Below are 243793 nucleotides of genomic sequence, written 5' to 3'. Positions count from 1 at the left end.
TATCACAGAGGTTTTCTTTTTGGAATCTTTGGGAGTTTTCATTTGTTCTGGCAATGAATGTAACATGGCATAAGGACTTAGGCCCTCAAGCTAGGCAAGACATTATTATGGCTGTTGGAAGAAGCACCATGGCAGTTGGCAGGAGGCAGTAAAATGGACTCTTGTTGGGAAAGGACTGAGCTACACAGATGAGCCAAGGAAAGGTTTTAGGTGGCAGGGCCCAAGCAAAAAGGAGGTTGAGGATGGACTGCCCTAGCCTTAACCTAGTGCTTTAAAAAGAAAAAATACCCTTCCCTTCAGTCACTAGGGAGCTGTCCGAAGGGAGGGAGGATTCCCTGGTGGCTCAGGTGATAAAGAGTCTGCCTGCAATGTGGGAGACCCAGGTTCAATCCCTGGGTTGGGAAGATCCCCTGGAGAAGGAAATGGCAATCCACTCTAGTATTCTTGCCTGGAAAATCCCATGGATGAGGGAACCTGGCAGGTTGCAGTCCATAGGGTCACAATGAGTTGGACACAACTGAGTGACTTCACTTTCTTTTCCTTTCTGAGGGGAGGGGATCTTATTACTTGCCCCTCCATGGACCTATAGGACCTGAGAGCAGTGGAGAAGAATGGAACGAGGCTGATAGAGCCAGAGTGGGAAGAAATCACACAGTTCCTCGGGTGGATGAGTCAAAACCTGGGCTTGGACTTCAGTCCCCCGTGGCCAGAACAGCATCTTTTCCTTCTGAAGAAGTCAGGTCACTTGAGCTCTCAGGACCGGAAATATCAGCTCTTTGGCCCCTCTTGATCCCTGGTTGTTGGGATTCTCTTGTGTCTCAAAAGCCTCGCAGCAATGAAGTCTCTCTCCAGGAATTTCTTTCCAAGTCAGCAAGCAGCCGGCTCTCCTGGCAGAAATGTCCTTTCTGCTCTATCTGCCCCCCAGGAGGGTGGGAATGTGGCCAACCCTCCGGAAGGGTCCCAGAGGCTCACATGGCCCCAGATGGAGAATGTGTACCTACTTCACAGGCTTAGCACTCCCAGTCGTCCACCTCCAGCTCCTCCAGCTCTACCAGGCCAAAGATTCCACTGTGATCCGGAGACTAGTGGCCTTCGGAACTGGTTTTGGGGGTGACAGGATGAAGAAACTTAGGCAAAGCCTCTGAGGCATGTCGCTTGATCTGCTTAAAGGAAGAACTGTTCGTGAGGGAGCTGGCCCTTGGTCTCATATCCGGGTTGCACTGAATGCACTGCTGCACAAAGTGGAGGAGATGGGGTGAGAAGTTGTGGTGATGAGGGTGGGATGGCGAGTCGCCACTGGAGGTCCCGGGAGTGCTGGTGGCCAGGTTGTCACTCAGGCCATAATCGGCTGCTGAGTATGAGGTGCTCACGGTCAGCTCCTCAGGGAGGTCGGTGGTGGCGTCCAGCAGGCAGGGCACTGTGCTATTCAGCTTCTCCAGCAGCATCTAGGTGGCGGGCATATCTTTAAAGGAGACGTGGCCATCAGCCACTTCACAGGCCATGATTCTCACACTGCAATGTCAAATTTGTCATCATAAACCTGAAGATTCTGCCAGAGGAGTTACGAGCTTAGCCAAGGCAGACCCTGGATTCAGTACTTGAGAAAGTACTGTGCTGCTACTGCCGGCGACTGATCGTGCTGAGTTGCTGTGTAAGATCAGAATGTAAGTAGCTGGTTTTGACTCTCCTGTGCACGCATCCCATGTGATGGGTGCAACCCCTGCAGCCTGTAAGCAGTTGCCAATTCATTCATGCCCTCCATGAAGTGTGTATAGATGAGGTCCTTTGCAGAGCCATATGCTGTGAATGGTGTGACAACCCACAGCTCATTATCTGCAATAAAAGTGGCTTGATATGGCAGGGTATCAGGATGGCTGAAGAACTTAGAGACATGGAGCTCCCCTTGCAAGAACATCGCGATCTCATTGTAACGAGCTTCTAGGTTAATCCTTCGTACAGTCACATACTCTCCCATTGATTTGTATTTTGTTAGATTCAGTTATCAGGTCCTCAAATCCCTTGCCTGTAACAATGAGGAGTTCATAACACCCTCCCTCCGGCAGAAAGTTACTTATGATCTCCTGTTTAGAAAAGGATGTTATTGACTCTCAACTCACCATATTGGTCTGCAATGGTTCCAAATCTCTTAGGCCCTCAACAATGAACTTTTCAGAAACCTAGTGCCTAATTCTATTTACTTACAAGAAAATACCTAACATGTAGACCTACTTTAATTTCAAAAATTTAAACCCAGTCTCAGCTCTGCCTCCTTGACTTAAGGTCGCACCTCTGTCAGGCCTATTTCTGGGAGGCCAGAGTTATTGACTCTATCTTCCATATTGTACATTTCACATCCCTGACTCATTTATTTTGCAACTGGAAATCTGTACCTCTTAATCTCCTTTACTTATTTCTTTTCTGCCTCCTCCCCTCTCCTCTCTGGCAACCACTTGTTTGTTCTGTGTATCTGTAACTCTGTTTCTGTTTTGTTATGTTTGTTCATTTTATTTTTTAGATTCCACATTTAAGGGAATGCATAGAGTATGTCTTTCTCTGTCTGACATTTCACTTTAGCATAATACCCTCTAGGTTTATACATGTTGTTGCAAATTGCAAGATTTCATTCTTTTTATGGCTGAATAATATCCTATTTCTTACATATACCACATCTTCTTTATCCATTCATCTATTAGTGGAATCTTAGATTGTTTCCACATCTTGGCTATTGTAAATAATTCTATAATGTACATAAGGGGACATATGTCTTTTTGAACTAGTGTTTTTGTTCCTTTCAGATAAATACTCAGGATGGAATTACTAGTTTATATGGTTTTTGTTGTTCAGTTATTCGGTCACTCAGTCATGTCTGATTCTTTGTGATCCCATGGACTGCAGCATGCCAGGCTTCCCTGTCCTTCACCGTTTCTTGGAGTTTGCTCAAACTCATGTTCATTGAGTCAGTGATGCCACCCAACCATCTCATCCTCTGCCGTCCCCTTCTCCTCCTTCCTTCAATCTTTCCCAACATCAGGGTCTTTTCTAATGAGTTGGCTCTTTGCATTAGGTGGCCAAAGTATTGGAGCTTCAGCTTTAGCATCAGTCTTTCCAATGAGTATTCAGGGTTGATTTCCTTTAGGATTAACTGGTTTGATCTCTCTGCAGTCCAAGGGAATCTCAAGAGTCTTCTCCAACATCACAGTTCAAAAGTGTCAGTTCTTCAGCACTTAACCTTCTTTATGGTTCAACTCTCACACAATTTATATGGTAGTTCTATTTTTAATTTTTTTAAGGATCTCTGTACTTTTTCCATAGTGGTTACACCAATTTATATTCCCAACAACAGTGTACAAGGGTTCCTTTTTCTCCACAACCTTGCCAACAAGGTTATTTGTTGTCTTTTCTATAGAGGCCATTCTGATGGGTGTGAGGTGATATCTCACTGTGGTTTTGAATTGCATTTCCTTGATGATTAAGTGATGTTGAGCAAATATTCTCTCCTATCCAGTAGGTGACCTTTTTGTTTTGTTGACATTTTCCTTCTCTGTGCAAAAGTTTCTTAGTTTGATGTAGTCCTAAATGTTTGTTTCTGCTTTTGTTTCCCTCACCTTGTTGTAGGAAGGGGGACCCCCTTCCAGGGCCTGAAATTGGGCTCTTGTCTAACACTCGGAAAAGAATTGTCCGAGGAGACACGTGCTGACAAAGCAAGAGATTTTATTGGGAAAGGGCATCCGGGTGGAGAGCAGGAGGTTAAGGGAACCCAGGAGAACTGCTCTGCCACGTGGCTCGCAGTCTTGGGTTTTATAGTGATGGGATTAGTTTCCGGGTGGTCTTTGGCCAATCATTCTAATTCAGAGTCTTTCCTGGTGGCGCACGCATCGCTCAGCCAAGATGAATGCTAGCAAGAGGGATACTGGAAAGTGGACGGACAGGTAGTGTCTCCTCTCGACCTTTCCCGAACTCTTCCGGCTGGTGGTGGCTTATTAGTTCTGTATTCCTTATCAGGATCTCTTGCCATAAAACAACTCATGCAAATGGTTACTATGGTGCCTGGCCAGGGTGGGCGGTTTCAATCAGTGTGCTTCCCCTAACAACCTGAGGAAAAATATCCCCCCAAATATTAGTATGGCCTGTGTCAAACAGTGTACTGCCTACGTTTCCTTCTAGAAGTTTTATGGTTTCAGGTCTTATGTATTTAAGTCTTTAATCCATTTTGAATTTATCTTTGTGCATGGTGTGAGAGAGTAGTCCTGTTTGACTCTTTTGCATGTAGCTGTCCATTTTTCTCATACCATTTATTGAAGAGTCTTCCTCCATTGTATAGTTTTATTTCTTTTGTGGTAGATTAATTGCTCATATAAGTGTGGGTTCGTTTCTGGGCTCTCTACTCTGTTCCATTGATCAGAATCTCTGTTTTGTGCTGGTCTCAAACTATTTTGATGACACTAGCTTTTCTTTCTCAAGATTTTGGCTACTTGGGATCTTTTGTGTTTCCATGAAGACTTTAGAATTATTTTTTATAATTCTGTGAAAAGTGTCACTGGTATTTTGTCAGGTTTTGCACTGCATCTGTAGATTGTGTTGGGTAGTATGGTCATTTTAACAATATTAATTCTTTCAATACATAAACATGGTATATCTTTCTATCCATTTGTCTTATCTTCAGTTTCTTTCATCAGTGATTTATACTTTTCTGAGAACAAGTCTTTTACCTCCTTAGTTAGATATATACCTAGGTATTTTATTCTTTTGGATGCAATTGTAAATAGGCTTATTTTTTTTTTTTCTCTCCTTCTGAGTGTTCATTGTTAGTGTATAGAAATGCAATAAGGACTTCCTTGGTGGTTCATTGGCTAAGAATCTGCCTGACAATGCAGGGTTTGATTCCTTGTTTGGGAAGATCCCACAAGCCTAGGAGCAACTAATCCTATGTGCCACAACTACTGAGCCTACGCTCTAGAGCCTGCACTTCCCAACAAGAGAAGCCACCACAATGAGAAGCCTGAACACCACAACTAGAGAGTAGGCCCCACTCACCACAACTAGAGAAAACCCGTGCACAGCAACAACCAAAAATAAAAATAATAAAACAATTAATTTTTAAAAATGTAAAAAAGAAATGCAACAGATATTTTCACCTTATGGGAAAACAGACTAAGGAATTTAGTATGTATGGGCCAGGAGCTATCACAACAGCTTTAGGAGATCATGGTATTCCTGAAGGGAGAGCAGGAAGTGCTAGGTGGTAGGGGGTGCTAGTTCATGGCAGGAGGCTGGGCAGCTGGAAGACTTTCATTTTCTCTTGCCTCTGATTTCAGAGTTGATGTGCCACTGCCTCCTTCTTCATGAATCTCCAGCATCAGTCCAGAGAGAACCCAAGCCCAGGACCATTTTGCCCCTACTTCACATTGCATCCCTTGGTGACTTCACCTCTGCCTGCATTCATCCACAGGACAGGGTAAGATTGTGACATGGACATTGAGTCCTACAGAGCTGTAAGCATTTGACGTCCTCAGTTCCATGAAGTTCTCAGCATACTTCGCTTTTTCATCAAAGCAGCTGAGTGTGGTGTGTGGATGGGACTGAGGGATGGGGAACACAGCATCAAAGGGCAGATCTATGCCAGTAAGCAAAGATTTTTGTTCACTTTGGATTTGAATGCCATCTGTGGGGCTCAATCAAATAAACTTGTTATGTTTTTGGCTCATCTAAAGCTCTGTTCCAAACATCCTAGCCAATACCATTTATTTCAGATACTGGGACCCTTTGATTCAGCAGCCTCATCCACATTGACCTTTGGGTGGGGCTGTGCAGCTTTCTGCCCCACTGTCATAATATCCCTCCTCCTCCTGCATGGGGTTAGAGTGAGCAGGAACCAAAGCACCATTCAGGTGGCTTTTTTCAATCCTGCCTCTCACTGCTTAGCCCCATTAATAGGTAGGACAATGTGAGACCCTCACTCTAGCCATCCTCATTCTGCTCACCATTTGAGTGAGAGGATTCACTAACAGGTGCCAGCGAGTCTTTGCATATACCCTGATATGGTCCACAGTGTCCTCGTCCTTCCTCTCCCACAAGCCATACCCCTGTCAGCACCCTATCCTCATTGCCAAAACTGTCAGGGTCTGGCATTTGAATTTACCCTGCAGATAAGTCAATAATTAGCCTCTTACTGTTTCAAAGATGCTGGCCAAGAAACGATTCTAAGGACAGAGACAAAGGACAGTATTACTCACAGCAAGCAGCATAGGCATAATGTTTACATTGGCTCCCTTGCCCCTCAAGTCCCACAGGGGCAACATGAAGGTCCCAAGCAGATGCTGTACATACAATGGTTTATGTCGCATCTGAGGAACACCGAACTTGGAGAACCCACTTGCTTTATAGCAGGAAATAAGTAAGACTGCTTTTTGTCCTAGAGGGAGGTGTTAGCTCGTCCTTCATTGCAAACACAAGCCTGAGAAATGGCAAAGAGACATTAGGACCCTGCATCCTTGGCATCCCCAGGAAGACTGCACAGGGACACCCAGGGCTCCTGGCCGGTTGCTTCTCCTAGCGGTTCCTACTCCATGTCTGCTTCCAGGCCATGCTTGTCTCTTTGAAAATCCCTGATTCTCAGTCCTAACACCCAGATTGGAGTGTGGCAGCAGAAACAAATAAAAGAGAAACCCAAGCTCTTTTAAGATCACAGATGCAAAGGACTTACACAGATTTTAACAGATCAAATAGAGCAGTAGTCTTAAAGAATACTATATTATAATCAAGTTTTTCTAACATGTAAGGATAGCTCAGTCATGAAAACATTTATCAATATATATTAACAAACATAGAGATAAATTTCATTCACTCATTTAGCAGATACATATGAGCCCAGGGTTGAAAAAAATGACAAAATTCCAGTCCTCACTGAACTTACATTCAAGCGGCAGACACAGACAAAAAACAAACAAACAAAATATGATATCTAATAGTGACTGGTATAATTAAGAAAATAAAGCTCCAGTGAAATGATAGATATCAGCAGTTTCACATGGTTTGACTTAATACATATGTGAGAATTTAATATTTGATAAAAGCAGAAGTTCTTATCTGGAGGAACAGATAATAAATGATACTGGGGCAATTAGCTAAACTTTCAGAAAAAAAATAAAGTTAGATATTTATATTTCACATTTTATAGAAAACTACATTTCAGATAAATTAATGACCATTACAGCATTTGAAAAAACATTGGAAAATATGCTTATCATCTTAAGGTAGAGGAGACCTTCTGAAATGAAAGCACGGAAGACTAAGACTGACACATTGCTTTCTGTATCATGTGGGAGGAGAGAAGAAGTGCTGTCTGCAACTGGCAGGAAGTGTCATTAAAGGACTGGGGCCTCTGCTCTCCTCCCTTGTCCTTCTTCTTGCTGGCTGGAATACATAAATGGTGGCTGGAGCTGAAATAACTGTTTTGAATAAAGTTGGGAATGGAGGCCTTGCATAGTGGATCTACAAGATAATGAAGTCTGAGCCTCTGACAGGATGGAGGCCAATCTAGCCCTGAATCAACTATCATTGAACTTTTACCTGAGCAAGAAGTAAACCCCTTTCTTGTGTGGGTTGTGGTTATGTTGTACATGGTCATTTGCACCTGAATCTAATCCTAACTGATAAATCTCAGCCCCAGGAGGAAGATCATGATTGGTGTGAGCCACTGGTTCTCAACTCTGATTGACTTTTTAGTCATACAGGGAGTTTTTAAAGAACACCAGTATCTGGAACTCACCCAAGACCAAATTACATCAAAACCTCTGGCAGTGGGGTCCAGACATGGGTATTTTTAAATAGCTCACCTATGAGGCTAATGGGCTTCTCTGGTGGCTCAGATGATAAAGAATCTGCCTGCAACGTAGGAGACCCAGGTTCAATCCCTGGGTTGGGAAGATCTCCTGGAGAAGGAAATGGCACCCCACTTCAGTATTATTGCTTAGAGGATTCCATGGACAGAGAAGCCTGGTGTGCTATATAGTCCATGGGGTTGCAAAGAATCAGACATGACTGAGTGACTAACATTTTCACTTTTGCATGAATCTAATATGCAAATCAGACTGTGAAGAATTGGTTTAAGCCAATCAGGACAAGCTTCTTCCCTCTTTCTGAGTCTCCGTTACAGTAGGAGGGGTCAGGGGCCTAGTTCTGGCCTGCGATACCTAAGTGGAAACGCATTGAGATTGTTTCTTGGACAGCATTTGTACTTCTGATAAGAAGGAATGTAAATGGCCATGATCTTTCTTTCTTCCCCTTTCTAGCTCTGATCCCAGAAGTGATGTCCAGAGCTGCTGCAACCATCTGGTGAGTGTGAGGCACCAAGGATGATGATATTAGACAACATACTAAATTGGCAGAGTGAAAAGTTAGAAAGCCTGGGTCTCAGGGTGCATCACCACACAACTAAAGCAATCCCAGTTACTCCTTACCTTCAGAAAAGAGGGGGAAAACCAAACAACCCTTATTTGTTTAACGAGTTTCTTGCTTATTGCAGCAGATCATATTCATAACAGAAACATATACATGGGGGTAGGCATTTTGGATGCACTTTGTAACATTTTTCACGTGTACAAAGAAAATCAAACAGGGATAAGCAGAGCATCATCACTGGTGATGGCCCAAACTAGAAATCACCTAAGGCTCCATCAACTTGAGAAAGGCTCAATAAATTTAGTAAATTCATACTAGAGAATACTATGCAGCAAAATAAAACAATGAACCTGCCCATTTTCTAAAATGTGGTATCTTAGATCTCTAAGACATGGTGTTGAGGGAAAAAAGTAAATTACAACACAGTACGTGCTGAACAAAAAGCAAATATATAGAGTATGAAACAATTTATTCTGAAACACACACCCATGCACTAAAAACAATACTTTATTCTGTGTGTGTAAGGGAGAGGGTATACACGCACAGGAAAAAGGTATCAAAGGAAACAACCAGCTGCTTATGGAGAAAGGGCAAAAGGATTGGGGCTGTGGCTGGGGTGGTAGGGAACTTTGGCCTTATTTATAATCTATAAAATATAATATAATATATATATATATGAATATAATCTTTAAAAAAGCAATGTGATCATTTACCTACTGTCCAATTAAAAATATTCAAGCAAAAGTTTATATTAACAGGAAGGGAGGTGTTGAAGATGGTGGAGGGGTAAGATGTGGAGATCCTCTTCCTCCCCCAAAATACATGAAAAATGCAGCTGCACGTGGAACACCTACTGACTGCTGCCAGAAGGCTTCAGACTTCCAAAAAGGCAAGCTAATCTCTATAGCTAATCTTGAGTAAAGTGGTAGGGAAACAGCAATAAGAAAAAAAAAAAAGTAGACACAAGGAAAATGGGAGGAATCCTGCACCTCAGGGAGAGAGTTGTGAAGGAGGCAAAGTTCCTCTGAACCCCCTTCACAGGAGCTTCGGAACCTCAGAGGGGAATGCAACAGGTGCTCCGAAGGCAAATGGGAGAGAATTCAGCACAGAGATTGTTGCTGACCAGCACTTCCCAGCTGAGAAGCAGTTTGCATGCCCACTGCATTGAGTGGGGGTTGGGTGCTGAGGCTCAGGCTTCAGGAATCGGACCCTAGGATGAGGACTGGAGTTGCCTGCCATGAAGTTACTCTGAGCGGACTAGTACAACATGCAGAAAGAGCCCGGGGAAAAGCCTGGGCCTGCCAGAGAGGCAAGAGATCACCGCCCCTGGGACCATCTAACTCCAAGTGCTCACAGATTGCAGGACCATGCCTTTGTGAGTGTCTTAAGGTGGGATGAGCTGGCTGTGGTCTGTGACTCCAGAGGTGGGCATGCCCATGGACCTACTGCCATCAAGGATGGCACGAGTGTCAAAGGAGGTGGGGGGTGGCACGAGGATTTGGTCTGTGACACCAGAGGTGGCTGTGATGGCTGCCACAGTGGCTGTCAAGCTGTGAGCGGGTGCAGATCACTGTCCACAACTTCCTGGAAGACTATGTAGCTTGGTTCTTCCAAGAGACCCAGGGTCATTTCGCCTGGGAGAGCACATGACACACCTCTGACTCTAGCAACTTCCAGCAGGTCTCTATTGCCACAGGCACTCCTTCATTGTGTCTGCCCTACCCCTCACACTCCCTAGTCCCACTGAGTAAGTGAGCCCTAATAAGCTTTGGCCTTATTAGGCCCCTCTTGTCTGTGGTCTACACGCAGAGGTGGGGCCAAAACCAAAGTGGAACACCAGGGGCTGTGTGACCAAAGAAGAGGAAGGGAATTCACTGCTGCAACAGCAGATGAAGCAGACTAAATCCCTGCAACTGGCTTAAGACTGTGAGCTTTGGGGGCAACTGTGGACTTTGGAAGCAAGTACAAGTTGGAGTAAGGCCAGATCTCAGTTGGAGCTGATCCTACATCACCAACAACAGGTCCAGAGACCTTCTCAGAACCTTGCAGTCTGCAGAAAGGAGACCTCAAACCCAGTAAATTAAACAAAATGAGGAGACAGAGAAACATGCAGCAGATGAAGGAGCATGGTAAAAACCACCAGACCAAAAAAAGAAAGAGGAAGTAGGCCATCTACTTGAAAAAGAATTCAGAGTAATGGTAGTAAAAATGATCCAAAAACCGTGGAGATAAAATGGAGGCACAGATAAATAGAATGGAGGCAAGGATTGAGAAGATACAAGAACTAATTTACAAGGACCTAGAAGAACTAAAGAACAAGCAATCAACGATGAACAACATAATAACTGAAATTTAAAATACACTAGAAGGAACCAATAGCAGAATAACTGGGTGAGCTGAAAAATAGAGTGGTGGAAATAGCAGAAGCAGAACAGAATAAAGAAAAAAGAATGAAAAGTTATGAGGACAGTCTCAGAGACCTCTGGTACAACATTAAATACACCAACATTTGACTTATAGGGATCCCAGAAGAAGAAGAGAAAAAGAAAGGGTATGAGAAAATATTCGAGGAATTATAGTTGAAAAATTCCCTAACATGGGAAAGGAAATAGCCACCCAAGTCCAGGAAGCCCAGAGAGTCCCATACAGGATAAATCCAAAAAGAGCAACATGCCAAGACACATATTAATCAAACTAACAAAAATTAAACACAAATAAAAAAATATTAAAAGCATCAAGGGAAAAGCAACAAATAACATACAAGGGAATCCCCACAAGGTTAAAAGCTGATCTTTCAGCAGAAACTCTGCAGGCCATAAAGGAGTGGCAGGATATACCTAAAGTGATGAAAGGAAACACCTACAACCAACAAAACTCTACCCAGCAAGGATCTCATTCAGATTTGACAGAGAAATCAAAAGCTTTACAGACAAGCAAAAATTAAGTGAATTCAGCACCACCAAACCAGCTTTACAACAAATGCTAAAGGAACTTCTTTAGACAGGAAACAAAAGAGAAAGCAAAGACCTACAAAAACAAACCCAAGGCACTTGCCTTTTGCAGTGGCCCACACTCTGTCTGTGGAGTGTGCTTCTGAGTCTGAATAAATCCATTTCTTACCTAAAAAACAACAACAAAAACCAAAATCAATAAAGTCAATCGTAATAGGAGCATATACATCAATAGTTACCTTAAATGTAAATGGATTAAATGCTGCAACCAAAAGACACAGACTGGCTGAATGGATTGAAAAAAAACAAGACCCATATATACTGTCTAAAAGAGACCCACTTCAGATCTAGGGACACATACAGACTGAAAGTCAGGTGCTGGAAAAAGATATACCATCCAAGTAGAAATCAAAAGAAAGTGGAAGAAGCCATACTAATATCAGATAAAATAGACTTCAAATAAAGACAGTTACAAAACTCAAGAAGGACACTACATAATGATCAAAGGATCAATCCAAAAAGATATAACAATTATAAATATATAATATGCACCAACATATGAGTACCTCAATAATAAGGCAAAGCTATTACCCATAAAAGAGGAAATAGCAACACAATAATAGTAGGGAACTTTAATATCCCACTCACAACAATGGACAGATCATCTGGACGGAAAATTAATAAGGTAACACAAGCCTTAAATGACACATTGGATGTGATAGACCTAATTGATATTTATAGGGCATTCCATCCAAAAACAGCAGAATATACTTTTTTCTCAAGTCCACAGGAAACATTCTCCAGGATAGATCACATCTTGGGTCACAAATCAAGCCTTGGTAAATTTAAGAAAATTGAAATTGTATCAAGCATTTTTTCTGACCACAAAGCTATGAGATTAGATATCAGTTACAGGGGAAAAAACTGTAAAAAATACAAACACATGGAGGTTAAAAAGTATACTTCTTAATATCCAAGAGATGACTGAAGAAATCAAGGGAGAAATCAAAATATACCTTCAAACAAATGACCATGAAAACATGACGACTCAAAACCTATGGGATGCAGTAAAAGCAATGCTAAGAGAGTTTACAGCAATACAAGTCTACCACAAAAAATGAGAAAAACATCAAACAACCAACCTAACCTTATATTTAAAGCAACTAGAAAAAGAAGGAAAAAAAAAACCCAAAATTAGTAGAAGGAAAGAAATATAAATATCAGAGCAGAAATAAATGAAAAGAAATGAAAGAAACAATGACAAAGATCAATAAAACTAAAAGCTAGTTATTTGAGAAGATAAACAAAATTAACAAGCCATTAATTAGCCAGACTCATCAAGAAAAAAGGGGAGAAGATTCAAATTAATAAAATTAGAACTGAAAAAGAAGTTACAACAGACAATGCAGAAATAAAAAGGATCATAAGAGATTACTATGTGCAACTATATGCCAATAAAATGAATTGCCTGGAAGAAATGGACAAGTTCTTAGCAATGTACAACCTTCTAAGACTGAACCAGGAAGAATTAGAAAATATGAACAGACCAATCACAAGCATTGAAATTGAAATTGTGATTTAAAAAATCTATGCAGAGAAAGCTTTTGACAAAATTCATCACTCATTTATTACAAAAAAAACTCTCCAAAAAATTGAAACTGAAAGCATATCCTCCTAAGATCAGAAACAAGACAAGTCCTCTCACCACTACTATTTAAACATAGTTTTGGAAGTCCTAGCCACAGCAATCCGGGAAGAAAAAGAAATAAAAGGAATCCAGATTGGAAAAGAAGTAAAACTCTCACTGTTTGGAGATGACATGTTACTATACACCAAAATGCTCACCAAAATGCCAAAATTACAAAAAAAAAATGCCACCAAAATGCAAGAAAACCCACCAAAAACCCACCATCAAAACCACCAAAAATCCCACCAAAAAACTACTAGAGCTAATCAATGAATTTAGTAAAGTAGCAGAATATAAAATCAATACATAGAAATCACTTGCATTTGGATACACTAACAATAAAAAATCAGAAAGAGAAATTAAAGAAACAATCCCATTCACCACTGCAACATAAGAATAAAATACCTAGGAATAAACCTACCTAAAGAGACAAAAGACCTGTATGCAGAAAACTATAAGACACTGGTGAAAGAAATTAAAGATGACACAAACAGATGATGAGGTATATCATGTTCTTAGATTTAAAGAATCAATATTGTCAAAATGATTATATTACCAAATGCAATCCTCAGATTCAATGCAATCTTTATCAAATTACCAATGGCACTTTTCACAGAACCAGAACAAAAAATTTCCAAATTTGTGTGGAAACACAAAAGACCCCAAATAACCAAAGAAATCTTGAGAAAGAAAGATGGAGGGAGGAATCAACCTCCCTGACTTCAGACTACTCTACAAAGCTACAGTCATCAAGACAGTATGGTGCTGGCACAAAAACATAAATATAGATCAATAGAACAAGATAGCCCAGAGATAAATGCACACACATATGGACACCTTATTTTTTGCAAAGAAGGCAAGAATATACAATGGAGAAAAGACAGCCTCTTCAACAAGTGGTGCTGGGAAAACTGCACAGCTGCATGGAAAAGAATTAAATTAGAAAACTTCCTAACACCATACACAAAAGTAAAATGGATTAAAGACTAACATGTAAGTCCAGAAACTCTGAAGCTCTTAGAAGAAAACATAGATAGTATACTCTTTGACATAAATCACAGCAAGATTCTCTCGGACCCACCTCCTAGATTAATGAAAATAAAAACAAAAACAAACAAATGGGACCTAATAAAATTGAAAAGCTTTTGCACAGCAAAGGAAATTATAAACAAGATGAAAAGACAACCCTCAGAATAGGAGAAAATAATTGCAAATGAAACAACCGACAAAGGATTAATCTCCAAAATACATAAGCAGCTCACACAGCTCCATTTCAGATAAACAAATAATCCACTGAAAAAATGGGCAGATGATCTAAACAGACATTCCTCCAAAGAAGACATACAGATGGCCAATAAACACATGAAAAAGATGCTCAACATTGCTCATTATTAGAGAAATGTAAATCAAAACTACAAAGAAGTACCACATCACATCAGTCAGAATGGCTACCATCAAAAAACTCTACAAACAATAAATACTGGCGAAAATGTGGAGAAAAGGGAAACTTTTTGCACTGTTGGTGGGAATGTAAACTGATACAGCCATTACAGAAAACAGTATTGAGATTTCTTAAAAAATTAGGAATAAATCTATCATATACCTCAGCAATTTCACTATTGGGCATATACCCTGGTGGTGGTTTGGTGGTTTAGTCGCTAAGTCTGACTCTTGCGACCCCAAAGACTGTAGCCCACAAGGCTCCTCTGTCCTCTGCCCAAGGGATTTCCCAGGAAAGAATACTGGAGTGGGTTGCCATTTCCTTCTATAGGGGATATTCCTGTTCCAGGGATTGAACCTGGGTATGCTGCATTGCAGGCAGATTCTTTACCGACTGAGCCACCTTGCATGGACCACAGCCTCCAGGCTCCTCTGTCTATGGAATCTGCTAAACAAGAATACTAGAGTGGGTGGCCATTTCCTCCTCTAGGGGATCTTCCCAATTGAGGGATTGAAACCAGGTCTCCTGTATTGTGGGCAGATTCTTTACAGTCTAATCCACTAGGGAAGCCCTTTTCACTTTCTCATATACCTCGCTGCATGCTAAGTCACCTCAGTTGTGTCTGACTCTTTGCAACCCCATGGACTGCAGTCCACCAGGCTCCTCTGTCCACGGGATTCTCCAGGCAAGAATACTGGAGTGGGTTGCCCTTTTCTCGTCCAGGGGATCTTCCCAACCCAGGGATCGAACCCACCTCTCTTTACATCTCCTGCATTGGCAGGCAGGTTCTTCACCACAGTGCCACCTGGGAAGCTCAGAGAAAACCACAATCCTAAAAATCACATGTATCCCAATGTTCATTGCAGCAATATTTACAGTAGCCAAAGGACATGGAAGTAATCTAGAAGTCCATCAACAGATGAATGGATAAAGAAGATGTCCTACATATATAAAAAGGAATATTACTGAGCCATAAAAGAAACAAATTTGAGTCAGTTGTAGTGAGGTAGATGAACTTAGAGCCTCTTATACAGAGTGAAATAAATCAGAAAGAGAAAAGTATCATATATTAACAAGTATCATATATTAACACATATACATGGAATCTAGAAAAATGGTACTGGTGAGCCTAGTAAAGAATGGAGTTGTGGACTCAGCAGGGGAAGGTGAGAGTGGAATGAATTGAGAAATTACCATTGACATACATATACTATCATGTGTAAACCAGATAATTAGTGGAAAGCTGCTTTATAAAAACAAGCAGCCCAGCCTGGTGCTCTGTGAAGACCTAGGTGGGTGGGATGGGGGGTGGGAATGGAGGTTCCCGAGGGAGGGGATATGTATGTGTATATATGTATATAATTATGACTGATTTGTGTTGTTGTGTGGCAGAAACCAACATAACATTGTAAAGTAATTTTCCACCAATTAAAAAAATTAAGAGGAAAAAAGAAGTTCTACTTTGGGGGGCTCTTCTCGCTGAAATCACCTTTCTTATTCCCTGCCATCTCTGATCTCTTGGTGTCTCCTGCTCACCAAAAGCAGATCCTAGAACCTGGATCCCAGCCTTTTTCCTGCTTCTGCTGATGACATTATCCTAGGTGATTGTCATGGTGACACATTACCCATCTAATGTTGTGGGTCTGAGTCCTCCTCTGCTGGAGTCTTTTCAAGCTCTCTTCTGGATCCACTCCCATAGTTCCATCTGGTACTTCTTTATCACTGGCATCTGCTCCATTTCCAAAACAACTGGTGGAAACACCCTCTTCTCCTTCCAACTTACTTGCTCAGTGAGTTCCACAAGGTCTTCTCTGACTATTTGGGATCTTTGGTTCTTTTTTTCACCAGTCTATCCATTAGATCTCTTCTGAATGGCTTCACTTCCCTCCTGATCCCAATACCCTCGATGCTCTTGTACCTCTCTCTGGCAAAATACATCTTTAGATAAACCCAAGTTTGGCTTTCTTCATGAAATCCACATAATCATAACATGATAAATTCATGGTCACCATACCAACAGGGTCCTCAGTATTGCTCGCTAATCCTTCTTTATTTCTCTTAGCCCTAGAACTTGAACCAGTCTTACTCACTACTCCTTATGGTACCTCATCTCCTCAAACATACCTGTTCTCACTGGATCCCAGTGCACCATGGTCATTCTCATCTCCACAGAATAGCAGGTACCTTGTCCAGCTTTTCTTTGCCAGCTGATGCATCCAGTCCCCCAACTGCTTCAGGTGTTGGTCATTAACTGCTCATAACTACCCCCTTCTCTGGGAGGGTTGTCTGTGGCCAATGGAGCCTCCAAGAGCCAAAGAGGCCTGGAAGATTAGGCAATGCAGGGCTGAAGCAGTTATTAAGCCTTGCTTCAAACTGGGACAACCCTGAGACATCATTCCTGCTCCAGGGCTCCCTAGAATAAGCTAAGGTAGACTCCAGCTGAGGTTATATCTTGCTGAGCTCCATCCCTTGTCTTCTTCTTAGGAAAGGATTCTAAATGCATAAACTAACACATGTAGGATTATAAATAAAACTCATTATGTTAATAATAATATTAATGCAACCTTTTAATATAGTGCTATACATGCTGCTTTATTCATGCATTAAATAACAAAATCTCACGTTAGGTCAAATAATATTAAACTAGCAATCAGAGTAAATAATATTTCAAGATATCTGTGATAGATGAAATACAGCATGAATTATAATTCCTATTAGTGATAAAGTCAAGGGTACTACAAATAGCACTACACTATCACTCCACATTCATTTGAAAAATACATTTATTTATTTGGCTGAGCCAGGCCCCTTAGTTGTGGCATGCAGGATCTTTCTCTAGTTGCGGTGCTTGGAGCCTGGAGCGTTCAGGCTTGGTAGTTGTGGTGGTGGCCTTAGTTCCTCTGCGCATGCGAGATCTTAGTTTTCCAACCACTTATCAAACCCATGTCCCCTGAATTGCAAGGCAGAGTCTTAACCACTGGACCACCAGGGCAGTCCCTCACTTTACATTCGTAATGATAGGAAACACTAAGTTTCAGTTAGAGGTTATTGAGAATAAAGAAGGGATTTTTTTTTTTATTTTCCCCATCCAGGTTCATGGTACTGATTTCTACTGACAGATACCTGGAGCTCTGGTTAGGACCCCTGAACTGGAGTATTTACAGGCCTAGGAAACTGACACTCAAATCATCCAGCCTCACACCGAACACTAATATATGCTTCATAACAACTCAAAGGAACAAGATGGTTTAACCCCTCTCACTTGTCCAAGAGTCTGGTTAGGGAACTTTTCAAGGGTCTGGACTGGACTTCCCTATTCTCAGGTAGTATCGGTAAGAGATGCCTTAATAGGAACTCAAAGTCCAGGAGAGCTCACCAAACTCACCGGAAGAATACAACGACCCGAAACAGTGATGATCACATTTCCTAGGCCTCAGTCATTTGGTACCATTCATCAACTCCTTTCACTCTTTTGACAGCCACACAGCTTGATATCAATGAGCAGATGTTGTTTGTCAGACTGGACTCAGATTTGTGCAGAATTTAGGTATGGAAATAATGTTGTAGTTGCCCTCAAGGAAATTAATATTTTCTGGGATGAAAATTAGGTTATCAGAGATTAGACTAAGATGGCACATCTCCTTTCCCGCCCTAAATTTCCTAAAGTGACAGAAAACATAGCTTTGAGAAATTGTAGATCTCCCACTTTTACTCTACTATAAAGAGCAATGTTTGGAAGAAAAAAATGGTGGTGAATGGCAAGAGCAGTGTGTAACTTGGGACTAGGGAGTCTATGAAGGCAAGATGGTGCTGTTCTCTGGTTTTGATTCTGGAGATGGAGGAGTTTGTCACATTAATGTTAACATTGATAATTATATTATCATATATAATATCAATTAGCTATATTATTAACAGCCTTTTATCGACACAGAACTTTTCATGTGTTCACGTTTCCTACACATTTATTTTCTAATTTAAATCTTTTCACCTCACAACAGTAGAGAAGGCCCTGCCTAAAGGAATGCAGAAAAGAGGCACAAAGCCTGTTCTTGGTCCCCAAGATTAGAACCACTGCATCTTTCCCTTGGGCTGGGAGAATGCCCTGCACATTTTTGGAAGGATTAGGTACATAAATCACAGGCAATCTAGTTGGTGGTTCTTAAATTTGTGTATCATCTGAGGGAGCCTGTTAAATATGCTTTCTGGGGTCCCAATCCTGAAATTTGGATTCAGCAAGTCTGGAGTGACATAATTCTGCATTTTAAACAAGTGCTCCATGTCCACTTGTGCCATGTGCTTTAGGCATGTACTTTATAAACAGCATGCGACTGAAATTTAGGAAATCGATCTGAATTTTCCTTTTAGAGTCACACTTACAAGGTTGAGATAATTTGTCTCTAATTACTATCCTGCTCAGGGGAGTTCAAGCCTAGGCTACACTATTAGGAAACAAAGGTCAGAGCAAAGAACACCACCACCTAGGAAAAAACGAGTAAACTTGATTAATGCAGATTAATAACCGGGCAGGCTCGGAGACTGAATAAGCCAGGCACACACACACACACCTTCTCCTATGCATTTTGTGGTGTTCATCAACGTCTTTAGTGTCGGACATACGACTGTTCAGTGAGAACTGATGAAAAGAATAACAAATACGAGGACACAAAAACATTAAGACAGATTCTCCAGTATTGTTTTTCAACTTGCTATTAAATTTAGGTCCCCGTTTGATAGAAATGAAACCTCATATTCGCCTTTAATGTTATTTTCAAGTTTCAACCTAAATACGGTGACTGAAAGTAAAGCAATAAACAACGCAGCTCTCTGCCGCATCAGGGGGTACCGGAAGAGGGGAGCCCAAGAGGATGCCAGCGGAGGAAAACCACCGGGTAAGCTGTTTTGGTTGGAGGAAATACGGGTACCGCCCAACATCCCTGCCGGGCAGGAAATAGGCGCCCCGGGCCGCTCCAGTTTCCGGCGTCACTTCTCCGCGACTTCCTGCGAAGGACATGGCTGCCCTCGGCCGTGTCCGCTGGCTGACCCGAGTGAGGCCCGGGACACGCAAGGGCAGGCGGGAGGGCGGCGGGTTTGTACCGGGCTCCCAGAAGTATTCGGGGCCAGAGGCGCCCAGATCCGACTTAAAAGGCTTGTGTGTCTGTTGCAGGCACTGGTCGCCGCTCCGAATCCCGGAGCATGGAGGAGCCTGTGTACCTCAACCGTGGCGCAAGCCTCCTCGCGGACCCAGGTAAGCGCAGGCCGGGCTCCGGTCTCGCCCACGCCCCTGACATCTCTCCTGGCCATCCCCTCCACCCCGCCCCAGAACCCCTGTCCTCGCCCCAGCTCTTAGCTTTGCTGCCCCTGCTTGCAGGGCGAGGACGTGAGGGTGGAGGGCGCCTTTCCCGTGACTATGCTGCCAGGAGACGGCGTGGGGCCTGAGCTGATGCACGCCGTCAAGGAGGTGTTCAAGGTGAGTGGCCTGGGGCGTGACAGGGACGATGGCTTGAGTTGGAAAGGACTTACTTGATTCTGATCCTGCGATGTTTGGCACCTGTTCTTGAAGGCTGCCTCTGTCCCAGTGGAGTTCCAGGAGCATCACCTGAGCGAGGTGCAGAATATGGCATCTGAGGAGAAGCTGGAGCAGGTGCTGAGTTCCATGAAGGAGAACAAAGTGGCAATCATTGGTATGTGTGCCGAATAAATGGTCATTAAGCTTCCCTCTGCACACATTAGTACATTAACTCTTCTGAGTTCTCACCACTGATTGGTGACCATCAGTGGGAGCCCAGTTGGAAACCCAGGAGTTGAGGGATCATGTGCCTCATGCTCTATGCAGGAAGGCTTTATGAATCTGTAGTCTGTCGTGGGGCTACGTCATGGGTCATTGTGCTCAGGCCCGTTACTCTTTGCCTGGACTGTAACTCGCCAAGCTCTTCTGTCCATGGAATTTTCCAGGCAAGAATACTGGAGTGGGTTGCTATTTCCTTCTCTAGGGAAATGGTCCTCAAGTCTTGTTAATTGTGTCTCAGAAATGCCATTTCTAGCTGCCTCTTTTCTGTCTTTCTGCTTTCCTACTGTAACTGCCTCAGACTTTTTGGCTTTCAGTTCTGCCCCTACAGTCCATCTTCTACAGCTCTTCTCTTGGAAAGACCACTATGACTTTGCCAGTCCCAGCCTTAGGGTAGGAAAGTAAGTTTGTTATGAGTTTTTCTGCCTTAGCTTTTCTGCCTTTGTTTCTGCAACATTTTTTCTGTTGTTTGGTCACTCTGGACTGTGTTAGTTTCCAAATAATGTGTACTGTCTTGGCTTTTGCTGTTCCTTCTGCCTGCAGTGTTCTCCTTTTGGTTCCTCCTGCCAGAATCTTCCTTACTCACTGTATTAGTTTCTGAATGCTGCTACAAATTATTGTAAACTTGGTGGCTTAAAATAATAGAAATTTTATTCTTTGCCAGTTCTGGAGGCCAGAATCCCAAAATTAAGGTGTTGGCAGAGCTTCACCTGAAGACTTAAGGAGAATCTTCCCTAGCCTCTTCCAGCTTCTCTGGTGGCTCCTGGTAGCTACTGGCATTCCTCAGTGTTTCTTGAGTTGTAGATGTGTCACTTCAGTCTCTGCCTCTGTCTTGATATGATTTTCTCCACTCTGTGTCTGTATCTGTTTCTCCTTTTCTTGTATAAGGACTTGTTACTGGGTTTAGAATCTACAAGAATCCAGTGTGAATCCATCTCAAGATCCTTTACTTATTATATCTACAGACACTGTCTTAACAAAGTCACATTTACAGGTTCTGGGGGTTAAAACATGGGTATATCATTTTGGGGATCACTATTTAACCTGTTACACTAACTCAAACTAAGGTCTGGCTGAAGTGCCAGATGTTCTGTGATACTTCCTGGTACTGCCAGAGGGAATTTCTTCTCTGCTCCTGTGCATGTTGGTAATACCTCTCCCATGGTATTTATCACGTCCTTCCTATTAACTTTCTTCCTCCAGTGCATTGTTTGCCCCTTGAAGACAGGAGTTTGTGTTGTTTTTTGGTTGGTATTCCTAGTGCCTGACACATGATATGTGTTGGTTGAAAAGATGTGACATATGTAGACACAGAAACATCAAGAAAGGTCACAGATCTAAGTTGTTTCTCAACCTATTTAATCCAGGCCCTTTGAGAACATGAGAACTTTTTTTTCTGTTCTCTTAGGTCATTTTGAAGTTTCAACATATGTCTGGTGACTAGAAATGAAACAGTGGACACAATGTTTCTGGTTTTAACTACATTATTCTCCTTTGCCCCTTGCCTCCAGAGGCATTTAAGGGTCACTTATTTGGGAGTGTGAGGTGGGAGTCTGGATTGCATTATGTCACTGAGGGAACACCAATCCGGGTTTCCTTGAACTTGGCCTGTGCTTGATTCTCCCCCCCCCCACCTCTACTTTGTTTATGCAGGAAAGATCCACACCCCAATGGAGTATAAAGGGGAGCTAGCCTCCTATGATATGCGGCTGAGGTAGGTGATGGGAGGCTATTGGTGAGTGGGGTCCTGGGGCACCAGGCACAGTATTTATGGCTCTACAATATCCTCAGGCGGAAGTTGGACCTGTTTGCCAATGTAGTCCATGTGAAGTCACTTCCTGGGTACAAGACTCGACACAACAATCTAGATTTGGTGATTATTCGAGAGCAGACGGAAGGGGAGTACAGTTCTCTGGAACATGAGGTGAGGTCCTAGAAACTGTGGGGAGCAGGGGTAAAGAGGGGAGAGAGGCATAGCTCCTTCTTCCCTTCTTTCCAGTGTCACTCAGCTGCTTTTCTCTCATGCAGAGTGCGAGGGGTGTGATTGAGTGCTTGAAGATTGTCACTCGAACCAAATCACAGCGTATTGCAAAGTTCGCCTTTGACTATGCCACTAAGAAGGGGCGGGGCAAGGTCACGGCTGTCCACAAGGCCAATATCATGTGAGGGACATAACTTTGCATGGGGTAGGGCCCTGGGAAGGTAGCCCCCAGCACTCTCCCAGCTGAATCTCTTCCCTTTGGTCCATGAACAGGAAACTGGGAGATGGGTTGTTCCTGCAGTGCTGTGAGGAAGTTGCTGAACTGTATCCCAAGATCAAGTTTGAGAAAATGATCATAGACAACTGCTGCATGCAGGTAAGGCCCTCCCAGTGTCTCTGTTCTCAGTGAGGAGCAAGGCAGGGAGTTGGATTTATGTCTCTTCTCCATGCCCCCAGCTGGTGCAGAATCCTTACCAGTTTGATGTGTTGGTGATGCCCAATCTCTATGGGAACATTATTGACAATCTGGCTGCCGGCCTGGTTGGGGGAGCTGGTGTGGTTCCTGGTGAGAGCTACAGTGCAGAGTACGCGGTGTTTGAGACGGTGAGGTCACCTCCTCCCTCAGCCCTCTTGTATGTGCCCTTCATCTGACCTCATATCCTCCAGTGCATCCCCCTGGCCTTCTCATGACCCTGGCCTACTTTTCTCCCACCAACCCTTGCATCTTCTCAGTGTTCCCGGCCTGACCTCTCATGTAATGCCCTTCCCTGACTTCAGATACTGCAGAATGTCTGCTGCTAGTGACTCTGGGCTGCTCATCTGTCCACAGGGTGCCCGGCATCCATTTGCCCAGGCAGTGGGCAGGAATATAGCCAACCCCACAGCCATGCTGCTGTCAGCTTCCAACATGCTACGGCATCTCAAGTAGGTCACTGCCAGGCTAGGATGGTGGCCGGGTGGTCTGGGGAACACAGGTGGGGAAATCGGGAAGATGACGTGGGGGTAATCTAGTTTTCTGTCCCCATTGGCAGTCTCGAGCATCACTCCAACATGATTGCAGAGGCAGTGAAGAAGGTGATTAAAGTTGGCAAGGTGAGTTTAGAAAGGCTATGGGGTTTAGGGTCTTGGCACCAATTTCTGGGAACCTGAGTTGGGGCCTCCTTTCCCTCCAGGTCCCCAGAGCTTCTGCTCTTCCCCCAGTCCTGTCAGGGCTGTTCATTTCTCTTCTCTTGGCTGTCTCATTCTCTTGATCATCTTTGCCTCCTAGTTTCCCATCTGCTATTTCCTCTTTCATCCACTGGCAGAACTTGTAGCTTCCTATCTAGTGTGGGGCAGGGGTGGGGGGGAGATGGAGGAGCAGAGGGAGATAGCTGACAAGATGAGGCACCACTTTCTCTACACCTGGAAGCCTATCCTTATTTGCCACTCCCCTGCAGTTGTCTTTGCTCCCACCTGGTCTCCTCTATTTCCTCCAAGGTATCTTCCTCCTGTCTGACTTGCCTTTCCCATCTCACACACTGAGCTTCTTACCCTGCTGAGGCTGCAGCAGAGCACAAGTAGTGGCTCTGGCCCTGACAGGAGCGCACAGGTTTGTGCTTTTCCAAACCTGGCTGCCTCCTTGCATCTCTGCTGCATTGCGTCGTTTTCCTGGCCTTGTCACCCTCTTTGGATTCCATTTCCATCACATTGCCCTGCCCCTCACCTTCATGGGCTCTCTTCTCTTCCTCACCACGGTTATTGCCGGTGGTGGCTGTAGGTACGGACTCGAGACATGGGCGGCTACAGCACCACAACCGACTTCATCAAGTCTGTCATCGGCCACCTGCACCCCTATGGGGGCTAGAGCCCTTTATTCCCTTCAACTTCACAAGGACCATACACCTCCCTTCAGTACTGTGGACCAGAGAAGAGCCCTATACCTCTAGACCATAATTACCTTCTGGGCAGAGCCTAGGTTGTTGGGAGCTGGCTTCCTTAGGGAACAGTTAGGTGGTGGGGGGTTAGGGATGGGCCCAGGCCACAGAGATGATAACAATTCTCCCCTACAGGTTCGAACTTCTGACATGGGTGGTTATGCCACCTGCCAAGACTTCACTGAGGCTGTCATTGGTGCCCTGTCCAACCCATAGGTCCCACCCACACCCATGTTAAGGTGTCCAATAAAACATGGTATGACTCTTGTGAATTTGTTTTTATTTTTATTGGGCTTTAGGGGATGGGATGGGGAATACCTCTGTAAGTTATGTCCCACTAGGAAGATGTCCATTCTAACTTTCCTGGGATGGCTTTCGGAGCTTTTTCTTTTTCTTGGAGCCACTGCTCTTGCTGGCAGCAGCCTCTTCAGGTCCACTGCTGAGTGGCTCCTCCTTGGACAATTTCCGCTTTTTCTTGGGGACCCTCTTGTTTTCTGACTCATCAGGGTCAGTAACTGTTTCCTCTTTGGGAAAAGATTTCTTCCTCTTGGGAAGACTTCCAGTACCTGCTGTCTCTTCAAGATCACTACTAACTAGCTCTTCCTTGGAAAAAGATTTCTTTTTTTTGGGTTTGGAAAAAGAGACAGATGGGTCTTCCATTCCATTCTCCTGAAGAGCCTCCTGGGGCTTTTGCTTTTTCTTCTTCTTGGGTCTTTCACTTGTCTCCTGATGGCAGAAAGGGAAAAGTGGGCATGAAGTAGTGTCATCTGTTTTATGTACACATATCCATGTTAGAATTCCAGCTGTTAAGCACTCAGGGAAGAGAGACTAGTGAAAATGGCTTTAAAACTGCCTAGTATTTCTGGGATGATTTTTAATAGAATGGCTTAGCTTTGGAAATCCATGTCAAATCAAAGGTAACCCCCCCCCCCCCCCATCACTTAAAAGGTAGACAGAACACACAATTATCCTTAGGTAATCAGACTATCCTTAGGTTTACAGAAAAACCTCATCATGCTGGTCACAAAAAAGAATCATGATGCCAAGTGCCAGAGGGGACCCTGAAACACGGGCACTGCTGACAATCCTAGGGAGAATGATTCTACCATAGCAGCACATTGGAGCCCTCCCTATTCCCCATTCCCAGTATGAGATGCTATCATCTCTAGACACATCTGAATAAGCAGTGCAGTTTGCACCATCCCTGGTTAAGAACTCCTGGAAGGCAGCAGAGGCAGAACACACTCGCCCAGAGAATGAACAGGTGTTGCTACAAACCAGCTCTCTGGGCTCTTGAGTGAGTTTTCTCAGCACCCATCTCCTTCCTATACCATCAAGAGGTCGATTTTGAGACTTCAAGTCTTTATTTCAATCCAAAAGCATGTACTGTAGACCCTGGCTTGAGATGCTATATTCTCTGTTCTGCTGTTTTCGGTCCTATAACCTAAGATCTTTACCTAGGGCTGAGGGCTAACAATTTAATACTGACCTCACACTCCTCCGGGGCACTGCTATTTTCTGAAGAAGCCAGGGCAATTGCAGCCAGCCTTTTCTTTTCCTTCTTCAAGCGTTTCTTCTCCTGTTTCTCGAGCTTCCTAGTAATCTCAGCAGCCGCTTCCTCTGCCTGGCCAAAGAAAGATGCTGAAAAGGCTTGAAGACCTCTGGTTCCCTAGGTCTCTCTCATGGTTTTGTTGGATCAGGCTCATTAAATCAGTTTTTTACCTCCACTCTACATGGTCAGGCTAAAACAGTTCATCACCTCCAACAGCCAGCTCTGATTCTACCCCACCTGACCTGACCCAAACTGACCTGAACCATTGCCTCCTTCATGACATCCAGATTCTTTCGGGGAATCTCTCCAGTCTCATAGAAGGACAGCCGCTCCTCAACTTGTTCTCGAAGCTTCTCTCCAAAAACACTGGTGGGCACCTCTGGATGTGTTTATATAAGTAAACAAAGCACATCAGCCCCTAGCAGGACAAACTACTAGCTCAGCCTCCAGCATTCCCCTACCCTCAGCTTTACTCAGACCCAAAGTATCAACACTCACTAGGTGAACTGCTGTTGACGAAAAATACTGCCATCATTGTAGAAGCTGCTAGGGTAGTCAGCCTCCCCACCCTCCCAACTGCCCACTCCCCCACCCATACCAGAGAAGCAATCGATTCGTGAGGCAATACTGCATTTGTTTGCCAGGTATCGGGAGATGCGACCTTTGTTCTTGGCAGCTGCTCGGCCAATGAAGGTAGAGTGGAAAATGAGTCCGTATTTTGGGGTGTTACCCCTTGTCTTCAAGGCTCTGGGAGAAGAATATTCAGCGGAGACTTTTAAGACCAGAAATTTCAACTGTATTAGCTAAAGCAGCGCCTCCCTTCCCTTTCCCCAGTTTCCAGAGTGAGCCTCAGGCCAGGTTGGGTTTCTACCCCACCTCATGCCAACCCACCGCTCCCAGAGGCAGAGGGAAGGCATCCAACGTCGCTGACCTGGAAACTTGGTCCCTTTGCTGGGCCCAGGGAATCACTCAGACACCAGGACTGGCCATCACCCCCATAGCAGAGGCCTGTACAGGTCAGGGAGCCCTGGTCAACCATCACTGTGATCCCCAAACAAGCAAGTGGGCACCAGAAGTGGCACCTGAGTGTGAGCAGGTGCCCTCACTGGTACCTGAACAGGGCCTTTTCAGCCCCAAGGATCTGCACTGTGGATGCCGGATACTTGGCCAGATTGGTGAGACTGCCAGCGTGAGCAATGAGACGTGCACCTACCTAGAGAAAGAGTCAAGGAGTCAAAGAAGCTGGAATTGCCAACGTACCAACTGCATAACTTGCTTCAACCTCCTCCCGATCAAGTTCAAGCGGGGAAGATATGATAGGTCACAAAATACAACAATATGACGAATATACATGGTAATACCACAATCCCCCATGTTTTGGTTTCCCATGACGCACCGCTTCCCCAATTAGGGCAGACAGGCTGGGGGCTACTTGGCTCATCTTGGATCGCAGGTAAGTGTGTAGACTTTGACGGTACTCTGACAAAGACACCACACGGCTGGAGAAGCTCTCGATGTTTATCAAGTCAATGGCTGATATATCCATGCCTAAAGAAAGTCAAGTGTGAATGCAGAAGCCCAATATTCAGAGCCCCATGCCTTATTTTCACTGCTAGGCTCTGTACTGACCCATGGAAGACCGCGAGGCATCCAGAATAGCCTTAGCCTTGGCTGCATCCATTGTCAGCTCCTCCAGCTTCTCCAACTTTTCTTCATTAAGCTCCTTCCGGTTTCCAATGAACTGAGCAAGGCGGCAGTACGTAGCATTGTCATTGATGATCTTTACCAGCTCAGGAAAGTGATACCCATACCACTCCCTGCAAAGAACCACAATCACTCCCTGGCCCAGCTGCCATGCCTCAAAGCTACACTCAGCCCTCTCCACATCTACTTTATGCCTGGAGGAAATGGGAACAAATCAGATCCAAAAACCTCCATGTCTCCCCATTCACAATACAGACCAGGTAAAGGGCCTGCCTGGGCTGAGGTGTATATGGGGTGGACTTACTCTGCCTCCTCTTTCTATACAGTCAGTGTAAGAACACAGCCTGTGGTAAGCATCGGGAGGCCCAGCTCTACCAGTCCTGATCTCAGGATTCAAAATTAGCTAACCCACAAGTTTCTCAGGTCACCCCTGCACTTTACCTGACACGCATGGAGAAGGTATTGATATCCTTATCCAGCTGGTCCAGGAGGCTAATGGATTGGATAATCATGTTGTCCACTCGGTTCACATTGAACTTAACTTTGGCACGAGAATAGCTGTGTCCCAGCCCCAGTTGGGCTTTACAAGCAGACAAATCAGTCAGACCTTTCACCAGATTGTGGAAATGCAGACGAACTCCTAGAAGAGGGCGAGACTGTAAGTAAAGGCTCTGAGCTAGCTCCTGCATGCACAGGCACCAGACAAGCAGGAGGGCTTCTAAAAAGCAACCTGCTAGGTTTCCAGGCCCCCACCCACCCCACCACCCCCCCGTCACCGGCTCAAAAATGTCTCACCTCGAAGGATCTCGGCTATGACACCTCCAGTCTGGCAGTTGTACCCCAACTCCTCCTGTATAGCCGCACCTATCTTGGGGTCCCCAACCCCCAGAAGTACTTTCTTCTTTTTGGGTGGTAGGTGAGTCTCCAAGAGCAGGCGGAGGTCCTCATGAACAACACCTCAAGGCAAAGAATAGAGCTCCCACTAACATGCTGAAGGATGCTTAATCATAAAAAGGGATCTTGTCCCCTCAACTGCGGATCAGTGACAGACTGATCTTACATTGGTTTTGCAGAGCATGCTAAGATGGCCTGTGCCTAGAGCCCTCCTCTTGCTCAGAGGCTTTGCTCAGAGACATGGAGACATCACTGATTACACTCACTCAGGGGATTGACAGACTCAAGTCATCACTGCAAAGCCAGCATCAACCATAGGAGGAACAGAACTCAGGCCCAATAACATAAGTGTAAAATATATTACTGAAAGCTTGAAACACCCTTGAGCACAATGGATGTATTTAGCATCAGATCTGTCTTCTGGGACTAAAACTCTTTCTCCAGGCTTTTAGCATCAAAATTACCCTTTGCAATCAGCTGAAGAAACCAGCAGAGAACCACATTTGATTAGATCTACCATTATACCAGCCCCTCAACCCCAGCCTGATTTCACTTAAAATCATTTATTACTACAGTGCCTACAGGAAATAAAGCCTACATTCTAGGTTGTTAAAGGGTTAACAGTACCAAGAACTACATCTCGGGTCATCCCCCTACAATATTTAGTGGCCAACTCACCTTCAGACACAGCGTTGGCATTTTCCAAGGCAACCTGGGACGAGGAAAAGGGACAAAAGGCCACAAGACGAACGATGTTGTGGAATTTGCCCAGGTTCAGCACGCACTCCTCCACCTGGGGGGAGAAAGATGAGTGATTTCCTTCCCTTTCTCTTGCCTCTAGGGCGCAGTAAAGCAGCAGCAGCTCTCGGACCTGAACGCACTTTTAAGACCAACCGAACACTAAAAATGGACAGATCAAGGGCCCTAAATCTCGGTTCCGCTTCATCAGTAAGGGGTGGAGTCTGGAAAGCTTACTTTTTAATGCTTCAAACGCAATTCTAATCACGAATGCAGGTTAAGGACCCCCTGCTTTGGAGCTGTTGGGCCCAGCGCACCTCCCAAAGCTCGGCCAGCCACGTGGGAGCGCGCGGTGCATGCTGGGGCCCGCGTGCCCCAAGGGGCTGCGGAGCCGCCGGCTAGCCCACCATGTTCACCCACCTGCGGCAGCAGAAGGCTGATCTCCTCCACCTCCTTCAGCGCCAGCAGCGCGTAGCCGACCGCGTGCTCAAAAAGCACGTGCAGCAGCACCTGAAAAGGCAGCAGGGACGCCAAAGTAAGCACCGATCCCGCGTTTGCCCAGCCGCGTCCGCGGGGAAGGCACTGGTCCCAGTCCACGCTCCGGCCCAAACCCAGGCCCAAACCACCGCCTCCGACTCGCCCGCAACCTACAACCACTCCTCACCATGGCGCTCGCTCCGGGACTGGCTCGCACTGCGGCGAGCGCGCTCTGGCGCGCGGAACCAGGCTCCTGAGGCCACGCCCCCGTCTCGTCGGCCAATCAGAGGCCGGGGACGGTACCTTCCCGCTCCTCGGGAGGGGTCGCCCGGGGTGGTACGGCCCGCAGGGCGGGGACTGGGGCGCGAGCGCCGGCAAGTCTGCCTTTTCCGGTGTCTGCTGCCGCATGGTTGTTTGGTACGCGCCGGCAAGAACGGGCCCAGCAGGCTGCGAAATGGTTTGGAAAGGCGCTTTTCTGGCTAACTGTGCATTCAGTCTTGTTTTCATCCTGTAAATTACAGGCAGCAGAGCTTGGTGGGATCCGGGCTGGAGGCCCCCTCGCTGATCGCGGCGACACTTCAGAGCAGAAACTGTTGCGGAGCCTGGTCTCCGCAGCGCTAGGCATCTCAGGACCTAGGCCCCGCCTCACGCCCCCAGGATAACTAGGACCCCCTGTGTCCCCACCCAGCAATAGGGGTCTACTCTCTCCCGGGCCTGGGTTCTGAGCGTTCTTTCTTCATCAAGGGCGGAAGCTGGGCCTACGACGCGCTGGCGCGGATTTTGAAGTCGTGATTCCCTTTGGCTGACTTCGTGCTTTTCAGTTATATTTTATATTTTTAAAAATAAGGGCTTCAGGCGCTGAAGTAGGAAAGAAAGATGATCCCATCTTTTCCCGGTTCGGTTTATTGTTCCTTGCTTAGGCAGAACCTTCCTTTTGCGGGGCCACGTGTCACTCGCCCTGGTGCACTGCCCAACTTCTTAGTACCTCGTTAGTTCCAAGTGAACGGGAGCTGCTGTCTTGTCCTCTGGGCAGCTTTATGGCACTCAGGCGACTGTTTTGAAATTATTGATACTTTTGCTTTAATAATGTCTGAGTTACAATTCCAAAACCTGGTTACCCCAAAATGGTATATATATGTTGGTAAATTTAAAACTAAATCATCTTAAGGGGATTTTTACAACTTAAATTCCCACACTAGCATGCATTTATAAATTCAAGGTATTTTCTTAAGCAGTTCAGTTATTTGACAAGATTCAAGTACTGAGCTCTTAAAATCTAGTAGATTAAATTTTAATCATAAATCTGAAAATCTCATGGTCTTAATATTGCTTACAAATGTGCTTACATTTTGTTGCTTGTATCCACTTGTAATCATGAGTTCAGATTCCATCTAATGTTTTAAAACGGAATTTGATCAGTTACTCCATCTCATGTTTTAAAATGGAATTGCAAAATTAATCTGTTACATGAGGATGCTAAATTCTTAAGCATTATAAATGCCAAATTAAATAGAAGTTTCCAAAATGTATCAGAAAATATTAATGTTATGACTGATTTACTTGATTACTTCTGTACTTAATCATAAATATTCCTGGGGTTACAGGTGTTTGTCTACTAAAGTAGGGAATTTCAGAGGAGAGGTTGGAATACATTAATCAGTTTGCAGAATTAATTTAGACATTCTTGGCCAGTATTAAAAAAGTAGGATGAAAAAACAAGGAAATAATAGTCCATCACATAGAATAAGGAGTATTGGTTTGTAAAATTTTTGTTTTAAACATGTATATATACATATGTGTAAACATACATATATACATGTATATACATATATATATATACACCGTATATATGTTATGTAAATGCACATTTCTGTGGATTATATACTAAAAGCCTGAGAGTCACTGAGCTGAAAGTTTACTCCATGGCTTTAGATAGATTTGAGTCCTCTAGTTACAAAGGAACTGTGTTAAAGTAGTTTGTTAACTTAGAGGAGTAGCTGAAGAAAAGTGCACTTCAACTAGTGAGGTAGAAAAGCTTATAATTAGATAAGGATATGGCATAAACACGCCTTTCTTTCCCTCTCTTTGCTAAACTATCTCCCCTTGTGCTTCATAATCCTGACCTCCATGGGCATCTCTGCAGCATGATGTCAAAGATTATATCTCCTTTGCCTTTGAGCTGTTTGTTAAATTCACTGAATTTGGGGATAATTTTTTAAGTAGCAGTAAATATGAATCAGAGTCAATAAACCTGGGCTCAGATCTGAGCTCTGCTGCTTAATAACATGACCTTAAGTTAATCACCCAACTTTCCTAAGCTTGCTTTCTTTCTTTCTTTTTTTTTTGCAGAATGAAGATGGAGGATTCATTCATCCCTCAACAAACATTTTACTGAACATAGGCCAGGTGTGACACAGGTGTGGTACCTGGCATGTAGTAGGAACTCAACGAATATTAGTGGACTTTTTTTTTTAATCCCCTTTATCAGTGAATAGTGATACTTTTTTTTTTTTAATAGTGATACTTTTTTATCACAGTATTTCACTTTACCTGTTCTCAGCTGAGCCCCAGTTCTCCCATCACTTCTCATAGAATCTACTAAAACCCCAGTTTTTATAACCCAGCTACTCTGATTCATTTCTATCATTAACTTACACACATAGACAGAGCACTTCTAAAACTAAGTTTAGTTTCACTTGGTAAAACAGTTACGCATTCTGTTTTTCAACTTCTAGTGGCAGTAGATAGACGGTTTACTGATTAAATGTTGTTGAAACCTGGAAAATATGTTCAGTATATAAACCTGCCAGTTATTGGTATCTCGGTTGTTTTCTATTTAAACAGGGTTGCTAAGAATCTTTCAGGCTTCCTCTGTCTTCAGGTCTTTTCCAAATGGCAATGGGGTTTGTGGGAGCACTCTTATACCCTAGTTGCAGGAGAAGAGGGGGGATTTCTCAGTTCTCTGTGCTCAGGATCTGGTGCTGTGTCTTGGGAAACCATCAATCCCTGCTATAAAATGGCTGCTTTGGACTGGCCCCCGGACCTGTACACTTATCCTCTGAGCCACACTGATCTTAGACAGATACTTGAAATTTCTGAGTTGTATCTTCTTATGTCAGGCCTCTATTGGTGGAAATACTCCTCACTGAGGCGTGTATGGTCTTTGGGGTCACCTGTCTGCCGTGTATAGGCTGGGAGGACTATGCTTATTACCAGAGGAACTTTTATCTTAACCCTTTCCTCATGAAGGCCACCCCTGGTGTCTCAGACAGTAAAGAATCTTCCTGCAGTGTAGGAGACCTGGGTTTGATCCCTGGGTTGGAAAGATCCCTTGGAGAAGGGAATGGCAACCCGCTGCTCATGAATGCTCTGTAAGCTTTCCTCTGCTGCACTGACCATTGCATTGGGTTGAGTGTGGGGCCTCTAGAGCAGCGGTCAGCAAACCATGACCCTGGGGACCAAATCTGGCTTGTGGCTTATTTTTGTAGGACCTCAGAGCTAAGAATGATTTTCATGTTTTAAAGGGTTTTAATTTTTTGGGGGGTGCGTGGCAGAGACTATTCGTGGCCCACAAAGTCTGAAATATTTATTATCTGACAATTTATGCAAAAGGATTGCTAATCCCTATTCTGAGCTCAGACGAGATTGGGCGTTTTCAGGGTCATATGGCTGTCCCTGTTCTTGGAGGTAGGCAGTTTCATCTGTGCCATGTTTGGGGAGCATGGCAGAAGTGAACAGATAATGATATTTGTAGAAATGAAAAACTCGTTGAAATTTAAAAGAAATGCATTGACTCATAGGCGTGGCTTAAGAGAGTATTAGTGAACTGGAAGATCTAACCAAATAATTTATTGAGAATGTAACAAAGGTAAAGAGGTGAAAGAGTGGTTAGGAGATGTGGAGTAAGTCTAGCCCAGAAAGCAGGAAGGATATTAGTGAGGGTTCTCTTCAGAGAAACAGAAGCAATAGGATATAGCTATAGATACAATGAATGGGGCTTCCCTGGTGGCTCAGAATGGAGTAAAGAATTTGCCTGCAGTGCAGGAAACAGTGGGTTTGATCCCTGGAGAATCAAAGGATGGGGAAGATCCCCTGGAGGAGGGCATGGCAACCCACTCCAGTATTCTTGCCTGGAGAATCCCATGGGCAGAGGAGCCTGGCTGGCTCCAGTCCATAGGGTCACAAAGAGTCAGATGTGACTGAGCATGCACGGACATGGATACAGATATAGATAAGAGGAAATTATAGGAAATGGCTCACATGTTTGTGGAAGCCAAGAAGTTCCTCAGTCTCATCTGTGGGCAGGAGAACCAGGGAAACTGATTATGTTAATTCAGTTTGAACCCAAAGGCCTGAGAATGGGATTGAGGGCAGCTGATGTTGTGGGCCCAAGTCTGACACTGAAAGCCTGAGAACCCAGAGTGTCCGAGGGACAGGAGGAAGTGGATGTCTCAGCTCAAGCAGAGATAGAACTAATTTGCTCTTCCTTTGCCTTTTTGTTCTATTCTGCTTCTCAATGAATTGGTTGATGACCATCCATGTTTGGGAGGGCCATTTGCTTTACTCAGTTTACTAACTCAGATGCTAATTTCTTCCAGGAACACCCTCACAAACACTACTAGAAACTGTTTTACCAGCTATCTGGGTGTCCCTCAGTCTCGTTGAGTTGACAACGTAAAATTAACCATCATCAGGAGGAACAATATTTGAAGAGGTGGTAGATACAGTCTCCCCAGAACTGATGAAAAACATTGAGCCAAAGGTGCAGGAATGCATCTCAAACAGGATAAAAAGAAATCCAGGCTTGTACCCTTGTAATAAACCAGCAAAACACCAAGAACAAAGAGAAGATCTTCAAAGCATATTTTAAATAATTCAAATTTATAATGGTCACAAATCATTCAGGGTTTCTACTTTCTTGTACCATTTTTGTTAGTTTTCTGGGAATTTGTTCATTTCATATATTTTGTTGTTAACTCAGTCGTGTCTGAATCTTCATGACCCCTTTGACTGCAGCACACCAGGTTTCCCTGTCTTACTATCTCCCGAGTTTGCTCAAACTTGTCCATTGAGTTGGTGATGCCATCCATTTCATCCTCTCTTGTCCCCTTCTGCCTTCAGTCTTTCCCAGCATCAGGGTCTTTTCCAGTGAGTCAGCTCTTCGCATTAGGTGGGTAAAGTATGGGAGCTTTAGTTTCAGCATCAGTCCTTCCAATGAATGTTCAGGGTTGATTTCCTTTAGGATTGACTGGTTTGATCTCCTTGCTGTCCAAGGGACTCTCTCAAAAGTCTTCTCTGATACCACAGTTCAAAATCAATTCTTCAGCACTCAGCCTTTTTTATGGTCCAGCTCACATCCATACATGACTACTGGAAAAACCATAGCTTTGAATATATGAACCTTTGTAGGCAAAGTAATGCCTCTGCTTTTTAGTATGCTGTCTAGGTTGGTCATAGCTTTTCTTTCAAGGAGCAAGTGTCTTAATTTCGTAGCTACATCTGCAGTGATTTTGGAGCCCAAGAAAAGTACAGCATTTCATCTGTGCTTTCACATTTTTTAGTATAGATTTGAATAGATTTTTTTTATGTTTTGTGTAGCATATATAGCTGTGATCTTTTTTATCCTTTATTTTTACTTTATTTTCATCATTCTCAAAAAAATGTTAATTTTCTTTTTCAAACATTAACTTTAGATTTTGTTGATTCTATTGTATGTTTTAGTTCTTGTATTTATTATTTCCTTTCTTCTACTTGATGGCTTTATTTTGCTGTGTTTTGTTTCTTAATATGGAAGTTGGTTCTTTGGCTTAAAATTTTCTCCTTCAATATGCATTTCTCTCTAGATACTTCTTTAGCTGTATTCACAAATTTGGCATGCAATACTTTCATTATAATTCAAATCAAATTTATTCTAATTTCCATTATGATTGCATCAAGGACCCACACGTTGTTTAGATGGGTATTAAAGGATGAAGTCCTCCTTGCTTTCCATTGCTGCTTTCTAAACATTATTTCCTCTTTCTCTGAGAAAACCCCCAGCCACCCATTACTGCCTGGTAGCATTCGATTTCGTACTGGGAAGGACTACTTTTTAGATGAGGAGGCAAGATACTATTGATCAAAACAGTTCTGGAATACTACAAGCTGTTGTACTTCCTCATCTCAGATTTACTAACCTGATTGTGTCGTTCCAGCTTCTGTCAGTATCCACCTAGTTCTTTCTTTACGTGCTGGTGTGGCCCTGACAGCTGGCATCATTTTATGTGTGTGGGGCCCAGGGACTCATTTGTAGTCTGCAGACCCCTCACAGACATGAAGCTTGAACTGGTGGGGGTGGTGGGAGGGTGGGTGGGGAAATGAGCCTAAAGCTGCATCTTTTCATCTTCTCAGAACCCTAACTAAGTCATGTATTTCAACTGGTCTTTTTTGGGCCCCTGAGAACATAGGTAAGTTTTGAGCTAGTGGGCATCTTGGAGACTATATAATCTAACATCTTTTGTGGATGAGGTATCAGCTGTAATGATGTTCAGGAAGCTACAGAATCAGTTTTTCCATTCCTTAGAAGAAAAAAAAAAGGTTTTTAATGTGCCTATTATATGCCAAGTATCTTTGTAGATGCTGGGGGTACAGTATTTTACAAAGTCAAGTCCCTGCCAATGTGGAGTTTACATCCTAGGAGACAGGAAATCAAGTAAATATGTAGTACATACTTGGTACGATAGATGTTGGTACATGTTAAGGAAGGTTGCATTGAGTCCCTCAGTGGAGGGGCAACATTTCTAGCAGAGATGTGGAAGGATGATGAAAGCAGTGATAGTACTAACCCATGGCCTCTTCGTTCAGAGACTTCACTAGCCATGTGCTATGATGTAGCAGTGTGGGAGGCTGACCAGGGTGCTTGAGGAAGATTTCAGGGGCAGGAGGTAATTTAGGTATTCACAGAAGGATGTGTGGGTCATTTAGAGATGGAGGGTGGAAAGAGTTGAAAGCCAATCCAGAGAGAAGAAACTCCTGAAGGTGTAAGAGATTCATCCTGCTCGGTAGTTTGGACGAAAGACTGAAGGATCTAACGTGAAAGATCTAGAATGTATGAAGCCTTGAATGAAGGCCAGGGTGAGGGGCTTGGGCCTGATGACTTACTCTCCATAAAGCAGTGTCTGATAGCAGATTAGTTTGGAGGTGATGTGCAAAACATTTCCCACCAAATTCCAGCTGGGAAAATGGCAGCAGGTCTGAAGGAGGCTGCTGGCTTGCCAGGTGTGCTCCAGGCTCAGCTTTAAAAAGCCATGTGGGCCTTTCTTTTCTCTGTTCACCCATTGGGAAGGATAATACACTGCAGCATCTCTTCCTCTTTTATTTAGCTTGGTGTATGGCTTACTGTGTCATTTTGGTGTAATTAAACCGGAGTTTTTACTCTGAGCAGTGTTAATGGGGACTTACGGAAACGAATGTTCAAAGGACTAGGCAGAGCTTCAGGAAAGGAAATTACATGAAACAACCACAGGATGGCGGCACTTAACACTCATTTCGTGAATGTTTTACATCAAATTTCAAAGGCGTCTGGCAATTCCCAGGCCAAATAAACCCTACAACATTCTTTGGTAACAATTTATACATATTTGCAGCATTTCTTTACGGAGACACAGAAGAATGGGAAGCCTTCTAGAAAGATCATTCAGGAATACTGGGTAAAAGTTTTAATCAGTCAATGATGTTTGTGTTCATGACCTGAGCCTGAGGATGTTTGATCTTACCCAGGCCTATGATAATATCTGTTACTTATTGAGCACTTAGTCTAATGCTTAGCGCTTAGTCTCATATGTGTCAGCTTGTTGAATCTTCACAACAGAATCTGGCGGTCCCTGTGCCCCTGTCCTTAGGTTAATTCCTGATTATATTTTATTTCTAGCATCTTATATGCTTTGTTTTTGTGCTGTTTTTTGTTTCTTTGTCCCTCCTTTTTCTTAGAGGCACTAGTAGCCTAAGATCACTTTATTTTTAATTTTTTAGTAACTAATGTGTTTTTTTTCTTTTCTATTGAGGTATAGTTGATTTACAGTGTTAGTTTCAAGTATACAGCAAAGTGATTCAGTTATATATATTTCAGATTCTTTTCCATTAGAGTTTATTAGAAGATGTTGAATATAGTCCCCTGTGCTATACAGTAGATTCTTGTTTATAGCACTGTGTATCTGAAACTCCAATACTTTGGCCACCTGATGTGAAGAGCCGACTCATTGGAAAAGACCCTGATGCTGGGAAAGATTGAGGGCAGGAGGAGAAGGGGATGACAGAGAATGAGATGGTTGGATGGCATCACTGATTCAATGGACATGAATCTGCGCAAACTCTGGGAGATAGTGAAGGACAGAGAAGCCTGGCGTGCCACAGTCCATGGGGTTGCACCAGATGATCATCCCTCCTCTCTTACCCATACCTTCTTCCTCTACCCATCTCCCTAGCTCATTAGAAGTTTTCTTTTGCCTGATGGTCCCAGGATCCACTACTAACGAATCCACTGATGGATGTCTTTCAAAAAAGCTTTAGTGTTTTCATGACAGAGATCTGATAACTATTTGAATTAAGAAACCTGTTAAAATATGTCCAAAAATTCTTTGACCACTCTTCATTCAAGAGCTGGAGCCTAATTTCCATCTCTGAGTGTAAGCTAGACTTAGTGACTCTGTTCTAATGAACAGAAATTGGTGGAATTGATAGTGTAACTTTTGAGAACAGGTTATAAGTGGTGGTGTGGCTTCCTCCTTGCTGTCAGATCACTGGGGGAAGTGAGCTGCTGTGTTGTGAGGGTACCCAAGAAGCCCTATGGAGAGGTCAGTGTAGGGAGTAAGCAAGTCTGTGGATGGCCAGCTAGGAACCAACACCTCCTGCTAGCAGCAATGAGTGAGCTGCTTGTGACTGTATCTTCCAGCTCCCGACAAATGTTCTGATGACTGTAGCCCTGCCTCAGATTGTGACTGCAATATGCAGAACCAGAATTTCCTGGTGAAGCCAATCCCGAATTCTTGATGCACAGAAACTGTGTGAGATAGCAAATGTTTGTTGTTTTAAGCTGTTAAGTTTGGGGGATAATTTATTATGTAACAATAGATAACATACATTCCTTCACATAAAGTTATGTGTCATCAGAACAGGATAATTTGTATTTGTGGTGGGTGAGTAGGGATATTGGTCAGCCTTGGAAGCCTGAGGGTAACCTCTGGGAGTCCCGGACTGAGACTGGCACCCTGCCGATACTTGCCTTATGCTGGCAAGGCCTCCTCGGTGGTCTGGCCTCTAGGGCTGATGCCCCCATGAGACTTCTGCACAGAACCAGGATGTGATCACCAGAAACAAGACTCTACACTGTACCCTTTGCAGAACTCCATCCCCCCCTCCCAAACCCTTTACAGTAAACAATCATTCATTTTAGAATTTCATGCATGAGGAAGAATTTTCTTCCCTGAGCAATATTTTGTTTCACGAGGGCTTCCCAGATGGCTCAGAATGTAAAGAATCCATCTCTATAATGCAGGAGACCCAGGTTTGATCCCTGGGTCAGGAAGATCCTCTGGAGAAGGAAATGGCAACCCACTCCAGTATTCTTCCCTGGAGAATTCCATGGACAGAGAATCCTGGTGGGCCAGGCTGGGGGTCTGGAGTCAGACACGACTGAGTGACTGATACCTTCAATTAGGTCAGAGGAACCATGCTGCTGTCTCTTTGCCTTGCTGCCAGGGAGGCTCCAGTGCACTTTTGATGCTTGATGGCATCAGCTCTCCTCCAGCTAGTTTCTGGAGAATCACCATTTTCCCACTCACCAAGGCTGGACTTCATTTTACTTTTATTATCATTGGCTTCTTGAACCTTTTGTTTACACTGCATCACCCCCTTTGGAAGGAAGTGGTTGGTGGTCAGGAATGTGTGTCCCTCTGTAACCTCTTCCCAGTTGGTGGAGCTGGTAGAAACCTGTCTCCACGTGGACTCTGTGCAAAAGTCTATGATGGTGATCATGGCCCTACCCCCTCTCCCCGAGTCTGGAGCTGAGGTAATATGCTATGAGTGCAGGGTCCAGAGCTGCCTGAGCCAGGACTCTGGGATGGGTAGTTAGTGGGGGGAAGGCTCAGCTCTCCGAAGAGGTGGGTGAAGCCATTGTCCTCTTGGTAGCTAACAAGAGCCTGAGACTGGTAAATTTCCCACATTCAGTGAGAGTAGAGAGAACATGAATGGGTGTGAGAGAAGAGAGGAAGAGAATGATTTGGGGTGGGTGGGTGGGGTGAGCTGGTGGGGCTTGAGGATCAGCCCCAGGACTATGCTCCATTAGTCCCAGTTGTCAGTGGGGTGGTCTCCAGGCCCGCTTTCCAGAGGTTGACCTCCAAGGATGAACCTGAGGACGGGCTTGGCCAGAGTCTGGTCTGACACCAGGGGCCCGAGATACAGGGAGGTGTTGGGAGGCAAGCAGCACAGTCTTGCTGGCAGAACTGGAGGCCCCAGGGCCCTGCGCCTTCTGGTCCAGGGTCTGGCTTTGGCTAGCAGGGTGATGTGCAGTCCCTGGGGAATGAACAAGACAAGAATGAGGATATGGGAGATTTCCCTACAGTGTCCTGGTGTGGAATTGGAGTTCTTGGAAGCTGCCCTGTGCTCTAGGTAGATTTCAGTCCTATTTGGTGATGTGAGAATGGTTGGATCACCTAGGGGCACCTTGGCCCATTCTTGGTATAAACAGCTGTGTTGGAGGAGTATGATCTGCTGGATAGAGAGCTAGATTTTGAATGCTGGCCTTAGGCTAGACTCTCTGAGCCTGGTTTTGTTGAGAATAAAATCAGAGCTATAATAGCTGTTCACAGATGGCTACCAGGGTCAAATATGATGATAGAAAGGGTTGTGGAAACTGGATCAACCCCAGGACAGTGCCCTGCTAATCATATCCATTTCCAGCTCATTCACCTATTTGTTTCCCTCGTTTCCTTAACTCCGAGTTGGGGGCAATTACTGACTTGTTCTTCACCAAACCCAGTTCTAGGACATAGAAATAGACTAAATTTCCATTGTGGATAGTATGGCCTGTGGCCGAAGTCCAGACTTTGATGGGCACTGTATCCATGTGTGACTCTAGGCTCTTCCCACTCCCAGCCTGATGCAGGTATAGTCACAGGATGAGAAGAGCCAGGGTTCCGCACATCACTACTTGGGAGGAGAGTGGCCATCAAATGGAAATACCCAATTTGGGCTTTATAGAGTGAGAAATTTTTATTGTGTTTGAGCCATTAGCTGTTAGGCCTGCTTGTTAGAGCAGTGTCATTTTAGTGTATACTTCAAGAAAGAGAGGGCTTCCCTGGTGGCTCAGATGGGAAAGAATCTGCAATGCGGGAGATCCAGGCTCAACCCCTGGATTGGGAAGATTCCTTGGAGAAGGAAATAACAAGAGAAGTTAAATGAAGGCAGCGATAGATGCTGTTGGGAGTTTTCCAGGTGAAAGTTTAACACCCTTCCTCAGTTTCCCTGCATATCCTAGTCCCACTGATGTGTTCTGATAGCCTGTTCATAAAAAAAAAAAAACAAAAAAACACTGCAATATTGATTTAATCAGCATAAAATCAAAAGAGCTTCAGATCTGTAATAAAAAATTCAAATTTGGAGAGGGGCAAACTTTAGATCAGCAGCCAGTAAAGAAAGTAGGGGAAGGGAGTGGATAAGGGGTACAGGAACCTTGGGACTCTGGGTCCATGAATGGACCACTGTCAAACCAATGTTAGTTTCTTGCCTTATGGAAAATGTTCTATAAACCTGTTTTTTCTCTTCCATTGATGTTCAAATACATCCATTCTATTTTTTGTCTTGTTTTTGTTGGTGATACGGCAACATAATGTCACATTTACTCCATTTCCTACCCCTTGTGAAAAAAATTAGGTGAATTCAAACACTTTCTTCAGCTCCATGATAAAAGCAACCACTTGCTCTGCTGCATTTCATTTCTGAACCAGCCTTCCAAGCTGTGGACAGACTGCAGCTGATTTTACTGAAGGCTATAGCTCTGAGATGCCTTCCATACATTTTTGAGACTCACCAGGAATAGGTTCTATGTTCACGCAGACTTGTCCTCTTTTTGTAATACCCACTTGTTCATGACTTATTTTAATACCTGCTATTTCAGTATCAATGAGCGTTTGCTAGGAATATCCACACAGGTGCCCTTTTTGCTCCTGACTTGCTTCCACTGTCACTCTCTGCACTATTGCATCTGGAGAACTGAGGATTTTCACCTTCAGGGAAATACTGCTATGGGATTAGATTCTTCATGGTTCTGTTTTCTGAAGTCTTGTCTACACGTTATAAAGGCATCAAATAAATGGTAAGTAATTTCCGTACTATAAATTCTAACTAACTCCTAAACTCTCAGCCATTTCTTGTGCATCTCATGCAATTTCCACATGAAAGGTCAAAATTACTGCATACTTATACTTTAATTTTGATACAGGGACAGTCCTGGGAAAACAAGAATAGCTCAGAGATGGTCTCTTGCAGTTTGCTTTCCTCACTGCCGAAGTAGAGGTGGTCGGTGATTATTCCCCTTTGAAGCTCTGTCACACCTTTGGAATGTGTGTGGCCCTTCCTCACCATGTTATTCTAGCTGTTCTAGTGCTTCTTGTCTTTTAAGAGAATATAAATTGGTTCTGGTGGGATTTGCAGCGGCTGGATGCAAATGTCCCTATTTTTTCTCTTAAAAAACTGCACAGAAAACAAATAGCTCGTCCATCCCTGGCAGCTGCGATCCATATAAGCCAACCTCAGGGCATCTTAAAGGGATCTGGGTAGGACACCAGGCATGCTCCTACAGTGGTTTAAGTAGCCAGATACTAAGAGGATATGACATGGGAAATGATAGATCTGGAGTGAGATGAAGGCAAAGTCACTTCAGAAATGAAGAAGAAATGAAGAACCATCACCATAGAAAATGTGGCAAGAGACTCAGGATAGCAATGAGGGAAACAACCCTGGTATTTCCCCATTTTACAGACATTCCTCCTCCCACTGGTTCCAGGAAGTCTGTAAAACACATGTATAATCTCACTGCATTTGCACCACCCTGTGAGGTTACCTATGATTTACTCTTGCTTCTTGCTTCTATTTGCCCAACTTCATACAGCTAGTTAGTAGCTGTCAGAATTCTGACTTCAGTCCCATGTGCATCTGATTTCATAGCATTTGCTCTTTACACTTTCTTTGTCACCTTGTAAAAAGTAATCGGGAAATAGAATATACCTTCTTTGGTGAGCTGGGTGCCATTTTTGGAGTTGCCTTTATCCGGTGTCCTCTGAATCTCTGGGTGTGGCTCTGCCTTTGACAGATTTATGGCTCTTCTCAACTTCACGGAGCTGCAGGGAAGAAATGAATCGTTAGTCCTGGCCAGGGAAATGGGTGTTTTGAGTTTTGGACCCCAGGATGGTGAGATCCAGAGGGAAGCCACCTTAAATCACCAGTTCTTGTTCTCACTGCTGGTCGGAGAGGCACCCAGAACTCAGGTTTGCATAGCATTTGAAGGAACATCTGGCCAGGGGAAGACAGACCCTCAGCCAATCCTGTATTTCAGTGGTTTTCTACACCTGGGCAGGAGGTCAGTGAGAGTGACAGAAGGAAGTGTGGATGGGGAACTGGCAGTGAGGCTGATGAGATTAGTTCCAGAAAAGAGGGTGAGAAAACAAGGGGGACATGACTTAGGGAGGGTTGGAGTCCAGCTTTTTACACATTAAAGAGGTGGGGGTGGGTGTTGCAAGAGCAGGAGAGGACTCAGGGTGTCATCAGATGTTGAGAGAGGCTGCGCTAGTGTGGAGGGGACTTACAGAGGCTCCTTAGGCCTTGGGGCGCAAGCGCTCTGTCGTTCTGACAATGCTGTTTTCTTTAGTATTTCTAGTACTCACTTTAATCAGTAGTAGTTATTGTGGGTACTAGTTTTATTATGTTTGAACACTGGTTTAACCCATTGACTTTTTCCTGTTCCTTAGCAGCTGCTCAAAATTTAAGTCATTACTGTTGAAAGAAAGTGAAGTGATTTAGTCATGTCTGACTCTTCGCGACCCTATGGACTATTGCCTGCCAGGCTCCTCCATCCATGGGATTTTTCAGGCAAGAATACTGGAGTGGGTTGCCATTTCCTTCTCCAGGGTATAGTCCCGACCCAGGTATCCAACCCCGGTCTCCCGCATTGCGGGCAGACTCTTTACCATCTGAGCCGCCAGGGAATCATTACTATTATGTATTCCCAAATACCCTCAGAATATAAATGGGGGTCACTGAATTTCTCAAGGCTGCTTCCTACCATACAGATAACTTGGGGTTTGGTTTAGAAGAAGGCCATTTAAAGGATACAATCAACTGGGCTCAAAAAGTGAATTAGCAAAAGCCAAAAACATAACATTTTGTTTAATGAAAACTCCCGACAGACTTACCGCTTGGATTTTCTTTCTCAGCTGGGCATTTGCTCGAGAAAGGCTTTTGGAAACTGAGTTCAAGTAGTAGATGGCCAGGCTGCAAGAGAAAAGAATGCTCCAGGGGTACTGTGATCTTGGAAAATGATGAGAGCTGGACACCTTACCTGAGGAATCATAGCTGGCTTCAGGAATAGGTGACCTACTTTGCCTCTGGGCAGGGTGGTGGGAAGTCTTAACCATCCTAAGTTCCCCACCTAATATCAAGAAGGTCTTGGATATCCCTGTTCTCTCTATTTTATTGAACATGTTTTTAGTTTTCTGAGTGTTTAATAAAGGTTAGCTAGAGGAATCAGTCCCCTTCTTGGAAATCTGAAGAAGCAGGGGAGAGGCAGGGTTTCTTGTCTGCAGGAGCAGCCTGGGTACCAGGCTCTGTGCCATGTGGATCCCACTCCACATCTCCATGGTTTTGATGAAACCCTGTGTAGAAGAAATGATGACTTCCATCTTTAAGGGTCAGCATCCCATAATGCAGAGAGTTAAGTCATTTGCCCAAGGCCACCTTATCTGTTAGCACTTGTCAGAGGCCACATTTGATGCCAAAGCCCTTTCTACAGTCTTCAAATGCGGAGGGAGGAGAGAGAGGTGCTAGGTGACCTGTTCCAAGTTTGCCTAGAAACACAACTGCATAGACCCTGAAGGCCCTCTCCCCAGGGTACATGGATAGGAATGCCTGTCCTGGACTTGTGGTTTTCAGAAGCCAGCCCCCGCTGGCTGACTGGGTGTCCTTAAAGCTGTAGCCTGGTTTCCCTTTCATAGGACCTGGGATTTGGAGTTAGGACCTGGATGTACCACTTGAGAGTGAGGGGCCACAAAAGCCTGGGATGCCTCCTGGACTAGGTGCTCTGACAGCTTGTCCTTATCTGTCACTTTCCTTCCTGCATTTCAAGCCTCAGCTGCCCAGCTTGGGTCTTCCGATCCTTGCCCTGGGGGCACCCTGAGCCACTTCAGCAGGGTCCAAGAGCTCTCTTGCAGGCAGAATGGAGGAACTACATTGCCTTTGGCAGAGTATAAGTCAGAGGTGTCCTGTGAGTCTCCTGAAGCAAAGACTTAGAGGACTATGGGTGATGAGAGGCCAGTGGGAGGCCAGGTGAAGGGACCACCATCTGTTGGGAAGGTGCCCAGCAGGCTTCACCTGCTCTCCTAATTAACAGCCCATTTTTTAGGGAGGAACTGGAGATGAGAGAGGATAAAATGCTCCTGGGTGGCTGTGTTTATTTTGAGGCTGCTTCCAAGCTTAGCGTCTTCCCATGCAGCCTTCAAGGTCAGCTTTGGCATTTGGGTTGCAGAATTTCCTCAGGTGGTGGTCGCTACCATGTCAGCCTTCCCTCACGTTTAGACTAGAAGCGGAGGCTATTTGAAATCAAGAATGTTAGGAAATATACCTATTTTGGAGAGCAATTCAGCACTGTCTACAAAGATTGAAGAAACACATACCTATGACCCAGCCATTCCATTTCTGGAAGTCTGTTTTAGAGAAAACTCTGTGTACAAGGAGACATATAAGGAGAACATTTGCAATAGCAGAAAAGTAGAAACAACCTATCTCTATGCAGAGAAATGGGTAAATTATGGTTTATTCATACAACTGATAAAAGCAATTTTCACATATTGAGGTTTGGGGAAGTCATTCTGGCCTAAAGATGAGTTGACTTGAATTTTATGCTAACTAAAATAGCCTGTTTGTGGCTTATGAAGCATACATCGTACATCTGCTTTCTTTCTTTGTTTTCTTTGTTTTCTCCTCTTGGCTTATAGGATCTCAGTTCCTGACCAGAGATTGAGCCAGGGCAATGAAAGTCCAGAATGTTAACTACTAGGCCGCCAGGGGATTCCTATATCAGCTTTAATTATGAAAGAAAAGGGTACATTGACTAGAAGTAAAGAATGTCCATGTGAAAAATAAAGATTAAATGTCTCCTTTCCTAGGATTCCAATTCCAGTCCTCCTTCAATGATAAGACTCCCTTCCCAGGTGCCAAGGCCATACTGACTCATTGTGTATGTGCTGATCTATTTCTTGTTTTTGAAACTTTGAAGGAATGTATCCCTGATTTGTTTAATGTTCTTTGTTCTGACAAGATATAAAAGTGTGCTGAAAACCAGGATTCTCTGGAGCAGTTCTCAGAGTTATCTAAGAGGCCATCTTCTGGGATATAGTCTTCAGTTTGGCTCAAATAAAATCCTTTTCTCTTCCTATTATAGATTGTTTATTGATTATTTATGAGACACAGTGAAACACAGAAGAGTCATTAAAATGTATGTTCATGGGTCCACATGAGAAAGTCCCCCAAACATAATGTGAGTGAGGAAAGCTGTGTAGTCTGAACCAGTCATGAAAAATTTTATAACTCAGAAGCGATAGTACATACATGTGATTAAATGGTTCAGATTGAAAATGATTAAAATTAATCCAAATAGCGGTTACCTTTGGAGAGGGAGGGAGAGAGAAAGATTAGGAGGGCTGGAAGTGTAACGTTTATTTCTTTTAAAAAGAGACCAGTTGGAAGCAGATATTGCTAAATGTTAACATCCGTTTAATCTTGTGATCTTGCACGTGATTGTATATGTCTGTATGTTGGGAATATTTTATACTGCCCTCTTCCTTCCTTGAACATTCATTGTTTGCCTTCTATGCCCCAGCCATGGAGCTGGTATTGGGGACACAGAGATCACCAAGCCCACTCACGTGTTCAGTCTGTGAGGATGATGGTGACAAATGTACTGAATGCTCTCATGCACAGGGTGCTCTGCAGAGAAACCCCGTGAACCCAGCCAGGGACAGGCTGCATCAGCCTCAGCTTTCTTGAGGGGTGGGTCTTTGATATTTCTGGTGGCAGTTTTGGAGAGAGCTTCAGCAGCTGCCAGACTCCTCTTATCCTTGGGCCCTGTCTTTAGTGTGTTCCCTGAAAGACATGCAGTTGCCAGTGCCTGATGCCTCCTCTCCAGCCTGCACAGAAATCATTCCTGCCCATGATGCAGCTGGCCCAAACTACCTGGGAGTTAACCAACACCTCTCCCCTGCCATGTCTCCCAGTGGCACTCAACCTGTGATGGATGGGAACTGATCTAAAATGTCCTGATCTACAGCCACTATGGAGAACAGTGTGGAGATTCCTTAAAAAACTGGAAATAGAACTGCCATATGACCCAGCAATCCCACTCCTGGGCATACACACCGAAGAAACCAGATCTGAAAGAGACACGTTCACCCCAATGTTCATCACAGCACTGTTTATAATAGCCAGGACATGGAAGCAACCTAGATGCCCATCAGCAGATGAATGGATAAGAAAGCTATGGTACATATACACAATGGAACATTACCCAGCCATTAAAAAGAATACATTTGAATCAGTTCTAATGAGATGGATGAAACTGGAGCCCATTATACAGAGTGAAGTAAGCCAGAAAAATAAACACCAATACAGTATACTAATGCATATATATGGAATTTTAAAAGATGCTAATGATAACCCTATATGCAGGACCGAAAAAGAGACACAGATGTATAGAACAGACTTTTGGACTCTGGGAGAAGGTGAGGGTGGGATGATCTGAGAGAATAGCACTGAAACATGTATATTATCAAGTGTGAAACAGATCGCCAGCCCAGGTTGGATGCATGAGACAAGTGCTCAGGGCTGGTGCACTGGGAAGACCCAGAGGGATGGGATGGGGAGAAAGGCGGGAGTAGGGATCGGGATAGGGAACACATGTAAACATGGCTGATTCATGTCAATGTATGGCAAAAACCACTACAATATTGTAAAGTAATTAGCCTCCAACTAATAAAAATAAATGAAAAAAAAAGTCCTGATCTCTCACCCTTGAACAGGATAACTCAGAGGCACACTGTTTCCCAGAACTTCCATCAGGATTAAAGTCACCGCAGGAGTTAGAATGCACCTTCCAGTCCCTTCTCTGTCTTACGTCCCTACACACACTGCCCCCTCCAGGAAACTACTTGCACTTAAATCCTTGTCAGAGGATCTACTTCTGGGAAATCTAGGTTGAGAAGGCAAGAAAGAAGGACCTGCCAAGGAAGTCTCAACTGCAAGGGGAGGTCTCCATGAGGCAGGGCCATGGCTCCCGGCTAACTTACAACATCAGCAGGATGGCTGGAATGATCAGGCCTGGATTGGCGAGGAAGGCAAAGATCTTGCCCAGGAAGGTTGGGAAATCATTTTCAACTGTCTCTTGGATGACGTCATACATTCTGTTTTTCCCACTGGAAAGAGGAGAGGATACATTATAGCATATTTCTTAGCTCATATGGCGTGAACGACTGTGTCCATATCTGGAGGGTCCAGGCCGCCACTTAGCACTGCTCTCCTGGAAGAACAGAGCCCTTCTGCATAGGGACTGCAGTGAATTGATACACAGACACCACTATGTATGAAACAGATAACTAGTGAGAACCTACTGTGTGACACAGGGAACTCTGCTCAGTGCTCTGTGGTGGCCTAAATGGGAAGGAAATCCAGAAAAGAGGAAATACATGTATACAAACAGCTGATTCACTTTGCTGTACAGCAGAAAACACAACATCGTACTCCAATAAAAATGGAAAAAAGAAAAAAGGCCCCATGAGGGGATGTCATGTAGGTGAGGGCTCAGGGCTGCCCCAGCATCCTGACTCCCCAGCCCACAGTGCCTCACGATGTTTCAGACTACCTTGGTCTCCTGTGCCTGGCCCCTTCCTTGGCAAGATGAAGATGTTTGGTTTTTTTCCTTGTGTACTCTCATGGGAGAAAGTGGTCTGTGATGTGGCTTAGAGACCAACATGGAGGTTCCTCTGGGTCCCTGGACTTGGGGGCAGCTCTCCAGAGACTGATGTGATGGACACCCTCATGGTGACTCAAAGATACCTACAGTTAGTCTTCAGGTTGTAATTCCAGGAGATTGCTTGCCTAGGATAGGCTCCTGGACAGTTTACAACAGTAATTTTGATATTCTTTGAATACTGAACAACCATTTTGTAGACTGCCTTCCACACATACCCACCCAGAGATTACTGACTGCTGTTGGTTTTTGATTGGTAGTTTGGTGCCAAGAAATGAAATTTGTGTTTTGAAATTCTTGATTTAAATCCTCACTGCTCCATTTATTAGCTGTGGGACACCACAGACAGTTTTCTTACCTTCTGCCTGTATTCATACCCTCACTCTCCCTGGTAGAGCTGTACTGTCCAATGTGACTATTAAATTAAAAATTCAATATATTAGTCACACATTTCAAGTGCTCAGTAGTCATGTAGTAGCTCCTGTATTTGAGGAGCCAGTGTGGATTTTTTCCCCTCATCTAGTTCTATTGGGTAGTGCTGCAGAGATTCGATATCTTTGGGTAAGACACTGAAAATTTCTCTGCCTTGGTTTCCTCATCTGTATAATATAGTGCAATAATGATGTAGTATAATATGGTATTATAAATATAATAACAGCATTTGCCTCAGAAGATTGTTTGGAGAATATAGACATGAATTCATATGAAATATTGAGGATGGAGCTGTCAAATTATAAGTGCCCTCCAAAATGTTGCATCTAGAAGCTTTGCTTTTTTCTTTATGTGTCAGTTAGGACTGGCCAACAAAGTCCCATGGACCAAATTCTGCTTGCTACCTGATATTATAAGGCCTGGGGGCTAAGAATGGTTTTTACATTTTTAAATAATTGGAAAAGATCAAAAGAAGAATAATATTTTGAGACTCATAAAAATTCAGTGTCCGTAAATAAGTTTTATTGGAACACAGCCATGCTCATTTGTGTGTTGCCTGTGGCTGTTTTGCACTGTAATAGCAGAGATGAGTAGTTGTGTTAGAGATGGCGTGGCCATCTCAATGTTTAGCACTGTTGCACAGCACACTAGAAATTGCAATGATGTAGTTGTAACATGACAGCATTTCAAGTGCCATACATATCACCATATTATGACATTTAATTTATTATTTTTAAAAGTACCAGTGCATAGCCATTTTGTAAAAACAAGAAAAGTGGACTTCAAATGTTATGCTTAAGTCACAAGAGAGTGTAGATTATTGTGTCATTGAATTACAATGTATTAGATGATGCAACAATTTTCAGTGATTACTGTATAACAAATTACCACATAGGTGGCTTAAAACAAGACAAACTATTCTCTTACGTTCTGGAGCCCAAAAGTCTGATATGGTGTCACTGGACTGAAACCAAGGTGTTGGCAGGGCTGCTCTCCTTTCAGAGGGAGGCTCTAAGGAAGACAGTTTCCTTTCCTTCTTTAGCTTTTAGAGATTCATTCCTTGCATTCCTTGGCTCATGGCCCCTTTCTGTTTTCAAAGCTAGCAGCATAAAAGCTTCAAGTCTCTTCCTGCTTTCAAAGTCACACCACTTACTGATCTTTTATAGTCATGTCTCCCTCTGCCTCCCTCTAATAAGGACACTTGCTATTTAGGGCCCTTCAGGGCTTCCCTGGTGGCTCAGAGGTTAAAGCGTCTGCCTGCAGTGCAGGAGACCCGGGTTTGATCCCTGAGTCAGGAAGATCCCCTGGAGAAGGAAATGGCAACCCACTCCAGTACTCTTGCCTGGAGAATCCCATGGAGGGAGGAGCCTGGTAGGCTATAGTACATGAGGTCCCAAAGAGTTGGACACGACTTCACTTTCACTTTAGGGCCTAATTCAGATAATCTCCCCATCTCAACATCCTTAATCAGATAACCAAAGGCCATTATGATATGTGAAGTACCATTCCAGGAATTAGGATCTAGATATTTTGGGGAACCATTATATAGCCCACCAGTCTGCTCTCTGGGTTCAAAGATTCATACTCATTCTACCTGCAAAAATACATTCACCACCATCCTACATGGTGAAGTCTCATCTCATCTAAATATCATGGACTCAAAGTCCCAAATCTCATCATCTAATCAGATGTAGATGAGACTCAAGAGTATGATACATTTTAGGGGCAAAATTCCTTTCTATCTCTAATGAGAGCTGTGAAGCTAGAAAGCAAGTTGTACATGCATGCTCAGTCATTTCAGTCATGTTATTTACTCTCAAAGCACAATGGTGGACCAGCCATAGGATAGCAGTTATAGACATTCCAATTCAAAAAGGAGAAAAAGAAAGGAAGAAAGGAATCACAAGTTCCTAGCAATTTTGAAATCCAATCAGCCAGATTCCATTAGATTTCAAAGACCTGAAAATAATCTTTCCTTGGCTTGACATACCTGCCTGCAGCTCTGCCCTCCAGGTCCAAAACTCTGGCCTTGGAGTTATCCTTCTTTTTTCTTGAAGAGTAGCACATGTTTCAGCTAAGGAGATTTAATTAGCCTGTTTAATGTCTGTAGAATATTTGGAGTCCAACAGCTTCCTTCGTTTTGTCTTTTTTCTTCCCCTTTTAGTCCAAGCTGTGTTACTGCTCATAACAACATCTCAAATACCTGGCGGATCTTCTACCCATGTTGTGGGAATTCAGTTCACTACACAAGAGAGTCCTACACAGATCATTCCTGGATATTCTCCCTCTATTTCTGGCTTCTGCTGAGATGGTTGAGAGGATCTGAGTTAAACAATCTTCTCTAAAGATTCTTAAAAGAATCTTCTGTGTGAATGAATATTCAGATCTTATGATCCTTTAGAAGTGCTAGCAGAAGGTTGTTCAGCCTCCCCCCTTGACTTTCCTTAGAGCATACTTTCCTGACAGAGAATCTGCTCTTGGTGTCTTCTGCAATCTGACTAGGCTGAGAATTTCTAAAATCATCAAGTCCTGGTTCTTTTTTGCTTATCAGTTCTTTCCTCAATTTATCTCTTTCTTACATTTTAGTATAAATGGCAAGAAGTAACCAGGCTGCACCTTCAACACTGCTCAGAAATATCCTCATCTATAATCTCCAAAATATACAAACAGCTTATAAACTCAACAACAGAAAAACAAACCACTCAACTGAAAAATGGACAGAACATCTTAATAGACATTTCTCTAAAGAAGATATACAGATGACCAGTAGGAACATGAAAAGATGCTCACCATCACTAATTATTAGGGAAATGCAAATGAAAACTACAGTAAGGGATTTCCTTGGTGGCTCAGTGGATGGGAATCTGCCTGTCAGTACAGAGGACACAGGTTCAATCCTGTGAGCAGCTAAACCGATGCACCACAACTTCTGAAGCTCGTGTCCCTGGACCCTGTGCTCCACAAGAAGAGGAGCCACGGCAGTGAGAAGCCTAAGCACCACAACTAGAGCGCAGCCCCCACTCTCAGCAACGAGAGAAAGCCTGCACACAGCAATGAAGACCCAGCACAAACAAGAATAAAGTAAAAAATTATTTAATTAAGGAAAACTACAATGAGGTACCACCTCACACTGATCAGAATGGCCATCATGGAAAAGTCTACAATTAAACGCTGGAGAGGGTGTGGAGAAAAGGAAACTCTCCTACACTGTTGGTGGGAATGTAAATTGGTGCAGCTACTATGGAGAACGTTATAGAGGTTCCTTAAAATAACTGAAAAATAGAACTACCATGTAACCCTGCAATTCCACTCCTGGGCATATACCTGGACAAAACTGTCATTCAAAAAGATACATGCAGCCTATGTACATAGCAGCAGTATTCACAATAGCTAACACATGGAAACAATCTAAGTATCCACTGACAGATAAATGGATACAGAAGATGTAGTACATATATACAAAGGAAAACTAAAGAGAATGAAACTTAAAGAGAATGAAATAATGCCATTTGCAGCAACATGGACACAATTAGAGATTATCATATTAAGTGAGAAAGAGAAAGAGAAATACCATATAATATCACTTATATGTGGAATCTAAAATATAACACAAATGAATTTATCCACAAATCAGAAACAGACTCACAGACATAGAGAACAGACTTGTAGTTGACAAGGAGTGGGGGGTTGGGGGTAGAGTTTGGGGTTAGTAGATGCAAGCTATTACATTTAGAATGGATAAACAAGGTGCTACTTATAGAACAGGAAGTTATATCCAATCTCCTGGGATAAACTGTAATGGAAAAGAATATTTAAAAAAAGAATGTATGCATTATATAACTGAGTTACTTTGCTGTACAACAGAAATTGGCTCAACATTGTAAATCAGCTATACTTCAATTAAAAAACAGAGAAAAATAGTTTTTACTAAGATTGATCTTGAAAAAGACATCCTCAGCTAAACATTCAAGTTTATAATTTACAAATTTAATTTTCCATGTAACAGAAGGACATAGTTTAGCTAAGCTTTCTGTCTCTATACAACAAGGATCCCCTTTCCTCTAGTTTCCAAAATCATGTTTCTCATTTACCAGTGACAAAGTAATTAAATTGTAGGAGCTAAAGAAATGTATTCAGAGGAAATAAACTTAAAACTTCTAGGCTTTCCACCAAGAGCAGCTGCTTGAGGAGATGAAGACATTGAGAACAATGTCCTATTCAGACACAAGGCAAGCGATCTTAAGTGGCTTTCCTTGGCTTTTGATGAGTCAATAGATGTAACTGATACTGCTCGGTTGTTTATTTGAGGAGTTAATGCCAAGTCTGAGGTGACCGGAGAATTAACTCCTATGAATATTCTGTAAGGCAAGCGATCTTAAGTGGCTTTCCTTGGCTTTTGATGAGTCAATAGATGTAACTGATACTGCTCGGTTGTTTATTTGAGGAGTTAATGCCAAGTCTGAGGTGACCGGAGAATTAACTCCTATGAATATTCTGTGCAGGACACACATGGGTGAAATTTTCTCAAAGAAATTGAGAAAACACACTAATTTAGTACAACTGAATTGACAGGGATTCAGCACAACTGAAGTGAAGCAGAATCTGCTATGATGTGCTACAAATGACAATGGTCAAACTATATACATTGAAGAAGAAGGCACAACTGAACAAATTAACATAGCTTGTGAAATTTTCAGTTTGTGCAGACTATGGTCATTCTTATTCATTACTAAGTAATTTGCAGAAAACATCTGAATCTATCATGTACAACTGAATCAACAATGTCAATGGTAAACATTTTCTCTCGTGTGACTTTTAATCATTTTAATGTCTGTAAATTTTTATCAGAAATAGAAACTGAATATCCTGACTTGTCCTACTGCACAGCAGTTCAATGGCTTGGCAGTAATGAAGCTTGTGTCAATTTTTTTTCCTATGGTGGTAGATGTGTTGCCATGTTACTAAAGTGGATCCAGGCAGCAAAGGCAGCAGTCTGGGCAGGACAGTTGACTTTTTTTTTTTTTCTGGCTGCATGGCCTGTGGGATCTTAGTTTCCCAACCAGGGACTGAATTCACACCCCCTGCAGTGGAAGTGCAGGCTTAACCACTGGACCACCAAGGAATACCCTGATTTTTGACAATAGAGAATAGCAACTTTGACCTACTATTGTGTGAAATATCACCTCCTTTCCCTCAGAAGAATTCCATTCTTCTCATTCACAGCCCTGTATTACAAAAAATTATATTATTATCATATTTCTAATTTTGTCAATAAAAACTTTGTGGATGTTTGTTCCTCTCCTGGTATTATAGAAGTACCTACATGATAGTTTTGATTTTTGCCTCTTGAGCCCCAAAGCCTAAAATATGTACTTTCAGGCTCTAAAAGAAAAAGTTAGCTGATCCCTGGTATAGATAATGCTTACCACCTCATAGTATTGTTATGACTACCAGCTACCCCGGATTTTGGCAGGACTGAAACTAACAAACTGGTATATATGTCCTACTAAGGATTAGCACACTTCTCCAAGTACTTTATGGATAGTAGCCCACTAAATCCTTACAGCCACCCTATGAAGGAGGCACTACCATTATTTCCATCTCAGAGGTGATGAACTTGCAGTGTAACTTGTTCAAGATGACCCAGCTGGCAAACGACAGATCAGGCTCTAGACTCTATGCTCTAAATCATGGGGGTGGCAATTTTTCTCTGAAAAGCTTTTAGACTTTGTGAACCAGGCGGTCTCTGTTGGAGCTATTCAAATTCTGCTGTTGTAATTAGAAAGCAGCCATAGATTATATGCAAGCAAAAGCATGAGGCTGTGTCCCAATAATACCTTATTTACAAAAACAAGGGGTGGTCTGAATTTGGCCCATGGCTATAGTTTGCCAACTCTTACTTTTAACTTCATGCTATACAATGCTGTCCACCTCACTCATTTATGTTACCTGCCTGGATTTGGTCCAAACCCTAAGTCCCACCCTGAAAAGTGAATTTATGCAAGGTGAAGAGGCTGGTTAAAGCACTGACCATAAACCAGGTGTTTTCTCCTAGATACCAGGTGTAAACCAGAGAGAAAGGAAGAAAAAGAAAATGACACCTTCATGGAGCTTATGATCTGGTGGGGAGATGGGCAACAAATAAGATTAAAAAAGGAAAAAGAGTGGCATGCTAGATGTTGATAAAGAGGTGTGATAATCAGAAGTAATGATAAGGTGTATGTGTGTGTATGTATGTGTGATTTTAGTTACTGTCTCTTGGGAAGGCCTCACTGAAAATGAGGCCACTGAATAAAGCTCTGAAGCAAGTGGCTTTCCTGACACCTCAGTTGGTAAAGAATCCCCCTGCAATGCAGGAGACCCTGGTTCAATTTTTAGGTCAGGAAGATCCCCTGGAGAAGGGATAGGCTACCCACTCCAGTATTCTTGGGCTTCCCTTGTGGCTTAGCTGGTAAAGAATCCACCCACAATGCGGGAGACCTGGGTTCGATCCCTGGGTTGGGAAGATCCCCTGGAGAAAGGAAAGGCTACCCACTCCAGTATTTTGGCCTGGAGAATCCCATGGACTGCATGGTCCATGGGGTCACGAAGAGTCAGACAGAACTGAGTGACTTTCACTTTCACTGAAGCAAGTGAGAGAACAGCTGTGATGAATGTTCTAGCTGTTGGTGGGTTTTGATCAGAAGAGTGATAGGAAGGAGGTGGCAGCTATCTGTTCTCCTGGGCTCTTCAGGTCCCTTTCTCTGCTATCGGGGGGTCGGCTGTCAAGGGCCTCAGGAAGCAGATGAAGCAAGAGTGGGGCAGGTGCTGAGGGCCAGACGTGGTGGGGGTCCACTCACTGACCTCCTGCCTGGGACAGGTGGGTGGTCTGGGAAAAGGGGCACCAGTGTTCACTTCCAGAGCCCAGCCTTCCAAACCTTGCTCAGGAAGAAGCCAAAAGAGGCTTCTGCCACTTCTGCCACTGTGGTTGTCCCTCAGCCTGGCACGCAGGCCTCCTACTGCTGTCAGTGTGGCCCTCCACTCTGGATTCAGCCCCTCTTTTCCTCCTGTCTGGACCCCTTTGCAGCCCCATCACACTCTGCTGTGAGTCCTCCTGCCAAGGACTCCTTAGAACTCCAGGCCTTTGCTGTGGGGCACAACCACAGGCTTTCTCAAGGCCAGTCCGTTATAAACCAAGTTCCAGCCCAGCATTTCCCAAAGCGTGTGGACCCATGTTAGCAGGCAGGGCCAGGACTGGAGTGAGGTGGGTGAGGCCTTGGGTGCACAGTTTAAGGAGGTACTGCCCTCGGGGTTGTACAAGTGCAGGGTGGGCACCTTACTTGCTTCACCCTCCTCCTGGCCCTGGGTGGTGTTCTGTGAAGCAAGGGTCTGTGGTTAGCGGGGATAGAGGCACCAGCTTGCACACCATTTGTCACTGCACGCTACTGCAGAGCCTTGAATGAAGGAGTGTGCACTGCGCATTTCTAAGTAAGGAGGTGGCCAACAGGAGGGGCAGCATCCCAAACTCTTGAACCACAGAGTCTTTTTTTAGGCAGGAAAGAAAGGGCTTTGTTTTCAGAGGGTGTTGCATTTGAAAACAGAATAGTGGATGCACATTACCTCTCCATCTACCTCCTTACATAATTATCTCTTTATACAGTGTCTCTGAACCTAGTCTGGCCCATAGTGCTCTGTAGGGCACGGGGATCCAGTCAAGAGTCTCGGCAGCTACTTCACATTTGAATGGCACTTGTAAACGGATGGTCATTTCATTTTCAGACTACCCCCTGTTAACTCATCCTAAGGTAATCCAGGGCAGTAGATTATCCATATGTTAAAAAGGTAGAACTGCACTCTACAATATGAGTTGGAGAACCATAACCATACCATAACAACTATGGTAGCCATTAGCCACTGCTGGTTATTTACATTAAAATTAATTAAAATGAAATAAAATTAGAAATTGAACTTCTTGGTCCTCATTTTGAGTGCTCCACAGCCAGAGGTGGCTGGTGGCTGCCATGCTGGATAGCACAGACATATAGAACGTCTCCATCCTGCAGAAAGCTCTGTTGACAGTGTTAATAACTTGCCCAAAGCTCCACTCCGTGGCCTTTTGCAGGCTGATGTGATATCAGAACTGGAGTTCTGGGCCTGAGACCTCTGAGCAGACTGCCCCAGGAGAGGAGCTGCTCCCCTCCAACCGAGACTGTGCACCTGAATGGCCCGCAGTCGAAGGAGGGCGGGAGGGACATGATGGTGTAGGCCACGGGCAGGAGGCTGAGGAAGAGCACCAGCAGCAGGAGGCCCATGTAGAAGTTGTTGGAGCGGGAGGCCTTGAACACGCGTTCATGGGGGACATTGCTGCTCATCACCGCCCAGCACTGGAAGTACATGGAGGTCAGCAGGCGCAGCACATTGATGCCCACCAGTCCTGGGGCGTAGAAGGAACCCATCCTGGAAGGGCAGAGATGGCACACCTGGTTGACTGGACAGGAGGAGAGGCCAGGGAGAGATGGCAGAAGGAAATGGGGCCGATGGGCTAGGGGCAGGAGGCCTTGCTGCTTTCCCTGTAGGTCCCAAGGGAAGGGATCTCCCACTTAGCCAGGACATTTATCACTAAGCCATAGCCATCCATTCCTCAGGACAGGGATGCTCCAAGCATTACTGGCTTGGGTTCTGGCCAGGATTTTACTGCTGCCCCACCTCCAGCCATGGAGCAAATTACATGGCCTCCTGTTGCTCTCTGGTCTCCATTAAACTGCACTGCTGCTCAGAAAAGTATCTGAAGTCCTTAAATTAAAAGAATTGGATGTTGGCTTGCAATGAGCCCTTGAAAGCCTTTGCCAGGTCCCCTGGTGGGTCAGATGGTAAAGAAACTGCCTGCAATGCAGGAGACCTAGGTTCAATCCTTGGGTCAGGAAGATCCCCCGGAGAAGGAAATGGTAACCGACTCCAGTATTCTTGCCTGGAGAATCCCATGGACAGAGGAGCCTGGCAGGCTACAGTTCATGGGGTCACAAAGAGTTGGACATGACTGAGCAACTAACACACTTGAAAGCCTTTGCCTGAAGTCAGGCAGCTTCCTTAGTTCACGTGTCTCCCTCTTTCCTATCTTTCCTCCCCACCACGTCCTTCTCCCTCCCTTTCTTTCTCTTCCTTCCTTCCCATCCTTTTTCCTTTTTCCTTTCTTGCTTCTCTCCTCTCTCCTTCCTCCCTCTTCCTTTTTTCCTTCTCTCTCCTTCACTCTTCTCTCCCCTTGCTATGTACATGGTAGAAACAGAGTCGGCCAGACACCGTCCTGGTTCAAATCTAGTCCTGCTCAAGTGACGGAAAGGAGCTCAGAGAGGCCGGATGACTTGTCTAGTCTCTCTCCTGCTGACTGAGAGGCTAAGCCTGGGATTCCAGCTTTTTGACTCCCCAGATGAGGTGGTGCCCAGAGGAAATGCATAACTCACCAGATCATTCCTTGGTTGAAGATCAAACCAAGCACATTTCCACTAATATCAAACTCAGCATATGAGGGCTGGAGGGAAAGAGAGAAAGAGCAGAGAAAGAGAAAAAGTCTGTTAGGTGGTGTCAGCCAGATCCCACTACCAGCCAACTGACCAAGCCACTCCACCCCAAAGAGCCTGCTCTGGTGACCAGAGAGGAACCTTAGATTCAGGGTTCTATTTCTTTAACATGTTTTCAACTTTTTAAAAGCAGGTTTTTTTTTTTCTTAAGATTTATTTTTGACTGTGCTGGGTCTTCATTGCTGCTCGCGGAGAGCTTGTTGCTGCTCCTCAGTTGTGGCAAGCAGGGGCTACTTTCCAGCTGCAGTACGCAGGCTTCTCGTTGCAGTGGTTTCTCTTGTTGCAGAGCACATGGCTTTGCAATGTGCCTGGGCTTTGGTACTTGCGGCTCACGGGCTCAGTAGCGCACAGGTTCAATACTTGTGGTTGAACCACGGGCTTAGCCGTCCCGTGGCATGTGGGATTTGCCCGGACTAGGGATGGAAACTGTGGTCCTGAACTGGCAGGCAGATTCCTTACCGTTGAGCCAACAGGGAAGCCCCTAAAAAGAGTTTTAAATTTCTCAAGCTTGAAGCATTCTTCAATGTCTTCTTCAGTTTAAAAAATGAGAATTTACTTGGAAATTCCATGGTGGTTCAGGGATTAGGGCTCCACCCTTCTGCTACTGGGCGTCCAGGTTCAATCCCTGGTAAGAGAATTAAGATTCCACAAGCCACAAGGTGTAATCAAATTTTTAAAAAATGAGAGACAGAATTTTACCTTCTAGGGCCTGCAGGTTGACAATGTGTTCTTGGGAGACCCCTTAAGAGAACATTTTATCAATGCTTTAATCAGAAATGTATCTTGAAATTATAATCAAGTAATCTAAGGTGTACATATAATAAATAACAAAATGCAAATAAACAAGGAGTCAAATGTAAATAAAGCTTTAAAAGCAAACAAAATCAATCAATCACTCCTCCAATTCTCTTTTCTCCTTCTCATCTTCCTCTTGGAAAGGAGTGAGCTCAGACTGATTCACATTTTCAACCTGACTCTGATTTTCAGAGTTTTGGAGGTTAGTCAACTGTTTGAAAGGACACAAGTGTGTGAGCACTGGGGAGCTGCAGTGGGGAGCTGGGGTCTTTGTGAGGCCAGCTTAAACCTGCTTCCTGATTTGTCTTCCAGATATGGAGATAAAAAGTGACAGGAATGAGGGAAGAGGAAGACAAAGTGAGGAGAGAGAAAAGGAAGGCCACATGAGTGTGGATCAAAGGAGGAAACATGCCAAATCCGAATACAGGAAGGTTAAATCTTGGGAATTTAAAATTTGAAAATACTAAAAAAAAATTTTTTTTATCTATTGGATTTTGTGTCTTGCCTAGGAAAAAATGAAATACTGTACTACTTCACAGAGTAGAGATTAACATTAAACATCTAAAGAAAATAATAGAATGCATCTAACTGTATCAGAGAGAATGGTTGGAATGCCTTTCTGCAGAATGTTCAGGAAACGGTGACCTACAAATCCAGCCTCCAGGTCCCAGCACCAGCAGTAGTTCATGAACCGGACAAAACAAGCCCGCAGGAAGTCGCCCAGCAGGATGGTGATATATGTTACCATCATGTCGGACACTGTCAGCCTCATGAATTCCTGCAAAAAGGAACAAAGCGAAAGGGGATGGTCAGGGTTTGACCATACCCACTTCTCCCAGCTGACTGCAGCCATGCCATGCCCCCCGCCCCCTTCCACTCCATATTCTCTTTTGTGGCTCTCTGATTGATGGTAGCAGAATGGTGGTACAGATATGACTCCATGCTTTGAAAAATGCTTGCTATAGGTTCCAGTTAAATTAGTTGCAAGTTACTAATTTATTGCTTTGAATAGTCCCTGAACATTTTGATGTTGACATTAACCTTGCAAGGTTATTGGGAAGCTTAGTGATTATGCACACAAATTTCCTGGCAGTTGGTAACACCCAGTATTTGGTAGTTATCAGCACTATTGCACAAATGAAAGATCTAAAGGCTTACTCCTTGCTTCTCCCACCTGCTCTGAAGTACCATCTGTACCAACTAAGACTGAATCTGACCACTGTCCTTGGGGACAGCTGCTGACATTCTTCACCCCTGCTGATTGAATTTTTTCTTTTTGGTATGTAGAGAAAACAATCTAGGTTTTTTACAGAGGCACATGGAAGAAGAGCTCAAAGCAAAGAAACAAAGTTTTCTCTGCTTTGCAGAGTACATACAATTTATTAATTTTTTAAAAAGTTGAAAAGATCTACCAGACATCATTAAAACCTTCAAGACATCCAAAAGACTTGGAGTTCCCCAGGGGCATAGGGCCTGCTTTATTCATTGTTGTATCTTCCAAGATGATTAATAAATGTTTGCTGGATGAACAGCTGATGAGTTTATATGGTTTTCCCTCAATACTAATGCTCTTAAGTAAAAGACAAACCAACTTGTATTTGGTCTCCACATCTGTGCAAGGTGATGCTCTGGGGCCTGGGGTGGAGATGAACATAGGTAAGCAGGGCATAACACTTCAAACCTATCATCACCATCAAGCTCAGAAAGAAGCAAGCTTTAATCAGTGATGGGCATTCAGGGAGGAAGTCAAGAGAGATGCCCTCCAAGGATATGAGGTAGGAATAGAGAAATTCTACAGCAGAATATTCCAAAGGAATCACATGGGTAATGAACTCTTCTGTCTTTCAAAGAAGGTGTGTTTTACTCATGTGAAGACTTTCTCTGTCACACAACTATGATGGGTTTATAAATGTGAGTTGCTCTTCACATTAAAGATGAAGAGGATTTGATGAGAATGCGGGAATCTGGGCCAGAGGAGATGAGAAGTGGTGAGTCTTAGTCCTCCATGAAGCAAGTAGAGAGAAAATCCCCCAGGACCCCGTGGGAAAGAGAGTCTGCGGCAGGAAAATATCTGCTGATGGGCCTGTAGGCAGTGTTTGTCAGAGTGTGTGATGTAATCCCCTCTTCCACTGGACTTCATTACCCTCAGTTAAAAACATAATTTTCTAATGCTTTAGGGGAGTGGATTATTCAGCGGTGACAGGTGAATAGAAACCCCATGCAAGGAGGAGAAGGCAGCTGATCCCTATGTTACCTGTGAATACTTCAGATTTCTGCCTATGGAGGCAAAGAACACTAGCCTTAGAAACCTGCACTGTGTAAGTACAAGGACAGTAGTGAAAGTGGGTAAGTGGAAATGGTTGTTGTTAATTTCTGACTTTCTAATGAAAACCTTTAATTCTCTTTACAGAAAAATGCACAGATGCATATACACACAAAATCCTGTACCCAGTTTTTAGGATTATCTATTTATGATTTCCAGGTGGAGAACCTCAGGCTTTTAGTGAAATCTGCAGTAAAACTAAATACATTCAAGTGGTATTAGATTGGCAGATGGAGGACACAGAGAAGTGTGTGGGACACTGAAAAAAAGGGCAATGTGAAAAGGTGGAACTTTTCTAAGAAATGCTGGCTTGACATTTTGGAGACATGGAAACATCAAGGAAGGGATAACAAAGAGCTGAGAATAGGGACCACCTTTTCAGGAAAGCGTGATTACTCACAATGCCCACAGCCGTCTCCCAGCAAGAACCCCGGGGCACATCTGCAGGGTGCAGGGGGGGCCGGGGGACACTCTCATTCCAACCTGAGGAGTTGTAGTAGTGAAACAGAGTCCAGTGAGTGATGTTCTTTATCGTCTCTTCATTAGAAAGCTAGAAGGGAAGATGGAGATGTGGGGTTGGAAAGAGCCAGGGAAGGTCCAACAGTTTCTACAGAAAGAACAATTCAAGCCAGCATATGCCACAACATCTAGCCTCTGCCCTATCCCTTAACAGGGCCTCTCCAGAACTGCCCTCCCCAGCCTTTCAGTCTATAGAGAAGAGGAGGGCAACTGGCTGAAGTCCCTGGGTCTTTTCCAGGAATTTTTCTTCTTTAAGTTATTATTCATCAGTCCAAGTATTCATTCTTATTTAGAGGTTAATTTATTCTGGGCATGTAAGGCAAAGGAGACACGAGAGTGACACAGGAGGGAACGGTTTACCTCAGAAAATTGCCAGTTCCAGTAAGTGACACACTTCCTCAGTCTAGTAGTAAGTTGTCAGGAAGCATTTAACAGGAGGCTTCCTGTGTGCTGTTTTGGCTCTGTCATGAATCCTCTGTTCCTTATTAATTCCTGAATATTCAGGAATTAAGAGGAGAGGCAAGCCTCTCCCGGGGCTGAGGAATCCATGCATTTCCTTCATTAGTTTTTCTATACAGTGATAAGTACCCTCTTCCTTTTTATGAACCATACGGTAAAAGTGATTGTTTACAACTCTCTCTTTAATATGGATCACCTTATGTTTTGTTCAGTCTGGAATTTTAATCTTTATCTTTGCTGAGAATAGCTATCTTGTAAGACGGTATATATACCCACACCATGTTGAATAAAACACCTTTGTTCCATCAAAGCTTGGGTCCCTGTGTCTTTCTTTCCTTTTCTCTCCCTCTCTCTCTCTCTTTCAGGCTAATTCCTTGGAGCGCGGAAGCCCGCTGAGCTCTCTTTCCTGGGCTTCCAAGAGCCTCTCAAGAAGGCGCGCCATGCCTTAACCCCCTCGAGAGGGAGGGCGCCTGGTGCCTACGTGAAGCAGTGCAAGCTCTGTGCAAAGAGCTTTGTTGGTTCTCTGCGTAAACCAGGGAATATCAACCTCTTTTTCTTTTACTTTCTTATTGTCGACTCCGGACCACCAGGTTCCGGTCCATTAAAGGACCAACAGTAAGTGACAGAGATAAACAGACACTTGCAGAACAGAGTGATAAAAGCTGTGGGAAATTTTCTCTGGGGACTGAGGGAATTCACTTCAGACCATGGGGCCCATTCCTGGAGGTGGGGACATCTGAGCCAAACTGCAGGAGGATAACTCAACTCGTCAAACAAGGGGAGGAGAGTGGAGAGTGAGGCAAGAGAGGAGGAAATGTGAGCTCGGAAGGGTGAAGCAGTTATTAGGGTAGGAGGGAAGTGAGAGATGCAGGCTGCAGATGGAGGGTAGGCAAGTGCCAGATCTAGTCACTACTATGCTTAGAATCTTCCAGCAGCTTCTTGTTAACCTCAGGAAAATTCATGAGGAGGGAGGCATGGGAAAGAGGAGCATCACCATCTGACCCTTGCCCCAGTTTCATCTTTCACTTCCTGCCCTCCATGCTATTGTTCAGCTAACTCACAGTTCTCTATTTGCATAAGCTCTTCCCTCTGATTTTTTCCAGTGTCCGCTAAGATCCCTCATGGTGGGGTCTGCAGCACCTCCTGTGCGCTGTCCCGCTGCCCTGGACTCACCCCCACTGAAGCACCTGGCCCAGAGTGCTGTGATGAATGAGTCTGTCTCCCCTGGAACAGAACTGTGTCTTGCTCTCTGCGGTACCCCCAGGGCCTGACTTGGTGGGTGCACCATAACTGGTGAGCAGGGATGAAAGGGTAACTCACCCATCACTTATTATTTCAATGGACACTTGTCAGCTGGTAAACACATATGGCAGCTAAGAAACAGTACTGGAAAGGCTGCAGACAAAATATTAAGGTTATCAAATGACAGGAGGAGGATGTGAAAAAAGATAGCCTAAGAAAAAGACAGTAAAGAACTGAAGCAAAATGTTAACAGTTGGGTCATAGGAATCTGGCAACATTTTTTCTTCATTTAATTTTTCTGATCTTTCTAAAATTTACTTAATATAAATCATACAAAAGGAAATTATTATATTTAAACAAGCAACATGGTGGACACTAGGAATTGGGAAGAAGTTTGTGGTCTCTACCTTCAGGTGGACGTCATCCATCAGGGCCAAGAGAAAGGTGTAGAGGTTTCCCAGGAAGAGTGCAAAGATGCGCCCCAGCTGCCACTTCAGTCCAATGCGTGGGTGGTAATTCTCCAGGGCGGCAATGGTTTCAAACAGAGGAGGACAAAACATCCCAAGCAGAGACATCACAATTTCTACCTGGGAAGTCAGAAGAGCCGGGCTAGTTTGTCATCAATGTCACTTGCTTGTCCACCATCTCTGTGCTCCCAGGGTCATTCATCTCCATCTCCTGGTTGCCTGCCCCCTCCTCTGCCTCTAGAAATGCCCCACCTGGGGTCTCCACAACTTGCTGTGTGACCTGACATAGGAACCAACATGCTCTGGGACTGCTTGTCACAATGATTGTTACCAGTAGCATTGATAAAAATAGCAAACTATCTTTGAGAAGGAAATGAATTAACACATGGGACAGTGCTTTGTGTTTGGTAACAGTTGCGAATCATTAAGAGTCATCTCATCTCAGGAGAGTGGAAGAGCAGAGCTCAAATCATGGAACAGAACCAACAGTAGAGGCATGTGGTGCAGAGTGTGGCCTTTGGGGTCAGCTCTCTGGGTTTTAGACCCTGCTCTATTGCTTGCTGGCTTTGTAATTTAGGGAAAGTTACATAATTTCTCTGAGCTTATTTCTTTCTGTGTAAAATGGTGATGGTGGACTTCGTTGTGAGAATCAGGAGATAAGTCATAAGCTGACAGCACAGAACCTGGTAAGAACTAAATTTTGGCTTCAACTTTGGGAAAATCCTGACTCGAATAATGGAACTGCCAGCCATAGTAGACTGTTTTCTCTGCCGCTGAGTCTGCCCACCTAGTGGAAAGCATCCTGAACTGCTGATCAAAGTGCAGGTTGATCAGCTCTTCTGGACTGCGGCTCACTCCCCTCTACCCACTCACACTTACCTTTGGGTTGGCTTCTCATGACCTTCATTCCTCCAGCCCTGTTCATGCGGTTCTTCCTGCCTAGAAAACCATCTTGGCACCACATCCACCACGGCCCTTCTCTTAACATTTGTCTGATGCTCAGCTTGATTCCTGCCTTTGCCATAAAATCCCCCCAGTCTCTGGCTCACATGGGCTTTCCCACCTGCCACACATCTGAAATGCGAAACGTCTTATTTGATCACATTCTTCCTGCCTATTACTGGTTGTGCCAAAGTTTATTCTTGTCAAACCTGCTTCCTGAGGAGACTGACAATTCCATTAAAGGAAGAATTCATCTTGAGCGTCTTTTGAATCCCTTTCATAGCTCAGGGTTTTAGAAATTAAGTGTAAATAGCATTTTAAAAAAACTCAGTCTGATCATCACTGACTTTGAGCTATAGCTATCATTCATTCACATTCATTGAAATCACTGATACATTTATGTTTAAATCTATCTGATTTGTGCTTTATATTTGTCCTGCCAGTTCCACATTTCCTTTTTTTATGGAAGCAACCCAGATGCCCATCAGCAGACGAATGGATGAGGAAGCTGTGGTACATATACACCATGGAATATTACTCAGCCATTAAAAAGAATTCATTTGAATCAGTTCTAATGAGATGGATGAAACTGGAGCCCATTATACAGAGCGAAGTAAGCCAGAAAGATAAAGACCATTACAGTATACTAACACATATATATGGACTTTAGAAAGATGGTAACGATAACCCTATATGCAAAACAGAAAAAGAGACTCAGATGTATAGAACAGACTTGTGGACTCCTTTCTTGCTTTATGATGGGAGGTAGATTCTTTCTTCTTTGGGTCAGTAATATTTTCTGGGCTTAGCAAGGTGGTTCTTCTGCTGGTCTCACCTGGGTTCATTCATGTATTAATATATATAGTCAACTGATGGCTGATGTTTTCACTTATACATCTGGGGTGGATCTACTATCACCTAGGTTGATGAGAAAATTGGGCCATGTGTCTGTCATCATTTAGGAGGTCAGCCTGGCATCATCCACATGATAGATATTTCAGGTTCCCAAGAAAGCAAGTTCCAAAACACAAGCACTTTTCAAGTCTGCTTGTATCATGGTGATGGAAGCAAGGTCCAATGCTGTAAAGAGCAATACTGCATAGGAACATGGAATGTTAGGTCCATGAATCAAGGCAAATTGGAAGTGGTCAAACAGGAGATGGCAAGAGTGAACATCGACATTTTAGGAGTTAGCAAACTAAAATGGACTGGAATGAGTGAATTTAACTCAGATGACCATTATATCTACCACTGTGGGCAAGAATCCCTTAGAAGAAATGGAGTAGCTATCATAGTCAACAAAAGAGTCTGAAATGCAGTACTTGGATGCAACCTCAAAAACAACAGAATAATCTCTGTTCATTTTCAAGGCAAACCATTCAATATCACGGTAATCCAAGTCTATGCCCCAATCATTAATGCTGAAGAAGCTGAAGTTGAACAGTTCTATGAAGACCTACAAGACCTTCTAGAACTAACACCCAAAAAGATGTCCTTTTCATTATAAAGGACTGGAAAGCAAAAGTAGGAAGTCAAGAAACACCTGGAATAACAGGAAAATTTGGTCTTGGAGTACAGAATAAAGCAGGGCAAAGGCTAACAGAGTTTTGCCAAGAGAACGCGCTGGTCATAGCAAATACCCTCTTCCAACAACAGAAGAGAAGATTCTCACATGGACATCACCAGATGGTCAACACCGAAATCAGACTGATTGTATTCTTTGCAGCCAAAGATGGAGAAGCTCTATACAGTCAGCAAAAACAAGACTGGGAGCTGACTGGGGCTCAGATCATGAACTCCTTATTGCCAAATTCAGACTTAAATTGAAGAGAGTAGGGCAAATCACTAGACCATTCAGGTATGACCTAAATCAAATCCCTTATGATTATACAGTGGAAGTAAGAAATAGATTGAAGGGACTAGATCTGATAGACAGAGTGCCTGATGAACTATGGATGGAGATTTGTGACATTGTACAGGAGATAGGGATCAAGACCATCCCCCCCCAAAAAAAATGCAAAAAAGCAAAATGGCTGTCTGAGGAGGCCTTGCAAATAACTGTAAATAGAAGAGAAGCAAAAAGCAAAGGATAAAAGGAAAGATATGCCCATTTGAATGCAGAGTTCCAAAGAATAGCAAGGAGAGATAAGAAAGCCTTCCTCAGCGATCAGTGCAAAGAAATGGAGGAAAACAATAGAATGGGAAAGAATAGAGATCTTTTCAAGAAAATTAGAGATACCAAGGGACATTTCATGCAAAGATGGACTTAATAAAGGACAGAAATGGTAGGGACCTAACAGAAGCAGAAGATATTAAGAAAAGGTGGCAAGAATACACACAAGAACTGTACAAAAAAGATCTTCATGACCCATAATCATGATGGTGTGATTACTCACCTAGCGCCAGACATCCTGGAGTGTGAAGTCAAGTGGGCCTTAGGAAGCATCACTATAAACAAAGCTAGTGGAGGCAATGGAATTCCAGTTGACCTATTTCAAATCCTAAAAGATGATGCTTTGAGAGAGCTGCACTGAATATGTCAACAAATTTGGAAAACTCAGCAGTGGTCACAGGACTGGAATAGGTCAGTTTTCATTCCAATCCCAAAGAAAGGCAATCCCAAAGAATGCTCAAACTACCACACAATTGCACTCATCTCACATGCTAGTAAAGTAATGCTCAAAATTCTGCAAGCCAGGCTTCAACAATATGTAAACCATGAAATACCAGATGTTCAAGCTGGATTTAGAAAAGGCAGAGGAACACAGATCAAATTGCCAACATCCGCTGGATCATCAAAAAAGCAAGAGAGTTCCAGAAAAACATCTATTTCTGCTTTATTAACTATGCCAAAGCCTTTGACTGTGTGGATCACAATAAACTGTGGAAAATTCTGAAAGAGATGGGAATACCAGACCACCTGACCTGCCTCTTGAGAAATCTGTATGTAGGTCAGGAAGCAACAGTTAGGACTGGACATGGAACAATAGACTGGTTCCAAATAGGAAAAGGAGTACATCAAGGCTGTATATTGTCACCCTGCTTTTTAAACTTATATGCAGAGTACATCATGAGAAATGCTGGGCTGGAAGAAGCACAAGGTAGAATAAAGATTGCTGGGAGAAATATCAATAACCTCAGATATGCAGATGACACCACCTTTATGGCAGAAAGTGAAGAAGAATTAAAGAGCCTCTTGATGAAAGTGAAAGAGGAGAATGAAAAACTTGGCCTACAGCTCAATATTCAGAAAACTAAGATCACGACATCTGGTGCCAACACTTAATGGCAAATAGATGGGGAAACAGTTGAAACAGTGACAGACTTTATTTTTGGGGGCTCCAAAATCACTGCAGATGGTGATTGCAGCCATGAAATTAAAAGACGCTCACTCCTTGGAAGGAAAGTTATTACCAACCTAGACAGCATATTAAAAGTAGAGACATTACTTTGCCAACAAAGGTGCATCTAGTCAAGGCTATGGTTTTTCCAGTAGTCATGTATGATGTGAGAGTTGCACTTTAAAGAAAGCTGAGTGCTGAAGAATTGACACTTTTGAACTGTGGTGTTGGAGAAGACTCTTAGAGTCCCTTGGACTGCAAGAAGATCAAACCAGTCCATCCTAAAGGAGATCAGTCCTGAATATTCATTGGAAGGACTGATGCTGAAGCTGAAACTCCAATACTTTGGCCACTTGATGAGAAGTGACTTGTTGGAAAAGACCCTGATGCTGGGAAAGATTGAAGGCGGGAGAGAGGAGAAAGGGACAACAGAGGATGAGATGGTTGGATGGTATCACTGACTCAATGGACACGGGTTTGAGTAAACTGTGGGAGTTGGTGATGGACAGGGAGGTCTGGCGTGCTACAGCCCATGGGGTTGCAAAGAGTCGGTCACGACTGAGCAACTGAACTGAACTGGACTGTATCATGGTTGCTATTGTTTCATTGACTAAGGCAAGGGATTGGGAAACAGATTTTACCTCTTCATGGGTGGGGCCATAAAATCACATTGCAAAAAAATGTGCATATAAGGATGGGAAGAACTTGTAGCCATTTTTGCCAACTACCACAGATGTCAATTCCTGAGAGAGATTTATAGATTCAATACAATCACAATAAAACCTTAATGTGTTTTGTTGTGAATCTTGATGAGAGAACTCATTCTATCAGGTATTAAGACATCCTATAGAGTCACAGTTTATCAATACGTTATTAGTGCAGGAATAGACAAATAGAGCAGTGGAACAGAAAGGCAGCCCAGAACTACACCCATGCAGTTCTAGACAGCTGACTTATGATCTACGGCACTGTAGAGACCTAAGGAAAGGACCATCTTTTTAAAAAATTCATGTTAAGACAACTGGCTATCTAGCTGACTGACATGTTAATTGAATCCAGCTTTATCCAGCTATGAAAGCCTAATAACAGGTGACTGTTCAATATGCTCATATTACGTGACTTGAAAGCAGTGTAATTTCACTTTTTAAAATAAGTCCCATAGTCCAGAATTCAATAATTCAGCTGAATGGCATAGGAACAGGGTAATTTCAGGATATTTACCTCAGCAGTATATCATCTTACCTCATTTCTTTCATACCAGCTGACATTCTGCATTTTGGAAAATTCCTGGGATCGCTTCACCACAAAGTAAATGAGGTACCCACTTCCACACAAGCAGCAGATGATAAGAAAGTTGGCCAGGACACGGAGAAATCTTGTCAGATGGACATTTTCTTCTTTGTTACTCTCTTGTTCATCCACTATTGACTCCTGGATGTGTGAAAATGAGATGTGAATAATAACAAGGAATCATCGTTCGGTTCCTGAGATGACTACTTTTTATATTTTCAGAAACTAAATCATTGGGGTGGTAGAGAGCACTGCTGCCTTGTGGGGAGTTAGTTCTTTTCTTTAAGAAAATATATTTTGTATAGGTGAAGGAGATGAAGAGGCATAAACTTCCACTTGCAAAATAAGTGAGTCATGAGCATGAAACATACAAATGTACAAAATGTACAAATATCTTTGGTGACATATTATAACTAGACTTACCATGGTGACCATTTTGAATTGTATAGAAATATCGAATCACTATGCCATACAACAAGAAATAACACTGAATTGTAGGTAAGTTATATTTAAACAAACAAACTTATAGAAAAAGAGATCAGATTTGTGGTTACCAGAGGTAGGAGTTGGGTAGGCAGAGAAAGAACTGGATGAAGGTAGTCAAAAGATACAAACTTATAAGATAAAGAAGTCCCAAAGTACAACATGATGAACCTAATTAACACTACTGTATATTATATATGAAAGTTGTTAAGAGAGTAAATCCTAAGTTCTCATTACAAGGAAAAATTTTTTGTTTAATTTTGTATCTGTATGAGATGATGGATGATTAACTAAACTGTGTTAATCACTTCATGATGTAAGTCAAAGCATTATGCTGTACACCTTAAACTTATACAGTGCTGTCTTTCAATTGTATTCAATAAAACTGGAAGGAAAAAGAGGAATCTTAAAAAATTACATTTTTTGTTGTTACTGCTCTTTTGGTACATGTAATGACAAAAGCTTCGATTTACTGGAAACTTACTGTATATCAGCTGCAGTGCTAAATGCTTCCCATGCATTATTCTTCTTAATCCCAACAACAAACCAATAGTAGTTACCTTTATTGCCCACATTATAGACACTAATGCCCACAGAGATTTTTCTAACCCATTGGGATTATTTTAAATCTACAGATCAAATAGATTAAAATTGAATCTCAAAAGTATCGAGTCTTCTAAGCCAGGGACTGGCTTTTTCTATAAAAAAAGTTCTGATCAAACTTTTTTCTATAAAAAATCAGAAAGTAAATGGTTTTGGATTTGCAGGCCACATGGTGTCTCTCATAACTACTTAACTGTATTGCTGTAGCATGAAAGCAACTATAGATAATATATAATAAATAGACATGACTTTATTTCAATAAAATCTTATTTATAAAAATAGACAGCAGGCTGGATTTGGGCCCTGGGCTATAGTTTGCTGATCCCTGTTCTAATCCATGTGCATGGTATATTTCTCCATTTACTTAGAGTTTATTAATTCCTTTCAGCAATGTTTTGTACTTTTTGCTGTAGGCAGCTTCGCACATTTGTGTGTGTGTGAGAAATCTATTCCTTGGAATTTTTTATACTTTATGTCATTTTATTGTACTTCATGTCATTTTATTATAAATGGAATGAAATTACTTTCTAATTGTTTGCTGCTAGTGTATACAAATACAATGTATTTTTTTATTATTAAACTTATATCCTGCATTAGTACATTTTTTATAGTATGTGAGACTAGAATGTGGCAGAATCAGGGTGGAAAAACGAGGTCCCCTGGACACAAAAGTCCTGGAAGGAGATCTTTCTTTACGTTTTTTAAGTTGAATATAATCTACAATGTTGTGTTAATTACTACTGCACAGCAAAGTGATTCAGTTGTATATGTATTCATTCTTTTTTAAAAAAACATTCTTTCCATCTTTGTTTATCACAGGATATTGAATATAGTTCTCTAGGCTATACAGTAGGACCTTGTTGTTTATCTATTCCATATATAAAAGTTTACATCTGCTAAACCCTAACCCCTACTCGACCCCCTCCCTCAGCCCCCTCCCCCTTGGAATCACAAGTCTGTTCTCCATGTCTGTGAGTCTGTTTCTGTTTCATAGATAGGTTCATTTGTGTCATATTTTAGACTCCACATATAAGAGGTCTCATATGGTATTTGTCTTTCTCTTTCTGACTTTACTTAGTATGGTAATCTGTAGTTGCATGCATGTTGCTGCAAATGGCATTATTTAATTCTTTTTTATGACTAAGTAGTATGTGTGTGTATATATATATATATATATATATATATATACACACACATTATAGTACATCTATTGGCTAATATGAATAGTGCTTCTATGAATATAGTAATGTATGTATCTTTTTGAATTATAGTTTTGGCTGGCTATATGGCCAGGAGTGGGATGCTGGATCACATCATAATTCTACTTTTAGTTTTCTGAGGAACATCTATACTGTTTTCTGTAGTGACTATACCAACTTACATTCCCACCAACAGTGAAGGAGTGTTCCCTTTTCTCCATACCCTCTCCAGTGTTTGTGATTTGTAGATTTTTTTCATGATGGCCACTCTAACTGGTGTGAGGTGACACCTCATTGTAGTTTTGATAGACATTACTTTGCCAACAAAGGTCCGTCTGGTCAAGGCTATGGTTTTTCCAGTGGTCACGTATGGATGTGAGAGTTGGACTGTAAAGAAAGCTGAGCGCCGAAGAATTGATGCTTTTGAAGTGTGGTGTTGGAGAAGACTCTTGAGAGTCCCTTGGACTGCAAGGAGATCCAGCCAGTCCATCCTAAGGGAGATCAGTCCTGGGTGTTCATTGGAAGGACTGATGCTGAAGCTGAAACTCCAATACTTTGGCCACTTGATGAGAAGTGACTTGTTGGAAAAGACCCTGATGCTGGGAGGGATTGGGGGCAGGAGGAGAAGGGGATGACAGAGGATGAGATGGCTGGATGGCATCACCAACTCGATGGACATGAGTTTGAGTAGACTGCGGGAGTTGGTGATGGACAGGGAGGCCTGGTGTGCTGCGATTCATGGGGTCGCAAAGAGTCGGACACGACTGAGTGACTGAACTGAACTGAACTGAATAATTAGCAATGTTGAATACCTGCTGGGCCATCTGTATGTCTTCTTTGAAACCATTCAGAGTTCTTGATAGTCCAATGCTTCTGATCAGTCCAGTGCTTCTGATCAGTCAGACTTTGTTACTCCAGAACTTTACAGGGGTCAGATCTACACCACAGCCCTGCTTGATGGTCTTGTCTTCTTCCCTCTCCACTCTCTTGGCCCTTCTGGGAGGAGAATGGACTGCTTCCCACTGATGCCAGTTGTTGCTTGCAGAAGGCAGGTACACCCACCAGGAACAGGGCTTGAGTCATGAGCCCCAGCGTCCTCTAGGCTTGGCAGTTGTTGGAGCAGGGAGCTGGCTCAGTTCTCCTGTCCTTCTCAGCAATGGGGAGCTGTGACGGAGCATCTAAGGGCAGGGTAGGGGTCAACAGGGGTTTTGACCTTTCCTCCAGGACTACTAGAGAGAGGCAAAGCAGGTCAATGTGTATGAAGCACTTTGAATATCTAGGAAGGAGGAGGCTTCTCTGAATATGTTAAAAACCAAAATAATATACTTATATAACAGGGCACATGTTGTGAGAACTGTGCGCATTAATGTATTTTAACTGCCTGATGAGTTAGTTGAAGCTGAATCTGAGCACAATAACTGTTAGTTGATTGAAAAATCTCCTTCCTTCTCTTAAGGCAATAAAAATAACAAAACAAAAATAAATAAATGGGGCCTAATCCAACTTACAAGCTTTTGCACAGCAAAGGAAACCATAAAAAAAACAAAAACAAAAAGACAACCTGCAGAATGGGAGAAAATAACAAATTTTGGATAGGGTGTGGAGAAAAGGGAACCCTCCTACACTGTTGGTGGGAATGTAAGTGGTTGCAGCCACTATATGCATGCATGCCAAGTTACTTCAGTCATGCCCGACCCTTCGTGAGTCTATGGACTGTAGCCCTCCAGGCTCCTCTGTCCTAGGGATTCTCCAGGCAAGAATACTGGAGTGGGTTGCCATGTTCTCCAGGGGCTCTTCCTGACCCAGGGATCAAACCCACATCTCTTATGTCTCCTGCATTGGCAGGCGAGTTCTTTACTAGCGCTACCTGGGAAACTGTCACTATGGAGAACAGTAAAACTAAAAGTAGAACTACCACATGATCCAGCAATCCCACTCCTGGGCACATATTTGGAAAAGATGAAAACTTTAATTCTAAAAGATATAAGCATTCCAATGTTCAAAGCAGCACTATTTACAATAACAAAGACAAGTAAGCAACCTAAGAGTCCATTCACAGATGAATGAATAAAGAAGATGGGGTACATATGGAAAATTATATATTAAAAAGGATGAAAATTTAAAAAGCCATAAAAAGGAATGAAATAGTGCCATTTGCGGCAACACGGATAGATCCAGAGACTATCACAGTAAGTGAAGTAAGTCAGAGACAGACAAATGTCATGATATTGTTTATATGTGGAGTCTAAAAAGTGGTACAAATAAACTTTTTTTCACAAAACAGAAACAGACTTAGAAACAAACTTATGTTTACTAAAGGAGATAGCAGAGGGATAAATTAGGAGTTTGGGACTAGTAGATGCAAACTACTATTGTATATAAAATACATAAACAACAAGGTCCTACTGTATAGCACAGGGAACCATATTCAATATCTTGTAATAACCTATAATGGAAAAGAATATGAAAATGAATATATATGTATAATTGAATCACTTTGCTGTACAACAGAAACTAACACAATGTTGTAAATCAAATATACTTCAATTAAAAGTAAAGAACCCTGAGTGGTATATACAGTCATGGAGGGAAAAACTAAGATGTGCAGTGTGTCCCCCTTCATTCCAGCTGCTTATCCTCAGGCTTGTTTTTGTTCTATATTCTGTAGGCCACCTCACATCTCTCTTGTGAGCAAATTAATAAGATAATTAAGTGTGGAATTATACATTTAACTGATTCCTTTATTCCCACATCCACAAACCAGGGTTCTCAACTCTCTGTGGGTGTTCTAATTGCCTGGGGAAGTTTTTAAAAAAGTCAATGCCAGGACCCCACCCTAGACCAATTATATGAGAATCTCTGGGGGTGGGGCCCAGAAGATTTTTTAAAGCTCCTCAGATCATGCAAATATGTGTAAAAGTTGAGAACAGCTGCCCCAAGTGAGTCCTTTCACTTCCTCCAGCAGAAAGCAGTTCTGAGAGGAAAGAGGCAGGACCCAGCATCCATGATTCTCAACCGTATTAAGGAACAGATGGTGGGCACCACTCATGAGCATTCTTTCTTGAAGGCTTGAGAGCCAGGCTCCCACTTCTGGGAAAGCTCTTATCACAGAAGAGTTGGGGACCTTATTTCCCATGCCCCGCCTCGGAGAACTCTCCCAGTGACCAGAGGGACTCAGAGTTCCCCAGGAAGTGGACTGGCCCTGAGGTGACTACCTTGAAGCTGGTGGTGATGGAGGCGTATTTGTTGTCAGCCGTGTCTGAATTCCCAATCAGGTAGTCCCAGCTGGTGAACATCTTGAAGCTGAAGGTGAAGTTGTCACTCTCCCCCTCGCTTGTGCTGCCCTGGTTGTTGCTGGCCATCCTGCTGGGCACAGACGGCTGTTGTTAGATCTGCTCTGTGTCAGCCCAGTCTTGGGCACAGGTGGCAGATGTCCAGTGAAGGAAAAGAGCTGAGACGGATTTGAGTCAGGCTACTGACAGCCAGAGCACCATCCCCTCAAAGTCAGAGTGCCCTGTGAGCATAAATGGTATCAGTTGGGTAACAAGGGGCCGGCATGGGTACAGGACACAACGATGTTTTGTACCCTGACGTCTGATTTCTTGTGACTTGACTCACTTGCTGATGTTTTAGAACTCTTCTCACAGAGAACATCCCCTCCTTTTTTTTTTTTTTAATTTATTGCCATTACTTCTTTGGACATGTATTTTTTTATTTTTAAACTTTTCTGTTGGGGTATTCACTGGATTGGGATGACCCCTAGAGAAGGGAAAGGCTACCCACTCCAGTATTCTGGCCTGGAAAATTCCATGGACTGTACAGAGTCTTTGTGATATGGAGTCACAAAGAGTCGGACACAACTGAGCAACTTTCACTTTCACTTTCATTGGGGTATAGCCGATTAAAAATATGGTGATAGTTTCAGGTGAATAGCAAAGGGCCTCAGCCATATATATACATATACATGTATCCATTCTCCCTTAAACTCTCCTCCTATCCAGGCTGCCATATAACAGTGAGCAGACTTCTCTGTGCTGTACAGTTGTTCCTTGTTGGTTGTCTATTTTAAATATATCAGTGTGTAGATGTCTATCTCCCTAACTATCCCTTCCCCTCATTCTTCCCCTTAGCAACCATAAATTCAAGAACATCCCCTTCTAATTCATCTATTTTCTTGGATAAAAATTATATTTTTTCTGATATAAAATTCAATAAGCACTGAGGCAGTTGGTATTGCAACCAGATCATGCACACATCCTTTTCTTAAGCAAGCTTGGAGGAAAGTACCTTGGACCTACGTTAGCAACCCCCTATTTGATCCTCCCTCTCCTCATTCTCTCTTTGTGCTTCCTGGAGATCCACCCTGGGAGAACCACAGAATCCCAGGCAGGGGCTCCATCAGATGCAATGGGGGGTTTGCATCTCTCTGACTCTGTTTGATGTGTTGGCTTTTGGGATTTGCTGTTTCAGGGGCCTGGTTGCCTTAGTTAGCTTTTTGGTTTAACAGGGAAACATTCCATATCCTTATGCTTCACTGGGAAAAATGTAACAATGTCAGGGCTAAGAATAAAACCAAGCCTGTCTCGCCTGCCCCCTTGATTTTTTTTCCTTTTGCTTGATAGAGCTGGGTAGCCACATGTCACGTAGTGGTCACTGTCTCATGCCAGACAGACTCTCATGAACAGCAGCATTTTCCTCTGAGTGCATGAGATAGAAAACCCAGCTGGGCCCGTCCATCGCCTTGCGGGGGTTCTGGCTGGGCCTAAAGGGCGCTCTGCTTCTGCTGCATACTCAGCTGCTCTGCTCTTCCAGGAAATGTGACTTCCGGTGGCCCAGCTGAAGGGGGGGCCTGGTGGTCAGGTCTGTGCAGAGACTGTGCCCCCATCCTGCACAGCCTGTGCTGACTGGGACCCCCTGACTTAGAAGAAGGCAATCCGGGGGGTAAGCCAAGTTTTCTTCTTCAGAGAATATGAATTAGGGGGCACAAACATATTAAACGCCATTTCTGACCACAGAGAAAAGCAGAGTTGGGGTGGGGGAGGACACCAAGGTTAGTCACTGCCGCATACGTTGGTTTAGCCTCATTGTTGTATCTTTGTAAGTGAGCTTACAGCAGAGGGTTTTTCTGAGGAAGCCAGGCTCTGAAAAAACAGAAACAGGCCTCGAAAACTCCAGCATTTCCTTACCAGGTACCAGGTTCCCCCTTCAAGCCATACTGTTTTGTTTTGTTTTCTTAAGATTTTAATCATTTCTACTTATTTACTTTTGGCTGTTCTGAGTCTTCATCGCTATGTGGGCTTTCTCTGGTTGTGGACAGCAGGGACTGCTCTTTGCTGCGATTGCAGTGGTTTCTCTTGTTGCAGAGCATGGGCTCTAGGGCATGCGGGCTTCAGTAGTTGTGGCTTCCAGGGTCTGGAGTGCAGGTTCAATAGTTGTGCCACATGGGCTTAGCTGCTTCATATCCTGTAGGATCTTCCTGGATCAGAGATCGAATCTGTGCTTCCTGCATTGACAGGCAGTTTTTTTTGTTTGTTTTTTTTTTTTACCATTTAGTCACTAGGGAAGACCTACATTGGTTTTTTGACCACTTTAGGGGCCCAGTAGGATATTCACTGCCTCAGGGCCTTTGCACATGCTCTTGCTTTGTCTAAAGTGCTGTGCCAGCTTCTTCTAAAGGAGTGTCTATCCCATTTTCCAGAACTTCCCACATTAACCTGGATATATCTTTCATGCCTCATATGACAATCTGCATTTGCTTTATTTGTTTCCTTGTTTTCTCTCTAAATCCCTGAGAAGAAGCTAAGTAGGCACAGTGTGACCATAGGAGTGGGCTGTCTGTGGGAAGATTAAATGCCTGTAAATGCGATAATCACACTTACGATCTAATGACGATCATCAGGCTGTAGCCGAACACACTGACCCCCACCATGAAGTAAGCCATGGGCAACCTGTACCTCAGCCACCCGATGGTCCTCTGGTTGTTGTAGTAGCCATAGAAGAGAGCAGAATACTTGATGTAGCCCTGGGCGTAAGCAAAGCAAATGCCCTGAGTTAGTGAGCTTAGAGTGACAGTCATCAGACACTCCTGTCCGACCTGGGGTTTCTTTTTCAGAGGTATGATGGGAGCTGGAGGGGAGGAAGGAAGGGTTCTGGACATTCTTGTTCTTCCCTTCACTCCCCTGGTTTGCTCCAGAGTCTGTGCAGGTCTCCACTCTCCCCTCTTTCCTTTCCCCTTCTATTTCTCCATTACACCGAGATACAGAAGGGGGAGGAGATTGTGGTTAACATTTGGGATAAGTTAGGGATAAGGGATGTTTGTGTGTGTGTGTCTGTGTGCACTTGCACACACCACTCCAAGTTCCCCTCCGCTCTGCCTCCTGTGCCCAGGGTCTTAATTTAACACTCGGGAACTAGATGGAAATCCATGAACTTTCTCAGTGTCTCAAAACTTCTAAAGAAAACTGTGTGATAAAGCTCACAATCTAACCTGAGTTTTAATTTCAGTTTGGTTCTGGGTATAATTTACTTTCCTGGAGGAGGGCATGGCAACCCACTCTAGTATTCTTGCCTGGAGAATCCCCATGGACAAAGGAGCCTGGTGAGCTACAATCCATGGGGTCGCAAAGAGTCGGACACGACTGAGCGACTAAGCACAGGAGCACAAGCACATAATTGACTTTAAGTGTAATTAGCACACTTTTTAGGTGTAGTTATTTAGGTATAATATTCACTTAGAATTTCAGCACTTCTTTTATATCTTTGCTGAACATAAAACATGGGATTATTCTGGCTTCACACAGATGTGTAGTTGGAGAGAGGAGCCAAATTTTAATAGTATTTTTCATATACTTGTGACTATTTCTTCTTTGATATTTTACCTCAACCCCATAACTAGTTCCTAAAAGTTAGCTATCATGTGGAATATGAATCATATAATGAACTTTTTATACCTTAAGATCCATTGCTCTCCCCCAAATACTAAGTAATTGAAAAGGGAAAAATACTCACTTTACAGCAGAGAACTCTGGCAGATAACACTTTAACCAAGAGCTCAACATAATGTAACCCTGATTTGACACCCTGAGAAAGTCACGCTACCTCTGTGGTATCCTTCCCAATCATGCATAACCTTAATACGATCATGAGAGAACATCAGACAAACCCAAATTCAGGGGCATTTTCCAAAAACAACTGATCAGCTATTCAAATGTGTCAAGGTCATTGAAAGATAGAGAACAGTCACAAGTTGGAGGAGAGTAAAGAGACTTGACAAATCAATGTGAGATTTTGAATTGGGTCCTGGGACAGAAAAAGAACATTAGTGGAAAAACAGGTGAAATTCAAATAAATACAGTATTTCAGTTAATAATACTGGATGAAGATTAACTTCTTAGTTTTGATGACTGTTCTATGGGTATCATAAGGTGAATGGGTGAGCAGTATATGGGAACTCTCTGTACTATTTATGCAACTCTTCTATAAGTTTAAAGTTAACTCAAAATATAAAGTTTTAAAAAAATCAATTGCTCTATCTTTTACTATCAAGATGTGGGATCTTTCACTCACACATCATTTTGTACTGGTCATCTGGAAAGTTCACTGAGTTATGATCATATGCCAAATGTCAACACATTTCTTATACAAGCAGTTTTCTCTTTTGTTTTAGCTTTGACTGTGCCACATGGCATGTGGGATCTTTAGTTTCCTGACCAGGAATTGAACCTGTGCCCCCTCCAGTGGATGCAGAGTCTTAACCACTGGACTCCTAAAAATCACATTGTTAACATCTCCATTGATCTCATCAGAAAAGTATTTAACTATTGAGAAACCGCCATTGTCATGGTGATGGATGTAAGTTTTCCAAAATTTCAATTTTTACTTGAAAAATAAATTTATCCTTGGCAGCAACAAGAACAAATTCAACATAGGATTATTGTTGAATAAATAGATGGTTTGGGGTGGATGGGACATTTCAACAAGGGATCTTGGGTGAAATAAAGAATAAAGAAGGGCTTTCCTGGTGGTCCAGTTGTTAAGAATCCTCCTGCCAATGCAGGGGATGTGGATTAGATTCTGGTCTGGGAAGATTCCACATGTTATGGGGCAACTAAGTCTGTGCACCACAACTGCTGAGCCTATGTGCCTGGAGCTCGTGCTCTGCAACAAGAGAGTGAAAGTTGCTCAGTGGTGTCCACCTCTTTGCAACTCCATGGACTAATACAGTCCATGGAATTCTCCAGGCCAGAACACTTTCTCTTCTCCAGGGGATCTTCCCAACCCAGGGAGCAAACCCAGGTCTGCCTCATTGCAGGTGGATTCTTCACCAGCTGAGCCACCAGGGAAGCCCAAGAATACTGGAGTGGGTAGCTTATCCCTTCTCCAGCGGATCTTTACGACCCAGGAATCAACCGGGGTCTCCTGCATTGCAGGCGGATTCTTTACCAACTGAGCTAACAAGAGAAGCCACCGCAAGTAAGAAGCTTGGGCACCAGAACTAGAGAGTAGTCCCCATTTGCTGCAGCTAGAGAAAGTCTGCACACAACAAGGAAGACCCAGAGTAGTTAAAAATAAACAAATGAATAAATAAGTAAATATTTTTAAAAAAAGAATAAGGAAATTCTCAGTAGCAGCATATAGTAGTGGTGGTGGTGTGTGTGTGTTCTCAGTTGCTAAAGTTGTGTCTGACTTTTGTGACCCCATGGACTGTAGCCTGCCAGGCTCCTCTGTTTATGGGATTTCCCAGGCAAGAATACTGGAGTGGGTTGCTATTTCCTTCTCCAGAGGATCTTCCTGACCCAGGGATCGAACCTGGGTCTCCTGCATTGCAGGTAGATTCTTTACTGCTGAGCCACCAGGGAAACCCACATATAGTAGCAATAGTATGCAATTCTTAGTGGTATAGTAATTATTTGGAACATTCCTTTCCAAACAACTTGAAAAAAATCTTCCAACTAATTTTCACACTTTTCTGAGGGAGGGATGGGCACAGGACCCTGAGCAAAGGCACGGGGCACTGGACTTCCCCCCAAGTTGATAATATTGGGGCACAAAATATGAGGTCTTAGATAGACCTGGGACTGGCAAGGTAGAGGGCAACTGGGTCATGAACAATTCTTTTGTAAACCCAATTCAGAACACTTGGTTTTATTCCAACTGGGAATGGGAATGAATGAATATCGACGATGGGGAGTCACAGGGTCAGGTTTGTATTTTAGAAAGGTCCCTGGCAGCAGAGGGAATGGAGATATGAGGAGCCAAGAAAAGGCTGGGATTCTGACAGTGACCTTGGTACAGTGTTATTAGGAGCAGAGGTCCAAGGGAAAGAGAAAAGGAGACTAAGAAATATTTAGTAGACAGGCTCAGATTTAGTGATTCGTTGGATGTGAGGGGTGGTAGTGATGACAGAAAAATGTGGGATGACTTTCAGGTTTCAGACTTGAATGACTGGATGACTGGTGGTTCCCATAAAAGAGATGAGAAAAGGTGATGTGAGTTTGGTTGGATAGCTGTTGAATTTGAGAAGCAAATTTGATACTTAGTTGAAGATGTCAAGTGAAGCTTGGGGAAAGGTTGGACTGGCAATAGCACTGGGGTCTTACTGGGTTACAGTGAGATAAAACCATCCTGCAAGATTGCCTTACATAGATCTGGCAGAATGGGGGGAGCAGTGACCTCGTGGGGAACTTGTGCCCATCAGAATGTGTGATGGAAAGACCCATTAAGGGGAACTAGGTGGACATGGTTGGCTAGCTTATTCTGCACAGTGCCAGGATCCCACCGGTTGAAGCACTGGCTTTCCAATAATTAAACATTTCACACTTATCCACAATCACAACATTGTGCACATGGGCAATGGTACCTCAAAATCCCAAAGAACAGAAAAATCCATGGCTTTTTCTTCCTCAGCCCGAGGCACCGTCTTTCTAGGAATACTTCCATAGGGCATGCCCATTAGCACCTTGTGTTGGGACAGAATGACACAATTACATGTGGAGGAGATACAAACACACAGAAATGTGCACACAGTGGTTTAAATTCCTTCTCAGAGCAGGAACACTCATTAAAAAAAATAACATTAATCACTTTCTTGATTTAAAATAGTATATACTCATTGTAGAAAATGTGAAAAAGTATAGAAGAGTGTTCAAAAAATTACCTATCACTTTCACAGTCATCTTAAAGATGACTGATAGATATTCATATATTTTCTTTCAAAGTTTCTGAGTTTTATGTATGTTTTAGCTTGGTTATTTAGCTTAGTATTATTTTATGACCAATTCCTTATGGCATATGATATTTTTCAAAATAAAATGACTTCAAAATACCTAATCACATGTATGTACCCTAAACCTATTTTTAAAATCCTGTATTGTTGGATTAATGAGAGTATTTCAAGCTCTTTGTTGTTGTTGTTCTGTCACTAAGTTCTGTCCCACTCTTTGAGACCCTATGGACTGGAGTGTGCCAGGAGACTGTCCTTCACTATCTCCTGGAGTTTGCTCAAACTCATGTCCACTGAGTCAGTGATACCATCCAACCATCTCATCCCCTGTCGCCCCCTTCTCCTCCTGCCCTCAATCTTTCCCAGCATCAGGGTCTTTTCCAGTGAGTCAGCTCTTTGCATCAGGGGGCCAAAGTATTGGAGTTTCAGCTTCAGCAACAGTATTTCCAATGAGTATTCAGCACTGATTTCCTTTAGGATGGACTGGTTTGGTCTCCTTGCAGTCCAGGGGACTCACAATAGTCTTCTCCAACACCACAATTCAAAAGCATCAATTCTTCAGCACTCTCACATCCATACATGACCACTGAAAAACCATAGCCTTGACCAGATGGACCTTTGTTGGCAAAGTAATGTCTCTACTTTTAATATGCTATCTAGGTTGGTCATAACTTTCCTTCCAAGGAGTAAGCGTCTTTTAATTCATGGTTGCAATCACCATCTGCAGTGATTTTGGAGCCCCCCAAAATAAAGTCTGCCACTGTTTCCACTGTTTCCCCATCTATTTGCCATGAAGAGATGGGACCAGATGCCATGATCCTAGTTTTCTGAATGTTGAGCTTTAAGCCAACTTTTTCACTGTTCTCTTTCACTTTCATCGAAAGGCTTTTTAGTTCCTCTTCACTTTCTGCCATAAGGGTGGTGTCATCTGCATGTCTGAGGTTATTGATATTTCTTCCGGCAATCTTGATTCCAGCTTGTGCTTCTTCCAGCCCAGCGTTTCTCATGATGTACTCTGCATATAAGTTTAAAAAGCAGGGTGACAATATACAGCCTTGATGTACTCCTTTTCCTTTCCATTGATCTATATTTCTGTCTTTGTGCCAGTACCATACTGTGTTGATGACTGTGGCTTTGTAGTAGAGTCTGAAGTCAGGCAGATTGATTTCTCCAGTTCCATTCTTCTTTCTCAGGATTACTTTGGCTATTCGAGGTTTTTTGTATTTCCATACAAATTGTGAAATTATTTGTTCTAGTTCTGTGAAAAATACCGTTGGTAGTTTGATAGGGATTGCATTGAATCTATAGATTGCTTTGGGTAGTATAGCCATTTTGACAATATTGATTCTTCCAATCCATGAACACGGTATATTTCTCCATCTGTTTGTGTCCTCTTTGATTTCTTTCATCAGTGTTTTATAGTTTTCTATGTATAGGTCTTTTGTTTCTTTAGGTAGATATACTCCTAAGTATTTTATTCTTTTTGTTGCAATGGTGAATGGTATTGTTTCCTTAATTTCTCTTTCTGTTTTCTCATTGTTAGTGTATAGGAATGCAAGAGATTTCTGTGTGTTATTATATCCTGCAACTTTACTGTATTCATTGATTAGCTCTAGTAATTTTCTGGTAGAGTCTTTAGGGTTTTCTATGTAGAGGATCATGTCATCTGCAAACAGAGAGAGTTTCACTTCTTCTTTTCCTATCTGGATTCCTTTGACTTCTTTTTCTGCCCTGATTGCTGTGGCCAAAACTTCCAAAACTATGTTGAATAGTAGTGGTGAGAGTGGGCACCCTTGTCTTGTTCCTGATTATCTTCGACAAAGGAGGCAAGGATATACAATGGAAAAAAGATAACCTCTTTAACAAGTGGTGCTGGGAAAACTGGTCAACCACCTGTAAAAGAATGAAACTAGAACACTTTCTAACACCATACACAAAAATAAACTCAAAATGGATTAAAGATCTAAATGTAAGACCAGAAACTATCAAACTCCTAGAGGAGAATGTAGGCAAAACACTCTCCGACATAAATCACAGCAGGATCCTCTATGACCCACATCCCAGAATTTTAGAAATAAAAGCAAAAATAAACAAATGGGACCTAATGAAACTTAAAAGCTTTTGCACAACAAAGGAAACTATAAGCAAGGTGAAAAGACAGCCCTCAGATTGGGAGAAAATAATAGCAAACGAAGCAACAGACAAAGGATTAATCTCAAAAATATACAAGCAACTCCTCCAGCTCAACTCCAGAAAAATAAATGACCCAATCAAAAAATGGGCCAAAGAACTCAACAGACATTTCTCCAAGGAAGACATACAGATGGCACTAAAACACATGAAAAGATGCTCAACATCACTCATTATCAGAGAAATGCAAATCAAAACCACAATGAGGTACCATTACACGCCAGTCAGGATGGCTGCTATCCAAAAGTCTACAAGCAATAAATGCTGGAGAGGGTGTGGAGAAATGGGAACCCTCTTACACTGTTGGTGGGAATGCAAATTAGTACAGCCACTATGGAAAACAGTGTGGAGATTTCTTAAAAAGCTGGAAATAGAACTGCCATATGACCCAGCAATCCCACTTCTGGGCATACACACCAAGGATACCAGATCTGAAAGAGACACGTGCACCCCAATGTTCATCGCAGCACTGTTTATAATAGCCAGGACATGGAAGCAACCCAGATGCCCATCAGCAGACGAATGGATGAGGAAGCTGTGGTACATATACACCATGGAATATTACTCAGCGATTAAAAAGAATTCATTTGAATCAGTTCTAATGAGATGGATGAAACTGGAGCCCATTATACAGAGTGAAGTAAGCCAGAAAGATAAAGACCATTACAGTATACTAACACATATATATATGGACTTTAGAAAGATGGTAATGATAACCCTATATGCAAAACAGAAAAAGAGACTCAGATGCATAGAACAGACTTGTGGACTCTGGGAGAAGGCGAGGGTGGGATGTTTCAAGAGAACAGCATCTTAACATGTATATTATCTAGGGTGAAACAGATCACCAGCCCAGGTTGGGTGCATAAGACAAGTGCTCGGGCCTGGTGCACTGGGAAGACCCAGAGGGATCGGGTGGAGAGGGAGGTGGGAGGGGGGACTGGGATGGGGAATACATGTAAATCCATGGCTAATTCATTTCAATGTATGACAAAAACTACTGTAATGATATAAAGTTATTAGCCTTAAAAAAAAATTAAAAAAAAAATAAATAAAAAGCAGGGTGACAATAAACAGCCTTGATGTACTCCTTTTCCTATTTGGAACCAGTCTGTTGTTCCATGTCCAGTTCTAACTGTTGTTTCCTGACCTGCATATAGGTTTCTCAAGAGGCAGGTCAGGTGGTCTGGTATGCCCATCTCTTTCAGAATTTTCCACAGTTTATTGTGCTCCACACAGTCAAAGGCTTTGGCATAGTCAATAAAGCAGAAATAGATGTTTTTCTGGAACTCTCTTGCTTTTTTGATGATCCAGCAGATGTTGGCAATTTGATCTCTGGTTCCTCTGCCTTTTCTAAAACCAGCTTGAACATCTGGAAGTTCATGGTTCATGTATTGCTGAAGCCTGGCCTGGAGAATTTTGAGCATTACTTTACTAGTGTGTGAGCCAGTTAATAAATCTGGAAGGAAAAACTACTAAATTCATAAATATCATTACCCTCTAAGCTGTAGAGGTAAATCCGCTGGTGTACCCAGGACTAGTGCCAGGAGGTTCAGACAGGACTATAGCAATTATTGTGCTGAGGGCTAGTGGACCACAGACAGCCGTGGAAAAGGTCTGAGGACAACACTCTGGAAACCTGGGATCTCATTCACCACAAGTTTATCATGCAGATTTTCACAGGTCATTTGTTCATTTTTTGTCTCTCTATTACTCATTTATAGGTAAGGATCTACCCACATCCATAATAAAATTGTATCTGGGAGAACAGTGAGGAGTGCTATTCAAATGCAGGGTTTCTTTGGGCTAATAAATTATAATGTAATGCATTCTATTTCTCTTTTTTTCAGCATAAAAGAAAATACCTCACTAAAGTATTAATTCTTGACTAATCTCAAAGTAAAATAAAAGGTAGAAAAATGTAGGGGCCACATATTCATTCAGACATGCAAGTATTTTGGTTCTATTCTTTGTACTGGGTTCTCTGGGCAATTGATGTGAGCATTGAATTAAAAACAAATGATGGATTCTTTGTAAAACAGAGTAGTTGTTTCATATAAATGAAGATGGAAGTCATGATAAGCCTCATAACACTATCCAAAGTTATAGGCAGTTCTTTTCTTACCTCTGGGATTATGACTAGACCAAATATTAAGCCAAAAAGGACAAGGTTAACTCCATACATCCATCGGAGGAAGATGAAATATGATGCCACTGAAGAACCAAAGTGACCTGAAGAAAAGACGATGGTGGGTGTAAGTGTTGCAGAAGGAGGATGGTAACACTGCCAAGCACTATATGTGGGTGATGGATGCAATTTTCATGTCAGCCTGTAGAACACACATCTCTTTTTTTTTTCTCCAAATAAAAAGGACTTAACTGATTCGCCTAAGTTCCTACAATCAGAAAGTGAAGAAGCACAATTTAAATTCTGATCTAACTAGCCCAAAGTCCATTCCTTTTTCTAATACAACAGCATCTATGATAAACTAACCAGTTGGTCCAGAACACAGTCCAAACCCTTGGAAAACCTTTCAGCAAACCAACTAAAAACAGTGACACCAAAATACTCACTTTCAATGTCCTTGATCTTCATTTCCCAGGGGATACATTGAGTCTTGAAATTATCAAAGTCTCTTTTAAACTTGACCCATTTCTGAAATTAAACAGACAACACCCTCAGTTCATTAACATGCTGCTTTGGGGCTTGGAGGTGCGTGTGGATGTTGACAAGTCAACACGAGGTCAATAGGTGAGTGAGGCTGTCACGTTGGAACTGTTGAGACCAGGCTGTCTGAGGTGGATGCTCACATCATCACTTTCAAAGTTAGGTGTGAGTGAGAGAGAAGCCAGGGCAACACAATATCTTCCAGTTTTCTATGATGCTGATAAAATTTCAGGTTTGGACAGTTTACATATGAAGATAGAAAGTCTATGTATAATTTCTGATTTGGGGAATCAAATTGGTTTAGCAAACTCTTATATAACTTCATCTAAAACCAAAAATTCAAGGGAAAAAAACCTCACACCTATAATTGGCAGACAGTCGAGTGCCTTAATCTGATAGGAACCATTGCTAAACTATAATACTGAAAGCAGTGGTAAAGAGATCTCATCCCCAGGTTTCCCTTTCTTCTTCCAGTGAAATGGCAGCCTGTTTTTTCTTTTTTCCCCCGCTAAAATTAGTTAGGAAGGCATTATGCCCCTTTCCAGAGTCTACTCCAGCTACAACACTCACTTTTTACCAGTCAGAAACCTGAGCAGCTGTCTGCTGGCTGCATGAAAATCTGTCAAGTCTTTCAGGGGATGCTCTTCAACAGTCCCACCCCCTGGAAATAAATAAATCCACTTGGAATTTTTAAAAAAACTTATAGAAAATAGCAGGCAAAGATAAAGTAAAGAGAAAATTCTAAGATCCGTTTCTATTGTTACAAAGGTCTCAAAAGAACTTGTTCATGAAGGAAATGAGATTTTCTTTGTAAATTCACTAAAGCATAAAAGGGAAAATTTATCTGAAGGAACCAGATCGACTTCCAGATGTAAAGGCTTTGACTAGGTAGTTATTGGATAATTACTGTTTAAGAAAGGAAACCACCTGTCAGAAGGGAGACGGTCACAGATGCCAAGGAGAAGAGGGACCCATAAGCAAAGGACAGGTTCATAATAATGGCAAAGATCTTCCTAAGACAAGCAGGGATGTGGGGACACTGGCTATCCCAATCCCATTGCTTCTTCTACCTTTCCTAGTTCTGATTCTGTGCTTGAAAACCATCTTCGGTTTATTTGGCTTCTTAGGTAGGTCTGTCTATAAGGAAAGCATTTGCCCATCATCTGAGCTGTGAATATTTTGATTTCTATGGCAGTAATTTTTTTTCACTGCAAATTAGTAGATTGGAATTGGGATAATAATTCATGTGTGCATGTTAAGTCATGTCTGACAGCCCCATGAATGGTAGCCCACCAGGCTCCTCTGTCCATGGAAATTTCCAGGCAAGAATACTGGAGTGGGTTGCCATTTCCTACTCCAGGGGATCTTTCTGACCCAGGGATTGAACCCGCCTCTCCTCCAGTGGATTCTTTACCACTGAGCCACTTGGGAAGCTTGGGGTTATTGTTCAGCTTCCCATAAAACTGTACTGGGATTTCCTGGTGGCTCAGATGGTAAAGAATCCGCCTGCCATGTGGGAGACCTGGGTTCTATCCCTGGGTTGGGGAGATCCCTGGGAGGAGGGCATGGCAACCCACTCCAGTATTCTTGCCTGGAGAATCCCCATGGACAGAGGAGCCTGGAGGGCTACAGTCCATGCGGTCACAAAGAGTCAGACACGACTGAGTGACTAAGCACAGCACATAACTGTACTATCAAAAATAAAAGACACTGTTGCTTTCGGCTTTCAGCTAGGAGGAGGCCAAGGTGCAACTTTCTTCGGTCCCGGTCGTCCCGAATCCGGGTCCATCCGACACCAGCCGCCTCCACCATGCCGCCTAAGTTCGACCCCAACGAGATCAAAGTCGTATACCTGAGGTGCTCTAGTGGGGAAGTCAGTGCCATGTCTGCCCTGGCCCCCAAGATTGGCCCCTTGGGCCTGTCTCCAAAAAAGGTCGGTGATGACATCGCCAAGGCAACTGGTGATTGGAAGGGTCTGAGGATTACAGTGAAACTGACCATTCAGAACAGACAAGCCCAGATTGAGGTGGTACATTCTGCCCTGATCATCAAAGCCCTCAAGGAACCACCAAGGGACAGAAAGAAGCAGAAAAACATTAAGCACAGTGGAAACATCACTTTTGATGAGATCGTCAACATTGCCCGGCAGATGCGGCATCCGTCTCTAGCTAGAGAACTTTCTGGAACCATTAAAGAGATCCTGGGGACCACCCAGTCTGTGGGCTGCAATGTTGATGGCCGCCACCCTCATGACATCATAGATGATATCAACAGTGGTGCGGTGGAGTGCCCAGCTAGTTAAGAACTGCAAAGGAAAAAGAAAAATAAAGGATCATTTGACAACCAAAAAAAAAAAAAAAAAAGACACTGTTGATATGGACTTCAAAATTTTCAGTTCTTGCATTGGTTATTCCTCCTTGTAAATTACTAATCTGGTATCTGATATTATATATTGGTCTCATAAGCTTTACTAATGTGAATCCTCCCTTGAGAGACAGATCCTCTGTCAAGGTGCTGATAAAAATCAGTATAAAATATAGCCTTGCAAGGCTGAGGATCAATGGAGTAATGAATGTTGCCAAGGGAGACCCTTGAAGACACAGTCTGCCAGTTGGTCACTTGGCAACCGCCTGCAGCCCCTCAAGGCTGAGGGCATCTCAGCCTGAAAAGTCATGCCTGGAGGTGGGGGGGCATAGGCAGAGAGAGGCCTGGGAGAAGCTCGCATTGAAGCTTTTATCCTTCATTGATTTGGAGAATCAGGAAACTGAGCCTGGGCATGGGTGGGAGAAGACCTCAACTCCCTTCCTCAGAGCTATGTGAGATGGTAGCTGCCTCCTTGGACGGGGTTCCTGGCTGTGCATGTTGTTTCGCTCTTCAGTTATATAGGAGAAAAGATTTCAAACAGTGGTCAAACAAGACACAGGCACATCCTGCCTGTGGATGAGATCTGAATCTGAATAACCAAAAACAACCAGCGAAGCCTGAGAAACAGTGCGCAAAACAAGGAAAAAGGGACCCCTTTATTTGAGGTTTTCAGAAAGTATTTCATCCAGGGCCCTGGTAGCTCAGACAGTAAAGTGTCTGCCTACAATGCGGGAGACCCAGGTTCGATCCCTGGGTCGGGAAGATCCCCTGGAGAAGGAAATGGCAATCCACTCCAGAATTCTTGCCTGGAAAATCCCATGGACTGAGGATCCTGGTAGGCTGCAGTCCATGGGGTCGCAAAGAGTCGGACACGACTGAGCGACTTCACTTCACTTCTTCTTCACATAATTCAATTTTGAGAGATGGTTCAATATTCTTGCTGTGTGTGTGGTCAGTCACTCAGTAGTGTCCAACTCTTTGTGACCCCATAGACTGTAGCCCTCCAGGCTCCCCTGTCCATGAGATTTCCCAGGCAAGAATACTAGAGTGGGTTGCCATTTTCTACTCCATCAATATTCTTAGCGGGATACAAAAAACATGGCTTCTAAAGTACAGGGTAGCAATTAGAGTTTTAAAAAAGAATACGGCATGTGTGTCGTGGGGCAGAATTCCTTGGCAGCCCAGTGGTTTAGGACTCTGCATTTTCATTGCTGAGGGAATGGGTTCAATCCTTGGTCTGGGGAACTAAGATCCCACAAACCTTGTGGCTGGAAAATAAAAGAATACAGGTGAAGTATGGAAAAATTGATTACAAGATTGCTAAAAGTCCAGTAATAGAATGAAAATAAACATTATACTTTAATTGAGACAAAAGAAAATTGATCCAATAGTATTGAAAATAAACCCGAGAAATTTCTGAGATGCAAAGAGAGAGAAAGCAAAGAATTAAAAATCATGAGGGAAAGTAAATACAAAGAGTGAGGAATCGGCAGCCATCCTTCTTCTAGTGAAGAAGCTGGAACTGTTTGAACAGAAACAAATTAGATTATTTATCAGACATATTTGAAGAACATGTTCCTCAGTTGAGAAGAAAGTTCTGAGTGTGCATTGTTAAGTGATAAATGGTTTTTAGATAAAAATTAATGTGACCCATAGATAGTTGTCAGGTGACTATAACAGAAAAGGAAGAAAAAATAATACTAGGGATAAAAAAGATTTAAACTCAACATATATAAAATATAATTACAAAAATTATGAGACTATCTATATGCAATTTTCTGTTAATACATATGAAACTCTTAATGAAAGGATCAAATCTGAGGAGATAAAAAAATATCAAAATGACCCCAAGAAGAAGTTAAAACTTGACTATCCCAATTGGAAAACCATTAAAAACTTATCAAGATATTCTATAAATTACTTCCTGACCTTTATAGTTTTGAGGATTCCATCTTTCAATTAAAAAAAAAATCATGCTTCACAAGCTGATTTACAGCATAAAATGGAGGTAATGCTATTTGTTTAATGTTACAAAGAAAGTGCAACCCTAATATTAAAATATGTCAAGACAGCATGCATGTGTGTGTGTGCACACATAAATTCAATTTTGTGAAAATTTATGTAAAAATTATAAATAAAATACTTGAAAAATCAGATGTGCCTGATAAAACTAAGTTTATGAACAGAAGGGAAAGGTATTTAACAAAATCTAACATCTATTTATCTTAGGAAGCATCACTATGAACAAAGCTAGTGGAGGTGTTGAAATTCTAGCTGAGCTATTTCAAATCCTAAAAGATTATGCTATTAAAGTGCTGCATTCAATATGTCAGCAAATTTGGAAAAATCAGCAGTGGCCTCTGGACCGGAATACGTCAGTTTTCATTCCAATCCCCAAGAAAGGCAATGCTGAAGAATGTTCAAACTATTGCACAATTGCACGCATCTCACATGCTAGCAAAGCAATGCTCAAAATTCTCCAAGCCAGGCTTCAGCAATACGTGAACTGAGAACTTCCAGATGTTCAAGCTGGTTTTAGAAAAGGCAGAAGAACCAGAGATCAAATTGCCAACATCCATTGGATCATTGAAAAAGCAAAAGAGTTCCAGAAAAACATCTATTTCTGCTTTATTGACTATACCAAAGCCTTTGACTGTGTGGATCACAACAAACTGTGGAAAATTCTGAAAGAGATGGGAACACCAGACCACCTGACCTGCCTCCTGAGAAACCTGTAGGCAGGTCAAGAAGCAACAGTTAGAACCAGACATGGAACAATGGACAGGTTCCACATTGGGAAAGGAGTACGTCAAGGCTGTATATTGTCACCCTGCTTATTTAACTTATGTGCAGAGTACATCATGCAAAATGTTGGGCTGGATGAAGCACAAGCTGGAACCAAGATGGGTAGAAGAAATATCAATAACCTCAGATATGCAGATGACCACCCTTATGGCAGAAAGTGAAGAGGAACTGAAGAGCCTCTTGATGATAGTGAAAGAGTAGAGTGAAAAAGCTGGTTTAAAACTCAACACTCAAAAACCTAAGATCATGGCTTCTGGTCCCATTACTTCATGGCAAATAGATGGGGAAACAATGGAAACAGTCACAGACTTTATCTTCTTGGGCTCCAAAATCACTGCAGATGGTGACTACAAGCATGAAATTAAAAGATGCTTGCTCCTTGGAAGAAAAGCTATGACTAACCTAGATAGCATATTAAAAAAGCAGAGACATTACTTTGCTGACAAAGGAGGTATGTCTAGTCAAAGCTATGGTTTTTCCAGTAGTCATATAGGATGTGAAAGTTACACCATAAAGAAAGCTGATTGCAGGAGAATTGATGCTTTTGAACTGTGGTGTTTGAGAAGACTCTTGAGAGTCCGCTGGACTGCAAGGGAATCAAACCAGTCTGTCCTAAAGAAAATCAGTCCTGAATATGCATTGGAAAGACTGTTGCTGAAGCTGAAGCTCCAATACTTTGGCCACCTGATGTGAAGAACTGACATTGGAAAAGACCCTGATGTGGGAAAGATTGAAGGCAGGAGGAGAAGGGGATGACAGAAAATAAGATGGTTGGATGGCATCACTGACTCAAAGGACATGAGTTTGAGCAAGCTCCAGGAGTTGGTGAGGGGCAGGGAAGCCTGGCGTTTTGCAGTCTATGGGGTCGCAAAGAGTCAGACATGACTGAGTGACTGAACTAAACTGAACTGAACATCTATTTGGATATTCCAATAAAATGGAAGTCTTATTAAACTAGAAATAAAGGGATAATTTCTTATTGTGAGAAAGAAAATCTACTTCAAGGTTGTCAAGGTAACAACTACCATCAACTTCATGTGAAACATTGGTGTCATTTTCAGTAAAGTAATGGAAAAGCAAAGAGACCTATGATCACCATTACCAACTGAAACTGTTCTAGTATTGCTAATCTGCAGTTTAGGAGAGAAATGATTTAGAACTCAAGAAAAATATCTTTACATACACAATTAGATGAAAGTGATTACAACTAATAAGGAAGTATAATAGAGAAAACAGATTAAAAATGAATATTCAAATACACAGTTTTCCTGCATGCCAGCATATCTAGTTATCAAAGAAATGGAAAAATGATCTCATTCACAAAAGCAACCAAAACATAAATTTTGTAGAAATAACATATAACATAGAAGAGATCTATATGAAGAAAATGACAAACTTTGCTGAAGGATAGAAAAATAAAGCTTCAGAAATGTATGATATTCTTAGATGTAAAGACTGGATATTCTACAGATAAGTTTTCCCAAATTAAATCAAAGGTTAAAAAAATTTCCACTCTATTTTGTGGTTTAAGGAGAATAAAATTGACTATGTTTTTAAAAAAAAAATTTTTCAATCAAAATCTTAATGGACTATACTAGAAATTGGCAAAGTGATTTTAAAATTGCACATGGAAAAAAAACAATGCTACTAAAACATAACAAAATGCAAATGGAAACATAGGCAAGACTGGCCAAGACATTTTTGAGAAAGAAAGGTAAAAAGAGGAAGTCTTATGAGCCATTAGACTGAATCAATAGTTGAAATGATGAGTTCAAATAAAAGTTCCAAAAAAGGCCCTATAGAAGAATTAAGTGAATGAAAATGATAGTTTTTCAGATCAGTAGGTAAAGGAAGGATGCTTCCATAGTTTCACATTAAATATCCAATTAGAGGGCATTACTTTAGCTTGAATCAGAAGCCCAGGTTATGACATAACACACCAGGGTTGTCCTTGACGCCATGTTGACACCACTTTTGTCTTCTGTATGACGCTGGGTCATGACTCTGTAGGACTCATGGCCCTTCTGGGTCTCCACCAAACCAAAGTCTTGATTTGGGGGTTTGGAAAATAAGATCCCAGTAGATTCAACATCATTAATTCTGTGAGTTTAGTCCTTCAGTGGAGAGGAAACAAGTCTCTAGTATATTGCAGCCCTCACAGATAAGTAGAGAGAAATGGACAGCTGGTTTCATTCCTGGATAAATCAGAACGACTGACTGGACCTCACACTCAGGATTCTGGGGGAGGTGGACATAAGCTGCGAAACCAGGCAGGTGCCTGTGATGGTCACCCAGACTCAGGAACTGAGCAAGTCCTCCTATAGGTTTGCAGCCTCTGGACCACACACCTTAGCCATCAGCATCCTATAGGCGTAGAGTCGCTTGCCTTTGCCCTTTCCCAAGGCTCCTTCATACTTCTCCACAAATTCTTGGGCCTCCCTGGTTAGAGGGGGGGAAAAGGCAGAAATTTAATTAACACCCAAGCAAAAGAAATCTGAACTATGAAGTCATATATGTGGCCGAGGGCTTTGAGTGTTTTAAACCCCTAGTTAGAATGTAAGTTCCACGAAGGCAGGGCATTTTGTCTGTTTTGTCCACTGAAGTCTCCCAAATGCCAAGGACAGTGATTCGTACATTGTTGGCACCTGTAGGCAGAATTTTGGCTTCCATGACCTTCGCCCCCTTGTGAATAGCAAAAGGAATTTTGCAGATGTAATTAAGACAACTGACTTTAACCTAGGGAGATTACCCTGGATATCTGGAAGGGCCCAATATAATCACATGAGCCCTTAGAAAAAGAAGAGGAAGGCAGAAGAATCAGAGAGAGATGTGGCAGAAAAGGAAATCAGAAATTAGAATCAAGAGAATCCTCTATCCTCTGTTGCTGGGGCCCTTCTGGAGGATGCCACATTGAAAAACAAGAGAAGAAAATGAATTTCTATCAAAAGTCAGTGAACCTGGAAGAGAACCTCAAGTCCCAGGTGGCAGGGAACTACAGCCCTGCTGATACCTTGATTTTAGCCTGGTGAGACCCTGAGCAGAGAATCCAGTCACACTATGCTGAACTTGGGACCAACAGGATTGTGAATTAATAAACTGTCTTAAGCCATTAAACTTGTAGTATTTTGCTAGAGCAGCAATTAAATAAAAAACCAATACAGCATTCATTAGATATTTGTAGAGTGCATGAACATTGGATGAGTGAGTGAACTTCCAAGGAAGGCTGCATGAGAAACACACAGATAGGTCTCTCTGTTAAATACTTTGGGTCAAATGCTGGAGCTGGTGAGGGTTGGCTTCTGAGAACTGATTGTTTAATACTCAGAAAATTGACCAACCAATTATTAAACTATTGATAGCTTGAAACTGGCCATGGTGGGAGTATTCAGACTATGGGAATTAGCAAGTGTTCCACATCAGGGCTCTCCCATCCCAACACCCAAAGAATCAGTTTATCAGCAACTACTGGATAAAACCATACAAGTAGATGAAGAATTAAATCCACCTCAGGGTGGGTGGAAGAAGACATTGGGTGTTTGGCTGCTGTTGTTCAGGCTCTCCTGCTGGGAACATAACCTACACCACCTCCAAAGTGCAAATGCAGGTAGTTGCTACCTGTCAAAGTTATATTCTAAACTGGGGTTAACCCCAAGACTGGTTTTATTAGGATGTCTCAATGATGTCCCAATGTTAATGAGGCCATCTGTGTAGCTTCTGGGTCCAGGGTCAAAAGCGGGGCTGTACGGGATTAAGGCTCCTTTGTGGGGTCAGCCCCTGTTTCCCCCAGACTGCAGTCATTCTGGCAGTGAGTTATGTGTGACTACCAATGACTCCAGGACAACAAAGAATGTTTTCATGAAACTCCTATTTTTGTCCTCTTCCTATATTTCATGAGTGGGTAGGGACTCCTAAGCATTCAGGGTTTGTGAGTTTGAATGTGACAACATTCAAGATTTGGTGACTTTGGATAAAAATCTCAAAAGTAAGAGCCAGCTCTTATGCCTGAGCCATTGAACCTGGCACCAAATGCTTCTTTTCTTGATGTTCAGACTGTGTCCAGAAGCCCGGAGAGCCCTCAGAAGAACAGAGGGCCCTGCTCAGAACTGGATACAAACACTAAGGATTATTTACTGCAAACAGATCAAGCGGTCTAACAATTTTGATGTACGCAGCAAGCTTTCTTGGATCAGTAAAAGTGTATAAATAATCACAACTAACATTTTTATAGCAAATCCTTTTACATCTGTTATCTGTGATCCATGTGCTTCCTTACTAGAAATAGCAGTTGGTTTATGGAAACACTGGCTCTTGCCCTGCACTTCCCAACTGTTGCAAATCCTTTTTTTTTTTTTTTTTTTGGTCATGCAGTGTGGCTTGCACGATCTTAGTTCCAAAACCAGGGATTGAACCCATGCCCTTGGCAGTGAAATTGTGGATGTCTAACCACTGGACCACCAGGGAAGTCCCTGCAAATCTTCCCTTTTCTCCTCCTTTCAAATGGGGAACTTCATGCAAGCTCATCTCTCCTCTTCCTCAAACTAGATGGTGTGCGATAAATGAAGTGAAAAGGCAAGAGAGGTGGGATCGTTTGCTTTGTGGAAACTTCTAGGGGCCTGAATCTCAAGGTCACTTTTGACAGGTGGTTATCAACCCCTCAGGCCCCACCAACACTCAGGAGAGGAGGAAGCCGTTGTTGAGGCACGGCTTTCCTGGGTAGCCACCCACAGACAGCACTTCAGGAGCCCCTCACATTGCCCTAGCAAGACCCTCCTTGTTGATAAAGCGGCCCAAATAACAGTTTGAAAGACACAGTCAGGGTGGCCAGTGATTACTGCTGGGAGAAAAGGAGTATATTGTGTGGCTTTAGTGCCAGAGAGAGCCAGGCAAGATGCTGTGCCTCCTGGGGTGGCAGTTTTCATCTAGAAATGGGCATGATGTTATGAGATTTAAATGTGTGGATGCAGACCATGTGAGCACAGTGGTTTCATTTAGCAAGCAGTCACTCTTCTTCTGGGGAAACAGCAGCTCCTAAAGTGGACAGCTGATAAAGAGTCTTTGCTAGCCCAGGGGGCTGCTGTGAAGGGCCTTCTGCTCGCCAGGGGCCTGGACAAGAGACTCAGCAGTGCAGCCTTCCACAACAGGGATACTCTGAAGTTGACCCAAAGTATCTCTCAGAGAAACCACATACATCCAAAAACCCACCACTGGTGAAGCAGATCAGATGCAAAATCACACTTAATTTTGCAATGCAGAGGCACAAATAGACACAGGGCAGCTTGAGTTTGACAGCATCCTTACAGAGCTTTGCTGTCCCACGCAGAACACTGGGAAAGTGTATCAGTCAGCCAGAAATCCAGAAGACATCTAGATTAAGGTAGGGGACACAGATGGCCAAAGAGAGGCAGCCAGAGGTTGGAGATGGCCAGATGTTGAAGGTAATTTGGGTTATGCTGGTTTGGTGTTTCCCTTTGCCTCCAAGCAGTTTTTATTTTTCAGTTGTGGAGGCAAAGATCAAACAGATGTTGAGCTCCCTCTGAGTGGAAACTCAGATAGCCAGGCCTAGAGATGTCACTGAATCAATCTAAAGGCACTTGAGGCTAACCAAGCATACGTGACTTCCCATATGTGTTGGTTTTCAACTATGTCAACAGATTTCTTTATATTCTTCCCTTTAAAATGGAGAAATGAATTTTTCTCCCCTTGAATGTGGGCCAGACTCAGCAATGTGCCTCCAATGAATAGAAAGTGGTAAAAGTGACAACTTATGACTTCTGAGACTAGGATTTCTGAAACTAGGTGTTGTGACTTCCCTCTTTTGGAGGAAGCTAGCTGTCAGGTTATGAGGATACTTTAGCAGCCCATGGAAAGGCCCATATGGAGAGAAACTGGGGCCCCTACTAACAATCAGAACCACCTTGTCATCCATGTGTGTGAGCAACCTTGGAAGTAGCTTCACCAGCCCCAGAGCAAACTCCAGGAGATAGTGAGAGACAGGGAAACCAGCCCCAGTCATCTGAAGGCTGAAGCCCTGACCAACATCTTGATTCAGCCTTATGAAAGACTCCCAAGTTAGAGCCGCCAGCTAAGCTGATCCTGAATTTCTGACTGACAGAAGATAACACATGTTTATTACTGTTCTCAATTATTGAGTTTTGGGGTAATTTATTACATAGCATTGGAAAATTAATAACCTGTAGAATCCAAACCACTGATCTCTTTGGTGCACATACATTTAGGATTGTTCTGTTTGCTTGGTATATTGACCCTTTTATCATTATGTTGTTTTTTATTGCTCAGTTGTGACCAACTCTTTGTGACACCAGGGACTGCAGCATGCCAGGTTTCCCTGTCCTTCACTATCTCCTGGAGTTTGCTCAAACTCATATTCACTGAATCAGTGATGCCATCCAACTATCTCATCCTCTGTTGTCCCCTTCTCCTCCTGCCTTTAATCTTTCCCAGCATCAGGGTCTTTTCCAATGAGTAGGCTCTTCATATCAAGTAGCCAATGTATTGGAGCTTCAGCTTCAGCAACAGTCCTTCCAATGAATATTCAGGATTGATTTCCTTTAGGATAGACTGGTTTGATCTCTGTGCAGTCCAGGGACTCTCAAGAGTCTTCTCCAGCACCACAGTTCAAAAGCATCAGTTCTTTGGTGCTCAGCCTTCTTTATGGTCCAACTCTAACACCTTTACACGATTACTGGAAAAAACCATAGTTTTGACTATATGAACGTTTGTTTACAAAATAATATCTCTGCTTTTTAACATGCTGTCTAGGTTGGTCATAACTTTCCTTCTAAGGAGCAAGTGTCTTTTAATTTCATGGCTGCAGTCACCATCTGCAGTGACTTTGGAGCCCAAGAAAATAAAGTCTGTCACTGTTTCCATTGTTTCCCCATCTATTTGCAATGAAGTGATGGGACCGAAAGCCATGATTTTAGTTTTTTGAATGTTGAGTTTTAAGCCAGCTTTTTCACTCTACTCTTTCACTTTCATCAACAGACTCTTCAGTTCCTCTTCACTTTCATAACGGTGGTATCATCTGCATATCCGAGGTTATTGATATTTCTCCTAGCAGTCTTGATTCCAGCTAGTGCTTCATCCAGCCTGGCATTGCCCATGATGTACTCTGCATAGAAATTAAATAAGCAGCGTGACAACATACAGCCTAGATGTTCTTTCCCAATTTGGAACCAGTCCGTTGTTCCATGTCCGATTCTAACTGCTACTTCTTAAGAAGCCTACAGGTTTCTCAGGAGGCAGGAAGGGTAGTTACTCAGTCGTGTCCAACTCTTTGTGATCCTATGTACTGTAGCACTAGGCTCCTCTGTCCATGGAATTATCCAGGCAAGAATATTGGAGTGGGTTGCTGTTCCCTTCTCCTTGGGAGCTTCCTGACCCAGGGATTGAACCAAGATCTCCTGCATTGCAGGCAGATACTTTACCATTTAAGCCACCTGGGAAGCCCAGGTAAGGTGGTACTCCCATCTCTTTAAGAATTTGTTATAACTTCTTGTGATCCACAAAGTCAAAGGCTTTAGTGTAGTCAATAAAGCAGAAGTAGATGTTTTTCTGGAATTCCCTTGCTTTTTCTATGATCCAACAGATGTTGGCAATTTGATATCTTGTTCTTCTGCCTTTTCTAAACTCAGCTTGTACATCTGGGAGTTCTCAGTTCACATACTATTGAAGCCTAGCTTGAAGGATTTTGAGTATTACCTTGCTAGCATGTGAAATGAGTGCAATTGTGCAGTACTTTGAACATTCTGTGGCATTGCCCTTCTAAGAGATTGGAATGAAAATTGACTTTTTCCAGTCCTGTGGCCAGTGCTAAATTTTCCAAATTTAATGGCATATTGAGTGCAGCACTTTTACAACATCATCTTTTAGGATTTTAAATAGCTCAGCTGGAATTCCATCACCTCCACTAGCTTTGTTTATAGTGATGCTTCCTAAGGCCCACTTGACCTCACACTCCAGGATGTCTGGTTCTAGGTGAGTGATCACACCATCGCAGTTATCTGAATCATCAAGATCTTCTTTGTACAGTTCTTCTGTGTATTCTTGCCACCTCTTCTTTATATCTTCTGCTTCTGTTAGGTCCATACCATTTCTGTCCTTTATTGAGCCCATCTTTGCATGAAATGTTCCCTTGGTATCTCTAACTTTCTTGAAGAGATCTCTATTCTTTCCCATTATATTGTTTTCCTCTATTTCTTTGCATTGTTCACTTAAGAATGCCTTCTTATCTCCTTGTTATTCTTTAGAACTCTGCATTTAGATGGGTATATCTCTCCTTTTCCCCCTTTGCCTTTCACTTCTTTTCTCAGTTATTTGTAAGGCCTCCTTAGTCAACCATTTTGCCTTGTTTGGGGATGGTTTTTGATCATTGACTCCAGTAATCTGTCCATAATTCTTCAGGCACTCTATCTATCAGATCTAATCTCTTGAGTCTATTTGTCACTTCTAACTGTATAATCATAAGGGATTTTATTTAGGTCAAGTAGTTTTCCTGGCCCAGTGGTTTTCCCTACTTTCTTCAATTTAAGTCTGAATTTTGCAATAAGGAGTTCAGTCAGCCCCTGGTTTTGCTTTTGTTGACTATATAGAGCTTATCCATCTTCAGCTGCAAAGAATATAATCAATCTGATTTTGGTATTGACCATCTGGTGACATCCCTGTGTAGAGTTGTCTCTTGTGTTTTTGGAAGAGGGTGTATGCTATGACCAGTGCATTCTCTAGGTAAAAGTCTGTTCATTTTTGCCCTGCTTTATTTTGTACTCCAAAGCCAAACTTGCCTTTTGCTTCAGGTATCTCTTGACTTCTTACTTTTGCATTCCAGTCCCCTGTGATGAAAAGGACATCTTTTTTTTTTTTTTTTTTTTGGTGTTAGTTCTAGAAGGTCTTGTAGGTCTTCATAGAATCATTCAACTTCAGCTTCTTTGGCATTAGTGGTTCGGGCATAGACTTGGATTACTGTTATTGAATGGCTTGCTTTGAAATGAATCAAGATCATTCTGTCATTTTTGAGATTGCACCTGAGTGCTACATTTTGGACTTTTTTGTTGATTAGTAGGACTAGTCCATTTCTTCTAAGGGATTCCTGCCCACAGTTGTAGATATGGTCATCTGAATTAAATTTGCCCATTCCCGTCCATTTTAGTTCACTGATTCCTAAAATGTTGATGTTCACTCTTGCCATCTCCTCATTATATAGTGTCCCTCTATATCCTTGGTGATTTTCTTTACTCTGAAATTGACTTTGACATTTATATAGCTTCTCCTAATTTCTTTTGGTTAAGTTTTGCATGGTGTATTTTCTGCCATTCTTTACTTGCAAGTTATGTATATCATATTCAAAGTGAGCTTCTTATAGACTGCATGTACTTGAGTTATCTTTTAAATCCAATCTGCCGATCTCTGTCTTTTAATTGATATATTTAGACTACTAACATGTAGTAATTATTTACATGTGACAGTTTAAATACATCATTTTATTTCTTGTTCTGTTTTTCATTTCTACTTGCCTTCTTCCCTGTCTCCTGAACATTTTTTTAGAATTCCATTTTGTTTAACCTGCAGTGTTTTTGAGTATATCAAATTGTATAGCCTTTTTAATGGTTGCTATAGGCATTAATATGTGTCGAACTATATCTATCATCCATCTATCTGTTATCTATCTATTTATATGTATTATCAAAACTTACTGGTTCATTTTACTAGTTAGAGTGAAGCATAGAGCCTTATTTCTCTTTATGTCACTTTATCCTACTCATTTATAATGGTCTTAACTATTTCCTCTGCATTTTTGAGAACCACATTAGGTGGTGTTTTCATTTTTGCTTCAACTGTCAAACATAATTTTAAAAATCAAGAGGAGAAGGAAAATGCATGGTATTTCCCAAGATTTTTTCTCTTACCATGTTCTTCCTTCCTGATGTTCCAAGATGCCTTCTTTTATCATTTCCTTTATGTTTAGAGAACTTTCTTTAGTTATACTTTAGGGTAGACCTGATGACAGATTCTACTAGTTTCCCTTCATCTGAGAATGTCTTGAGTTTTCATTTATTCTTGAAGGATGTTTGTGCTGGATATAGAATTCTGGACTGACAATTCTTTTCACTTAGCACTTCTGTTCTCATGGTTTCTGATGAGAAATTTGCTGTCTTTCTATTTGCTTTTTCTCTTTAGTAATGCACTGCTTCTCTCAGACTCTTAAAAGTATTCACAAGTTTGACCATGATGTGTATTAGCATGGATTTCTTTGGATTTATCTTACTGGGGTTTTAACTTCTTGAATACTTAAGTTTTGTCAAATTTGAAAAATTTTTAGTTCTTATATATTTGAAGACTTTTTTCTAGCCCCACTCTATCTTCTTTTGACACTCCCTTTTTTTCTTTCATATCTAGGGATTTGGAGGAGGCACCAAGGTAAGGTTTTTAAAAAATAATCCTACATGTCCCTGGGGCTCTATTCACTTTTTCCCCCAGACTGTTTTCTTGCTATTGTTCAGATTGAGTGACCTGTCTTGTTCTACCTTCACTGATAATCTACTCAGTTTTCTCTGTTCTGCTGTTGAGCCCATTCAAAAACTTTTAGTCACTAGATTTTTTACTTCTAAAATTTCCAGTTCTCTTTTATATCTTCTATTCATTTTCTGAAACTATTTATTTGTATTGTGTGTTCATAACTGCTCACTGAAACGTTTTTATGATGATTTCTTTAAAATCTTTGTCAGATAAATCTAACATCTATATAATCTTGATGTTAGCATCTGTTGATTATTTTTTATCATTCAGTTTAAGATCTTTCTGGTTCTTGGTATGATGAGTGAGTTTTCAGTTGAAGCCTAGACATTTGGGATTTTATGTTATGAGACTCTGGATCTTACTTAAATCTTGTGTTTTAGCAGGCCTCCTCTGACACTGCTTCAGTAGGTGAAGGGAGATGCTGCCCGGTTACTTCTAGGTAGAAGTCCAGATTACTCACTTGGCCTCCTTTGACACCTGGGACTGGGCTGGAGTTCCTTGTTACTGATGTGTCAGGGTGGGAGTTTGGGCTTCCACAAGCCTTCTACTCATATCATCCTGGCTTGAAGGTATAATTTGTTACTGCCTGGTTGTGATGAAAGTTCATGCTCCCTGTGTGGTCTCCACTGACACCACAGAGAGAGGGAGAGCTTATTACTACAGTAGGTATGAATGTCCCTGCTCCTCACTTGGCCTTCTCTGATAATTTATTGATGAGGGTGTTGAGGTACCGTGTTAAATCCTGGCAACAGAGGAAATATAGGCTTCCCAACTTGACTTTTGCTGCCAGGAGTGGGGCTAGAGATGTTTCTTGTTTATGGTGTTTGGTTGGGGTAGGATTGTTTTCATTGACAAGTATTCTGTCTTTTCTGGTCCTTTGGCTAGAGACAGCAGACTTTTCTTGAGGTGTTTTTGTGAGTATATGTCCATGTTTTGGGGGATGCCAGCTTCTCCAATATCTCCAGTATCCAGTTTGGATATATAGGCAAAAAGGAAACCTAGAACTTGATGACCTGTCATTCATTTGACCCTGAGGTCCTTAGCCGGTCTGCTTTCTTCTCTCCACCTTTCTGAGTCTCTTATGTTTGCTTTACACATAATATCTGGGGTTTCAGTTGTGCTTCATGGGAAGATTATGGAGAAGTACGTCTATTGCATCTTTTTGGAAATGGAATTCTTCAGATCTCTCTGAAGAGAGCAAGCACTTTGGCTAATTTTCTAACACACTGGGTTTCTGACAAAGCTGAGGGACACACCTAATTAATTCTATGATTAAAGCAAACATCCCTGACTCAAGGGCACTAGAAACTCTTTTACCAACATCGACAGCCTGCCTTGTGCCATTATTAATGTGTATTACTAGTGAAGTCTCCTCTGATTCATCTTTGTTCCCCATCCTCATCTCTCAGGGTTTAGCACAGTGTCTGGTACAAGATGTTCAACCATTAATAATAGCAATAACTACTATCTATTAATTGTATATTACATGCTGGGCCCTTAAATAAATATGTTGAATTTGTCAAAACAACTCTGAAGGTAGATAATATTATTCCTAATTTACAAAAAAGGGCTGTGAGGCTCAGAGAGGTTAAGGGAAGGAAGCCAGCCTGCGCAGGATTGAATAGCTAGTTAAATCACCCAGATATGGTATAAATGTGAATGCAGGCTTGCCCCAGTTCACTGCTATTGCTTTTTATCCCTTACCACCCTTCTTCAATTGTCTACAACAAGTATGCCAAAGTCAGCCAGCTGCCTGAGTTGGCCAGAGACTGGGGTCCCCACACCATTGCTTCTAAAAAAGGATGTAGTCTGGGGATGCTATCTGCAGATCTGCAGTTGAAGACTTTTTTGCCAGAAGAGGAAATCATACAGGAGGCAAAGGGGTGTATTCTGGAATGTCTCGGAATTCTAGAGAGACAATTACAATATAAGAGTGCAAGTTCTGGAGCCAGAATTCCTTAGTTTAAATTCTGGCCAGGTCTCTAAACTCACTGTGTGGCTTGGAAAAATTACTAGATTGCTCTGTGTCTCAGTTTGCCATCAGTAAAATGGGGGCAATAATAATATACCTACATCACAGGGTGATTAGGAAGATTAAAGGAATTTTTACACATCCAGGCTCAGAACAATACCTGGCACATAGGTAGCATGCAGCAAATGTTGGCAAAATATAAAAAAGATAGAAATTAAAAGATGAATAAGACACAGCTTTGCAAACTAGAGCAGCCAGTCAAGTGAGGGATAGGGCCTTAAGGCTCAGAGAGGTGGTAACTAACTCAGCCTAAATGCAGGGAGGGGCAGTAGGGACTTCCCTGCAGAGGCAACACTTGGCCTGAGTCTCAAAAGGTAGGACCTAGCCAGGTGGGTAAGGCAGAGGCATCACTGGAGCAGAGACCCAGAGGCTAAAGAGTCTGAGACTTGAGTCTGGGATAGGGAGCCTTGCAAGAGGGAAGAGGAAGGAGGGTGGGCTGGAGGGAAGAGATCACTGTTATCAGGAAGACTTGCTCCAGTGGGAGAGATGAAAGTCCTTTCAGCTTTTCGGGCCTTAGCCACTTCCCACCCTGAGCACGAGCAGGAACTCTGCCCCTAGGCCTGGAGGAGATGCAGACTTCTGCTCTGGGCAGCTCAGGGATTTTCATGGTCCCTGAGAGTTCCAGTCAGCTGGAGATCTCATTTCCATAAGCAGCAAGGTTGCTCTTTTTCCACTGTTAATAAAAGATGTGTCCCGGTGACACCTGAGTGGGGATGAGGTTCTATTAGAGTGACAGATGGAAAGAGGAAGAACGTGGCCCTGGGAGAGCAGGAAGAAGAGACTCAGAAAAAGGGAGCTGGAAAGGCAGACAGCCCACTGTCTGAAGCTGTACCTACCACTCAAACTGTCACTGCCTGTGACTACCTGCTGCTGCTGCTAAGTCGCTTCAGTCGTGTCCAACTCTGTGCGACCCCATAGGCGGCAGCCCACCAGGCTCCCCCGTCCCTGGGATTCTCCAGGCAGAACACTGGAGTGGGTTGCCATTTCCTTCTCCAATGCATGAAAAGTGAAAAGTGAAAGGGAAGTCGCTCAGTGGTGTCTGACTCTCAGCGACCCAGTGGACTGCAGCCTACCCGGCTCCTCCGTCCATGGGATTTCCCAGGCAAGAGTACCGGAATGGGTTGCCATTGCCTTCTCCGTGTGACTACCTAAGTTTAAATAAATTAAAATAAAACAGAAATTCAGTTTCTCAGTTGCACTACTTTCTAAGTGCTTACTTACATGTGACTGGTGGCTACTCTATTAACACAGAGTTAGAACATTTCCATTATCTCAGAAAGTTCTGTTGGTTAGCACTGGCCTGGAGGCACTGCGGGGAGGCATTTCTTCCAGCGGCTGACTTTGAGAGAAGGTAATAATTCTCAGGGCAGTGGTGGGTGTGCTCAGTCGCTCAGTCATGTTTGACTCTTAGCAACCCCATGGACTGCCAGGCTCCTTTGTCCATGGAATTTTCCAGGCAAGAATACTGGAGTGGGTTGCCATATCCCCCTTCAGGGGATCTCCTGACCCAGGGATAGAACCCACATCTCCTGCATTGGCAGGCAGATTCTTTATCATGGCACCACCTGGGAAGCACTCGACACAGTGGAGTAAGCTCTGTTTACCAGATTACTTGTCAGGGCCGGACCCCATTTGCACAGCCAGCATCTTTGCTATGCCTTGGAGACACAGAGAGGCTGAAGGTCAAAATATGGCTGCCGAACTGTTCTGTGATAAAGGGTGAGGCATTTGAGCAATGAGGAAATTCAGGTGTGAGAAGAGCTGAGGGAAATAGCTTTATACAGAGGGAAGGAGGGAGTCGCCCAATCTTTTTATTTTTTTAGAAGGAAGACTCTTTCTGAGTCACCCAATCTTATGGCAGAAAGATTGAGGCAGGACTTGGGGGAAGATGGTAAAATCAGATTATAGTTTTCTAGTAAAAACATCCTGCTCTTCTCTCAAAACTGCAGCAGAGACTCAAGAGCCATAAAATGAGTGATGAGCTGGCCGGTCATACGGAAACCAGGGAAGCAGCTGAGCTGAAAATAGGATTCAGAGGCATGGGCACAAGGCCAGGATATACTCATGGAGTGTCACTGCAAGCTTGGCCCCGTGTTAGGCCTCCGGGACACAGGTGTAGCTAAGACAGCCCATCCCCCTGCACTCCACACTGCAAGGGTGAGTGTGTGACAAGGGGAGAGATTCTGGCGCTTACAGAACACAAGAGAGGTAGGAACTTGTTAAGGGGGGGAATCATAACTGCCCCCCACCCCCCCACCACCACCACAGAAGGCATGGGCTTCCCTGGTGACTCAGATGGTAAAGAATCTGCCTGCAGTGAGGGAGACCCAGGTTTGATACCTGGGTCAGGAAGATCCCCTGGAGGAGGGAATGGCAACCCGCTCCAGTATTCTTGCCTGGAGAATTCCATGGACAGAGGAGCCTGGTGGGCTACAGTCCATGGGGTCTCAAAGAGTTGGATACGACTGAGCAATTAACACACACACACAAAGAAGGCATGTCTGTTTGGTTGTGAGGGAAGTGCAGAAGCCACCAGATGGGGTGGGGTGTGAGACAAAGGGGTGACAAGGCAGTGGAGGCAGGGTGTAGCCCAAGGGCCATGATCCTCCGTGTCTCCTACTAGGCCTGGCTCGGTGCTAACCAACACCAGGGCTGGTGGCCCCTCGTGTGCTGGGGACAGGGGGACCGAAGCAGGGTGGAAGGGTGAACCCCCATTCTTGTTGAGCTCTTTTGGGTGGAGAGGAGGAAGGGATTCCCAAGCCCATCAGAGGAGCTGAGCCTTTTCAACTGGGAGTGCCCTGGCCAGCTGCCTCCACCCACCTGAGCTCCGCCAGCTTCCTCGCCATGGGCCAAGGCTTGCTCCGCATGCTGGCGATCAGCTTCTTCTTATCTTCCACCTGCTCCAAGATCCGGGCCAGTTCCTCCTCAGACAGAGACTCTCCACTGGAGGTACTAGAGGCCACGGAGGATGACCTGGAGCAGAGGCAGGGTGGAGTGGAGGAGGGTGGGAAGGAGGGCAGGGTCCTCGGGGATTCTGTGGGATGGGAGGAGCCCACCGGAGATGTTCCCAGATGCCACCTTGCACAGGCCTGCCCTGCTCAGAACACTCTGTGACTTCACCCACCCGGCAGAGGAGGCCACTACTCTTCCTGCAGCCCCAGAGTGCCTTGAGGGCTGCTTTCCAGAGCTCCATGCCTTTGAATCGACCCACACAGACAGCCTCACTTGCATAGGATTGCCCAATGGAATTGTATCATAATTTTAAATTTTCTAGTAGCTATATTATAAAATAACATGAATATACTATTAAAATTTTAATAATACACTTCATTTAACCCAATATATTAAAATTTTATAATTTCAACATATAATCAGTGAAAACATGATTAATGAGACAATTTACATCCTTTTTGTACTGTCTTAAAAAGCCAGTGTTCATCGTGTACTCACTGTCAATTCAGACATGAAATTTTCATTGAACATATTTAATCTGTATTCAGATTTCATAAAATTTAGTTGAAAGAGTAGAGTCACATATCTAAATTGTTTTAGACCTACTTAAAACTTTCCTTATAAATGAATCAAGTAATAGAATATTATTTTCCTTTGATGTTCACATCTGCACTGACAAAACTGTCTTTTTTTGGGGGGGAAGAAATGCTTTGGTTTCAAAGTTAAATCAACCTCAAAACTACATCTGTCTGTCCAGGTAAATTTACTAATTCTTTTTTTTTTTGTGGTCTAAATATTTACTTTATTTTTTTTCCCAATTATTTTTATTAGTCTGAGGTTAATTACTTTAAAAAATATGGAATGCTTCACGAATTTGCGTGTCATCCTTGCACGGGGGCCAAGCTAATCTCTGTATCATTCCAATTTTAGTATATGTGCTGCCGAAGCGAGTACGATTTACTAATTCTTATTGTGTGTGTGTGTGTGTGTGTGTGTGTGTGAACAGTGTGTCCAACTCTTTGCAACTCTTTGGACTGTAGCCCACTAGGCTCCTCTGTCCATGTGATTTTTCAGGCAAGAATACAGGAGTAGGTTGCAATTTCCTCCTCCAGGGGATCTTCCTGACCCAGAATTGAACCTGCATCGCTTGCATCTCAGGAGGATTCTTTTCCTGCTGAGCCATTCAGTTCAGTTCAGTTGCTCAGTCCTGTCCGACTCCTTGCGACCTCATGAATCGCAGCGTGTCAGGCCTCCCCGTCCATCACCAACTCCCGGTGTCTACCCAAACCCATGTCCATTGAGTTGGTGATGCCATCCAGCCATCTCATCCTCTGTCAGCCCCTTCTCCTCCTGTCCCCAATCCTTCCCAGCATTAGGGTCTTTTCCAATGAGTCAACTCTTCGCATGAGGTGGCCAAAGTATTGGAGTTTCAGCTTCAGCATCAGTCCTTCCAATGAACACCTAGGACTGATCTCCTTTAGGATGGACAGGTTGGATCTTCTTGCAGTCCAAGGGACTTTCAAGAGTCTTCTCCAACACCACAGTTCAAAAGCATCAATTCTTCGGTGCTCAGCTTTCTTCATTGGGCAAGGCTAATTCTTGTTTTAACTCAGTAGTATTAACACCAGATTAAAGTTAAATTGAATTAAAAGTTCAGTTTCTCAGTCATAGCAGCCACATTTCAAATGCCCAACATGTGGCTAGTGACAACTGTATGGGACAGCACAGCTGCAGAACCCTTCCAGGTGGAGGGTGTGATGACCCTCACCATCTCACAGACAAGACTGTGCACTCAGCTGCCACAAAATCGAAGTTCTTGTCTGTGTGGCTCACAGCCTCCTTCACTCATAAAAACAGTGACTCTCAGCTGAGTTGGCAGCAACTGACAGGGGGTAAGGGAGGGGCTGGAGAAGGGTTCTCTTGGGCAGCCTGCTTAGCAAGCTTCATAATTGGAAATATCAGGATGTGGACTTGGGTTACCATGGGCTTTCGAGATCAGTTTGCAGCAGGCTCTGTGAGTTTAGCTTCTGATCAACTCCTGAGGAGCGAGAGGTCATAGGAATGGGTGGAGAGGAGGGACCCTAACTCTTGAATGCTGGGAAGCCTAGAGCATAGGGACTTTCTGCCATGCCTCACGCACACCCCAGGACACCTGCCCTTGAGTGTCTGTATAAGGCATTCCCTCAGTTTGGGTGGTGGTGGAGATGCGACATTCAGTCACTGTTCAAATTCCACCTGGTCTTCAAAGTCTTACTGAAATGTTCACCTTCTCCGTGGAGGAACCCCAGCCTCCACGGAGGCTGTACACTCCCAGCAGTACACTCTTCATCAAATCCTTCCTGGTATATATATATTGCTTTCTGTTTTGTGCTATGATGAGGGCTTAGATGGTGAAGAATCTGCCTGAAATATGCAGAAGACCCAGGTTTGAACGCTGGATCTGGAAGATCCCCTGGAGAAGGAAATGACTGCCCACTCCAATATTCTTGCCTAGAGAAGTCCATGGACAGAGGAGCCTGGCAGGTTATAGTCTGTGGGGTCTCAAAGAGTCGGACACAACCGAGCAACTAACACTTGTGCTATGATAGCTGATGCCCCTGTCTTATTTCCCATGTCAGACTGTCAGCCTCTGGGGAAGAAGGCTGGATATTTTTCATCTCTATGCCCTGCTACGCATGAAGCTGAAAGTGGCACAATTGAGTCCTTATCGCTTACTTTACATCTGCCCTCCAGACAGGATGGGACAGCCTCCTTCTAAAGTTCAGGACACTGAGACCTGCCAATGATGTATTCAAGGTCTCTCTACATTGCTAGGGGCACCATGCATCCTTTATCCCATTAGCTCAGGGCTAGGGACAACCAGACAGTAGACAAAAGCCCCAAGGGAGCCAGGGATGGCTGGCAGGGGTGATGGAAGAAATCAGTGGCCCCTTTCGAGGGCCTTAATTTCCCCTCTGTAAAGCTGGAGATGTACAGTGGGACACCTGAGTGAGGGTGTGGGTAAATAAGGTTTATTAGAAATGGGTGGAAGGAGTATCAACTCTTTGCCATAATCCTAGTATCTCTGTTTCCAAAGCCTCTTCACCCATTATCAATGGGGATACTTAAACCATCCTGAGAAGTGATGCAAAGTAAAGTGAAGAGGGAGGCAAAGAGAGGGAGATGATTCATCAAAATTGGTAGCAAAAAAAAAGAAACTAAAACCCCTTCTTGTTGGTTCCATACACTGACTCTATCAACTAACCCGCTGTGTGTCAATGCTAATGGAACAAAGGAAATATAGCAAATAAACCCCCCAATCCTGGAATTTCAGAGCCAGTGGGACTCTTGAAGTTCTTCTAGATCAAAACCATATTTCACAGAAGAGGATGCAGGTCAGGTTGGGAAATGGCATGCTTAAGCCCTCTTATGACTCCTAAATTCAATTTTAATTTTTAACTTCCAATTTTAACTAGAAATTTAGAATTTTTAATTTGTAATAATTAATTTTAAATTTCTCTCAGCTCCTCTTCACGAGCTGTAGTGTCACCACTAGAGCTGAAATCCAGGAGATTTGGGATCTTGTCCCACCATGCCGCCGTGTCACCTCTCCATTCACAGCCTCCGCTTGCACCTGCCCTAATGGAGGGGTTTGGGACAACAGTGCGCAGGGCCACTCCACCTGGGATGAGTGTGATCCTCATCCCGGTTGGCTCCAGCGGTGAGCTGGGCAGGGAGGAAGGTAGAGTCAGAGGGAGGCTGGAGAGAGCAATTCGTGGGAGGGGTAGGGAGGATGCTGGCACCGACCCTTATCAAGGGAGGGAGCAGGGCTGGCAGGAGCGCGAGGGCGAATTGAAACGCGCCTGAAGTCGGGTCACAACACACCTGTGTTTCTTCAGCTGCTTCCACATCTCTTCCTTCCTCTGGGCCTCCTTTTCCTTCTTTGAAGCAGCTCTCTGCTCCCTGAGGGAAGCCCTCCCATCCTTCTTCCTCCTCCCTCCGCAGGTCTTCTCTGCGGACCCCCGCTCGCGGTCCCCCAGCAGCTCCCGGCGTCCCCTGCGCTCTGCCTGCTTCCTCCGAGGAGAGCCGGACGCCGGGCTGCCCCCGGCCCGCTCCTTCTGGCCTGGCTGGGATCTGCGCCTGCCTGGCGCCTTCTCGGCTGGACGAGTCCGCTTCATCGAGGGGGTCCTCCTGGACCTGTCACCTGCAAGGGCAGAGAAGAAATAGTTCTGGCCTCACGGGCCTCCTCCCCAGGAAAGTGCCCCCAGCTGTGAGAAATCAGATATTCAAGAGGCTCCCTTTGAACTTCTCTTGTGGTCCAGTGGCTAAGACTCCTGCTCCCAACCAGGGAGCCCGGTTGGATCCTTGGTCAGGGAACTAGATCTCACTTGTCACAACTAAGAGTTAGCATGGCAACTAAAAGATCTTTCATGCCCACAACTAAGACCTGGTACAGCCAAAATAGATAAATAAATGTGTTTTTTTTTTTTTTTTAAAAGATGCTTCTTGGAGCTTGCTGGTTCCAAAGGTCCACTCTTTCAGATAGAGCCTCTGGTCTGGAGTGAGAGCTAAGGTCTTCCCCCTTGACCGGCAGGCACTCGCACACTCTTACCTAAACCTCAGCTAGAGACCCAGGCCTTTCTCTGCTTGGGGTGCAGTCCATTGGGGTCACAGCTGAGTCCTCTCCTGATGCCCAGGGCCAAGGCCAAGCGTGGGCCTCGGTTTGGTAAGGCTGGACGACTGGCCCGCTGGCTGCATTCTCCAGGGGCTGTCCCCTTATGTGTCCTGCCTGACATGAGAGGCAGGACAGGAGTCGGAGCCTGTCCTGTTCCTCAGCACTGCCCCAACCTTGATGCTGTTATTTTAAACCACTACTTGATAACACTGGCAAAAGGCCTGGCTAAACAGAATCTGCTCTACAGTGTGATCTTTCTGCAACAGCTTGCCCAACCCCTTGTTTAAGCACAACTCTCCTATCTGGGCATTTACAACATTAAACACAGGAAAAATTGTAATGAGGTTCTAGTATTAATAAACAGCCTCTCCATCACTTACTAGCAGGGTGTCTTTGAGCCAGTCACTTAGCCTCTCTGGGTCTCAGCTCATCTCTAACATGGGGATGTTACCACTCCAACAGCTTGTTAATGAACATGACACAGGGACTGACATCTGAGAACAGACATCATTACTCTGATACTCTTATCCAGAAATAAGATCTTCTTACTTGTAAAAAGAACACAGGTTTGGAGCTAGGCCAGTCTGCATGAAAAGATCAGTTCTATCTTTTACTTATCTCTGTGACCACAGATAAACTATTTAGCTCTTCTGCACCTCAGTTTTCTCATCTGTAAAATGGCTCTAGTAGCTGCTATTTCCCAACGTGGTTGGGTTAATTTAAATAGGAATAAAGGATCTGACTGATGGGAGGTACACAACAAAGGCCTCCCCCTTACTGCCCCTTCAGCCTGCCTTGCCACTTCTGGGCTCTAGGTGGGCACCTGGAACCCGACTGGCCGCAGAGCAGTTGCTCACTGTTCACGGTGGCTCCCCACCCACTTTTCTGCCTGATTATAACCAGGCTGATTTTCCCAACAGAGCTGTGAGAGCCCCAACTTTGGGCAAAACAGAACAGAGTGGATGCCCCAACATCCCCAGTGGCAGTCTCAGTGATGGAGTCCAGGACAAGGAGTCCCAAGTTCTCAAATTCTTGCCTCTGTCCCACTTCATTTCCAGCCTCTCAAGGTTGTGCATGTAATGTAACAGCCACAGTTTTCCTCACTGCTCCCCTGACCCCTGAGCTTTACATTCTGAGAAGCAAGCCACCCTGTGAAACAGCAACCAAAACTGGTCACTAGTGGATTTGGGCAGACTGAATTGGGGATTTAGAGTCTGGATATCTGAGTCTGAAGCCTTGTTCTGCTGGAACAGCAGGTTATTACCTGGGTAACTCTGGGCAGGTTGCCTATTCTCCTGAGTTAGTTTCCTCGTGGGTATGCTGTTGGTGGTCTAACCAGATCTCCATTATCTGGCCACTGCATTGTTCCTTAGCTGCTCTGCATCTTGGCCCTGACAGTTCATAGCTTCTACCTTCCCAAGGGAGCCCGAGGTTGATGGAAACCATCTTGCTGGGAAATGCCTGGGAGTTTACATCTGTCCCCTCTCCTCAAGTCAGCTGACAGACAATTGCTAACTGATATGGGATACAAACATCCAGTCCTCTGGCCTCCAGGCAGAGCAAGGCTAGTGGTTCATTCATGTTCCAGGGCTCCCCATGGGATCAGGCAGATGTTAGACTCCAGCTGAACACACATCTTTGCTCAGCTTCTTCCCTTGATCTGTCCTGCTTCCCTTACTGCTTATATCCTGAGAACTGCCCTCAATAAATCACAGGCATAAGAATCCCTATCTCTTTCAGGGGACCTGATCTATCTATAGACACCTATCTCAAAGTGTGGTAGGTAAATTGAACTGAAAAAATATGTCTACAAGTGTAATGTAAGCTGGAATATGCTGGATTTAGTAAGCAGAATTTACGTTGAGTTTCAAAGATAAACTACAAAAAATTCTCTTCTTGGATCTCAAGCAAGGATATTGGTAGGACTCAAGAAGTACAGTGGTGAGTTTTACCAGACCTGAGGAAGATATTCTGGAGGAAGAAACTTCTAAACTAGGACCTGAAAACAGAGTTTGTGTGTGTTGGTGTGTGTGTGTGTGCAGTGAGTGGGTATAGGGTAGGGTTAGGTAGTGATGGGGTGGGAAAGACCCAGAAATATTTTAAGCAGAGATGATATGGTCAGTTCATGCTTTTATAAAGCATGAATACCATTGGGGTATTCAAACCCCAATGGAGGGAGTTTATTGATAAAGATATTTGAAGAAACAAAACCACAAAGGATACTGGAAAAAGAATTGTTCTTGAGAAAATAGGTAAGAAAATTAAATGATTGGGCTTCTGGGTTTCACTCCAATGTGTAAAGAGCTCCATCCTAACAACAAGAAAAAAAATCTGAATGAACTGAAAAACAATTTTAAGTAGATCCATCAGAGAACTGGGTTTGTAGGGCAAGCTACTGTCCAGAAACTGGAGAGAGAGGCAGAGAATCATAGGTTATCTTGAGCAGAAGCCCTTCATGGGAGACAGTATGCTTAAAGGAAGAGTTGTTGTTGTCCCATTGCTAAGTCACATTCGACTCTTTTGTGACCCCATGGACTGTAGCCTGCTAGGCTCCTCTGTCCATGCAATTTCTCAGGCAAGAATACTGGAGTGGGTTGCCATTTCCTTTACCAGGAAATCTTTCCAACCCAGGGACCGAACCCTTGTCTCCTGCATTGCAGGTGGATTCTTTACCACTGAGCCACCATGGAAGCCCAAAGGAAGAGCATTCAGGGCTTATTTTAATCAGATATGGTAAGATACTCAGACATGGAAATGATCATCATGTCCTTACAGATCCCAAGAGACACCATGCCACATAGGGCTACGTGAGGCAGCACCAGGTTCAGTCAATGGCAAGGCAGAGAGGAAGATGTGGGGAAGAAATGTTATTATGGTTTCTAGGGAAAGGAAGGGGTGAACCAGCATATGAAGAGCTGGGATTGACTAGTTTGAATAATTTCAGTGGGCCCTGAAACATAGGGACTTTCCCTAGTTTTCTGGTACCAGATTCTGTGTTGAATAAGGTAGGTGGCTAGAAGTCCAGAGTATGAACTTGATAAGGAGGTGATTGAGCTTATAAGCTCTGGGTTGGTGGGTTTGCACATGAAAGGAAAGCTTGCAGATGACTTGTCTGCTGTCTCTAAGAATCAGCTAAAACTGGGAAGGAGATCAGTCCTGGGTATTCATTGGAAGGACTGATGCTGAAGCTGAAACTCCAATACTTTGGCCACCTCATGCGAAGAGTTGACTCATTGGAAAAGACCCTGATGCTGGGAGGCACTGGGGGCAGGAGGAGAAGGGGACGACAGAGGATGAGATGGCTGGATGGCATCACCGACTTGATGGACATGAGTTTGGGTAAACTCTGGGAGTTGGTGATGGACAGGGAGGCCTGGCGTGCTGGGATTCATGGGGTCGCAGAGTCGGATACGACTGAGCGACTGAACTGAACTGAACTGAACTGGGAGGATTGTCTCTCCAGGGCCAGCAAAGCCTCAAGGTGCTACAGGATCAGAATTTATAAGATAAAAAGCGTGATTATTACTGGTAGGAATACAAACTGTAATTGATGAAATGCTGGAGGTTCAATGTGGACTAACTTGAGAATTAAAAACTGCAGGGTCCAGACTTTGGAGGAGGTTCAGTTCAATTCAGTTCAGTTCAGTCGCTCAGTCGGGTCTGACTCTTTGTGAACCCATGGACTGCAGCACACTAGGCTTTCCTGTCCATCACCAACTCCCGGAGCTTTCTCAAACTCACAACCATTGAGTTGGTGATAACATCCAACCACCTCATCCTCCGCCATCCCCTTCTCCTCCTGTCATCAATCTTTCCTAGCATCAGGGTCTTTTCAAATAAGTCAGTTCTTTGCATCAGGTGGGCAAAGTATTGGAGTTTCAGCTTCAGCATCAGTCCTTCCAATGAATATTCAGGACTGATTTTCTTTAGGATTGACTGGTAGGATCTCCTTGCTGTCCAAGGGACTCTCAAGAATCTTCTCCAACACCATAGTTCAAAAGCATCAATTCTTCGGAGCTCAGCTTTCTTTATGGTCCAACTCTCACATCCATACATGACTACTGGAAAAACCATAGCTTTGACTAGAGGGAACTTTGTTGGAAAAGTAATGTCTCTGCTTTTTAATATTAAACATTAAATTAAATATTAATATTCTTTAATATGCTTTAAAATATTTTTTAGATATGCTGTCTAGGTTGGTCATAACTTTTCTTCCAAGGAGCAAGCGTCTTTTAATTTCATGGCTGCAGTCACCATCTGCAGTGATTTTGGAGCCCAAAAAATAAAGTCTGTCACTGTTTCCACAGTTTCACCATCTATTTGCCATGAAGTGATGCGACCAGATGCCATGATCTTAGTTTTCTGAACTTTGAGTTTTAAGCCAACTTTTTCACTCTCCTCTTTCACTTTCATCAAGAGGCTCTTTAGTTCTTCACTTTCTGCCATAAGGGTGGTGTCATCTGCATATCTGAGGTTTTTGATATTTCTCCTGGCAATCTTGATTCCACCTTGTGCTTCATCCAGCCCAGTGTTTCTCATGATGTACTCTGCATATAAGTTAAATAAGCAGGGTGACAATATACAGTCTTGATGTACTCCTTTCCCAAGGTGGAACCAGTCTGTTGTTCCATGTCCAGTTCTAACTGTTGCTTCTTGACTTGCATACAGATTTCTCAGGAGGCAGGTCAGGTGGTCTGGTATTCCCATCTCTTTCAGAATTTTCCACAGTTTGTTTTGATCCACACAGTCAAAGGCTTTGGCATAGTTAATAAACAGAAGTAGATGTTTTTCTGGAATCCTATCGCTTTTTCTATGATCCAGAGGATGATGGTAATTTGATCTCTGGTTCCTCTGCCTTTTCTAAAACCAGCTTGAACATATGGAAGTTCATGGTTCATGTACTGTTGAAGCCTGGCTTGGAGAATTTTGAGGATTTACTTTGTTTGTGTGTGAGATGAGTGCAATTGTGTGGTAGTTTGAGCATTCTTTGGGATTGCCTTTCTTAGGGATTGTAATGAAAACTGACCTTTTCTGGTCCTGTGGCCACTGCTGAGTTTTCCAAATTTGCTGGCACATGGAGTGCAGCACTTTCACAGCATCATCTTTTAGGATTTGAAAAAGCTCAACTGGAATTCCATCACCTCCACTAGCTTTTTTTTTTTTTTTTAACTCATCTGTATTTGTTACAACTTTTTAAAGCAGAATGTGACTTGAGCACTACATTTCCATTCACAAAACTTGCTCCAAGTTACTTTTCCAGCGGCTTTACAACATGCCTGAGCAGGCTTATAAGTTTGCTACTCTAAACAATATTTTTCTTTGGAAAACAAGCCCTATTGTTTATAGTGATGCTTCCTAAGGCTTGACTAGGTGAGTGATCACACCATCGTGATTATCTGGGTCATGAAGATCTTTTTTGTATACTTCTTCTGTGTATTCTTGCCACCCCTTCTTAATATCTTCTGCTTCTGTTAGGTCCATACCATTTCTGTCCTTTATTGAGCCCATCTTGGCATGAAATGTTCCCTTGGTATCTCTAATTTTCTTGAAGAGATCTCTATTCTTTCCCATTCTATTGTTTTCCTCTATTTCTTTGCATTGATCACTGAGGAAGGCTTTCGTATCTCTCCTTGCTATTCTTTGGAACTCTGCATTCAAATGGGTGTATCTTTCTTTTTCTCCTTTGCCTAGGGGGCACACTTAAATGAGTTTTACTTCCTGGAAGCCCTAACTGGTTCTCACTGTGGAGACTGGAGAAAAATCCCTGGTGTTTCCAGCAGGGGGAGGAGAAAGTTATCACTTAAAAATATGAAAAGTAACTCAAGAGTGTCCTGTTCTCTTTAACAAAGGCCTATTGTGAGATAATGGAAAATGTGTATTGGTCTCTGTCCACACTTTCTGGCACAGAGGTCCTAAAATCTCTGTAAAACCCTAGAAGCACGAGGAGCATCTATTGTTCTAAAGAGGTGACTCTGGTTAGCTCCTGAATGGCTGGATGGGGGCTGGTCACCAGAAAAACCACCCCATGATTAGAAGCTTGGAATTGTCAGCCCCACCCCACTCCCATCCTCAAGCGCTAGGAGAGGGGCTAGAAAGGAAGGTAAAAATTGCTAATGTCTATGTGAGGAAGTCTCCATAAAATTCCAGTAACAGTGGATTTGGAGTGCTTCCAGATGGGTAAACACATCCACAGACGAGGAGGGTGACACACCCCAACTCCCAGACTTGCTGTCTGTTTCTCTTCATCTGTATTCTTTATCATGTGCATGCATGCTAAGTCGCTTCAGTTGCATCCAACTCTTTATGACCCTATAGACTGTAGCCTTCCAGGATCCTCTGTCCATGGGATTCTCCAGGCAAGAATACTGGAGTGGGTGCCATGCTCTCCTCCAGGGGATCTTCTTGACATAGGGATCGAAACTGCGTCCCTTGTGTCTCCTGAATTAGCAGGCAGATTCTTTAGCAGGCTTTCCTGGTGGCTCAGATGGTAAAAAAAAATCTGCCTGTAGTGTTGGAGAAGGAAATGGCAACCCACTCCAGTACTCTTCTTTCCTGGAAAACCCCATGGATGGAGGATCCTACTAGGCTACAGTCCATGGGGTCACAAAGAGTCAGACACGAAAGAGCGACTTCACTTTCACTTTCAGTGTGGGAGACCTGGGTTCAATCATAGGCTTGGGAAGATCTCTGGAGAAGGGAATGGCAACCCATTCCAGTATTCTTGCCTGGAGAATTCCATGGGTAGAGGAGCCTGGCGGGCTACAGTCCATGGGGTCACAAAGAGTTGGACACAACTGAACGACTGACTATTTCTTTACCAGTAATACCCTGGAAAGCTCATTCTTTGTCATGCTGTTGTTGTGTTAGTTGCTCAGTCGTGTCTGATTCTTTGCAACCTCATAGACTGTAGCTCGCTAGGCTCTTCTGTCCATGGAATTCTCCAGGCAAGAATACTGGAATGGGTTGCCATTCCCTTCTCCAGGGGATCTTCCCGATCCAGGGAGCAAACCATCTCCTGCATTGTCAGTCAGATTTGCCATCTGAGCCACCAGGGAAACCCATTCTTTATCATGTCCCTTAGTAAATTAGTAAATGTAAATAAATATTTCTCTGAGTTCTGTGAGTTACACTAGCAAATTAACTGAACACGGGGCCGGGGGGCGGGGGGCGGGGGTCGTCTTTGGAACCTTTGATCTATAGCTGGTTGGTCAGAACCACCTGGGCTTGTGATTGGTGTCTGAAGTGGGTTGTAGTCTTGAGAAAATGAGTCTGTGGGGTCTGATGCTATCTTTGGGTAGGTAGTGTCAGAATTGACTTATATTGTGGGACACCCAGCTAATGTCATAGAGAATTGTTTGTTATAAGGAAAAACATCCACACATCTGGTGAAATGTCCGAAGTGAAGTATTCTGTGTAAGTGATAAAGGAGACACACAGGGAAGAAACTCACAGTAGGGAAGAATTGGGTATTTTCCTTGTGAGAAAGAAAAAACAGAGTTTTTCCTTTACACCTAGGCTCCAGGGAAACTATTTTCCCAGAGTGAGCCTAACTGACCAGAATTTACCAGTTTAACTGACCTGGAGGAAGGGAAATACCCCACTCCAGACCTCTAGATATCTTGTCTCACTGAAGGCTAGGGGGAGAAGGCTGAGAAACATTTGTGAGGGTCACAGCCTAGAGGCACAGGCTCAGGAAAGACTGAAATCTAGTCACAAGATTATAGAACTTCCCCTGCCCTGTATCTCATCACCACATCAACAGGGCTCTGGTATGATAGGAGATGACAATGGAAAGAATAGCAAGGCTCAGACCAAAAAAAAAAAAGTAGTTCCCAAGTAAACTCAAAACAATTGGAGAGACAAGAACAAGAACACGAAAGGAACTTGGGTCCTCTTACACCTACAACTACAATGAATAGTGAACACAGTCTAACATCTAGCCAGACAAAAATAAAACCTCATGCTAAAGGCCTGTTTACCTCAATTCCTTTTACCCAGTACATCATGCTGACTTTCAACAAACATTACAAGGCACAGCAAGAGGCAAAAAAAAAAAAAATTATTTTTTCGTAGAGACAGAGAAAACATCAGAACCAGACTCAGATATGGCAGAGGTTTTAGAATTATCAGATCAAGATTTTAAAAATAACTATGATTAATATGCTAAAAAATCTAATGGAAAATGTGGACAGCATACAAAAACATATGGGTAATGTAAGCAGAGAGATTCAAACTTTTGAAAAGAATCAAAAGGAAACAATAGGAACAAAAAACACCATACCAGAGGTGAAGGATACCTTTGATGGGTTCAGAAGTAGATTGATCATAGTCAAGGGAAAAAATCAGTTGAATGAAAGATATGTCGATAAAAACTTCCCAAACTGAAAAGCAAAGAGAAAAAAGGATAAAAAATATAGAGCAGAATATCACAAGAACTATCAGACAATTACAAAATGTGTAACAGAGTAATGGGGATACCAGAAGGAGAAGAAAGAGAGAAAAAAATAGAAATATTTGAAGCAATAATGGCTGAAAAATGTCCAAAATCAATGACAACCACCAAACCACAGATGCAGGAAGCTCAGAGAATAGCAGGAAGCACAAATGCCAACAAATGCAAATATGCTTTAATACAAAAGCATATTGTATTAAAACCACAGAGAATCAAAGACAAAGAGAAAATCTTGAAAGAAGCCAGAGGGGGGAAGAAAAAAACTCATTTTACCTATAGAGGAAGAAAGATAAGAATTACATTAGATTTCTCTTCAGAAACCACACAAGCAAGAAGAGAGTGAGGTGAAATATTTTAAAACAATAAAAGGAAAAAAAGCCCCACAGCCTAATCTTGTATTAAACAAAATTATTCTTCAAACATAAAGGAGAAATAGACTTTCTCAGACAAACAAAAGTTGAGTCGACTTAGCTTGCAAAAAATGTTAAGTTCTTCAGAGAGAAAGAAAATGATGTAGGTCATAAAGAAAGCGTTCAAGAAGGAACGAAGGACATGTAAAATGTTTTATTTTTCTTATTCTTAATTTAACAGACAAGTTTGTTTAAAATAATAATAGCACAATATATTAGATGATTATAGCTAATAGGTAAGCAAAATGAGTGACAACAATGTCAGAGAGATGAGAAGGAGGAACTAGGAACACTGTCATAAAGTACCTGTACTACCCACGAAGAGGTATAGTTTTGTTTGAAAGTGGGCTTGACTTTGTTCTAACTGTATATGGCAAACTCTACTGTAACCACTAAAAAAAAAAGTGAAAAAGGAGTATGATTGATATGCTACAAAGGAAAGAAACTGGAGTCATATAAAATGCTCAAACAAAGCCACAAATTCAGGAAAAAGAGTGGAAGACAAGAATAGGAACAAAAAACAAGGGCAATGAATAGAAAAAAGCAACAAATATGGTCAATGTTAATAATTTCAAATGTCACTGGTCTAAATATAGCAATTAAAGACACAAATTGTCAGAGTGAATTACAAAAGACAAATGTATGTTGTCTATAAGAAATCCACCTAATATAAAGACACATATAGACTAAAAGTAAAGGAATGGAGAAAAAATATCATGCTAACAGTAACCAAAATAAAGCTAGAATAACTGTACTAATTTCAGACAAAACAGATTTCAGAGCAGGGAAAGTTACCAGGGATAAAGTAGGGCATTAGGGAGATTTGGGGGAGAATGGATATATGTATATGTATGGCTGAGTCCCTTTGCTGTTCATCTGAAACTGTGACAACACTGTTTATAGTTAATTGACTATACCCCAGTACAAAATAAAAAGTTTAAAAAACTAGTAAACAGGTAGGTTCTCCAAGACGACATAACAATCTTTCATATCTATGCACTTAACAACAGAGCACCCAAATATGTGAGGCAAAATCTGATAAAACTGCAAAGAGAAATGGACAAAACCACTATTACAGCTGGAGACTTCAACACACATCTATCAGTAACTGAAAGATATAGCAGGCAGAAAATCAGTAAGGACATAATTGAACTGAACAGCACCACCAGTCAAGTGGATCTAATTGACATTTGTAAAACATTTCATCCAACAACAGCAGAACACACACTCGTCTTGAGGAATTTACCAAGATAGACAACATTCCGGCCCATAAAACATAAGTTAACAAATTTAAAAGGATAAAAAATATTCAAAATATGCTGTCAGATCACAATGGAATTAAATTAGAAATCTCTAAGAGAAAGATAACTTAAAAAACACCAAAATGATTGAAGATAGAACAACACACTTTTAAATAACACATGGGGTAAAGAAGTCCCAAGAGAAATTTTAAAATACTTTGAACTAAATTTAAATGAAATTAAAACTTATCAAAATTTGTAGGAAGGACTTTCCTGGTGGTCCAGTGGTTAAGAATCCACCTGCCAATGCAAGTGAGATGAGTTTGATCCCTGGTCTGGGAAGATTCCACTTGCCGCCGGGCACCTAAGCCTGTGCATCACTACTCAGCCTGCTCTCTAGAGCCTGTAAGCCCCAACTACTGAAGCCTGTAAGCTTTAGAGTTCAGGCAACACAACTAGAGAAAGTGTACAAGCAGCATCGAAGATGCAGTGCAGTCATAAATAAATAACTGAGTAGTAATAAAATAAAGAAGCTCATTTGATTGGTTCATATCAATGTGTTTATATAAATTAAATATTCCAAAAAATCCTAGGAATTTGATAAGCATTTAGCAAATGAATTAGTTTAATGCATGTGTGTGTGCATTCTCAGTCACTGAGTTGTGTCCAACTTGTTGCAATTCCATGGACTGTGGCCTGCCAGATTCTTCTGTCCACAGAGTTTTCCAGGCAAGAATATTGGAGTGGGTTTCCATTTCCTACTCCAGAGGAATTAGTTTAATACTTCTGGTTTAATAAGAACAAACATGTCTTCTTTGATTTTTCAGCATTAAATATAATACAATATTGTAGTTTTATTCTACTTAGTTTATTCCTAAATTTACATTGGTTCATTGATTAAATATGCTAGCATTATTTCTGTTGTTGTTCAAACACTAAGTTGTGTCCAACTCTTTGTGACCCCATGGACTGCAGCACGCTAGGCTTCCCTGTCCCTCACTATCTCCTGGAGTTTGCCCAAGTTCATGCCATTGAGTTGGTGATGCTATCCAACCATCTCATCCTCGCTGCCTTCTTCTCCTTTTGCCTTCAGTCTTTCCCAGCATCAGGGTCTTTTCCAGTGAGTCAGTTCTTCACATCAGGTGACCGAAGTAGTGGAGCTTCAGCTTCAGCATCAGTCCTTCCAATGAGTATTCAATGTTGATTTCCTCTAAGATTGACTAGCTTGATCTCCTTGATATCCACGGGACTCTAAAAAGTCTTCTCCAGCACCACAATTTGAAAGAATCAATTCTTTGGCACTCAACCTTCTTTATGGTCCTACTCTCACTCCTACATGACTACTGGAAAAAATGTAGCTTTGATTATATGGACCTTTGTTGGCAAAGTGCTATCTTTGCTTTTTAATACACTGTCCAGGTTTGTCATAGCTTTCCTTCTAAGAAGCATGCATCTTTTAATTTCATAGCTGCATTTACCATCTGCAGTGATTTTGGAGCCCAAGAAGAGAAAATTGTCACAGCTTCTACTTTTTCCCCTTCTATTTTCCATGAAGTCATGGGACTGGATGCCATGATCTTTGTTTTTTGAATGGTGAATTTCAAGCCAGCTTTTTTAGTCTCCTCTTTCACCCTCATCAAGAGGCACTTTAGTGCCTCTTCAGTTTCTGCCATTAGAGTGGTATCATCTGCATATCTGAGGTTGTTCATATTTATTCCAGCAGTCTTGATTCCAGCTTGTGATTCATCCAGCCCAGCATTTCATATGATATACTCTGTATAGAAGTTAAACAGAGTGACAATATACAGACTTGTTGTACTCTTTTCCTGATTTTGAACCAGTCCATCCCATGTAAGTTTCTTACTGTTGTTTCTTGATCCTCATATAGGTTTCTCAGGAGATAGGCAAAATGGCCTGGTATTCTAATCTCTTAAGAATTTTCCACAGTTTGTTGTGATCCACACAGTCAAAGGTTTTAGCATAATCAATGACACAGAAGTAGCTGTTTCTCTGGAATTCCCTTGCTTTCTCTATGATCCAACAAATCTTGGCAATTTGATCTCTTATTCCTCTGCCTTTTCTAAACTCAGCTTGTACATCTGGAAGTTCTTGATTCAGGTACTGCTGAAGCCTAGCTTGAAGGATTTTGAGCATAACCTTACTAGCATGGGAAATGAGCAAAATTGTCTGGTAGTTAGAACATTCTTTAGCACTGCCCTTGTTTGGGATTGGGATGAAAACTAACTTTTTCCATTTCAGTGGCCACTGCTAGGTTTTCTGAATTTGCTGACATATTGAGTTCAACACTTTAACAGCATCATCTTTTAGGATTTGAGCTCAACTGGAATTCCATCACTTCCACTAACTTTGTTCACAGCAATGCTTCCTAAGGCCCACTTGACTTCACATTCCAGGATGTCTGACTCTAGGTGAATAACCACACCATCATGGTTATTCAGGTCATTAAGACCTTTTTGTATAATTCTTCTGTGTATTCTTGCCATCTCTTCTTAACCTCTTCTGCCTCTGTTAGATCCTTACCGTTTCTGTCCTTTATCATGCCCATCCTTGCATGAAATGTTTGTTTGATATCTCCAGTTTTCTTGAAGAGATCTCTAGTCTTCCCCTACCTATTGTTTTCCTCTATTTCTTTGCATTGTTCATTGAAGAAGGCCTTCTTATCTACTCTTGCTTTTATCTTAAACTGTGTGTTCAGTTGGGTATATCCTTCCCTTTCTCCCTTGCTTTTCACTTCTCTTCTTTCCTCGGCTACTTGTAAAGCCTCCTCAGACCACCACTTTGCCTTCTTGCATTTCTTTTTCTTTGGGATGGTTTTGGTCACTGCCTCCTGTACATTACAAACCTCCATCCATAGTTCTTCAGGCACTCTGTCTATCAGATCTAATCCCTTGAATCTATCTGTCACCTTCACTGAATCATATGAGATTTGATTTGGGTCATACGTAAATGAGCTAGTGGTTTTCCCTACTTTTTTCAATTTAAGCTGGAATTTTGCTATATGGAGCTGATGGTCTGAACCATAGTCAGCTCCAAGTCTGGTTTTTGCTGACTGTTTAGAACTTCTCTATCTTCAGCTGCAAAGAATATAATCAATCTGATTTTGGTATTGACCATCTGGTAATGTCCACATGTAGAGTCATCTCTTGTGTTGTTGGAAAAGGGTGTTGGCTATAACCAGCATGCTCTCTTGACAAAACTCTGTTAGCCTTTGTCCTGCTTCATTTTGTAATCCAAGGCCTAAGTTGCCTGTTACTCTAGGTATCTCTTGACTTCCTACTTTTGCATTCCAATTCCCTATGATGAAAAGGATATCTTTTTTGGTGTTAGTTCTAGAAGGTCTTTGATAGGTCTTCATAGAACCAGTCAACTTCAGCTTTTTAGGTATTAGAGTAGTTGGAGCCTAGACTTGGATTACCATGATGCTGAATGGTTTGCCTTGGAAATGAACTGAGATCATTCTGTCATTGTTGAGATTGCACCCAAGTACTGTATTTTGGACTCTTTTGTTGACTATAAGGGTTACTTCACTTCCTCTATGGGATTCTTGCCCAAAGTAGTAGACATAATGATCATCTGAATTAAATTTGTGCATTCCTGTCCATTTTAGTTCACTGATTTGTACTCCACTCTTCCCCAGTAGCATATTGAACACCTTCCAACCTGGGAAGCTCATCTTCTGGTGTCATATCTTTTTGCCTTTTTATACTGTTCATGGGGTTCTTGAGACCACCACTGGAGTGGTTTGTCATTCACTCCTCCAATGGACCTCGTTTTTTCAGCATTATTTTTGCATCATGTTTAAAATTATGAAGTACCTAAATTTGTGCTTAATTAAATTGATTCATTATTATGAACATTTGATTTCAATAGTATTTATATTTTATAGTATCCCAGTTGCAAGATTAATTTCCAAGATTTAGGACTTACCTGGTGGTCCAGGGGTTGAGAATCTGTCTGCCAATGCAGGGACATGGGTTTGGCCCCTGGTGTGGAAAGATTCCCCATACCACAGGGCAACTAAGCCCATGATCCATAACTACTGAAGCCTGTGTGTTGTACAGTCAGTGCTCCACAACAAGGAGAAGCCACCACAATGAGAAGTCTGTGCACTGCAAGTAGAGAGTAGCCCCTGCTCCCTGCAACTAGAGAGAGCCTGAAGGCAGCAACAAAGACCCAGCACCAAAAATAAAATAAATAAATTAATTAATTTTAAAAATTCCAAGATCTATAGGTATCTTGAAACTTTGGACTGATATTAAAGTGAATTAATGAATATTCATTGGATGCTTAGCTCATTCTAAATAAGATGGAATTCCAAAACATTGATTGTGCTACATGCTAAATCACTTCAGTTGTGTTCAACTCTTTGCAACCCTATCGACCACAGCCCTCCAGGCTCCTCTGTGCATGATTGCTAAGCATTATTTTAAGTATGGGCTTCCTTCATAGCTCAGTCAGTAAAGAATCTGCCTGCAGTGCAGAAGACCCAGGTTCAATCCCTGGAGAAGGAAATGGCAACCCACTCCAGTATTCTTGCCTGGAGAATCCCATGGACAGAGGAGCCTGGCAGGCTACAGTCCATGGGGGTGCAAGAGTCGGACACAACTTAGTGACTAAACATTACCATCATTTTAAGTATATATACTTCTGTTTCTTTTTTAAAAATAAGCTACATAAAAGTAATAGCTTCGTGTCTATAAGTGAACATGTACATTCCTTTCCCTTTGAAAAATTATGTGTGGGTTGAATTTGTAGAAAGTTGTGTTATGTGTACTCATGAGTTCTGCTAGTCTGAACTGCTGATGTGTGACACCTGACAAGTATCCATCTTCCCAGCTTGTTTTGTGAAACAAAAGCTTCTTCAGTTAAGAGTTATAACACAGTGAGACTCTACTATGATTAGTTCTGACAGAAAGGTACAACTCTGCATGTAAAGTGAAGAAATGTGCTTTTGTTAAGGGAAAAGGAATAGGTTTGTCCTAAAATGAAATGACAGGTTGTTGCAGAGCAAAAGGAGCATGGTGAAGGGCAAAACCTGAATGGGTACAGAAAATAACAGAAGGTTCATGGAAAGTGAATTTTATCGGCCTCGGATTATAGATGAGTAAATAGTGAGTCTGAGAAGCTATTAAGTATGTTAAAATTCTAACAAAATCTGCTCATTTTTGATGGGCTTGTTTCTATTTATTTTTATTGTTTCTGTTTTTTGCCTTCATCTACAATATAAAGGATCCTCCCATCATTTATCTGCCTATATAGAAAAGATTCTGAGTTTTCCCACAATAATTTTCTGTGTTTTGTCTTGATTTCATTATGGCTTTGGTTATTTAGGGGAAAAAAAGCTTCCTTATTTTTGAAAGTGCTAACGTTCTCAGTAGATGATCATGTTACCTTCTAAGTATATATATATTTTTAAAGTCTTTTTGTCACTTTCAACTAAATAGCCAAATACTGTTTCCAAGGCACCCATAATCCTATCTTGCGTTCAAATCCTACTTGTGTGTGTGTGTGTGTGTGTGTGTGTGTGGCTGCACTGCGCGGCTTGCTGGATCTCAGTTCACTGACCAAGGATTGAACCTGGGCCCATGGCAGTGAAAGTGCTGACTCCTAACCACTGGATCACCAGGGAATTCCCATGAAATCTGAAAACTTTCGATTTCATTTTTCTTCCTAAGACTGATTTGGAAGTGTAAAATGAAGTAAAATTACTTTCAGAATATCTTTTATAACTATCTTTGTGACTTCCCAGACGGCCCTGGGAAGTCACAAAGATTTGCTCTTCCATTTCCTAAAAAAGAGACGTGCCAGAAACTATTAGGGTTATTTGAAATGTTATTACTGTTGGAGTTTCATGGGAAGAGGTGTCAATCAGAACAGATGCTGAGACTTTTCTAGGTTAAACTGGTAAAGGTCAAATGTTAATAAATATTTCAGCAATTGTATGCTCTATGGGCTGCTCCTAGAGATTTGTCAGTGACTTTTCTGCCATGATTTGTTTCTATTTATCAGAGTCCTGATGATGATTTTCTCCTGTTAGGCAGTACTATAATTATAAGTCATAATTCAGTTATCATTTAAGATGTTTATTTGATGACAATTTAAAATTTTGAATTTAACTTTTTAAGGTCAGTGCTTCATCTGACCTCCAGTGTTCAACTGGAGATGAACATCAGCCTTACCTATGGAGTTTTATTAAAATACAGATGCTTAGGACCTACTCCAAATTTACAAAATCTCTTTACTTGATATAGTCTTGAAATATTTTTCTTATATGCTTGGTATGTCTGTATATGTTTTAAATTGTGTGTTACACTTCAAGATATTTTTATCTATAAAGACATATCTTTACCTGTTCAACCATCTATAAATCTGACATAATGCTCATTGTCTATAAAAATGTACTTAATCATTATAGATATTTTGTTCAAAGATTGCCTTAATTGTGTTTGTTTTGTGTGTTATGGAAGCAACCAAACCCTTGTCAATTTCATTATTGCTATGAAATATTTCACTTTTGATGGTTATAAGTTAACCTAGCTGTTTTAAGTCTCTGTTACCTCCAGATACTATTTGTATCCCCAAAGCTTCTTTGAAACCTCAGCTGTGGGCCAGAATTTTCTATTTTCTACAAAGAAAACTTTGTAGAGGTTTCTACTTTCTCAGACCCCTGTCTGGAAGGACTCTGTCAGGTACTGTTAACAACTAGCACAGTAATGAAATGATTAAGCAGTTTGATTCTTAGATTCATGTCCTTCAACTAAAGAGACATAAACCATCCTCAAATTATTGGAAGACTGTCCCTACTGGTGACCTCAGACTGAGGGTTCTCAGGAACCATCCTGAAAGCAGACAGCCTTTGGACGTAGACAGCTGTGCCCAAGATCCACGGCACAAGACCACAGATTGTCACTTTATAATTTGTACTCCTTGATTTTCTGTTCTTTTACCTATATTCTATCCTCTTATTCACTTAAGTCTACATTTCACTGTGTTATTTATAATCCCTATTTCTAATATTGCTGTTTGCATCCTTATCCTTCCTTGGTATGACTCATGTTGTTGCTGTTGTTTAGTCGCTTGGTCATGTCCAACTCTCTTGTGACCCCATGAACTGTAGCCCTCCAGGCTCCTCTGTCCCCATGAGATTTCCCAGGCAAGAACACTGGGGCGGGTTGCCGTTTCCTCCTCCAGGGGATATTCGCAACCCAGGGATCAAACCTGCATCTCCTGCACTTTTCAGGCGGCTTCTTTACCACTGAGACACCTGGGAAGCCCATGACTCTCATATCAGCTACAATTTACTCATGAACTAGTGAAAATGCCAGCTTCTCTTGGGAACCAACCAGCTTTGCTTGGTCCCAGTTCCTTGTAAGAAATCAGTTGGTTTCCCAGGTAGCTGGGACTCACTTTTTAGTTGGCAAACTCCACAGCAGGCAAAGTGGCCAGAAATCCTGCCTCTACTGAAACAATACTTGGGGTCCTTTTGTGATAACTAGTCTTTGCAACTGAACTTTCACTGAAATAGAACTTGGAAGGGGATTTAGGGAACAGGTAGTGGCAGGAGAGTATCTCACATTCATAGGTGTCACAAGTTAAGATACATCATTTTTCTTTTGACCACCCCCGCCCAATGATCTTTGATATTACAAAATCCACTGCCTGACACCAGACTATTCTTCATGAATGGTGTCAAAAGTTTACAGCATTATTTGATAATCCCTTAGGAGTATTTGGCCAAAACCAGATTACTGGGCGACTCCCGATGACTGGTATTGAATCTGGCACAGAAGTCTACTAGCTGCTACCCACAAATTGGACAGGAACTTGTTACATTGGTACACTAATCCCTACTCTCAAGATCACCTCTGACATTACCCAAAGTCCATTTTGGCCCATTGGTTTCTCTGCTAGGAAAAAGAGATCAGTTGGTAGTTTCACTGAAAAAGGAGAAACAGTGGCCCTGATTCTAGAACTGAAACCCTAACTATTCTACAGGAATTCTGGATTCCTCTCTTCTCTCTTCAGGACTCTTCATTTCATACTTTACAAGAGGCCCAGATAGCACGATGAATGTTACATGCTAACACAGAGAGGAAAAGCTATAGGACTCAGACAGAATCTCCGGGGAGGTCAGAATGAGAGGTTATATGAAAGAGTGTTGTACTCACATTCCTACAGACCACTCAGAGATCTTGAACATTACTAAAAAGATCCAGGAAGTAAATGAAGATATCATAAAGCTTGGTAACATGCCTAATGGCCCATGTATAGTTCTGGGACTCCTCCTCATGTTGGGCGTGAGATTGGTTCTCTTGTTCAGTCTGAGCACATGGCTCCTGCCTGACAAGTGAGCTATACACACTCTGGCCATAATCCTCTTAAGCCAGAGTTTTGAAGCTGTTGCACAGCTGCTGTGTGTCAAATGATCCAGCAAAGGGCCCTCCATCAGAAAGAACTGGAAAATCCAACAGACACACAGGTTGAAAGGACCATCAGCAGATACTTGACACACAATTATGGCACCTTAAACAGTAGTGAAGATCTGGGTTGATACTCTCAGCTATTAGTGGCTAGTCCTTCAGTTCAGGCTGAAGAATGGCAAACAGAACTGAAACCATTTCCCCACACTCAGCCTGGACACAGAGAAATCAAACTACACCTCAGTGTCTATATGAAGATGATGTGCTATGCTTCTGTCTTCATTAGCATGACTATTTTTCCAGGAATATCCTGCCTGGAAAATGGCTTGATTGCTCATTATAGAATTTTCTCAGAGACCCATCATCTCTTCAGCAGAAAGCATCACAGACTAATTTGCCTCCTAAGATACTTTTGATGCTTTGATTCAAAATCCTAGCCTTGCTGTTTATTGTGGACTGTTATATTGTGATTCTTACCCAATCCTAATTAAGCCCTCACTTTGAAAGTCCTATCCTAAATCAAACTTTTATTTCTTAATAAATTCTGACCTTATTTTCCTCCTGTGAGATATTGTCAAGACTTTGATTGCTGTAAGCATTAAATCAGTTTTGCCTTATCAACAGACTGTGTTGGTGATATTTAGGGAGCCAGCTCTTGACAATAATTTAGGTAAACATCTTTTAAAAAGAAGGAATAAAAGGTGAACTAAAGGAAAAACAATCTTGGAAATACAGAGGGAGAGTGATGAATTATGGCTAGGGTGTTTGAAAATGCCTTACAAAGAACTGATGTTTTCCCTGAATCTTGAAGGATGAACAAGGGTTTGTCAAGAGAAGAAAGGGGTGGAGATAGAGAGAGTTGGTGGTGAGGTGAGCAGATTCCGGGCAGAGGAAACAGAGGTTTAAAGGGCCCCAGTGAAAATGCCAAGCAGTCTGGGGGTGTAGGTGACCAGGGCAGAGCTGAGTCTTGGGTGTGACTGCTGCTGCGGCAGGGAGCGTGGGGAGAGGAGGTTGCCCAGAGAGCAAAGCCTACCTATGGGGAGCGGGGGGAAATCTACAGGGAGAGAATGTAATGCTGGAGCATCTACCAGATGTGATCACATCAAAGGATCATGACAGCAGCACTGAAGAAGTTGTTGAGGGTGGAGACACCTGATGTAAACACACTGAAAAGTACTGAGTACTAGTTACAGACTCAAAGATAGACAATCACATGTCTGGCAGGAAGGTTTTCTTCACCCACTCCTGCCCTAACCTCTTCTTCTCACCTCTCAGGGGAAGAGGGTTTTGGGTAAGACAATGTAACAACAAATTATTTAGGTGTAATAATAACTCATCAAGTTAGGAAGCTGGTCAGCATTGGCCAGTGAAAGACGGGTTTGTCCTACAGATGCTCTTTGCTGTGCTCAGAAGGGCTTTGGACAGAAACAAATCTACTCTTTCCAAAGACATGGGAAGGAGTGCGAAAAAGTGTGTGTCGCCACAGCTGTGATCTCAGGGAAGAGTCCTAGAACTGAGCTCTGCTCTCAGAGAGGGCAGAGGAACAGAGACAGGGGGAAAGGGATTAATGATTCATCCAAGCCCGCTTCCATATTGGTTGAAAAGACTGGATAAGAAAGTCAATATATGTTTGTGTTCTCTCCTGAACTGTGTATCCTCAATTAGCTAAGAAGTGCTTTTCTTTTTGGTAACGAACTGTCCCAGGCATTCTTCCAAGCACTGTAGACATAACTACAGGGTTCATAAATTTTTTCCAAACTGTAATTCCTAATGTAACCTCATTTCCCAACTGAATGAAATTCATGTGGAATGTGGAAAGCAAGCCAGAATTTGCCTTTCAATCTTCCCTAACCTTTTTTTTTCACAGAAAGCAAACTGCTTTAGCTTTTCTTTCATCGTCAGTTTTCAATAGGCTCCACATAATGCATAATTTAGGAGCTAGGAGGGCAGCTGTCACATTAGGAAGACCTCCAAGCCCCGAATGCACTCACTTACACTTGACAGGCCTCCTCACATTTATGCACCTGACTCAAGTGAAAAATTCAGAACGAAAAATAGGCTGAAAGGAAAACAGAGAAGCTGGGAGACCTAGTGGGTTTGGTTCACCCTCCAGTTCCTCACATTTAAGTATGTTCACCAAATGATACAAGAGAAGGGAGAATTCTGACCCTCCTTTTTGATGGATGGAATTAAAAATTGTAATTATTTTGAGAAGCACACTTTGTATTCTCAGACATATTTTTTCCTTCTTGTAAAACAGAAGCTGAAGGAATAGAATTTGGGTCCCTCAGAGGTGACTCCAGAGGAGATTTAAAATGGAAATCTTTATGTAATTGTGTTTCAGTTCATTGGATGAATTCCCATTATTTAACTTCACTGCATCCCTTGACCACTGGGGTCCCTGAAGTGAAAATTTTGACTCAATTCCTTTTTTCTCTGCACAAGAGAAAATGGTAAGGGGGGAGAGATGTGTATGTGGCATATTTCAGTAGAAAAAGGTTTGTGTTTTAGGCAAAATGACTTTGCATTTCAGGACCATTTGCCCACAGGTGGCCCCTGCAAGGCCCACCTCTTCAGGGGGGCAGAGGGGGAGTTGGGATGGGAGGAGAATGGATGGAAATTGGAAGACAGCAGGGAAATGGAATGTGGACCAGACCAGCATCAACACAGTGTTACCAAGGGCTTGGACCCTCCATGAGGACCCGGCCTCATCCAGCCCTACCGGGGTACTGTGCACTTTCTCACACTCACTCCGGAGTGGAGGAGCTCACACTCTGGAGGGATGGGAAGACTAGACAGGAAGGAGGTGGAGTGGGGAGGAGGGACAGTGGCCATGTGGCAGCTCCGGGGGCAGGAAGGAGTGTTGAGATGCTAGTGGTGCCTCCATAGCCCCTCTCTCTGCTCAGAGTCATAACTCCGCTACACACCTTGCTCTTGGGTGTCCCCCCCACCCCATTACTGACTGCCTCACCAAGGGCTCAGGCCCCAAGTAGTGGGTGAGTAGTAGGTGCAAGAAGGAAGGGGTTGGCTGATGCAATGGGGTAGATCCTGGGGCCAGCTCCCCTATGCTCCGTGTGCCAGCATGGGGTCAGGACCAGTTCTTCTCCTGGGAATGAGATGGGGGATCTCTCTCAACATCTTCCCCCAAGAAGTCCATTACCTCCTGAGACTCTGCTTCCTCACCTACAAGCAGGGCCCTGCCTGGGATGCAAGGAGGAGAAAACGTACCATAACCACACGTCTCCTGACCTGAAGTGCAGGATGCCTGATTCCTGGGTGTGGCTCAAGCTCCCCTGATGGCATTGGAGGGGTCTTCCACCTGTGACTTCAGCTCCTCCTGGAGCAGGTTGTCCCCTCTGGGTAAAACCCTCTGTCTCACAGAGGAGCCGTGTCCACATTTCAGATGGGAAGGTGACCCAGCACTGCTGGCGCTTTGTGAGGGTAAGAGCTTGTCCTCTGGGGTCAGGTTGCCTGGGTGTGAGCTCTGGCTTCACTCCCTACCGGCTGCCTGGAGTGGCATCCTGACCCCACAAGCTGGTGAATGTTCACTGATCTTTGAGGCTCAACTCAGTGTCACTTATTCTGGGCCTCTCCCTTGACTCTCGGGGCTGAAGGCAGGCCCTCTCTGAGCATCCCTCGGCCTCCTCCCCAATTAAACGATTATACCTGCCTTGCGAGGGCTCCTTACAGTGATTGGGGGGTGAGGTGGGGGAAGGCAGGAAGCAGGAGGATGGAAGAGAAGGTTGAGTGGATGGCTGGACTTTCAGCTCCCCAGGATACCTCACCCCATCTCACCTGTGCCCAGAGAGCCGCTCCTTGCCTGCCCCCTCGTGCCACCTCCTCCTGTAAGAGATGGAACAGGTGTGAATGGCTGACCTCTGGAGAGCGCCCTTCCCCACACTGCCCATCTGACCACGGGGACCCTTAGCAGGTTGATAGGGCTGCAGAGGGAACTGGGCTCCAACTGTTTAACTCCACAAGCTCCAGGGCCCCTCATTCTGACATTTTTCTGGCACCCTGGAAACTCATGAGGTCAGAACATCTCCACAATCACAGAGAGAAAGATAGAGAAATCTGTGGAGAGGATTGCTAAGGAAAGATGACTGTTACCAAGGCAGGAGAGGCTGAATGAGCCCGGCGGGCACGGATGGCCTCTGTCACTCAAACTTAAGGCGGGCACAGGCTATTTTTAATCCCTCCAACAGCCCTTCAAGGAGGCTATGGCTGCCTTTGCTCATGGACGAGGCAGGGAGAGCTTGGATAACCAGACTGAGGTTGCTCAGTGAGCAAGTGGCAGGCCCGGCAACTCAAACCTGGGACCTGCAAAACATCCCGTCTACTTCCCTGTCCCCTGCTGCCCAGGAAACCTGGGAAGGGGCTCTGCAGAGATGAGGATAAACTCACCTTCCTCCCCTCGGTTCTTTAGCTGATGGCTCATGGTCCGCAGGGCTCTGTTGGCCCTCAGGCAGGCTCACAAGCCTCGCTCATCCACGGACACCTTCTGTCTGGGATGTTTTGGGGCTCTCATGGTGGTTGGCTTCCTTTCCTGGTAGACAAGGCTCCTTGGCTTGTTTGAGATTGAATGTGGAGGCGGGTGAAGTTTGGGGGAGAGGTAGGGCAGGAGGCGGTGAGTTCCCAGCCCTTCAATCCGGCTGCACAGTCCTCTGCTCAGGTTTCTCTGCAAAGAGGCGCTGTGGTCTCACATTTCAGGCATCACTTACACACGAAGGGGCCCTGGAGGGGACAGAAGCTGCTGGCTCGTTTCCGGCAGTGATGCCACTTTCACTCCAGCCAGGGGAGGTGTGAGGAGTTCCCAGTGCTCTTTCTCTCTATCTTGGGTCCCTGGTTGGGACAGGCACTGGGGAAATGATAGGATATTTGTGAAAGTTATCACCAGGACTTATACTTAAAACACAAACTCCCAGGGCTACCAATGGGCATTCAGATTAGTCTGCATCTGAATCCTGATGAGGAAGTCCTGAGCCCACTCTGATGAACTGTTCCTGCTCACACCATCTGCTCACTTGCTCACCAGCTCTTCCCACTGCTGCCCGGCTTCAAAAAGGGCAGATTTGGCTGGGTTGAAAACGACCTTTCAGGGTGCCTCTGAAAGGTGATCACATGTGCTCTATTCTTAACCTGGGGTCTCTGGCACTCCAAGAGTCATGAATGGAATTTTGTGGGTCTGAGAACAGGAATGGGGGAAAACACTGTATCTTCATTTGTCCTTGCCTTAAAACAAAATTTAGCATTTCCCTAAAAAAAAAAGTGTGATTTTGTCCTCAATAGGAGTCACAAATATTTTCTTTTCTTTTTAAATTGAAGTATAGTTGATGTACACTTTATATGAGTTATAGGTGTGCAGTACACTTATCAACATTTTTAAAGTTTAAAAGTTTTAAAGGTTATGCTCCACTTATGGTTATTGTAAAATATTGGCTATATTTTTTATATTGTGGAATATATCCTTGTAGCTCATTTCATACATAATAGTTTGTACCACTTAATCCTCTTCCCCCATGTCATCCCTCCCCCTATTCGTCTCTTCACAGGTAACCACTAATTTGGTCTCTACAGCTGTGAGTCTGTTTCTTTTGTTATATTCACATTTGTTGTGTTTTGCAGATTCCACATATAAGTGATATCATATATCTGACTTATATATGATATCTCTGTTTGTCTTAATTCACTTAGCATGAAAGAAAAGTGAAAGTCGTGTCTGACTCTGCAATCCCACAGACTGTAGCTTACCAGACATCTCTCTCTATGGAATTCTCCAGGCAAGAATACTGGAATAGGTAGCCATTCCCTTCTCCAGGGGATCTTTCTGACCCAAGGATCAAACCCAGTTCTTCCACATTGCAGGCAGATTCTTTACTGTCTGAGCTACCAGGGATGCCCTTCACTTAGCATAATACCCTCCAAGTCCATCTATGTCACTACAAATGGCAAGATTTTATTCTTTTTTACGATTGAGAAGGATTCCATTGTGTATACAGACCACATCTTCTTTATCCATTCATCTGTGGATGGACACTTAGGTTGCTTCTACATCTAAATAATGCTGTGATGGACATTGGGGTGCAAGTGTCTTTTTGAATAAATGTTTTTGTTTTTTTAAGATAAAACCCAGGAGTGGAATTTCTGGGTTATATGGTAGTTTTAGTTTTTGAAAAACCTCCATACTGTTTTCCACTAAGGCTGCACAAATTTACATTCTTACTAACAGTGTATGAAGGTTCCCTTTTCTCCACATGCTTGCTAACATTTGTGTTCTTTTTGATGATACCCATTCTGACAGGTGTCAAGTGATATTCCTGATTGTTTTTACTTGCATTTCCCTGAGGATGAGCATCTTTTCATGTGCCTGTTAACCATCTCCATGTCCTCTTTGGAAAAATGCCTATTCAAGTCTTCTGCCCATTTTTTAATTGAGTTATTTATCTTTCTATTGTTGTTGAGTTGTATGAGCTGTTCATATATTTTGGATGTTAACCTCTTGTCAGTCATATCATTTGGAAATACTTTTTCCATTTCTGTAGATTGTCTTTTCATTTGTTGATGATTTCCATCATTGTGCAAAAGTTTTAAGTTTAATTAAGTCTCATTTGTTTAGTTTTTCTTTTATTTCCTCTACTTTAAGAGATAGCTCTAAAAAAATATTGCTATGATTTATGTCAGAGTGTTCTGCCTAAGTTTTCTACTAGGAGTCTTATGGTTTCTGATCTTGCATTTAGATCTTTAATCCACTTTGAGTTTATTTTTGTGTGTGGGGTAAGAGTATATTCTAATTGCATTCTTTTACATGTAGCTGTTCAGTTTTTCCAGCACCACTTTGAGAAATAGAATGTTTCCTGTCATGTCAATAAACAAACGATGTCACAGTCAGAAGTGATTGCAGCCCTCCAACATGAGCCATTGAGTACTGTGGGAACTCAGGAAAGAAACAAAGAATTCCTGCCATTTAGCTGCCATCAGACTGCAGCCATTCCCAATGGTGAGCCCTGGGGGAACTCAAAATAAGAAAACACAGGATACCAGCCCCAGATAGCTTAGGTGCATAGCAAAGGAATGATTTCAGTGAGCTCAGGCTCTTGTATCTTCTCATACACAGAAAAGCACTAAATCCCTTAACTTGAGATATCTGGTTTTCTTTCATTAATGATAATAATTTGATGTTCAGACTACCTGTCCTTGGTTGCAAAACTCCTATATATTTTGGCACCCCTCCTTTGCTCCTTGGAGCAGTTCTCTCAGGGTTACTTGAAATGCTGCTCCTGGGATTGAAGTCCTCAGTATGTCTGCTGAATAAAACAGAACTCTCAACTTTTAGGTTGTGCATATTTTTTTAGTCAACCACTTATTGATGTGACTGTCTTTTCTTCATTGTACATTCTTGCCTCCTTCGTTGTATATTTTTGCCTCCTTTGTTGACCATAAGTGTGTGGATTTATTTCTGGATGGAGTCACAGATATTTTTACATCATACCTTCCAGGGTCCAAGAGTAGGCTTTTGTCTAACACTCAGAAATGAATTGTATGAGGAGACACATGTGCTGACAAAACAAGACAGATGAGGTGTCCCTTATTGGGAAGGAGTGCCTTGGTAGAGAGCAGGAGTGTTAGGGAACCCAGGAAGACTGCTCTGACATGTGGCTCACAGTCTCAGCTTTTATGGTGATAGAATTAGTTTCTGGGTTGTCTTCGGCCAATCATTCTGACTTAGGGTCCAAACTTCCTGGTGGTGCGTGCATTTCAGCGAGGATGATTCTGGGAGGTGGGAGGACACATGGTGTCTCCTTTTGACCTTTCTTGAATTCTTCCAGTTGGTGGTGGCTTATTAGTTCTGTGTTCCTTACCAGACCTCCTGTTGTAAAATAACTCAGACAGATGGTTACTATGGTGCCTAGCCAGTGTGGACAGTTTCAGTCAGTGTTTCCTCTAACAACTATAAAGCTGTTGAAGATCTCTCAAAATATCATTTGTGTTTATCACCACTTTGAAATTATGACAGTTTTATATTTGCCACTAGATCTTGCTGCTTAATTTTGAGGAAGAACATATGTCATTGTTGACAGATTTTTAAAATTATTTCAACACCAATTTCAGGACCATTAGTCTCCTTCGTAATCCAAGTACTTTATCACATGGAATTAAAGTCAGTGTTCTGAGAAGGGTAGTCTGTATATCTCACCAGGATTCTTACAACAGGATTATGAACCTACTCCAGGGCAAGTCTTACAGGGGTGTTGGAACAGACCCAATCTGAGACTTTTATGCCCCTAACAGGGTCAGGAGTAGGACTGTCTGCCACCTGGGGGCCTTGGCAAATGGCAGGGGCAAAAGAACCATCAAGTGTGGTAAAACATCTGAAATGGACACAAAAGTTCAACTCAAGCTTTAAAATTTTCCTCTCGGTCACTGACACTCTTCTCTGATCACGTTGCTGGTTTCTGCAGCATGTTCGTGCCCCCCCACCGGGGTTCAGGGGCAGTGAGGGGGCTCTCAGTTGCATTCTCTGGCTTCTGCTGCCTCTCCCCCTCTCCTGATGAGGAAGACCCTCCCAGCAGACCTACCCTGCCCTTCCCTATTCTCTGCCAGTGGAGGAGGGATGCTTTCTGCCTCACCTTCCTCTCTGGAGGGGAAATCCCTTGTATTTCACCACTTGCCCTGTTTACACCATGAAATACTCCCCTTCTCTGTTTCCCACAGAAAATTTCAAGCACTCACTAGGGCCAGACCCAATTCTAGGCATTTGGGGATTCATCAGTGAGTAAGACAGAGACCTTTGGCCTTGGGAACTGACGTGCTTCTGATGTGTAAGGTGGTTAGTTTTAGCCTGTGGTGTCTCAACATGTGACCTGAGATTTAGAGATTTCTTCCTTCTCACAATAGTGCGTATTTTCCACAATTATTGCTATGGAATTCCAAAGTCAAGTTTGGAAGTCAAATAAATAATATGAGTATTTTGCTTTATTTGTTGCATGGCACTTACATCAATTTAAATATTTCTAAAGGGAAACACACCCAGGGAAGAGTGAGAAGGTTCCTGAGGAAGAGAAGAAGGCTGTGCCATCTTTGTCTCCACGGGGCCCACCCACAGGGTTCCTAGGCTGCAACAGGGACGCAGAAGGCTGATGATGTCTTGTGAGGCAAAGGGACCCAGGTTAGAGCCACTTGCTCAAGGAGTGAGAAAAAGAGAACAAGATGGGTACTTTAAAACTCTTACCCAGGTAGCATGTGTGCTCTCTGCTGCTCTTTGTTGGGTCCTGCCCAGGAACCCTCTGCAAGACCCTCATGTTCTTTCTGCCAGGCTGTTGGAAAGGCCTTATAAGGACTTATTTAGAGCAGAGGCTACAACTGCAGCCTCCAGAACAAAAACCACAATCACAAAAGTTGAAATGAAAAGGCAGAGGATTAAGTCATAGATGAAGGAACAAGATAAGGCCCCAGAAAAACAACCAAATGAAGAAGAAATAGGCAATCTTCCAGAAAAAAATTCAAAATAATTATAGTGAAGATGATCCAGGATCTTGGAAAAAGAACGGAGGCAAAGACTGAGAAGATGCAAGAAATGTCTAACAAAGACCTAGAAGAATTAAAGAATAAACAGAGAAGAATACAATAACTGAAATGAAAATATACTAGAAGAATCAATAGCAGAATAATTGTGGCAGAAGAATGAATAAGTGACCTGAAAGACAGAATGGTGATTATCACTGCTGCAGAATAGAATAAAGAATGAAAAGGAATGAAGACAGCCTAAGGGATCTCTTGGACAACATTAAATGCACCAACATTCACATTATAGGGGTCTCAGAAGGAGAAGAGAGAGAGAGAGGATATGAGAAAATAAGTGAAGAGATAATAACTGAAAACTTTCCTAACATAGGAAAGGAAACAGTCAACCAAGTCCAGGAAGTGCAGAGAGTCCCAGGCAGGATAAACCCAAGGAGGAACATGCCAAGACACATTGTAATTAAGCTGACAAAAATTAAAGACAATGATAAAATATTAAAGGCAACAAGGGAAAAAAATGACAAATAACATAGAAGGGAATGCCCATAAGATTATCAGCTGATTTCTCAGCAGAAACTCTGTAAGCCAGAAGGGAATGTCATGATATATTTACAGTGATGAAAGGGAAGACTCTACAACAAAGAATACTTTATCCAGTGAGGCTCCAGTCCAGAATTGACAGAGAAATCAAAAGTTTTAGATAAGCAAAAGCTATGAGATTCAATACCACCAGACTAGCTTTGCAACAAATGCTAAAGGAACTCCTCTAGGTGGGAAAGAGACTAGCAACTTAAAAATGAAAAAACAAAAAAAATCTTGTACATATATGTACTGTTATATCAAAACCTCATGAGAACAGCAAACCCAAAAACTACAATAGACACATACAGAAAAGGAAAAGCAACCAAAACACAACATTATAGATGGTAATCAAACCACAAGAGAAGAGAACAGAAAAGGAGAGGAAGAAAAAAGACAAACCCAAAACAATTAAGAAAATGGCATTAGAAATACTCATATGGATAATTACCTTAAATGTAAATGGATTAAATGCACCAACCAAAAGATGTAGACCTGCTGGGGGGATTTGAAAACAAGACCTGTATATATGCTGTTTACAAGAGACTCACCTCAGACCCAGGGAAACATACAGACTGAAAGTGAGGGGATGGGAGAAGGTATTCCATGTAAAAGGAAATCAAAAGAAAACTGGAGTAGCAATACTTATATCAGACAATATAGACTTTAAAACAAAGAATGTTATAAGAGACAAATAAGTTCAGCTCAGTCGCTCAGTCGAGTCCGACTCTTTGTGACCCCATGAACCGCAGCACACCATGCCTCCCTGTCCATCACCAACTCCCAGAGTTTACGCAAACTCATGTCCATTGAGTCAGTGGTGCCATGCAACCATCTCATCCTCTGTCGTCCCCTTCTCCTCCTGCCTTCAATCTTTCCCAGCAACAGGGTCTTTTCAAATGAGTCAGCTCTTCACATCAGGTGGCCAAAGTGTTGGAGTTTCAGCTTCAACATCAGTCCTTCCAGTGAACACCCAGGACTGATCTCCTTTAGGATGAACTGGTTGGATCTCCTTGCAGTTCAAGGGACTCTCAAAAGTCTTCTCCAACACCACAATTCAAAAGCATCAATTCTTCTGCGCTCAACTTTCTAAAAAAGAAACGCAAAAAAGCAAAATGGCTGTCTGAGGAGGCCTTAACAAATAGCTGTGAAAAGAAGAGAAGTGAAAAGCAAAGGAGAAAAGGAAAGATATACCCATTTGAATGCAGAGTTCCAAAGAATAGCAAAGAGAGATAAGAAAGCTTTCCTCAGCGATCAGTGCGAAGAAATAGAGGAAAACAACAGAATGGGAAAGACTAGAGATTTCTTCAAAAAATTAGAGATACCAAGAGAACATTTCATGCAAAGATGGGCTCAATAAAGGACAGAAATGGTATGGACCTAACAGAAGCAGAAGATATTAAGAAGAGGTGACAAGAATACACAGAAGAACTGTACAAAAAACACACTACATAATGATCAAGGGGTCAATCCAAGAAGAAGATATAACAATTATAAATATATATGCACCCAACATTTGTTGTTGTTCAGTTGCTAGGTTATGTCCAACTGTTTGTGACCCCAAGGACTGTAGCATGCCAGGCACCCAACATAGGAGCATCTCAATACATAAGGCAAATACTAACTTACATAAATGGAGAAATCAACAGTAACACAATAATAGTGGGGAAATGTAACACCCCACTTTCAATGGACAGATCCTCTAGACAGAAAATTAATAAGGAAAGACAGGCCTTAAATGATACATTAGACTGGATGGACTTGATATTTGTAGAGCATTCCATCCAAAAGCAGCAGAATACACATTCTTCTCAAGTGCACATGGAACATTCTCCAGGATTGGCCATATCCTGGACCACAGGGTGAGCCTTGGTAAATTTAAGAGAACTGAAATCTTATCAAGCAGCTTTTCTGATCACAAAGCTATGAGATTAGAAGTAAACTACAAGGAAAAACTATAAAAAACACAAACATGGGGAGGCTAAACAATCTGCTACTAAACAACCAATGAATCACTGCAGAAATCAAAGAGGAAATTAAGAAAAACTACCTAGAGACAAATGAAAATAAAAGCACAATGATCCAAAACGTGTGAGATGCAACAAAAGCAGTTCTAAGAGGGAAGTTTATAGCAATAAAATCTCAAGGACTTATTCAATTACTACAACAACCATTTGAGGTAGGCAGTCTCATTATCTTTTTTTTTTTTTGGTAAACAGATAGGAAATTGAGGCTGAGATGGTTAAGTGTCCTTCAGTCCCTGGAGGCTGCTCTTAATCCAGGGCACAAGCTTTTATTCCCTACACTCTCTGACCTCTCAGGAAAAATCTGGGGTCACACCACATCCTTCCTTTCAAAGGACCCTGCATCTGCCTCCCACTTGGAAGGCCTCTAGAGCAGAAATCTGACTGCATCTCTCCTCTGCTTAAAGCTTTGCCCTAAAACCTCATGGCCTTGGGAAGAAACTCAGACTCCTTACTGTGCCAGGCAAGGCCCCTGAGAGCTCTGGGTGTCTCCAGCCTCCTCCGCCTCTCCATTTCAGGCCAGCTTTCCACCTTAATGCAATTGGTTCTTTACTCCCAGTGCTATCATCTTCCTTTGCTTTGCTTCCTCTCAGCTGAGGACACAACTCATCAGGACTCGTGGCAGAGCCCTGGGCACACCAGCCATTCAGCATTTAAAAGTAAGTCTTGGAATGATGTTTCCCCACAGAAGTTTTGAGTGCTGAACAAGGGCAGCGTATGAAGGTGATTTAGAGCATGAGCTGGGATGTCAGGCAGAGTTCAGTCCTGTATGACCTTATGCATGTTATTTATCCTTTCTGAGCCTCTGCTTCTTTATCTGAAAAATGGGGTTAAGAGGGCCCTTTCTGGGACTTGTGAAGGATAGATGGATGAAGGTAGGTAAAGGAACCTGCACAAGCCAGAGAATTCCAGTGAATGAAGAAGCATGCCCCACCACCCACTTATGGGAGGTGCTTGCTTCATGCTCTGAGCCCTACGGGGCCTCATTTACCTCCCCTCACTCCATGTTCTCTACTCCTGCCCCCCTGTGCCCCTGGCAGCAGGGCAAAGAGGGCTGTCTCTTACTTGTCACAGGAAGACCCCAAGGGCGGTGCTGGATCAGCCAAGAAACTCTGCATGCCGTCAGTAGGGAAGCACCTGAACTCAACCCAAGCCAGAGTCCAAGAACAGCTCCTCCTAAAAGCTGTAGCCAAGCCCAGCTAGAGTGGATTCTCCACTTTGAAGTGATGTTTCTTAGGCTTTGAGTGACATCCTTCCCAACCAGAGAAGACCCTTGTTAGAACAGGAGGAGCCACATCAGGGAGTCTCAGGATCATCTGCAGTCTATTTCCTGCTGTTCCTGCTGGAAGAGGTTCACGTCCTTCCATATCGGTTTCTCCTTCTCTTCCTCCTGCTAGAGGACAGTGGGGTTCTTGTGGGCAGGAGTCCAACACCTCAGGATGAGGAGCTTACTCCCTCTTTAAGCTGCTCTTTTCACCAACACCCACACTGGTTTGGGGAAGAATTCATTCTGGGGCCTATTTGTGAAAACTTCACAAATACAGAGGGCTAACCATCGGAAGCACTCAGTGTACTCCTTCCCAAGGGATCAGCCACACACACGTTTTGGTCGCTTGCATCCATAATGCCTAAGCCAGTCCCTAACCCACTTCCCACAACTCTTTGATTGCACTGACCACATTTGACAACTTGGATCTTCCTCCCCTGTGTTCCCTTAAGTGTGAGGCAGTTCTTGACTCTCCACAATGCTGGGAAAAGGAGGTAGCTTTCTTGTTTGTGGGGAGGGATCAGGGACCCTCAGGAAGCAGTGTGCTGAGTTGAGTTTTAATGTGAGGGGAAGGGAGAGTATATTGGGCAGAGGCTAGGGTAGGGCAAGAAGTCCAGCATGTGTCCTTTGCTGGTGCTGCTGGGTCAGTGGGAGGTGAGGTCAGGAGGAGGGTGAGGCTGACAGGCAGACTGGGCAGACTGTGAAGGAGACCTATAATCATCTTTCAAGGATACAGAACACCAAAGGGTTTTGATCAAGGGCACAAGAATCTCAAGCAAACAGAATGGTTAGAAGCAGGTGAGTCATAACGTCTGTGATACTGACTCACTGAGTTCCAAAGGTTTTGCTGTCCTTGAAGCAATCCAACCATTGGATATGGAATATCAGAAAACAATATCCAACCCCAGCTACCAGCGGGAGAGAACAGGCATCCTGCTTGGTGGTTGCAGGGAAGGTGGGGCAGCCAGGGCTTTGGAAGAGCTCTCTGGGTGGCAGCATGGGTATTATAGTTACACTGTGTCCACATTCTTTATATTTCTTTCCTGTGGAGCTTCCAATTCTACTTGGGATGGTCAGCACTTTGCCAAATGTCTGATTCTGACTTTTATTCTTCTTGTATCATTGCCACTGTTCCAGGCTGGTGGGTACATGAGGATTCAGACACACAGCTTTGCTGGGATAGGTGGCAGGTTTCTTTCAGCAGATGAGAAGGTGGTGTACCTGATATCATCTTGAGAAGTTCTTACAGAACTTCTCCTCTTTACCTGGGGAGATGCTGCAAGGCAGAAGTCAACACTCCATCCATGGGAAGGAACTGCATCCTGACTCATCACATGGGGGCTGGTGTCTGAGATCCTTTGGGCCTCTGGGAAGATTCCTTCTCCCCTTTGCCCTTGAGTTTTGGCTCAATATTTGCCTTTTCCTTGTGGCAATTTCACCATGACTATAAGGTGAAATCTCTTGATTGCACATATTTGCAAGTTTTCAGAAAAACAATCTACTCTGAAGACAGTAAAGACCAAAACAGGTGGTGCAAAAACATATATTTTAACTTTTCATAAATATTCTTATTTTTCATTCTGCTCAACACAGGCTTTAGCTAATTAATACTTGAGTTGCATTTTTTGGACATTCAACTCAACATAAATAAACATTGCTCTGAAGAGTAACAATGTTGTGAAACTGCTAGATGGCATTTTGGGGGAAACTCTAAGGAGCTCCAGTTCTTCATGTCCTAGCACAGAAAGAATTCAGTGGGAGGCAAAGTAATAGAAAAGCGATTTAATAAGAATAGGATGCTTGTGAAGTTTACAAGTGGGTGGGCAGGAGGGTGCTTCAGGCAACAACTTATTGGTTACAGTGTTATAATCAAAGGAAAAGAGGGGAGGGGGAAAAGACCATCTCCTTCCTCATTATTGAATAGATGTCACACTTCAATCATCTGTTTTCCACCTCCATGTTGGGTGGGGAAGTTTTCTTGTCCCTGAATGGTCAAGTCAGGTCTGTCATGGCACTATGGAAAAATAATTTCAGGTCTCAGTACAATGAGGGTCTTTCACTTTGAAATGTTACCTTCCCATAAACTATTGTTTTTCATGTATGCAGAGAGCATGATCTAGGGATCATTAACTTAGCTCACTGGGAAGCAGGTGGGTCTCATGCCCACCATTGTTTTATTGTCTTGGGGCCTCTCATGTATGGTTTTGTTGCTAAATAAGCCTGTTCGATTCTGTGGTTAAGCAAACCTGCTTTATAGCGTGATCATTTAAAAAAAATTTTTTTTTCATTTATTTTTATTAGTTGGTATAGCATGATCATTAACTCACAGAGTCTCCTATACTTTTTCTTTTCCTACAATCCCCTAGAGGAATTAACTATTTAACAACCTACTTTGTCCTTTTACTCTGGCCTTATCAATTGGAGTAGTATTTTACATGATGGTGAATATTTCTATTGCTAAGGTTCCAGGTGGTAAGCTCTACAGTAATTCTCTTTCATGAGTGTGGCTTGATCTGAGAAAACCCTAAAACCCAACACAACAACAACAAAATGACATGTGCAATTTCAACCAAAAGTCCCTGGGCATCCAAATCTGGTGGTGATTTTGTCTCAAAACCCCTCATTAATTGGGAACTTCTTGGATCACCTTGTTAATTTAATTCCCCAATTAAAAAAACATCTCTCTATATATAATTAGCTATGGGTATCTTCTTACAAACATCCAGTATCGCTCACAGAATGTTGTAAACCAGCACAATGGAGAGGCTCCAGTGACAGGAGGGAATGCTTCTCTGGATAAGGTGAGCTGGTGTGATGGCCAGGCTCTTACCCTCCACCTACAAGCTGCACCAAAGAGCTTCCTGCAGGGAAGTTTGCCGGGCAGGGCAGCCACGGGGCCATGGAGATCTGGATGGCAGCCACGTGTCCCTGCAAGTTTTGCAGTCTGTATTACGAACGGGCAGATTCTAAGGTTCCTTTGTACAGGCCCTTAGTCGGTCGACTTTCATGGATCAGTAGGAAAAGGGTGGGGCAGAGCACTGAAAGTGTTTACAAGGATCTGCTATGTCCGGGCCTGCCATTCTGGCCTCTCTGTTAGGAAGGGAGAGCCGCATCTGGTATTTGGAACCTGAGGAAGCACTACTTCCAGGGAGGGGATGATTCTGGCCAGATATTAGCTGGGCAGATGAAGAGATCTGGCTGGGCATGGCTCACGATCCATGAAGAAAACTGCAGCCAGGTAGTATCTGGGGCCGTGGGTTTTATGCACCTGCTTCTTTCCCCTCCTCCTCAGGAAGCAGAGTCAGGCAAAGAGAGCCGGGAACCAGGATTCTGAGGCCTTGTTACTTCTGCCCATAGGGGATAAGGACAATTAATAACTGGAATGTTCCCCACAAGCTAGCTGTTTACAGATGTCCCCTAGATCAGACAGGTGACAAATCCCTCTTCAGCCCCCATTATATACAGGACATAAGCAAGATACTTGATTTCTTCAACTGTTTGGTGGAGGTAATTTTGCTACGCGTCCTACAAGGGTGCTTTGGGGGTAGAGGGTGTAATATGGCTATTAACAGGAACACTCCTGAAGCCCTGAGGAGATCAGAAGGATTCTCTTGCTCACAGCCCCTTTTAGGAGAGCACAGACCAGGCCCTTTCCTCTGTTCCTCCATGCACCTGCCTTGATGCTCTTGACCAAGGCAGAGAGGGGTCAAATTCACTCTGCTGCTGCTCACCTCTGGCCTCTGCTGTGCTTGCCTGTGCCCATGTGGCTCTGGCAGGCGCGGGGGTGGGTGGGTGAGCAGCTTCTCCTCCAATCCACAGAGCAGCAGCACTAAGCCCAGGATGTATATCGCCTGTCAGCAGCAGCTTGCAGATAACCAGGTGTGGCTGTAGCAGAGCCCAGGGTAGGAAGTCTCAAGCAGGGACAACTCAACAGCTCAAATTTTCTTGGCTGCCTGTGCCCTCCCCACTCCCCAAGTGTTTCAATACTACCTGCCACTTGGTTTCCAGAGCTCAATCCTCCTAGAAAGATGCCTCTCCTCTGATAAACTTGATGACCAAGTTGATCATGCACAGACTGGGGTGGAGAAAAAGCCCTTTACTGAGCTGTAGACTCCCCATGGTTTAAGATTCCTGGGAAACTACAAGTCATGTGGTTGGAATGCTGCTTGCTTGGTTAGCAGGGACCATGGAAAGGAATTGGGAAGGGGACAAGGGGACTTCACTTGTTGGGATGCAGGGGTCTGCCTCAGTGATAATTGAGTGAGGACTCATGGGTAAGGTCTCATGAGTCTTCACTCTTTTGATGTTTGTTTTTATCATCTAGATGTTCTTGGCTATCTGTTTATATTTTAACCTTGAGGTACTGAAAGGCCCATGGGTGGGCCTTGCTGATTGGGGGGGCGGTGGTGCTCACTTTAGGACAGGGTTACTCAGCCTGCACATTATTGACATTTAGGACCAGATAATTCTTTATGTGGGAGCTATCCTGTGACTTGAAGATGTTAAGCAGAGTCCCATTAGATACTTACTAACTCCCACCCCCACCTGAGGTAAGACAACCAACTGGGTCTCTAGCGATTGCCAAGTGTCTCCTGGGGGCAAAAGTGCCATGGGGTTGAGAGTCACTGTTCTAGAAAGATGAGGCAGGGATAAGAGACACCCATTCAGTGTCCATGTGCCTTTTCTTTCCCAGAGAGAAATCTTCCCATCTCCTGCCTGAGGAAGATAACCTTGGCTGCTAGTGTGGGAAGCTGAGGAAAAGGAGGCTGGGAGGCCCACTCTTCAGCGTGTGCCTTTTCACTCCAATCTGTTCTCTCTGTGGTGCTTTGTCTTGCTTCTCAGTCCAGGGCTCCTCCCTGTGTCAGCCTCTCCAGTCAATGCTGAATCTTTTGCAGGGGTCTAACATTGAAGAAGGCTGAGCGCCAAAAAATTGATGCTTTTGAACTGTGATGTTGGAGAAGACTCTTGAGAGTCCCTTGGACTGCAAGGAGATCCAACCAGTCCATCCTAAAGGAGATCAGTCCTGGGTGTTCATTGGAAGGACTGATGCTGAAGCTGAAACTCCAGTACTTTGGCCACCTCATGCGGAGAGTTGACTCATTGGAAAAGACCCTGATGCTGGGAGGGATTGGGGGCAGGAGGAGAAGGGGACGACAGAGGATGAGATGGCTGGATGGCATCACCGACTTGACGGGCATGAGTTTGAGTAAACTCCGGGAGTTGGTGATGGACAGGGAGGCCTGGCAAGCTGCGATTCATGGGGTCGCAGAGTCGGACACAACTGACTGAACTGAGCTGAACATTGTTTTAAAATAACAGCTTTACCAAAAAATTTACCCTTTTAAAGTGTACGATTCAGTGGGTCTTAGTACATTCACACAACATTTGTCTCCGGTTTTTAGAAGTGATTGATTGCTTCATTATTCTTTTTCTATTTGGTGCTGACTGTGATCAGTGTTAACACTTTCCTGCGGAAAGGGAAAGGTGGAAACCTTTCCCTGGTGAAAGTTCTGTTAGCCACCCGTGGCCCAAGTCCAGAAGAAGAGAGGGAGCAGAGCTGGCTGGTGTGTGGAAGGGGTGAGCTTTGTCTGGGGCTTCCTCTCCTCTTGGTTCAGGAACATGGCCCACCCTCATCTGCTCTGCACTTTGTGGAGGGCCGGAGTGCAAAGCCATCTGGTCCTTTCCTGGCTGTTTGGTCGGGCCCTTCCCTACGGAGGCTTGTAAAAGTTGCGACAAGGAGGACACCAAGGTAAAAAAAGTGGGGACCTTGCCTCTGGGCAAAAAGTGGGGACTAGGTTGGTGGCCATTGGCACTTAGCCTCTGGTGGTGGGGCATGGGGGAGGGTGACATACATCTTAGTCTCTGCAGTGGAAGGTCAGGACTTAGACCTTGGATAAGAAGTTCTGAATTCAGGTTATGGGGTGAACAATTCGAGGGTACTGAGGGAACAGAGGGACCCTAGCCACTGGAGGGACAGTGGGGACTAGGCATTGGGAGTGGTCACTGGGGATTCAGGCGGACTTTGGGAGGGAGACTCAGAGTCTAAGTTGGAACCAGGAAACTTGGCCTCTGGGACCAGCTTGCAAGGGCGTCCCCTAGAAGGCCCCGTGAGCGCTGTGGACTCCCCCGGAGGTTTGCAGGTCAGACTCAGTGCGCTCCATCCTTAGAAGGGGCCAGGAAGGGACCAGGTGAGGGAGGCCCCTGGCCTATGGCCCTGGGGGAAGCAGGCGGCCGGGCTGAAAGGTCCCGCATCCTCTGTGAAGGCCCCTTGGCTTCCGCAGTGGTTCCAGCCGCTCTCCTACATCAAGCGGACCGGAGAAATTGCGCTTGGGTCCTGGCGGTCGGTCGGACGCCCTCTGTCGGCCAAGCTGAGACTTTGCCTCTGTGGCGACGCGGGGGCGACAGACGAGCCAGAACCAGAAACAGCTTCTACAGGTGTAATGCAAGCCTATCTGGGCCTTGGCAGCTGGAGACTCCACCAGTGTTTGTATACTGGTGAAAACAAATTAACAGTTGCTCCTTGCCAAAGGAAGAATCTGTTGTGAATTAGAGAAACTTCACATGAATCTAAGCGGTATAATTAGAAGAGGCTCAGATCGTTGATCTCAAAAGTAACTTCTTGTGAATTAGAGCACATACAAATGTAACCAAGCAATTTAAGTTGAAATGAAAAATAAGCTATATTGATTTCTTTGCTTTCTTATGGTGAGTTATAGCACATTAGCTCAGAAAGGCAAATTAGCTCAGAAACACACATCTCAAACTAAAGATCTTTTAACAAGTTAGAGCAAATTAATATACATCTAAGAAGTATTCCTAAACCAAATTTGGCATGGAAAATTTGGAATACATTTTCTATTTATCAAACTTAAAACCACTCACTTAAAATAAAATGTCTTATCTTGAAAGTGGTATATAATATTTTTGGCTTCTGGTTCAAGATGGCAGAGTAGAAGGACATGCGCTCATCTCGTGTAACAGAGCCTAAATTGCAACTCATTGTTGAACAACCATAGACAGAAGGATGCTGGAACTCACCAAAAAAAGATACCCAACATCCAAAGACAAAGAAGAAGCTGCAGTGAGATGGTAGGAGGGGTGTAATCACGATAAAATCAAATCCCATACCCGCTGGGTGGGTGACCCACAAACTGAAGAACAACAATACTAAAGAAGTTCTCCCACTGTTGTGAACGTTTTGAACTCCATATCAGGCTTTCCAGCCTGGGGATCCAACAAAGGGACTGCGAATCCCCAAGGAATCTGACCTTGAAGGTCGGTGGGATTTGACTACAGGACTTCTACAGGACTGGGGGAAAAAGAGACACCAGTCTTGGAGGACACCTGCGCACACCAAGAGCAGTCAAGGAGCAGTCACCTCACAAGAGACTGTCACCCAACAAGACCAAGGAGCAGTCACCCCAAAGGAGACTGAACCAAAACTACCTGCTAGTGTTGGAGGGTCTCCTCTGGAGGCGTGGGTTGACAGCGGCTCACCGCAGGGACAGGGGCGCTGGCAGCAGCAGTCCAGGAAGATCCCCCTTAGTATAAGCCCTCTTGGAAATCACCATTAACTGTACCATACAGCCCATAGACCCCAGGGTGGGTTGCCTCAGGCCAAACAACTACCAGGGAGGAGTACAACCCCATCCACCAGCAGATAACTGGATTAAGGTTTTGGGTTCCCTGGTAGCTCAGACATTAAAGAGTCTGCCTGCAACGCGGGAGACCTGGGTTCGATCCCGGGGTTGGGAAGATCCCTGGAGAAGGGAAAGGCTACCCACTCCAGTATTCTGTCCTGGAGAATTCTATGGACAGAGGAGCCTGGCAGGCTACAGTCCATGGGGTAGCAAAGAGTTGGACACAACTGAGCGAATTTCACTTTTACTGAGCAAGACCCTGCCACCAGAGTAAGATTCAGTTTTTCCCACCACCAGTCCCTCCCATCAGGAAGCTTACACAAGTCTCTTAGCCTCCTCCATCAGAGAGCCAACAGAAGAAGCAAGAAGAACCACAGTCCCACAGGCTATAACAAAAACATAAAAAGTCATTCAGGATGAAAAAGCAGAAAGTTATGTCCCAGATGAAGGGACAAGACAAAACTCCAGAAAAACAACTAAATGAAGTGGAGATAGGCAAACTTCCAGGAAAAGAATTCAGAATAATGATAGTGAAGATGATCTAAGATCTCAGGAAAACAATGGAGAAGATGCAAGAATTGTTTACCAAAGACCTAGAAGAACTAAAGAACAAACAGAGATGAATAATACACTAGAAGGAATCAATAGCAGAATAACTGAGGCAGAAAAATGGATAAACAACCTAGAGAACAGAATGGTGGAAATCACTGCCGCAGAACAGAATATAGAAAAAAAGAATGAAAAGGAATGGAGACAGCCTAAGAAACCTCTGGGACAACATTAAATGCACCAACATTCAAATAATAGGAGCCAAAAGGAGAAGAAAGAGAGAAAGGACCTGAGAAAATATTTGAAGAGATAACAACTGAAAACTTCCCTAATCTGGAAAAGGAAATAGTCAAAAAAGTCCAGGAAGCACAGAGAGTCCCAGGCAGAATAAACACAAGAAGGAACACATAGAGATACATAGTAATCAAACTGACAAAAATTAAAGACCAAGATAAAATATTAAAAGCAACAAGAAAAAAAAATAACATACAAGGGAACTTCCATAAAGCTATCAGCTGATTTATCAACAGAAACTCTACAAGCCAGAAGGGAATGGAACAATATATTTAAAGTGATGAAAGGGAAGAACCTACAACAAAGAATACTCTACCCAGTAAGACTCTAATTCATATTTGAAAGAGAAATCAAAAGTTTTCCTGACAAGCAAAGTTAAGAGAATCTAGTACCACCAAACCTGCTTTACAACAAGTGCTAAAGGAAATTTTCTAAGCAGAAGATGCAAGAGAAGGAAAAGACCTACAGAAAATAAACACAAAACAATTAAGAAAATGGTAATAGGATCAAACATACCAATAATTACCTTAATTGCAAATGGATTAAATTCACCAACCAAAAGACAGACTCACTGGGCAGATGAAAACATGTGAATATATGCACTTCCACTTACCACATCACTCTGCTTGACCCCCCCAAATTGTATGTAATTATTTTATATTGTTAGGTTAATCATGTTCCCATTATGGCTTGCAATTGTAATTATCTTTTATTTTTTGTCTGGCTATTGATTGTGAAAATAGATAAACATCTTTTATATTGTGATTATGTAACTATTATTGACTTAATACCATTGTATCATGATTGGTCAACAGAAAAATAATAGAACCCTATATCACAAAAATTACCATTTAATAGAAAATCCTATAATCACTTTTGAAAATCCAGATGCATATCACAATTATCTTGGAATTTTTTGAAAACTACAGATGCCCAGGTATTGTTTTTTTTCCACCAGAGCTTCATACATGTTGGTAATGAGCAGTCATGTTTAAAAACAATTGGACTATATGATGATCTTTTATTTTATCTAGTTTGTTTCACTTTTTCTATTTCATATTCAGTGCTTCCATTTCATTTAGTTTGTTTTTCATTTTCTCCATCTCTTTTTTTAAAGTGTTCTTTCTTAAGCCTTTATCAAGTGTAGTAGAAAAGCTTTTGTATACATATATATAAATAATATGTATAATATGTATATTAGAAAATTTATGAATTTTTGCCTAACCAAAAAAATTTATGACATTTTGATTCCACTTGTTTGACTTAGTATGAATAGAATGCTAGATTTCTAACTAAAAACAGATATGCAAAAAAAAAAGGTTTACTGTATAACAAAGGGAACCATAGCCAATATCTTATAATAACCTGTAATGGAAAATAATTTCAAAAATAATATATGTGTATATGTATAATGGAATCATCTTGTTGTGCATCTGAAACACGGTAAGCAAACTATACTTCAATAAAAAAAATATACATTTTTAAAAAATTAAGAAAAAAATGTTTTATGTGTAAATAAGTTCAGAAACACATCATCACCTCAAAAGTACAATTTTTGTGCAAATTAAAGCAAGTAAAGTTTAATTTATAGCAAATTAAGTGGATTAATTAATGTGTCAATCATACACTTTAATATAAAGTAAATCAAAAGTACCTTATTATGTTGAGTTAGTGAAAATGAAGATGAAACTACACTATGTGTACAAATAAACAGTATGTCTACAAACAAACAGTATGTTTATAAACAATCTAAGAATCAGACATTGCCCTGTAAGGAAATTTCTAATGGTGAGAGAGAGCAAATAAGAATGAGTTAGAACTAATTTAGGGAAATCTAAGCAGTATAAGGGAATATGACATTATTCTTTAATTTACCTTGTGAGGAATCAGAGTAAATATAGTTAATTCTAAGCATTTTAGGTGAAATCAAGCTCAAAATCACTCATTCATTTCAAATGAAATTTCTTATTGCTCCTTAGAGATATTCACATGTAACAGTTGATATATTAAAACAAGTACAGATTCAAGTGTAATCAAAAGGACCTTCTTGGGATAACTTAGAGTGTATCTAAGAGTTTATGTGAAATCAAGATAAAAATCATCCATTCATTTCAAACAGCTTCAGAAGTACTTTGTAAATTTTATGTATGCAAACAAGCTCAGAAAACATACATTCATCTCAAAATCTCCTGCTTCCCTCAGTCACTAGGGGGAGCTCCTCAGGCCTGGCACAAAGGCCGGTCTTTTCCTCAGGACAGACAGAAGCCGATTTGACTGCCGGCAAAATCTCAGCTCTCTGTCCCCCTCCAGAGGCTGAGTCCATATTTCAGCTCCAGAAACTAAGTCCTACTCTCCCATTTCAGAAGCTAAGACCCCACTCCCCACACCAGAAGTGAAAGATCCCACTTCCCCATCTAGAGGCTAAGTTCCCACCACATGCCCTACTGGCTAGGTCCACACATCCCCTTACGGAGGCTGAACCCCAGTTTTGGCTGCAGAAGTCACCTGATGCCACACAGACTACATCCTGCTTTTCTCATCTGAGTCGGTCTCTGCTTCTCCATCCAGAAGCTAGGTCCTCAGAGCTCTCATTAGAGGTTAGGTCCACACCCCTCCTTCTAGAGGCCGAGTCTGGACTTTGGCTCCCCAGACAGTCCCGAGCTCTCACCTGAGAGGCGGCGCCCCGCTTTCTCTCCAGAGGATGAGAACTCACTGCTGGCCCCAGAGCCTGAGTCCCTACCCCTCTTCCAGAGGCTGAGTCCCCGTTTCAGATCCAGAGTCTAGTGTCAACTTGTGCTGCTAGCGATGTCCCCATATTCTGCTTCAGAGGCTATATACGTGCCCCTTGTCCCATAGTCTTCAATTGCTACTTTTCCTTGCAGAAGACAAGTCCTTGCATTCACAAGTACTTTTAACGGGGTGCCAACAAAACTACTGGAACCAGAGCCAATAAGTAACCTTCCCAGTTCTCTTCTCCTTAAGGTGAGTTAGAGTGTATTTAGTAAAAATTAAGCAATATATTAATAAATACAAGCTCAGGATCAGACGTTGTTTTCAAGAGTAATTGTAACTTCTTAGACAGTCAGAGTATAGCTGGTCTAAATTAGTCAATGTATGTGAAATCAAGCGCAAAATCACTCACCCACTTATAAATGAAATTTATAAACTTCATAAGTGATATGTAAATTTTATATGTACAGACTTACTCAGAAATATATGACACAAATATACAATCCGACATCACTCTACCTAACCCTCCAAACTGGAAATAATTATTTTGTATTAGGTTAATCATGTTTCCATTATGGCTTGTAATTGCAATAATCTTTTATTTTTTGTCTTGCTACTGATTGTGAAAACAGATAAATGTCTTCTACTATTGTGATTTTTGCTTAGTACAATAATTGCATCATGATTAGTCAACAGAAAAGAGCAGAATTCTGTATCAGTAAAACTACCATTTAATAGAAAAACCTGTAGTCACTTTTTAAAATCCAGATGCATACCACAATTCTCTTGGAATTTTTTAAAAAATACAAACGCCCAGGTATTGCTCTTTTTCCTTCAAAGCTCCAGATGTGTTTCTAATCAGCAGCCATGTTTAAAAACAAGTAGACTATATGATTATTTTTTACTTTTACCTAGTTTGTTTCACTTTTTCTATTTCATATTTGGTGCTCCCATTTCTTTTAGTTTATGTTTTCCAATTTCTCTCTTTTTTTTTTTTGACATTCTTTCTCAAGTCTTTACCAAGCATAGTAGAAAAACTTTTGTATGCATAAATATATACATAAATAGTATGTATAATATATACATATTTTAGAAAACTTGTGAATTTTTGCCTAAATAAAAAATTTGACATTTTAATTCCACTTGTTTAACTTAGTCTGAATAGAATGCTAGACTTCTAACTAATATTCACTTGAAATTCTGAAATACTTCCATGTATTTTGGCATCTAGAAAAAAAAGTCTAAAAAGTTTATTATCTTAGTGATTAAAAAAATTTGAATTAGGCTTGACACTTCTAATCCAATTCTGAATATAGAAATATTATGTTGCAAAAAAACCAAGAAAATTAGCATGTGATATAGTATTATTAACTAAAGTACAGATTTTGTCCAAATCTCAAAAATACAAAAAAAATTATGGAAATTCAAAATATAAAAATATTAAAACATTAATTTTATTTTTATGTCTACCTGAGTGGTCATATTTTCTGTAATGCATTGGAAATACATTTTTTGTTGTTGTTGTTAGGACATTTTAGTAAAGGTTAATACTGAAAAAAAAAGTCATGGGACTGGATGGGATTAACTGATAAATTCATTCATTCAAATATTTATTAAGCCCTTGTTTTGTACTAAGCAGTGTTCTTCTAGGCACTACAGCAATGAACAATGCACAAAGAAAAATTCATATCCTTTAAACTCACATTCTAATGCGGAGGGATAATAAAACAACACATATACAGTATGTTAGCAATCAGTGTTAAGGAGAAAGGTGTTAATAAAACAGGGATGGGTGGGAAGGTTGCAGTTTTAAAAAAGGACAGCCAGGAAAGCACTCAGTGGGAAAATGTTACTTGAGCTTAATTCGTGAAGGTGAGGCTGTCAGCCGTGCACACACCTGGACGACTAGCATTCTAGTCGTCCTTTGCAACAGCACATGCAAAGGTGCTGAGCAGAAGCAGGTCGAGTAAGCTCACGGAAAAGCAGGGACTGTGGCTGTAGACAAGAGATGAAAGTGAAAGTCGCTCAGTGGTGTCTGACTCTGCGACCCCACGGACTGATACAGTCCATGGAATTCTCCAGGCCAGAATATCGGAGTGAGTAGCCCATCCCTTCTCCAGGGGATCTTCCCGACACAGGAATCAACCCGGGTCTCCTGCATTACAGGCAGATTCTTTACCAGCTGAACTACCACGGAAGTCCTGTAGACAAGACAGCCGGGATAAAGTGTTGGGAGATAAGGACCGAAAGTTAACCGGCTGGGACGCGGGGGAATGGGTGGTGAAGGTGAAGAGGAGCAGCTCTAGTACCGACTGAAGCTAGGAAGCCGTCCAACAAAGAGGATCCGAAAATAGCACCGCCCAAAGCTCCGCCCTGCTCTAAACTCATAACTCAGCGCCTCGGCCGGAACTCAAGGGCCAACTCCGGGACCGGAAGCAGCTTCCCACCCGACCCCATTTTGCCCGCGGTTGCATTTCCGGTAACGGCGGCGGGAAGCGAGTTACTCGCTGCCTTCTAGGCCTCAGCTAAAGCGAATCCGGCGGGAATCCGAGCCATCAGAACCGCCACCATGGTGAGAAGGCGCAGACCAGCAGCACGGGAGTTCCCGAGTCTCTTGAGGGGTGGGGACCGCGATTAACCGGGAAGGAGGTCATGGGTTGACCGCTCAGGGGGTGAAGGCCCGGGCCGCGGCGCCTCCGTCTGGGTAGGAAAGACTCAGACCGTCGTCCCTCGGTGGTTTGGGGGAGGAGAAGGCTGGAAATAAGGGACCGAGGCCAGAGTCGGTTGGTGCGCTCGAGGTTAGCGCTGGGGCTCTTCAAGCCGCTGTGGCCTTAGTGCTTGGGATCCCATAGGCGCTGAGTAAACTTTGCGGCATAAATGTATGTGTGGGGCTTCTGAGCAGGCACCAACGCCGTAGAAGGACTGAGGAAGACCCGGTGAGAGGCTCAGTCTTGTGAAGGGTGAGGGTCCGAGGAGTTGCGGAAAGAGGTGGAAGGGCTTGTGGCCGCAAACAGTCTTGATTCCAGTAGATGGGGAGGAGGGAACGGAGGAAGAGTGAGCGGAGGAAAAGTTCAACTCTTTTGTGCAGCATGCATTTATTTATGCTTGAGTATGCCTGAGTTTTCAGGCCCTGGGGCTACACAGTGAAGTGTTTCCTTTCTTCACCGAGTTCACTCTTATTTGGAGACACGGGTAACATATTTAGGAATGGTAATTCAGCGTTAAGTAAAAGTAACGGCGGGGGCGCCTGGCAGAGTCCTAAAAGACTCACGCTTTGCCCCAGCGAAATTGCGAGAGAATAGCATAGATCTGAAGGACTGCAAGAACAAAGCGTGAAGGGTAGCACTGTTGAAAGTTCTTAGAGGAGAAAGGGAAGAATGGGGTGGGAGGAATTGGCGGGAATCTGATTAATCAATTAAAGGCTTTACATGCTATTTAATTTCGTTGGTGGTAAGGGATGCCATTGAAGGATTTTTAACAAGCAAAAGGGCACGTACTTATTTGTGTTCAGAAAGATAACTGTTGTGTAGCTGTTATATATTGGGTGAACCGGAAGCAGGATGTTGTTTAGAGAGTTGGTTAGAAGAGTAGGCACTGGATTCAGGCTGACTAGCTTTCAGCACAGCTTAACCTCTTACAGCCTAGTGACTTCATCTGTAAAGTCTGATTTTAAGGATTAAATGAGATAAGTAGTGCTTGTGGCAGTGCCTGCCAGTAAGCACCCAGTGCGAATTAGCTGTGGAAGACAGATGGAGCAATAAATATTACTGTTAAAGGTTCAGACCCGAGTGGTTAGAAGCTGTGATTACAGTTTAGTTAAAATGGCCATGTAAAAGAAACTGCACCGCATAAACTTGGGTCTTCAGGGTGACAAGAGTCAAGATTCTGATCCATGCATTTGTAGGTTTAGAAAACCTGTGCTTGTCCAACCTCACAGAGATGAATAGCAAGCACAGTGCCTGGTACCTCAAAGGCTCTTGGATGAGTTAGGACTGGTCAGACTAATGGGAGACTGATATAACAAATGCCGGATTGTTTATTCATAGAAATGTAACTGCCAAGGGCACTTGACAGTCCTCTTGTGAGGTCTATATACATGTAGCAGAACTACATTTGAATCCATTTTTGAAGCCGAAAAGGTTGTTGGGTTAAGGAGTATAGCAGCTTACATATTCTCATTATGTGTTCAAACTCATTAGCACTCTGACTAATAGGAGGTTTTCCATTTCTGAATGTAGTCTTGGAGACACACTAAAAAATTACTGATTTGGGGGGTCCATTCTCCTCTTCTAAGCTGATCATCCCCTTTCTGATAACAGGCTCTTCATTGATTGGGTTCTTAGGGCCAGTCCCATTCCAGCTGTTTTACTTGGTCCTTTATTTTTTTTAACTCAGTCTTTTTAATGGGATGGTGGTGTTCCACAGCACTGGAGTCGCCTGTAATCTGCACAGTGGCAGATGGCCACTAGTCTCTAATATGCATGGGTTTCAGTAGTTTGGAGCCATCTTACCCTCTTACTTCTGAAACATATACAACATTCAGTTCAATTCTGTCGCTCAGTCGTGTCCAACTCTTTGTGACCCCATGGACTGCAGCATACCAGGCCTCCCTGTCCATCACCAACTCCCGCAGTTTACTCAAACTCATGTCCGTTGAGTTGGTGATGCCATGCAACCATCTCATCCTCTGTCGTCCCCTTCTCCCACCTTTAATCTTTCCCAGCATCAGGGTCTTTTCAGATGAGTCAGTTTTTCGCATCAGGTGGCCAGTGTATTGGAGTTTCAGCTTCAGCGTCAGTCCTTCCCATGAATATTCAAGACTGATATCCTTTAGGGTGGACTGGTTGGATCTCTTTGCTGTCCAAGGGACTCTCGAGTCTTCTCCAACACCACAATTCAAAAGCATCAATTCTTCAGCACTCGGCTTTTCTTTATAGTCCAACTCTCACATCCATACATGACTACAGCATAGACAAAGATATACAACATAGACAAAGGCAGTTGTTACATGAAAAAGATGATTTTACGGGAAGGGAGAATAACAGGTCAGGTTTGAAAACAGGTGAGAGAATTCCTAGGAAATGGCTGTGGTTGAAAGATAGAACTGAGAATGAGAAAGACAAACAGAAAAGAAGGCTGCAGCAGAAGTTTTAAGGAAAGACAACAGGTTTATGGGTCCAAAAGAGCTGAGTCTCATTCCTGCTGATTTCTTTGCAGACCGTGGGCAAGAGCAGCAAGATGCTGCAACACATTGACTATAGGATGAGGTGTATCCTGCAAGATGGCCGTATCTTCATTGGCACCTTTAAAGCCTTTGACAAGCATATGAATTTGATCCTCTGTGACTGTGATGAGTTCAGGAAGATCAAGTAAGGAGGGGCTGTGGGGGGAGGGGTTGAGTGGATGGGGAGTGCATTGGGTGGGTGGGCCAAGTGGTAGGTGGGGACCAGCTGGCTGGTTCCTCTCAGTTTGCTCTCCTGTTTTACAGGGCAGATTAAAATGGAGAGTTTCTTAAATCTCTTTCCTTAGTCTTGCTCTTTACTTCTAGCAGAGTACAAGTTGTAAGGAGGGCTGCCAGGCTTTTTATTTCTCTGACTTTGTGTGCCCCTGGGTACTGGGGTAAAGGGCTCTCATGTTCTCCCCACAGGTGTGTAAGGGGGGAGAGCTTGATTTTCTGTCCTCATTGCCTATTTGTAAAGCTGTAGCCTAAAGGGCTCTCACAGTGCAGCCTGGTCTGAAACTGCTTTAAGAAGCCTCTGACCCTCTTCAGGGTAAGTGCTCAACTCCCCTTGTGGGTTTGGGGCCAGTGATTTTTGTTGTCATTTATAGAAACAATTGGAGAATACAGTCCCATAATTTGTTAGATAATTCCCTTGTCTTAGGACTCACAGATCTTACGCTTCTAGCTTAGTAAAAGATGTGGTCTAGTGTTTCAATCTGTTTTACAGTCAAGGCATCTTGAGGCCCAAAGAAGTTATGTAATTTCCTTGACTATTCAGCTCTCTTGCCACTGGAGTGTCCATAGTATGTTTCCAGTGGCTGTCAATTCCCTTTGATTCTCTTTGGGACTTTTGTTTTCTTTGTGGCATGAGGTCAAGAAGTATAGGACAGAAAATGTAGTGATGGCTGAGTGCCAGGTGCACATTAGAGAGTGGCCAACATTTTTAAATGAGACTAACTTTATTCTGGTAATGAAAATATGCCCATTGGAAAATATTTTTTAAAAGTACATAGAAATACATGAGAAAAAAACTTGAGATACCCAGAAAGGATTTTTAATTGTAAAAAGGCAGTACATGCTTTTTAAAAAAAATAAGATTCATAAAAGTTTTAAAAAAGAGGAAAAAATGATCACCCACAGGAAATTTATATAAAATATCATTAAAATGAAACCTTTAAGTAATTTTTAAAAATCAAGGTATTTTGTATTTCCTTTAATTTTAGAATATTGGCTTTGACTTTCCTTTCCCTATCTTGTTGCAGTTACTTTTTCCCACTCTATCTTGTTTGTATTTTGCTCATCTTTTTCTGCTTGTGGATATTTGGAGATTTGTTTTTGTTCTTTGAGGATAGAAATGTAATTTCTATGTAGCTAATCTCTTAACCTTTTCCTTTATGGCTTCTATTTCTAATGTGAGATGAGAGACAGAGTTGTAGTTCTGTGGGGTTGAATTAATACTGGAAGGAGACTGCATGTAAGTAGAGTTAGTGGGATTCAGTTGACTTGAGGAATTGTTTCAACTGCCTTCCTGACATTGTTAAGGCCTTAAGCTGAAGGAAGAAAAAGGGTAATAGCAACAAAGAGTTGACTGAGGAAAGGCTTTCACAGTGGCTTTGCGAGTGAGCCAGGGCTGGGCTTTCTTGACTCTTTGTCTTATCTCTTGGTCTGTGCATCCTCTTGGCATGGGACACAACCATCTAATGGGGGGAGGTTACAAGTTTAGCCTGTCAGTAGATTTAGTGTAAAACAAGACTTGAAGGGCCCCTAGGTAGGTGAACATGAGCTTTACCCTTTTTCTAATGCTTATTTTTTTTTGTTTGTTTCTTCTCCTAAACCTGTCTTTAGACCGAAGAACTCAAAACAAGCAGAGAGAGAAGAGAAGCGAGTCCTTGGTCTCGTGCTACTTCGAGGGGAGAACCTGGTCTCAATGACAGTAGAGGGACCACCTCCAAAAGATGTAAGTCAGAACTTGAGAGCCAGTGCAAGGCCAGGAGCCTTGTGCAAGGGAGGTGCCACCCTGAGCTGGGGCCTGTGTGGGGTTCTCTGTTTCATTGCAGTGCTCACAGGTATCTTCTGGTTTCTGTTTCCCTTATACGGATAATAAACCAGAATCTTAAAGAGGTTACTTTGCAAGTCAGAAGTAAGGAACTAGGATTTGAGGGTTTGTAACTTTAAAGCCGTCTCTTCCTTAGTTGATGTACATAGTCAATAGAAGAGACACTTAAGGCCTCCTGGGTCAGTTCTTAATGTGATGACAGTCTAGTTGGACCATAAAAAATTGTAACTCCAAACAATAGAATACATGTATATTTTTTGTATAGTTATGGAATAATAGTTAATATTTAAGTTAATATTTAATTAAGCATCTGCTATTTGCCAGGCCCTTCAGTATTTAATCCATGTTGACAGTCTTTTGAGATAAATTATTCCCACTTTATAGATAATGCAAATTGAAATTTAGTAACTTGCACAAGCTGGAAAGTGCTGAAACTGTCATTTGATTCCAGGCAGTATTGCTAACATCAGCCTCCCTTTAGAAATAGAAGAGGCTTTAGAGAACCTAACCAAATTTGTTTTCCCTTTTTCATTTTAAGATACTGTTTGTTAAAGGAATAATCTTGTTACCTTGTTTTAATTTTTGTCCACATATATATATATATATGTTGGGTTTGTTTCTTTCTTACTTGTAATAGCTATGTATCATTCTGCTTTTTAACTTAACATTGTAAACATATTTCCAGTTGCTGTATTCAAAAGTCATGTTAATGACGTAAAGATACTTTCAAGTGAGTGCAGAGTAGTTTATCCTAGTTATTTCCTTCTGTTTAGACTCTTACATACAAAGGATGTTACCATGTTTCTGATTCAAGGCCTATGTACCTATTCATAGCTTTGGTATCTATTTCCAGTAGAATTTGCTACTCTAAATAGCCAATTGTAAACCTTCGGGACCACAGCCAGTTTTGTTAAAACCTCTTCATTGGCAGGTAAGGAAGCAGTACTAGAATGGTGGGATTCAGTTCAGTTCAGTCACGTCGTGTCTGACTCTTTGTGACCCCATGAATCGCAGCCCACTGTCCCTACTATCACCCACCAAGTGAGAATCAGAGCTAGGTCTGGACCTCATATCTTTTTGTCAGGTCAAATACTCTTAATCTGTCATAGACACCCTTTTGGGTGGAGACTTGGCTATGGGTTTATTTAATTTTCATAGGAATGCATATTGGTTGAGTTGTGCAGGTTTCTCTTGACTTAAAACTCTTAAGTTCTTTTAGCCTGCTAGGCATAATCTTGGATGGAGGAGGATTGGTGTTAATAGGAATGGATAGTGTTTATAAGAAGGTGTTTTGATGTCCTGTGAATCTCAGGGGTTCTCTTGGCATGATATTCCAAAGTGTACTTATTATTCTCTAGGCCACAAGCATATTAACATATATATTTATTTTTCAGACTGGCATTGCCCGAGTGCCACTTGCTGGAGCTGCTGGGGGCCCAGGGATTGGCAGAGCTGCTGGTAGAGGAATCCCAGCTGGGGTTCCTATGCCTCAGGCTCCTGCAGGACTTGCTGGGCCAGTCCGAGGGGTTGGTGGTCCATCCCAACAGGTGAGGAGTTGGAGGAAGGAGCACCAGCTTCTGTAGTTAAAGGATACAGTGAAGATCTGAGTCCAGAATGACCAACTAGGCTGTGATTGTCAAGCTATCAGTATTTTACTGTGCTCCATACATGGTTGAAAAGTCGAGCAAAAAGGAAAGCTTGCATGAAAAGTTTTTGATGCATGAAGTTTCTGACAAGCTGTTTTAGAGTAAAGTATTTCCATGACAACATTTGAAATCTTAACCCTTGAACAATATGGGGGTTAGGAATGCCAACTCCGCAGGTGAAAATTTGTGTATAACTTTACAGTTGGCTCATTATGTCCATGGATTCAAGCCAAGATTGTGCACAGTACTGTAGTATGTATTTAGGGAGAAGAATGCATATAAGTGGACCCTGGCAGATTAAAACCATGTTCAAGGATCAGCTGTACTATAGCTTTTACAACCTATTGTCAGTCCTGTTTGAGCATGCAAATGCCTTATCTAATTTGGATTGGGCATCCTTAACTTAGGCCTGGAAAACAGGAATTGAACTTAAAATCATGCTTGATCTCCTCTGGCATAATAGGTTTTGATATGAAGTCTGATGCTTTGAGTTGTAGTTCAGCAGATTTGGTGTCTGCTGTTTGTTTACCAAGTTGAAGAGGAGAGAGGGACACTGCATTGCACTGTACTGTTCTGCCTAACTTCTTTCCTTTGTCTTCCTAGGTGATGACCCCACAAGGAAGAGGTACTGTTGCAGCAGCTGCAGCTGCTGCCACAGCCAGTATTGCAGGGGCCCCAACCCAGTACCCACCTGGCCGTGCAGGTCCTCCACCACCTATGGGCCGAGGGGCACCCCCTCCAGGTGAGGAGCCCAGGAGGAGTCCATTGTTAATTGATAGAAGATGCCTTAGCTGGATTTATGATGAGATATAACCTTGACTGAAACTGATGATGAGTTTGTGTAATTAAGCAGGATTACTCTGAGATCCAGCTTGGTTGACTGACTTTGGAACTAGCCAGCCAAGAGCTCTATCTCTGGCTCAAGTCCTAGTGCTAGGAAGGACTGGAAGGGTGGAATGGTCCCTCTGTCTTAGAATGTGGTGAACAGTTTTGTCTCTTTCCTGCTACCTTTTTTACTTTTCCTGCTATGATGGACACTTGAGCTGTTTTCTTGGGACTTTTCTCTTGCAGGCATGATGGGCCCACCTCCTGGTATGAGGCCTCCCATGGGTCCCCCAATGGGGATCCCACCTGGACGAGGAACTCCTATGGGCATGCCGCCACCGGGGATGCGGCCTCCTCCCCCAGGGATGCGAGGTAAGTGCCTGTATTAGTGGCGTTGATTCCCTAGAGCTATGTTGGGTTAGGAATTGGAGAGAAGGTTGGAGTTAGACCATACCTTCTTGGCTTTTATGCCTTAAGTTTAGGGAAGTGAACACTTAGAGGACAACTTTGTTCAGAAAGGAAAGAGGGAACAAGCATTTCTTAAATGGAACTTACTTTGCTCTTAGAATAGTGAAAACCTCCCGGTACACAGTACTTCAGTGTCTAAGGCAGTATTCTCTGGTCATTGTAAAATAGTGCATTTTGTTGCATGACCAAGAAAGGTCTTAGGCCCTTTGGTTTGGGAGTGGCTAGTAATTAAGGAGGGATTCTGGGCTTTTCTGTACTATTTATTATGGATTATCTGTTTAACTCCAGTTTGAGAAATGCTGATGTAGATCAGTTCTCTTGTTTTATAGGTGAGAAACAGGCCCATAGAGAGCTCAGTGTCCAGGCCAGGGTTCTTTTCATGAAGCCATAGTGGCCTATAAGTTAACCCGTGGCCAAACTGGCTGATCACTGTATTTATAGTTTTCCATTACTGAGCTTTATAAGCATAGGAGCCCATGGCCCCAGTGAAGTCCCCCTCTGATCATTTGGTAACTGCCGGGTGTGGGAGGCTGGGGTAGGGTGGGGATTTGAGTTGCAGATCAGGCACTGACTAAACTTCTTACTCTTACTTCAGGCCTTCTTTGACCTTGGCCACAGAGTTATGGAAGTAGCTCCACAGAGGCTTGGGCCTGATTCTCCAGGGCCACGTTACCACACCTGTTTGTTTGTTAAGCCGTTGTTCGCGGAGTCTCACCGGATTGTCTGGTTTCCCTTACAGGGCCCCCTCCCCCGGGAATGCGCCCACCAAGGCCCTAGGCTCATCTTGGCCCTCCTCAGCTCCCTGCCTGTTTCCCGTAAGGCTGTACATAGTCCTTTTACTTCCTTGTGGCCTGTGACACTAGTTTATAATAAACTCTTTAAGAGAATATTATAAATGCACCTAGTATGTTTGTTTATTTTCAGAAAAACCGTTGATGTATTGGGTGCTTGATAAGAATCAAGAAGGGTTGCTTTGGAAAAACTAGCCCTAATCCTTAGTTATTTCCCTTGTAAAATACTGTATTCATTTGCAGGGATGTACAGCCTCATTCAAGAGAATTACAAAATCAAACTGTAAGCAAGCATTTTCACCTGTTCTACTGGCAGAACTAATTTTGTTAAAATTAACATTAATACTGTATTGATGAGGATTGTGAATTGGTATGTCCTCTTTGGAAGGCACTAATCAAGATAACTTCTTAAGCAGTACTTTATTTTCTTTAGAAACTAAATTTCCATCTTAAAGTTGAAAATTGGCAACAAGTCTTTACAATTTAGGAACTTCCTCCATAGCCTCTCTAAAGATCTCAATTCCTAAACTGTACCATGAGCTCTGAAATGGTGTTCACCACACCATTCTGGAAGTTTTCACATCTTAAATGTGAGATCTGACACCTCTTGTTAACAAAGGCAACTGTTAAAAGCTGTCTTCCTTTTGGCTAACGCAGTCCACCAGCAATGTTAACAATTTACTATTTAAAAATAAAACTACTCTCAAGCATTGTTTGAAACTGTTAGACTGGGAATCTTTTCCAGAGCATTCACTCCCTGAGAGAAAAGAGAGATCCTAACCAGTTGCTTCTACGGACAATAACCCCTTCGGTGTATGTAACGTAATGTCCTTTGAAGCATAACTCAAAAGGTCAGGAATCCTTGGTCATCCTGACAAACTTAATGGCATTTACGTATGAGATATATCTGAAACTGATCCCAGACCAAGTATTGCAACCATAATCCCAAATAATTCCATTATTTAGCACACGAAATTCCTACTGAGTTGCCAGAGCTAGCGCAGAGTGATGGTTCATCATCTTTTACAAGTAAGAAAAAAAGCAAGAAGGAAAGGGAACTTCTTCCTAAATTTGTCAAATTGATGGCTATCTCTTCATGTCTTTGATATGACTGAGAGTCCTCAATTTCCTCATTTGAGGAGTCCGTTTCCAAAGTTACTGTCAAGATCAAGAAGCACTTTCAGGATTTTCTTTGCCGTGGCCCAAGAACTCCAGTCTTTCAATAGGAATCTCCTCCTTCATGGCTTTCTAAACATACTGCTGGTAGCACTAGAAGAGGCCAGTGCATGGGTCCCTGGAGCCATCCTCCTTGAGGAACTTACTGGCAAACCAGCGATTGAAACAGGTTGGTTTCAAGAAAACAAGTCTTGATGACCTTGGGCTGCATTCTTATATTTGACACTAAAAGCTCAAGGGAAAAAAAAAATGGATTTCATCAGATTTGGAAATTGCATCAAAGGACATTATCAAGAATGTGAAAATGTAACTTACAGAATGGAAGAAAATATTTGCAAAGCATATATCTGATTTGTGTTTAAAATCCAGACTACTAATTTTATAAAAAGAACTTTGAAAACTCAACTATAGATAAACAGCCCAATTAAAAAGTCAACAATGGAATACACATTTCTTCAAAGAAGATACACAAATGGACAACACATGAAAAATTTCATCATTGGTCATTAAATTCAAAATCAAACCCACAATGAGATATCACTTTAACCCACTAGGATGACTTTAATGGGGAAAAAAAGCTGGCAAGGATCTGGAGAAATACTGCATTACTGGTAAGAATGTAAAATGTTGCAGCGACTATGTAAAATGATTTGGGAGTTCCTCAAAAAGATAAACAGTTACCATACAATTCTACTCTTAAGTATGTATCCAAGAGAAATGAAAATATATGTTTACACAGAAACTTGGATACAAATGTTTGTAGTAGAATTCATAACAGGCAAAAGGTGGGAACAGCCCAGCTGTCCATCAGTGGATTAATTGATAGGTAAATTGTGGGCTGTACATTCAATGGAATATTATTCAGCCATAAAAGGAATGAAATATTGATACTGCTACTACTTGGATGAACCTTGAGTATATTCTGCTAAGTAAAAGAAATTGATCTCAGACAGCAGTGAGCAGCCCTTAAGAGGGATCTTCCTGCTCAGGAATTGAACATGGGTAGCCTGGATGAAAGGGTTTCCCAGGTGGCACTAGTGGCAAAGAACCTATCTGCCAATGAAGGAGACATAAAGAGCTGTGGGTTCAATCCCCTGGAGGAGGGCATGGCAACCCACTCCAGTATTGTTGCTTGGAGAATCCCATGGACAGAGGAGCCTGGTGGGCTACAGTCAATAGGGTTGCAAAGAATCGGACATGACTGAAATGACTTAGCACGCACACATGCAGCCTGGATGAAAACCAGGAATCCTAGATACTACACCACCAGGGGCTAGAGGTTAGAAGGAAAATTTCTGTCTTACCCTTCTGAAAGAATGTTTCAAGGAGGCAGAAACTGAAAATGGGTGCAGTTTATTATTTGATACAGCATGAGATGTGGGAGAGCACAACAGAGAAACTGTTTATTTAATACAGGTGGACGAATCTAGAGCATGTATACAGTGAAGTAAGTAAAAAATAATGTATTAACATATGGAATCTAGAAAAATGGATATTGATGAAGCTATTTGCAAGGAAGCGATGGAGATGCAGATGTAGAGAATGGACTTGTGGATGCAGTGGGGGAGGAAAAGGGGGACAAATTGAGAAAGTAGCATCAGTGTGTATATATATACACTATATATAGTGTATATATATATATATATATATATATATATATATGTATGTATATATGTATATACTATCAGGTGTAAGATGGATAGCTAGTGAGAAGTTGCTGTGTAGAACAGGGAGCCCATTCTGGTGCTCTATGATGACCTGGAGGGATGGGATGGGGGGAGAGGAGGGGAGGGTTGGGTGTATAATTACGGCTGATTTGCATTGTATGGCAGAAACCAACAGCACTGTAAAATTTTTTTAAAAATTTACATATACTATATGCCGTTAAAAAGATACTGCAAAAAAAGAACAAAAAAAAAAAACCTGAAGCAAGCCAGAAATACACAGCTAAAGAGAAAGAGTATGGGCACCCTCTACTAAGTCAGGACACAGATTAGAGGTGATTTGTTGTTCAGTCAGTCAGTCATGTCCAACTCTGTAACCCCATGGACTGCAGCACGCCAGGTTCATCTCTTGGAGCTTGCTCAAACTCATGTTCATTGAGTCAGTGATGCCATTTAACCATCTCGTCCTTTGTTGTCCCCTTCTGCCTTCAATCTTTCCCAGCATCAGGGTCTATTCTAATGAGTCAGCTCTTCACATCAGGTGGCCAAAATATTGGAGCTTCACCTTCAGCATCAGTCCCCTTCCAATGAATATTCAGGGTTGATTTCCTTTAGGATTAACTGGTTTGATCTTGCTATCCAAGGGACTCTCAAGAGTCTTCTCCAACACCACAGTTCAAAAGCATCAATTCTTTGGTGCTCAGCCTTTATGGTTCAGCTCTCACATCCATACACGACTACTGGAAAAACAATAGCTTTGACTATACAGACCTTTGTTGGCAAAGTAATGTCTCTGCTCCTTAAAACAGTTTGTCATAGCTTTTCTTCCAAGGAGCATCTTTAATTTCATGGCTGCAGTCACCATCTGCAGTGATTTTGGAGCCCAAGAAAATAAAATCTGTCACTGTTTCCATTGTTTCCCTATCTATTTGCCATGAAGTGATGGGATCAGATGCCATGATCTTCATGTTTTGAATGTTGAGTTTTAAGCCGGCTTTTTCACTCTCCTCTTTCATCTTTATCAAGAGGCTGTTTAGTTCCTTTTCACTTTCTGCCATAAGTGAATGGGGTGGCATATGCATATCTGAGGTTATTGATATTTCTCCCAGCAGTCTTGATTCCAGCTTGTGATTCATCCAGCCTGGCATTTCGAATGATGTACTCTGCATAGATGTTAAATAAGCAGGATGACAATACAGCTTTGACGTACTCCTTTCCCTATTTGGAACCAGTCTGTTGTTCCATGTCTGGTTCTAACTGTTTCTTCTTGACCTGCATACAGGTTTCTCATGAGACAGGTAAGGTGGTCTGGTATTCCCATCTCGAAGAATTTTCCACATTTTGTTGTGAACCACACAAAGAGGTGATTGAAGTCACTCATATAGCACAGTCCTTCAGTGTCTTTGTTTACATTTGACCAATTGTTTCTTTCTTCACTCTTAATTAGTCCTTGGACCCTCCCCCAGCTGCCTATGCAACATTTTTCTAAGATGGATTTCACCACAGAGGCTTGTGGGTACATGTCTACACTTATTATGGGAGGTGTTGCTCCCTCCCTCCCCCCAACTTTTTTAAGCTTTTTTATTTTTCTTCCCATTGTCTCTCCCTCCTTGATCCTCTACTTGTCCTGGTATTTCTTTCTTTTTTCTTTTTAATTTTTGGCTGTTCTGGGTCTTCATTGCTGCCAGACTTCTCTAGTTTCAGTGAACAGAGCAGGGGCCACTCTCTAGTTGCAGTGCACAGGCTTCTCATTGTGGTGGTTTCTCTTGTTGCAGAGCACAGGTTCTAGGGTGCGTGGGCTGAGAAGTGTGGTTCCTAGACTCTAGAGCACAGGCTCAGTAGTTGCAGTGCCACAGGCTCAGTTGCTCTGTGGCATGTGGTATCTTCCTGGATCTGGGATTGACTTGTGTCTCCTGCATTGGCAGGTGTATTCTTTACCACTGAGCCACCAGGTTAGCCCTTCTTCCCTGTCTGACCCCCAAGGAGACTTCTTCATGTGCAGACAGGGAAGTTTCCCTTGACCTCAGGAGTGGTCATCTTATCTCCATTTTAGCAGAACTCAGCTTCTGCCACTAGCTTTGTCCTTGGAGTGTCTGGGTGAGAACAAAGCTCCAATTTTACTCCACTTAACAAGCACCATCTGCCTAGTCCAGGGGCCCGTTTATCTCTTATCTCAAAACTAGACCCAGCAGGGGATATATGGCTCCTTTTTGTTTTTAGTTTGCATGTTCTTTTTAAATTGAGATATTTGTTGTCGGTGTTCAGTCACTAAGTCATGTCCAACTCTTTGTGACCCCATGAACTGTAGCATGCCAGGCTTCTCTTCCTTCACTATCTCCTGGAGTTTGCTCAAACTCATGTCCATTGAGTTGGTGATGTCATCCAACCATCTCATCCTCTCTCACCCCCTTCCCCTCCTGCCCTCAATCCTTCCCAGCATCAGGGTCTTTTCCGATGAGTTGGCTCTTCACATCAGGTGGCCAAAATATTGGAGTATCAGCTTCAGCATCAGTCCTTCCAATGAATAGGGTTGACTTCCTTTAGGACTGACTGGTTTGATCTCCTTGCTGTCCAAGGGACTCCTCCTGCAGCACCACAGTTCGAAAGCATCAATTCTTTGGCACTCAGCCTTCTTTATGGTCCAATTCTCACATCCATACATGACTACTGGAGAAACCATAGCTTTGACTATATGTACTTTTGTTGGCAAAATGATGTCTGCTTTTTAATATGCTGTCTAGGTTTGTCATAGCTTTTCTTCCAAATAGCAAGCATATTTTAATTTTATGACTGCAGTCACCATCCGAAGTGATTTTGGAGCCCAAGAAAATCTGCCACTGTTTCCATTTTTTCCCCATCTATTTGCTATGAAGTGATTGGACTGGATGCCATGATCTTTGTTTTTTTGCATGGTGAATTTCAAAGCCAGCTTTTTCACTCTACTCTTTCACTCTCATCAGGAGGCTCTTTAGTTCCTCTTCACTTTCTGCCATTAGGGTGGTGCCATCTGCATATCTGAGGTTGTTGATATTTCTCCCAGGAATCTTGGGTCCAGCTTATGATTCATCCAGCCTGTCATTTCACATGATATACTCTGCATAGAAGTTAAATAAGCAGGGTGACAATACAGCCTTGATGTATTCCTTGCCTGATTTGAACCAGTCCATTGTCCCATGTCTGATTCTAACTTGCTTCTTGTCCTCCATACAGGTTTCTCAGGAGACAGGTAAGGTGGTCTGCTATTCCCATCTCTTTAAGAATTTTCCACAGTTTGTTGTAATCCACAGTCAAAGGCTTTAGTGTAGTCAATGAAGCAGAAGTAGATGTTTCTCTGGAATTGTCTCACTTTTTCTATGATCCAGTGAATGTTGGCAATTTGGTCTCTGGTTCCTCTGCCTTTTGTAAATCCAGCTTGTACATTTGGAAGTTCTCTGTTCACATACTGTTGAAGACTAGGTTGAAGAATTTTGAACATTACTTTGCTAGCATGTGAAATGTGTGCAATTGTACAGTAGTTTGAACATTCTTTGGTATTGCCCTTCTTTGGGATTGGAATGAAAACTGACAGTCTTATGTACCTCTTAATTTGTTACCCCTTTATTGCCCTCCCCTCTTTCCTCTCTGTGTTGGTAACCAAGAGTTTGCTCTCTGTGAGAGAGTGAGTCTGTTTCTTTTTGTTACATTCACTAGTTCGTTGGATTTTTTAGATTCCACATACAAATGATATCATACAGTATTTGTCTTTATCTGATTTATTTCACTTAGTATAGTGACCTCCAAATCCATTCATTTTGTTGCAAATGGCAAAAATTCCTTCTTTTCTATGTCTGAATAGCATTCCTTTATATATACATGCATATGCTATGTATGTATAATATATATACTAGATCTTTAGGTGTATCTGTATGAAAGTGTTAGTTCCTCAGTTGTGTCTAACTCTTTGTGACCCCATGGACTGTAGCCTGCCAGGCTCCTCTGTCCATGGAATTCTCCAGGCAAGAATACTAGAGTGGGTTGCCATTCCCTTCTCCAGGTGATCTCTCACCCAGGGATCGAACCCAGGTCTCCTCTATTGCAGGCAAATTCTTTACCATCTGAACCACCAGAGGAGCCCCTATCTATATCTATATGTCTATATCTATATATACAGGACTTCCGTGGTAGCTCAGACAGTAAAGCGTCTGCTGGCAATGCAGGAGAGTTGGGTTTGATCCCTGGGTTGGGAAGATCCTCTGGAGAAGGCCATGGCACCCCACTCTAGTACTCTTGCCTGGAAAATCTCATGGACAGAGGAGCCTGGTATGCTACAGTCCATGGGGTTGCAAAGAGTCAGACATGACTGAGCGACTTCACTTTCACTTTTCACTTCATATATGCCAGTTCAATTGCTTCAAGGGAAACAGAAATGGATAGGAGAGTTTCTACTCTATACCATTTAGAACTTAAAATATTTAACAATGTGAGTTCATTACCTAGTTTAAAAAATAAAGTGCATTTTAAAAATTCAAAATTGTAAAATAATGACTGTACTTAATAGTAAATCCACCAGGAGGCAGCATTGCTCTGCCAGGAGGAAGGAAGCAGCAGATAGGTGAGCTTAATCTTATTCATGGATGCTGGGGTTGTGGGTTTTTTTTTTTTTTCTCCCTAATACTCTGTATTTTCTAATTTAATACAAAGACCTATACAGAAATATAATACACTTAAGGAAAGAAGGAAGTGTCAAGCCCCGCCCCTTTTTAGCTATGTCTGTGTGTATAAACTCCTGAAAGTAGGGTTACCGAGGGAGGGAGAGTGGGGCTACATTTAAAAAGTTGATAGACCTACCAGGTAGCCCTCCAATGGTATCACCCTACACCACTCACAATGGTGAGTGTGTAGTTACAGTGTTACATCTTATTCAGTTTAAGTTCAAAATAGCTTCCTTGTTTTAATTAGTATGTATTTAGCTAAAGGGACACTAGTCATATTTTCATATATTTAAAAATAATTTATATTTATTTTTCTGTAAACTACTTCCTTCACTCTACCAAGGGCTCGGAATTAGTCCATGTTGTTTCCTACTTTGTGCACTGAACACATGCTGTTGAATGAATTAATGATGAGTAACTTTTCTAAGCTCATTTTTCTCATCTATTAAGTGGGAGTGTGTCTTCTTCTTGTCTCATGGGGGGCAGCATTGTGCCCTTCACCAGCTTTAATTTGGATATCTGAGACTGATCTATCTGTGCACCACAAGTGTTTGAAACGATTTATTGTAGACATAATGAGGCTTTCTGGGGAGGCAGGGCAGGGTCCCAAACAGGTCTGAAAATGTTTTGAGAGAGCAGGGTGGGGCAACTCTCCCGTTTCACTGTGGTTGTTGGGGTAGGGGATGCTGTGGTGAGGTCCCATAAAAGGGCCAGGGCATGTATGGCTTGGACATCCTGCAGGTGCCAAGGGAGGGTGCCCATAGTTTTCTTATGAGCTTTGAAGCTGTCAGCAGTCAAACAGCAAAAAAGAAGTGGGCCTTGGTATGACAGAACCTATCTCTTGTTGTTTAGTCATTAAGTAGTATTGGACATTGACTCCATGGACTGTAGCATGCCTTATATCACTGAAGATTAGATGAGGTAATATACACAATAAGCTTGCCATGGAGGAAATGGTCAATAAAGATTTGCCATTATTATTGTTATTTTTGAGTCTTTCAATTCTAGCTTCATAAGAAGTTTTTTTCCCTTGTTTTTTCATTTTTAATGTAACTTTAGAATTTTTTTTTTCTACTGATCTGTTGTTGCTGTAGATCTCATTGTAGAGTGAGATCTATAGTGACAATATTGACAAATTTTCTTACATATCATATGGCTTACTTTGAACCATACTTACCTTGAGTCTTTGTTTCATCCCACTGAACCAAGTACAGTGCTTTGCATGGAGTCTAAGAAAGAAAATGCCTGTTTCCAGAATCCTCATATTGAACTCAGCCCAATGCTGAGTGCTTCATATATGTCATGTCAGGGAATGCTATTTGACATGAATGAAAGAGAATATCCCTGTGGTATTGGCTGTGGAGGCTGGTTGGTAAATCTGAATATGTATATATCTGCTCCTAGATAAACACTCAACAGAAATTATGACATATGCTCACAAGAAGACATGTATAGGAAAGCACACAGTGACTCTATTTATAACAGCCAAAACTGGGAAGTACCCAAAGATTCATTGACAGTACATAAACAAACTTGTAGTATATTCACACATTGGAATGTTGCACATCAAGGAGTATGAAAGATACACAGTAAAACAACGAAATATGGATGAATCTTCTGTAAAAATGTCAAGTGACAGAAACCAAAGACAAATCACAAAATACATATTGTGTAATTCCACTCATATGAAGGACAAAAACTAATCTTTGCTTCTTCAATCTAGGATGTATACCCTTAAAGGGGGCACAAAGGGAGTTTTTAGGGTGCTTGGTAGTGTTCTATTTTTTTGATCTGAGTACTGGTTACCTAGGGGGGTTCAGTTTATGAAAATTCAGGAAGTTTCACATACAAATGCATTTCTGTGTCTATATTAAGCCCCTAAAAAAAAAATCCTCATAGGGAAAAATCTGAAAGGAACAAAATATTAATAGAATTCTTTGTACTTGATGAGCTAATATTCTTGAAGGTGGAGAAAGATAATAAGTAGTAAATACCTAAGTAAATAATTGCTTTGGAGAAAAGGATGAGGTCTGAGTTGCAGAGTGATGTGAGTATGGTGCTATTTAATGAAGTTGGTCAGAAAAGGCCCTACTGATAAAGAGCTATTTGAGCAGAAACCTGTTGGATGTAAGGGAGCAAGTCATGCAGAAAAGATTGGGGGTTGAGAAGAAGGATTCCAGATGGAGGGCACAACAACTGCAAAGGCACTAAGGTGGGAGTGAGTTTTTCTGAGACTATCAAGGAGGTCACAGGCTGCTTATCAATTGATTTCAGTTGTTAAGGTTTGTCAGTGGAGGATGCTTGAAGAGACATTGCAGGAAGAGAGGGCCTTCTGTCCTGGTTCTGCTGTGCTCTAGAGGATTTCTGCAGGGAAAGTGACTTTTTTAAAAAATGTATTTTTAATTGGAGGATAATTGCTTTACAATGCTGTGTTTGTTTCTGCCGTACAATGAATCAGCCATAAGTATACGTATGTACCCTCCTCTTAAAACTCCCTGCAACCCCCACCCCACCCCACCCCACCCCTCTAGGTTGTCACAGAGTACGAGGTTGAGCTCCTGTGTTATATAGCAACTGCCCATCAACCATCTGTTTTACCTATGGTGATGTATATGCTTCAGTGCTACTCTCTCCTTCCCCTGCTGTGTCCACAAGTCTGTTCTCTATTTCTATGTCTCTATTCCTGCCCTGCAAATAGGTTCATCAGTGCCATTTTTCTAGATTCCATATATATGCGTTATATACAATATTTGTTTTTCTCTTTCTGACTTTCTTCACTCTGTATAACAGGCTCTAGGTTCAACCACCTTAGTGGAATTGACTCAAATTCATTCCTTTTCGTGGCTGAGTAATATTACATTGTATTTATGTACCACATCTTCATCCATTCTTCTGTTGGTGGACATTTAGGTTGCTTCCCTCTGACAAAAATTGTAGCGATATATTTTTTAATCCATCTCCCTGAATAAGGATAATAAAAACAAAAATAAACAAATAGGACCTACTTAAAGGCTTTTGCACAGCCAAGTCAACCATAAACAATATGAAAAGACAACATACAGAATGGGAGAAAATATTTGCATTTCAAAAATATTTGCAAAATCATGCAACTGACAAGGGATTAGTCTCCAAAATTTACAAACAACTCATGTGGTTTAATATCATAAGAAAAAAACCCAACAAAAAATGGGCAGAAGACCTAAACAGACATTTCTCCAAGGGAGACATGCAGATGGCCAACAGGCACATGAAAATGATGCAAATCAAAACTACAGTGAGATACCACCTCACAGTCAGAATGGATATCATCAAAAAATAAATGCTGGAGATGTGGAGAGAAGGGAGCCCTCCTACACTGTCGGTGGGAATGTAAATTGGTACAGCCCCTATGGAGAACAGTATGGAGGTTCCTTAAAAACTAAAAATAGAGTTATCATATGATCCTGCAATCCCACTCTTGGGCATATATCTAGAGAAATGTGGTCTGAAAGGATATATGCACCCCATTGTTCATTGTAGCACTGTTTACAATAGCCAGTTACAATGTAATTATTGATAGGTATGTTCTTATATCAATAATCTCAGATATTCTGCCTTATGGCAGAAAGTGAAGAGAAACTAAAGAGTCTCTTGATGAAAGTGAAAGAGGTGAAAAACTGGTTTAAAATTCAACATTCAAAAAACAATGAAAACAGTGACAGACTTTATTTTCTTGGGCTCCAAAATCACTGTAGATGGAGACTGCAGCCTTGAAATTAAAAGACGCTTGCTCCTTGGAAGAAAAGTTATGACCAACCTAAACAATGTATTAAAAAGCAGAGACATTACTTTGCCAACAAAGGTCTGTATAGTCAAAGCTGTGGTTTTTCCAGTAGTCATGTATGGATGTGAGAGTTGAACCATAAAGAAGGCTGAACGCCAAATAATTGATGCTTTTGAACTGTGATGTTGGAGAAGACTCCTGAGAGTCCCTTGGATAGCATGGAGATCAAACCTGTCAATCCTAAAGGAAATCAACCTTGAATATTCATTGGAAGGACTGATGCTGAAGCTGAGGCTTCAATGCGTTGGCCATCTGATGCAAAGAGCTGACTTGTTAGAAAAAACCCTGATGGTGGGAAAGATTGAAGGCCAGAGGAGAAGGGAATGACAGAGGATGAGATGGTTGGATGGCATCACTGACTCAATGGACATGAGTTTGAGCAAGCTCCGGGAGATGGTGCAGGGCAGGAAAACCTGACATGCTACAGTGCATGTGGTCACAAAGAATCGGACATGACTGAGCGACTGAACAACAAATGTTCTTATTGCTGTGTTGTTTAGTATTTTTTGGTTGTTTTTGTATTGAAATGTTTTTGTTCCTTTTTTCCTCTTTTGCGTGATTTGATGATTATCTTCTGTGTTATTTTGGAAACTTCTGGTTTTTTGGTGTGTATCCATTATAGGTTTTTGGTTCATATACAACTGTATATATAAGTATATATATACACACACATACATATATGTGATTATTTTAGGTTGATGTTCTTTCCAGTTTGAATGCATTCTTACAATCTTGCATTTTTACTCTCCCCATAGTGTTTTTGGCATCATATTTTACATCATTTTTTGTGCATATCCCTTAACTACCTATTGTGGATATAGGTGGTTTCACTGATTTTGTCTTGTAACTTTTCTACTAAATTTATAATTGGTTGACCTTTACTGTATGTTTGCCTTTATGAATGAGATTTTCCTTTTGTAATTTTCCTTCTTTCTGATTGTGGTATTTTCTTTTCTACTTAGAGAAGTCCCTTTAATATTTCTTGTGAAGTTGGTGTAGTGTTGCTGAACTGTTTTAGCTTTGCTTGTCTGTAAAACTATAAAGTCTGAATGATAGCCTTTCTGGATAGAGTATTCATGCTTATAGGTTTCTTCCTTTCATCATTTAGAGGGATGGACCCTATAGGGAGGACTCCAAAATGGCACCAGCTAACAGTACTGTCCTTGTAGTAGAACAAACTCTCAAAAATGGTCATCATGAGCATCCCTTTCCCCAAGGGGAGTCCCAGTTGCCTCCTGCCTCTCCAGGAGGCTTTCCAAGATCAGCAAATGGGTCTGACCCAGGATCCTCATATTACTCTTTCTGAGTTGGGCCTCAGAGTGTGGGATTTGTGTGCAAGATTTTGAATGAAGTCTTTGGTTCCCACAGCCCTTGCTTTCCCATACTCAAGCCCCATCAGTCTCCAGTCCAGGCTTCTGGGAGCTCATCTTTCTGCTCAGGACCTCTAGACTAGGGAGCTTGATGTTGGCCTCACACCCCTTGCTCCTTGGGGGAAACCCCTCCAATTGTGGTTATCCTTCTGTTTGGAGTTGCCTACCCAGGTAGGTGGGTCTTGACTATACTGCATCTCCGCCCCTTCCTTCCCTTCTAATTGTAGTTCCTTCTTTGTGTCTTTAGTTATAGAAAGTCTTTCCTGCTATTTTTCAGGTCATTCTCATAAAGAGTAAATAGTTGTAATTTTGGTGTGCTCATAGGACAAGGTAATCTCAGGGTCTTCCTACTGCATGATTTTGGCCACATTTTGAATAATTCCAAGGTTTTTGACCTGAAAAGCTGGAAAGAAGGAGGTTCCACTAACAGTGGGAAAGGACAGGAGTCAGAGATTCAGTTTGGATATGTTATGTTAGACACAAAAATTGAGAAACATTTATTTAACAACATCTACCAAGCCTCGACATGAACAATGGAAATTCATGGCTTAGCTGTTCTCCCACTACCCACCACCCCTACCTCTGTAGTCCTACAAGGACATGGTAGGCCATGAGGACTAATGAAAGGGACAGACTTTATGGGAGAAGAGTACAGAACCACTTGCCAGGGTGGTTGTAAAAATCAACAGTGACATCAGTGGCAAATGATTAGAGAAGGCCAACAGCACAGCTAACCTAAGGTCTCTGTAATGGTTGGGGCAAGCAACAGACAGATAAACCAGCCAGAAATTTAACAAGGGAGATCTAGGAAGGAGTCAACCAGAGTGGATCTTTGTAAGATATCTGCTTAATTCCTGGTGGCTGTGCTCATGCTCACGGCTGTGAGCACCTAAGGAGAGACCAGAGAGGACACCAGCCAGCTACTCCTTCCTTGTTGGAGGTGAAGTAGTGTAAACACAGAGCATAAAATGTGGACCCCACTTGAAAGTTGCTTGAACTTTAAATGTGTTCTCTGAACCACTCACAGATCCATCAGCAAAGAATGGGTGTCTTACTGGCTCAAGATGCTTTCAGCACAACCTCTGACTAAATCATATGTTGTCCAAGAGTGACCTCTAGGAAGTCAGGCTTAAAAGTAAAAGCAAGAATTAAAAAGAACCCTAAGTAGAGACATCATCCAGCACACAATGTGAGGGAAATAGATTTCATGCAATTAATCCAAGCAAACAAATCCAGGATACACAAAAAAAAACATTATTAACAACCACCCCTCCTGTGGGATTAGAATTCAGAGTTGCAATGATACATAAAATGTCCAATCTTCAACAGAAAGTATAAAACATGCAACACACACATACACACATACCCATACCCAGGAAAGTGTGACTCCCACAGAGAAGAAAGCAGTCAATAACACAATCTCTTTGGGGGCCCAAATGTTAGACTTAGCAGAACAAGACTTCAAATTGCTATTATCATTATGTTCACCTAACAAATCTGTAGAACATCCAGCAACAACAGAACACACATTCTTCTAAAGCACACATGGAACATTCTCAAGGATAGACTAAATGCCAGACAACAAAAGAAACTTCAATCAATTATTTTTCAGATTAAACTTTTTATTTTGCGATAAGTATAGATTTACGTGCATCTGTAAGAAGCAACATGGAGAGATCCCACGTATTCTTTACCTAGTTTCCCCTAATGGCAACATCTGGCAAAACATCTTGTATGGTATCACAACCAGGATATTAACGATGCATCAAGAGAGAGAATATCCCATCACAAGGATCCTTGTTATGCCCTTTTATACCCACACTCTTTCTCCTTCAACTACCTCCTTAACCTTTGGCAACCACTAATCTGTTCTCTATTTCTACGATTTTGTCGCTTCAAGAATGTTACATACTGTTGGCTCTCTGCATCTATGGGTTCCACTTTCATGGATTCAACCAACCATGGACTGACATTCTGCAGCTGGCTGAATTCATGGATGCAGAATCACTGGATAAATACACTTGACAGTACTGTGTCATTTTGTATAAGGGACTTGAGTATCCTTGGATTCTGGTGTCTGAGAAGGTCCTGGAACCAATCCCTATAGATATTGAGGGATGATTGTACATGGGATCAGATAGCAGGTGACATTTTAGAATTGACTTTTTTCACTCAGCATGGTTCTAGGAGATTCTTCCAGGTGTTGCATGTATCAAGTCTGTTCTTTTTTTATTGTTAAGTAGTATTCCACAGTATGGATGTACCACAGTTTAACTACTCACCAGCTGAAAGACATCTAGGTTGCTTTCCATTTGGGTCTACTACAAATCAAGCTGCTATAAACATTTATGTACAGGTCTTTATGTGATCACATTTTTCGTTTCTTGGAATAAGTGCCAAGAGTACAATTGTTGGGTTATGTTAGTTGCATGTTTTTTAAAAAAGTTTTTTTTTTTTTTTTATTGCCAAACTATTTTACAAAGTAGCTGTACCATTTCATTTACCCCAGCAATGTAAAGAGTTATCATGTTCCTCAGTATCCTTGCCAACATTTGGCAAGGATATTTGCCAACATTTGAACATTTTAAAAGCCATTTTGTTGGTATGTAGTGCTATCTCTTTGTGGTTTTAATGTGTAATTTCCTAATGTCTAATAACATTAATATATTTTCATGTGCTTGTTTGCCATCTTTATCCTATTTAAGGAAAAGTTTATGTATATTTCACATTTTCTTAGAGAGCTTTTTTTGCTATTCTTTACATATTCTAAATGCTAGTTCTCTGTCAGATACGTGGTTTGCAAACATTTTCTCCCAGTGTGTAGCTTGTCTTTTCATTCTCTTAACAGAATCTTTTTGTAGAGCATATGTTTGATTTTTGATGAAGTCTAATTTATCAGTTTTTCTTTTTTTTTTTATTGTTAAAAGTAGCTTTATTGAGATAGCTTTGACATACAACAAACTATATTTAAAGTGTACAATTTTTTTTTCACTTCTTATTTTTTATTTTTATTGAAGCCAGGGTGAGTCAGCTCCTTATCAGTTTTTCTTCTTGGAATTTTGATAGGAATTACATTAAACCTGTATATCAGTTTGAGTAGAACTGACTTGTTATTTTTTTTTTAGAACTGATTTTTTAATTATGTTGAGGCTTTCAATTTATGAACATGGTATGTCTCTATTTATTTGGGTCTTTGATTTCTTTCACCAACATTTTATAGTTTTCAGCATATAAATACATATGTTTTGGTAACTACATCTAAATTTTTTTAGTGATTATAAATATATTTTAAATTTTAGTTTGGATTAGTCATTGATGGTACATAGAAATGCATTTGATTAAGGAATTGGCTCACACAACTATGGAGGCTGACAGATCATATATATATAATATATATATATATATATCTTACTGATATATATATAATATATATATATCAGAATCAATAGGATATATATATATATATATATATATATATATCCTGTTGATTCTGTTTCTGCAGAGAATTCTGACTAACATGAGCATCACCACCACCACAATCACCCCTCTGCCTTTTTTGCTTCAATTTAAGAAAGAGTCATAAATTGGAGGGAAGGGACTGACTACAGAGGGGCATGTAACAATTTGGGGGAGATAAAAAAAGAGTTTCTGATAATCCACTCTGCCAGACCAATAGATAGAATGCCAGGCATCTTTCTGAGGGACAGCCTTTTAGGCCTACTGAAAAGATGACACGGACGAGAAGCTATTGAAGTGGTCAGGTTCAAGGTACTGGCCTCTGAATCCCCTCTTGTTGGTTGCTATACAGGAATTGAAGATCAGTGCCACTGACCAATGTTAAAAGGAAGGTATTGAGCTGCAAGACACTTTGGATGTATTGACTTCCACTTTGTCCCTTGAACACATCATGCTTATTTCTACCTCTACCTCACTGCCTGTGTGAGTCGAGGTTCTTGGTTGCAACCAATAGAAACAAAAACAAAAACTGACTCTTGTTGACTTAGGCAAGAGGCAATGGAGTTGAAATTATATATAGAGAGGATGCTAACAGGCCAGATATAGGGAAATATGGGATTCCATGAGTATCCACAGAATTAAAAAGCAGGCAGCAGGTAACAGTATGGCAGACTATTTATTTCCAAAAATATCTACAGCAGTATTTCCAATCCTATAAGCTCTTCCAGAATCTTTCCACTTCTTATCATGAATGGGTCTACTTCTCCTCCCCTTGAACCAAGAGTAACTTTGTAATTTCTTTGATGAATAGAATGTGGCAGAGTGACACTGTTGACCCCCAATCCTAGGTCATAAGGGCAATATGGCTTCCATCTGACTCTTTCATGAGATTCTCCCCCTTGAAACCCAGCCACCATGTTGTGAGGAAGCCCAGGCTTATGTGGAGAGGTAGTAGGTACATATTTTGGCCCATAGCCCCAGCTTAGGGTCAGTCAACAGCCAGCGCTGACCACCAGAAAGGTAAGTAAACAAGCCTTCAAATGATCCCAGAGCTAGGTTTTGTGCAGCCCCAGCTTCACTAGGTTGAGCAGGGGTGGCTATCTCTACCAAGCCCTGCCCAAATTGCAGGTTCATGAGAAAAATAATTATGGTCATTATTTTAAGCCTTTATGGGTTGGTTTGTTACACAGTGACTGGTAATAGGAACATTCACAACCATGTCATAGCAGAAATCACATGGCTATGACACTGCCCAGGGCTCTACCACCATTAAATAAATTAGTATGTGTACTTGAAACAGTTTCTGGCATGTAAGGAACTCTCTAGGAAACACACTCATTTAGGTTTTGATCATTATCTTTATTTTTATTATCAAAATTTCAGCTTATACATCACTTCCTCAGAGAATCTTTCTCTGATGCCATTATCTCCCCACCATCTGGGGACAGATGGCCTTCAGTTTTATTTATTTTTTTTTTGTCATGTGTCACTAAATTTAATTAGCTTATTTACTCACAAATTTGCTTATTTACCTGTGTCTCTCACTTTATTTTTTATACTTTTAAAAATGTGATTGAATACCTCTGTTTACCAGTTGGAAGGTAATCCCCTTAGTGCAGGGAACTTGGGATCTCACCACTCTGTCCTTGGGTTGAGCAGACTGCAGGGTGGTGGACATGCAGATGTGCTATCCAGACCATCCATCAGTGGAGGACTTCTTTCCCTAAATGCTAGAAGTGCTGTCTGCAGACAACCCTCAGCTGTCGGCCACTTTCAGAGATGGCCTTAGCTGTAGAGCTGCCCAAAGTCATGCTCATTTTGGGTCAAATTGGTGGCAGGTGGTGGCAGATAAAAAGGCCCAGCCATCTCAGCTAAAGCTGGGATAACTCTGACAGGTCATTCTAGCTCTAGAGCTGCCCATGGATACACCCAGGCTGTCACTAGGCCTGCATCATGGGTTGATTTCTCCTCTGGTCTCTTCTCCTCCTTCCAACCCCCTCCATAAGGTTGATCCCTAGGTCACCCGTCAGTCAACACCCTGCACTGTAAGTTCTATCTCAGAGTCAGCTTCCTGGGAAGCTCAGTCTAGGACAGCTGAGCTTAAGGGAGATGGGCAGTTGGTGTTTGCAGGGAGATTGAGGTATCTGGGGGCCCCATAAGAGGAGACCATCTTGGATGACACATGGAGCTTCCCTGCTGAGAGGACTGTCCTTTGTAGTAAGAGTGGGAGATGATCTTCTGCCCTGGTGGCAGGTGTTCAGCAGAGCTCCTTCTGTTCTTGGCAAACATGTAAGAGAAGTGAATGCACAGGGTGGAGGAGAGAGCCCTGGTCGGCTGCCAGGCTTTTATATTTATTCCCGGAGAAGTGGGCTGTGAGTGCACACTCTCACAGAACAACAGAGCTGGAAGGGTCCAGGACTTCACCATGCTTCTCAAATATTTCTTCCCAAATACCTCAAAGGGAAAGGAAGGTGAACTCAGACCCCTGGTGCAAGAAGACAGGTCATGTTTGCTAAATGACATCAAATATACTGAAGGGGTATGTGGGTCCCCATTTGAGAAGCTTGAATCTGAATGAGAAATCCAAACCCAAGGCCTTAGAGCTCAATCTGGCTGAGGTCTGACGGAGGTCAGGACTTGGAATGAGGCTGGATCAGAGCTTAACATTGGATCAGAGTTCTGTTTGGGATCAGGATTCAGCCTGGGTTCAGGAGTTTATCACAAGTCAGGATTAGAGCTGTCTTGGACTAGGATTTTCTGGGGCTGGGTCAGGGTTTGATCTAGGGTTAATCAAGTCATGGTTTAGCTGTGGTAGGAGCCAGGACTCAATGTGAAGCCAAGATCTAGGATTCATTCTAGCATCAGGGTCTAACCCAGTCTAACCAATCATGACTAGTGATGGTTCCATCTAAGGTCATGAGCACAAGTTGGAACCTCATCTGAATTCCTTGCGAGGCCTGCTCAGGGCTTGGCCTCAGTCCAGGTATGGGCTTGATCTTAGGCTGAATGTAGCCTGGCATCAGGACTCAGTCCTGAAGCAAGCAGCTAAGCCAGCCTGTTGTTCTGCAACAGAGTCAGCAAATCACAACCTGTGGGCCAAACTTAGCATGCCACCTGTTTTTATAAATGCAGTTTTATTGCAACACATCCACACTTATTTGTCTACCCCTTGCTTATGGCTGCTTGCACACTGAACAGTAGAGTGAAGTAGATGAAACAGAGATCATATGGCCTGCAAAGTCCCAGATATTCACTATCTGGTCCTTGACTGTAAAAGCTTGCCAACCCCTGATCTAAGGGCTTGGGGGCCTCTCTGGCATGAGAAAGCTAGAACATGCCCTAACTCAGTGTTGAGAGCCTCCCTAAAGGTTATGGCAGTGTCTAAGAGACCACTCAAAGGACCATGGAGGCCTGAGCCATGGTCCCCACAGCCAGCTGACTAAGGCTTTGCAGTCTTGAAATCCCTGTTTGGCCTTTCTCCATGAAGGGTGCTGTCAGGGTGTTGCCCTACCACCTGACAGGTAATCCCTACCTGTACATTTTTCTTCTGCAGCTTCCAAAGTAGTATTTCCATCCACACTCTCCCTTGGGCCATCTCTCAATGTCCCCACCTATCCAGCCTCTGACCATGGTGCTCTCATTGGCTGCTGGGGTGTCTTCTGCTTTCAGTTGGAGCTGGAAGGACCTGGTCAGTTTTGTCCCAGTGAAGACAAAACCTTGGCCCAGCTGAGAGTGCAAAGGGGTTGAACTAGAGACATGACTAGCTGGCAGGTACCCCCATCACCTTCAGCTACTTTCCCTTCTTCAAACACACATACTCTTGACAGGACATGCTAGCTCCAGAGCTGCCTGTGGGTACAACCAGGCTGTCACTGGGCCTGTATCATGGGTTGAGATCTCCTTCCTCCTTCTTCATCCCCTTCCCTTCCATGAGGGTTGATCCCAAGGTCACCCTTCAGTCAACACCCAGCATCCTAAGCCCCATCTCAGAGTCAGTTTCCTGGGAAGCTCAATATGTGGCAATTGAATTTAAGGAAGACACAGTTGGTGTTTGTAGGGAGAATGAAGTGTCTAGTGCCCCCAGCTCCCAAGCCCCCTTCCTGTTGCTCAATCTTAAGGAAACAGCTGCCTCCTCTGAACCTCCACCTACCTTTCTTATGTGGGTTGTTATTTAGTTGCTAAATTGTGTCTGACTCTTTTGCAACCCCATGGACTGTAGCCCACCAGGCTACTCCCAGGCTATTTCCCAGGCAAGAATACGGGCGGTTGCCATTTCCTCCTCTAGGGGATCTTCTTGACTTAGGGATAGAATTCATGTCTCTTGTGTTGTAGGTGGATTCTTTACACTGAGCCACTCTATGGATCAGCATTTAAAACCTCTGGATGGTTTGGAGAGGAGTCCTGGAATTTAGGACCTGTTTCATTAAAATGTACCCACTCATCTGGATTCTCCAAGCTGTCCCCGTGCTGAGTGGAATCATCAGAGAGATGTCTTCATAAGGCTTTGGTCACTAAGACCACCCATCAGACACTGTTTATGTGTTTGTCTGACCACCCTTCTGCAAAGACCCACTACACGAATCGTTCTCACCCAAATCATGCCCAGGAGGTGTCTCACTGCAGATGCGCCTGTTTTTTTGTTGCTCAGATTACTTAAATTATATGCTTAGTTACAATTCCTTGGCTATCTAGAGCATTTTGGAGCCGATTTCCATGTCTGATGCAGTCATCTTCAGGGCCTGGTGGTATCCTCTCTAGTCCTCATCCTAGTAGTTCCTGTTTTGCTTTGACACTAAGAGAGTATGCAGTTGTGTGCAGGGTAAGCTGCTGGGGAGTTTTTCAAAGTCAACACTATAGTTCCAAAGAAGTAAATAAACGCTTAGTGTACTGAGCTGGTCATATGTGACCATAGCTAGATTAGATTTGGGGCTCTATCCCTCAACACTCGATGATCCCTCCTCTATCTTCAGCTTCTTTCAGGCAACAGTAACCCTCCCCCCGGCCCCCAGCTGCTGGGCCTGTGTCTTCACTGAGGGAAATTCTCACATCACTTTAAGCCCAATGTTTTTCAGGAACATGACTTTGGGGTACAATTTTGCTGGTGTAAATGGTGTGTACACGGGCTTCAGATCTGCCTTGAGCTCATCCCATGGTCATAAGCAAGGTTCTCTCCTCTGTGTAGGATGGAAGTGTTGAGGGATGTTTAGATGTCAGTGCCAACACTTTTGGGTTCTCTGTCAGAGCTAGGAGGAGTTTCTGGATCTGGCTGTGGTCAGAGCACTGAAGTGTCGAGAGACAAGCAATGAGAGCACAGGGATCAGCCAGGCTGATGGTGAGCGGGCAGGAGGTGGCACAGCTGGGTGGGCCGAGGTTACTGTGACACTCAATTCATCAGTCTCCCAGCAACAAGGGTGATGAGATGGAGGTGGGAGACCCAAAGTTTAAGGGTTACTGAGTCTAACACCTCATTTTACAGATGAGGAAACTGAGACTTAGGAAGGGAGGGACTTGCCCAAGTTCACAGAGCAGGGCAGAAGCTGAAGCGGGACTGGAATCCAGGCCTGCTGACTCCCATAGGGGAAGGGCAGAGAAGTGGGCAGGAGAGGAATAGGGACCTTCTCCTCCCTTCTCAGCCCTTCATGCCTGTCATTTAGCCGTGGCCACGTGGACGATCACAAAGCCCTTGATGTCCGGAAAGTGGGGGCTGACGAAGTCTACCTGCAGCTGCCGTGGGCCGCTCTTGAAGGGGGTGATCTTGAATTGGACCGAGGCCTTCTCTTGGGGCTCCAAGCTGGGCACACTGGGGAAGGAAGATGGGAGAAAGGCAGACCATCAGTCATGTCTCCTTCCTGAGCCTGTTCTGCCAGTCCATGGCACTCCAGAGCCCTCAGGATCAAGGTCATACCTTGTGGCTTGACATTTCAAGCCTTTCAATATGCATTCAGCTTAGTCATCCCTTCCACTACTTCTCACTTATTTCAACCAGTCAGGCTAGTTTCCTCCCTGTGCCCTGAACATACCTTACACTTACCCGCCTCTAGGCTTTTGGATGGATTGTTCCTCCTACCTAGGGTGCCCTCCCCATTCCAATTACATCCAACACCCAGATTAACTTTTTCTTCTTCCAGGAGGCCTTCCCTAACAATACCAGCCATGGAGACCTTTGACTGGGAAGGTCTCCACCATTCTTGATACCTGAAAAGCTCCCCAGGTCATCATTTAAGGCCCAGTTTAAGGATCATTTCCACTGGGGATTTCCCCTGGTCCCACCCAACTCCCACTCAAAGGCTGCCTCTGAGCCCCTAGACTTTGGGGAATCCATCCTTTTGCACAAATCACACTGTCTTCATGTGAAGGGCCATATGTTGCTAGAGTCCTTCTCCAGGCAGAACTCCATCTGTTCATCTTGGTGTTTCCAGCAGTTGACATATGTGTCAGGGTACAGGAACATATGAGTGTGACTGAGTGAATGAATGAAAGAATGAATGAGTGAATGAATGACTGAGAATGAATAAGCAAGTAAATGAGTACATGGATAATTTGAATATGTGTGAATGAGTGAATGAATGCATAAATGAATGAATGAGTGAATGAATAGGTAAATAAGTGAGCAAATTAAAGAAATAATATGGATGAATGAACCAGTCAAAACTGAGTTGAGTAGATAAATGAATGAATGAGTGAAAACATGAATAGAAGAGTGAATGAGTGAGTGAAGGAGAGAGTAAATGAATAGGAGTGAGTAAATGAATAAATAAATGGATAAATGAGAGAAAGTATGAATGTGAATGAGTGGATTAGTTACATGATTGAATAAGTTAAATGATTAAATAAATGAAGAAATGAAAAACTAATGTGTCTAGGCAGTGGGCTGGTTTCTCCCTCCTCCCCTTGCTGGCAGTGTCTTTATGGCCCATTTTATAAGGAAGGTGGCCCTCCCACTCCAGGCTGACACTTACTCGATGCTGAGCTGTCCTTGGAGAAGGCCACTGCCCTCCACCATTAGCATACAGTCTTTCACTCTCTCCGAGAGAGGGTTAAGCACCATCACTTCCACTGCAACTTCCACCCCCACCACGGCTGGGCCAAGCACCTAGAGGGACAATATCCATAAGTTATACTCCCTCCTCCGCATTCTCCCAGGAAACCCATGATCCTGGCTGGGTCAGGGAATGGGGAATTAAACTTGTCTATCCTTTGCTTCTACCTACCCCATCACTGAGACCTATCATTATATCCACCCCCCTCCATTCATACCACTTGTCCCCATCCTTGAGGGCTGAAGCTAGAGCTAAAAGCACAAATCCCCAGCCTCTGATGCCCTCCTTTAGATCTGCAGGAGGCCTTCCAGGAAAAGGTGGCAGATTCAGACAGTAGTCACCTTGATGGTAATGAAGTCCTCCAGAGTAATGTCCTTCTCCACCAGGAGCTTCTCTCCTTTGGTCACAAGGCACATGGCAGCCAACAGGATCTTCTTGTCCTCTGTCAGGTCTTCCTTATATTGAGAATAAGATATGGCAATTGGGATCTTTTTCTCTGGAAGGGAAAGCAGAGGTGGGAATTGGGAGTCCAGTGTTCTTTTTCAAAGAACCCAGAAGAGGAAGGGAAGGTTCAATTCATAGTTACACTCTCTATGAACCTTGCAACCAATGTGAGACAGTCATTATTATCATCAGTTCACAGATTAAGAAACCTAAGGCTCAGAGAGGGTAATTTCTTGTCCAGTGTCACATAGCAAGTACATCAAGGAGCCAGGATAAGGTAGCATTCAAATTCAGGCCAGTCAGCTACCGTGACACCAGACTGTCTCTCTAAGAGCTTCTGGAGATGTGTTTAAAATTCCCCCAATCATTCCAAATGGAGATATCACAATCCATCAATGATTCATCCATCAGGAATTCACTCACTGTTCAATGAGCACCTACTATGTCCCAGGTGCAGAGAAGAAGGAGGCCAAAAGCCTCCCTCAAGCTTCCTACTCAATGAGGAGGCCAACTCCTTACAGCTTCTCTAAATCCTGTCTCCCCATTTAGACCCAGTTCTAGTCAGGCCCACCAACTGCAGGAAGCCTTCACTGATTCACTTACCCAAAGATCTTGTGCCCTCTGCCTTTGGAGCGCCTATAGTTCTGACCAATTCTGTGTCTTTCTCATCAGTCACAAACTCCCTGCTTATGTAATCTCTTCTTTTGAGCATGTGTCACACAGGCCATAGGTGACTGTTAGTCATATATATATATCTGGTGACTGTTAATCATATATATATATCTGATGACTGTATATTTTTTCTTTAAGGCACAGCACATTCTTTCCAGTTTGCCTAAGCTCTACCATCCCCTACTGCTTTATCACCACTGCTTCCTTTATTTCTGTTTCCTTCCTGTCCCTAAGGGCATCTGAGTATTCACCCTGTGGAAAAGATCCATAAATGTTTCAAACTCTCTCTTCCTCAGAGCTTTGCGTATAACACATGCCTCTTGAATGATCCACGAGTCAAAGTTCTACCTTATTTTAACAGGTTCTCTAAGTCTAGCAGGTTCTACCAGGAGAACCTTTACTACAACAACAATAATAATTAATAATTTTAAAGGCTAAATTTTACTGAGAGATTAAAGTGTGCTAGGGACTTGCAAGTACATTCATGGATTATCTCATTTAATCCTCACAACAATTGCATGAGCAAGTATTATTATCCCTATCTTATAATAATATCAACAATACTGATGATCACTACCATAAATCAAATGTTCTTTAGTGGTAGGAATTGTGAGAAATACTTTATATATGTTATATCATTTGTCCCTCATATGGTAGAGATGAGTGGTTCTCAAAGTGTGGTCCTGGGGCCAGCAGCATCAGCATCTCTAGGGAACTTATTAGAAGTACAAATTTTAAAGCTCCAGAATAAAGAATAACCAGATGCTCCCAATTATGCACATGAAAGAGAGCTTTGGATATTAGTTCAGACCATGGGAGAAGGGAAGAGAAAGACTGTTCCATACAATATTCAGAACAGAGCTTCATTAAGTTCTCTGGGTCATGAACTCCATTGACAATCTAATAAAAGTTGAGACTCTTTTCATTAACAAATGTTCTCAACAGTCCCATCAACCATCAGATATAACTGATAACTATAGACTACTTCATCCAACAAGAGCAGAATACACATCCTTCTCAAGTTCATACTGAATATTCCCCAAGAATGATCACATTGTGGGCTACGAATAACACATGAACAAATTTTAAAGAATAAAAATTATACAGTGTATCCTCTCAGACCACAATAGAATTAAACTTGATATCAGTAACAAAAAGATAGCTAGATGACTCTAAAATATTTGGAGATTAAGCCACACATTTCTAAATGACACTTAGGTCAAAGAACATACCTCAAAAAATTTAAAAACATTTTTAACTAAATGAAAATATAACAAATTGTGGAATGCAGCAAAGCATTGCTTATATAGAAATTTGTAGCACTGAATACAGATATTAAAAAAGAAGAAAGACCTAAAATCAACAAATCTAAATCTCCACCTTAAGAAATTAGAAGAAGAAGAGCAAATTAAATCCAAAGTAAGCAAAGAAAAGAGAAATAAAATTTAGAAAAAAATTTAAATCAAAAATCAATAAAATTGAAAACAAGAAATCAAAAGAGGAAATCAACAAAACCAAAAGCTGTTTTCTTAAAAAAAGATCAATAAAACCGAGAAGCCTCGAGCCAGGTTAAATAAGAAAAAAAGAGAGAAGACACATTACTAACAACAGAAATGAAAGAGGTATTATCACTATAGATTCCATGGACATTAAAAGGATAATTAATATTATGAAGAACTATATGCCCACAAATTTTATAACCTAGATGAAATGTACCAATTCCTTGAATACATTATCTGCCAAAAGTCACAGAAGAAATATACAATCTGAACAGGTCTATTTCTATTTAAGAAATCAATAGTGAATCAAAGAATCAATAGTGAATAACCTTCTAAAACAGAAAACTTTGTGCCCAGATGAGTTCACTGGCAAATTCTTCCAAGCATTTAAGGAAGAAATGACATCAATTCTCTACAAACTCTTCCAGAAGATGGAAGCAGAAGGAATACTTCCTAACCCATTCTATGAGGGCAGCATTACTGTAATACCAAAGCCAAAGACATTATAGGAAAAGGAAATTACAGACCAATATTTCTCATGAACATTGATGCAAAAATCCTCAGCAAAATGTTAGCAAGTTGAATCCAACAATGTATAAACTGAATTATATATCTCGACCAAGTGGGATTTATTACAGGTATATGAGGTTGGCTCAACATTCGAAAGTCAACTAATGTAACCTATCACATCAATAGACTAAAGAAGAAAAGTCACACGAACATATCAGTAGATGCAGAGGAAGAATTTGACAAAATCTAGCACCATTTCATTACTAAAATTCTCAGAAAACTAGGAATAGTTGAGGAAGTTTTCAACTTGACAAAGAACATCTACATAACTATTACTCCAAAAAAAAACAAAACCTACAAAAACCTACAGCTAACAACATACTTAATAGTGAGAAACTCAAAGCTTTCCTACTAAGAAGGAAGAAGGCATGGATGTCTCTCTCACCACTTCTTTTCAACACTGGACTAGAAGTCCCAGCTAAGACAAAAAGACAAGAAAAGGAAATAAAAGGTATATATATTTGGAAGAAAGAAATAAAACTGTCTTTGTTCACAGATGACATGATCATCTATGTAGAAAATCTGAAAGAATCAGCAACAAAAAACTCCTTGAAGTAATTATACTAATTACTAATTATAGCAAGGACACAAGACGTAAGATACATCTTGTATGTATAAGATAACATACAAAATTCAATCACTTTTTAAAAATACCAGCGATAAACTATTGGAATTTGAAGTTAAAAATGCCACTTATATTAGCAGCACCAAAATGAAAAACTCAGGCATTAATCTAACAAAATATGTCAAAGATATACATATATGAGGAAAACAAACAAAAAAACTGATGAAAGAAATCAAAGACTAAATTAATTAATGGAGAGATATTCCATGTTCATGTATAGGAGGACTCAATACTATCAAGATGTCAGTTCTTCCCCACTTGATCTACAGACAAGGCAAACCCATCAGAATCCCAGCAAGTTATTTAATGTATTTCAACAAACTGATTCTAAACTGATTTATATGAAGAGGCAAAAGACCCAGAGTAGTTAAACATCATATTGAAGGAAAATAAGAGTATCAGAGGATCAACATTGCCTGACTTTAAGACTTAGTATAAAACTACAGTAATCAAAAAACAGTGTGGTATTAATGAAAGAATAGACAAATAAATCAATGGAATAAAATACAGCTCAGAAGTAGATCCACACAAATATAGCCAACTGATCTTTGACAAAGGAGCAATGCAAATAAAATGAAGAAAAGATAGTCTTTTTAATATATGGTGCTGGAACAGTTAGACATCCGCATTTAAAAAAAAGATTTTAGACACATACCTTATACACTTTATGAAAATGAAATGAACATTGACCTTAAGCCTAAATGCAAACTGTTAAACTATTAAATGTCTGAAGTGAAGTGAAGTCGCTCAGTCGTGTCTGACTCTTTGTGACCCCATGGACTGTAGCCTACCAGGATCCTCAGTCCATGGGATTTTCCAGGCAAGAATACTAGAGTGGGTTGCCATTTCCTTCTCCAAAATGTCTAGACAATAAAAAATGAGAAAACCTAGATAATCTTGGGTATGATGATGATGACTAATTTTTTAGATACAACACCAAAGGCATGATCCATGAAAGAAAAAATTGGTAAGTTGCACTTGATTAAAATTAAAAACTCCTGCTCTGTGGAAGGACTGTCAAGAAAATGAGAAGACAAGCCACAAACTGGGAGAAAATATCTGCGAAATACACATCTGATAAAGGACTATTATACAATATACAAAGAACTCAAAATTCAACAATAAGGAAATGAACAACATGATTAAAAGATGAGCAAAAAATCTATACAGACAACTCACCAAAGATATATAGATGCACAAGAAAAGATGCTCACATCATACATCACTGTGAAATTTCAAATTGAAACAACAAGATAGTACCACATACCTATTAGAATGGCAAGAATCCAAAATATTGACAACACCGAATGCTGGAAAGGATGAGGAGCTCTCTGTGAATGAGGAACTCTCATTCATTGATGGTGGGAATGTAAAGTGTTACAGCCATGTTGGAAGATAACTTTGGCAGCTTCTTAGAAAACTAAACATAATCTTATCATACCATTAGCAATCATGCTCCTCAGTATTTACCCATATAAGTTGAAAACTTATCTTCACACAAAAACCTGCACATGGGTGTTTATAGCAGCTTGATCCATGACTGCCAAAACTTGGAAGCAATCAAGATATTCTTCAGTAGGTGAATGGATCAGTCAACTGTGATATATCCATATAAAGGAAATTCAGTGATAACAAGAAATGAGCTGTCAAGCTATAAAAAGCCATGCAGGAATCTTAAATATACATTCCTAAGTGAAAGAATCCAATCAGAAATGGCTACACACTATATGATTTCAACAATATGACATTTGGGAAAAGCAAAACTATGGTGACAGTTAAATTATCAGTGGTTGCCAGAAATTTGAGGCAAGGGAGGGAGAAGTAAATAGATGAAGAGCAGGGAATTTTAGGGCAGTGAAACTATTCTGTGTGATATTCTAATGTTGGATACACGTCATACATTTGTCAAAAGCCACAGAATGTATAATACAGAATGAACCCTAATGTAGACTATGGACTTTAGTTAATAATAATAATGTACCAGTACCAGTCAATTATAACAAATGTACCACACTCATGCAAGATGTTAGTAACACAGGAAGATGGGAGGTCATGAGGGAATATATGGAAACTCTTGGGACTTTCTGATCATTTTTCTGAAACAAAAACTGCTTTAAAAAGTCTGTTAACTTAAAAATTATAAATTTTTAATGAATTACATATATTAATAGTTATACAATTTGGCTTAGTAATTTCATATTTGTGAATCTATTCGGAAAAAAAGCAGTCCAAAAATCTAGACCACAATACAGGAATTTTTTTTGCCAGAGTGCTCACTTTAGTCTTTTTTAAAAAATAGCAGGATGGGGGGGACACAAGTACACTCATGGCTGATTCATGTCAATGTATGGCAAAAACCACTACAATGTTGTAAAGTAATTAACCTTCAAGTAAAATGAATGAATTAATTAAAAAATAGCAATAGATAATAACTACCTCAAAGAAGGTAACAGATAAAATAAATCACCATATATTTATTACAGGTTATACATCTATTAAAATGATGTGAGTGAAGAGCTTATAAAAATATTTAAATTACAATGTAATATGAAAAGAGCAGAGCACTAATGAGTGTTTGTGATATCATTAGAACTGTTTTTCAAAAAGCAACAGGCTTTAAAAATTTGGAAGGAAAACATGTTAGCAATTTGTAGGTAGGTGGCAGGATCATAGGTGATCTTTCCCTTGTGCTAAATCTTTAATGAATATGCATTATTTTTAAAAAGAAAAAAAGTCAGGAAAAAGTGTATGTTAATTAATATTTCCTTGTGAAGTGTTATTTTGTGGTTTAGATTTTGTGAAAAATAAGTGAGAGAAAAGCAAAAAATATGGGACACCTCCTTCACATATTTTCACACCTTGTCAAAAAACACAAACTTCACTTACCAGAAAAGTGGTTCAGGGAACAATATCTTTGACTGAATCTTTAGGGTTCAGAAAGTATATGAGAGAGAGAGGGAGAATGTATGGGACGAGAGGGAGAATATATGCGACGAGAGGAGAGGGGAGAGGATTCAGGGTGGTTGTAGGTTGTGGCTGATGCCTGCAGAATTCTCAGGATGGGTTTCACATATGTAGGCACTTAATAAACAGCTCTTACTGGTCTCTTGAGAAACACTGGAGCCAGATGAGCTCCAAAATTTGTTGGATTTTAAAAAGGTAACACAAGAAATATCCCACATGTTGTGAAATGCTCCCAGCAGGTATTTATTCAGTGGGTGAGTATTCAAACTGAGTGGGAACATTCAACCATTACATGTTTGCCACTAGATGATTGTGAACTTTTATTATTATCCTTATTATTCAGTCCCTCTGAACCTCAGTTTTCTCATCTATAAACGCTCAGAAGTATCCCCTTCTCTCCTGGGAAAAGGGGCTGGGCTGACCAGGTCCCATCCACCTGGGGTGTTCTTACCTTCTTCTGGCCCTAGCTTCACTGTGTGGGATTCGTGCAAGATCTCTGCCACTGGCCTGCGGGTGTAGAGGATGGTGGCACCACTCAAGTTGACTTGGACCCGCTGGGCCCGGGAGGTGAGGCTGGTCAAGCACAGGGCCAGCTTCAGGTCATGGCCCAGCACAGGTGGCTCCAGCACCTTGAACTTGCCGGTGATGCTGGGCTTGGTGGCAGGCTCCAGGAGGTCATCACGCCAGAGACCACGGCCGCCCCCTCTGCGGACCCGGGCCCTCCTTCCAGAGGCTTCCACACTGAACAGCTTCTTCATGGCATTGCTGTACACCTGCCTCTCCTTCCGGGACCCTGCAGGGCGTGGGACAGCATGAGGCAGGCACCCTCTTCTCTGCCACCTGTCCCAGGGCCAGCTGTTCTCATTCCCCTCTTCTCTAGGCACAACCACTACTCCATCCCCACTTTAACTTACCACGGCTGTCGGAGGTCTCAAATTGGCAGCCCAAGAGCCATATGCAGACCTCAGCATATGCATTGTGTTTGGATCTGGGACTACTTAAATAAATTTTTAATCAGTTACCAACGTCAGATTAGAAAATTTCACATAACAATAGAGATGGGTAGCCCTCCGACATATGGATGTGAAGTCCATATGATAAAGATAGCTGACACTTTTGTAGACTTACTATGTGCCAGGCACTGTAGTTCTAGATGATATATATATGTATATATGTATATTATATGTATATATGTATATATATATTTCCTCTCTGTCCCAGGATGAAGGTACTATTATCATCCCAATTTTACAGATAAGGAACCCAAGGCACAGGAAATGAAGAAGGCTTGTAAGAGAGCGAAAATTTGAACCCAGGCAGTCTGGTTCCAATTTCTGTGTTCTTAATCACCCCCTCTTCCCAATCTCTACATGGCAGTCATGGTCTCGAGCTGAGGAAGCTGTGCTTTCTCCAGATGGGAACATACCCGCTGGTTCTCCACAGTCTGCGCTTGTAATTCTCCTACTGGTTGTCTGCCACACTGGGGTGCTGTCTGCAAGCTGCTGAAGACATGAGCTTAGGGTCCCTGATCTCCTACTTTCCCTGTTGCTAGCACAGACCTCTCTTCTCTTTTTTGATCTTCAGACCAATATATGACTGGTCCACTGGGCCACTTCCACCCCCGGGATGTCCCACAGGCGCCTCCAACCCAACCAAGTATGCCATCTTCTGCCTGGCAGCTTTCCCATGTCAGCACATGGCTCCACTGTTTACCCAGCATACAAGTCAGAAGCTGGACATGTCCTTGACTCTTCCCCAGCCTTACTACCCACAACGGGTCAGGTGATAAATTCCACCCAACATCCTCACTGATCTCTGGAGTCTGCCCCCTTCTCCCCTCACTGCTTTCCCCTCAGACCACCATGTAAACAGTCTCACCCTCAGGTCAGTTTGCCGCTAGGTGACTGTGAACTTTATTATTGTTTACAGTCCCTCCAAGTCTCCATTTCCCGTCTGTGAAGTGAGGAGAAGAGGCGCACAGGTGAGGCCTGAGCTCAGAGCTCAGGAATGTTCCTCCCTTCTGGAGGATGTGGGCTCCACGTCCACTCCAGTCTTTTTTCTATCCTGATCTGTTGAAGACCCAACTCTGACGCTTCCTCTTCCTTGAGCTTGGGCTGTGCTCCTTCCCAAACCTTCTCCCAAGTACCTCCCTCCTGTGTGGCCTGGGCTTGAAGGGACTCGTGTGGACCTAAAGTTTCTTTAACATGTCATGTTTTATTATTAAAATTTATGTGAAGTTTTCACTTTACTCCATAATTTACTTATAAAATATTTTTACTAAGAAAATGTTTCCTTTCTCTGCCAAAAATTCTAATGTGACTTTCTCAGGGAGGCCTTCTCTGACCACCCGATTTTTTAAAAAACAGCTTTATTCAGATATATGTTAATTTGCCAACACACAATGTACAGATTTAAAAGGACACAAGCCAATGTTTTTTTAATACATTCACAGAATTGTGTACCCATCACCACAATCTAATTTCATAACAAGTTCTGTCACCCTTAAGAAACTCTATAACCATTAGCAGTCACTTCCCATTCCTCCCTGCCCTGCCCCAACACTAGGCAACTGGTATTTTAATTTCTAATTTGCCTATTCTGGGCATTTCACATAAAGGGAATCATACAATGTGTGGTCCTTTGTGACTGGCTTTTTTTTTTCCCCCTTAATATTTTTAGGGTTCATCCATATTGTAGTATATATCAGTACTTCATTCCTTTTAATTGCTGAATAATATTGCATTATTGGAGAGGGCAATGGCACCCCACTCCAGTACTCTTGCCTGGAAAATCCCATGGATGGAGGAGCCTGGTGGGCTGCCGTCTATGGGGTCGCACAGAGTCGGACACGACTGAAGCGACTTAGCAGCAGCAATAGCTTTGCATTATATGGACAGACCACATTGTGTTTATCCACTGATGTTAGGGTTGTTTCCACTGTAGCTGTGTTAAACAATGTTGCTATGAATGTTCATGTGGAAGATTTTGGTGGATGTTTGTTTTCATTTCTCTTGGGTGTCTATCTGAAGTGCACCTGCTTGCTGGTGTGGTACTCTGTGTTTAAGTCAACATTGTGAAGAGCTGTCGAGTTGTTTTTCAAAGTGTTTGCATGGTTTCACATTCCCACCAGCAGTGGATGAGTGCTCCAGTTCCTCCACAACCTCACCAGCTCTTACTGCCTGTCTTTTTGATTACAGTAGTTCTAGTGGATGTGAAGTGGCATGTTGTTGTGGCTTTGAATATTATTAATGATGTTAAGCATAATTATTAATGATGTTAAGCATCTTTTCATGTTTTTTGGTCATTTGTATATTGTCCTCAGAGAAAGGTCTATTTAAATCTTTTGCCCATTTAAAAATTGGGTTATTTATCTTTTTATTATTGAGCTATAAGGATTATTTATACATTCTTGATACAAGTCCCTTATTAGATACATGATTTGAAAATATTTTCTGTTCTTGGGCTATCTTTCTTCTTTCTTGATGGCACCATTTGTAGTACAAGTTTTTAGTTTTAATGAAGCCCAATTTATCAATTTTTCTTTTGTCATTTGTGTTCTTGATGTCATACCCAAAAAGGCTCTGTTAAACTCAAGTTTATAAAGATTAACTCCTGTTTTCTTCTAAAACCTTATAATTTTAGCTCTTTGATATAGATCAGGGACCCATTTGAGTTAATTTTTGTGTATGGTCTGATGTATAAAGCCAGGTTTATTCTTGTGCACGTGGATAAGCAGAGGTCCCAACACCATTTATTTAAAAAGGCTATTCTTATTCGCTCTTCACTGAATTGTCTTGACATCCTGTCGAAATCAATTGAGCATAATTATAAGGGTTTATTTCTGGATTCCTCATTCTTTACTATTGATCTGTATGTATGTCCATTTTCATGACTGTATCACACTATCTGGGTTATTGTATATTTATAGTAAGTTTTGAATTTGGGAAGTTTGAACTCTCCAACATTATTCTTCTTTAAGATTGTTCTGGTTATTCTGGGTCTCTTGAATTTCCAAGTGAATTTTAGAAACAGCTTGTCAATTTTGGTTAAAAAAAAAAACTCAGCTGGAAATTTGATAAGGGTTTCTTGGAGACTGTAGGTCAATTTTGGGGCATTGCCATCTTAAAAAAAACTTTCAGTCCATGAAAATGGGAAATCTTTCCATTTATAATTTCTTTCACTAATGCTTTGTAGTTTTCCGTGTACTAGTCTTGTTCTCCTTTTGTTAAATTTATTCTTAAATATCTTATTCTTTTTTTGCCATGCTGTGTGGCTTGCAGACCCTAAGTTCCCTGACCAGAGGTTGAACCCAGGCCCCACCAGTGAAAACACCAAGACCTAGCCACTGGACAAACTGTCGGGGAATTCTCAAAGTATTGATATTTTATTCTTTTGGATACTATTGTAAATGAACTTGTTTTCTTAATTTCATTTCAGATTATATATTTTTAATATCTTGAACTACTATTAATTTCTAAAAATTGATTTTGTTTTCCATAATTTTGCTGAAATCGTTCATTGGCTCTAGTAACTTTCAGTGGATTCTTTAGAATTTTATGTGTACTAGATTATATCATGTGTAAGAGATAGTTTTACTTCTTCCTTTCCAGTTGGGTTTTCAGTATCTATTGAGATGATCATGTGGTTTTTGTCTTTTTTTTCTATTGTTATGGTATATTATATTAATTAGTTTTTAATATTAAATCCATCTTACATTCCTGCAATAAATCCCTTCCTCGTGACATATAATCTTTTTTATATGTTGCTGGATTCAGTTTGCTAGTATTTTGTTGACAATTTTTGCTTCTACGCTCAGAAGGGATATTGATCTCTAATTTTCTTTTCTTGTGATGTCATCATCTGGTTTTGGTATCAGGATAATACTAACCTCATAGAGCAATTTGAGAAATGTTCCCTCCTCTACTATGTTTTGAGGAGAAGTTTGTGAAAAATTGGCACTTAATTCTTCTTTTAATGTTTGGTAGAATATTCACCAGTGACATATGGGCCTGGTCTTTTTTGTGTGTGGCAGGGGAGTTTTTAATTACTACTGCATTCTCTCTACTTATAAACTTATTCAGATTTTCTAATTCTTCCTGAGGCAGTTTTGGTAATTCTTAGAGAAATTCGTCCATTTTATCTAAAGTTATCTAATACATTGGTATATAGTTGTTCATAGTACCCCTAAGGAACTGTTTTATTCACAACTCTTCTGACACCAAATGTGTGGTAGTTTCCCATACATACACAAAAATGAAGGGAGGGAGAAGGGCACAGTACAGAAGTGGAGAGACAGATAGCAGACTAACAGAGAGGGAGGGAAAGGGTGGAAGGGGAGTTCCCTAGGGGCTGGTCCCTGGGTCTCTGTAGATCAGCCTCTGAGCTCCAGCCCCACAGTCACTGGATGCACTGTCCTCTGCCTGCCTGGCCTGGCCAGGGCCTGATCAGCATGTGCTGGGTCTTCCCACATCACAGGCTGCAGTGGGCAGAATAGTGTCCCCGTAAATGGTATGTCAAAGTCCTAATCCCTGGTACCTGCAAATATAACCTTATTTGGAAATAGGGTCTTTGTAGATGTAATTAAGACTCCTGGGATAAGATCATCCTGGATTTAAGGTGGAACTGAAACTCAATGATTGATGTCACTGTAAGAGAAAGGAGATGGTGATTTGAGACACATAGGAAGAAAGGAGGAAAGCTGGAGGCAGAGACTGGAGTGATGCAGCCACAAGCCAAAGAACAGAGGGGCCACCAGCAGCTGGAAGGATCAAGGAAGGAATCTCCTCTTAGAGACTTTGGAGGGAGTATGCTAACATCTTGGTTTTGTACTCTGGCCTCTACAACTGTGAGAAAATAATTTTCTGATGTTTTAAGTAGCTACATTTGTGGTAATTTGTTATGGCAGTCCTAGCAAGTAATATGCAGGCTCAGAGGCAGATAGCTGAACGGCCAACCTGGCTCCCAAGTCCCTGGCTCCAGCCTCTAACTGAGATCTTGCCTCTGTGCTTAGAGCCTCTGACTAAAGATCAGTGGGGGGAAACTGCCTTCCTCCGCTCTACTGTAAAGCCTGTTGCAGAAAGTCCACCTGAATCTGAGGACAGCCAGTGTGTTCTTTGTAAATACAGTTTCCTTTGATTGGAAAGCTGGTTCTTCTTTGCTCAGCATCCAGGCTGACTCAGGGGTAGGGACAAAGCACATTGCCCCAGGGGCTCTGAATCTTTATGCTTCAGTGGATGGAGCAAGTAGACAGGCCTTGCCATTTCATCCATGGAATGGGATGCCTGTGGTTTGGATGAATAGCACTGCTTAGAGTGAATCTGGAGTCAGGATGCAGAGGGTCCTGTCTTCCCAGAATGCCTTCCCAACCTTCATGCTCTTCATGAACTCTCCTCCCTGGCTGGATTAGCAACCCTTTCTCTATGCTTCTTCAGCCTTCAGGCCTCCCCTACACTGTGCTGATCACCTTGCACTGTCCTCACACTTACCAGATGGTGAGTTCTCTGGGCTCTTCTCTTTATCCCTTGCCTCTGAATCATGCCTGATACTTAGGAGGTGTTTTATATTTCCGGAATACATAAAAGAACCTGGCACAGTGCATGGCACACTGGGGTACACATGGAAGAGACAGCAGTCTAGCAGAGTGGAGGAGCAGAGGCTCTGAGATTAGACAGAAGCTCTAGTTAGTGCCCTGCTCTTCTAGGCTTTGGAAACTTGGAGAAGCTGCTTAACCTCTCTATGATTCAACTTGCTTACCTGTAAGATGGGATATTTATGAATATTAAATGAAACAAGTCATGGACATTGCTTACCACAATGCTTAACACAATTTAGATACTATTATCTGCCTCGATGTAAAATCACCTGCCCCACAGTGGGCAGTCAATCAACAGTAGGTTATCTTATAATTAGATAGTGCCAAAATTAGAGGAAGAACATCGTTGTGTTCCTTGGCTGAGTCCATTTTCCTCTCTGCACCTCTGCCTTTCCCTCTGTCAAATAAACGTTATACAAGGGTCTATCTTACAAGCTTGTGGGAACTTCTTTGTAAGCATTTGTTAAATGAAAGCATTAAGTAACATGTGAACATGGCCAGCCCACAGTCTGCACTCAGCACTGGTGACTGCTGTTATTGTCATCACACAGCAGGATGTTGATTTCTCTTGTGGCCATGGCTGACGCTTAGGACAGAAGGTCCCAAAGACCTTGTATTCCAAGTTCTAGAAACTCCCAGCAGATGGGACCAGGCGTCAAACTGCCGGACGTATGAGAGAAGTAGGAGTTGAGAAGAGGCCTTGCCACATACCGCCCCTCTGCTCCCCACCCCGTGACAGTGAAGAGGCCTGAAGAGGAGAAGGTCATCAACGTCAAGGGCCGTGTTTCCAGGGAAGGAACTGAGGGAATATGGCAGTGTGTGTGTTTACGTGTGGATGTATGTGCATGTTTGTGTGGGGAGGTGTTTACAGACAGAATCAATGTTAAAGTTTGGGATGTTTGCAACAAGAAGGAGCTGGCTGGTAAAGGCTGGCAGTGCTACAGAAAGAGGAAGCTGGCATTTCACTCTGGCGTCATTTCATTTCATTCAGCTCCTTACTGAGCTGGGTGTTCCCTGAGCACAGAGGAGAGAACTGAAGGAAGACGGCAGCTGGATCATGGCCCGTCAAGAACTCTCTCCCCACCAGCTTCTGAGGGGGACACAGCAGCTGGATGAGTCTGGAAGCCACAGCTCTCCAGAATCTGGGGACAGAAATGATCACGCATCAGAGAGAAGCTGTGGGACGGCCAGAGGGGCGGGAGGGGTCTGCCACAAGAGAGGCCAGTGTCTCAGGAATCAGCAGTGCCGGGGGCTGGCACAGGCATGAGTCCCGAGGCTGCAGGCCGTGACAGAGCCACCACCTGTCCTCCCAAGGCTTCGGAGTGAGTAAGACAGCAGCACCCGCCTGCCTTCGGGCCTTGACTCCTTGCAGCATGAAGTCAATGGCATTTCCTCTCTCCTCTCCTCCTTGGCCTAACACTAGAAGACTCACACTGGTGTTCTCAATTTGGCTGCATATTGGAATTGCCTGGGGTGCTTTTAAAAGTCCTGATGGCTGGGCCACACCCTCTAGAGACTGCAATTCAGTTAGCCTGGGTGCAGTCGGGTTGCTGTGGTAGGTTAAAATGGCCGCAATACTTTCTTTGCAACTCTTCTCATCAAGAGGTAGAGTATACTTCTTGTCCCTATCATCTGGGGTGGTGGTTTATTGTTTGACCAACAGAACGTAGCAAAGGTAAGTTCTAAGTAAAGCCTCAAGAGACCCTGTAGCTTTAGATGTCACCCGCTGGGCACACTGGAGGATGAGAGGCCCAGTCGGCCCAGCAGTCCAATCTGAGGCCCCAGACTAATGTGAGAACCCAGTGGACACAACGTGGAGCAGATGAGCCACCTCAGCTTGATAGACTGCCCAAATAGTTGACGCATAGAATCCTGAGCAAAAGGGTAACTGTTGTTCAATCTGTATAACTAAGACTGTACCCTGGGTGACTTTGATGTACACCCAGTGCTGCAAACCACCATACTAGAGGGGAGATAGTGGAGAGTTGGAGGCAGCCTGAGCACATGGTGTCCCCTCCTTATACAGCAGTCTTCTGGGGTCACCACCCCAGTTTGTGCTCAGAGGAGGGGAGAAGACTAGCTCTGATTCAAGTTTGAACTTGAAGTCTTGATTACCCAAACAACGTTCTTTTAACAGGCAGAAATGGCTGAAAAATGCACAGTCAGATCACAGCATTATTAAGGAACCTGTTACTTAATGGGAAAAGGTGACTTTTAAAGTTTATAGCTGGAGGCAGATGATAAACAGGAGTTACTATTATTATTATTTGGTAGGGCCTACTGCTATGTATCCTAAGTGTTCAATAAATAATACATGTTACTATCATCACTATTATTAGTGATTATTATTATCACATGTCAGAATACCTGACACAGTACATGCAATATATATGTTAAAGGAAATGTAGCTATTGATATTGTCAGATGTGAGAAATCTCTTTAGTAAACAAAGGAATATAAGCTAAATACACTTGGCTCAAAGCATAGAGACAGCGCCTAACCCTGCTGTCACCACCACACCTTATGAGAAAGGGCCTGGCCATGTTGCCATCTGCAGCAGCCTGGTCACTGAGGAGGCAGATGGAGGCCGCTATGCGCCCTTACCTTCCGGATACTTGTAGAGGCTGGTGATGTCCACGCGGGAGTCGCTGCCCACCGCCTTGGTGCTGATGCACCGCCCGATCTTCTTCGTGTCTGAGTACACACGCTCCCGGCTCTCATCCTCATTCCAGAGCCAGGTGATGTAGTCTGCGTTGACCTCGGCAAACACGAAAGGACCATCGTGGGCCAGATGCACGTCGCCCTCGCGGATGGCAGTGACTGAGGCCGGGCCACACCGGAACACCCCTGCGCAGGAGGGGTGGGCGTGAGCATCTCCAGGGGGCTGAAAGCTGGAGTCCGGGACCCACCCGGCTGAGCCTGTACCTTCGCTCTCCTCCTGGGGGGTGGCGTCCAGAACCTGCCAACCATTGTAAGAGGGGCCCAGGTCCTGCCGGGCAAACCAGCTCTCATTCCAGACATGGAAATTCCTGCCGCAGAGAGAGGATGGGGCAGGGTGGCCTCTGGTGAGCAAGAGAGGTTCCCCAGAGAGGGCAAGTGCCTGCTGCCGGCAGACCCTGGGCCCTGCTCTGTGGTTGAGTTTGTGAACCGTCATTCAGCTGTATTGATGAATACACATCATTCACACAGGTACAGGCATTTTTATCCCATCTCAGTCACTTTATCCCGCTTTATAGATAACTGTGTTGTTTTTTTATTTTTATTTTTTACAAATTGAGTGTTTATGGCAACCCTTGTCTGTCTCACCTGTTTTCCCATCAGTATTTGCTCACTTTGTGTCTCTTTCTGTCACCTTTTGGTAATTTCTGCAATATTTCAAGCTTTCTCATTATTATATTTTTTATAGTGATCTGTAATATTTGATGTTACTAGTACAACTCGCTGAAGGCTCAAATGATAGCATTTAGCAATAAGTATTTTTAAAATAAGGTATTTATGTTGTTTTTCAGACATAATGCAATTGCACACTTATTAGACTATAGTGTAAACATAACTTTTATATGCTCTTTTGGATTAAAAAATTCATGTGACTCACTTTATTGTGATATTCACTTTATTTAAGTGGTCTGGAACCTAACGGCAATAGTTCCAAGGCCTGCCTGTATGTATGCATAAATATGTCTATATCTATATCTATACCTCTGTCTATATCTATATCTAGATCACCTATATCTATATCCTGTTGTTCAAGGTCCAAAAATACAACAGCAAATAAGACAGAAGATCCTTGTTCTCATGCAGCTTACATTCTAAGGAAGGAGACAGATAGGAAGACAGGCAAAATTAAGTAAGCAGATAATAAAATAATTAAGTAACAATAAATAAATAAAACAGTAAAGTAACAATAAATGCTGTGAAGAAAGAGAGGAGCTTGAGATAGAGAATAACTTCTGGAGATCTTCTCTAAGTAAATGACATCTAAGATGGGACTTAGAGAGGAAAGAATTAGTCATAGGATGAGTGAAGGGAACAGTGGTCCAGGCAGAAGGAACAACATGTGCAAAAGCTCTTAAGACAAGAAAAAACTTAGTGTATTCAGGGAACAGAAAGTATGTGTCTTTGGGCTGTGTCAAGCACTAGGGTAGGTAAGTTTCAGCTTATGCAGAGTTCCGTAGGCCTTGGTAGGGACTTTAGGCTTTAAGTTTTCTATGTTAAAGATGAGAATATGAGGTTAGGAAAATGACACCATTTGCACAAAGTCACACAGTAGGAAGCAGCAGAGAGAAACCCTGATTGGCCTGAGTTGGTGTCTTTTGTCTTTACAGATGGCCTCCAAACTGGTCTTTGGGAAAATATTATAAAAAGCCTTTGGAAGTAAAAGGGAGAACATGTATAACCTGTATGCGACAGAGATCCCAATAACAAAAGAATGGCCTGTCCATTCTGCATAAATAAAGAGAAGAATGAAAATGTTTTTGGTGCTACTGCAAAGAGAGGGAGTGAAAGGAACCAAAAACAGGAGAAGAAAAGGGGAGAAGAGAGGCAGAGAGATGGTCTGAGGCTCCACGCCAGCCTGGGGGGCAGGGGTCCTGGGCATGCTCCCCTGGAGAGCTGAAGGACATCCTAAGGAGAGGGATGCTGAGGCTGGCTGTGTTTCTTTCTATACTGTATGCTCTTCACTATTCCCCTGCTCTTTAGAAAGTCGGTTTTTCTTGGCAACTTGCACATGTATGAACAGACATTTGGACAAGGTTGTTCATGGAAGCCTCGTTTGTAAAGGCAAATGTTTGGTCTGGCCACATGAGTTGGTTAAATAAGCAATGGTTTGCTGTCCAGTTGAAAAGCAGGCCAGGTTTGTAATTTCTCTTCCACTCACTAGCTGTGTGGCCTTAGGCAAGTTACTTGATCTCTCTGTGCCTTGGTTTTCTCATCTGCAAAACAGAGACAATACTACCTTGCTCACAAGGTTGTTTGGAGGAATACATGAACTTGTACACAGGTACGACTTTATTTTTTGGGGCTCCAAAATCACTGCAGATGGTGATTGCAGCCATGAAATTAAAAGACACTTACTCCTTGGAAGGAAAGTTATGACCAACCTAGATAGCATATTAAAAAGCAGAGACATTACTTTGCAAACAAAGGTCCGTCTAGTCAAGGCTATGGTTTTTCCAGTGGTCATGTATGGATGTGAGTGTTGGACTGTGAAGAAAGCTGAGCGCCGAAGAATTGATGCTTTTGAACTGTGGTGTTGGAGAAGACTCTTGAGAACCCCTTGGACTTCCAAGGAAATCCAACCAGTCCATCCTAAAGGAGATCAGTCCTGGGTGTTCACTGGAAGGACTGATGCAGAAGCTGAAACTCTAATACTTTGGCCACCTGATGCGAAGAGTTGACTCATTGGAAAAGACCCTGATGCTGGGAGGGATTGGGGGCAGGAGGAGAAGGGGACGACAGAGGATGAGATGGCTGGATGGCATCACTGACTCGATGGACATGAGTTTGAGTAAACTCCGGGAGTTGGTGATGGACAGGGAGGCTCGGCGTGCTGCGATTCATGGGATCGCAAAAAGTCAGACACGACTGAGTGACTGAACTGAACTGAACTGAACGCCTTGGAGATCTAGTGGACTCAGTTCCAGACCACTACAGAGATGTGGATAGTGCAATAAGGTGAGTTACACAAGTATTTTTGGTTTCCCAGTGTGTATAGAAGTTATGCTTGCACTATGCTGTCATCTATTAAGTGTGCAATAGCTTTCTGTCTAAGAAAACAATCTACATACCTTAATGAAGCTGTTGAAAAAATGATCCTGATAGATTTGCTTGACACAAAGTTGCCACAAACCTTCGATTTGTAGAAAAATGCAATATCTATGAAGCACAGTAAAAAGAAGAGTAATAAAATGAGGTAGGCCTGCATTGCAGCACTTAGAACTGGGCCTGGCATAGACTGTGCTCACTAAGTATGGTGTTGTTAAGTTTAAAACAATATAAAAATAAGGAAACTTTCTATGTACTGATATGGGGTTGTTAAATGTAGAGCAAGATGAACAGTATTACAGTATGTTGCTGATATTAAGTAGGAGGGGGAAGAGGGTGCGTGGGGACTGTGCATATGTGTGTCCCTGTATCTGCAGGGCTTCTCTCTGAAGAGATGTAAGAAACTAGTTTCAGCCTTGCATCCAGGAGGATGGGGAGGCTTGAAATGGGGGAGGGAGACTTAAACACTGTAGCCCATTTTGTACCTTTTGAATATTAAAGCACTGAATGTATCTTCTACTTTAAAAAAATTAAATTAAGATGAATTTTGTGAAGCTTTGTGCAAAGAATTTTGTTTGAGCTGAGAGAGGAGCTTGTTTCCCGCATAGCATAGTGCTCAAGCAGCTGACAGAGAGCAGAAACAGGCTACAGAGGTGACCCTGCAGAGGCAGTCATGTCACACGAATCTAGGGGGTGCTCAGAGTCCTGCAGAGCAGAGACCTGGGGGTACAAGGTCATTCAACCTTGAGCCCCGTTCTTGGCCTGAGTTACATGTCCAGAGCCCCCTGTATCTCAGAAGAAGAGTCGTCCTGTGGAGACCAACCCCTCCTCTGCAGGGTGCCTGCCGCCCCTTCCAGAACTGGCTCAGACCCAGTAGATCTGGGCTGCAGATCTGGGTGGGCCACAGGGTGCCCCTGGGACCCAATAAGTGGGGACTCACCACATGCTGTCTTCTGTCAGGTCTTCCAGTGTTCGCCCGAAGGAGTCCACGTACTTGTCCACACTCAGGTTCCTGTCCGTGTCATGGGCCGAGTTAAAGTTGGACACAACCCGCGTGGCAATCCCCAGGCACCTGAGGACTGAGGAGCAGGACACTCACGAGGCTCCAGGACCGGCCGGGGCCCAGCCTCAGAGAGGGGCGGTCCGGCCTCCCCTAGCAGGCGGCCGGTCCCACGTTTGGCCAGAGCCCCCTCCCTGGCTCTGCCAGGGCTGACTCCCGTCTCCAGGCTCAGAAACACCTCCATCTCCTGCACATTCTCCCAGGGGACTTCGAGAGTCACCACTGCCACCCCCATCTGAAGCTGACAGGACCTTGGAAGCTGTATAATAACCCTTTAATAGCTGTAATAGCCCATGAGGACTGGGGGCCCAGGACCACAAGACTCTCTCAAAGGCACTCAATGAGCTTGAGATTCCTCAAAGATCAAAAGTTGCATAAGTGAAGGATCTGGTTTCTCTCTTCATTAACGTGTCTAATAAAGATATTTTTGGTGTGGGGGAGGGACTCTTATGAAGATACACGCAGCCGAATGCAGTTGAGTTGACCGGGGGTTGGGGGGTCTTCTTTCTTGGGGTACCTGTGCACAGGACTCCAGCGAAGACCCAGCACTGGCCGTATCTGACTGGCTTGAACCTGCCCTTGAACCACTTGTGCAGAATGGCCACGCTGCCTCGCCAGTGCAGGGGGCTGGTGCCGCCGCCGTACTTGCCCTGCCACTGGCCTTGGACCACGCCCCGGTCGTTGTTGCTGTTCACCTGGGCAGAGGAGGCCACCAGTCCACCATCTGGCAGGGCTCCCCCCTTCAGGAACTTCACCAGCATAAAATCTCCCACTTTGGGCCACCCATTTGTTTGGGGCTACTCCTTTCTTTTAAACTGTCTGAAAATTGGGGCCATCTGCTGTCTTAAAATACTTACCTTTTGGTGTCATTTATCATTTTCAATTACCTTCCTTTGGGATGTTCTATTGTTGGAAATCAAATACAGTTTTTGAGCATTTCTTGTCTTAAGTGATCTGTTTTTGGGGACTGTTGGTGGTAATAGTTACAGAGACAATTTGTTGCTGTGGTTTATAGTCACTAACTCATGTCTGACTCTTTTACAATCCTGTGGATTATAATCTGTCAGGCTCCTCTGTCCATGTGATTTTCCTGGCAAGAACACTGGAGTGGGTTACCATTTTATTCTCCAACGGATCTTCCTAACCCAGGGATCAAACTCGCGTCTCCTGCACGCATCTCCTGCACTGCAGGAAGTTTTTTTACTGCTGAGCCAAATGTTTACTATGTGCCAGCCACTGTTCTAAGGGCTTAGTACACACTATATTAATCTTTTAAACCTATGATGTAAATTCTATTATCTTCCTTTTTTTCAGATGAGGATACTGAGATGCATAGAGGTTAGGGAACTTGCTCAAATTGCACAGAAAGTTAGAAAGAGGTGACCTGTGAGTTCAGGACTTTGATTTGGGAGCCTGTCAAATCCCACGGGCTTGTAATGCTCTACTGTTTGGGACTGGTCCCTGCTTTTGATTTTCTGTACTCCAACATCTCTCTGAAATCTTGAGGAATTGATAATATCAAATATGAAAAAAAACAGTTTTATCTGTTTCTGGAATCACAGATACCCAGGCATTGACTTTAACAGCTACTTGCTATAGAGAGAGTTAGTAGGCCCTGTGGCTACCTTCTGAGGAGGAAGCACTGGCCTGTAACAGATTAAAGATGGCACTCTTCCCACAGCAAGGTGGTTCCATGTTCCCTCTCCCTGAATCTGGGCTGGCCTGTCACTGCTTTGACCAAGGACCATGGTAGAAGTGATGCTGCGCCTGTTCCCAGGCCTAGGCTTTATGAGACTGGCAGCTTCTACTTCTTTTGAGAATAATCGCTTGGGGAGGCACCAGCTGTTTTGTCTGATAACCCTGAGACTGCCATGCTGTGAGGAAGCCCACCTTAGTCACATGGAGGCACTACAGGGAGAGACAGAGTGATGACTGGCCAGCCCCAGCTCATGCAACCATCCCAGCCCAGGGGCCAGACATGAGAGTGAGCAAGCACCTGGGCTTTCCAGACCCAGCAGACACGGCATGGAAAAGAACCAAGGAAACACTGGCTGCTGGAACCAATGCCCTAGATGTGTAGCCCCCACAAACCATCTTGGACATCTTCAGGCATTCAGACACCCCAGCTGAAGCATCTTGGAACAGAGATGTTCTGTCTTCCCAGTGCCCTGCCGAAGTCACTGATTTGCAAAATTGTCAGCATAGTAAATGGGTGTTTTACACCACTGAGTTTTGGGGTGGTTTTTTATGCACCAAGAGAGAATTAAAACAAGAGGTGACGGGAAAAATCTTAGGGTTGTTCCTGGGGTTTGGCCTGGGGACCTACGAAGGCAGGGATGGTGGGGCTCCTTACCATGGCGCTGACAGCTCTGGTGATGTAGATGGGATCATGGCGGTGGGACACGTCGGTGGCTGGGTCGTCTTGGTAACTAGGGGTTCGGTCCAGGATGGAGAGGCAGATTTTCAGGATGTCCTCCTCAAACTGTCCCCAGAGAGGCTGCTTTTAGAGGTCAGAGTCACACTCACACTTCAGACCCTCTCACAACCTCCCCCAGTCATTTGTGTTGGGCAAGGGAGCCTGCCTACACTTCCTGCCCCCCATCCCCTCCAGGGACACCACAGAGGATCCCCAAGTCTCAAAAACCCTCCTTCAAAGAGTTACCAGGAACCAGATGCTCAGCCATAATCACCTTTTTCCCCATGATTTTTTAAAATACACTTGAGGTAGTTGATAACATTTAAGAACCGGGAGATTTTTCACATACAAATTAAGGTTTCTGGTCTTTGAAAATTTGGAAAGTCTGGGAACCCTGGGCTGATTTTCCCACGTGTTGAGATGGTGTTAATCCTTAGATGGAATTAAACCTTCTGATATGTCATCCCTGCCCAGTCCCTGAACCCTCAAATGCTTTCAACCCCTGCCCCTCAGCCTGAGAGTCAAGGTTCTCTACTTGCCTGGAGCCACCTCAGACCTAATGAATCAGCAACTTGTTGGGGAGGCACATGGATCCCAGCCACCTGTATGTTTTAATGAGCCCTCCGTGTCCTTCCTGTCCACACTGAAGACTGAGAGCCCCCGGTCTAAGCTATTTATGTACCTCCACTTCCCAAGGACCCAGTGCAGGCCCTGGTACAACTAATAGTAGAGACTGGATAAGTGGACTTGGTCTAAGAGTCGGTCTAGCTTGTACCTCTTGGGAAGAAGAGGACACACAGAAGGACTCCTGCACTGACTCTTCTCATGTCCCCAGCCCTCCTTCTGCCTCTCATGCCTCTCACCCCCCTTCTGGTCTGGGCCCCTGGAGACCTGCCCGAAGTTCCAGCCTTGGGCTCGGATGCGCTTCTCCACACCGCGGAAGATGATCCCGCTGTCGTTGAGCACATACTCTTGTCTCTCTTCCTCTGAGTCTAGGAACACATCGTCCTCTGAAAGGCAGTGGTCAGGCCTGGTGTGAGGGATGGGAAGGTGGAGCCCTGGCCTCACCGGCCTGGGGAAGGGGCTACATCAGGAATCAGCTGTAGGATGGTGCCTAGAGGCAGCTGGAACAGGAGCAGGCAAGAGGGGCTTGCCGACTCCCAGGTTGCCCCCTGGCCAGGCCCTATTCCACCTGGCTGGTCTTTCCTCAGGCAGGGACCAACCCCACCCCAGGCCCAGATGGAAGGAATTTAGGAGTCCTGATGTCTTTGGATAACCTGACCTAATGCCAGTTAAATATTAGTAAGAATTGTCATTCAAGTTACTGCTTACTGACTTAACCCTTAATAAGAGTACTGACCCCAGCATCCCTTATGATATACCTTGCATTCTACAAGCATTAGCTCTATGGATTCTCACCATAACCCTAGTAGGTAGACACTGTTATTATTCCCGTATTACAGATGAGGAAACTGAGACTCACAGAGGGCAGCAACTTAGCAAAGCTGAGACTAAACCAAGGCTATCTGGTGGCTAAAGCCTGGTACTTACCCACTTTTAGGTCTTTCCTGCCATTAAGCCCCATCTTTGCCCCCTGGCCTCCACACGCTAATTCCTGTCCCTCTGACACAGAAGCTTTGGAGCATCTGCTACCAGCTTCCTCTGCCCAGGCCTGCCCCCACCTGGGCTCCAGGCTCTTGCCAGGCCTTAGCACTCATCCCCCTGTGCCCTAACTTACCTCCCAGACTTCCCTGAAGGACAGTTTCTGGGAAAACCTCAGCCTCAGACTCAGGAGCTCCTACCTGGGCACCATGGGTTGAAAAGGAGAATAAACTCGCCCAGCTTCCAGTCATTATGTTTGCGGCGAGAGGAAACCCTGGCGCTCAGCTGGTAACGGCCAATGATGGCATTGGGAGGGCTGGCAAGGCTGAAGGTCGTGGTGTTTTCTGTCTGAGCCTCCTTCACTGCCATCCAGGTGTCACCACGCTCCAGCTCTGATGTCTGGAACACGGCTTTGGTGCGGAGGGCCTCAGAAGCCTGGGGTCCTGGCAGAGAGGAGAGGGAATCAAGAGAGCCAGTCGGCTCCAGGAAGCTCAGCTCTGGAGAAATGGAAAAGCCACAGGCCCAGAAGGCCAACCTTCAGCACCTGAACTGCTGGACACTGCTGTGGGAAAGGACCTGACCAAGATGCAGGAGGGCCAGGGGCAGAGTGGAGTCCACGCTAGCTGTCCTGACTCCTGCCCACTTCCCAGATCAAGGAGGAAGTGACAATCCTCTCTGAAAGCAAAGAGTGCTTGAGGAACTTCCATACCTTCCCAGAACCCTGGATTTCTTGGTGTGCATAGAATTCCAGAGTTGTCATCTCACCTGTCCTACTGCCTGCTGGCAGCACCTTCCAACCACCCCCAGAAAGCTCAAACCACCTAATAGGGACTTGTTTTCTGCAAAGTCTGGGCTGATGACCACAGGGTTTCAAGTTGCTGGTTATCAGACCCATCTTTAAGACTGCAGATTAGCAGCAGAATGCACTGACCAGTCAGGTACCTGTCTCCACGGTGAAGATGAGGGTCTCCTCGCTCTCCAGCGGTCTGTTCAGCTCCAGTGTGAAGGTGAACCTCTGGCCCCTGCGGACCACCAGCTCAGAGCCGGGGTACTCCTGGGTGTGGTGTGCCGTGCCGTTGCTCAGCAGCTGCCAGTCCACCTCAGTGACTCTGATCCCTGGACAGGGAGAGCACAGGGAGATGGGACCCAGCTCTTGAACATTTCCCATTCACGCCTGGCTCACCTTCCAACAGCTTCAGCCTGCCTGTCGTTTGCTCTTGGAGTCACTGTTTACCAGGTACGGTAGTTTCTGGTAAATTGTGTACCAGAAGTAGTTATTCTCGGTTGTTCTATAGTGAGTTGGGTTGTTGTCCACTGGGCTAAGCTCTGAACTAGCCAGTACTGAACCCTTGTTCCCCAGTCGAAAATACAGGGCTTGGTTCCTGTGAGCCTCTGGTCACAACTTTTTCATCAACTGAACAAAACATAAACTTGTTTTATGTGTTTCTGTTTAAACACATCTTATTTAGTAAATTGTTGATTCATTAATATTGAACTCATGGACAACAGCACTGGAATTAATGCCTGAACAAAGCTGATCCAACACATGTGTTTTCTCCACAAGGCACGTCACACCTTCCTGTGCTTAGGAATACTGGACAGCTCTTCAGAGCTAAACTTCGAATCATTTTAAACAGCAAAAATCAGCAACAAAAGGGACAAAAATTCAAATTACATAGCATCATATAGACCATGAAAGCCACTTGTCTGAGAGCTGAAACAGCAAGGCAGAGTGTGCTCATCTCTGGAAGGTACTCAATGAACATGTCTAGGATGAATGGAGACACCAGGGCCAAGGGAAGTGAAGCCACTTTCCAAAGGGCACACAGTCAGGCTAAGGCCAGAGTTGAATCTGTGAGCTGGTTTCCTACTTTTGACCACTGGTCCACTGGCTTTCACACTGTTTCCTTCATGACCCATTGAAGAAATAGTGTTACCTGTTGCCGCAGTGCCTGCAAACATATAAGCACGTTCTGCTGCTGCTAGGTCACTTCAGTTGTGTCTGACTCTGTGCGACCCCACAGATGGCAGCCCACCAGGCTCCTCTGTCCGTGGGATTCTCCAGGCAAGAATACTGGAGTGGGTTGCCATTTCCTTCTCCACTGCATGCATGCATGTTCAGTAGCTTCAGTCATGTCTGACTCTGTGCGACTCTATGGACAGCAGCCCACCAGGCTCCTCTGTCCACGGGATTCTCTAGGTAAGAATACTGGAGTGGGTTGCCATTTCCTTCTCCAGTAAACATGTTCAGATATAGATAAATTGGAAGTTTCACTAATATTTTCCCTTATTTATTATGATGAGTAATGAACGCTGAAATTTTATGTCCTTTTCTGTCAAAGCTCTTGAGCCACAGACCACCAGGAACACAGTAGAAATTGAAGTAGTCTCGTGGCAGTGAGAAGGCTCCAAACCCCTGGGGAGCCAGGAAGCACTCAGAAAGGGGGTCCTGGAGAGGGGTTACTGTGGGATTTGGGCTGTTTTTAGGTGGTTTTGGTGAGAGTTGAAGGGAAGCAGGGCTTTGATCTGGACTGGATGCTGTCAGGAAGCAAGACAAGTCTATGTTTATCTTAATTATTCTTATGTAGCATGGAGGCTGACGCTGTCAGTGGTGGAGTGGCAGCACTCATTAGCCAGAATACAGGGGTGTTTACTCATTCTAGGGTGTGGACAACGTTCGTGCTCTCTGGTTTCACACAGGATTATGGAGTTATCTTTTTTGTCTTGACCTGTCACGGCCGCATTACATTGGTGGTGTTGGTGTTCTCTGAAATTGCTCATGTTCAACAGAGAACACCATGGCCAGCTCTCAACTTCACTGAAGCCTGACTGACATGCTAGGCTGGTTCTTGGATTCCATGGCTGCTTTTCTCTTTTGATTTTTTGTCCTTTTAAAAAGTTGACTTTGCTACCTATTTGACTCATGGCCCACGATGGGTACCTTCTGCTGTTTGGCAAACACTTAGTGACTGTCACAGTCACCTTGTACATCCTGGCCTCCCTCTACTTAGATTTCAAACTTGGCTACACATTGGACACCTGGGAAGCGGGACCAATCCTGCTCTCTGGGTCCCTTCTTTAATTAATCCAAAGAGTTTCTCGGGCATTGAAATCTGAAGAATCTCTTCAAAAGTTTGCAATTGCAATCTTGGTTGAGAATCACTGGTCTAGAGCCCAGAATCTCATAGACTGAGGACTTCTGAGAGAAGAGTCCTCCTCTATCTTCTGACACTCAGCATCAGTGGCACAGGAAACATCATTAAAGAAAGATGGGGCCTTGCTCTTGAAGCAGCTTAAGTTTAATCCTTATAAAGAGCCATTTCTAGTGGGGGTAGTTCAGGGGGTGGCACTGCTCACAGGAGATTTTTGGATACTTGGATGAATTTTGTTTGATTTTTGCAATGATGGCTTTTAGTGAAGAGAGACAAGATATTGGACACCTGAAGTGCCAAGACTAGGACAGTCATTGCAAGTCCCATGCATCATTCAACTGCCTTGCTGGATATACATATGGAGAAACCTGTTTATTAATATCTGAGCCCAAAATCCAACTCTGTTTTCCACATATATATTAAGTTTTGGTTTAAAATCTGCTGAATTCATTAGAATACAACTATTGTGTCAATTGAAAATTGCTCTTTATATTCTTTGGAACTTTCCTAAATTCTTCATTCTAATTTTGGAAAGTCTTGACACAAATGTCAGTGCTGTGTGCGTTGAGTCCTCACACCAGACCACAGAGGTGAGTCTAACCTGTTGCTGTTGAGTCCACGGTGCTCCAACACACAAGGTAGCATCTGACCACCTCATGTCTTCTGGTTAAGTGTCAACGAGCATTTAAATAACTAGGAATTCATTTCATTTACCTTTTATAGTTAGGTTGTAATTTTTTGAAAAGTGATGCATGAGGAAGGTAATATTCATTAGTTTAACTTCAGGGCAATGAAGGGACATTCTAAAATATTTATAATAATAGGAGGGTATTAGGGACAAGAGAGTTGATGTTTTCAATATCTGCTGCTGCTTAATAAATCAGCCCATAGCTCAGCAGCCCTTTGAAAACAATAAGCATGTATTACCTGTCATGGTTTCTGTGGGTCGGGAATTCAGGATAGGCTCAGGTGGCCAGTTCTTGCTTGGAGTCCCTTGTGCAGATGCAATCGCTTGTCAGCCAGGGCTGCATTCATCTGAAGGCTTGACTGGGGCCAGAGGAGCCATTTCGACAGTGGCTCCCTCACATAGCTGGGAAATTAGTGTGGGGAGTAGGCTGGGGACTTTGCCTCCTTTCCACACGGGCTTCCCCATGGCACCATGGAGTGTCCTCATGGCACCTGCTTCACCTTGAGCAAGTGTCCAAGAAACTGAGGTGGAAGCTGCGATCTCCTTTATAACCTAACCTTAGGAGTTGCACATTGTCACCTCTGCCGTACACTGTTACAAAGGTCTGCCCAGGCTCAAGGGGATGGAACACATCCTACCCCTTGATGAAAATGGGTTTATGTTACGTTAGAAGAACATGTGAGGTGAGATGTATATTGATATGACCATCCTGTAAACACAATCTGCTACAGTTGAGGAGCACTGAAGTAATATCAAATATTCTCTGCCAAAGGGAGCCTGCCACAAGACTCTTGACTTTATTTTATTTGGTGCCTAGCATATAGCAAATGCTCAGTAATTGTTGACTAGACTATTGGATAGCTTTTATTTGCTAAAATTTTCCATGAACCAAGCACTATTCTAAATGTTTTATAAATATTAGCTGATTTAATCTTTGTCAAACCTATGGGGGAGGTATTATTATTACTCCACAGATATTATTATATATTATTATTAATATATATTATTAATATATATTAATATATTATTATATAATTATTATATTATTAATATATATTATTAATATATTATTATATAATTATTATTATATTATTATTATTCTGACTCCACAGATAAAGAAACTGAGGCCCACAGTCACACAGTCTATTAGTGATGGAGCTGGAAATCTGGCTTCTGAGTCTGGGCTAAGTTGCCTTTACCTTTGACCACAAAGGAATCACAAATTCAGAAGCCCCAGACTCCAAAACACAACATGGTCTTGGACCATGAAAATCAGAGTGGTGGCTCATCTGGGCCAAGGTCTGGAGAAAGCCAACTAAAGTACTTGGCTTTTTAAAGACTTTAGGATCTTCATTTAACCTTTTGGTTAGGGAAGTGACAGATTGTTTCCAAGTATTATCTCCCACCCCACATACTCTTTTTAAGATGACATTGATCCTCTTCTCATCAAGGAGGGAGGACTTGTGGCTAAAGTAGAGTTACAACATGCAGACTTCCAAGGCTAGATCATAAAAGCTGATATAGTCTCTGCACGAATCCCTCGAGTTCCCTTGATCTTGGAACTTAATAACCACACCATTAAGAAGACCAAATGGCCCTTGGAGAAGCCCATGTGGAGAGAAACCAAGGAACCTATTCCCCACCCATCTCCCATTTTCCCGTTTCTGAGTCCTAGAGTAGCAAATCTTAGAGTCATTAAGACTAGGGTTAAAATCCCAGGTATGCACTGGCTTACTGTGTGTCCTTCAGCATGGGTTAACTTCTCTCTTCCATAAAATGGGTATGATAATGGATTTGTCTCAGTTTCAATAATGAGGTTGAATAAGATGAAGTGTGACCAGAACTCAGTACATAGGAGGCGCTCATTAAATGTCCATTTTGTTCCTCCTCCTGTTACATGACGTGATGGTTAATTTTATGTATCAACTTGGCTGGGCTGTAGTGCTTAGATATTTAGTCAAACATTATTCTAGATGTTTTTATGAAGGTGTTTTTTTGGATGGGATTAACTTTTAAATAGGACTTCCCTGGTGGCTCAGATGATAAAGCGTCTGTCTACAATGTGGGAGACCTGGGTTAGATCCCTGGGTCGGGAGGATTCCCTGGAGAAGGAAATGGCAACCTGCTCCAGTACTCTTGCCTAGAAAATCTCATGGACGGAGGAGCCTGATAAAGCACATTATCTTCTACTACGTAGGTGGGCCTCATCCAATCAGTTGACAGCCTCAATAGAACAAAGACTGACCTCCCCTGAGCACAGAGGAATTCTACCAACAGACTGCCTTTGAACTTGAACTGAAAGTCTTCTCCAAGTCTTCAGCCTACCAAATTTTGGACTTGCCAGCCTCCCTAAATATGCAAGCTAATAATTCCTTAAAGCAAATCTCTCTCTCTCTCATACACACACACACACACACACACACACACACACACACACACCTGTAGTCCTCTTTCTCTGGAGAACCCTGACCAATACACATGGTGAGTTTGGGATACTGTATTTTTCAAAGATGGTTTCACTTATTTATATAGATGATACATGGATAGATTCTAGCCTACATGCTTTTCTTATAATGTGATTGAAATGTCTTCCAGTGAAGGATGATGTCTATGTTCTCTCTTTGATTCTGACAATATATACGGCAAAATATGAATACCATGTGCTTCTAACACTAAGATGTAAACAGGATACAGCTTCTGCCTGGCTATTTTTCTCTCAAGACAAGCATCTTTGTACCCCTGAATTTTAACTATCTATCTGTCTAATAAGTTGTTGCTGCTGCTAAGTCGCTTCAGTCGTGCCCCACGCTGTGCGACCCCATAGACGGCAGCCCACCAGGCTCCCTGGTCCCTGGGATTCTCCAGGCAAGAACACTGGAGTGGGTTGCCATTTCCTTCTCCAATTCATGAAAATGAAAAGTGAAAGTGAAGTCGCTCAGTCGTGTCTGACTCTGAGCGATCCCATGGACTGCAGCCCACCTGGCTCCTCCATCCATGGGATTCTCCAGGCAAGAGTACTGGAGTGAGGTGCCATTGCCTTCTCTCTAATAAGTTGCAGCAACATGAAAACCCCCATGCTGGAGAGGCCACAAGGAAAGACCAAGATGTACATGTCTGAGGAACCTGACAATAAGACATAGGCAAGAAGAAGCCTTTGGATGGTTCTGCCCCAGCCATGGTTGGGCTGCAGTGATGGGGAGACCCCAGGCAGGAGCTGCCTGTCTGAGCCAAGTCCAGTGTCATAACTTCAAGTGTTGTTTTAAGCCAGTGTCTTGGGGTGATTTTTTTATACCACCACAGCAAGAAAGAATTTCAGAAATTGTACCAGCTTTCTCTACTTCAAGAGGTGGAGAGAGAAAGTCAGCTTAGAACAGATTTTATTTGGAATAAATTCCCTTGAGTGACTTCCATTACTTATATCTGTCTTTGGGCACCAGGTACCCACTCTCTGGGGTAAGGAATACAGAACCTGTGTGGCCTGGCAAAGATGGCTCCTCTAAGTCCTGCTTGGTATATGAAACTAGACAAGTTGCAGGTACATTTACTATAAGGAGGATCTCAGGAAGAAAAGAATCGAGGTCCCTAAGCTCCTGCCTTTTGATGTTCAATATTACTGGAAGTTTTTGATAAAATGAACTTGTCTTGATTGAGGTTGGCAGCTGTTGTTGCCCAGGTTTACATCTCTATTCTGACTTCTTTGAAATCCAAACAATATATCAATCTTCTGCTTGCAGTCTCCATTTGGTGGTCTTCTAGGCAAATCCAATCTAATGTGCTCAAAGCGGAACTCTTGATTTCTTCCTCCCTGACCCCCAAATCCATGCTCTCATGAATCTTGGTAGACAACACCCCATCTGCCCTGATGCTTAGGCCCAAACCAAAGAATCTTCTTTGATTCCCCTTTGCTCTCACATCCCTCATCCAAATCACCATCAAGCTCAAATGGCACCACCTCCAAAGGTGTGTTCTCAGTTATGTCTGACTCTTTTGCAACCCCATCGACTATAGCCTGCCAGCTTCCTCTGTCCATAGAATTTTCCAAGCAAGAATATTATAGTGGGTTGCCATTTCCTTCTCCAGGGGATCTTCCTCACCCAGGGATCGAACCTGTGTCTCCTGCATCTCCTTCACTGACTGGCAGATTCTCTATCACTCCACAGCATACCTCAATGGCTCAGTGCATAAAGAAGCTGCCTGCAATGTAGGAAACACAGGAGATGTGGGTTCGATCCCTGGGTGAGGAAGATCCCCTGAAGTAGGAAATGGCAACCCACTCCAGTATTGTTACTTGGAAAATTTCATGGACAGAGGAGCCTGGTACTGTCCATGGGGTTGCAAAAGAGTCAGACACAACTGTAGCCAGTGACTCTAACTCACCACCTCTAAAACATGCCCCCAATCCATCACAGGTCTCCTTCTCCACCACTAGCCTGGGCCAAGCTACCTGATGTCTCTCTTGTCTAGATGGCACCAGCCTTCTAATTGCTAGCTACTTGTGAACAGCTGGGCTGGTGCTACCGTCTCAAACTCAGGCCTGGGACTCATAGAAAAGGCTACTCTCGCTCGACCTCAGCTGGCAGGCCTAGACTGACATCATGATTCAGGGGAATGACTGAACATGAGAAGGGAACTTACATACTGACATGTGTCCCAGTTTGAGAGCTCCTGCAGGCACCACTGTGATGAGTGAGTGAGGACTGTGCAGGACCAGTGTTTAACACAAACCCCGTGAGTCAGGAAGCTACCAGCTTCCCTGGTAGCTCAGATGGTAAAGCGTATGCCTACAGTGCGGGAGACCTGGGTTTGATCCCTGGGTCGGGAAGATCCCCTGGAGAAGGAAACAGAAACCCACTCCAGTATTCATGCCTGGTAAATCCCATGGACTGAGGAATCTTGGGGGCTACAGTCCATGGGGTCGCAAAGAGTCGGACACGGTTAAGCGACTTCACTTTCACTTTCCTGAGTCGGGAGCCCAACACTAGTGCCAGGGACTTCCCCAGAAGCTGGCCCATTTGAAAGCAGAACTGGAGCTTTCACACGAAATGAGTCCAGTAGCTCTTGGGCAGAATAGACCACACAAGCCCCAGAAATTTGAGCTCAGGTGGTCTCTGTTTAGTCTGAAGACACAGGAATAAACTCCATTTACCTTGTACATCCTTGTACATAAGGTTGTCTAATTTAATACCAGCAAAGTTGGAAGCTCCACGAGAAGCCCAGGTTTCCATTTTATTAACAGAAACTGAGACCCACAGATGAGAAGAGAAGGAAGGGCTTCCTGCTTGAGGGCAGATTGGAGTCGCAGCCTCTGAAATTAAGCCACTTCCTCTGTGGGGACAGGCTGGAACAGAATGCAACTGCTGTGATTTTTTTTTTTCCAGAAGATGAGTCAGGAGCAGGGGATGAGGCTATTATGTGATAATTATCTCCAGCATGCCCCAGGGCTGCTTGGTGGGTGGGGGGAAGGGTTTAGGATGTGGTGAGTGTTCCTGGACCCTGGGTCATGGGTTCAAACCCCGAGGAATCCATCTCAGCATCCTCTTTCCCTGTCACAACCCAAACCAGCTCTCACCAGCCTAGGGGCATCTGTAGGCTCATCACAGGGAGTGGGGTGCATGAGTGGGGTGCATTTGGTGTTGATGAGTAAGAACTGCCGTCATCACTATCCTCAAATCTCAGAGACTGTCTCTCTCACAACTTCCTGCCCAGATCAATTCCCTCAGTCAAATTCTCAATGGAAACTTGATCATAGTTCCAGCTTCATAGTCCAAGTGGTGGTTCGTCTGCTGCCCCGATGTTAAGAAGTCTTTTCTTCTGCTGAACCAAGGTCTATTTTCTTACAACTTCTCCCCACTTGTCCCCACTCTTGCCCTTACCCCCACAGAACACACCTGTTCCAGTTGCTCCTTGATGATTTTATAGTGCTATTATTGAGAAGTCCTGCCCTGTCACCTCCACCAGTTCTAGATTTGCCCTAACCTAGGAGGTTACAGATCTGGTCCCTGGGTGATCTGTCCCTAGAGCTGTTACTTAGATGATCTAAGTCACCTGTACTGGTCAACATTACTCTCCTGTGACCTGGCGAGCTGATGGTCAGGGCTGGGGGCCAGGACCCTAAAGGGAGAAAGCAGCAGGTCTGAAGTTACAGCGAATTCTTCCCGAGGAGAGTCCTCCCGAGCCCTCATGGGACTGACGGACTCCGGGGAGGGGAGTTCTATGTATGGGGCAGCCCAAAGCAGGGAGATGGATGTATATGTAGGAGGGTTTTGGGACCCCATCAAAATAAACCCAGTGGTTACCTCCTCCATGTGCTCAGCTTGAAGTTTCCTCTCTGAGATGTATGTTTCTGTCTTCAGAAAATCATCAAGGCAGTAGGATTATAGCTGTTTGCCTACACGTTTCTCTCCTCCACTGAGAGGTAAGCCCCATGAAGGCAAGGTCTGGGTCTCATTCTCTGTGGGTCGTTAGAGCCTGGCTCAGGGCCCAGGGCATAGTGGATGCTCAGTGAATGTGGTTGGAGAATGAATGGCTGGGATAAGAGCAGCTGATGCTCACAGCTTCCTGGCACGGCCTCAGGGATCAGCACGCAAGCCTCTCCACCTGCTCATGCCCCAGCTTCCCCACCCATCCGTAGTCTCTCCCTCTCAAGCTGTCACATTTCAAAACCTGCCCTTCCTTCCAGACTTCCTTCCTTCTGCTGCCCTCCTTCCCTTCTCCATCCCACCTTCCTCTCTTATTCTTCCTTCCCACACTGTATAGTGGTTAGGAGCCTGATTTCAGAGGCACACAGTTGAGTTTAAATAAGGACTTTACCATTTGCCAGCTGTGTGACCTGAGGCAGGTGACTGACCCTTTCTGAACTTCAGTTTCCTGATGAAAATGGTGGTGATGATAATAGCTGCCTCCTTGGGTGGTGAGGATTAAATGAAATAATTCACACAGAATAATTTGAAAAGTACTGGCACATATGAGGTACTCAGTAAATGTGCATGTTATTAATCATATTATTATCATTATATTTGCGCAAGAAGTCCTGGCTGCCATTCCAGGGTTCTGATAATCAATGCAATTCTGAATCTTTCACTTATTGGCTATGTGACTATGGATAAATTAGTAGACCTTTCTGAAGTACAGATTTCCTTACCTGAAAAGTGCCAATAACAATACTTTCCTCGTAGGATTTTGGGGGGAGGATATAATTAAATAGGGTAATAGGGAAATGCATTACGTAAATCTGTAAATTCTGAGAGTGCAAGGAGACACCATTAATAAACACTCTATGACAAGCTTCAGCCAGTTGAGTGGTCTTCTTACTTATAAGGTACTTAGTACAGTTCTGGGTTCACAGTTATGAGATCTGTAGATAGGGTTTTATATCATCACCTCCTCCTTTCTCCCCCACCACTTTGGCCCTCTTCTCCCAATTCCTACACACATTGTTTTTCTTTTTGTTCCCTCTTCACCTCTTGCTTAAATTACTTCGTGGCGCCAAGAACCTGAGAACATTTTCAACTGTTTGACCCAACCCGTTACTATAGAGAAATTGAGGGTCAGTGAGAGAAGGGATTTCCCTGTTGCATGGGGGTCAGCATGTCATTTCCCCTGGTCAAGAGCCGTCAAATCCACAACCATTATGCTGGCATTTAAGGCACACCTACCACTCCCTCCCCTGCCAACCTAGCCTTCTGCTCCCCAGCTCACTTGCTCACCAGCTGGCCTAAGAAGGAGTTCCATTTAAAGAGAAGAGTCCATGTGCAGAGGATTGCCTGCCAGTCGCAGCCCTAGCCCACCCCAGCTGTTTTTCCTCTTTCCCTTGGGTGACACCAAGACGTTGATGATGCTCTGCCCCCTGGATCTCTGCTCCAGCCTGGGGATGGAACACCAGTGGGACTGAACCCAGGAGTCTCTGCTAAAGCTAGCAACGTCTCCCAGACTCTGGACTCCACATAATTGGTTTTTAATGGGTTCCATTATGACCCTATCCTTAACTGTGCATTGTGGGTGCCTGACCTTCACAGCTAAGTGATTAACTGAGGAGTTGCTGACCTCAGAAGCTGCTAACCTTGCTCTCATCAGTTGGCAGGGGCCCATCAACTCCAACCCAGTGTCCCAGACAGAGACAATCCCACATAGAATATCCTTAAAATTTCTGAGCCAGAAGATTATTGTAATTCAACAATGACAAAAAGGATCCAATTTCATTTGCTAATCAACTGATCAACTGGCAGGGACTACCTGAAGAACTATGCTGAGAATCCTGGGGCCACATCCAGGCTCTTGTAGGGAAGAGCTCTGGCATCAGCTAGTGATGTCTGTCAGGGACAGTATGAAGGAGGATGAGAGAAGGAGAGGCCTGCAGGCCACAGACTTTAGATCCAAGATCTGAGATCTCAGTCTTTCACACACAGATTGCATAGTAGGCTTGGTCTATCTGCTCCCGGAGCAGGCTCCCAAGAAGCCAGAAGGACCCAGAAGATTGAGGAATTGAATTCAACCTACCAGTCAACTTATACATTAGGCATGATGGATCCAACCTTGATATTTTACAGGTGGAGAAATTGAGAGAGGAACGATCACCCAGCAAGTTAATAACGACCTGACATGGAGCCCTCCATCCCCAACTTTGGTCATAGAAGGATCCTTTCTCAGCAATTAAACTTAGCCAGACTTAAGGCTGATAGTATGCTAAATACTGAGGGAAGAGGGACCTCTAGGTGAGTCCCAAAATACAGATACTGAAGGAAGAAAAGCCAGTATCTCTCATCCAGGACCAAAGGGAGAAGCCACCGCAGCTCTTGAAACTGAAGGCTGGGGTAGCAAGGCCTGGTCATCAGAGAGCAGACCTTCCCAAGAGCCAGAAGGGCCCAGGATGCCAGTAAGGTCCCCAGTTGCCAGGCGCCAGTAAGAAAAGGAACTTCAAATATGATAAGGAAATTAAAATACCAGCCCTGAAAGTCAAAGAGTAAACAGGACTTGATTCATATAATTTACACAATACTGAACAATTGAAAATAGAAACATAGAAACATCTTTTAAAGACCTGTGAAAGTAGGATTCCTGCTTCTGCTGACTTTCTCATGACTGGAGCCCAGCTCCCAGCACAGAGTAGGTACAAAGTGATTATTAACTAAAAGACATATTTTCTGAGTGTTATGTTGACAAGGCCCCACATGAGATACTGTTGGGGCTGTGAATACTTGGTCTCATCAGTTCCTCACTGCAGGCCTGTGAGATGATCTGAATTATAATACCCATTTTACAGATGAGAAAAGTGGAGGCACCAAGGGCAAATTCTCTTGTTCACACTCATATTGCTCTTTTCACCTGGGCCAGAGCTGCACTCACCCTCAGCTCTCTGGAGTGGGAATTAGAAGAGGATGCAGCCCATGGGTGCCTCACTCTTCTCACCCAGCCCACAACCCCCAGCTCTGCCCAGACATGTTTCTGGATCCTTGTAATGTACATAGAGTGTGAGAAGATTTCAGACCTTCTACGCTTCCCTTTCTGCTCCCCCTCCTCCAGTCAGCCCCATAGGATGTGTAGGGGAGGCCTGGCCCCAGTTCAGGAAGGATTTGCTTGCTGGGTGGTCAGGGTAGGTTCTTACTGTCTCTGGGCCTCTGCATCCTTAGGAACATGAGGGAATAGCTCATGGACTGGGCAGCACCATGGTGCTAAGAAGCAGTGACCCAAGTTTCTTTCCACAGACACCTGCTTCCGAAGTTCCTCTCATGGGCCTGGTGCCCCGAGGCCCCCAGGCCCTGCCCACTCACCTGCCATGACAGGGCTGCCCGACTCCTTGCTTCCTCTGCTTGGTGGTGTGTGAGCCGTCAGGACAGTGTTTCTGAGCAGCCAACCAGACCCACGTTAACAAGGCAAGTGTTGGGACACTCCTAGGCAGGACAGTCAGAATTCAGAAGGAGGCGTGGCCCTGCTACTACAGCCATGACATCTATGAGACACCTAATCACCCAGTAATTGCCTTGGTTTGCACCTAGAATTTGTCCAGTGTGGGAGGGGCTCCAGCTAAGAGGCTTCCAAATGCAAAGTCGAGAGCCAGACTGTGAAAGAAACAATCCCACAAGCCTGGGAACAAGTTTTATGGTCTGCTGTTCTTACAAGAAAGCAGAGGCTCAGAGAGGGGGCCCTAAATGTACATGGCTACCAGTTGCAGAGCTGGAATGGGCCCAGGCCTCACAGCAATCAGTCCAGGGTGTTTTTCTACCCTTCTGGTTGAGGTGAGAAGGTTCTGGAAACCACAGTTCTCTCTTGTGTGGGCTCCAGAAGTGTCTACAGGAGCAGTGACCCACCACCCTCTCCCAGGGATGTGCCCCCACCACGCCACACCCTCCAGCACACTTGCACGTTCCCACCCGCAGAGGAGCTCAGCCTCCACAGAGGAGCCTTAGGTTCAGAGGAATAAACTTTAGATCCAGCTGGCCCAGGTTTGAAGGCCAGCTCCTGCCCCTGGTCACTCTGACCCTGCAGAGGTGATCCACTGAGTTTTAGCAACCTCTCTTTATCTGGTGACTAAGGAAATGAGAGGGGAAGCTCTGGAGCAGGGCCTGGGTGCTTAGGGAGCCTGGCTCACTGGTCCCCTGCTCTTTCAGTCTCCCATACTTTAGGAGTTGAACCATTCCCAAGCTTGTCTGGCCCTTCAGTGTTGGGATCTCTGAGCTCTGTAGTGCAGAGGTGGGAACATCATGCTGCCTGGGCTAAATCTACTCTGGGGATTGAAAGGAGACCCTTAGCCTGAGTTCTTGTGGGATCTTCTATCCTTTGGACTCCTTGCAGGGCCTCCCTGTAACAACCCAACTGCCTGGGGTGGTGTCAATCTAGGCGTTTGGGAGGAAGTGAATAATAAAGAGGGGAGAGGCCCTTTGGTTCAAAGCAAGGCTAATTCGCTGATTGTTGTGAGCTGGCTCCAGCCTGGAACTTAGAGACCTGAGAGCCACTGGTGCCCCATGACCTTGGATAAGACCTCTCCATCTGAGAATGCTGTCTTCCCACCCCGTGAACCAAAAAGGACTTGCCTAAAGTATTCTCAAAGGCATTTCCAGCTCAAAGTCTAAGGTTCTAGGGCCAGAAGACTCTAAACTTGTGTGGAATGAAATGGGGGGAAATTTATTTTCAGGTGAGCTGGGAGGGGAGTTTCTCTTTGTTGGGGAGTGCCTTGAGAGGAGGCCCTAGGGCCATCAGAAGCCGAGTGGGGTGGGCCAGGGAGGGAAATAGGAAGTGGAAGGGAGTAGACTCCCTGAGATGGGCATGGAGGGGCAGGCGGTGGTCTCTATACCATGCACCCTTGCTCCCCTCTTGCTCGTGTGATCATCATTTGGGAAAGTGTATAAAAATCCCAACGTGTTTGATGTGGTTGGTTTTCTTACAGAAAGTGGCCAAGTGGTTGCGTTCTGCCTGCTGGTTTGATGCAGGCCAAACATTTTTATGGGCTCTTGGCAGGCTCACACGCCTTTAATTACTGACATCTGGCACCTGGCTCCTTCCCTCATGCCCTGCAGCCTGCTGCCCTGGGGGCTGGGCAGACCTGGGCCCTCCGAAGCTGTTCCTCTGCCTATATAGGGTCAGACTCCTCCCTGCTAATGACAGTCTCACTCAGGGCCCTTTAATCTTTCATCTTGGGTTTGCTTGCCTGCACTGGGGCTTCTAAAAGATGACAGGGGCATTCCAAAATCGCCCCTTCAACAAACCCAAACAATTCATTGTCAGATTTAGGGGAACGCAGCCTGGCAGTGGAGCCCTGGGATGAGAGCCAGGAGACTGGGCTCTGTATCTCTGGGTCAAACTGGCTGTGTGGCCCACAGCAAGTCACTTACTGTCTCTGAGACTCTATCCTCATCCATGAAAAAAGTGTGTAAGCTGGATCTTATTGGTTCTAACATTCTCTGATTCTAAATGATCAGACTAGAGATGGCAGACAGGAGCCAAAGACTGAGAAAACTCAGGATACTCCAGTGTCCAGCATATAGTGGGTGTTTCACAAATTAAAATTTGTGTTATGGAATAAATATAACTAATAACTAATAACTAATTTAATTATTTTTCTTGCTGTAAAGAAAACTAATAGAAAATCCAAGCAACACAGAGGAAGAAGAAAGCATACATGCATATTGCCTCAAACACATGTAAAATAAATTTAGATAAATCCCATTGTCCAGAGAAGCTTGTTTGTTACCTGCCCTTTATGCTTAACCATATAAATGCTCATATGATGCTTTCTTTTCAAATCACAGACTGCACATACACTGTCATCAGCAGTGGTGTCTCTTGTGTGAGTTTACATAATTTAGTTAACCCTCCCCAAAGTGATGGGGATTTAGATTGTTTCCAGTATTTTTGTCCTTATAAAGAAACATAATACTATTTTTCCTGGTATTTGTGAGTGCCTCCTATTTCAGTCTCCTTGTCTGAAGACATTTTGAGGGCCTTGGAGTTCCCTGTCCTCTCACTTGCTCCCAGCACCAAGCCCTAGATCTGGTGAACAGGAGGTCCTGCTAAGTAGCCCTGTCCTTTTGGTGGTGGTAGTACAGAAAAACAGAGGCCTCTTGGTGGGCCTTGGAGAATGGGGAAGAACTTTCTCCAGGAAGCGAAGCATCTAGAAGACTAGGCAGGTCTCCTGCCCTTTGAGCAATAATGGATTATCCACATGCTTGAGACCAGCAAAATGTAAACACCAAAATCAATTTAAAAAATAATTAAAAATTAAAAAAATCAAACTGATCACCTTGGGAAAAATAATTTTGTTGGGTTTGTTTGATTTCAAATTTACTTGTGTTTTAGTTATAGGGATATTGGGAGGATATCATGGCTTTTCCAGGACTCAGGGCAACTATCTGGCCCTGCCTTGAAGAGTGGCAGAGGCACAGCTGAGAATCTGTGAATGTGGTCTGCAGACTAGCAGCATCAGTATCACCTGGGAGATGGTTAGAAATGCAGGCTCCTGGGCCCTACCCCGGAACCCCTGAACCAGAATCTGCATTGTGACAGGTGATTTGCATGCATCCTAAAATTGGAGGAACTCTGTTCAGACCTTCCCTGAATGAATAGAATTGGAGGAATCCTATTCAGACTCTATTCAGGGGCTTCCCTAGAGGCTCAATCAGTAACGAATCTGCCTGCAATGCGAGAGACCTAGGTTCGATCCCTGGGTTGGGAAGATCCCCTAGAGGAGAGCATGGCAACCCACCCCAGTATTCCTGCCTGGAGAATTCCCGTGGACAAAGGAGCCTGGCTGGCTATAATTCATGGGGTCACAAAGAGTCAGACATGACTCAGTGACTAAGCACAAACAGTTCAGACCAGTTATTCCCAAAAGAAGGTCCAGGGTTCCCAAGACTCCTTTGGCAAATCTGTGTGGTCAAAACTATTTTCATAATATTAAAACTTTTTGGGGCCTATTTCACTCTCATTGTCTCATGAGTATACAGTGTTTTCTAGAGGCTACATGATATTGCAAAAAATTGAATGCAAAAGCAGATATGAGAATAGAGCCTTCTATTTAAAGAGATTTGCAAAAAGAGTAAAACAATGATATTCTTACTATTTTTTGTTTTTGGAAATTTAATTATTTTTCATAAATACATGTTATTTGTCTTAAGATGCAATGAGCTTATTTGTTTTTAAGTGAGTTAATGAATAAACATTTTACAAGTTTCTCAGTGTTAATTTCCAACTTGGTAACTATCCAGAAATATAACCCACATAAACAAGTGCTCTTTGGAATTCTCAATAATTTTTAAGTGTATGAAGAGGTCCTGAGACCAAAATGTTGAAGAAATGCTGGACTAGAATATGGTTCCCCTCTAGGATTTCAGTTCTGTCCCTCAAGAGAAAAACCATAAACTGACAAATCAGAGAGGAGAGGCCTGAGGCCATGTGCTCAAGTACAGATGAGGCCATAGGACAGACGAGTCCAGGGGCAGCTGTGTTGAGCTTGGGGCCGCCCACAGAGCCCCCTGGTGCTGGGAATCCTCATTTGCAGAGCCCCGTGGATCCAGCAAATACAGACAGGTGCTGCTCATCGGTGAATCCAAAGGTCTGAGCAGTCAGCTGTAAATATGAGTCCCTGTGTGCTTAGGATAGAAGTTACCTCCACTGTCTTGGGAACTTGTCCTCATAGAATCATGGTGGGTCAGAGGGACCCACCAGGACTAGACCTGGACTGATCTGGTGACAAGCCATCCCTTCCCCTCTCTGGGCCTCTGCCAACCCAGGCTGTAAAATGGAAGATGACTCTTTCCCCTCCCACCCCTGGGTGAACTCACTGGACAACTAAGACTGTGAAGCTCTAACTCATCGCTGCATCACCTCATCCTGAAAGTGATAACCATGGTGATGTAGACAGAGTTCAGACTCTGAGAGGGAAGATTTTGCCCAGTAAGAAAGCAAGTTCCTCTTCTATCATCAGGAGACCTTGTTGCTGCCTGCTGTGTATGGACCAGCAGCTGCAGGGCAAGCCAGGAGGTTAGAGGTGGCCTCGTTTGGCTCTCAGTGTCTAGGTATTACCCTGTTCATCCATCAGTACTTCTGTCTAACGTCCCTGAAACCACTAGGTGGTGTTTCGGGGGCTCCAAGAAACTCCAGTCCTTTATGTTTCAGTGAGGAAAGAATTCAGCAAGAGGCAAAGAGTAATTTGGTAGAATAGGGCACTTGTGAGACTTACAAGTGGGCGGGTGAGAGGGTGCCTCATCCCCAAAACTTAGTGGGCTATAGTTTTATAATCAAAGGAAAAGTGGGGCAGGGGAAAAAACCACTTTCTTCCTGATCCTCGAGTCGATGTCATGCTTCTAACATCAGCTCCCCCTCCAGGTTAGGCAGAGGAGCTTTTTTGTCCCTACATGGTCAAGCCAGGACTGTCATGGCTCTGTGGAAAAATTATTTCAGGTCTCAGTACAATGAGCATCTTTTATTTTGAAACATCACCTTTCTATAAATTATTATTTTATGCCTGCAGAGAGCATGTCCAGGGATTATTAAGTTCCTGAACTCAGTGGGCAGGATGTGGGTCTCAGGCCACCATTATTTTATTGTTTTGCAATATGTCTCAGGCTTCTGTTGCATGGTTTTGTTGCTAAACAAGTCTGCTAGGTTTTGTGGTTAAGTAAACCTGCTTTCTTGAGTAATCATTAACTTACAGGGGTCACCCATATTTTTTTCCTACTTACAATCTCCTAGTAGGATTAATTATTTGATTATCAACTTTGTCCCTTTACTCTGTCTCTATCATCATCAGGACTTAGAAGCTGCTATGAAGGTATTCAGAGCTCACTGTGTTCTTGCTTTGGGTGCTCATGATCCACTCACGATGAATTTTTCATTCATTCACTCCTTCCAAATTAATTTGACAAATACTTCTTCATTCCCACCAAAGGGCAAATCACTGTGAAGTCTCCAGAGATATCAGTGGTTGCTGCACTTTTTCTATCAATGTCTAGATAGCAACTGATTTTAGCTTCACCCCCTGGTTCATGTTGAGTCACTCGTTCTGTAATGGGGACAGTGTTTTGAAGTATTTTGAGCTGTATTTCCTGTAAATTATGTTGCCTGGAACTCCTCATTCACTGAAGCCAAAGATGAAGGAGGATGGGCCACTGTTCAGCATTGGCTGCCTGATTGAATGTTCTGGTTTCTGTTTGTTTTGTCCCTCACAAGACAATGGTCTTCTGGCTTCTCTGGAAAAGGGCTTAATTAACCCTAAACTTGCATTAAGAAGAGCCAGACCTAATGGATTTTACCCTCAAGCCAATGGCAGTCCACTCCAGTACTCTTGCCAGGAAAATCCCATGGACAGAGGAGCATGGTAGGCTACAGTCCATGGGTAGGCTACAGTCGCAAAGAGTTGGACACAATTGAGTGACTTTACTTTCACTTTCACTTTAAGCCAAGGCCAGAGCTCTCTGGATGCACCATTTAACGGAAGTTCTTTCCATCCAGGAAGGGAAACCAACTTCTGCTGATTGTGAGAGGAGGAAGGGGGATCAAACAAGATGAAGCAGACAGATTTATCCACCTGACTTCTCTCTGGACCGTTTCTAGAGAGGCAGGAGGGCAGGTAGGGAAGTGTTGGTAGCTCCTACTTTGAGGGAAAAGCCAAAATTAAAATGCGTTTTGCCAACTAACATTTGGTGGGAAAAATTAGAATATGGTTGCCTTTGGGGTGAGTTGTTGATAGGGGTTGACTTGGAAGGGTCAGGAAGGAATTTTCTGCTGTGATGGGTTGATTGAGACGGTTGATTGGGAGTCTCAGGTGTTTTTTAAACTTCAATAAATGTACATTTAAGATTTATATATTTTGTTGTATGTAAACTTAATATCCAAGAAAAAAGCTGTAAGCAAATTTCAAGCTTTAGTTAATGATAGACATGCTGAAGTGTTTAGAGAGAAGTGTATCACCAAAAAATGATATGGATGGGCAGATGTGTGCTAAAACAAATATAGTAAAATGTTAAAGGAGAATATAGGGGATAGTATATAGTACTTAATAAACAATTCTTTTAACTTTATTGCATGCTTGACAATTTTCATGAAAAATTGAAAAAGGTTTTTTGCTTCATGTGATATCACCTTGTGTACCTACTGAACCCCTTTTGAATGCCCTTGATATGTTTTGTGAATTTCCAGGCTTGAGTCCCAGTACCCAAAGGTAGGACACAAAAAACTGAAAGCCCAGTCTCCTTTGTAGCCTAAGACCTATATGCATCAAATTACACCCAGACTCTAGCTCGGAAGTGTGCAATTTGATGACACTAACTTCTCACACAACCTGTGTTTATTGGCATGGGTGGTGGCAGGGACCAGCTTCCGTGGTAATTGTGCTTTTCCAGACACTGTCAAGATGAGTTCCTGCCCCAAAGGTGCTATTGGCAGGGTGGGGAGGTGGGAGCATCAGTAGCAACTATCATTTCCTTTTGTGAGGCTAGTTGTGAGGTTCCAGATGTTATTCCTGAAGCTGAGTACTTCTGATGATTCTGTGGGTCCTCCTTGTGCTTTTAATAAACCCATTTTCTGCTGAAAACAGCAGTTGCAGGAAGAGGATGCCTGGGAGGCAGGCCTGAAACAACCCTGTTTTATATATCAGGTAGGAATCCAGATGTTCCCACATATCTCAGGAAGTGGAGATGCTGAATGGGCCCATGGAGGAGGTCTTCTGGTTACCTGTCTGGCATGTGAGGAGCTTTGCAGTGCTCATGATGTCCTTACAAAAAGTAAACAACCAAAAATCAACAACTCTACTTGATCCATCAGAGAAATGAAGTTATAGGGAAAACTGCTGCCCCTTCGAGTTCGAGGGACAGACAAGCAGATACAGAGAATGACAATTTACTGAAACAGAAACCCACCAGCAGAAACCATGGCAACCTATCCTGGAGTAGAAAAACCTAAGCTATGATTAATGAATTGCTGGAGGCTCAGTGTGGATAAGATCAAGAGACACAAACTCCAAGAGACTCAGTCACAGAGAGGACTGTGCACTTTTGTGAGTTTTACCTCTAGGAGCCCCACTAGGTCCTCACAGTGAACAATGGAGAAAAAACCTCTTAAGTTTCAGGCAGAGGGAGAGGAAAAGGAGCCATTATGAAACATACCCTAGCTTTTCATCCTTAACAAGGCTTGTCTGTAAGAGAAACTGTTTCATTAGATGCTAACCTACTGGATAAGAACCTAACTGATCTGGGGCAAGGGAAATACCCAACTCCAGCCTAGCCATCCTGGCTAAAGGGGTGGGGGAGAGACTGAGAAGTACTTGTGAAGGTCACAACCGGTAAACGCAGGCTTCCTAAAAGAGTGAGACCTAATCAAAGGATAATAAAATGCCTCCCCACCCCCTCACCTTTATTTATATCAATGAAGGTGTATTTTACCAGGATTCTTTTTAACCAGTCCAACTTTCAACAAAAAATTGTACAGCATACTAAAAGGTGAAAACACAGTTTTTGAGACAGCAAACATCATAACCAGACTCAGATATGACAAGGATTTTGGAATTATAAGACTGAGAATTTAATATAACTAAGATTAATATGCTAAGGGTCCTAGTGGAAAAAGTAGACAATAAGCAAGAACAGATGGATAATGTAAGCAGGGGGATGGAAATCCTAACAAAGAGTCAAAAAGAAATGTTAGAGACACTATAACAGAAATGAAGAATGCCTTTGAGGGCTCATTAGTAGACTAGACCCAGCTGAGGAAAGTATCAGTGAGCTTGAGGTTATGTCAATGGAAACTCCCAAAACAGAATAACAAATAGAAAAAAAAGGGAAAAAAGAAGAGAACAGAATATCCAAGAATTATGGGACAATTACAAAAGGTGTAACCTATGCACGATGGGAATGTCAGAATACCAGAAAGAGGAAAAGGAACAGAAGAAATATTTGAAGCAATAATAAGTGAGAATATCTGAAGCTCCAAGGGCACCAAGTCGGCTAAGTCAAAGGGCTGACTGAACCGAGGTGGCCTAGGACTGAGATGGAAGCTGCAGAAAGCAAGAACTTCTAACTGGAGGCACATGCTTGGAACCACAGCCTCCAGGCCTGGGAGCCAGCCTCATTCCCAGAAGGCCAGATGGGGCCACGGACATATCAGCTGTCACCAGTAAAGACTTATCAGGTCAGATAAATTTCTCTATAACAGAGAACTCCCTGGAGTAAGCCCCCACCCCAGGGCTCCCAGACAGTCCTGGAGAGGAACAGGAAGAGGAGAAAGAGATCCGAGAGACTGAGCATTTGTCCTGCAGGGGCTGGATCATTACCGTAGGTCACATGAGCTAGAAGTGTCTAAGGTATGGTTGATCCAAGTTTAAAATATGTCATTCCTGGGATTCAGCAGGACCAGGGCTCATGAAGATTGGATCAATGATAGAAAATTTAAAAGCCATATTTTCCTATCTTTTGAGAAATTATAGTAGCCACCATTTACTGTGTGCCACTCCTCTAATCTGCTTCTTCTAGATCATTTGGCATGTGTTGTCCTCATTTTTCAGAAGAGGAAACTGAGGCTTGGAAAGGACACACATTTCTTAGGGTCACAAATCTAAATATTGGTGGAATCAAAATTTGAACCTGTGTAGCCTGAGTTTAGAGCCCATATTCTAAATATAGCGTTACACAGTGCATTAACTTTCCAGCTTCACTGAAATTCTTCCATTTCCTTATTTCTGCAAAAAGCAAATGCAATTTGTTGGGAAAGCAACAGGTATACCTGGAATACAGCAGGAATACAAGGAGGTAGCCATGCTCTTGCCTCTCTGGTCCAGTCATCACTGTTTAAGATTCCTCTCTTTCTCTTGCCAGCCACCAAACATATGCTAGGTTTTGTGCCAGGAAAGACACCGTGGAAGGTTGAGTTAGACACACTCCTGTCACCAGGTGTTATATAGTTCAGAATCCCTTAATTAATTCTGAGAAAAGCTGGGACCTGGGACCCGGGACCCTATGCTGCAGTGCTAGAACTTGGACAAATATCTCCTTGAGCAGCAAAATGCAGAGAAACTATAAGGGACCAAAAGTAAATACATACATGCAGAGTTGGGGCAAGTTATGGACAACAAGATACAAAAGACCAAAAAAAACCTAACTGCTACTTCTGAAGAATCCAGAGCAAAAGGACAGTGATGGGAGCAAAAGCAGGCTACTGTACATGACCCGTGAACACAACACTGCCAAAGCAGTGGGCAGACCACTTAAACCACCCCTCTGGCCTGACTCCTACCCTCATCCCATGTAAGGCACCAGCTTGGGGAGTGAGCAAGCAAAGGAAGCTGTTACTTATTCTCATTCTCCTCTGCTGCATCGGCGGCCCCAGTGAAACCTTGCCTGAATTTGTCTGGTCTCTTATCAATTTCTGTTGATTAAGGAGGCCAAATAGGCTTCCCTGGTGGCTCAGATGGTAAAGAAACTCCCTTCATTGTGGGAGACTTGGGTTCGATCCTTGGGTTGGGAAGATCCCCTGGAGAAGGGAATGGCAACCCACTCCAGTATTCTTGCCTGGACGATTCCTTGCACAGAGGAGCCTGGCCAGCTAAAGTCCATGGGGTCACAAAGAGTCAGACACAACTGAGTGACTAACACACACACACAAGGAGGCCAAGAACAACTCAATCATTTATTAACAGGTGCTTATTAACACCTGCTCTCGGCAAAGTGACAATGAAGGTCTGGGGAGGTGGGGGAGATAAAAATGAGCAAGACACACTCTCCAGCCTTAAAGAAACTCAATGTTTATAAGAAAGAGAAAACAAGTACATAAAATAATTATGGACATGGTAGAAATGGATAATTCCTAAGAAGTGCATAAACAGAAAATGTGTTAGCTCAGAGATGAGAGAGGCCATTACCAGTAAAACTTTCTTGGTAAACAGAAAAAAAGTAATTTAATTCTACTGGGAAAATTATGTTCTTTTTGTGAGTCCTTAAGTGCTCTTTTTAAAAAAAATTAAATCTCAAATCTAAAATACTCTTGCACCTAACTTCCTACTTTCCTGTCCTGAAGCATTCTTCAAGCTCTCAAGGAGATAAAAACAGAAGATGATGAAACAATTAAAAGTGATAGTCTTTTGGTTCTGACTACGTTCAGGCTAGCACAACCTGGATGGTTCTCAGACCAGTAACTTCAGAAAACCAGACATGAATTCTCCTCTCAAAACCTTATTGAGAACTCTGTGGAACAGAGAGGTGTGAGGGGTGACTTCCAGGTAAAGATGTTAAGAGTGAATATATATAGTCATTTCCTGAAACCCCACCAAAACGGCAGGAAGGAATTCCTATGCAAAAATCATAAATGCACAAGGATGGAATAACTAGGGTGAAGGTCACAGCAGCAAAACACTAAAATCTAAATAACAGAAAGAAGAATGGCAACTTACTAGCAGATCTGAAAAAAAGAAAACCTATTCCTTACCTGGTAATAGAGAAAGCCAGGCCGTGGAGGAAACCAACCCAACGGTCATTGTGGAGTTTCCCAAAGACTCCAAAACTGACAGCACGCCTCCTCTGTAAATGAAAGTTGGAGTTGGAGATGGGGGCTTATGGTAATAAAGAAAGAATTGGTTGAAAATCTGTTTATGAGGCAGTCAGCCCCAGGTCCCTCCCTCACTCTGTGAGCTGAATGATTTCTTCTTCCCTTTGCCAGGAAATCTTTACTCCTTGCATAGAATACAATAGGGACTGGCACACAGCATGCACATTTGAGGTCTAGGGTCCTGCAGTGAAGCTAAGGGTACTGAGGGGATGTTTCCATACTAGATGTTGAGATGCTGGCCCATCCCACCTCTACCTTCTTCTCACACTTTCTACCTATGATGCTGGCAGCTGGGAGGAAGCACTTCTCACAAGGCTGACCAGCTCAAAAGACCTAAAAATACTGAGTTGGAGTTTCCCCAGTGAAAGAGGCCTAAGTAGTCATCCTATGATGCTTGTTCCACAAGCTTCACCTACCCTCTTGGAGCTTCCCATCACCAATCACCACTTCAGTTCCCACTCTATTTTTTTTTTTAATTGATGTATCATTGATTTGGGTTTCCCTGATGGCTCAGTTGGTAAAGAATCTGCCAGCAATGCAGGAGACCCGGGTTCGGGAAGATCCTCTGGAGAAGGGAATGGCAACCCACTCCAGTATTCTTGCCTGGAGAATTCCACGGACAGGGGAACCTGTTGGGCTACAGTCCATGGGGTTGCAAAATGTCAGATACAACTGAGCAATTAATACTTTTACTTTCCATCATTGATTTACAATGTTGTATTAGTTTCCTGTGTACAAAAACATGATTCAGTTATGTATATGTGTATAGTACACACACATACACATGCACCCATACACAGGCTTCCCAGATGGCTCAGTGGGTAAAGAATCAGCCTGCAATGCAGGAGATGTGGGTAAAGAATTCCTGGGTTGGGAAGGTCCCCTGGAGGAGGACATGGCAACTCACTCCAGATTTCTTGCCTGGAGAATCCCATAGACAGAGGAGCCTGGAGGGCTTCAGTCTATAGGGTCACAAAAAGTTGGACACAACTGAAGCGACTGAGCACACATGCACGTATATATATATTCTTTTCCAGATTCATTTCCATTATAGGTTATAGAAGATATTGACTACCGTTTCTTTGCTATGCAATAGGTCCTTGTGGTTTTCCTATTTTATATATAGTAGTGTGTATCTGTTAATCCCAAACTCCCAATTTATCCCTCCCCGCTTCCCCCTTTGGTAACAGTAAGCTTGTTTTCTCTGTCTGTGAGTCTGTTTCTATTTTGTTCATTTGTGTCATTTTAAAAGATTCTACATTTAAGTGATGTTGTATGATATTATTCTTTGTCTGACTTATTTAATATGATAATCTCTAGGTTCAGCTATATTGCTGCAAATGGTATTATTTCATTATTTTTATAGCTGAGTAAGATTTCATTGGAGGAGGAAATGGCAACCCACTCCACTACTCTGGCCTAGAAAATCCCATGGACGGAGGAGCCTGGTGTCTATGGGGTTGCAAAGAGTCGGACACGACTGAGCGACTTCACTTTCACTATGCATACCACATCTTCTTTATCCACTCATCTGTTGATGGACACTTATGTTGCCTCTATGTCTTGGCTATCGTAAATAATAGTGCTGCTGTGAACATTGGGATGCATGTATCTTTTCAAATTAGAGTTTTCATCTTTTCTGGATATATGCCATGAGTGAGATTGCTGGATCATATTTGTAACTCTATTTTTAATTTTTGAAGGAACCTCCATTCTATTCTCCATAGTGGTTGCACCAATTTACATTTCCACATTTTCTCCACACCCTCTCTAGCATGTATTGTTTGTAGACTTTTTAAGGATGGTCATTCTGATTGGTGTGAGGTGATATACTCATTGTAATTTTGATTTTAATTTCTGTAATAATTAGTAATGTTGAATATTTTTTACATGGCCGTTGGCCATCTGTATGTTTTATTGGAGAAATGTATGTTTAGGTTGCTTGCTCATTTTCTGATTGGGCTGTTTGTTTATTTTTGATATTCAACTGTATGAGATGCTTTATTTGGGGAATTAATCCTTTGTTGGGTGCATTGTTTGCAAATATTTTCTCCCATTTCATAGGTTGCCTTTTCATTTTATTTATAGTTTCCTTTGTTGTGCAGAAGCTTTTGCATTTGATTAGGTCACATTTGTTTACTTTTATTTCTTTTGCCTTGGAAAACTGACCTAAGAAAACATTGGTATGATTTATGTCAGAAAATGTTCTGTCTGTGTTCTCTTCTAGGAATTTTATGGTGTCATGTCTCATATTGAAGTCTTTAAGCCATTTTGAGTTCATTTTTGTGTGTGGTATGAGGGAGTGTTCTTACTTCATTGATTTACATGTGAGTATCCAGCTTTCCCAACACCACTTTCTGAAGAGACTGTTTTTTCTCCATTGTATAGTCTTGCCTCATTTATTGGAGATTAATTGACCATACATGTATGAGTTCATTTCTGGGCTCTCTATTCTGTTCCACGTGTTTGTTTTGGCGCCAATACCATGCTGTTTTGATAACTATAGCTTTGTAGTATTTTCTTAAGTCTGGGAGGGTTATTCCTGCAGCTTTGCTTTCTTTTCTTTTTTTTTTTTCAGCTTTGCTTTCTTTCCTCAGGATTGCTATGGCAATTCTCAGTCTATTTGAAATCTGTAGATTGCTTTGGGCAGTGTGGCCATTTAAACAATATTAATTTCTTCCAATCCAAGAGCATGGGATATCTTTCCATTTCTTTGAATCATCTTCAATTTCCAAACTGTTTCATAGTTCTCAGTGTTTAAGTCTTTCACCTCCCTGGTAAGGTTTATTCCTAAACCTAGGAATCTCTTGTGTGTGTGTGTGTGTGTGATTTTAAATGAGATTGTTTTTTAATTTTTCTTTCTGATATTTCATTATTAGTGTGAAGAAATGCAACCAATTTCTGTATAATAATTTTGTATCCTGCCACCTTGCTGGGTTCATTTATCAGTTCCAGTAGTTTTTGTGTGGCATCTTTAGGCTCTTCTATATAGAGTATCTTGTCATCTGCACATAATTATGATTTGACTTCTTCCCTTCCAATTTGGATATCTTTTATTTCTTTTTCCTTTCTGATTGCTATGGCTGGGACTTCCAATATTATTTTGAATAAAAGTAGTGAGAGTGGGCATCCTTATTCCAGAATTTAATGGGAAGGCTTTCAGCTTTTTTTCTTTGGTGTTTTGGCTGTAGGTTTGTCATAAATAGCTTTTATTATGTTCAGATATTTTTTTTCTATCCACAGTTTGGCAAGATTTTTTTTTTTTAATCATGAATGAATGTTGAATTTTGTGAAATGCTTTCTCTGCATCTATTGATATGATCATGTGGTTTTGTCTTTTCTTTTGATGTGGTGTGTCACAGTGATTGATCTGCATATATTGAACCACTCTGTGACCCTGGAATAAATCCAACTTGATCATAGTGTATAACCCTTTTTGTATGTTATTTGATTCAGTTTGCTAATATTTTTTTTTGAGGATTTTTGCATCTATGTTCATCAAAGATATTAAATTGTAATTTTCCCTTTTTGGTAGTGTCTTCTTCTAGTTTTGTTATCAGGGTGATGGTGGCTTCATACACTGACTTTGGGAGAGTTCCTTCTTCTTCTGTCTTTTGTAAGAGTTTGAGAAGTCATATAAATTCTTCTTTGAATATTTGGTACAATTTCCAGTAAAGCCATCTGGTTCTGGACTTTTGTCTGTAGGGAGTTTTAAAATTACACATTCTGTTTCACATTTAGTGATTGACCTGTTCAAATTATCTTTCTTCTTGATTCAGTTTTGGCAGGCTGTATGTTTCTAGAAACTTGTCCATTTCTTCTAGGTTGTCCATTTTTTTGTTGGCTCTTATGGTATTTTGTGTATCTATAGTATAGGTTGTTATTTTTCCTCTTTCAATTCTTCTTTATTTAGATCCTCTCTTTTCTTGGTGAGCCTGGCCAGAGGTTTGTTGATTTCATTTATCTTTCCAAAAGACCAGTTCTTGGTTTTATTGATTTTTAAATATATTTTAACGTCTATTTTAATTTCTCTCTAATCTTTATTATTTCCTTCCTCTGCTGTGACTTTTGGTTTTATTTGTTATTCTTTTCTTAATTCTTTTAGGTAGTAGATTAAGTTGCTTATTTTGTATTTTTCTTATTTTTTTAAGGAAGGTCTGTATCACTATGAACTTCCCTTTTAGTATGGCTTTTGCCACATCCCATATTTTGTGTGGTCGTGCTTTCATTTTCATTTGTCTTATGGCATTTTACAATTTCCTCTTTGATTTCGTTGTTGAATTATTAGCTTTTTAGTAGCATGTTTTTTAGTCTCATGTAATTTTTTTTGTTTGTTTCTTGCTTTTCTTTCTGTGGTTGATTACTAGTTTCATGCTATTGTGGTCAGAAAATATGCTTGAAATAATTTCTATCATCTTAAATTTGTTGAAATTAATTTTGTATCCTAGTATGTGGTCTATTCTTGAGAATGCTCCATATACACTTGAAAA

The 243793-nt window shown here is 42.9% G+C and overlaps 6 protein-coding genes, 1 long non-coding RNA gene, 6 other non-coding genes and 1 pseudogene across 16 annotated transcripts; 4 read left to right on the top strand and 10 right to left on the bottom strand.

Annotated features, from left to right (window-relative positions):
- Positions 1–1082: 1082 nt before the first annotated feature.
- Positions 1083–19490, bottom strand: LOC110145857 (STE20-related kinase adapter protein alpha pseudogene; annotated as a pseudogene).
- On the top strand, positions 19418–24430 carry IDH3B (isocitrate dehydrogenase (NAD(+)) 3 non-catalytic subunit beta). Of its 3 annotated transcripts, XR_002316326.2 has the most exons (13): positions 19418–19524; positions 19644–19724; positions 19848–19946; positions 20040–20160; positions 21918–21978; positions 22056–22188; positions 22293–22426; positions 22519–22621; positions 22702–22848; positions 23075–23169; positions 23277–23337; positions 24002–24199; positions 24294–24430. XR_002316326.2 is itself a non-coding variant. In XM_020906314.2 (12 exons), the coding sequence occupies exons 1-12, from the start codon at positions 19489–19491 to the stop codon at positions 24372–24374; spliced, it is 1152 nt and encodes a 383-aa protein (XP_020761973.1). In that variant the 5' UTR covers positions 19418–19488; the 3' UTR covers positions 24375–24430. The 3 variants fall into 3 exon arrangements, 2 of the variants coding, with proteins under 2 accessions (XP_020761973.1, XP_020761972.1); XM_020906314.2 differs by lacking the exon at positions 24002–24199; XM_020906313.2 differs by having other exon boundaries at positions 24002–24430.
- NOP56 (NOP56 ribonucleoprotein) lies at positions 24418–29808 on the bottom strand. The gene is made up of 12 exons (XM_020906312.2): positions 29711–29808; positions 29467–29556; positions 28987–29101; positions 28210–28371; positions 27856–28054; positions 27340–27527; positions 27107–27258; positions 26823–26923; positions 26309–26457; positions 25968–26089; positions 25648–25782; positions 24418–24884 (listed from the first exon to the last, which is right to left on the bottom strand). Exons 1-12 carry the CDS (start codon positions 29711–29713, stop codon positions 24513–24515), a joined length of 1788 nt encoding a protein of 595 aa, XP_020761971.2. The 5' UTR covers positions 29714–29808; the 3' UTR covers positions 24418–24512.
- Positions 25852–25922, bottom strand: LOC139036846 (small nucleolar RNA SNORD57). The gene has a single exon (XR_011489708.1). It is a non-coding gene; the product is annotated as a small nucleolar RNA SNORD57 (small nucleolar RNA).
- Positions 26180–26250, bottom strand: LOC139036848 (small nucleolar RNA SNORD56). Its single transcript, XR_011489710.1, has one exon. It is a non-coding gene; the product is annotated as a small nucleolar RNA SNORD56 (small nucleolar RNA).
- On the bottom strand, positions 26674–26759 carry LOC139036860 (small nucleolar RNA SNORD86). Its single transcript, XR_011489722.1, has one exon. It is a non-coding gene; the product is annotated as a small nucleolar RNA SNORD86 (small nucleolar RNA).
- Positions 27645–27780, bottom strand: LOC139036853 (small nucleolar RNA SNORA51). Its single transcript, XR_011489715.1, has one exon. It is a non-coding gene; the product is annotated as a small nucleolar RNA SNORA51 (small nucleolar RNA).
- Positions 28537–28608, bottom strand: LOC139036864 (small nucleolar RNA SNORD110). The gene has a single exon (XR_011489726.1). It is a non-coding gene; the product is annotated as a small nucleolar RNA SNORD110 (small nucleolar RNA).
- A 50-nt stretch (positions 29809–29858) lies between the features above and the next one.
- LOC110145843 (uncharacterized) lies at positions 29859–32146 on the top strand. The gene is made up of 2 exons (XR_011489521.1): positions 29859–29980; positions 31873–32146. It is a non-coding gene; the product is annotated as an uncharacterized lncRNA (long non-coding RNA).
- Positions 32147–39822: 7676 nt separating this feature from the next.
- TMC2 (transmembrane channel like 2) lies at positions 39823–135841 on the bottom strand. Its single transcript, XM_070471815.1, is given in 20 exon segments — positions 39823–40071; positions 42784–42826; positions 42828–42896; positions 43968–44046; positions 48111–48236; positions 57419–57658; positions 58660–58727; positions 60221–60349; positions 62295–62444; positions 64522–64701; positions 70107–70295; positions 75655–75802; positions 78319–78461; positions 82299–82397; positions 86977–87083; positions 87426–87507; positions 95037–95127; positions 108074–108226; positions 112070–112388; positions 135808–135841. Coding segments are annotated over 20 exon segments (2667 nt in total). The 3' UTR covers positions 39823–39853.
- Positions 89281–89884, top strand: LOC110145842 (large ribosomal subunit protein uL11-like). Its single transcript, XM_070471842.1, has one exon. The coding sequence runs from the start codon at positions 89330–89332 to the stop codon at positions 89819–89821; it is 492 nt and encodes a 163-aa protein (XP_070327943.1). The 5' UTR covers positions 89281–89329; the 3' UTR covers positions 89822–89884.
- Positions 109056–109159, bottom strand: LOC139036813 (U6 spliceosomal RNA). Its single transcript, XR_011489680.1, has one exon. It is a non-coding gene; the product is annotated as a U6 spliceosomal RNA (small nuclear RNA).
- A 22603-nt stretch (positions 135842–158444) lies between the features above and the next one.
- Positions 158445–167117, top strand: SNRPB (small nuclear ribonucleoprotein polypeptides B and B1). Of its 2 annotated transcripts, none has more exons than XM_020906315.2 (7): positions 158445–158577; positions 161223–161374; positions 163072–163183; positions 164677–164829; positions 165532–165670; positions 166000–166125; positions 166961–167117. In XM_020906315.2, exons 1-7 carry the CDS (start codon positions 158575–158577, stop codon positions 166996–166998), a joined length of 723 nt encoding a protein of 240 aa, XP_020761974.1. In that variant the 5' UTR covers positions 158445–158574; the 3' UTR covers positions 166999–167117. The 2 variants fall into 2 exon arrangements, with proteins under 2 accessions (XP_020761974.1, XP_020761976.1); XM_020906317.2 differs by having other exon boundaries at positions 158446–158577; positions 166817–167117.
- A 21721-nt stretch (positions 167118–188838) lies between these two features.
- Positions 188839–215607, bottom strand: TGM6 (transglutaminase 6). The gene is made up of 12 exons (XM_020906318.2): positions 215382–215607; positions 214640–214882; positions 213729–213847; positions 212775–212903; positions 210939–211116; positions 210302–210440; positions 206524–206627; positions 206203–206445; positions 197458–197799; positions 190574–190728; positions 190152–190285; positions 188839–188992 (listed from the first exon to the last, which is right to left on the bottom strand). Exons 1-12 carry the CDS (start codon positions 215605–215607, stop codon positions 188839–188841), a joined length of 2166 nt encoding a protein of 721 aa, XP_020761977.2.
- Positions 215608–243793: the final 28186 nt, after the last annotated feature.

This window comes from Odocoileus virginianus, chromosome 9 (assembly GCF_023699985.2).
Source record: "Odocoileus virginianus isolate 20LAN1187 ecotype Illinois chromosome 9, Ovbor_1.2, whole genome shotgun sequence".
Lineage (NCBI taxonomy): Eukaryota > Metazoa > Chordata > Mammalia > Artiodactyla > Cervidae > Odocoileus > Odocoileus virginianus.
Note: the sequence above shows the minus strand (reverse complement) of the source record. Positions and strands in the feature narration are given on the sequence as shown.

Coding starts and splice junctions, on each gene's coding strand:
- IDH3B (XM_020906313.2), top strand. CDS start 19,489: ATGGCTGCCCTCGGCCGTGTCCGCTGGCTGACCCGA. Junction 20,161..21,917: donor GAACAAAGTGGCAATCATTG/GTATGTGTGCCG, acceptor TTGTTTATGCAG/GAAAGATCCACACCCCAATG. Junction 22,622..22,701: donor TAGACAACTGCTGCATGCAG/GTAAGGCCCTCC, acceptor CCATGCCCCCAG/CTGGTGCAGAATCCTTACCA.
- TGM6 (XM_020906318.2), bottom strand. CDS start 215,607: ATGGGAAATGTTCAAGAGCTGGGTCCCATCTCCCTGTGCTCTCCCTGT. Junction 206,628..210,301: donor CTGACAGAAGACAGCATGTG/GTGAGTCCCCAC, acceptor TCTCTGCGGCAG/GAATTTCCATGTCTGGAATG. Junction 206,446..206,523: donor CCCCCAGGAGGAGAGCGAAG/GTACAGGCTCAG, acceptor CCTCCTGCGCAG/GGGTGTTCCGGTGTGGCCCG.
- SNRPB (XM_020906315.2), top strand. Junction 164,830..165,531: donor TTGGTGGTCCATCCCAACAG/GTGAGGAGTTGG, acceptor TTGTCTTCCTAG/GTGATGACCCCACAAGGAAG. Junction 165,671..165,999: donor CCGAGGGGCACCCCCTCCAG/GTGAGGAGCCCA, acceptor TTTCTCTTGCAG/GCATGATGGGCCCACCTCCT.
- NOP56 (XM_020906312.2), bottom strand. Junction 28,055..28,209: donor CATAGCCGAGATCCTTCGAG/GTGAGACATTTT, acceptor GCCCTCTTCTAG/GAGTTCGTCTGCATTTCCAC. Junction 26,090..26,308: donor ACGAATCGATTGCTTCTCTG/GTATGGGTGGGG, acceptor AAACACATCCAG/AGGTGCCCACCAGTGTTTTT.
- LOC110145842 (XM_070471842.1), top strand. CDS start 89,330: ATGCCGCCTAAGTTCGACCCCAACGAGATCAAAGTCGTATACCTGAGG.